Here is a 281,171-nt window from a genome sequence, read left to right as displayed (position 1 = left end):
GATGGTATTACTGGTAAAAACCCAACCTTCTTCAGTGTGATGGTATTCTGGGAGATCAGCCCTCAGGAGAACTGGCTGTTCTTCATCTTGCAGTCCGCATAGAATAAGTGTTATGATAAATTCAGTTAAATCAGCGTTGTGGACCACAGCATCAGGTAGAAGAAGCGCCATGTCCTCAGCCACTTTGAAACTTTCTTGTAGACTGGGACATGTTGATGGCTTGTAGTGATTTTGCACACAGCAAGGCAGTTGGGTTATAAGGTTGCAGCTTTGTTTGTTTATGCCAACAGCTGACACAGCTTGTTTATCAGCAGCTACTTATCTTATCTTAGGTGCAATTTATAAAGCGCACTGACACCGAAGCTTCCTGGCACTGATAGACAGAACAAGTGAGGGGGGGAGCACAGGTGGCGAAGTTCTAACTAAGGGTGGGGAAGAGATGAGTTTTTAACAGTGTTCTGAAGTTCAGAAGGGAAGGGGAGGATTTGATTGTGAGGGGAAGGAGGTTCCAAAGCACAGGAGCTAGGTAGGAGAAACGGCGGCCACCGAATTTCTTAGTTTTGCTTTTAGGAGTAACTAGCAATTCACGGTGGGCTGATCGGAGGTTGCGTGTTGGGCAGTGAGGGCGGATGAGAGATTTAAGGAACGTGGGGCCAAAGCAGTGAAGAGCTTTAAAGGTGAGGCATGCCACCTTGAAGGCAGCCCTTCGGTCAACTAGAAGCCAGTGGAGGCTGATGAGCAGAGACTTGGCAGACTATCATCTGGGAGTTCCATGGATCAAGCGGGCCGCTTGATTCTGGACAACTTGGAGGCGTTGTATCAGAAATTGTGGAAGACCGTGGTAGATGGCGTTAGAAAAATCCAGGCGGGAAAGTACCAGTGAAATGACAGTTTGGGTAAGTGCCGCAGGGGGAAGAAGGTGGCGAACTTTGTGGATCCTCCGAAGTTGGTACATGCAAGAAGAGACCACCGCTCCGACTTGAGCCTTGAGGGAGAGTTTGGCGTCAATGATTACGCCCAGACTCTTTACTGATTTGACTGGGGTAGGGGGGGGGAGCCAAACTCCGGAGGCCAGAACTGCGGGCCCCAGTAGGTGTGACTGAGTCCAGGGAGGAGGAGCTCAGTTTTACCGGGGTTCAGCTTCAATTGGTTCTGGTTCATCCAGAGTTGGATGTGAATCATGGCTCCGTGGAAGGTTTTAATGGCATGTGATGACTTGAGGGAAAAAATTATTTGTAAGTCGTCGGCATAATTATAAGTGACGATGTCCCATTTCGAAAGAGACTGAATCAGTGGCCGAAGATATAAATTAAATAAGAGCGGGGAGAGGGAGGAGCCCTGGGGGACTCCGCAGGACGTGGAAGTTTTTTGGCAGTGTAAGGACCCAGGCGAACCGCCTGTGTTCTTCCCGTAAGGAAGGATCTGACCCACTCAAGAGCAACGCCTTGGATGCCTGCCTGCTCGACACGGTGGAGGAGGATGTTATGATCCACCGTGTCGAACGCGGCCGACAAGTCCAGTAGGACGAGGGCTTGGGGAATCCCCGCGTCCGCATTGCTCCTGAGTGTGTCAAGGACTGCCAAAATGACGGCCTCTGTAGAGTGGCCAAATCTGAAGCTGGCCTGAGTCGGCTCAAGATAACAGGAGGATTCTATAAAGCTTGACAGGCACCGGGTGACATGGGCCTCCATAAGTTTAGAAAAGTATGGGAGAAGGGAAATGGGACGATAATTCGACGGCTCCGCACCGGGTTTTTTAAAAGGGGTACCAAGATGGCCTCCTTAAAGGAGATAGGACAGATCCCGCCCTTGAGAGATCTGTTGAGCAAGTGTAAAATACAATCTGGCAAATTAAGACATATGCTCCGCAGGACAGCATACTTAATTGGTATGGTCTTGAAAAAGCACCATGGCAGTATCATGTGTGCTGGATGTTTCAAACAAAGAAGAGCTGTCTCCAAAATCAAAATTATCAAGAGCAGCAATTGTAAATCATTTCCTGGTAAAGTGACTTGAAACTGTTGTGCTGTCAGATTCACAAGATTTTACAGCAGGAGCTGCTAGCAAGTTCCTGCTCTATACTATGTCATTATAATTTGTTGATACACAAATCCTATCCATTGAAGCGATTAGCTCTCTACATTTGCATTATCAAAGATTGCTTGGGTAGTCATCATGTGTAGCAGAGTTTCCTTTTTGCCTGATGTAATTTATAAAACATGATTTGTAAAAGACAGTAATTTAGCATAGCATGAAGCGACAGGCTTATGCTATGCTAAATTACTGTCTTCCACGTCTTCACTTATATCTTCAAAGCCATCATCAATGTTGTTGGCTTCTGTTCCGAACTCAAGAACTTTAGTTTATAACAGTTTTGCTTTGCTGGTATAAAATATTGATGTAAAAAGTGTTAACCCCTTCACTGCCATGTGAGAAGTTAGCCTGGCATATGATGTCCACTAGTTCTAGTGGGCACCTTGTACCAGTCTAATCGACCCTTATTGATGGTGGTTGTAAAGTCAACCTTATAGAAAGCTATCCTAGTGGTAGCATGAACCAGCAGTCCTTACGCTAAGACTTCAGTAGGCGAGTTAAGCAAGTTGTTTTACCATATATAATCCCTTGAATACCAAATGAAAGGACACCACACAAGGTATATATCAAATATATATGTATTTAATCTAAACATAACCCCTCTGCACTCTATATGAGGTCAGAGGCAAAATTACAATACAAGTCATTCCTCCCACGACACCTGAGGCGGAAGCCGGGTGCGGGCGAGCGGATGCATTTGCGCTGATTACGAGCTTAAGAATTGATGTATTTTATCCACGAGCTTATTTTGAAACTGATGTATTTTATCCATGAGCTTATTTTAAAAATTGATGTATTTCATCCACTGTAATTGACCTGCTGACTACTAGCGTGCATTCTATCTGCTGCTGACTACTAGCGTGCATTCTTTCTGCTGATTACTAGTGTTTTACTGTGTTTTTATTCTTTGCACATTGCACCTTGCTGCTCTTCTGGGTTACCGGAGGCGGATAGCCGGGTGACTTCTTGATCTTCATTCCACTATCTTCTTCTCATACATCACTCTCCCTACGTCGCGCTGCTCTGCTTACACTGTCCCTCACCCATTCAGCCGATGAGGTGCTGAAGGGTGTTCTGGGACCTGTAGGCCGCGCACTTCTCAGTGGCCATCTTGGGAGTAGGCAGGCCCATGGGGCGGCAGACTAGTTGTGCTGCATCTCGCCGGCAGCGCCTTATAACTGAGTTCACTCCCTCCGCGCAGCGGACGCGCGCAGCGGACGCGCCTCCTACGCGCAGCGTCCCGGAGGCGAACGGGCGCGGGTCGGGCTGGGCAAGCGGGCAAGGATGATCAAATACACGCAGGAGGAGCTTCATGCCCTCAGGGACCACAGTATCAACTGTCTCACGGTCTTTCCCAAACCTCCCAAGGGTAACAGGCGCTGCCCTGGTTGCAGCTGGCTACCTGGTAAGGGCGTTATTTCTTCTCCTAATCCCATTTCCAACATGAGTAAGTGCCTACTACTTAATACTAGGTCCTTGGGGGAAGCATGCACTGGATGTCTATAATCTACTGATAGACATAAAACCCTCATGTCTTTTTCTGACTGAAACCTGGCTGGGAGAGGGCTCGGGACCAGATATTGCTACTGCAATCCCCCCCAGCCACGTGATCTTCAGGAAAGACAGAGCCATTGGGAGGGGGGGCGGAGTCGCCTTGGTGGTAGACAGGCGTATGGCCTGTTCAGTTATACCTACGGATAACATTCATGGTTGCGAGACCCTGGGATTCTCGCTCTCCCTGTCGCCCCACCAATCATGCATAGGGCTCTAGGTCTACAGGCCTCCGGGCCCGCTGGGCTCCTTCTACGAAGAGCTCCACTCTGTAATATCCACGCTCTGTCTTAGATCAAAACATTGTCTCCTCTTAGGAGATTTTAATATCCATATGGACACTGTGGATGCCCCAGACAGCATTAAGCTGAATGACATCACCTCTTCGTTAGGGCTCACTCCTTATCTCCTGGCCCCTACGCATAGTAAGGGTCACATTTTAGACCAAATATTTTCTACGATCCCTATTAATCTATCCTCCCTTGTACCGGTTCTTTGGTCTGACCACTATTTAGTGGAATTTCAGATCACGCACGTCGAGAAGGGCTCTTCCAAGGGGCACGTCCGCCAAGCCCAAGATGTCAGAGCGTTCCATCGGGTTTCGACTGCCATGTTGGCTCAGGCCCTTTGTACCCACCCATGCCAGCTGACTGGGTTGCTGGAGACGGATCTCGAGCTCCTGCAGATCTGGCTTACCCAATAATTAGATGAATTGGCTCCTCCCCGGGCCCCTCGGACCAATTCTGCGAAAGCATCCGCCCCTGGTTTTCCTCTACGCTTGCTGAGAAGCGACAGCAATGCAAAAAAGCCGAAAGAGCATGGCGCAGGCACTATGACGCTAGTTCTAAGGAAGCCTATAGAGAATTCATTAGAGAATACCATCACGCCTTTACCGCAGGTAAAAAGTCTTATTTGGCGAAAAGAATCGAAGCAGCCTCCAACTCCTGTAAAGAAATCTTTAGGGTAGTAAAGGATTTCATCTCCCCTTCCTGGTGTACCCCCAGGACCTTGCACTCTGAGCTCTGGATCACTGAGCTTGCCAACTTTTTCTCCAATAAAATAAAGACCATCCAGGCCTCTTTCTCGGCAGCCGGAGCACAGGAAGTGCCCTTGCCCCTTTCGCTCTCGAACCCTGAAGGTCCCGCTCATTGGAACTTTCCACCGCTTTCCCTTCAGGCCTCCCTGGACCTTCTTTCTAAATTAAAATCTGGCTCCCCGTTAGACCCCTGCCCCGCTAAATTCCTTGCCCAGGTGGCTCCTGTGCTTAATCCCTTAATTAATCCGCTGCTTAACCTTTCACTTAGCACAGGGGTGGTCCCTAAGCCATGGAAACAGGCCCTGATTTTGCCTCTCCTCAAAAAACCCAACCTTGACCTCAAGGTCCATGCAAATTACAGACCTATTTCCCTCCTTCCAGCACTTGTGAAGGCCGTGGAGAAGCATGCCCATCTCACTCTCGCTAACTTTCTTGAGACACACAACATTCTTCACAAGTCGCAGTCCGGGTTTCGTTCCAACTTGAGCACTGAAACCGCTTTGCTTGAAGTCACTGAGGCCATCAAGGAAACACTGGACTGTGGAGGTAAAGCCATGTTGATAATGCTTGATCTCTTGGCGGCCTTCGACACCGTCCCCCATGACCGTCTCCTTTTTAGACTCTGGGAGATCGGCCTAAGGGGGTCGGTGTTTAGTTGGTTCAAGTCCTTTTTAGCTAATCGCCAACAAACAAACTGGGCTCCTCCTTTCTCTGCCACAATGCCGCCACTGGAGGTGGGAGTTCCTCAGGGCTCTATTCTGAGCCCAACTCTCTTTAACATCTATATGACCCCTTTGGCGGCACTGGCAGAGGCTCACGGGGCTCAGATTGTGTCGTACGCTGACGATACCCAGCTCCTATTCACGTGCGACAGAGACTCCGACTTTGATGGTGTGAACATCAGGGGTTGCCTTGAGGCTGTTTTCAACTGGTTTGGACAGAACAGCCTCAAGTGCAACTCCGACAAGTCGGAAGTGCTCTTTTTCGGATGCCCCTTGGACCCCAGGTGGAAAGACTAGTGGCCTGCAGCCATGTTTCCCCCGACCAGCGACTCTGTGGTCGCAAAAAAATTGGGAATACAGATCGACAACAGCCTCTCTCTTAAGCCCCAGGTTCTGGGCTTGGCTGGCAAATGTTTTGCCATCCTAAAGATGATAAGGAAATTTCTGCCCCTACTGTCACTGGACCACAGAAGAGTAATGGTTCAGGCCCTGATAGGCTCACACCTCGACTACTCTAATGTTTTGTATCTGGGCCTTCCCGAGTTCCTCCTGGCACGCCTGCAAGTCGTCCAGAACTCTGCGGCACGTGCCATTTTCGGCCTCAACAGGAGAGCCAGTGCCAGTGATCTACTCAAAACTCTTCACTGGCTCCCAATCAGAAAGCGTATTGTGTTTAAGACGCTAACAATGGCTTTTAATGCATTGCACAGCGTGGGAGCCAGGTATCTCCGGAAACGGATGATGCTCTATCTACCCTCCAGATCACTTAGATCTTCACTCAGGCCCTGGCCGTTGTTCCTGCGATTCGGCGTGCTCGGTGCGGTGGACGCTCTTTTAAACGCCTCGCACCGCAGCTGTGGAACACTCTACCTCTGTCCCTCAGAACTAACGGTAATCTGCTGGCTTTTAGGAAAAATCTCAAAACCCTGCTTTTTTTCAGTAGGTGCTTTTTCTCGCCCCCCATTCTGTGCCTGTGAGGATCATAAGCACCGGAACACTCCTCAGAGTAGCTGAGCGCTATAGAAGTCCCCCCAATAACATAACATAACATAACAGTTAATACACAATACGTTGCACAGTATACGTTATGCCCTAGGGGCCTCACTAACCATATACTAAGAAAGTTGTATAAGTACCACGTGAGAGTTAGAAAGCAGGCCTAGGGCCTGTAGAATCGCTGGGGCTACACTAAACAACCAAAGGTTAAGAAGTAGGAGACCCACGGGTGTTGCGTGCAGTGTCTAAACACAGGCGCAGGTTCCCATTGACTTTCTATGGAGTTCGTAAAAGTTACAAAGTTACAGTTTAAGGACACTTCCGGGGACTAGGACGGAACCCTGTTAGACTTGGATACTAGGAGGGCCAATACCCTAGAGACTACTAGAGTACTCGTGTTACCTCACCCACAGAAGCCGGGTGCATAGGTGTCTTTTGATGTCGGGTTTCGTCGTCTTTGTCTATGGAGAACTGCAAAGAAGTGCTGCAGGCGACCAGAGGAAGAGTGTCCGAGTGGATCCAAGGGTGGATCGGAGATGTAAAGAACCTGAAAGCAGAGGGGATGTAGTCTGGGTCCATAGCCAGTGACCAGGAAGGAACCAGGCGATGTTGGGTGCTTTAAGGTGAAGAAGGTGAGTTTGTCTCGTCAGCCACGAGGTCCAGGAGGCATCAACGATGACCAGCAGCTGGATTCGAGCTGTCCCACGATGGATCTAGATGACGGTATCCGCATTGGACCCAACAAGCCTTGGCAACCGCAACCCACGCAGGATGTCGAGATTGGCTCTGTTGCAGACCAGCAAGGTCTGGGGTGCTTCTCCTTCGCAGGGAAGCTGAGGCAAGCCTGGAGCAACCAGGATCGCAAGTCAAATTCAAGATGGCGTCTTAAGGGGCTCACTAGCCAACGGGCAAGGAACCAGGAAGACGAGTCGAGCACAAATGTAAAAGCGGGGCCCACGGGAAATTCGCGGGGGCCCGGGCTTCGGTTCAAACGATGCTCGGGGCAGGGCCTTCTCGTACCCCAATGCACAACTTACTGAGGCTTCAGGAAAGGAGTGCAGGTAGCAAAATGCAGGATGTCCAAGATGTCCGGTCCCACGTCTCTCGTGTCCGCCACGGGTCTCAGCTTTGATGTGGGTTGGGGTCAGAGAAGTCTGGACGTCCAGTTCTTGAGTCGCAGAGTCTTCGGGTTCCAGCGGGAACCTTGAAACTGCAGAACAGCAAAGTTGCTGTTGGTGCCGGTTTGAACAGGGTGGTCACTCCTTGACCACAAGGGAGATGTCTTCTGTCTTCTAGTCAGTATAGAATGTTGAAGGTCCAAGAGTTCTGTATCAAAGTTTCGTTCCAGGATAATCTAAAGTCCTGGGGACACAGCTCCTATACTTATACTAAGGATGGGGTCTGGATTACCTGCCTAGGTCCCTCCTATGGGTGGACCTGAGAAGGGGGTGATTACACCCCTTTCCCTTTGTCCAGTTTCGCGCCAGAGCTGGGGCTGGAGTGCCTAAGCAACTGGTTTGAACTGGGCTATGCATGGAGCACCTTGTGTGCCCCAGGCAGTGTCTAGATGTATTCACTGAATGCAGCCCTACCTGCCCCAAAACACAAAACCCCTGTCTGGGGAGGTGCTAGCACCTCCCTGGACAGGAAACCTATTGTCCAGGCCTCCCCTGCCGGAGTTTCGTCCAGCAGCACGAGGTCAGACTCGTGTCTGTGGCAGCAGCATCCATTTTGTGATGCGGAGGCTCTGTTTAACTTTAACCGGGTAAAGCAGTAACTTACATGTCTTTTCCCTCTAGAAGGGTGGAATGCTACCCCCGCCTCCAGAATTGGCGGGGGATAGTATTCCAAAGTGTTTGACACCTTCCACAACATGTTTTGATAATGCCAATCCAAAGTTAGCATTAACCGCGAGGATTATAATGCCCTTAAGAGTATATGGTATGGCTGTATCATACAACAGCTATAAGGAGATGGTTCGGAAAGCTGCAGAGGGGCTCAGCTCATGCTAGGGCACCCTCTCACATAAAACCAAGCACTCTTCCTCCAGGATTGTCGAGGCCTACCATAGGTGGCTTATAGGTGTATATGTGTCTATATATAAAGGTAGATATAGGTATACTATATCTAAGGGGTGATTACACCACCTTACCCAGGCTGTGTGAACAGATCTTTGGTTTCAGTTTGGAAAGCAAACCGGGGTAGCACAATACATGCTGCAGCCCCTGGTAGGCCTGGGATGCACCTATGCCCTGGGTACCTATGGTACACAATACAGGGGCTCACAAGGGTGATTCAGTAACCAATCTGGTATGTACCTAAAGTACATGGAGTTCATTTTATAAAGAAAGCAGATAGACTGGGGCTCTGAATAGCAGGGTCCCAGGCCAACTAAGTCAAAAACCAGCAAAACACCAGGAAAAATGTTTGGGTAACCATATAGTCAGATTCCACCTTCCAACAAGCCACACCTTTTTTTGGCTATTTGAGATAGTTTGCGCTTAGGCCCCCATAATCTTTTTTTCCACATAAGGTATACATGCCAACTTTGCGTCCTTTTTTTCCCAACATCCTAGGTACCCAGGGTTTGTGGATTCCCCTGGAGGAAACCATGAAATTAGGCAAAATATAGCTAAATGTAGGGGGTTTTGGGAAAAATAGGGGAAACAAGTGCTGCAGAAGACAGCTTCTGTGTTTTTTCAAATGGTATCAAATGGTATCAATGAAGGGGTTGTGGTGATAAAATCACCACATTACCGGAATTCAGGAACAGACAGCCTTTTGTCAGAAAATCAATATTTTCAACACAGTTTTGGCATTTTACTGGGACACAGCCTATTTTTCCTATTTATTGTGCTTTCATCCTCCTTTCAGTAAGTGATAGAAATGGGTGTGAAACCAATAATAGATTGCGAAAAGGGATACATTTCTGAAAAGAAGATAACATTTTGAATTCAGCAAGGGGTCATTATTTGAGATCCTTCTAGGTTTTCCTATAGAAAGTAACAGTTGAAATAAAAAATTACAGAAATTGAGTTGAAAAAACCCAGTTCTTTCTACCACAAACTTCCACCCACCTGGCATTCCCCCCAATCACCTGATGAAAATGGTACCTCATTTGTGTGGGTAGACCTAGGGCCCGCGACAGGAAATGGCCCAAAACGCAATGTGGACACATCACAGTTTTCCACAGAAAACTGACCCTTTTTTTGCAAGGTGCCTAGCTGTGGATTTTGGGCCCTAGCTCAGCCACCACCTAGGGACACCTAGCAAACCTGTACATTATTGAAAACGAGACACCCAGGAGAATCCAGGATGTGTGGCTCTCACCAGGTTCTGTTACCCAGAATCTGCTTCAAACCTCAAACATTACAAAAAAAAATTCCCCACATTTCTGAGATGAAGTTCTGGAATCTGCATGGAGACACAAACTTCCACTCACCCAGCGTCCCCCCAAGTCTGGTAGGAAATTTGTGCTGACCCAGCGATTCCACAACTTTCTTACACACAAATGTGAGGAAAACTAGATTTTTTTTTGCTATGTTTGAGGTTTTCAGGGGATTCTGGATAGGAAAACATTGGGGCCACACTTTCTTGGACTCCTACGTGTGTCTTGTTTTCAGTAATTTCTGGGTTTGGTAGGTTTTCCTAAATGGCCGCCGAGCCTGGAGCCAAAAACGCAGGTGACCCTCTTGCAAAACCAGGTGGTTTTGTGATTGATCATTTTTGATGCCTCCACAATACGTTTTGGACCCTTCCCTATGGCGGACACTTGGCCCACCCACCCAAGTGAGGTACCATTTTTATCGGGAGACCTGGGGGAACACTGGGTAGTAGGAGATTTGGGGTTTCTTTCTGATTCTGGAAGAATATAGCACAGTAATGCAAGGAAAATGTGTGACTGTAGTCACATTTTGAGGTTTGCAGGGTATTTTGGGTTAGAAAACTTGTTGGAATCCACAAGAGGGACACGACTTATACTCTCCAGGGTTTCTAGTTTATGAAAATATTGAGAAGTGATAGATTTTCCCTAGAGACAATGTATACCTTGGCAGAGAAAGGCAGCAAAGAAATATTACCTCACAGCCAACTATTCCTCTTGGTCACACACATACTGGTTGGATTTGGCACAAGGGTGAGTGAAGGTTCAGAGAGTCAAATGTTATTAACAAGAGATATCACAAAAAGGAAATGCACTGTTAATAATTAAAAGGTTAAAAACCTGAACCAATGACTCACAGCTCTTACCTTCAAAGCCACAGCAAGGCACCAACCTCTTTACAGGCCATCCACAAATGTTTTATATGTGACGCATACACGAGCATTCACACTGCCAGCCACGGGCCCAGCACATTACAACACTCACATCAACAAACAATGTACACCCTGGCAGATAAAGCAAGAAAATAGAAATATAACCCAACTCTCACATCAACAGGCAGCGCCACTCAAGGGCCCATGACTTTCATCAGTCCACATGGCTGACACAGCGACCTCATCGGCTGACAGAGTAAGTGGACTGGTGTTTGGTTAGCAGTGTGTGTAGTGACCAGCAGCAAGTCACTACCCACACACCACCAGCCAAGTGCCAGTCCACACACACCACCTGCCAAGAGCCAGGCTACACACACTGCCAGCCAAGTGCACGTATGGAGCACTAGGATTGTAGAAGGTCGGTAGGGAGCAGGGAGACATCAACTAGAGCTGGTTTCGAGCTGAATGTAGTAGTAAAATATAGCAATAATCAGTGTTTTATTTTTAGACCTTTTGGCCCCCGGTTCCAAAGCGCCTGCTGCACCATTCAAATCATGATCAGAGTGCCTGCAAGTTTATTTCACTTCTGACTGCTTGTTTAGTAGTAACATATAGTAGTACTCTGTGTTCAGTGGGTTTCCATGAGATTTTGGCTCCTGTGCCACTGCACCTGCTGCACTATTCAGACCATGACCCTAGTGCCTGCAAGATAACTGCACTTGTGATTGCTTGCTTAATACTAAAATATAGAAATAATCAGTGTTCAGTGGGTTTCCTAGACCTTTCAACTCCTGTGCAACTGCATCTGCTGCACCATTCAAATCATGATTCTATGGCAGGACCGGAGGCTCTGATTATGCTTTTCTTTCTCCGCAATTTATTACAATAGAAAAAACACAGCAGCCTCAGAAAAGCCTACAAAGAAAAAATGCTTATACCACAACATAGCAAAGCATTATCCATAAACTCAATCCGAAAAAATGTCTCTGGAACTACAACTACCATCATTCCAACGAGGTCGGTGTTAGACCTGGCACCTTGGCGTGAGTTTCCCTTACACTTTTTGCTGGTGTGCCTCCGATGTTTTGCTGGTTTTCCGATACTCAGGGCACTGCGCCACGGCCGATCCGTGCCGCAGTGCAAGTGCTCCCTACGATAAATTGTACATGTGATTGATGTCCATGATTGGTTCATTGGATTTACTGTTAGTCCCTAGTAAAGTGCACCAGGAGTGCCAGGGCTTGTAGATGCCGATACTGCTAGTGGGCCTGCAGCGCTGGTTGCGCCACCCACAGAAGCAGCCTTAAGATGTGTCTGGGGTCTGCCACCGCAGACCCCGCGTGCAGTCTCGTACTGTCATGCCGGCTGGGCAAGTACACCCACTCGCCAGCCGCTGAACCTTCCCTTGACTGCATATTAGTCACCCCTATGGTAGGCCTACGGGCAGGGTGCATTGTAGGTGTAAGGTAGGACAAGCCCTGATGTGTGTGGCATGTCCTAGTAGTGAATTACACCTAAATTCATATTTCACTATTGAAGGCTACCTGCTTCCGTTAGGCCAGAATGGGCTGCTGGAATTATTACACCCTATAATCCCAGCAGGCTCAGGGAGCATGGTAGAGAGTCATGTTTAGTATGCCTGAACTCAGAATAATAAAATATTTCTTTTAGTAAAGTTTATTTTAATATCCTGTGTTTGCAAATGCTACTTTTAGAAAGTTAGCATTTGCTTGCCTAACCATTTCAGCCCGCCTCTGCTGGTTTGTGTATCTGACTGTCTGGGATGTGTGAGTGACAGGGCTGGGGGATGACAGGTGGTGAATGCGCAGATTACACCTTAGTGGGAGGTAGGAGTGGCTCTTGACTCTGGATCTTGCTGTGCTCTGCCACCACAAGGCCGGCTCCATCCTCCTGGGGAGCGACTGATGACTCAGCCGACACCTGGCCCAGGAAGGGCGAAGCCCCATCAACAAGGTACTTCTGGCGGCCCCTGTCCGGACAATGCTGGCTCCACCTCCTGTGGGGCGTCTGATGCGCCTGCCCCTCACACTGAAAGCAGAAGCCGGATTACGCCCACCAGAGTACTCAAGGACTGAAAGTGGCTATGCAAAGGCCCCCCTGGCCTGCGAGAACAAAAGAAACGCAGTATAAAAGTAGGAGCCCTGCTCCTTGTAAATTAGATCCTGTTTGTGCTACAGAAGAGACTCTGCCCGAAGAGAAGGACCTGGAAGGACAAGGAGGAGTGCTGTCTCTTGCCTGTGTCTGGTGCCTTGCTGCAGAAGGAGAGGAAAAGGGAAAGACTACAAGAAGACTTTTGCTTTATAAAACTTTGTGCCAAACTCTGCTGAAAGATCTCCAAGGGCTTGCTGTTGAACTTGCCCCCTGACCAGCGCCCCAGGACCAGTGGGCGCTACATCCTGAAGAAAGCGACTGTGTGTGCTGCTTATCGCTGCAGTACTGACAGAGGGGTCTGGGAGCGCTGGGCAAGCCTGCCACGCTCCCCGTAACCAAGGCATCGACATCCCCCCGAACACCGTGACCGGGGCCCAGAGCAACAGCGAGAGCAACGTGAGGTCCAGCCGCCGCTGGCCCGAACACCGTGACCGCATCTGCACCGGGAGCCCGAGAGCAAAGTGAAGGAGGACCCGTCCGGTCCAAGCTCCCGAATTGACTGCGCTTCGAGCCGTCAATCCACCTGCGAAGACGGACAGCTGCCCTGTGATAACCCCCTCTGGTCGGTAGCCTGCCCGACAGCTCAGCTGTGAACGCACAGCTGCAACCGGCCCTTGGCTGGGTACGTCCTGCACTTGGGGACCGTACTGCCACTGGCCGCCACCGCACAGCCGCCGCCTCCAGGGTCGGAGCGAACGACGAGGAAAGGACCCTGCCGCCACAGAGCACCGCCGCCCCAGATGACCCGTGACCTGCCCGGCTGAGAGCCGCAGCGAACAGCGACCCCGGAAAAGCAACGCGACGTGGGACAGCTCCCCTGGAAACCACCCTCTCCACAAGAATTTGAAAGGTACTGTGTTGTATCCTCACGGTGCGTGCGACCTGCAACTCGAGCTCGCACCGCGCTATCTGCTCCCAACGCGAGCCGCCTCTGAAACCGAGGCTCGCACAGCTCCCGGCCCTCGAGGCCCACGCAGAGAGCGCATTGAGGCGCTACGAGACACGGAACCTTGTCGAACCTGGGCAGATGGCCCGAAAGATTGCTTAGTGCTAAAAGAGAACTGTGGCAACCTGAACTTAAGTAACCTGGAACCGCTATTGAAAGTTTTACAACTGTATTTACAAGCCTACTTGAAATTTATATAAAGATATATATTTTTACAAATACAGTTTGGTGTCATTGTGTGGTGGGTTGGTTGTGACGGTGTAATATTGCAAATGTTTAACCCTATGTGCCCCAAAGATTAGCCTAAGACTGCTTAAGCCACACTACCTAGAGGGTAAGCAGAGGTTGTCTGGAAGGTAACCCTCAGCCCTGACGAGGAAGAGAGAATCCCTGCTTGGCGTTAGTGTTGCACTGCGCCAACTAGAGACTCCCCCTTCCTACATTGGACGCAGCGGTGAGGATTTTCGAATTTACATTTGCGGTATCTATACCTTAACTTCTGACCATTGCACAGTGATTTCAGTCCAGTTACATGGCCACAGGTTTTGTTGTAATTTTGCCGAAAGAAGATCCCTAGCGAAGAAACCATGCCGGGCACGAAGAGCCTGGATGGAGCGGAGTCCACGACCTCTGAAATGTTGAAGGTGGAGTGGGACGCCGCAAAGCTGGACAAATACTCAAAGAGTGAACTGAAGTTTTTCTGTAAGAAACTCAAGGTTCCGCACGCCGGTTGCAAGAACAAGCCAGAGCTCTACAAGGCCCTGAAAGCCTGGATAGAGTCCAGAAAGGCCCCGGAGGATCAAGATGCCCTCGCGGAGCAAGATGCAACTGAGGAGCAGAATGCACCTGTGGATCTGGTGGATCTCGAAAGGCAAGACAGCGTGCACAGCTTTGGTAAAGGCCTGTCGCCAGAGAGCTGGCAGACAGGAAAGAAACGAGGGATCATGAAAGAAAGCTGGCAGAATTAAAAATCCAACTGGAGCTTGAAACCAAAAGAATGGCGCTGGAAGAGCGAAAGCACCAAATGGATTACGAATTGAAAATGAGGGAGATGAGTCTAAAGGAGAGAAACTTGGATCATCCTCCTTCTGGTGGCAGCACAACGCCGGTGCAGGTAGAGGCAAGAGTGCACATTCCTAAAGACGTAGTTAAAGAGTTCTTTAAGGGGGATGACATAGGACAGTGGTTTAGGGCATACGAGGTAGCCATGTCCTCCCACCGGGTCCCTGACAAGGATTGGGGAGCGGGGTTGTGGGGAAGGTTCCTTAGCGAAGGGCGAGACACCTTGCTAGATTTGCCCGTTGAAAATCAGAGATCCTATGCCCACATGAAAGAAGCTTTAATGAACAGGTACGGGCTTACCCCTGAAATGTATAGACAGAAGTTTAGGGGATGTACTAAGCGGCCTGGGAATACGTATGTGGAGTATGTGACTTATTTTTGCAGAGCACTGGATGGTTGGGTGAAGGGTAGCAAAGTGAATGATTTTCAAGGTCTCTTTGATTTAATTGCATGGGAGCACTTGTCTGATCACTGTTTTCCTGAGTTACGCCAACACCTGATCGATGGCAAGCTGTCCAACCCGAGGAAGCTTGCTGAGGAGGCGGACCGCTGGCTCAGCACCAGGGTCCACAAGGGTCCAGTGGGAGACTCCGCCAAGGGTGGGCAGGGTCCCCAGCAGAAGAGTGGGGGGGGACAAGGGAAAACAGAAAGGGTTCCAAAAAGGCCCCCAAAGTAATCCCCAAGGGGACCAGCAGAAAGGTTCTCAGCCTCCCCCACCCCCAAAGCAGAATGGGGCCCCGACAGGTAAACCTGTTCCAAAGGGGCCCTTCAATTGTTTCAAATGTGGCGAGCCTGGGCACATATCCAGTGACCCCAAGTGTCGCCTGTTTGGAAAACCCGCACCCACTGGTGCTCCGCCCCGTCAAGTGACTAGTGTTCACTTAGGAGAAGAAGTGATGGTCCGGGGGGTGGAGATCCCGTTCACATGACCCTAGTCTCACTAGGAGACAGTGAGATGATCCCTACGAACTACCTGCCCTCTAACACTAAGAAATATGGGCAGGTGGTGATCATCAATGGTAAGGAAGCTGAGGCTCTTAGAGATACAGGAGCCAGTGTGACTGCGGTGAGGCAGCACCTGGTGTCTCAAGAGCAGGTTGTACCCCATGCCTACAGTAGGGTTATCAATGCTGATAATTCAGAGAGTCAGTGTCCGATGGCTCAAGTTCCCTTCGAGTGGGGGGGGGGGGGGGGGGGTCTCTGGTACTCTGCAGGTCTGTGTGAGGAAAACCATGCCTGTTGACTGTTTGCTAGGGAATGACTTGGAGCACTCCCCTTGGGAAAAGGTGGAGAAGACGACTCACCTGAGGATGGTGGGTCTGCCTGACTAGGCGTGCGTGACCACCCGGTCGATGGCAGCCAGTAGGGGTGATCAAGAGGTCCTGGGGCCTGAAGGAGAGGCCCAGGAACCGGCCTTAGGGAGAAGGCGCAGGGGGCGCGGGAAACCGGTCCCTGAAGTTCCCACGGTCCAGGAGGAAGCAGACCTTGAGGGGGATGCCCTGGAGCCTACAGGGGAACAGATTGCCGAGCTGGGGGACCTGCCTGAGCTGACCCATTGGCAGCAAGAAGGAGGACCCTCCAGGAAGGAATTCTGCAAGGAGCAGAAGGAATGCCCTTCTCTCGCGGGAATGCGGCAGCAGGCTGCAGACCAGGCCAATGGTGTTCAGGCCAAAACACATTATGTGTACTGGGAGAACGACCTCCTGTATTCAGAGCCTAAGGCTGCTGAACCTGGGTCAGCCCGTGTGCTGGTGGTACCCCAGAAGTTCAGAGCCTTCCTACTGGGTCTGGCTCACGATGTGCCTTTAGCAGGACATTTGGGGATGGACAAGACCTATGACAGGCTTGTCACCCACTTTTACTGGCCCCAAATGCACAAGAGCTCAGATGCTCATTGTAGGACCTGTCCGACTTGCCAGGCAAGTGGGAAGAGCGGAGGGAAGAACAAGGCTCCCCTCCAACCCTTCCCTGTGGTCGGTACGCCATTCCAGCGAGTGGGTATTGACATTGTTGGGCCTCTGGACCCCAAGACAGCCATGGGCAACAGGTTCATCCTGGTCTTGGTGGATCATGCCACCCGGTACCCTGAAGCCATCCCTCTGAGGACAGTGACGGCCCCCGTGGTGGGACGTGCACTGATGGGAATTTTCTCACGTGTAGGATTCCCTCTAGAGGTGGTGAGCGACAGGGGGACCAACTTCATATCCAAGTATATGAAGTCCCTTTGGCAAGAGTGTGGTGTAACTTACAAGTTCACCACGCCTTACCATCCCCAAGGTAACGGGTTGGTTGAGAGATTCAACCGAACCCTGAAAGGCATGATCATGGGCCTGGAAGGTCCAATGAGGCGTAAGTGGGACGTCCTCTTACCATGCCTGCTCTTTGCATATCGCGAGGTACCACAGAAGTCCCTAGGGTTCAGCCCCTTTGAACTGCTGTACGGTCACCCCGTGAGAGGACCACTGAGTTTGGTAAAAGAAGGCTGGGAGCAATCTCCCAGGAAACCTCCCCAGAATGTATATAGCTACATGCTGGCCTTCAGAAACCAAACCAGGCGCTTCAGACAACTTGCCGAGGCAAATCTGGAAGCAAGCCAGGAGGAGATGAAGCGGTGGTACGACCAGAACGCCACTCTGGTCGAGCTTCAGCCTGGACAAGAGGTGTATGTCCTGGCCCCAGTGGAACCCTGTGCCCTTCAGGATAAGTGGACAGGTCCATTTGAGGTTGTGGAGCGCAAGAGCCCAGTGACATACTTGGTGGACATGAAGACGCCCAGGAACTCTTTGAGGGTCCTACATGTCAACCGCCTCAAGCCCCACTTAAGAAGGTCCGAAGTGGGCATGTTGTTGGCAACTGATGACGGAATGGAGGAGGAGTCGGAGCCTCTTCCTGACCTCTTAGTGGCCTGTGAGAAAGATGGGTCAGTGGATGGAGTTAACCTCTCACCCACCCTGACCCCCGAGCAACAGGAAGACCGCCGCCAGTTGCTGGGGCAGTTTCCAGATCTGTTCTCCCTGGTTCCGAGTGTCACAGATTGGTGCGTCCATGATGTGGACACAGGAGACAGCTTACCTGTGAAGCATAAGGCTTACAGAGTGACTGACAGGGTCCGGGCCTGCATTCAGGAGGAGGTCTCCAAGATGCTTGCCCTTGGGGTGGTTGAGTCTTCCAGCAGTCCTTGGTCCAGCCCCGTGGTCTTGGTCCCAAAGGCTGCTGCGCCGGGAGCCACACCCGAACTCCGGTTCTGTGTGGACTACAGAGGACTCAATTCAATCAATCAATCAATCAGTGACACTTATAAAGCGCGCTACATACCCGTGGGGTCTCAAGGCGCTGGGGGGGGGGGGAGCCGCTACTGCTCGAACAGCCAGGTCTTCAGCTTCTTCCTGAAGGAGAGGTGGTCTTGGGTCAGGCGCAGGTCGGTCGGGAGGGAGTTCCAGGTCTTGGCGGCCAGGTGGGAGAAGGACCTTCCTCCTGTAGTCGCTCTTCGGATGCGGGGGACGGCGGCGAGGGCGTGGTTGGCTGATCGGAGGTGGCGTTTGGGAGCGTAGAAGTTGACTCGGCTGTTGAGGTAGCTCGGGCCTTGGTCGTGTAGGGCTTTGTGTGCGTGGGTGAGGAGGCGGAAGGTGATTCTTTTGTTGACGGGGAGCCAGTGAAGGTCTCGCAGATGTCCGGAGATGTGGCTGGTTCGTGGGATGTCGAGGATGAGTCTGGCTGAGGCGTTCTGGATCCGCTGGAGTCTCTTCTGGAGCTTGGCGGTGGTCCCGGCGTAGAGGGCGTTGCCGTAGTCCAGTCGGCTGGTGACGAGGGCCTGGGTGACGGTCTTCCTGGTCTCGGTGGGGATCCACCAGAAGATCTTCCGTAGCATGCGTAGGATGTTGAAGCATGCCGAGGAGACGTTGTTGACTTGCCTGGTCATGGAGAGGGAGGAGTCCAGGATGAAGCCCAGGTTGCGTGCATGGTCTGTCGGTTTGGGTGCGGTGCCCAGGGCGGGAGGCCACCAGGAGTCGTCCCAGGCGGAGGGAGAGGGGCCCAGGATGAGGACCTCCGTCTTGTCCGAGTTCAGTTTCAGGCGGCTGGTCGTCATCCACTCGGCTACCTCTTTCATCCCTTCGTGCAGGTTGGCTCTGGCGGCGGCGGGGTCGTTGGTCAGGGAGAGGATCAGCTGGGTGTCGTCGGCGTAGGAGATTATGCTGAGGTTGTGTTTGCGTACGATGGCCGCGAGGGGGCTCATGTAGACGTTGAAGAGGGTGGGGCTCAGAGATGATCCTTGGGGGACGCCGCAGATGACTTCGGTGGCCTCTGACTTGTACGGTGGTAGGCGGACTCTCTGTGTTCTCCCGTCGAGGAAGGAGGTGATCCACTCCAGCGCCTTGTCCTGGATTCCGACGTTGCTGAGGCGCTGCACTAGGGTGCGGTGGCAGACCGTGTCGAATGCCGCGGAGAGGTCTAGGAGGATGAGGGCCGCTGTTTCTCCATTGTCCATCAGGGCTCGGATGTCGTCGGTGGCGGCGATGAGGGCGGTCTCGGTGCTGTGGTTGGCTCGGAAGCCGGACTGTGAGGGGTCGAGGGATCCGTTCGTCTCGAGGAAAGCGGCCATCTGCTTGTTGACGGTCTTCTCGATGACTTTGGCTGGAAACGGGAGGAGCGAGATGGGGCGGTAGTTCTTGAGGTCGGTGGGGTCCGCTGTTGGTTTCTTGAGTAGGGCGCTGAGTTCGGCGTGTTTCCAGCTCTCGGGGAAGATGGTGGTGTCGAGGGATGTGTTGATGATGTCTCGCAGGTGGGGTGCGATGACAGCGTCGGCTTTGTTGAAGACGTGGTGAGGGCAGGGGTCGGTCGGTGATCCGGAGTGGATGGAGTTCATCGTGCGGATGGTGTCTTCGGTGCTGATCGGGGTCCAGGCGTGGAGGGTGGTGGTGGGGGGTGGTTGTTCGGTTATGGTGTGCGTTGGTTGGTTGTTGAAGCTGTTGTGTATGTCCGCGATCTTGTTGTGGAAGTATGAAGCCAGGGAGTTGCAGAGGTCTTGCGATGGGGTGATGTCGTTGTTTCCTGCGCTGGGGTTGGAAAGCTCTTTGACGATGTTGAAGAGTTCCTTGCAGTTGTGTGCGTTGTTGTCCAACCGGTCCTTGAATGCTGTTTTCTTGGCGGCGCGGATCAGCTGGTGGTGTTTCCGGGTGGCAAGTTTGAAGGAGGTCCTGTTGTCCGGTGTCGGTTCCCTTCTCCAGACTTTCTCGAGGGCTCGGCAGTTCTTCTTGGAGCTCTTGAGTTCGTCGGTGAACCATGGGGCTTTCTTGCTGCCGGGTCTGCTGGGCGGGGTCCTCAGTGGGGCGAGTTCGTCCGCGCAGTTGCTGATCCACTTCGTGAGGTTGTCGGCGGCCTGGCTGGGGTTCGCTGAGCTGGCAGGAGGGTGCTGGCTCAGGGAGGTGGCGAGCTGGTCTGCTGTGATCTTGTTCCAGCTTCTGCGGGCGGTCTGTTGCTGGTGGTGGTGGGTCGTTGTTTTCTTGAAGGTGAAGTGGACGCAGCTGTGGTCCGTCCATTGAAGCTCTGTGGTGTGGCTGAAGTTGATGTCCTTGCTGGATGAGAAGACAGCGTCGAGTGTGTGTCCGGCGAGGTGGGTGGGGGTGGACACCAGTTGCTTGAGTCCCAGGTTGGTGAGGTTGTCGAGCAGGGTGCTGGTGTTGCGGTCGTTGTTGTTCTCCAGATGGAAGTTGAGGTCTCCCAGGAGGATGTAGTCAGCGGAGGGGAGGGCATGTGGGCTGACGAAGTCGGCGATGTCCTCGCTGAATTGTGTGCGTGGTCCAGGGGGTCGGTAGATCAGGGTGCCTCTGAGGGTGGTGTTCGGGTTGGTGTGGATCTGGAAATGCAGGTGTTCGGCGGTGGTCAGGGAGTTGTCGGTGCTGGTCGTGAGACGGATGGTGCTCCTGTGGATGATGGCGATGCCTCCTCCCATCTGGTTGGCGTTTCGGTCCCTCCGGACGATCTTGTAGCCCTCTGGGATGGCGATGGCGATGTCGGGAGCTGAAGAGGCGTTCATCCAGGTCTCCGTGAGGAAGGCAACGTCTGGAGCTGTGGTGTCGAGGAGGTTCCAGAGTTCGATGGCATGTCTGTGGATGGAGCGGGTGTTGAGCAGGATGCACTTGAGGTGGGTACTGCTGGTGTTCGGCTTGGTGGGTGCTGGTGCGAGGCAGGTCCGGATGCAGGTGAACTTGCAGGCGTGGCAGCTGAAGGGTCCGTGGGTACGTCGTGGAGAGGCTTGATGGCATTCTGGGAGTCGGCCGGTGTTGAGAGCGGTGAGGGTGGCGGCGGAGTACGTCAGGCGGGTCGGTCGGGGTCTTCGGGGGCCAGGGGTCCTGGCGCTGGTCGCGATCCGGTCGCGGACGGGCGTAGACGGGCTTACCTTTGGCGCGCCTTCGGCGCACAATCGGCGCGCCCGCTGCGCGTGACCGCTGCGCGTCCGCACGGTCGCCATTTAAGGCGAAGTGCGCGGGTGGGCGGAGCAGCTGGGAGGCGGGAGCGGGGAGGGAACAGAAGAGAAAAAGGGGCGGGGCCAATGTCGGTGGCGGGAAGCGAGAGCGGAGGGCGGCGAGGTAGGCGGCCAATCAGGAAGGAAACTGGACACGGCACAGGGGATACAAAGAAATTAACAGGCACAAATTTAGGGCAAAACAAATAAAAACGGCAAAATACGCGAGCAGACGGCAGAAACAGACAAGCACAAATTTAGGGCAAAACAAATAAAAACAGCAAAATACGCGAGCAGACGGCAGAAACAGACAAGCACAGATTACGGGCAAAACAAGGAAAAACAGCAAAATACGCGAGCAGACGGCAGAAACAGACAAGCACAAATTTAGGGCAAAACAACTGGGAAACCAGAGGGGAGCGACCACGGCGTCAGCGAGGCCGGCGGCGAGGCAGAAGGCAGGCAGAGGGGAACACACGCAGCAGCTGGTGGCCGTGCGGCGCGGGGGTGTCCCACAAGTGGGTCACGAAGACTGACGCGCACCCCATCCCCAGAGCTGATGAGCTCAATAATCGGCTAGGGGCTGCCCGGTTCCTCAGCACGTTTGATTTAACGTCTGGGTACTGGCAGATCGCCTTGACCGATGGGGCAAAGGAGAGGTCGGCATTCTCTACACCAGATGGGCATTTCCAGTTCCGGGTTATGCCATTTGGAATGAAGAATGCCCCTGCCACCTTTCAGAGATTGGTCAACCAGGTGTTGGCTGGGCTGGATGAGTTCAGTGCCGCCTACCTGGATGACATCGCAGTGTTCAGTGGCACCTGGCCAGAACACCTGCGACACCTCTGGGAAGTGTTGATGGCCCTGCGCAGAGCAGACCTCACAATCAAGGCAAGCAAGTGCCAGATTGGGCAGGGTTCAGTGGTGTACTTGGGACACCAAGTGGGGAGTGGCAAGGTAGCACCCTTGCAACCCAAAATCGAGACCCAGACTGCAGTGAGAGCCTTCCTGGGGCTCACTGGGTATTACAGGAGGTTTGTCAAGGGCTATGGCACGATTGTGACCCCCTTGACAGAGCTGACTTCGAAGAAGCAGCCCAGGAATGTGATTTGGACTGACACCTGTCAGAAGGCTTTTGACACCCTGAAGACTGCCATGTGCACGGCGCCCGTGCTCCTGGCTCCTGATTTCTCCAAGGAATTCATAGTGCAAACAGACGCTTCAGAGCATGGTGAAGGGGCTGTTCTTTCACAGATGACTGAGGAGGGCTTTGACCAACCCGTAGCCTTCATAAGTAGGAGGTTACTTCCACGGGAAAGTAGGTGGAGTGCAATAGAGCGTGAAGCATTTGCTGTGGTCTGGGCGCTGAAGAAGCTAAGACCCTACTTGTTTGGGTCTCACTTTCGAGTTCAGACGGACCACAGGCCCCTCAGATGGTTGATGCAAATGAGGGGTGAGAACCCGAAACTGTTGAGGTGGTCCATTTCTCTACAGAGTATGGACTTTACGGTGGAACACCGCCCTGGCACCGATCACGCCAACGCTGACGGTCTGTCCAGATTTTTCCACCTTAGTGATGTGGAACTCCCTGGGGAAGGGTAGTTCCCCCCACATTTCAGCTGGAGGGGACACATGTTAGACCTGGCACCTTGGCGTGAGTTTCCCTTCCACTTTTTGCTGGTGTGCCTCCGATGTTTTGCTGGTTTTCCGATACTCAGGGCACTGCGCCACGGCCGATCCGTGCCGCAGTGCAAGTGCTCCCTACGATAAATTGTACATGTGATTGATGTCCATGATTGGTTCATTGGATTTACTGTTAGTCCCTAGTAAAGTGCACCAGGAGTGCCAGGGCTTGTAGATGCCGATACTGCTAGTGGGCCTGCAGCGCTGGTTGCGCCACCCACAGAAGCAGCCTTAAGATGTGTCTGGGGTCTGCCACCGCAGACCCCGCGTGCAGTCTCGTACTGTCATGCCGGCTGGGCAAGTACACCCACTTGCCAGCCCCTGAACCTTCCCTTGACTGCATATTAGTCACCCCTATGGTAGGCCTACGGGCAGGGTGCATTGTAGGTGTAAGGTAGGACAAGCCCTGATGTGTGTGGCATGTCCTAGTAGTGAATTACACCTAAATTCGTATTTCACTATTGAAGGCTACCTGCTTCCGTTAGGCCAGAATGGGCTGCTGGAATTATTACACCCTATAATCCCAGCAGGCTCAGGGAGCATGGTAGAGAGTCATGTTTAGTATGCCTGAACTCAGAATAATAAAATATTTCTTTTAGTAAAGTTTATTTTAATATCCTGTGTTTGCAAATGCTACTTTTAGAAAGTTAGCATTTGCTTGCCTAACCATTTCAGCCCACCTCTGCTGGTTTGTGTATCTGACTGTCTGGGATGTGTGAGTGACAGGGCTGGGGGATGACAGGTGGTGAATGCGCAGATTACACCTTCGTGGGAGGTAGGAGTGGCTCTTGACTCTGGATCTTGCTGTGCTCTGCCACCACAATGCCGGCTCCACCCTCCTGGGGAGCGACTGATGACTCAGCCGACACCTGGCCCAGGAAGGGCGAAGCCCCATCAACAAGGTACTTCTGGCGGCCCCTGTCCGCACAATGCTGGCTCCACCTCCTGTGGGGCTTCTGATGCGCCTGCCCCTCACACTGAAAGCAGAAGCCGGATTACGCCCACCAGAGTACTCAAGGACTGAAAGTGGCTATGCAAAGGCCCCCCTGGCCTGCGAGAACAAAAGAAACGCAGTATAAAAGTAGGAGCCCTGCTCCTTGTAAATTAGATCCTGTTTGTGCTACAGAAGAGACTCTGCCCGAAGAGAAGGACCTGGAAGGACAAGGAGGAGTGCTGTCTCTTGCCTGTGTCTGGTGCCTTGCTGCAGAAGGAGAGGAAAAGGGAAAGACTACAAGAAGACTTTTGCTTTATAAAACTTTGTGCCAAACTCTGCTGAAAGATCTCCAAGGGCTTGCTGTTGAACTTGCCCCCTGACCAGCGCCCCAGGACCAGTGGGCGCTACATCCTGAAGAAAGCGACTGTGTGTGCTGCTTATCGCTGCATTACTGACAGAGGGGTCTGGGAGTGCTGGGCAAGCCTGCCACGCTCCCCGTAACCAAGGCATCGACATCCCCCCGAACACCGTGACCGGGGCCCAAAGCAACAGTGAGAGCAACGTGAGGTCCAGCCGCCGCTGCCCCGAACACCGTGACCGCATCTGCACCGGGAGCCCGAGAGCAAAGTGAAGGAGGACCCGTCCGGTCCAAGCTCCCGAATTGACTGTGCTTCGAGCCGTCAATCCACCTGCGAAGACGGACAGCTGCCCTGTGATAACCCCCTCTGGTCGGTAGCCTGCCCGACAGCTCAGCTGTGAACGCACAGCTGCAACCGGCCCTTGGCTGGGTACGTCCTGCACTTGGGGACCGTACTGCCACTGGCCGCCACCGCACAGCCGCCGCCTCCAGGGTCGGAGCGAACGACGAGGAAAGGACCCTGCCGCCACAGAGCACCGCCGCCCCGGATGACCCGTGACCTGCCCGGCTGAGAGCCGCAGCGAACAGCGACCCCGGAAAAGCAACGCGACGTGGGACAGCTCCCCTGGAAACCACCCTCTCCACAAGAATTTGAAAGGTACTGTGTTGTATCCTCACGGTGCGAGCGACCTGCAACTCGAGCTCGCACCGCGCTATCTGCTCCCAACGCGAGCCGCCTCTGAAACCGAGGCTCGCACAGCTCCCGGCCCTCGAGGCCCACGCAGAGAGCGCATTGAGGCGCTACGAGACACGGAACCTTGTCGAACCTGGGCAGATGGCCCGAAAGATTGCTTAGTGCTAAAAGAGAACTGTGGCAACCTGAACTTAAGTAACCTGGAACCGCTATTGAAAGTTTTACAACTGTATTTACAAGCCTACTTGAAATTTATATAAAGATATATATTTTTACAAATACAGTTTGGTGTCATTGTGTGGTGGGTTGGTTGTGACGGTGTAATATTGCAAATGTTTAACCCTATGTGCCCCAAAGATTAGCCTAAGACTGCTTAAGCCACACTACCTAGAGGGTAAGCAGAGGTTGTCTGGAAGGTAACCCTCAGCCCTGACGAGGAAGAGAGAATCCCTGCTTGGCGTTAGTGTTGCACTGCGCCAACTAGAGACTCCCCCTTCCTACAGTCGGTCTCCAAGGAGTCCTTTCATTATGTCCATAGCCAATAGATAGGGAGTCCCTTCTCAGTGTTCCTCCTCTTTCTTCGCTGCTCAGGCAGCCAGATAAGTTTTTTTTCTTTCACTCCCAGAGTTGTGTGATACTGTTTGGGGGGTGATTATTATTTTAATGTGTTAGGGTTGCTGGGTCTCTGCTGCAATTTTTTCCCTTCATAGAGCCCCAGGCGAGTCGCGGAAGCGCCATTTCGCTTCTTACGCGTCTCTCATTCCCGTTTATGGTGCGGTGCGCTTTCGGCCGCTAGAGGGCACTGCCGCGTCTCGTTGATCCCCAAGCGTTTTTTTCCTCATGGAGGAACCGCGCTGAGGAGATCAACTGCCGCGGAGCCTTGCCCTTGAGCCTCCTCACGGAACGCCCGGTTTCCGGGTCTGTAGCCCCAATTGCCCCCTTTTTGAACGCCCCAGTGGGGTCTGTATTGCGGTTTGTACCACGTGTGACGCCTGTTGGCAGGACCTGCACTCGCTTTCAGCTGGTGTGGTAGCGCGCTGTGAGGTGGGCTGACCTGGTCCCTTTGAGGTGGGTCGGCGTGCTGTGGGGTTTGAGTGCACCCTATTGCTGCCAGTTCCTTGTGTGTGAACTTTGTTGCAGTCCTCTGGTCTGCCCAAAACTTCAATAACTCCCACGCTTGTTGGGTAGTGTGTAGGACCCTTGAGTTTGGGTTGTGCCATCATGGAACAGGGCGAGTATTATGAGGATGACTAGCAGTCCTATTTGCAGGATGTGGAGTTCTATCCGGCAGTGGAAAGCTCCATTTACCATTGTGTTTCTGAGGTGTTGGCCCCTATGGAGGAGCGCCTCTCGGCGCGCATTGTGGAGGAGTGCGCCAAGCTTGCCCAGGCGCAGGGAGGACTTCAATTTCCCCTCCCAGGTCCATCAGGAGAGGGTCCCCCTGCTCCTAAGAAGCCCTGCAGGGAGGGGTTATCGGAGGGTGCCCAGGGGGTGGACAAGAGAGCCTTTGAGCGTCTGCCTGACGCTTTCTTAGCAAAGGCGACCACGCCCCCGCCTAACCAACCTTCGACCCCCGCCTCTGTAGTGGCTCCTGAGACAGCCCCTTTGTCCCCGGGTGGGGATTCCCCAGATTCAGATGAGGATGGGGAATCGGTACGCTCCTGGCGGCCTTCGAGCTCGACCGCCGAGTTGCCACGGGACAGCTCAGGTATGCAGGACCCGGATGAAATCCTGCATCCGCGGTCCGCAGCCTGGGCCCCGGGCGACAAGGTGGCGAAGTTTGTGGCTAGTCGGCTGCGCAAGCCTCTGGAGAAAGAGGCCAGGGGGTGCCTCCGTGGGGAGTATGCTAGGCTCACCATGGAAGGCAAGGTGGCCATGACGCCAGACTTGGACACCAAGATGGCGACCTTTCTGGTGAAATTTATGAAGGACCCGCGTAAAGGCAATGACTGCTCCTGGCGGTCGTGCCAGGATAAGCTGCTAGACGCGGTAGGGCCCATTACCAAAATCCTTGATATGGCGGAGGAAACCAAGGTCACTGGAGCCGCCATTTCTCCCGACGTCCTGTCAAATTGGGCGCAGAGGGTGATTATATTTTTAGGAAACGCCAACTGCGCCCTTTCGACCGAACGCCGGAGGTCTTTCCTAATCAAACTTGACCCGAAGCTAGGGGACTTAGCCTCTTCGGAGGCGGGGGCAGTTGCCCAGGGCGGTCTCTTTGGGGAGCCGTTTATTAAGGAGTTGGGCAAGTTTGTGTCAACCTTTACCTCACTGGATAAGGCCCAATCCAGTATTAAGCGCGTCTTCCAACAGCGTTTCTCCCAAGGGGCCGGTCGCGGTAGGGGCCGCGCGACCGGCCGTGGCGGGCAGAATGCCGGCAATAGAGGGCAAGGCTCCGGGCGAGGGCAGTATAACACCTCAGCCAATTTCAACACCTTCTACTCTACGAGAGGGCAACGTTTCGGAGGTCGGGGCTACAGAAAGAATTCCGGCACTAACAACTCAAACGGTGAGTGGTATCCCTGCAGAGCAGGTTCAGATTGGCGATCAGTTAGCGGCCTTTCAGGGGGCGTGGGAGGACCTTACGGCGGATGCTTGGGTGTTGCAAACCATCCATGGATTCCATATCGAATTCTACGACCAACCCTCTCAGGTGGGTACCCCAAGGCCTGTAGCCTTCTTGGCCTCCGATGCTCAGTTGATAGACGAAGAGGTCGCGGATCTCCTCCGCAAAGGGGCCATTCGGCAATCAACTCGGCACCCTTCACGGTTCCTCAGCAATCTGTTTTTTGGTCGACAAGCCCGGCGGCGGCCGTCGGCCGGTAATCAACCTCAAAGAATTCAATGGGTGGTTGATTTACCGTCATTTCAAAATGGAGGGGATTCATCTTCTTCGGGATGTCCTCCTCCCGCGGGATTGGTTGGTGCGGCTGGACCTCAAGGATGCTTACCTTGTGGTTCCGATCTACCCGCCGCACCGTGGCTTCCTGCAGTTCCTCTGGAGGCAGCAGGTGTTCGAGTTCACCTCCTTCCGTTCGGTCTGTCCTCGGCCCGTGGTGTTTCACGAAAGTGTTGCACCACGTGGTGGAGTACCTGCGGGGGCAGGGTATATACGCATAATCGTCTATTTGGACGACATCTTGCTGATGGCGCAATGTCCGCACAGTTTGCTTTCCCAGCTGCGCCGGACTGTGGCTCTCCTGCAGGAGCTCGGTTTCATCATCAATGGCACCAAGTTGGTTCTCGTACCTTCCCAGAAGGTAGAATTCTTGGGGTTCGTCATAGACTCCGTCGACGCTTCTCTCAGCCTTCCATCGTGGAAGTTGTCCAAAATCAGGCATGTCTTGCGGCGGACAATAGCAAAGTCCCACACATCTTTGCGGCAAGTCACCAGAGTGGTGGGCCTTCTGTCGTCTTCGATCCAGGCCATCTTCCCGGGCCCTCTTCATTACAGGGCCCTTCAGCGTCTCAAGGCTTACCATCTGTGCAGGGGCATGTCGTACAACAAGATCGTTCCCCTCTCGGAGGAGGTGAAGGACAAGATGTCGTGGTGGCTGTCGCACATGGAGGCCTGGAATGGCCGGGCAATTTTCGGGTCAATCCTGGACCTCATTATCGAGTCCGACGCCAGCAGGGTCGGTTTGGGGGCGCGCTGAGGAGATTTTTCCACAGGCGGCACCTGGTCGTTAGAAGAACAGAAGTTGCATATCAACTGTCTGGAACTTCTGGCGGGTTCGTTCGCAGGACGCTGCTGGACCGAAGACTCAGTGAAGTCGTGTGTACTGTTGAAGATGGACAATGTGTCGGCAGTTCGATAAGTAAACCACCTAGGGGGCTCAAGATCCCATGCTCTGGCGAATTTGGCGAAAGTTCTGGGATTACTGTCTGGACCATCAGGTTTCTGGGACGGCGAAGTACCTGCCGGGCCAGGCCAACCAGATAGCGGACTGGCACTCCAGATACCTTCGGGACTCCAGTCTGTGGATGCTGGATGTTCAGGTTTTTCAATGGCTGAACTATCTGTGGGGACCTTTCTCTGTGGACCTGTTTGCGTCCCGCTTGGACCATCAACTTCCGAGGTTCTTCAGCTGTAGGCCGGATCCACTGGCAGAGGCCACGGACGCTTTCCTCCAGGACTGGAGCCAGGAGAGGCCCTTTGCGTTTCCCCCCTTTTTGATGGTGATGCGGACGGCGGCTCAGGTTCACCGGCAGGTGGTGGAGCTGGTTCTGGTGACACCTATCTGGAGGTACCAAGTTTGGTTTCCAGTTCTTCTGGAACTTTCTTGGGATTCTCCAATCCTACTCCCCCGGTTTCCTCACCTGCTTCTCAATCCGGATCGGGAGCCGCATCATCTCATCGTTCAGGGCTCTCTCCGCCTCATGGCATGGAGGCTTTCAGAAGACGTTGGTCGCTTCCGGGCCTTTCGAGATCGGCTGAGGGACTTTTGTCCAAGGCTTGGGCAGTCAGTACATCGAAGCGCTACAAATCCGCTTGGTCTAAGTGGGTACGTTGGTGTCTTCGACGGGGCTTGGATCCCTTGGTCGCGGGAGCCGTTCCCGTCCTGAATTTTTTGGCAGAACTGGCCATGGATGGTTTTGCATACCGCACAATTAACGCTATGCGTTCGGCTATCTCGGCGGCACACCATCCGGTTGATGGTTCATCGGTTGGGGTACATGCTTTTGTGTGCCGGCTTTTGCGGGGTATCCGGTTGTCATTGCCTCCGGAGCCACAATACTCTGTCCTTTGGGACGTCAATGTGGTGTTGAACTTTTTCTATCTTGGCAGCCTAATAGGTACCTGTCCTTCAAGGAACTCTCGGCAAAGTTGGCGATGCTTTTATGCTTAGTGTCCTGCCGGAGAGTGTCGGATGTGCGTGCTTTGGATGTCTCGGCACGTATTTTTTCGCCGGATGGGTCACGTTCACGATTGGTCGCCGCACAAAGTCGGCTTCTATAACCATTTCGTACCCGGCTTTCCGAAATTATGTGTCGTTCAATGTCTGAAATCTTATGAAGATGTGACTTGGGACATTCGCCCTCCGGGCGAGAGACAATTGTTGATTGCCTTACGAAAGCCACACCATGCGGTCTCTGCCCCACCATAGCCAGGTGGGTGCGCTGGGTCATGAAAGAGGCAGGTATTGATACCAAGCGTTTCGGAGCTCACTCTGCCAGAGGGGCCATGGCCTCTAAGGCTTTCTCTGTAGGGGCTTGTTTGGAGGATTTAATGCGGGCCGCTGACTGGTCCTCCGATTCCACCTTTAAGAGGTTTTACTTTAAACCTGTGGTGGATATTGCTCATTTAGTGGTAAGTAAGCTTTGAACTAGCATAATCTGAGCCTCCGGCGCTGCCATAGAATCGAAATTTGCCTAGCTTACGTAACGGTAAGTTTCAATTCTATAGAGGACACGGAGGCGAGGATTATCCCACCCAGGACGTCTTCGAGCGACATCCCGCCTGTATGTCAGTAAGTAATCAGGTTTTAATGGTTTTAATCCTCATGGTTGGACTTGGTCATATTGTTGTTAAATTCGGCTGTAAGCATATGTGTCTTCCGTTACAACGCTTACGCTGTTCTGTTTTTTCTGTTAGGAAATGACGGTTCCAAGCCAGACCAACAAAATGAGCGCGTAATTCTGAGCCACAAAATGGCAGCCTATGGGGCTTGTCTTTCCACCACTTTCTCTATCATTCCAGAGGCTTCTGCTGGTAGGGGAAGGATTTTCTCTGTGGAAAACACTGGACAGGCTGTGCTGTTTGTGGGTTTTTGGTGGAATTTCTAGTTGAAGTACTGGACAGTGTAGCCTGTGGATATAGGCTGCATTATCTGTCTTTAAATTCTCTCTTAAGTGTCTGTGCAGGTCTGCAATTTTTGACGACTTAAGAGATTATTTTTGATTGCTTCGGAGTCCACGCACATGGGCGGGACTATTCACTAGATTATGACTATACACAGAGATCCCCTACTACAGAAGGGTACCCTCTAATGGAGCACAGTAAGGGTTCTAAAGCCAATTATCCCCAGGGAGGTCCTCGTGTGGGATCCTGGAGAAGCGACGGCGCCCCGTTAGTCCTAGGGGCGGTGGTGGACCTGAGCAACCGGGGGTTTCCTGCAACTCTCCGCCCCCCTTAGCGGGGAGGGGCGTGAGTAAGGGGTGGACTGGCCGTCCGCCGGAGGGAGGGAGGGGCTATCTCCTCCCTCTAAATGACAATACTGGTTGGTTAGGGCCACCGGGTTTTATGGCTCATCAGGTAGGCAGGAGGCCAGGGGCGGCCTGCCCTGGGATCGCCCGTAAGTTAACCCACCATATTGGCATATTGCTATGCAAATAAACCTGCAGCAATTTTCTCCACCAAAATTGTGTTGTGTCTATTTATTACATTTATTGCTGTGGGAGGGCTGGGGAGTGTGTCGATATTGGCACTGGCACTATGCCTAAGAGCGAGGGAGGCTTGTGCTGCTGCTGCATCTTTGAACCACAAACCGGGAGATGTTAGCCAACCACAGAGGGGACTGTGGCTAGCGCCCCTCGTAGGCGGTAAAGGGATGTGCAGCCGGAAGCTAAAGAATTGTGCACCAATAGGCCTGTGTCTTTCGAATAGCGCAATGAGATCCAAGGGGCAGGGCCATCATGCGGCCAAAAGGGGGCCAGGACAACCGGTACCCACAATTAATGGCTGCAATCATCAGTGCCGGGACACGAGTGGAAGGAGGAGTCACCGAACGGACAGCGAGAGCGGTGGCCAAAAGGTAAGCCATCTCCCGGGACTAAGATTGGAGAGGACACAGAGGGGTGCGCGGTACACTGGCCACCAGGAAGCTGAGGAACCCAAAGAAGAGGCGTCTCCCAGGCAGTGGGGAGGTAAAGACTCGGAATGGCGAGGCACATGTCCCCAGCCCCTGCCCAAAATCACTGAAACCAGAAGCGACCGTGCGGCTGCACATAGGCCGCACTGAGCACGAGAGAGCATCAAGCCAAAAGCAAGAAGTAATTGGGCGGAGGTGGAGTTTACACCCTCGCGGCTTTGTGCCACAAGGAGCGACGCAATGGAGGCGTCCCCTGGTAAAGACAAGTGTGCTAAGAAACAAACCTGCAGCAAGCCCGCACGATTTAGGGGTAGGCCCAGTGATGGCATGGGCCAGCAGCAAAGGCCAGCCCCTCCCAAACTCCATAAGAATGAGCAACAAGCATTTACAATGCAATAGGTCTCGCAGCATTAAAGTTTGAGTTATTGGCATTGTGTATGACAATTCCAATAGTTATAACTTTTGCAAATGTGACACCTATAGCATTTGTAATGCAATATGTGTTGTACTTACGTGACTTAAGATTTATTGATATTACCAATAATAATGGCTGTTAATATTTTTAATAATTAATACTTAAATAAAAGTTATTGCAATTGAGTCGGTGGAAGGGTGAAGTGGGTCGTATCCCCGAGTGATGTGGTGGTGTAAATGACAATGCCTTAACAATGTCTTCACTGGGGCTTAATGCAGCGTGCCTTCACACATAAGAGGCAGTATTTGTTTCCTCAGTAATGAACCATTACCTCAGAAGCTACTGCGGTTTCTGTGCACACCTTAGAGATAGGGAGCTCGAACCAGGGCCTACTGCAGCCTACCCAACTCCTGACAATGGCCCAGACACCCCTCCCTCTGCACTTCCTCATTCCCCTGCAGCCATTAACTTCTCTGCCAATTGGGGGACACCAGAGTCGCAGTTCTTTGGCTTTCTGTTTTCAAAGTAGTCAGACAGACTGTCATCATAAAGTAACTCAGTGCGACTGACTAACAGGCCCCAGGATCCTTGTTGTCTCTGTGTTACCTGGTAGGGCCTGGCGAATTTTGACTCATAACTAGCTTTAACAAGCCTGCACCTCCCGTCTTCTCTTTAAAAATAAAAAAATCCTACAGCATTAAAGACGCGCGCCCAATTAACTCACGTAAGTGCAGGTGCTTAAACTGACCAACGTGTTTACGATGTAACAATTACATCACGCTTGCGAATTAACAATGAGCTTTTACGACTAGAAAGTATGAAAAGCATTTTTTTTTTTAAGCAAAGGATGTGTTTGCTTGTCACAGAGGGAGGACGGAAATCAAGGGACCCGGAAGTGTGAGCTCTGGAGGGGGAACCCGAGGCCTGGGATTCCCCTCCAGCTCTGACTGACCTACCAGGAAACCAGGTCAGAGCACTCTGTCTGACTCTGCCCCAGCCCTCCCAGCCTTCAGAGGGACAGTAGATACGCCCCTGTGCAGCCTTTCAGAGGCGCTACAATAATGCTGGCTCCCTTTCCCCCAACCCTCAACACATGCCTGGCTCTGCCCCAGCTCGTCTGAATCCTGGGTGACGTCACACGAAGCTCGTGGGGCCGAGGCCTTACCTGTGTGGGGCAGAACGAGGAGAAGCAGCAGTGCCAGTCCGGAGCAGCCGAGGGCTCCGGTCACCCTTGCCATGGTGCAGGCCTTCCTGTCCTGACACTGCCCTGTACGTCCTGGTCCTCTGGAGCTCTGCCCTGTCAGCCCTGGTGCATTAGTGCCCGCTCTTCCCATCTTAGTGCTCTACCCATCAGTCAGTCCTGGTGCACTATCGCCAGCTCTGCCTGGCCCGCTCCTTTGGTACTCTGCCCGGTCACTCCCGATATATTAGTGCCCGCTCTGACCGCATTGTCCTTGTGCATTAGTGTCTACTCTGCCCGGCTTAATGCACTGCCAGGCCAGTCCTGGTGCATTAAGGTACGCTCTGTCCGGTAGGTCGTGGTGCATTAATGCCCGCTCAGTCCGATATGTCCTGGCAGCCTTTCAGAGGCGCTACAACAATGCTGGCTCCCTTTCCCCCAACCCTCAACACATGCCTGGCTCTGCCCCAGCTCGTCTGAATCCTGGGTGACGTCACACGAAGCTCGTGGGGCCGAGGCCTTACCTGTGTGGGGCAGAACGAGGAGAAGCAGCAGTGCCAGTCCGGAGCAGCCGTGGGCTCCGGTCACCTTTGCCATGGTGCGGCCCTTCCTGTCCTGGTACTGCCCTGTAGGTCCTGGTCCTCTGGAGCTCTGCCGTGTCAGCCCTGGTGCATTGGTGCCCACTCTGCCCGTCTTAGTTCTCTACCCGGTCAGTCCTGGTGCACTATCGCCAGCTCTGCCCGGCCCGCTCCTTTGGTACTCTGCCCGGTCACTCCAGATATATTAGTGCCCGCTCTGACCGCACTGTGCCGGGCCGGGCTTACCTTACCTTACGTCAGAATCCACAGTCCAAAGAACTCTCTCCGTGTCCCCAAGTAGCCCGGCTCGCTGTCTTGACAACTTGCAGCCACTAACCCGGCGTCACGGCGTGGTTGGCACATTTCCCAGAGCAACCGGCTCATGCCAGGGAGCAACTGCTGCTTTTAACCATGTGATGCGCGTGCACTGGCTAAAACGAAACCAGTGGTGGCGGGGCGGGTCTTCCGTCTTTTGCCAGAAGCCCGCGCCTACGGAGTGCCTGGCCAGAGAAGCAGTGGAGGCTGCAGAAGTCCGGAGTGACGGTAAGTGGGCCTTAGTTGTAGGGGGGGCGGCGGGGGTCTCTGTGCGCTTGTGTGTGTGTGTGTGTGCGCATGCATGTGTGTATGTGTATGTGTGCGATGGCGGGGGTGGGTTCTCTGTATTTATGTGTGAATGCATGGGCGCTCGTGTGTGTGTCTCTGTGTATGTACATGCGTGTGTGGTGTTGGAGCTTCCCAGGAGACAGGAGCTGGCCACAGCGAGCGCGTTCGCGTGCGCGTGGCCCGCTCCGATCGCCTTCTCGGAGAGAAAATGTGCGCGGGCAGTTCCTGTCTCCTGGAAAGCTGAGTCGCTAACTATAGGTCTCCGGCGAGACAGCGCTTCGCGCTGTAAATCGCCACGAGACCTAAAAAGGATACAAGCAGGCATGTCAAGTGGGAGAAAAGCGCCAGCAGGTAAAAACAAGCATTGGCATCGCCAATAGGTCTCGTCGTTGGGACCTCATAAGTCTATAGAAATAAAAATTATAACATAAGTGAATAGCCAGAGCTATTGGCTTTGCCAATGATTTTGAGCTATGTTGTAGAGCTCTCTGGCTGCTGTGCAGCATGTTGAAAAGTGTTGTAAGTATTTTTGTTACCATATACATAACCAAGAAAGCAACAGGAGAGTGGAGGTTGGGAAATTGTACTTGAATTACGACAGACACTAGAGGAGAATCAACAGAAGCCATATTCCGAGGGCAAACTGAGGTGGTGCTGACTGATGCTGAGGTGGTGGTGTGCTGTTGCAGAGATGATGCTTAGGTGATGCTCAATGATACTTATGTGGTGATGAGTACTATTGAGGTGGTGGTGCCCTCACTGGTGCTTAGGTGGTGCTGGGTGATCCGGAGTTGGTGCAGTGCTGAGGTGATGCTGCACTGATGCGAAGGTGGTGCAGCGCTGGTGCTGCACTGAACAAAATAAAGGCACGGCTTCAATACTTAAAGATGACGCGCGGTGTGAGGCATATGGAAGGAGAGTGAGGAGAAGAAGTGAAGCGTAAGGCACAAGAAGGAGAGTGGTGAGAAGAGCAGCTTCCAGCACAAGGAAGAAGAGTGGGGAGGAGGAGAGCAGAATGAGGCACAAGGAAGGAGAGTGAGGAGAAGAGCAGTAGGAGGTACAAAGAAGGAGAATGAGGAGAAGAGCAGCGTCAGGTATAAGGAAGGAGAGTGAGGAGAAGAGCAGCAGGAGGCACAAGGAAGGACAGTGAGGAGGAGAAGAGCAGCATGAGGCAGAAGGAAGAAGACCGAGAAGAGCCACGTAAAGCAGAAGGAAGGAGAGTGAGGAAAAGAAGAGCAGTGTGCGGTATAAGGAAGAAGAGTGCGAAGAGCAGCATGCGGCATAAGGAAGAAGAGTGCGAAGAGCAGCATGAGGCACAAGGAAGGAGAGTGAGAAGAGCAGAATAAGGCACAAGGAAGGAGAGTGAGAGAAGAACAGCATGAGGACAAGGAAGGAGAGTGAGGAGAAGAGCAGCAAGAAGCACAAGGAGGGAGAGAGGAGAAGAGCAACGTGAGGTATAAGGAAGGAGAGTAAGGAGAAGAGCAGCGTGAGGTATAAGGAAGGAGAGTAAGGAGAAGAGCAGCTTGAGGCATAAGGAAGAAGAGTGAGGACGAGAAGAGCAGCATGAGGCGCAAGTAAGGAGAGTGAGAAGAGCAGCATGAGGCACAAGGAAGGAGTGAGGAGTAGAAGAGCATCGTGAGGCACAAAGAAGGAGAGTGAATTGAGGAGCAGCATGAGGCACAAGGAAGGAGAGTGAGGAAGAAAAGAGCAGCGTGAGGCACAAGGAAGGAGAGTGAAGAAGAGAAGAGCAGCGTGAGGCACAAGGAAGGAGAGTGAGGAGAAGAGCAGCATGATGCACAAGAAAGGAGAGTGAGGAAGAGAAGAGCAGTGTGAGGCACAAGAAAGGAGAGTGAGGAGAAGAGCAGCGTGAGGCACAAGGAAGGAGACTGAGGAAAACAAGAGCAGCGTGAGGCAGAAGGAAGGAGAGTGAGTAGAGCAGCAGGAGGCCCATGGAGGTAGACTAAGAAGAGCAGCGAGAGGCACACGCAAGGAGACTGAGAAGAGCATTGAGAGGCACACGGAAAGAGTCTGAGAAGAGCAGTGAGAGGCACATGGAAGGAGACTGAAGAGAAGAGCAGCAGGAGGCAAAAGATGAAGAGGTACAGGAAGGTAGCACTCACCTTTAGTGCACCCATAGTTGCTGCATTGTTGCTGGACAGGGTAGGTGAAGTCAGCACTGCACACAAGGACAACTCAGTGCCCAGCTGCGAGTTCAGAAGTAGGGTGGTCAACCTTTCCATTTTTTTGCGAATTTACACCATTGCTCACAATGAGCAGCTGCACGATGCCATTTGTCCAACTTTTTGGCACTCACATGTGAAGCAAGAGGGGAAAGATTGGAGCTGCCAGGCAACTCACACTATTTCCGCTGCTTTACAAACTTTAAAACAAGTGCTTATCAGTGGCCAAGAGTGAAAACCTGCAGCATATGAGGATTGTTGTGGCAAGAGGCCATTGGTCATGCCAAGTTGTAGGGGGTGATTCTAGAACTAGAATCTGATCTCCGGGATCTTACACAATGCAGCTTCAGGAGAATGTTCAACTCTAATAATGCAAATAGAGAATGCCACCACCTGCTGTAAAACAGCCTTGAATGTGTGAATTAAAACCATGCTGTGGTCATGTACAGGAAATATGCCTTTGGTGTATATTTTGTTCATTAAGCCCGTTACAGAGGTGCAGTGAAATAAATGATTTGCCCAAGCTTTAACAGTTTGCTACAGTAGGAGACCTGAGCCAGCAACACACTACTACCTACTGCAAACATTATACATTATGATAATATATATGTACCACCACATTACCTTTTGGTCAATAAACCACTATCCACCTCACAGTAATAACCAGTCCAGTCTTTTTTGTTTTATCTACATGCTAACTAATAGTCTTAAAAAATTCTAATCTGAATAACCCTTATCTTGATAAAAAGGAAGCACAGGCCTAAATTAAAAAGTGATTGCTCAAGAGCACACGATCCTGGTGGAGAGGCCGGGATTCAATATTATGCCTCCTGGTTCCACAGTTTCCAACTAACCCCCTAAATCACAAGTGTCGCGAAAGTGATCCTGACGACCGTCCTAAGGGCGTGAGCTTGACAGTTGAAAGAGAAATGACACCGCGATGTTGGAGCTGCCTAACTATAGACGTGTTCATTTCCAGCATAGTATGTGCAGTTGTACAATTGAGATTACATGTCAATTGCTGTAATTCCGTGGTTAAAACGCACCCACTGGACCACATCTATTTCTTTTGTGTACCCAGCATGCAATAGAGCCAGTCAATATTTGATTATTGCAGTAACTCTGTGCTGCAAACGTTTGTAAGTTCCCCCAATATTTTGAAATAATGATAAAAAGGCCTGTGTAAATGTTGTGAAGCACAAGTTACTTACCTTCGGTAACGATATATCTGTAAGAAACAGTAGTTAGTATTAGATTCCTTACCTTAGAATATCCCCAGGCGTCAGACTGGATCCAGAAACTTTTGCGTAGCAGTACCCCTGCGCGTCGGTAGGCGTCGTCTGCGGTGCCGCGTCCGTCGTCGTTGGCGCCGGGGATGTCGTCGCCGGAGTACTTAGACGCCGCCCTTGTGCGCTGACGTCAGTTCTTATACACAGCTTTTCCGCACCAGAAACGCAGAGCCATGATAAAAACCAACACTGGTGCCATGAAACTAGGGCCCTGAAGGGGGATGACCTTAACCCTAGATATCGGTTCGCAGAACAGGGAGGTTGGGTGGGGCAGTAAGGAATCTAATACTAACTACTGTTTCTTACAGATATATCGTTACCGAAGGTAAGTAACTCGTGCATCTGAAAGAAACAGGTTAGTATTAGATTCCTTACCTTAGAATAGATACCCCAGCAATACCAACCACGGTGGTGGGTCTGCGAACCAATAATCACACCAGAAAGTCCTAGAGGACGGAACGGCCAAAGAAGCCATCCCTCCGGACTGGACTGTCCAGGCAGTAGTGTCTTGCGAACGTGTGCTGTGAGGCCCACGTAGCTGCCTGACAGATGTCCTGCAAGGGGACTCCCCGGCCCAGGGCAGTAGTAGCCGCCGTGCCCTGAGTGGAATGGGCCCTCAGCCCAACAGGAGGCTCCTTTTTAGCCAAGGAGTAGCATGCCTTGATGCACAACACGACGCACCGAGAGAGGGTCCGCATGTGCACCGCCCGACCTTTCTTAGCGCCCACGAAACCAACAAAGAGTTTGTCATCCACCCGGAACTGGCGTGTGCGATCCAGATAGAAAGAGAGCGCACGTTTTGGGTCCAGACGGTGGAGCCGCTCTTCCTCTTTAGAGGGATGCGGAGGCGGAAAGAAGGTGGGCAAGGTGATGGACTGCCCGATGCGGAAAGCTGTGACTACTTTGGGCAAGAAATAAGGTCTTGTCCGCAACACAACCTTGTCCGGAAAGATAAGAAAGGAAGGGAGGCTTGAGGAAGACAGAGCCTGGAGCTCACTAACTCTCCTGGCAGAGGTGATGGCAACCAGGAAAGCAGTCTTAAGAGTAAGAAGACGGAGAGGACAGTTATGAAGTGGCTCGAAGGGAGCGCACATCAGAAAGGTAAGTACCAGGTTCAAGTCCCACTGAGGCATCACGAAAGGAAGAGGGGGAAACATATGAGTGATGCCCTTCAAGAATCTGTTAACAACCGGGGACTTGAACAAAGAAGGATGATCAGGTAGCCTTAAGAAGGTGGAAAGGGCAGAAAGGTAGCCCTTGATAGTGCCCAGAGCAGAGCCCTGCTGGGCAAGAGAAAGAAGGAAGAGGAGAACCTCAGAAAGATTGGCGGAAAAGGGGTCCACAGCCTTTGCTGTGCACCATGCCACAAACTTGTTCCACCTGCAGGCGTATACCGACTTTGTGGAGAGACGCCTGGCTGCCAGAATCACATCACAAACTTCAGGAGGCAAGTCAAATGGCCTCAACTGTTGCCGCTCAATCTCCAAGCATGGAGGTGGAGACTGGACAGGTTCGGGTGGAGGACCGTCCCCTGCTGCTGCGACAGAAGGTCCTCCTGAAGAGGCAGACGAATCTGGGGATCGACAGACATACTGAGTAGCTCAGGATACCAGTATCTTCGTGCCCAGTCCGAAGCCACAAGGATAACCTGGGCCCGGTAGCGCCTGATCTTCTTCAGCACTCTGGGCAGAAGTGTATAGGCGGAAAGGCATACAACTCACCGCGCTTCACTCGCGACGAAAAGCTTCTCCGAGTGAGTGCCGCCTTGGAAATTCCAACGCGCAGAACTGATGACATTGCGCGTTCTCTTCTGTGGCGAATAGATCTAACCAAGGCTCTCCCCACTGCTGAAAGAGGCCTTGCACCACGTCCGAGTTCAGACGCCATTCGTGATCCATCATGTGCAGATGGCTGAGTTCGTCCACCCTGGCGTTCAGAGAACCTGCCAGGTGTTGAACCACCAGGGTCACGCCCGGATGTTCCAGCCAATGCCAGAGGGGCAGAGCCTCCTAGCATAGGGTCCACGACCCCACCCCACCCTGTTTGTTGCAGTACCACATGGCGGTGGTGTTGTCCGTGAACACCTGCACTACACTCCCCCGGACAGAGGGGAGGAATGCCTACAGTGCAAGCCGGATCACCCGCATCTCCAGAAGGTTGCTGTGGAGCCGGGACTCCACCGGAGACCAGAGGCCTCTGATCTCCGCCTCTCCCATGTGGCCTCCCCAGCCCTGGAGGGACGCGTCCGTCACAACTACGTGTTCCGGGTGGGGTAGGGAGAGGGATCTGCCGCTGATCCAATCGAGTCCGTGAGCCACCACTGCAACTGTCGTGCAGTGCCCTCCGAGATCAAGACATGGTAGGACAGGTTGCACTGATGCTGGGCCCACTGAAACTTCAGGTCCCACTGCAGAGCCCGCATCCGCCACCTGGCGTGATGCACCAGAAGGATGCAGGAGGCCATCAGCCCCAGAAGCCACAGCGTCAACCTGACTGAGACTCAGGATAACGGCTGAAAGATCGGAATCAGAGCCTGAATATCCCGAACCCGCTGTTCGGGAGGATAAACCCAAAACTGTGCCGAGTCCAGAACCGCTCCGATGAAGAGGAGCTTTTTGAGAGGGACACAGGTGCGACTTCGGCACATTGATGGAGAACCCCAGCAGGTGCAGGTGGTTGGCCGTTGTCTGGAAGTGGCTGACGACTGTCTGGGGCGAGCCCGCCTTCAACAACCAGTCGTCGAGGTAGGGGAAGACTGAAACCCCTAACCTGCGCAGATGAGCGGCGACCACCGCCATCACTTTCGTGAACACCCGTGGGGCGCTGGTAAGGCCAAAGGGGAGCACAGTAAACTGAAAGTGCTCGTGGCCTACCGTGAACCGCAGGTAACGTCGGTGGGCCGGCAGGACGGGGATATGAAAATAAGCGTCCTGCAAGTCTAACGCTACCGTCCAGTCTCCTGTGTCCAGGGCAGCTAGGACCTGAGCTAGTGTCAGCATCTTGAACTTCTCATTTCGGAGGAAGCCGTTGACGTTCCGCAGGTCCAAGATAGGGCGTAGGCCCCCTTTGCCCTTCTTGGGTACCAGAAAGTTGTGGGAGTAACAACCAAACCCTACTTCTGGCCCAGGAACGCGCTCGATGGCCCCCTTGGCCAGGAGGGCCGTAACTTCCTCTCGTAGAAGTGTCAAGTGAACCCCGACACGCGGTGGTATCGCGGTGGAATGGCTGGAGGGGTCGCCTCGAAGGGGAGGGAGTAGCCCCTTCGGAAGATTTACAGCACCCACCTGTCCGATGTGACAGTGCGCCAGTGGAGGTGGTGATGGTGAACCCTGCCCCCCACTGGCATCACATGGGCCTGAAAGCTCGGACTAGGAAGGTTTTGAGGCGGATGCTGCAGGGGCGGGTGTTGACTGGCCTCGCCGTTGTCCCCGACCGCCGCCACGGCGGTTTCCACGCCCGCCACCGCGCTGGACAGTAGTCTGCGGCCTGTGGCTGGCAGGACGTGTGGGGGCACCCCTTCCTTGGCCCCACGAAAGGAGCGAAAGGCAGCCGTTTGCTGGCACGGGCCGAGAGGCCCAAGGACTTGGCCGTAGCCCTTGAGTCCCTAAAGCGCTCAAGCGCATGGTCTGCCTTGTCGCCAAAAAGGCGACTGCCATCAAACGGCATGTCCATAAGGGTGTTCTGGACATCAGCCGAAAAGTTGGAGGACCTCAACCAGGCGTGGCGACGAATCGCCACCGTCGTTGCCATCGCCGCCCTGCCCAGTGAGCCCGTGGTATCCAGTCCACACTGGATGAAGTACCGTGCTGCATCTCGACCCTCCGCAAGGGCTTGGGTGAGTTTAGTCTGGACCTCCGCCGGACATTGTGGCAGCACGTCCGCGACCGTGTCCCACAGAGAGTGGGTATAACGGCCCAAGAGGCATGCGGTGTTGACTGACCGCAGCCCTAAACTCAGGGAGGAGAATACCTTTTTCCCGTATTGCTCGTACCTCTTGGATTGCCGATCGGGGGGGGGGGGGTGTCGGGAATGTGGATTGGGAGTTAGAGGCCTGGATGACGAGGCTCTCGAGGGTGGGGTGGGTGGACAGGAACAAGCGTCGCCCGGAGCCGGGCGGTGGCGTCTGGCCACGTTCCTATCTACAGGCTGACCTGTAGCGGGCTTGGACCAAGTGCCCAGAAGAACGTCAGACAAGGCCTCATTAAACGGCAGCAGAGGCTCGGCCGAGCTTGCCTGCAGTTTAAGGACCTCAGTGAGGAGGTTAGTCCTCACGGCCGCGACGGGGAGCTCCATGCCCGCGTCAGTACCACACTATAGGCAGCCCCCTCCTCCATAGCCACAGTTGGAGGGGAAACAAAACCAGTGTCCGGCGAGGTGTCCAGACCACTGGCCTCCCCTAGCTCACCTGTCCAGTCCTGATAAGACTGGCACTCCCATGCCAGAGGGTCCTCAGACCCCTCCCAATCCCCCTCGCCACCCATCTCCTGAGACTCAGGACCAAAGGATGGGGCCGGGTCATAGAAGTAGAAATCTCCTAGCGACGTCGGATACGGCGCCGAGCGGTGCTAGACCCGAATCGAGGGAGGGGACGGCGCCGCCTGGAGCGACACTCTGCGAGGTCGGTGGCGACCCGGATCATGTGGGGGCCCGCGGCGCCGGGACCGAAGTCACCAGCGGCGTCGGGACCGAAGCACCGAAGGCGTCGAGCCAAAGCGCCCGACCCGCTGGGCCCGAAGGCGCCGCAGAGCCCGACGGAGGAGTGAGCGACCTCATGGCCGTGAGGAAGGCCTCGATCTCCTCCGGCGTCGCGTTCTGCCCAGGGACCGACGGGTATGAAGCAGGCCGCGATGCATATGTATATATATATATATATATATATATATAACTGAAATATTTTGTGATCTTTTTACCATACAGTCATGATGAATGTTGATGTTTGTTACAGCACATGAACCATACTGAGACATACTCTTAGTCACAGAGAACTTTACCCAAAATATTAACTTTTTCGAACAGGCACACTGAAATTCACCATTGCTGTTTCAGAGTTTATGTTTATTTCACTTCAAGTGATTAACCAAGTTGTTTCTTTTGTAAATGTATTTTGAAAATAGCATCAACAAGCAGTCCTTGTTAACTCCATGAGATAAACATATTGCAGCCAAACACAGTATGACTTGATATTCATAAGCGATATGCTTAATATTTGTCTGAGTTACATTCTAAGTTTATCCGGTTATGAGAAGGTGGTCATGCAATTACTTCAATCCAAAAATGTATCCAGCAACTCTGTCCTTAGCTCCCCAACAAACGTCAAGTGTCTCCACGTGCCGGTGTCCTGCGAAGTCATTATGGTAAATTGCAACCCCTAACTCGGAGGTTGACATCATGGAAACAATTTGTTGATTTTGGGAAAGCATTTTCGTTACGTCGTTCGACTACTATAAGGCACTGTGGTAGAACACACCAGTCATCATAGCTCATAACAAAGGACCAATTAGGGCAAACACAATCAAATAGAACTTACAATTGCGTTTCACTTATGTGCATAACCCACGTATAAAATAAATACGATTTTGCGACTAACTTGAATCTCACCACATCACTTAACCAATACAGACAACCTGTGCTTGCATTGGAAAAATAGAAGTGCAGGTACTCTGTACTAGAGTACCTGCTTGTTTCTGAGAAGTGCCGGTACTCTCCAATTAAACGCATTATGTTTGCACTGCATACAAACGAGCCTGAGCAAATCGGACTGGACGCTCACAGACACCGAAGGCGCCGCCCACACCATCCCGACATCCTTAAATTTGCACCAAAAGTGCTCTTGCTACCAGCCTATGACGGGGCAAGCTCAACAAAAAATGATTTAGAGATGGGGGTATGGAAGAGAGCCCTGAAAGTACCCCCCAAACTCCATAATTATTCAAATGACTAAGGGCACAAAAACGTAAAACGCCGAAAAAAATCCCCTGGTTTCACTGTTCCCAGGCTGCCCATGATTTAAGCCTGGTCAGTTTTAGTTTACATTATAACGCACTGCTTAGCATGCAAACCTCAAATCTTTCAGTTCTCGAGCCAGCCAAACAAACGGTAGATCATCATCTCGGAATGGGTGGGACTTGTATTATCTAAAACGATTTAAGATTGGAGTCATCCTCAACCAATGCTAGTGGGTTGCACTACATTTTGAAGAGCTCCTTTGCTGCAGAGACCGCACGTACCTCTGCAGTGTATAAACATTGTCGGATTTTTATACGTTTGTGGCTGCCGCTGCCTGACAGTGTGGAACAGACGGAAGATGGCAGTAAATAGTGGTAGGATTGTGGTCTTTCGGTAGCAGCGTGAGCAAGGCAGCTAAATACATGTTACCAAAGTAAACAAGCATTTGCAATGTAATAGGTCTCCAATTTATGCGAGACCTATTGCATTGTAAATGTTTGGCATCACAGACAATGGGAGGGAGGACGGGGGGAGGCATGGACAACGGGAGAGAGGACGTGGAGGGGAAAAGAAGGCACCAAATCACATTGTGCCTGCAGAAGGAGAACATCATTAAATAAAATAGTGTTGAAAGGCTAAAGAAGACGTACCGTGCGACAACCGAAGTAAAAGGGCGGGCCAGTCTCCATGGGAGGTGACAAATGAAGAGGAGGCGGTACTAAGGAGGGACTAACAAGCCTATTGCCAAATCAGAAGCCAGCATTAACACAAGCAAATGGCAAATATGGGCGGTTAGTGGGCGGGGCTTCTATTTGCTACTCCACCACAACAAGTCTCGCAGAGCAGCGCATGCGTGCTGGCTCTAGGCTCAACCTAAAGAGCGAGTTAACCCAGCTGGTTGAGTGGGTTAAAGAGGGGATGGGCAAGCACAGGAGAGACTGGCTGTTGGAGCGCAAAGCAAAATAGCAGTAGAAAAGGCAAGAACAGCAGCAGGGATGAAGAAAGCCCACCAGGAGGTTACAGGGAGGGGAAGTGAGGAAGGTGACTCTGAAGGTCGAGCAGCAGTGGGAGCTCAGGGAGCACCAAGCAAAAAGACAGGAAAGACCAAAAAAGGTCCAGGAAGAACCTAAGTGGCCAGACATGACTGCTGCAGGAATACCAGTGGGAGCTCTGTGTCAAGGGACACACCTGAGAGGAGCATGCAGCCACACCAGTGGCCCCACACTGTAGGAGGAGCGCCCCCAAGACCCTGGCCAACCACAATGGGGGAACCAGCAACCAAGAACCTGGAGGCAAAGACACACAGAGGGCAGATGGAGCCTACACAGCAGTACCCAGCTGGAACACAACGGAAGGCAAGCGCGACTCCCCAGCAACGGATGGTGAGACACACGCAGCTTGTTTGGGAAGAGGCAGGCCTGGCGAGCGCAAAGCTACTCGGGCACGCAGGCCTTGGCACACTGTTGGCTAACTGGGGACTTTTCCATCATACACATGGCTGGGACCTTATCACTGGTCCAGACTCGTCAGAAAAGTTACTTACCTTTGGTAACGCCTTATCTGGTAGAGACGTGATCTAGCCACAAATACCTTCCTTTAGAATAACCCATGCGTCAGGCTAGATCCGGAAACTTTTGCTCGAGCAATACCCTTGCACACCTGTAGGTGGCATCGCTCGGCTCTGTGTGATGTCGCAGGCCACGCTGGAAGTGACTTCTGCATCAAAAATATAGGCACCACCTCAGGGCGCTGACGTCATTCACTTTTCACGACTTTCCGTGCCAGGAGAATGGAGCCATGAAGTGCACCGACAGTGGTGGGTTTATAACAACTACGGCCCTGAAAGGGATCACCCCCAACCCTAAAAACCTGTCCGTAGTGTGGGGAGGATGGGTGGGATGGTAAGGAATCTGCGGCTAGATCATGTCTCTACCAGATAAGGTAGTACCGAAGGTAAGCAACTTGTCAATCTGATAGAGATATCCAGCCGCAGATTTCTTACCATAGAATAGATACCCAAGCAATACCATCCCAAGAGGGACTGCGGACAAGTTTAGACCAGGAAGTATTGCAGGACAGAGGTGACAAAAAGGCCATCCATGTGGACTTGACCATCCAGGCAGTAGTGCTTAGTGAAAGTGTGCAGTGATGCTCATGTTGCTGCCTGAAATTGTCAAAGACTGGAACACCACATGGCAATGCTGTAGTAGAGCCTTCGCTCTGGTGGAATGAGCTCTTAAACCAGCAGGAGGAGGTTTCTTAGCCAGAGCATAGCAAGTTTTGATGCAGAGGACGACCCATCACAAGATACTCCCCTTCTGCATTGCAAGACCTTTCTTTGATCCAACGTATAGCAAAGGTCATAGGCGTGGGAAGGCCTAATGCCGGAGCGCTCCAGGACCCATTCCTACCGCATTGGGGCAGCCACAACTGCTGCTGCACATGGCTTGGGGGGTGAAGGTATCCAACGGCTCGGGAGATGGAAGCCCTGTGCTTTTAAAGCATACTCAGGCCTGTCAAGAACTAGCATAAGGCTAATTTCTCGCCACAGAGACCAGTGAAGGGAGATGGTTAGTGTGGATATTAGGCCTCTCATACATCACAAGGGCAGACTGGTGGGCTAGCGCACAGAAACTGGAAGGAGGCATATGGCTGCACACCCAACACCATAGTGGTGTGGTTAGGCAAAACCTGGTGAGAAATGGAATCAGTTCCTGACGAAAGTGTGACACATGCAGCAAGCACTCACAAGTCCGGATGCCATAGTGGTACATCTGGACAGCAACGACCTCACGGAACTAGGATGAAAGCAGATCTGACATCCGGCTACCGACTGCTTCGCCCCACAGACATACTATGGTCAGAACTGATAGCAAGTTATAAATAGTGAGGGGCACTGAGTCACAGTGCAGTGGAAAAAACATTGCGATGAGTAAATTTTGTAAGAGCATGTGCTGGGAGTTTGTCAGGCTTGGCCTCTTTAACCGAAAAACGCTAGGCCAGGTTACTACGTAGACGGCAAGGTTAACTTGTCCAATTTTAGGATGGACATGTTCCTATAGAACACCGCGGGGGCACCAGGACTGTTAGGTTTTTCATAGGCTAACACATGTTTCCTCCGGTCTGGGGTAGGGGACTGGTCGAAAGAAGCTGGCTGCAGTCAGGGAACCAACATCAGCATTGCAGGGGGAAGCTAGAATGGCTGAAAATAAATGACACTACAGAAGGTCATAGAGAACAAAGAAGATTGGTGTGCGTATTTGCATGCATTTGTGTAGGTGAACTGTCACTTTCTGTTCTGAAACCTTTGCACAAGCATGAGATACATGCATTGTTACAGCCCATAAGGTACCAGCAGATGGGATGGCGTGCGTCACTAATGCTGCTTATTCTGTACCTGTTCTAAGTATGAGACAGACATAAGCAGTGCTATTTTCCCTTATAATAATCTGTGTGCGTGTGTTGTTGCCTGCTCTGTAAGATTGTGAATGTTTGTGAGACTCATGTACTGTTACTACCCATGTTGTACCGGCTGTGTGTGAGAGAGCTTACACTGCTGCTATGCATGGGACACATGCAATGCTAGTGCTCATCGTGTATGGGGTTAGGGTGACTAGATATGCGGGTATGGGGGGTGGGTGTCAAACTGCGTGTCAGCTTACACTGCTGCTGTCTGTTTTGTACCCATGCTGTCCATGAAGATGCAGGCGTGTGTGCTTAAAATCACCTTCCGGTATTTGTTTGCTGTATGAGACACATGTACTGCTGCTGCCCATATTGTTACTGTTATGTTTTGTGAGTGCATGTGTTCCTGCATATTCTGTTGTGTTCTGTATATATGAGGGAAACGCTGTGCTGCTGTCCATGTAGCTGATTTGCATATGTACGAGGAAAATCGGAGTACTGCAGCTGCTAGAGCTGTACCGCTTCAATGCGAAAAGCAGCTTGTACTGCTGCTGTTTGCGCTGCGTTGGTTATTTGAGCGCGTGGTAAGAAACGCAGTGGGTGGGGAGGAAGAGCAACAGGCAGCAGAGGAGGGTGCTGGTGTGAGAGGGGTTAAAAATGGAGGGTGGAGGGGTTAGAAGCAATACAGAGGGAAAAAGTGGAGAAGAGAAGTAAGGCCGACACAGAAGGAGGGCGCGGTGGGGAGAAGCAACAGGGAGAGTGGGGTGTGGAGGAGAAGCAATGGGCAAGACAGCAACTTGGAGAAGCACAAGGCAGAAAAGAAACAAGGGTATACACACGAATGAGCAACACATGGGGCGTAGAAGCACATGGGCAACAGGGAGCGGCAATGTGGCAATGGGTGCAGTGGGAGAGAAGTACACGCAGGAGACAGCTAGAATACACTAGTACATGGAGTGCGTAACAAAAAAGAAAAAGGTAGTGCTTGAAAAGCAAGCAGTGGAAGCAAAGAAGTCAGATAATCAAAAGAGATGGCAAAGAGGCTATGCTCCATGGGAGGGACAAAACCAAAGAATGAGCAGCTTGAATAATAAGTAGACAAATGAGAGTGACAGTCAAGCCAACCAAATGGAAAGCAATGGGCAATCTCCAAGTATCTGTATGTTATTGGTAAGCCCATAATATGTCTTTAACAACCAGTCAGCTGTGCTATTTAGTAGGCACAACCTCAAATGGCCGAAATACTTTCCTTAAACTTTGTTCTGTTTCCAACCTTTCAAGTGACATTTGGATGCAGTTTTATCTGTCTGTGACACATCACATTGCTTTGTTACTGTTTGTATTGCATTTCAGTTGTCTTTTGATCTTCAAAAATGACGCCTTTAAAGCGGACCTGCGAGTTATTGGAAACCATACTGGAAAACAAATATTTACGTGCAACTGGAGTTCTTCATCAAGGCAAATTATTTTGAAAGGTTGAAAGGGTAAAATAGTGCAGGTGAAGGATTAGGAAATGGGTGCACAAGCATTTTACTGATTACTTAATTCAGAGAACTTTTCATGACACGGAAATACTATAGTCAAGAAATGAGCAGTTATCGTACACACAGGTCGCTACCAAGTCTGACCGTAGTTTACAGCTTCTTCTGGTTCCAAGTTTAAGACAGAGTGCAGAAATTCTCATAAGAATCCAGCTATTGTGGTTGTTGAGCCTATCGGCCCAACTAAAACCTTTTCAGCAAGGAAAAATGACCAAATCAATCACATAGTGGAAGATGATTAAGCTGTAAAAAGTCCAGTTCTTTTTAATGTCTAACTCTGCAGCTGGTTTTGGTGAATCTATTACACCTGATTTGTTACACAGCTGTGATGCTATATGCAGAGTGAAATCGATTTTCCTGTCATTTGTTAAAACCAATATGAAAGATTTTTGAGGGGTCTTGTGCAAGGTGTTCTACAGTTCACTCCTATGTCACAAAGGTGCACGTTTGTGTAGCTGAGTCTCGTGGGAAGCAAATTCTTTTTACCCGGCACCACCACAAGGTCTAGTGGCAAGAACTATTGAGTCATTTTCTGTCTCCGTAGCTCCACGTAATCTGTGTGCTGTTCTAGTGGTTCTGACGCGGCCTGCATCTCACGGGTCCCAGATTCTAGCCGGAATATCACGGAGGTGTGGCCTAAAACTGGGTTGGTTTCCTGCAAGCCGGAGATCCACCGAGCAAGCGTTGCCTGGTCTCCTGACCCAGCCATACACATGGCGTACACTGGACCTTCATCCACTGCATGGGATGGGATGGGAGGGGAGGGGATGGGTGGGGTGGGGAGGGGAGGGGAGGGGGAAGGGAAGGGAGGTGAGGAGAGGAGAGGAGAGGAGAGGGGAGGAGAGGTGAGGAGAGGAGAAAAGAACACCATAGGCATTACTAAAGCACACAGTAAACTTCACTGCTTACAACTTAATGGAAAGAGAGAGACAAAATAGGGTTCTTCCTTTAAGGTACAGTTCTACAGTCTTGTTAGCTTTAAAAAATGGACATGCTTGAAGCATACCTGAGGCCAAGCTGGGAGTCCCATGGTTACATTAAAATAGCACCATAAACTTTATGTGCGAGTGAAAACTTCCAAACAAAAGTAGCACAATCGCCTCATTGGCAAACACCCACATTTCTACAAATCAGGTGAGTGCGCACCCATCACCACTCCCCCTGCAGAAACCATAATATCCAACATTGCAACACAAGCATGAAAGAGTATATATATGGTAGGCTAACTTCAGCCTGGGGAGGAGGGTGGGCCGCAAATGAGTATCTAACTTATTTCTTCTTGGAGGTTGGATTTGTCATATATTCACATGCTTCAATCTGGTAACAGCAACTAGTGTATTACAATTTATTTATTTTATTTACCTTGTTTTGTATAGCACAAACTTGACCCAAAGGTATCAGATCACTTTACAGAGTTCGCACAGCAGCAACTACATAAGTTACATATGGAGTGAATAAAAATATATAGGAACAGTATATAAAAGAAATATATGATAGACAGTAGGATATGTGGACGATATAGTTCTGAGGTACTTAAGGTAGGGGGTTGCGAAGGGGGTAGAGTAGAGGCACAATTTTCCCTGAGGCATTGATGATCATATTTAATTGGGTGGTGTGGGGTAGGAGCATCAGGCCAGTCAGATGATTTAGAGGGGAGGATTTAAGAACTTATTGAGAAGAAGAAGTTTAACTTTCCTCCTGAAGAAAGGGAATGATTGATTGCCACCTAGATGCTGAGGCAATTTTTAAAAATTTATTTTATTGGGGATATGCAGAAGTTATAAAAATGGTTAATACTGCATGTTGATATAACATATTATAAAATATCAAATCAACTGAAAAACCCTAACCAGTTATTATCATACAAGAGGAGCAATTATGAAAAGTTAGGCTTCACCTTTCAATTGAAAGAAGTTATTCCATATGTTTTAGCAATCAATTATTTGCAGTTCTGGAAAAACAAGACATATCCTAGGATCTTTGAAGGTAGCAGAGGTGTTGGTGCCTAGTAATGCATGGTGGAACCTGCAGGGCCTCTGGATGAGGCCTAGGGTATGACCATGTAGTGCAAGGTTAAGGACCCATCTGTCTCATGTTTTAGTGTTCCAGTTGTTGAGAATAGCAAATATTCTCCCACCCACTGGGCATCGAACTGAGGCCAGTGTCTGAGAGGAGTCAGTGCACCTATTGGGGTCTTGCAATTTGGACTGCTTTCTCCCCTTCGCGATGCAATGGCTGCTCAGCATATGACAATGGGTGTGGAACCATTTACAGTGGCTGCGGTTAGTACATCCGGCAGTATGACTGCTGATGTAGCTAGTCGGGCAAGTAAGGGTATGGTTTACATTCTTGACACTAAATTGGCTTCTGTTTCTAGCTCCATAAAAGGCCTGCTGGCCATGTAGCTGAACAATAGCTACATAGCTGAACAATGGGCTTGAACCTTGCAGTATTGTGGTCTGCTTGGATATGCTGGAGATCTTCATTCAGATGTCATTCAAAGAGAGTCTTGCCATTGACTGAGGTCTTGCTTTGGACCTCCTGCCTAAACAATAAGCATCTCAACCAACACTGCTCAAGAAGGACTGCTGCCTCCACCAGCTGCATAATACCGGTGTTGGCTATGTCCAATAGCGGCTCGCTCGCCCTCTTGCAAGATTTTACATTGCTGTGCTTTTTTTTTCCAGTATCAGTTTCAAAAGTTCAACCACATCTGGCATTGCACCTAATGAGAACAGCCAGGGCATAACAGCCCAGCTAGAAGCAGCACACACTAAATATACTCGCTTCTCAATGTTATCCATTTGCCTCCCTTCACTGTCATGGGAAGCAGTGCATGCAGAGGTCAGATACTGGAGCCTCCTTTGAGCTGCTTGCAGAACAACAGTCTCTGCCATTTGATGCCCAATGAAACAGGCTGGAGTGTTGTTTGGGGTCTTATGCTCAGTCTACAACGATGGGACCACCACTGACTTTTTTTTTTAACACACTTTATTAGTGACCGCATTATAACATGTACATTAGGGAAATATTCTTTTACATACAGTCTTTTTCTTCCTTTTTTCATCAATCACAGTACATGAATCATGTAGCACTTCACCATTAGTTGTCTTACATGGTAGAGCAGGCTGATCAAGGTCAATTTCAGTGCTGGAAATGTTACCAAGTGAGCAATGGTCATGTTGCATCTCCGGCGAATCCTCAATAGTAGTGCATATTTATATAAACTATTGGTAACATAAAAAAACCCCGTCTTCCACCCACCCCAACCCTCTCCTGATAAATCATATCCTGGCAGCACTATGGTTGCCGGGGGTCATCCTATAGTCCTCCTCCTGAAGGAAGCAATGAACCAGATAGAGTCCTGTCATTTCAGTGGAACAGGGCCTGATGCCTGAAGAAATCTAGGCAGCCTTATAACCTACGGGGTCTCAGTATCTTGTGCAGGAGACAACTCCAGTGCTTCCAGGTCAAGTAGCATGGCCTCCCACTACAGCGAGATGGACTGCTTCCTCAGCCCTCTCTCCTCCTCCCTTCGGAGAGCAGCACCCTCTGCTTTCCCCCATTGAAGCATGTCAGACTGCCAGACAGTGACTGCCGGGCATCTGGGGGACTTCCAGCTCATAGTGAGCACCCAAATCGCCAGGATGAGTGCTAGGTCTGCGAATTTTAGCCGCACCTTTTGGATCTTAGAGCATCTACAAAGTCCCATAAGGCAGTGGAGTGCCTCATCCGGGACCGGGAGTTGAGTCACTGTAGTTGGAGAGCGGCGCACTTTTCCCCAATAACCCCTTATGCGAGGGAAAGACCACAGCATGTGAATAAAGTCCGCAACGGAGGCAATAATGGGGGGGGGCGGCGGGGAGTCTGGGAACATACAGTGTATTCTTGTCAGTGTAAGGTATGACTTGTGAAGTATCATCGTCTGTATGAATTGAAGTCTCGCGTTACGCGACACCGTTTTGGGGTGTTCCAGCATATGTTTCCATGCTTGGTCCGTGATCTCCTCCCCAGCGTCCTCCGCCCATCATGCCCTAAGGGATGCAAGTGTTAGAGCCACATGTGCCCGTATCCCAGTGTAGAGCCAGTGCACCAAATGTCCTCCAGGTCCCATATAGTATAAGAGATGTTCTAAGGTATGGTGTGGGGGTTCAGTCCTCTGTGGGGGCCACGTGGTTCTGATATAGTATGTCACGATGGCGTGTAAGAGATACAAACGCAGTGGTGCTCCCGTGGCCTGTAAAAAGGAGTCATGATCCAGCATAGTACCATCGCCAAAGAAAGCTCCCAACTCCTCCACCCCAGCATCCGTCCAAGCCTGTAGTCTGGTCCGCGTGAGTCTCCCCTGTGGTGTACGGATGCAGAGTATGGGGATGCTCGGGCATAGGGGACCACCGTGGACGTGTATGATAGGGCCTTTTTCCAGCATATTAGGGCTGTTCGTAACTGAGGGGGGATCTTAGCCCTCAGCAGCAATAGAGAGTGCAGTTCAGCCAGTCTAGCCACTGCGGGGGTAAACCCAATTTCGTGTAAGTTCCTGCCTGCAGTCCAATAAGATGGCCACTGGGGCTGGCTGACCTAGTAGTATCCTGATGCTGCGGCGTAAACCCAATTTTGTGTAAGTTCCTGCCTGCAGTCCAATAAGACAGCCACTGGAGCTGGCTGACCTAGTAGTATCCTCGGAAGTCCGGGACTCCCAGGCCGCCACTCTGCGTTGGCAGCTGGAGCTTTCGAAGACCTATGCGCCTCCGCCCCACGCCCCAAATGAGAGTGGACAATGCAGTGTAGAGCGTATTAAAAATGGATTGTGGGAGGAGTACGGGTAGGTTCACAAAATAATATAAGAGTCGAGGTAACCACCATTTTTTAGAGGGCGATCTTCCCATTACTGATAAGGGTCCAGAACCCAACCCTGATAAGGGTCCAGAACCCAACACTAGCACGGAGCCCCCTTACGGCCCGCAATATTGTGCCCTCTATTTGGTCCTCTTGTGATCTATATACGCAGATAGACCACCACTGACTCTTTAGCCAGTGTTTGCATGACCTTAAGTCCCTCCTGCGAAATCTCATCACTAATCCGATTGCTCTGAGAGTTTTCTGCTGTGGGTCATGAAAGTTATACATGAAATATGTTGATATGATGGAGACTGGCAGCTCAAATCTATTGGGTGTTCTTTCCCCTAAAGAATTAAACCTGGGTGGAGTCTCCTGGTGCGGGACGAAGGGACCACAGGTTGAAGCATCATATTTAAATTCTCTTCCTTTCCTGGCAAGGACATAATTCAAGACTTCACCCTTTTCATCCAGCTCCATCGCTGCTAACTGTGTTAAGAGTACTTGTAGGCATTGGCAGCAATTACTTCACTACCGATAACAGCAGGACGGGCTGCTGCAGTGGTGATTAATCGGATATAATTTGTAGGAGATCCTTTATGAGACGGACTGTAATTTGGAGCATGGGTACCTTTTGAAATGTACTATCATAGTATGGAGCACTATGAGCATCTTAATACAGGTGAGCTTAACATCATCAGCTGTTCTCATCACTTTTGGAATGAGTGAATTCAGAATTGCTTTATGAAATTTTCCTGGTCATCCTGATCCTCATGACTTGTTAGATTGGTGCCTTCTTCACTCATGCGCCATTTTGAAGTCGTCTCTTAGGTGCTAACCTGTAGGCCAATCAAAATGGAGCCTCTATCCTCAGACCCTTCGATATTAAAGATTTCAGGTGGTGGCTGAGAATATATATTGCTTGGTGGTGTATTCTGCGGGGGAAAAACTATGGTAATGCCCTTGTGGTTATCGAAGGATTCCAGTTCTTGAAAGATTTCTATGATGGTATGGTTGTCAGAGTTATTATCAAAGAGAGAGCAGCCAATGGTATCGCTGAAGGGGCACCCATGGTAACCTCACCCAGCTGGTTGGTTGGCGAGGCAGGCACCAAAGGTGGAATTGCTGTCACTAATGATAGGCTCCAACAGAAGACCACTGGTGCTCTAAAAACCAAAGTAGAGGATGCAGACGATGGTTTATTCAAATGTGGCCCCCACAGAAAGAGGAAATAAGGATCTCCTGAGCACAATGTAATTGGAGAAGGAAAGGTAAGTGAAGAGACTGTCAGAGCTGTGGACTTATAAGCAGCCGTCCTAAAAGAGTTTGAGTGGAATTTAAGTTTTCAAAATTACCTCTCAGTCTTTTTATGAACCTTCAATGCGGGTTCTTTAGACACAGAAGAAAATAATTTACTTACCTGTAACTGCAGCTCCCCAGTATTGGTATCTTTCATAGATTCACATGCTTGAATTATTCCCCTTTGTCGAAGTAGGAATCCCACGGTACCATAATAAAGCAGTATGTATCACTATCAGACTATAATGGCAATGATAACTTTCATATGCTATAATGGCAATTAAAACGTCAATTTAATAGCCTATTTATGTAATTTTTTAAAAAGAGCCAAACTTGAACTATAACCAATTAGGCAACAGCACCCTCTAGAATACTGCCAACAGAGTCTGAGTCCCTCAGATTTTCAAGCACAAGTGGGAATAAATACTCCCAAGCTATAATGGGAGCCTCTCGGGAGGAGGGTGAGCCACAAGTGAATCTATGAAAGATACCAATAGTGGAGCACTGCAGTTACAGGTAAGTAACTTATTTTCTTCTCCAGTACTGGATCTTTCATAAATTAACATGCTTGAATCAGAATAGCAAGCAGTTACTGTATTTGTATATCTTATAGTATTAGCGCAAACAGCAGATGGTGTTTAGAAAATATATATACATAACATTCATATGCAACTTAAAAAATAAATATATATATATATATATATCATACATCAAAATTAGCATTTATACATAAGCAAACACATGGAACCAAAAGATGCTCCCCTTATCGAAATAAGTGGTGTAGTAAAACCTGCCCAACTACTGCATCACTGCGCTGTGCCAATGCCAGGCAAAAATGCTGCGTAAATATAAGCACACTCTTCCATGTCGCAGCACAACATATTTTCTCCAGAGGCACTTGCGCAAACGAAGTAGTTGAAGTGGAAACTGCCCTAATTGAGTGCACCCTGGGTTTCCGTACAAGGGGCTTGCCAGCCTTTGAGTGGCAGAACTGGATTGCAGCTGAAATCCATTGAGCGATGGTTGCCTTCATGATTGGAGCACAATTACGAGTGTGTGCGTCCGAGTCCAACAGTTGGTCAGTTCTCCTGAGTTGTTTAGTGCGACGTAAGTAGAAGTTCATTGAGGCGAAAATCCAAAGGAACCTTGGGAATTATTGGGATTGGTTCTGAGAAGTCCTAAATTGCCTATGAGGCTCAAGAGCGTTCTTGAGTTGAAAAAGCCTCGATCTCCTTTACCCTCCTGGTCGGAATGAGTGCTAGTAACAAGGCGACCTTCGTGTTGAAACTAGGTCTGCTCTGTGTAGGGGTTTGAATTCTTCAAGAGTAGAGATAGAACTATGCTCAGAGGCCAGTTCGGGGAAGGAGCCCTTATTGGAGGGAAAAAATCAGAATCATTTTTTCATGAACTGTTTGATGACAAGGTGAGAATGAGGTAAGGGAGATAGGGTAGTTATCTGCCAGAATATGATTGTAGAGGATGTAGGTTTGATTTCCGACACCATTGGCAGAAATGTTTCCATTATGGGTTACGTCTTAATCGGGCTTCCGCCCTGACTTGGAAATATTATACATGCAGTCCTGAGGAATATTGGGATCTTTGAATTCAGGGAATTTAGGAGCCATGCGCAAAAGATGAGAGGTCAGGATGAAGGACCTGCCCTTGGAAAGTTCTGTGAACCAATGCTACCTGGGCCACCTGTTGGCTATCAGAATGAGTCAAAACCGCCCCACTTTCATCTTGCTGAGAACCTTTGGTATTAGAGGTATCGGGGTAAAAGGTATAGATCCTGAAAATTCCCCCACGATCCTGGATGCCAACTTGAATATAATTGGCATTTGCCAACTTCATTTGATGCAAAGAGATTTAGAGCTGATGTGCCCCATAACAAGAACCTATTTAGTGCTGACTGATCAAACTCCCATTCATGGAGGCTGTTTCCAGTTCTGCCTACCATGTCTGCTAAGAGATTGCTAGTCCCAGGAACATGTTTGGCTTGAAGAGTTATTCTGTGTGTTGTTAGCCAGCTCCAGGTTTTCTGAAGTTCCTCAGACAGTGGCAGTGATCTTGTGCCACATTTGTTTGTTTACGTATTGCATGCTAGTGGTACTGCCTGTGCGAACCAACACCGAAGACCCTGCTCTCATTGGCAGAAATGCTCAGAGACGGAGGTAGAAGGCTTGAGCTCTAGGCGACTGGTACGTATGCTCTTCTGGAGCGGAGACCAATTTCCTTGTTTTGCAGGTTCTGAAGATGATACAACCCCCCCCCCCCCCCCCCCCCCCCCCCTTCCCAGTTCTCCAGCTCGGCATTTGTAGTCATTACAAAGTGAGGTATTTGAATTTATAATCGTGAGGCCCTCTGACAGGTGGCAGGTCTGGGGCTAGAGCTTCCATTATACTTGTTTCAATCTATTGTTTTTGTAACTGTTACTGTAAGGCTCTCATTTTCAGGCGTGCAAGATGAATCAGATTGATCGCTGAGGATATCATGCCCAGAAGCTAACTGAATCAATGCACAGAAACTTTTTTTTATTTAGTTAGAGAGCCAGTTCCTTGAGCCTTTGTTGCTTGTCCTTGGATAGAAAGTCTTTGTCTTGGACAGTATCTAGTGTTGCGGCCCAGGAACAGTAGCTACTTGTATGGAGCAATTGATGATCTTTGATAATACACAAGGAGACCTAGTTTGTGAAACAACTTTACGCAAGCTCTGTGGCCTTGGTCGCTTGAAATGCTGTTAGTGCTTTTATCAACCAGTTGTCGAGGGATGGGAATACTTGATGAACGTCCTTCCTGAGAAAAGCTACCACTGGGGATAGGCATTACATGAAAATACAGAAGTTGTTTTGAAGCCAAATGGGAGAATTCTGATGCAATGTTTGGGATGGATGGGGATGCATAAGTATGAATCCTGTAAATTTAGAGCTGTCATGTGGTGTCCGTGTCAGAGAGGGTGACCACGCAAAAAGATTGTTTCTGGAAATACTTGTTTTATTTTCAGAGGTTTATGATAAATTGCTACTCCTCTGTTTTCATGTTGAGGAAAAACGGAGAATAGAAGCCTGTGCTGAGAATGTAGGCCTTTCTCCAAGGCACCTTTGCTTAGCATAGCTAGCACTTCGTTTCCAAATAGATGAGGTGGGTACCCTCGTTTTGGTGGAGATATGGGCGGGATCTAGGTGAACTCCAACATCTGACCATATGTGATGAGATCCAGGATTTATTTCTCCGATGCTATTTTCCACCATAGATGAAAATAAATTGATTTTTTTCTCCCACAGGATGGCGTAAGCAGCACTAGATTAAGGTCACTGTTCCTAAGATGTACTAAGGGCTGCAGAGAGGGCTGATAAGTCGGATATCTTTGGTATCCTCCTTTATACGGATAAGTGTCTTTTCTGCGGTCTCTCTAAAGGGTGTTTCTTTCAAAATTGTAATGTGCCCAAAGATCCTGCAGCATCAGAGTCCACCTTGACTGTTGCAAGGTGTCGTCAAAGTGCCTGCCAAACAGAACGTTGCCATGGTAAGGTGTACCTACATTGTAGACGAGGCCGTCTTAGGTGAGAACGTAATAGTCGACATGGTTGTGGTCTATGTTGCCCCTCGTAATTCTTGTTAATGATGATTTTGACTGTGGTTTTGCCATAGACGCCTCACTGACAGGCTATGAGTATTTCTCTGATGTTGTGTCAGGGCTAAAGTGGGAGTTGTAGTGTTTGATATTTTCTCCGAGGAAGTTTTTTCCAATGTTCTATCTCTCAGCTATCATTTTCCCGCGCTTGCTGTCGCCGTGAGACGTACCTACCCGCCACCGGACATTGGGAGCCCTGCCGTCTATCTTCGGGCAGGGAGAACTTTTAACTTTAAATCCTGAATTTACAAGAATCGAGTAATCCGTTTATCCTTGAGACCTGGAAAATACGAGTATCAAATCCTTTCGGCAAATAAGGTGTTATCGAAACCAATACTCCATCAATAGAACATCTCCTAGAACAAAAGCTGTATTTTCAGATCTCGAAAAAAGATTGAGAAACCTCATAGAAACCGAATATACTCCTGGAAAATCATCATGAAAATCATCCAATACCAATTCATATAAAGGGTTCCGGTTGGCGGGCAGCAATTATTTGATTACCAGATTAACCAGTTTCACCCATACTGGATGTTGAAAGAATCACAATAAGAAACTGAAAATTTACCTTGTACAGCTCCTTAAGAAAATAACTTTTCTAATATTACGTGGCTGCTCCAGGAAGAAGGCGCTGGCCGCCGAAACGCGCGTACAGACCCTATTTTTATGCCACTTACCCTCTCTTATTGTTTATTAACTTTTATGCATTGATGTCTATGTTGTATGTGTACTATGAATTTTTAATCTTGATTCTGTGTTATATGAATGAACCTTTTTTACTGTGACAATTGATAAATAAAATCATGTTTTTTTAGCCAGCTGTAGTCATACCTTCATCAATCCTTGCCATTACGGTATTTCATTCTTTAAATTACCTAGGTTGTTATTTCTCAACTGTACTATTTCCCTGACCTAGGAATTTCTCAATTCATTAATTCAGGGGGTCCTTGTTAAATACACACAACTATCTCTGAGAAGTGCCTTATGAAGAATCATGGCAAGTCTTTTTTATGGCTTTTCTGCATTCCCTTTAGAGAACCTTGGTGCAACCTCTCCCTTTGTCCTCTCCTGTGAGGGGAAGAAATCCTCACTGTCCTCATATCAGAAGAGACAGGTTTACATTACTGTAGCCACAATAATAGCCTCATCTCTCTATACAAGAGAGTTTTTGGGGAAAAAGTTAGGACACATTTTGTAGTTCTTTACCTTTTTTTCTGCTACACTGACGTATTAGTGCCAGGGTCAGAGAAATGAAACTTGAAATATCATGTTGGATGATCCAAAAAGAAGTACTTTCTGAAGAAACTGGGCAGAGCTCAGGGAGACTCCCTTCTCACGATGTGCAGTAGAAAATCTCATGGACTCAGCCTCTATTGGGAGTGTTCTAGAAGGTGCTGTCAGCAGATTTGTTATAGTTCACGCTTCTTCCTTTTTTAAAACCTACATAAATAGGTTATTAAAGGAAAATGCTACTTACCAGTATGCATCTGTTCTTGGCATGTAGAGCTGCAGAGTTGCACACTGTGCATAGATCGCCACCTAGTGTTGGGCCCGGATGTTTGCAGTTTGTTGTTGTCCTGAAAAGTTCTTTGGAAGTAACAAGATAGGTGACTCCTCCTTTGGACCACATTGCGCATGGGCATCGGCTCCATCCCCAGATTGTTTTTTGCCATAGGGAAATGATGGAGCTTTGCAAGAGAAAAGGAAGGATGTACATGTAATTTGTATCTAATTAAGATAATACTGGAAGAGACAAGGGTAGCCGGGGAGGCGGGTGGGCGTGTGCAACTCTGCAGCTCTACATGCCAAGAAAAGATGCATACTGGTAAGTAGCATTTTCCGTTCGAGGCATATGAGCTGAAGATTGCACACTGTGCATAGATTGTATAGCAGTAACCACTCTTAGCGGCAACCACCCCTATCTGTTGCAGTAGTTTGGAATAATGTTTTGAGAACAGCCTGGCTCACATTAGCTGCTTGTTTGGTTTGCACATCTACACAATAGTGTTTTGTGAATGAGTGCGGTGTAGACCATGTAGCTGCTCTGCAGATGTCATCTAGGGGAATGTTCCCTAAAAATGCCATTGAAGCTCCTATTTTTCTTGTAGAGTGGGCTTTAGGAGGAACAGATAACGTACGTTTAGCTTTGTGGTAACAAATCTGTATGCATTTGACAATCCATCTAGCTATCCCAGATTTTGAAATGAGATTACCATTGTGTGGTGGTGAGAAAGACACAAAAACTTGTTTTGTCTTACGAAAGGGTTGTGTCGTCTCTATGCAGTTGTCAGGGGGTGCCTGTCTGCCCGGGGCCGGGTGAGGACTTTAACGCTTCTTCATTTCCGCATTTCCGCCCGAGTGCAGGACGGCCACGGCCCCTTTAACGCTGCTTGGGCCCTTCCGGAGCTGGGAACTCCGCCAGTGACGTCACCGGCCGTTCTTCTATCAGGAGCAAGGGAGGAGCTGAAAACACGATACCCGGAAGAGGGTTGGCCTTCATCGTCCGCCGAAGCAGCTGTGGAGAGAGAGTCGTCCGTTGCGGCCATGGAGGTGTTCCACCCCGAGGAGACGGACGTTTCAGGAGTCGCCCAACCTCAAGAACGGAGAAAGCCAGGAGGCCAACGAGACAACGAGCCGCCCCGCCACGCTTCAGGAGAAGTGTGGCTCCACAAGGTACGGCGGGCCCACATAAGGGAACTCGTGTTTGCACGGGGAGGGACTGCGTAGGGGAGGTTGATGGAGGCCACAACACGGGTCTGCGTGGTAACTTCTGCAAGTCGCATCCTTTCCTTCTCAATCACTAAACCGCCTTCGTAGTTATCGTGTGTTGTGGTGGCAGACCCTGGTGATCCCTCACCCCCCGCCCCCCTTCTATCAGAACCGGAACCCCGGTACAAGTCAGTAACCAAGGGTTTTGTTTTGTTTTTCTCTTCTTTCGAGTGCCTTTTTCGGACCCCTGACGTTAAAGGACCTAAAAGGCCCAGACCCTTGAAGCAAGACAGTCGTCAGCTACCATATCAACAGCATTGCTAATTCTGGGATAAAGACGATTCCCTGTTTTCTTTGTTTTGAACTGGTCTTTGGAGCAGGACTTATGAGCTGCTAAATAAAAGAACACTTCCTTTCAAACGTACTCTAGTATTAGTACTTCGTTTATGGTTTCCCCACCCTGTCCCAACCATCACAAGTGGCAAGCCAGCCAGGAGTTTTAAGGAAGAACCAGCATCTGATAAAAGATGGAAACCATCATACAGCAAATGAAGGAGGGGCAGGACAAATTGGAGTGGGCAATAGGACAAACGTCTACCCAGGCCGAAGCAGACCGTACAGCCTTCACAGCTGCTATACAAGCTCAAGCGGATAATTTACTAAAGCTTGCTCAGGGGCAAAACCTGCTCATGGTAGCTCTGGGACAAGGGAGAACAAGTGCCCCTCCCCCTGGAACGGTGGTACCTCTCCAGAAGTTTACACCCGGGGATGATCCTCTGGCTTTCTTTCTGAATTTCGAAAGGGCTGCCAGAGCCAGTGCTTGGCCCGGTGATAGGTGGCCGTTTTACCTTGCCCCTCTCTTAACGGGTGAGGCACAAGCTGCATACCAGATGATTAATAAGGATGGCACTGCAGTTTACGCTGTGGTAAAACAGTATATACTAGACCGTCTCGGTGTTGACAAAGAGACCCATAGACTGAAATTCCGACAAGAACGCGGAACACCAGGAGATCTTCCCAAGACTATTTTACAAGCTAAAAGCAGCAGCTGACTTGTGGCTCAAACCACAAGAAGGGAACATGGATGACTTGATGAATAAGATTTATCTAGAACAGTTTTTGGAGGCTTTACCCTAAAGGACTCAACGCTGGCTAAAACAACATGCAGGTTTAACTCTCGAACATGCCATTGAAATGGCCACATCCTATGCCGTGCCAAAGGACGACCTCCTATGAAAGAACCCGAAAAACTCAACAAACATATCCCTGGAAAACCCGATAAGAAATATCCAAAGATACCAATAGAACCTCCACGAGCACGGTTCCCCAAACCTGATGTGCCACCCACTCCAGGTCCCCAGTGTTATGATTGTGGCGAGTGGGGACATATAGCGAGGTATTGTCGAGAAAAAAGGGAGAAGGAGGAGGAACCCATGGATGTGAGCTACGCCCCACAATCTCTTCTATACGCCCAGGAAACGGGTCCAGTATTCTACGTGAGTGTGAACATACATGGCAGGGTGGTTCGAGAGTTACTTGATTCTGGTTGCAGGCATTCGGTGGTAAGACAAGAATTAGTTCCCTCCTCCAGTATGATGCCAGGAAAAAGTTTTCACATCAGATGTGTCCATGGGGATGTTAGGGAATATCCCTTAGCTACAATCAGCCTTTGTACTGCCTCAGGGACTAGGACAGAAGTAGTGGTTGGGGTTTTGGCTACACTTCCTGAACCGGTGATTATTGAAACCGACAATCCAGGTTTCATAACCCTCATGTCTGATGCCATACAAAATATCCCCCAGAATAACCTCCTTACGTCAGAACCATGGGCTAGTGATACTCATTTCAGAACGGCACAACTAAACGATGCTTCTCTCACCAACGCCTGGCAAGTAGCCCGCTGAAATCAGGATCCTGCAAATAGAACCTATCCCACCTTTATAGAGAAAAACGGGTTGGTATATAGGCTGGCCAAGAACGATGCGATTCCCCAGCTCCTAGTACCCTCAGATTTCAGGGACCAGATCCTATTTTTCGCACACGCCCATCTGTTAGCCGGACACTCGGGCGCTGAAAAGACAGGGCAGGCCATTTTGCAACACTTCTTTTGGCCGGGGGTCTATGCACAAATCCAACGCTATTGCCAAGAATGTCAAATCTGTCAGCGGCGAAACCCTTATGTTCCCCTTGCTGTACCCCTGAACCCTCTACCCATCATAGGTAAACCTTTCGACAGGTTGGGGATGGACCTCATAGGCCCTTTGCCCAAGTCTGCTAGGGGTCACCAGTACGTCTTAGTCCTAGTGGATTACGCCACCCGCTACCCTGAGGCCTTTCCCCTCCGGGCGGCCACCTGCTCTGCCATTGCCCAAAAACTCGTCGAGGGATTTCTCTAGGATGGGTTTTCCTCGCGAGATCATTACAGATCAAGGGACACCTTTTGTTTTGTGTTTAATTACACAGGTCTGTAAGCAACTTCGTATCACTCACATTAAAACATCAGTCTATCATCCCCAGACAGACGGGCTGGTTGAGCGATATAATGGCAGCTTAAAGCTCACATTGAAGAAACTGCTATCTGGGGACGGTAGAAATTGGGATCAGTTGTTACCTTTAGCTCTTTTTGTTCTCCGCAGCCAAAAACAAGCTCGTTTAGGAGCATCCCCTTTCGAGTTGCTCTTTGGATGGAGTCCAAGAACTCTCTTGGAAATAACCAAAGACAGTTGGGAAAGAGAAGGAGCACACGAGGCAGAAGCCTTACTGAACTATACCCGGCAACTACAAACCAGGATTCATAAGCTTAGAATCCTGGCCCATGATCACTTAGCCATTGCTCAGAACAAACAAAAAACATTTTATGACAAGGGCAAGAAATGGGGGGAACTGGACGTTGGTGATTGGGCTTTGGTCCTGTTGCCTACATCCACTCAAAATTGGAAAACAAAATGGCAAGGTCCTTTTAAAATCCTCAAAAAGATCTGTAAAACCACGTATATCCTGCAAGTTAAAGGCACCAAGACTCAAATGTACCATATAAACTTGTTAAAGAAGTGGCTGGGAAAGCCCCCCCCCCCCCCCCCCCCCAAGCGGTTCATACACTTACAACTACCAACCCCACTGTTTATGACACTCCCATCAATCCCGATTTAACAGATATACAACGTGAAGAAGTCCCGTCTCTTCTTCTCCGTTACACAAACGTTTTCTCAGACCAACCAGGGAAAACACACATAGCAGTGCATTCCATTCCCACTCCTCCCGGGACAGTGGTGAAACAAAAACCATACCGTGTCCCCGAAGCCAGAAGACGTGCTTTCCAAGAGAAAATCAACCAGATGCTCCGCTCTGGGGTGATAGTACCCTCACACAGTAATAGTAATTGGTGTTCCCCAGTGGTACTAGTTCCAAATCCGGATTTTAGTATTCGGTTTTGTATCGATTTCAGGGCCATCAATAGGGTGTCCAAACAAGATGCTTACCCACTCCCTCGTGTGGATGAACTGCTAGAACGCCTTGGTGAAGCACGTTATATCACCACAATATACCTCACCAAGGGGTACTGGCAGATTCACTTAAACCCTACAGACCAAGAGAAAACAGCCTTCTCTACGCCCTCTGGTCATAATCACTTCACCGTTCTTCCGTTTGGATTACACGGTGCTCCGGCGACCTTCCAAAGGGCTATGGATACAGTGTCGCCACACCAACAATATTTTTCCGCTTACTTGGACGACATCGTCGTTTTCAGTAAGACGTGGGAAGAACATACCAAACATCTAGACAACGTACTCACTAGTCTGAGAACAACAGGCTTCCACATAAACGCCAAAAAGACTAGGATCGCCTTTAGGAAGGTGAAATATCTTGGATGTGTCTTAGGCAATGGTAGGATAGAACCCCAAACAGAGAAGGTTAAGGCAATCTTAGAAGTTCCCTATCCTAAGACCAAAAGGGATCTGAGAGCGTTCCTGGGCCTTGTGGGGTACTATAGAAGGTTTATTGCTCAATTTGCTGATATGGCCGGACCACTCACTGATCTCTTAAAGAAAACCCACTCTTCTCCCAGGTTACCAGCCCCCACTCCTAAAGAAACAACAGCTTTTCAGGCACTTAAAACTGTCCTCACTACCGCACCAGTATTGATCTCCCCGGACTTCCAAAAACCTTTTATCCTACAGATAGATGCCTCGGGCATAGGTATTTGGACGGTTCTTTCACAAGAGGACGAGGATGGGCTAGAAAGACTGGTCCTCTACATCAGCCGTAAGCTGTTCCCCCGAGAAGTTGCCTACTCTACTATCGAGAAAGAATGTCTGGTGGTCCGCTGGAGTGTGGACAATATCCGATACTATCTCGAGGGAAGACCCTTTGCTCTGTATATGGACCATGCCCCGTTGACCTGGCTTCAAAGGAACCGTGGTCACAATGACCGCATTCTCAGATGGTTTCTGGCTCTTCAACCCTTTCAGATTGAGGTTCGCCATCGGAAATGATTGGACCAAGGGAATGCTGACTTTTTGTCCCGGTTTCCTCTTTCCCCCGATCGGGGAAATCCCGGGGAAGGGATGTGTCAGGGGGTGCCTGTCTGCCCGGGCTGGGTGAGAACTTTAACGCTTGTTCATTTCCGCCCCGAGTGCAGGACGGCCACGGTCCCTTTAACCCTGCTTGGACCCTCCCGGAGCTGGGAACTCCGCCAGTGACGTCGCCGGCCGTGCTCCTATCAGGAGCAAGGGAGGAGCTGAAAACGCGATACCCGGAAGAGGGTTGGCCTTCATCATCCGCCGAAGCAGCTGTGGAGAGATAGTCATCCGTTGCGGCCACGGAGGCATTCCACCCCGAGGAGACGGACGTTTCAGGAGTCAAACCTCAAGAACGGAGAAAGCCAGGAGGCCAACGAGACAACGAGCCGCCCCGCCATGCTTCAGGAGAAGTGTGGCTCCACAAGGTATGGGCCCGCATAAGGGGACTCGTGTTTGCACGGGGAGGGACTGCGTAGGGGAGGTTGATGGAGGCCACAACACAGGTCTGTGTGGTAACTTCTGCAAGTCGCATCCTTTCCTTCTCAATCACTAAACTGCCTTGGTAGTTATGTGTTGTGGTGGCAGACCCTGGTGATCCCTCACTCCCCCCCCCCCCCCCCCCCTTCTATCAGAACCGGAACCCCGGTACAAGTCAGTAACCAAGGGTTTTGTTTTGTTTTTCTCTTCTTTTGAGTGCCTTTTTCGGACCCCTGACGTTAAAGGACCTAAAAGGCCCGGACCCTTGAAGCAAGACAGTCGTCAGCTACCATATCGACAGCATTGCTAATTCTGGGATAAAGACGATTCCCTGTTTTCTTTGTTTTGAACTGGTCTTTGGAGCAGGACTTATAAGCTGCTTAATAAAAGAACACTTCCTTTCAAACTTACTCTAGCATTAGTGCTTTGTTTATGGTTCCCCCACCCTGTCCCAACCATCACAGTAGTATAGCAATGCTCTTTTGACATCTAATGTGTGAAGAGCTCTTCCTGCTACTGTCTGTGGTTGCGAGAAGAAAACGGGCAGTTCCACAGATTGATTGAGATGGGAGGGAGAAATGACTTTGGACAGGAATTTTGGATTAGTATGAAGAACTACCTTATTATTATGCATTTGCAAGATGGGTTCTTGAATGGTTAGTGCTTGTAGTTCACTAACTCTCCGCATAGAAGTAATAGCTACTAGGAACGCAACTTTCCACGTTAAAAATTGTAGTTCACATCTGTGTAAGGGTTTGAAGGGAGGTCCCATTAACCGTGTGAGAACAACATTTAAATTCCACACTGGTGAAGGTGGTACTCTGGGAGGAATTATTCTTTTAAGGCCTTACATAAAGGCTCTAATGGCAGGCACTCTGAACAGAGATCGATGTTGTCTGTTCTGCAGATATGCTGCTATTGCCGCATGATGTAGTCTAATAGACGTATAGGCTAAGTTACATCTTTGGAGATGCAGTAAGTATCCTATGATGTGTTGAATAGACACATCTAGAGGATTAATATTGTTGTTGTGACAATATATTACAAATCGTTTTCACTTGGCTGCATAAAATGCCCTAGTGGTTGGACGTCTAGCTTCTTTTATGACATTCATGCAGTCTGGAGGAAGGTTAAGATATCCAAATTCTAGGATTTCAGGAGCCAGATCGCAAGGTTGAGCTGAGCTGGGTCCGGGTGTCTGATCTCTCCAGGGTTCTGTGTTAAGAGGTGTGGAAAGAGGTGCAATTTTTTGGTGCGGTACTACAGACAGTTGTAGCAGTGTGGTGTACCACGGCTGTCTGGCCCACGTTTGAGCAACTAGGATGAGGGTCAGAGAATGCTACTGTTGTTTGTGTACTACTTAGTGACATGAGTGGTAGAGGTGGAAAAGCGTACGCAAATCTATTTGACCAGTTCATCCATTTCGCATTGCCTTTGGACAGTGGGTGTGGATATCTGGCGGCGAAGCTTGGGCATTTGGCGTTTTCGTGGGTGGCAAATAGGTCTATCTGAGGTTGTCCCCACATCTGAAAGAATGGCTGAAGAACTTGCTTATGAAGTTCCCACTCGTGGGTCTGTTGTGTTTGACGACTTAACAGATCCGCTATGGTATTTTGTACTCCTGGAACATGCTGGGCTAGAAGGAACATGTTTTGAGGTATAGCCCACCTCCATATGTCTTGTGCTAGTTGAGAGAGTTGTAGGGAGTGTGTGCCTCCCTGCTTCTGTATGTAATACATAGCTGTCATGTTGTCTGTGCGGACTAACACAGCTTTGTTTGATACTTGCTTTTGGAAAGCTTTTAGTGCTAGGAATATTGCTAGTAACTCCAGATGATTGATGTGGAGTAACTTTTGTTGCAGTGTCCACCTGCCTTGCATGGTGTGTTGCAGTAGGTGGGCTCCCCAGCCGGAGAGCGATGCGTCCTCAGTCAAGATTATTTGAGGAAATAGCTCTAGGAACGGTCGTCCCTTGGAAAGATTTTCGGTGTTCCACCACTGCAGAAAGCGATGAGTCCGACCGTCTACCAACACTAGGTCTGTTAATTGACCTTGAGCCTGGTTCCATTGATGTGATAAGCACTCTTGTAGTGGACGCATTTTAAGTCTTGCATGGGGCACTATGAAAATGCAAGAGGCCATCATCCCTATGAGGGCATTATGAAAATGCAAGAGGACATCATCCCTATGAGTTGCATTAAAACACTCTTGCTGGAAGGGAGTGTTGTAGCGGAAACTTTGTTAGAAGAGCTTGCATGCTGGCTATCCTTGATGGAGTGGGATAAGCTAGCACTGTTGAGGTGTTTATTGTGGCAACAAGGTACTGTTGTACTTTGGATGGTTGTAGATGAGACTTGGTGTGGTTTATTGTGAACCCCAAGTTGTGGAGCAGTTGTATCGTAGCATGAGTGTGCTCCACGCATAGGTTGTATGAGCTGGCTTTTATGAGCCAGTCGTCAAGGTACGGGAAGACATGGATGTGCTGTCTTCATAGATGCGCTGCCACTACTGCTAAGCACTTGGTGAATACTCTTGGTGTTGTTGTGACTCCGAATGGGAGGACTTTGAATTCACAGTGTTGCCTGTCTATTACAAATCTGAGATACTTCCTGTGAGCCTTGTGAATGGGAATGTGGAAGTATGCGTCCTTGAGATTTAAAGTAGCAAGGAGGTTGTTTTGTAACAGGAGCGGAAGGACTTGTTGGAGTGTGACCATGGGAAAATGGTCAGACTGTATGTATATGTTTAGAGGGCTGAGGTCTCGAATAGGCCTTAGAGAGCCGTCCTTCTTTGGAATTAGAAAATATAGAGAGTAAACCCCCTTGTTTTGTTGGTGCAGAGAAACTGGTTCTATTGCACTTTTTTCTAGCAGAGATACTACTACTTGCTTTAACAGTGATAGATGTTCTTGTGACATTGGACGCTGTTTGGGTGGTATGTTTGGGGGGGTAGATGTTAGTTCTAGACAGTAACCTGACTGAATAATTCGTCGCACCCACCTGTCTGATGTGATGTTGGTCCAGGCAGGAAGGAATTGTTGAAGTCTTCCCCCCACAGGCGTGGAATGTTGGGGGGAACGGGAGGAAAGTAATTGGGTACGGGTAGAGGCAGAGCGGGAGTTGTTGGTTTTGCCTCTGCCTTTGTTGTTGTTAACCCTGTAACCCCCTCTCTGGTAGCCCTTAGTGAATGTGAAATGGCTAGGGGTTTTGTAAGAAGTGGAGGGACTTTCTGAGGAGTAGCCTCTAGTGTTGCCTCTGTATGATGAGCGATGAAAAGAACGTCTGGGAGCTTGCTGCTGCAAGGCTCCCATTGATTTTGCTGTATCTATCTTTTTTCATCTTTTTTAAAGACACGTTAACATTTGGGCCAAATAAATATGTCTCATCAAATGGCTGATTAAGGATAGAGTTGTGTACCTCAGGTTTAAAACCTGAAATACGTAGCCAGGCATGTCTACGCAGAAGGGTGCTGGTATTGATTGCCCTTGTGGCGGTATCTGCAGCATCTAGGGCACAACGAATGGAAGTATTAGTAATATTTTTACCTTCTTGTATAAGTTTATTGGCCCTATTTTTGTATTTGTCCGTTAGATGCTGCATTATGGACTCTAGTTCATCATAATGTGCCCTGTCATATCTTGCCAGCAACGCTTGGGTGTTGTTAGCTGCTTGTGACGCCGTTCGTTTGCCGGAGGCGTCAAGGAGCTTAGATTCTTCGTCAGGTGGTGAGGCCTCACCTGATGTCTGAGAATTAGCATATTTACGTGCATTAGACACTACTAAAGAATCTAATGGAGCTGGACCTTTATTATGCACTGGATCTGTAGGGTCAGCTTTATATTTTTTCTCAATGTGAGGATTGAGGACCCTACCCCTGACAGGGTCCTTAAAAACCTCTGTTGCGTGTTTGATGACACCCTTAAGCATTGGCAAGATGGCAGCAGATCTTTGTGTGTTATCAAAAGTGTCTAATAGGAAATCTTCCTCCACCGCATCAGTGTGAAGGTCCACCGCATGATATTGGGTAGCCCTTTGGACTAGTAGGTTAAAACCTATAGTGTCCTCTGGTGGGGAAGGACTGGAAGGCTATATATATATATATATATCGTCTTGTGGGACGTAAGGCACATCAGGGGTGTTGTAATCATCCCATGGATTAGGTGACTGAGGGGGACTATTGGTCCCTGCTGGGTCATGTGCATCCCCACCGGTGTCATCAGAGCCAGTACGTACATCATCGTCTGGATTAGTGGATGGTGTAGGTGAATGATGTGTTGGAGGAGGAACAGTATGGGGAGGTGGTGGAGAAGGGACCCTTAACAGAGAGGTTGCAATGTCTCTTCTTTGGAGGAGGAGGAGGTGCTGGCGTTTCAAGTGGTCTCTTCTTGGAGCTGAGAGTCAATTGACCAGTTTTAGGATCCTTTACAAGAGTTTTTTGATTAGGATCCGGTGTGAAAAGTTCCTCTGAGTAGGGCAGATCCTTCGGCGTCGAAGTTTTCGGCTCCGTGGGTTTTTTCGGCACCGAGTCGGTAGCTGGTCTTGGGTCTTTTGGTTTAGAAGTGTGCCCTTTTGTAATGTCTTTTACCGGAACCTGTTTTTTCGGCTCCGAAGCGTGTGAATCTGGAGCTTTACGGCGTTTTTTTTACTCTGCTCCAAGTGCGGTTTCGGCATCGATGAACTGCTGCCAGTCTTCGGCGCCGTGTGCTTAGGTGTCGGAGCAACGGTCGGCGTGGTTGAGGAAGATGGCTTCTTCTTCGGTGTCGGTATAGGATCAGTGCCGGGGGTAGGCTGGCTCGAGCCCGAGCCGCCTGAAGGCTTGGTGGGCTTCTTTGCCAGGCCCGAAAGCGGGGCATGAGAAGCAGTGTCTCGCTGTGCACCCGGGCCCGAAGGTAAGGGTCTGACCGAAGCCTTTTTTGAGGGTGTCGAGGAAGGGTTGGGGTCGACGGTCTTACTTACGACCCGTTGAGCTGGAGTGACTACCTCGACATCGGAGTCTTCTGCATCTGAGGAGCTGGTACTTTCTTCGGCGTGCTGGTGTTCTGGCACGTAGACGTCCTCTTCGAAGATGTCGTCGGGTTTCGAAGCTGACGAGCGAGCCATAGTTCTTCGAGCTCGACGGTCCCGGATCGTCTTCTTGGAGTGGAATGAGGAACAAGCGGAACAGTCTTTGGCCTCGTGCTCCGGTGAGAGGCAAAGGTTGCACACCTCATGTAGGTCGGTGTGGGGAAACTTCAACCCACATCGAAGACATTTTTTGAATGGCGTCCTTTCCATGAGCCAGAATTTAAGGCCTAGGTAAACCTGAAGGCCTTCGTCGACGACCGGAATCGAAGACTTCGAAGTGGTGAAGAATCGTGTCGAAGTGGAGCGCGATCAAAACAATGCCGTCGAATTGGGAGAGGATTGCGCGCCGAAAGAAATTCAGTTCCAAACCGGAGCGCAGGAAACACATCAGAGTCCGATGGCAGAAAAAAACAATCTGGGGATGGAGCTGATGCCCATGCGCAATGTGGTCCAAAGAAGGAGTCACCTATCTCGTGACTTCCAAAGAACTTTTCAGGGCAACAACAAACTGCAAACATCCGGGCCCAACACTAGGTGGCGATCTATGCACAGTGTGCAATCTGCAGCTCATATGCCTCGAACCTGACTTTTTCATTGCCATTATAGCCTATGATAGTGATACATACTGCTTTATTATTGTACTGTGGAACTCCCACTTTGACGACGGGGAAGGATTCAAACATGTGAATCTATGAAAGATCCAATCTTAGAGAAACTATATAATCATAACAGGCAACCATTTTGGGAAATTCTAATTTTGAATGCTTCCTTTTATGCACCTTTTTTCCAGTAGTATGGATCAGTGCTCTGTGCCTATTAATCTCAGATAATCAGGTGGCGTTGGACTTTTTAAACCACAGGAGGAGGCACCACTAAGTTCTGAAGAGAGTTTTCTGCAAATCTTGCAGAAGTGTCCTATTATTAGAGAAAGACAATAAACCCATTCTTTGTGTGGATCCTGTGCATGCAGGTGCTCCCACATGGTCGTAACAGAGCCTTTTCAGGACAGGCACTCTTATCAAAATCGCATTTTCTCTCTTTGTTCACTTCTTAGAGACTACCTACGCAGCCAGAGAACCACCAAAAGGGTTGGAAAATCAAAGGAAACTAAGTATGATTAAATGTGAAGCGTCCACAAAAATTATCTGAGAAGAGTAAGCAATGTTATTGATGGAGCAAGGTGGAAACACATTTTTTTGTATGCCCCTTGTGAAAGTAACTTTACATAACAATAATATGTATGAAACGTGTGGTTTTGAAATTAACCAACATAGAATAGAATGCACACACACAAATACACGTGGGATATTAATTTGCATGTAATTGCCACGCATAATTTACTAATTTGTCGTATATTGTGTCATAAAGGGTACGCATTAGTTGTAATCTAACTGAAAATTGCATGAATGTGCTTTTGTCTTTTTATTTGTGGCATAAATCATGAAGATTGGTAAGTAAATTCATGCATATGTGTTGCTTAAAGCTAGGTAAATGCTAACTGGAATATTATTGGAGATGGGGAGGTAAACAGAAAGGCTTTATTTCGTAAATTTACATTTATTTGTGTTTGTTTCTATAATAGTACCTAAATTGAGGCATATGTGACTAAAAGAAAGATGTAAGCTTACTATGACTTCAAGGTGGCGGTCTAAGTACGCATGCGCCAACTGGAAGCGCGAGCTGCCTGTGCCTGAGCAGTATGGGTCAAAGACAGCGTGGCCTGCAACATGGAGTACATGCCAAGTTTGTTGAAGTCAGCAAGTTGACTTGTGGGAATGGGGCACCGAATGACAATTTAAAGGACACTTCGAAGGAAGTTAAACTTGAACAATAGCACCACTATTTTTTTTTTGTCATAATGATGACTCTGCATAAATTGAACAGTAAAGCGATGAGGTGATGCTCATCCAACTCTAAATTGACCAATCACTGACATTTTAGGACATAAGATTTACGAATTTAGATAGATAAGTTAGTGAAAAAGGGTATAAAAGAGGACATTTGGGACTTTGAAGGCAGCTTGCTTTTCAACCTAATCTTTGCACCCCAAGATGCTGTTGGTCTGCGCAATTTTTCTTATGACGCAGGGACTTTGAAATTTTTCTGAACTTTAACTTTTGAATGGGTGCGAAGTCCTATGAGTTGGGAACATCGATAGAGAGGTGTTCCTTGGGAACTATTCTGTCTTATTACTGATGTCTGCTTCTCTCCATCTTGGTAGTATGGTCCTTACTTATTTTCTAAACTGACATGCTAATAAATGAATGTTTTGAATGTAACCTTTCTTTCAGGATTATTATTGTATAATTGAATTATTCTTTCAAATAGAACGTAGAGATCATACTAGGAGATTTAATCTCTAAATAAAAATTAAATAAATGGAGAATTAAGCAGGTCTTGTCCTTTAGTTAACTATTTACTAGCTGATCCATCGAAAATGAATAGTGGGGTGTTTTAAAATCTTTCCTTTAGAGAAAACCATGGTATTAAAATTAAAACTTCAGGTGTAAATAATGTATACATTTTAAGTTTAGGCACTCCGCTATAGCCCTGCGGCTCTCCTTTTAGTCTTCACTGAATCCTTGGAGCAGAATTAATGTGTGAATGAATAAATGGTAAAAGTTATGGGCTCATTTGTGAGAAATTAGTGAATAGCTCCGTGGGTTAAGGTGATGGTTTATGAAGAATTCTTGGAGCAGCGCTGCACCATTATGTGGCCTCAGGAGGGAGTAGTGTACACTGCTTTTTAACCTCAATGACTGACGTTTGATTCTTTTTTAGGTCGAGCAGACCTACCCTCAATGCGTGAGCATTGAAGGTGTCTGCTTCAGACCTATTGTGGCCCGTATTGGCCTGTACCTAGGAATGTGGACACATAGCAGACGCGCGCTTTGAGGCTGTCAGATTTCACCTCGGGAGCGCGCTGCTTGCTGTGTGTGGAGTGGCGTGTCAGTTTCACTTTTTATTACTTTCGTTTTTGCCTAGACTGGCTTTCAATGAAGAACGCTTGCTGGAATTAAATGTTGTTTTTTTCTATTTTAACATGCGGTAAAACGCTGACAAAGGGAGAAAGCAGGGATTTAAAAAACCCATGCATGAGTGAAATAAATGGGCAGGACACGTATGGTGGTTCATGAAAGAGATATGAGGTGGAATCAAGGTTAGACAGCCTTGGTAATAGCATACATACCACCATACCCGATTTGGGTGGGAGACTCTCATTTGTTAAGCCAAAATGCCTTTGTTTTACCTGTCTCCCACCCAAAATTGCGTGTGCAGAGTGCAGAGTGGAGCTTCAGAGTGCAGAGTGGAGCTTCAGAGTGGAGCTTCAGAGTGGAGCTTCAGAGTGGAGCTTCAGAGTGGAGCTTCAGAGTGGAGCTTCAGAGTGCAGAGTGGAGCTTCAGAGTGGAGCTTCAGAGTGGAGCTTCAGAGTGGAGCTTCAGAGTGCAGAGTGGAGCTTCAGAGTGGAGCTTCAGAGTGGAGCTTCAGAGTGGAGCTTCAGAGTGGAGCTTCAGAGTGCAGAGTGGAGCTTCAGAGTTGAGCTTCAGAGTGCAGAGTGGAGCTTCAGAGTGGAGCTTCAGAGTTGAGCTTCAGAGTGCAGAGTGGAGCTTCAGAGTGCAGATTCAGAGTGGAGCTTCAGAGTGCAGAGTGGAGCTTCAGAGTGCAGATTCAGAGTGGAGCTTCAGAGTGCAGAGTGGAGCTTCAGAGTGCAGATTCAGAGTGGAGCTTCAGAGTGCAGAGTGGAGCTTCAGAGTGCAGCTTCAGAGTGGAGCTTCAGAGTGGAGCTTCAGAGTGGAGCTTCAGAGTGGAGCTTCAGAGTGGAGCTTCAGAGTGCAGAGTGGAGCTTCAGAGTGCAGAGTGGAGCTTCAGAGTGGAGCTTTAGAGTGCAGAGTGGAGCTTCAGAGTGGAGCTTTAGAGTGCAGAGTGGAGCTTCAGAGTGGAGCTTCAGAGTGGAGCTTCAGAGTGGAGCTTCAGAGTGCAGAGTGGAGCTTCAGAGTGGAGCTTCAGAGTGCAGAGTGGAGCTTCAGAGTGGAGCTTCAGAGTGGAGCTTCAGAGTGGAGCTTCAGAGTGGAGCTTCAGAGTGGAGCTTCAGAGTGGAGAGTGGAGCTTCAGAGTGGAGCTTCAGAGTGGAGAGTGGAGCTTCAGAGTGGAGCTTCAGAGTGGAGAGTGGAGCTTCAGAGTGGAGCTTCAGAGTGAAGAGTGGAGCTTCAGAGTGGAGAGTGGAGCTTCAGAGTGGAGCTTCAGAGTGGAGCTTCAGAGTGGAGCTTCAGAGTGGAGCTTCAGAGTGGAGCTTCAGAGTGCAGCTTCAGAGTGGAGCTTCAGAGTGGAGCTTCAGAGTGCAGCTTCAGAGTGGAGCTTCAGAGTGGAGCTTCAGAGTGGAGCTTCAGAGTGGAGCTTCAGAGTGGAGCTTCAGAGTGGAGCTTCAGAGTGGAGCTTCAGAGCGGAGCTTTAGAGTGCAGAGTGGAGCTTCAGAGTGGAGCTTTAGAGTGCAGAGTGGAGCTTTAGAGTGCAGAGTGGAGCTTCAGAGTGCAGAGTGGAGCTTCAGAGTGGAGCTTCAGAGTGCAGAGTGGAGCTTCAGAGTGGAGCTTCAGAGTGCAGAGTGGAGCTTCAGAGTGGAGCTTTAGAGTGCAGAGTGGAGCTTCAGAGTGCAGAGTGGAGCTTCAGAGTGGAGCTTCAGAGTGCAGAGTGGAGCTTCAGAGTGGAGCTTCAGAGTGCAGAGTGGAGCTTCAGAGTGGAGCTTTAGAGTGCAGAGTGGAGCTTCAGAGTGGAGCTTCAGAGTGGAGCTTCAGAGTGGAGCTTCAGAGTGGAGCTTCAGAGTGGAGCTTCAGAGTGCAGAGTGGAGCTTCAGAGTGGAGCTTCAGAGTGGAGCTTCAGAGTGGAGCTTCAGAGTGGAGCTTCAGAGTGCAGAGTGGAGCTTCAGAGTGGAGCTTCAGAGTGCAGAGTGGAGCTTCAGAGTGGAGCTTCAGAGTGCAGAGTGGAGCTTCAGAGTGGAGCTTCAGAGTGGAGAGTGGAGCTTCAGAGTGGAGCTTCAGAGTGCAGAGTGGAGCTTCAGAGTGGAGCTTTAGAGTGCAGAGTGGAGCTTCAGAGTGGAGCTTCAGAGTGGAGCTTCAGTGTGGAGCTTCAGAGTGGAGCTTCAGAGTGGAGCTTCAGAGTGGAGCTTCAGAGTGGAGCTTCAGAGTGGAGCTTCAGAGTGGAGCTTCAGAGTGCAGAGTGGAGCTTCAGAGTGGAGCTTCAGAGTGCAGAGTGGAGCTTCAGAGTGGAGCTTCAGAGTGCAGAGTGGAGCTTCAGAGTGGAGCTTCAGAGTGCAGAGTGGAGCTTCAGAGTGGAGCTTCAGAGTGCAGAGTGGAGCTTCAGAGTGCAGAGTGGAGCTTCAGAGTGGAGCTTCAGAGCGCAGAGTGGAGCTTCAGAGCGCAGAGTGGAGCTTCAGAGTGGAGCTTCAGAGTGCAGAGTGGAGCTTCAGAGTGGAGCTTCAGAGTGGAGCTTTAGAGTGGAGCTTTAGAGTGGAGCTTTAGAGTGGACCTTCAGAGTGGAGCTTCAGAGTGGAGCTTCAGAGTGGAGCTTCAGAGTGGAGCTTCAGAGTGGAGCTTTAGAGTGGAGCTTTAGAGTGGAGCTTCAGAGTGGAGCTTCAGAGTGGAGCTTCAGAGTGGAGCTTTAGAGTGGAGCTTTAGAGTGGAGCTTCAGAGTGGAGCTTTAGAGTGGAGCTTCAGAGTGGAGCTTCAGAGTGCAGAGTGGAGCTTCAGAGTGGAGCTTCAGAGTGCAGAGTGGAGCTTCAGAGTGGAGCTTCAGAGTGCAGAGTGGAGCTTCAGAGTGGAGCTTCAGAGTGCAGAGTGGAGCTTCAGAGTGGAGCTTTAGAGTGCAGAGTGGAGCTTCAGAGTGGAGCTTCAGAGTGGAGCTTCAGAGTGGAGCTTCAGAGTGGAGCTTCAGAGTGGAGCTTCAGAGTGGAGCTTCAGAGTGCAGAGTGGAGCTTCAGAGTGCAGAGTGGAGCTTCAGAGTGGAGCTTCAGAGTGCAGAGTGGAGCTTCAGAGTGGAGCTTCAGAGTGCAGAGTGGAGCTTCAGAGTGGAGCTTCAGAGTGCAGAGTGGAGCTTCAGAGTGGAGCTTCAGAGTGGAGCTTCAGAGTGGAGCTTCAGAGTGGAGCTTCAGAGTGGAGCTTCAGAGTGCAGAGTGGAGCTTCAGAGTGGAGCTTCAGAGTGGAGCTTCAGAGTGGAGCTTCAGAGTGGAGCTTCAGAGTGGAGCTTCAGAGTGCAGAGTGGAGCTTCAGAGTGGAGCTTCAGAGTGCAGAGTGGAGCTTCAGAGTGGAGCTTCAGAGTGCAGAGTGGAGCTTCAGAGTGGAGCTTCAGAGTGCAGAGTGGAGCTTCAGAGTGGAGCTTCAGAGTGCAGAGTGGAGCTTCAGAGTGGAGCTTCAGAGTGCAGAGTGGAGCTTCAGAGTGCAGAGTGGAGCTTCAGAGTGGAGCTTCAGAGTGCAGAGTGGAGCTTCAGAGTGGAGCTTCAGAGTGGAGCTTCAGAGTGGAGCTTCAGTGTGGAGCTTCAGAGTGGAGCTTCAGAGTGGAGCTTCAGAGTGGAGCTTCAGAGTGGAGCTTCAGAGTGGAGCTTCAGAGTGCAGAGTGGAGCTTCAGAGTGCAGAGTGGAGCTTCAGAGTGCAGAGTGGAGCTTCAGAGTGCAGAGTGGAGCTTCAGAGTGGAGCTTCAGAGTGCAGAGTGGAGCTTCAGAGTGCAGAGTGGAGCTTCAGAGTGGAGCTTCAGAGTGCAGAGTGGAGCTTCAGAGCGCAGAGTGGAGCTTCAGAGCGCAGAGTGGAGCTTCAGAGTGGAGCTTCAGAGTGCAGAGTGGAGCTTCAGAGTGGAGCTTCAGAGTGGAGCTTTAGAGTGGAGCTTTAGAGTGGAGCTTCAGAGTGGAGCTTCAGAGTGCAGAGTGGAGCTTCAGAGTGGAGCTTCAGAGTGCAGAGTGGAGCTTCAGAGTGGAGCTTCAGAGTGGAGCTTCAGAGTGCAGAGTGGAGCTTCAGAGTGGAGCTTCAGAGTGCAGAGTGGAGCTTCAGAGTGGAGCTTCAGAGTGCAGAGTGGAGCTTCAGAGTGGAGCTTCAGAGTGCAGAGTGGAGCTTCAGAGTGGAGAGTGGAGCTTCAGAGTGGAGCTTCAGAGTGGAGCTTCAGAGTGGAGCTTCAGAGTGCAGAGTGGAGCTTCAGAGTGGAGCTTCAGTGTGGAGCTTCAGTGTGGAGCTTCAGAGTGGAGCTTCAGAGTGGAGCTTCAGAGTGGAGCTTCAGAGTGGAGCTTCAGAGTGCAGAGTGGAGCTTCAGAGTGGAGCTTCAGAGTGCAGAGTGGAGCTTCAGAGTGGAGCTTCAGAGTGCAGAGTGGAGCTTCAGAGTGGAGCTTCAGAGTGCAGAGTGGAGCTTCAGAGTGGAGCTTCAGAGTGCAGAGTGGAGCTTCAGAGTGGAGCTTCAGAGTGCAGAGTGGAGCTTCAGAGTGGAGCTTCAGAGTGCAGAGTGGAGCTTCAGAGTGCAGAGTGGAGCTTCAGAGTGGAGCTTCAGAGTGGAGCTTTAGAGTGGAGCTTTAGAGTGGAGCTTTAGAGTGGAGCTTTAGAGTGGAGCTTTAGAGTGGAGCTTTAGAGTGGAGCTTTAGAGTGGAGCTTTAGAGTGGAGCTTCAGAGTGGAGCTTCAGAGTGGAGCTTCAGAGTGCAGAGTGGAGCTTCAGAGTGGAGCTTCAGAGTGCAGAGTGGAGCTTCAGAGTGGAGCTTCAGAGTGCAGAGTGGAGCTTCAGAGTGGAGCTTCAGAGTGCAGAGTGGAGCTTCAGAGTGGAGCTTCAGAGTGCAGAGTGGAGCTTCAGAGTGGAGCTTCAGAGTGGAGAGTGGAGCTTCAGAGTGGAGCTTCAGAGTGGAGCTTCAGAGTGGAGCTTCAGAGTGCAGAGTGGAGCTTCAGAGTGGAGCTTCAGTGTGGAGCTTCAGAGTGGAGCTTCAGAGTGGAGCTTCAGAGTGGAGCTTCAGAGTGGAGCTTCAGAGTGCAGAGTGGAGCTTCAGAGTGGAGCTTCAGAGTGCAGAGTGGAGCTTCAGAGTGGAGCTTCAGAGTGCAGAGTGGAGCTTTAGAGTGGAGCTTCAGAGTGCAGAGTGGAGCTTCAGAGTGGAGCTTCAGAGTGCAGAGTGGAGCTTCAGAGTGGAGCTTCAGAGTGCAGAGTGGAGCTTCAGAGTGGAGCTTCAGAGTGCAGAGTGGAGCTTCAGAGTGGAGCTTCAGAGTGCAGAGTGGAGCTTCAGAGTGGAGCTTCAGAGTGCAGAGTGGAGCTTCAGAGTGCAGAGTGGAGCTTCAGAGTGCAGAGTGGAGCTTCAGAGTGGAGCTTCAGAGTGCAGAGTGGAGCTTCAGAGCGCAGAGTGGAGCTTCAGAGCGCAGAGTGGAGCTTCAGAGTGGAGCTTCAGAGTGCAGAGTGGAGCTTCAGAGTGGAGCTTCAGAGTGGAGCTTCAGAGTGGAGCTTTAGAGTGGAGCTTCAGGGTGGAGCTTCAGAGTGGAGCTTCAGAGTGCAGAGTGGAGCTTCAGAGTGCAGAGTGGAGCTTCAGAGTGGAGCTTCAGAGTGGAGCTTCAGAGTGGAGCTTCAGAGTGCAGAGTGGAGCTTCAGAGTGCAGAGTGGAGCTTCAGAGTGCAGAGTGGAGCTTCAGAGCGCAGAGTGGAGCTTCAGAGTGGAGCTTCAGAGTGCAGAGTGGAGCTTCAGAGTGGAGCTTCAGAGTGCAGAGTGGAGCTTCAGAGTGGAGCTTCAGAGTGCAGAGTGGAGCTTTAGAGTGCAGAGTGGAGCTTCAGAGTGGAGCTTCAGAGTGGAGCTTCAGAGTGCAGAGTGGAGCTTCAGAGTGGAGCTTCAGAGTGCAGAGTGGAGCTTCAGAGTGCAGAGTGGAGCTTCAGAGTGGAGCTTCAGAGTGCAGAGTGGAGCTTCAGAGTGGAGCTTCAGAGTGCAGAGTGGAGCTTCAGAGTGGAGCTTCAGAGTGCAGAGTGGAGCTTCAGAGTGGAGCTTCAGAGTGCAGAGTGGAGCTTCAGAGTGGAGCTTCAGAGTGCAGCTTCAGAGTGGAGCTTCAGAGTGGAGCTTCAGAGTGGAGCTTCAGAGTGGAGCTTCAGAGTGGAGCTTCAGAGTGGAGCTTCAGAGTGCAGAGTGGAGCTTCAGAGTGGAGCTTCAGAGTGCAGAGTGGAGCTTCAGAGTGCAGAGTGGAGCTTTAGAGTGCAGAGTGGAGCTTCAGAGTGGAGCTTCAGAGTGGAGCTTCAGAGTGCAGCTTCAGAGTGGAGCTTCAGAGTGCAGCTTCAGAGTGGAGCTTCAGAGTGCAGCTTCAGAGTGGAGCTTCAGAGTGCAGCTTCAGAGTGGAGCTTCAGAGTGCAGCTTCAGAGTGGAGCTTCAGAGTGGAGCTTCAGAGTGCAGAGTGGAGCTTCAGAGTGGAGCTTCAGAGTGGAGCTTCAGAGTGGAGCTTCAGAGTGGAGCTTCAGAGTGGAGCTTCAGAGTGGAGCTTCAGAGTGGAGCTTCAGAGTGGAGCTTCAGAGTGGAGCTTCACTCTCTTGGGGCCGCCTGGCCATGCCTACGCCTGATCCGAAACAGTTTAAAGAGACCTCGTCCTGATCTGTCCGACCCCCACAGAGCGGTCGCACTTTAATTCTTCTACAGCTGTCAGACTTCTATCGCGCCTGCCGCCGCCACCCCCTCCCCTCGCTCTTTCCAGGAGCTGTCAGCCGCTTCTAGGAGCTGCCGCACACTGCACCGTGGGCAGAGCTGGGAGACGCGCCACAGATCTGCCAGACCACCCCTACCCGGAGCTGTCTTTTTCCAGGGATCTCAAGGGCCCTGATTTCCCCGCCAGTGCCTCCAGAACCCTCAACACCTTCGCCGTAAGCCCCCTCCCCAACCAGCATGCCAGACCCTTCTCATGAATGTCAGACTCCCTGTCACTCAATTCCCATTCCCCCTGCCCCGTCATTTATGTCAGCTCCCCTGTGCTAGAGTCCAGGACCGCGCACGCCCTCAGTCCGTAGCTGAGACCCCATCCTACAGACACAAGACCCCCGCTCCGAGATGTCCGATAAAAACTATTTAAAAAAAAAAAAACACACTAGCAAGGCACCCTCTGGAGCGGCCTCCTTTCTAAAAGTGTCAAACCTCCCACATCAGCCTGGCCCCGCTCAGAGTTATCGGAAATGACTCTTAGAACTTTAACACCCCAAATGCAGCTCAGGCCCCCAAAAGATGACACACACACCCTCCCCAGGACTGTCAGAAACACTCACGAGTGGCCAGAGGCGTCTCCCCTTGCTGTCAGACACCCCAAAGCTGTGAAACCACCGCCGCCCCCCAGACACACACACACACACACGTCCGCCCCCTCTGAGCTACTAAGGGACAGCTCCTAGGCGCACGTGCCACGCCCCTGCCACCCCCGCAACATAAATATTAACCCTTCATTGCCCCGCCTCCTGCTCGCCAAGTCATGCGGGTTCACGGGCCGTGTCCTTACCTGCTCTGTCCCAGAGGGGCTGTCGGTGGCCGGGTCCAGTGCACACGGGGTTCAGGGTTTGAAGGGGTGGGGGGGGGGCTTCAGGCCAGCCCGGTCACGCCGCAGCTCCGGGGGCTGCCGCCCCTGCTCAGCTGCAGTCAGTGGTGGCTGGTGAGATTTTAAAGTGGTGGGGCGTAACCCTTCCGTGGGAGATGCACCGTGGCGAGGGAGTGTAGCAAGCAAGCCCGAACAGCTAAAGGGGGGTTCGGGGAAAATTTCGAAAAATGAGTGGGCAAATGGTGCATTTTCAAGCAAATTTGAGAAGCAAGAAGGCTAATAAAGTAATTGTGAAAGTGCAGTTATTACATTAATAAAGGGATGTAATATAGAAGCTGCTCCTTCAGTATAACCACAGAGCTTCATAACAGACTTCCAGAAACAAAGCTGAGAACCTCACAGAATTATTTTATTTAAACTGCAAACAACTAAACACACAACTTAAGAAGATTAGAGCCACTCGCCTTTGAGAATCAGATCATACCACCACAACTGGCATGAGTATGGATATCTGAGCAACAGTTATCGACCAGAATTAATTGAGGTTACAAACAACTGATACCTGTGATTGATTGTGCAATGTGCACAATCAATGTGCATCACAAATAAGGAACGCCCGTTTCACTCTTTTCATAAATGAAAACATTTTAGTCAATCGGAAAGGTATTTCTGGGCTGCCAAGAGTTTTTGTACACCCTAAAAGAACCAATCGATCCTGTAAACGAACGGTTTAACACATTAGAGGTGTACTGATGCACACTTGTGAAGCACAAATCTACCTACACAAAGTAAAGGAGCACTGTACGCTGGTGGCGCTGCAGTGTGTCAAAAACTTGATCATGAGGCCCTCAATCTGTGTCCCCCACACGCGTCCCTTTGGCTATTGTCTGTCCAGGCAGCGCCTCCTCCCTGTCTGTGATCACACCTGGAGAGAAGCGCTAGAGAGGCCAGTTGGCTGCAGTTACCACCAGTCTGGACGCGTGCCCCTGTGCTGCGCAGTTGTATTTCATCATTGCTTCTGTACATTGCAAGGTTTGTCTGTCTCGCTGTCTGTCCATCCGTCTCAGACTGTCACCTCCTCCCACTCTGCACGGGGCTGCATGTGGCCCATTTTATCAGCTTTTATGATGTGGCAGGATCTGAACCCAGTTGCTGCTGCGCTAAAATAAAGATTATTTTTGTGAAGAGAAGAGCTAAATTAGCTAACTTCAAAAATAGCGCTGTTGTGAAGCGGCGCTGAAAGCGGAAAGTGTAAAGGAAGCGCCCCGAGCCGGATTTAGAGAGGGACACGCTGAAGGAACAAGGGACAGAGTCCCCAGAAGTGCTGCCTGCATCCAGCCATGCGAGGAGGGTGTGGGAGCCTCTCCTTGAACTCAGTGTTCAAGAGAACACTGTGTTTTCCTTCGAAAGCGCTTCACTCAACGCGATGGTGGCAGGTGAACAGCGGGCCTAGCACCATCATCTCTTTTCTTCTGTTTGATCACATGTGTTTCATCCATTCCTCCCGCTTTTTTTCACCCCGGTCCCTTTCCTCATTCCCTTTTCGTCCCTCTCTCCTACTATCCGTCTTCTCCTGGACATTCTCTCCTTCCCTCCCACCCCCTCTATTCTTCTTTCACCTTTTTTATTAATAAAAAATAAAAGTGTCCAGCCCTCGAGAACATCCAGCTCGCACTGCGACTAGGCAAGCAAAGAGGACCTCGTCTTTTACTACAGTACATAACAACAGAACAAATGTCCTACCTTTCACTTCTCACGCATTAGTAGTTAGCGCCGCCCTCGATGTCTTCCGACGACCACGACACAGCAGACAGTGCAGTGCAGACAAAGGAAAGCACCAGGCGGCGAGGCAGCCAGCCATGCGGTCCACCACTCTCCTTCGTGTCGTGACTCACGCTAAGTTCTACTTTCACTTACTTGTTGTTGTCTGGTACGCCACGCACTGTAACGTCCCGACAGCGTAGGGAAATGGCCAATCACATCGACATGGCTGGATATAGCCATATGTGATTGGCCATACAGTGCGGCCCTCAGCAGAGCAGCCAACACCCACGCGCGGCACCATCCTGCTGCAGCAGCCAATCCCGGCGCAGCGTTAACACCACCACTGCGCCAGGATTGGCTACCGAGCAGGTACTATTCTGCCCATAATGAGACTGGGGCCCCGGGTCCCTGGCTGTGTCTCTGAATGCCGTAGGGGGGGGGGGGGGGGGAGAGGTCTGCCAGTTGTACGCATGCGCTGACCAGTCGAAATATGAAGTACTCCTGGATTTCGTATGCGCAGTCACCCTGCTGCTTCTGTCAGTGCTATTCTGCTCTGCTCTGGCTGCCTGTCACTCTCTGCCGCAGCCCCGCCCCCCAAGGCCGTCGGCCCACTTCCTTATGTTATGGCATGCCCGATTCTGACGGCGTTGTCCCGTGGCCGGTAGCGCGCAGTGGGTGCCATTTGATTTGACAAAATCATTTCTTTAATGCATCTTGGGCAGTGCGGTCGTCCATAGCTAGTGGGGCAACGCCCCAACGCCCCCAATGGACGCACCGCCACAGTCCTGCTCGCCCCCTCTCCACCAAAGCTGCATGGCTGGCTGCTGCAGGAGAGAGCGGCCCGGTGCCTCCAGTCCAACACCCCCGCCGGCCGGCTCCTCACTCCACCTTGAACGCCTGGTGGTCCCCTCCTTCAGATCCCGCCCCCACTGGGGCTGCTTTTGAAAATTCGGGGGTGCAGAGTGCTGTTTTCTGCTCTTCTCGCCCTTTCCAGCCTCCTCTGCTCAGTGTGTGTCAGGGGCAGAGGAGATCATGAGACAGCCCTGCCAGCTCCCGCCCGCTCCTCCCAGCCTGGTCTGGGCCAACTCCCATTGGCATTTTTGAGGTCTAATCTACATCTTACTGGTAAGACAACTGTTAACAATATACAGGTGAGAATTTTGAAAAGGTACTCACGTTATTTAAAAATCAATGTGTGGGAGGAAAATTGTTTTCTTCTTTAAAAATCAATGAGAGTTTCTGGAAAGGCACTTTTCTGTACATACTGTTTTTGAAGATGAACTGGGTTTCTCCCTTCCTTCCGTCTTTGTCAGCTTTAATATCCGCAGCTGACCCTTTACCTTTGTGCAAGGCAACGTGATCACAGGACAGTTCATGATTGTCCCACCTCCATGTCTATTCATCACACTGTCAACATCTCAATTATTTTAGCCAACTTGAGTTTGTTACAGCACACATACCATTGTCCTGAAGCTTCTCTATCCCACCCAATGCTGTGCCTCTTTCTCTTTTGACTTTATTCAAATGTCTTATTTCCAAATAATATGTAAATGTGAATCCAGTATTTGTAAAGCGCACAGCTACCCGGAGGCATCCCGGCGCTGGGGGCCATTGGGAAGATTAAGCAAGCTATTGCCCAGAATCACATGGTGCTGGGCAGACCCCTGCCGCCTAGCCCGGGGATCGAACCATAATCCTCTTACTCACAAATAGCGCGAGGACGTGAATTACTTTTGGAGGTGTCTCTGGAGGAGGAGAACTTTGAGGTCCCTTTTGAAGGCTTGGGAAGAGGCAGTGGTCCAGAGCTTTTTTTTGTCCTCTCGCGGTTTGTAAATACAAAACATATTGCATTACAAATGCTATAGGTATCACATTTGCGAAAGTTATAACTATTGGCATTGTAAATGACGAAGCTATTAATTTAGCTATTTAAAAAAAAAGAAACATAAATAAAAACTTTGCCATTTACAATACCAATAGCTCAAACTTTCCTAATGCGAGACCTATTGCATTGCAAATGCTTGTTTTAATTAGTGAATGTGCTACCATAGTGGCACTATTTCAATCCTTTCAGACACAATAACGTTCATATTGCTATTTTAAAGGTACAGTGAGACTCCCAGCTCAACAAGAAGGAATGATTGAAGCATGTGAATCTGATAAAGATACATAGCTGTTGAAAACTTAGCTTCCACTATTAAAACTTGTGCTTTGTTCTGTGTTTGAGGTTTGCACTTCAGATGCTGTACTGATTGTGTGGTATAAAGGTATCTTGGGGAGAAAGAAACCGATATCCTGTGGTATACAAGTATATGCCACTGCTGCCATTAGCACTGTACAGTGTTTATTTCAAACTGAAACTACCTGTGTGAAGCATATAAGCTTGCAATTATTAAGCATTAACTGCGTCTGATATTTGTGTGATATATCAATAATAGTAAAAATTGTAGCAGCAGACTGTTGCCATGAAATAGGATACTACTCCTTACAACCCAAACATGCCTGAATTAAATATGCGTGACCAGAAGCCAGACAATTTGGAGCAAGGGCTGTGTGTGTATTTAGAGAAGCACAGATCATGCCAGTATAGTCACTAGGAATATCTGCTTACAATTAACATAAAAATGCACAAGGGATAGAACAGATAAAGATTTCCACATTATGTATCAAATATTCACAGCGGACATGGAAGAATCTTAAGGTATCTGCACTAGGCAACCTTCTGGCATTGAATTGCTTTATATTGTAGGCTGCAGGGTATAGGTGGGCTATTCACAACCAACATGGACATCTTGTGAATTTTCTACTGAGTTTCATACTCTTCACTTAGAACAATGCAAGAATTCTCGAATGCGAGAGCTACTCAGTTAGGGCAGACTGACATCTATGGACTGGGAGACCTACTTGACTACAAAAAGGAGAGCTTAATATCTGGGGAATGGATAAGCCTTACACCGACAACTTAGGAACTCAATGGAAGGGAGCTTGTCTTCATTGCATGGGACATCTCAGACCTTTCTCACCCCTCACATGGGATAACTTAAGAATTCTAGAATACGTGAGCTATTCAAACCCACCATGGGACAACATGAGGTTGCTAGACTGGGTGAAGTATGAACACATGAGAAGGGGCACCTCACAATCCCTTGGGTGAGTACAAGTAGCAGGTGGTTACCTTCATTTACATCAAAGTCATCATCATCACCAAGGTCCCGCTCCAACTGCAAGTCGAGCGCAATCGGGTAATATAGGCTTCGCTCTGGATCCAACACTTTTTCTCTCTAGGGAATCAGAGAAAAGCTGCAATTAGAGGAGGAGATGTAGGAGAAGGAGGGAGTGTAGAGACTGAAGGCATGTAGACATTGTAAGCGACATTTGGATTTGCTGCACGAGATAGGAGCAGTTATGGTTTCGTGGGGAAAGACAGATCCAGGGCGCAGGCATTGCATGTATAAGAAGATGGTGGGAGGACTATGGCTCTTGTGTGACACTAAAGCAGACCAGCCATCCTTTTTTTTTACCTAAAAATTAAGCCCACACATGAAAACAAGCATTGGCAAAGCCAATAGGTCGCGCCTATGCAAGAGCTATTGGTTTTGCTAATTCGTTTTAGACCTTGTGCCAGTGTGGCTGCTTTTCAGCATAGCTAAAAACTAGTGGCGTAGAGTGGAATGTCACAGAATGTTGTAGAGTGGCATAGTGTTGTGGCATTGAGTGTTGTAGAGAGGAGGGGCTTGAGTGGAGGGGTATAGAGTAGAGAGACATGGCACAGTGGAGTAGAGTGGTGTAAAGTAGAGAGGCGTAGAGTGGAGTTCAGTATCAAAGAGTGGCATAGAGCGGTGTGAACTGGCAGAGTGGAGCAGAGTGTTGCAGAGTGTCGGAGTGGAGTTGCGTAGCTTGGAGTGGTGTAGGGTGTGGTAAATTGGAGTGGTGTATTATGTGGTAGAGTGAAGTAGAATAGAATGGAGTAGAGTGGATTGTCGTAGAGTAGAGTGGCCTAGAGTGAAATGGCATAGAGTGTTGTAGAGTATAGTGGCACAGAGTAGAGTTGAGTAGAGTGAAGCAGAGCGTTGTTGGGTGGAGTGGCATAGAGTGGAGCAGAGTAGAGTAAAGCACAGTGTTGGAGTGGCGCAGAATGGAGTGGCATAGAGCGGAGTACAGAGTCAGAGTGGAGGGTTGCAGAGTGTTGTAGATTGAAGTGGTGTGGAGAGGACTGGCAGAGTGTTATAGAGTGTCAGAGGAGAGTGGTGCAGAGTGTAGCAGCAAAGAGTGGAAGGGAATTGAGAGATGGGATGTTAAGAGGAGGGGAGGTGAGAGAAGGGCGTAGAGTGAACAGTAGAGTGTTGTGGAGTGCCATAGAGTGGCATAGTGTTGTAGAGTGGAGGGACGCAGAATAGACGGGTTTAAAGTGGCACAGCACAAAGTGGAATAAAGTGTTGTAGAGTGGAGTAAAGTGTCAGAGTGGTGTGGGGCAGTGTGGAGTAGAGTGGAGCGGCGCAGAGTGGAGTAAAGTGGCATAGAGAAGAGTTGCCTAGAATGCAGTCGAGTGGAATGATGTAGTGTGGAGTAGAGTGGCCTAAGTGAAGTGGTGTGGAGTGTCAGAGTGGTGTGGAGTGTCAACGTGTAGCAGCGTGGAGTAACACAGAGTGGAGTGGCCTAGAGTGAAGTGGCATGAGTGGAGTAGTCTCATATGGTGAAGTAGATTGTTGTAGAGTGGCGTAGCATAGAGTGGAGTGGCATAGCATGTAGGGGAGTATAGTGCCATACAGTGTCGTGGACTAGAGTAGTGTTGTAGATTAGAGTAGAGTGGAGTGCAGTAGAGTGGAGTATGCATGGTGTGTGGTTGAGCACAGCCATCACAGACACATTTCCAAGGGTATTGACCATTACAATTGTACAGACACAGTTTTACTGATAAAACCATACCACGCACAAACTATAATGTGTGGAAATGGCATCACAGAGTGAACTGATTTGTTGTGATCATATTAAAATATATGTTTCCACTAAACTTCAGAATTACAAAAAAAATTGCTTCATCAGTGCTGTCCTAATTATGATATATTCTGAAATATTTGCAATAGTTCATTTACAGACAGTTAAATGATGTTGTGGGCTAGAAAAAAATATCATCGTACAGCCTTTGCTCCAGCACACCTCCAGTACCCAGCAAGATTCTCACATAAATCCACTCAGTTCGAAGTGAACACTAAGCTCCCTCGGGAAGACAGAACCGGACATCTGACCTTTGTCTTTGAGTGCACTGCAAATGTGACAAGAGAAGGATAAAACGTAAAAGCCTGTTTACAGAAAGCGAGCACTTGTGGAAGAATACAAGGAGTGAGTCAAATGGGTGGTAAACAGGCTATGCTCCACGGGAGTAACAAAGGCAATATGGACAGCCTAAAACAGATAAAGCCAGCAAATAGAAAGCAAGTAATGTGATTACAAACCACAAAGCCACTGGTAAGCAATGGGCGGAATTCATTCCCAGGGAAGGTTCCAGAATGTCCCAAAGAAGTATTTGAAAACAAGACAGCTGCACTGCCTGGTAGGGTTCGATCTTAAAACGAATAACAGCAACATTTGAGCACCCATTTTCTCAAACTGCTTGACGTATGGGGTGTCTCAATGTTATGTTAACCAGACAGGGCTGCTTCTCCTGCTTTCCTGGCGTGACTAGCACTCAATACCAGTTTCCCAGTAATGGAACAAAGTTGCAGAGATTGTGAGTGGCCAACATTTTTGAGACCTAGAAATGAAACTAGTAGTTCTTCACCTTCTCTTCTGGTGGTAAAGGGTCAGCTCGGAGGACGTAGTAAAACACACGGGTGGCTTTTAGCCACAGCGGGAAGGGTCCCTCCACCACAACAGGTCTTTCAGGGTTGTGCTGAGCCAGGAGGTCCTGCTGGTTCGAGCTCTGGATGCCTGAAAGTTAAAAACATTAGTTGGTCTCATGAAAAACAACATGTAAATTTGTTGCCACTTTGAACTAGACGTATTCCAGTAAAAGGCACATGGTGGGCATTTAGTACTGTGACAGGATTTCAGAGGTGTGGGACCTGCACAGAAGTAATTTGAATAGAAAACATATCGTAGAAATTGGCATGGGAAAGCCTATGGCAAGGAAGACAGACAGAAGGGGAACTAAACATTTCGGACCCTGTAATCATACCAGACCATAAAAGAAAAGGGCCAGTTTATCTGTGCTCCTTTGGATCACGTTGAGGGCCCCAGTAACCTTTGGAAATGTATATAGATTAGTGCTGCGAGAAACCAGGAATAGCACTGGTGTTTTGGTATGGACGCTGGTTTAATTTCAGAAATGCGTGTGGGTATTGGCATAGGAATAGAAGTTAGTATTTCAGGCCAGGAGCAATCTGTTCTGACCGACATAAGCGTAGGTCCTAGTTCGGGATTGACAGAAGCTACTGCAGGCAACAAGTGCGTGGGTCAAGTCATGAAAAGCCTGAGGCGCGGAGTCTGAGCTTTGAGCACCCTCCCAAAGCTGTGTATGGGACCCAGGTATACATCCCTTCGAAACATCCAAAGACCTCCAGCAGGGGCGCACCTATAATGTATGGCAGCTTCCTGTCTTCATCCTGTTCAGAAAACTCTTCCGATGACGCCATCTGCAGGAACAAACAGCAACATCACTTATTGGAGTTTTTACCGCAACACACACCAGGTTTCAACACCCAATGCACAGTGACGCCAAAAGCCACCAATCACTTCACCCCATTGATTGATACTGCTGATAGGCCTTCTTCAAAGGCAATGGCAGGAACTAAAAATGTGAATACAAAAGTAGCCTTAAAGCCAGTAAAAGCTCATTGAATTGCTCATTGCTATTTACTGCAGGTGACTTATTCTATTAACATATTCTAATAAGATAACTCAGTTGGATAATGTGCCTGGCTCAACAGTCTGCAGTAAGCCTGCAGAACACAAGGCTACATCATTAAAACAGGTTATGTACAAGGCTACATCATTAAAACAAGGACATGTTTAATGTAAGGCATGTGATAAAAAGAGACATTACATGAATTGAATACATTCTGGTTGCTGGGTCATCTTTGCCACAGATCATTTTGCTTACTGGAATGCGGTCCCCATAGTGATTCCATGCTGTTTTATTTATATTTGTTTATTAACTTACATATGAGAACAGTGACAGTTAAACACACTTAAAAGCTATTACGTTGTGCACAATAATCGGGATGCAGGACAGAGTGTTTCCCTTCTTACATTTCTAATAAAGAACGAATAAGAAATGTAAACTTGACAAACAAACATTACCTCCTGCAAACATTTAGGAGCTGATTTTCTATTGCAACTATGTCCAGTGGGATGTAATCCCAGCACCAATTTGGGGTGGTCCTGTATCTCTAGTGTGTTCTCCCCCACGATTAGGTGACAGTGCCATCTTGTGCCAAAGAAGCCCTGATGGGACACATATGTCTTTGGGCCTAGTGGTGAAGGATCGCAGTGTTGCGTACGCCATCATTTTGTCACTGCACATAGCTAGGTCCTTCAACCAGTCATTTATTTTGAGAAAGTCCCTCTTGCACCAATTCTTAGCAACTCTGAAATTCGCCAGCAAGAGTGCAATTGCCGTGTACCACCTGGTCCCAAACTGGGCTCATCAAGGCTCCAATACTGCCACAGCCAACACTGGTAATCGTCAGTTTGCAAAATTGGGAGTGAGGGGGTAGGGCTTCATTCATTGAGCTGCCTGACAGTGTGGGCAATGATGCAGCCTGGAAGGGTCAAGGTCTATCATATGTTTCCTTTCAGGCATGAAATATTCTTGCGGTGGGGCTTAATCCCACCTGAGCTGCCTGATAACACGGGCAATAATGCGGCCTGGCAGCGTCTACTGGATGTTGCTTTTCAGGTATGAAGTATGCTTGCTGTAGATATTTGGAATGAAGTAGTGTTTGCCTATAATTTATGGAGACAACTCGGTCTGCATACAGCAATATTCCCATTTTACATTAGTTATACCTCAAAAACCACAATTTCCCAGGTCTGTTTGCTGTGCTTGGAACCAGCAGTTCTGAGAGCAGAAACCAGTGAGAAAAGTTTAGACACCCACCTTGTGGAATCTGGGGGATCTGATTTACTGTGTCAGAGACCAAAATCCTGAGGTTCCCCAGGGATCATCTCTCTCGAAGTAAGTCTCAGTCTACCCAGAGGAGTAGGGTCACACCTGGGCTTGTATTAGTCCAGCGAGAGATGATTACCTTCCACACAGAGGTGGTCCATTTCAGTTATACCAGCCTTGGCCAGAGTTTGCAACACCTTGCACTTTTTGGTGAGTGGAAGGATTGGGTTTTGAGCCACAGGTATCACTGGCGAATATAGTAAGTTTATACCGGATTTTAAGCTCATGGTCTGCTAAGCACAATAGGTGGGTGCCATGGTGACTATCTCCACCACAAGTTGCAACAATATTTATGGCAGTAGTGACTCCAAGGGAACACTATCAGTTTATTTTCTCTTTGGTATAAGGCAATTGTAGCTTAGTGTCCGGGAGATACATATATCTATCTAGCAAAATGGCTCTAGGACACTAAAAAAAACTTTTCCAGACCTGGGACCATGAACCCACCTCTATCATAAGGGAGGGAGTCTCATAACATGAATCAAGTTACTTACCTGTAACTTTGGTTCTCCATTATTGGTAACTTTCATAGATTCCCATAGCTTGTATCAGTCCCCGTCGTCGGAATGGGAGCCTCGGTAGAGATAGATATATATATATATATATATATATATATATATATATATATATATATATATATACACACACACACACACACACACACACACACACACACACACAGGTAGATAAACCATAAGAGGTACAAAAGAGGAAAAATTAGGCCTAGGCCTCATTCTATTTTGTAGCTTATAGGCCTCCTTTTGTAAAAAAGACCCAAATAGAGCACCAACCAATCAGATTAGCCTCACCATCTGAAGCTTCCTGAGAGAGCTCAGAGCCTCAGATTTTCGTAGCCGTTGCATAGCTATAATAACATCTCCAAAAGGGTGAGCTTTCCCAGGGGAGGTGGGTGGGCGCATGGGAATCTATGAAAGTTACCAATACTGGAGAACCAAAGTTACAGGTAAGTAACTTGATTCTTACTCAAGTGTTGGAACTTTCATAGATTCCCATAGCTTGTATCAGAATAGATAGCAGTTAGTATGCTTAGCACATTTCGTTCATAAAGTCCAAAATAACACCATACCATATGTCATGAGCTCAACATAATGTCATAAGACAGTTAGACAACAGTATAAATAACGAAATGTGAAAGAACAGGAAGGAGGGTAGAAAGGAAAGCTCACCGCTCACTGGAAGAGATTTCTCAGGATTGCTTGACCAACAGCAGCATCTCCTTTAGCAGAGGAGTCCAGGCAGTAGTCCTTTGTGAAGGAATGGGTACTGCTCCAGGTTGCAGCTCTGCAGATGTCCTTAATCGATACTCCTGCAAACAGCGCCGTTGAAGATGAGATAGATCTCGTGGAGAGTGCTTTAATCTGTCCTTCCACAGGCTTCCCCGACGCCTGGTGGCAGAAGCGGATTGCACTAAAGATCCATATGTAAATCCCCTGTTTTGATAGAGGAAACCCCTTTCGTGGGGCCCCAAAAGCCACAAACAGTTGAAGTGATTTTCTAAAACCAGCAGTACGTTGAAGATAGAATTTTAAACATCTATGGACGTCTAGAGAATGAAGTGTCCTTTCGGCCGGAGTCGAAGGCCGAGGAAACAAAGAATTTAGAACCACCGGTTCATTCAGATGAAAGTCCGTAGGAACCTTCGGAATAAACTTGGGGTTCATTCGAAGGATCAAGGTATCATAATTGAACTGTAAAAAGGGTTCCTTGATGGTCAGAGCCTGTAGTTCCCCCACCCTCCTCGCGGAGGTAAGAGCGAGGAGAAGAGCCACCTTCCATGACAAGAATTTTAAGTCAGTCTTATGGATTGGCTCAAATGGAGGCCTCATTAGTTGAGCCAGGACCACGTTTAGACGCCATACAGGAGGTGGAGGCCGGACTGGCGGAAACACTCTAAACAGTCCTTTCAAAAACTGCTTAATGACTCTTGCCAACAAAAGAGAAGGACTCGACCTTGTCCTTCTATATATGGAGATTGCCGCCAGGTGGACTTTGATGGAAGAATGGGCAAGGCCTGCATGTGCCAATGACAGGATATATGGCAATAGTTGATGCGGAGCTGACGAAAAAGGGTGAACTCCTTCTCGCTGACACCATAAATAGAAACGTTTCCACTTTGCTCTATAAGTCCTGTTCGTGCTAGGAGATCGTGCCTGAGCCAAGATGTTTCTACATTCGTCAGACATGTCTAGATCTTGGAAATCTCTGTGCTCAGGAGCCATGCTGCCAATTGAAGTGAGTTCGGGTTCGGTGGAGAACCTGGCCGTTGGACATTGACAGAAGAGATTGGCTGGATCGGAGATGTATGGGATGGTCCTGAGATAGAAGGAGGAGTTCCGTGAACCAAAACTGGCGAGCCCAGGAGGGAGCCACCAGAATCATCTTGCATTGGTCCATCTTGAGCTTCCTGAGGACCCGAGGGATCAGGGGAAACGGAGGAAAGGCGTAAACAAATGCGCCGGACCAAGACATCAAAAGCGCATTCCCCAGCGATCCCCGATGGTGTTCCCTGCTTGCATAAAACCAGAATTTTTTGTTTGCCGGAGTGGCGAACAGATCGATTGCTGGAGTACCCCAGCGGGCGAAGATCTCCTCGACTACGGAATCGTCCAATTCCCATTCGTGCAAATCGCTTTTAGGCGGCTTAGTGTATCCGCTTTTGTGTTGCACACAGCCGGGAGATGTTCTGCCACAAGCGTGATGTTCTGTGAAATTGCCCATTCCCACAGTAGCTGAGCTTCCTTGGAAAGCTGTGGCGATCTTGTGCCTCCCTGTTTGTTGACATAGTGAATAGCTGTGGTGTTGTCCGTACGCACTAGGATGGAGGAGTTTGTTATCCTTGGAAGAAAAGCCAACAGAGCCAAACGAATGGCTCTCGGCTCCAGAATGTTTATATGAAGACGACGTTCCACTGGCGTCCAATGCCCACTGACTTGGAGATCTTGCATGACCGCTCCCCAACCTTGAAGGGAGGCATCTGTTGTAATGATGCGAGGAGCCGGAGGCATCCTGAAGCTGAGACCCACCGAGAGGTGAGATTCCCTTATCCACCAGGCAGCCGCCTGTTTTATTTGTAGGGTGACTGTGACCTTGTCACTGAACGAACCGTCCACTTGCCTCCACTGAAGGTCTAGTTGTTCCTGTAAAGGCCGCATTCACAGCCTGCAGTGCGGAATCAATTGAATACAAGAGGAAATCGACCTCAGAAGAGACTTGTACATCCTGACTGATACTGAATGCTTCCTCCGAAGCAGACGGGCCGAAGAAATGAGTTTGGCTTGCCTCTCTTTCGATGGGAAGGCTTTGCAGGAATGTGTGTCGAGAAGTGCGCCCAGGAATTTTGCTGAATTGGTCGGTCGAAGGACCGATTTCTACCTGTTGAGCTGGAAGCCTAGTTGGTCGAACAGACGCAAACATGTTTCTATTGCCCCTGTTGCCGCCTGATAACTTGGGGCCTTCAGCAACCAGTCGTCCAATGTACGGGAAGACTTCTAGCGACTGCCTTCTCAGAAAAGCTGCCACCCGGGGCCAGCACCTTCGTGAAAATCCGCTGCGCGGGTCTTAATCCAAACAGGAGCACCATGATTTAGAAGTGACTATTGCCCACTGTGAAGCAAAGGAAACGTCTGTGAGCTGGGTGGATCAGTACATGGAAGTAGGCATCTTCTAGGTCTAGCATTGCCATAAAGTCGCCTGGATTCAGGAGGCGCAAGATGTCCTGGAGTGAGATCATCCGAAATGAAAGCTTCACAAGATAGGTGTTGAGCTCCCTTAAGTCCAGGATCGGACGCCACTTGTCCTTCGTTTTGCGAATCAGGAAAAACCTGGAATAGAAGCCTTCGCCTCTTTGAGATAGAGAGACACGTTGGATTGCCCCTTTTCGAAGCATTTGCTGAACTTCCAATCGCAGAAGGCTTAGATGTCTCGTATTGGTGGCGTGGGGAGCTCTCTAAGGTGGAATATCCTGGAACTCTAATGTGTGCCCACGACGGATGATGTTCAATACCCACTGATCCGATGTTATCTGTTCCCAGTTGTTCAGATGTTGAGAGATCCTGCCGCCCACTGGTGACACATGGGACGGAGGAACAGTCGGCAGAGTCAGGTGGCCGCCATTGACGCTTGGAGGCGTCCCTGCCTTGACGCCCTTGTCGCCCACGTGAGGCTTGGCGAGAGAAAGATGATGATTGCGATTGCCGCTGAGAATACTGATTAGAGTACTGCGGTCTGTACGATTGCGACTGTTGAGAGTAGCGTTTCTGTTGGTAACCCCCTCTGGTCGCTGTGAAGCCTCTTCCCCTTGCTCCACGGAAAGGTGACCTCCTATACAGCAGGGTGCCCAGGGACCGTGCCGTCTCTGTGTCCTTCTTTATTCCCTGTAGAGTGTCATCAACATGCTTCCCGAACAGCACATCTCCGTCAAAGGGTAAGTCCAGGATCCTGTTCTGGACCTCAGGACGAAACTAAGTCGCTCACAACCAACCCTGTCTTCTGAGAACCGCTGCTCCACCTAGAGCGCGGAAAGCGGTGGTAGCGATGTCCATCGCGCAGTCTATTATCTCCGATGAGGAGCGTTGTCCCTCCTCCAGGATCTTCTGGGCCTCAGCTTTGGGATTGTCAGGAAGCTGGTCTAGGTAGGCAGAAACGTCGCTCCACATCTGACGGTCGTAACGACCCAAGATTGCTAGGGCATTGGAAGCCCTGACCAGCAAACTAGCTATAGATGAGAAACGCTTCCCAGCGTTATCTAACCGTCTTCCGTCCCTGTCAGGTGGAGTCGTTAGAGGAGCCGACGGATTGCGCGACTTCCGTTGAGCTGCTTGCGATATAACCGAATCCGGTCTTGGTTGGCCAATAAAGCAAGCTGGACTGTCGTCCGGCGCCTTATACTTCTCCAAACGAGGGAGAACAGGAATGACCGTAGCCGGACCCTGCATCAACTTCTTTCCCTCTTCCCATATGTGTTCCACGATGGGAATGGATTGAACAGCCTTGCGATAGGGCTCTTTGAAATCGTAGAGAAAACAATCTGTCGAAGTAGAAGGCATGGCAAGCTTAAAACGCGCTGTGGCCCTCTCCATTAGGTTGTGAAAACCTCCCACGTCCGCCGGAGGCGAGTCTATCAGATCCGGTACTGGGGATGCCGGGTCCGGATTTATGTATTCGTCCCATTCAACATCAGGATCTGGAGCCTGAGTACCTCCTTGGTCATCATCTGAAGAGTCTACACGCGTAGGCTCCATCCGCTGGGGAACCTCCTGCCCTTGCGGGAGAGGCAAAGACGGAGCAGTAGATAACTCTGGTCGCTCTTGCGTCTGCCCTTCAACCGGGCGCGATGCCTCTCTGCGCCGATACTCATCCAGCAAGGATCGTAAGTCCTCCAGCAGAGTGACCGGCATGGAGACCATGCCCCGCTTATCCGGGGTTTCCTGGTATGGAACACGGTTTTGTTGTTGTTGCTGTTCCTGACCATAATAATATTCATTGTCTGACTCAGAGTCATGGTATTTGATTTGCAGTTGGGATGGACTATAAGCATCTCCAAAGACACCATCGTCCTCCTCAGAGTACTCTTCCTCGTCGAATAATAAGGCCGGAGGCAATGGAGTTACCTTCCTCGGAGAAGTCATATCCGGGGTAATTCGCCTTTTCCTGGAGATCTGTACCCTCACAAACGTCGACTAATCCATTGTCGAGATTGTCGACGGTAGAATTGCCGCCGTCGACACCATTGTCGTCGATGGGGTTGTCCTCGTCGACGCTGTAGTCGTCGACGTTGTTGTCGTCGACGTCGTCTACAACGCTGTCCTCGTCGACTATGTTGTCGTCAACGATGTCTTCGTCAATGGTGTCATCCTCGTCGACGATACTACCTTGGTCGACAGAAAATTCTTCGTCAACGGTAAACTCGACGACGATGTGGGAGCCGTCGTCGACGATGTCCTAGACACCTTAGCCATGCCAACTGAAGAAGCCTCAACAGCTGGTTTCTTGAAAGGCTTGGAGACTTCAGCCTGATGGGGAGGCCCGGCCGAGCCATCACCCCCTTTCTTTGTCTTTGGTACCTGAGGTACCGTACCCTCCCTCTCCTTTTCACTTGCATGAGGAGATTCGCCGGGCCCAGGCTTGCCAGACCTGTCAGAGGTCCCATGCACAGCCTTAGAGAGGGGTTCAGAAGAAATTGACACAGATGACCTACCCCTCTTCTGTGACCGTCGTGAGGAAGTAGATAAAGAAGCATCCTCATCAACACTTGAAATAACACAATCTCTCATCTTCTGCAGCCAAGTTAACAAACGCCCCTCACGGTCACGCAGAGTCTTCGTAGAAAAGGTCCTGCCGATCTTACAATCCACCACTTTATGGTCTGGGTATAAGCAATACATACAGTCTTTGTGCTTATCCTCAGCAAAAAATCATTTTTTAGAACAAGTGGCACAAGGCCTGAAAAGGCTTTTCTTTTCCTTGTCAGTCATTTAAAAGATTTCACAAACAAATCCTGTCAAGATTAGAAGAAAAAATACCTCAAGAAGAGAACTAGAGCAGAGCTCTAAGGAGACTCCCTATCACCAACATGCAGTAGAAAATCTGAGGCTCTGAGCTCTCTCAGGAAGGTTCCAGAGGGTGAGGCTGATCTGATTGGTGCTCTATTTGGGTCTTTTTACAAAAGGAGGCCTCTAAGCTACAATATAGAATGAGGCCTAGGCCTAATTTTTCCTCTTTTGTACGTCTTATGGTTTATCTACCTATGTGTGTGTGTGTGTGTGTGTATATATATATATATTTATATATATACACCATATATATATAATATATATATATATATATATATATATATATATATATATATATATATATATATATATATATATTTTTTTTTTTTTTACCGAGGCTCCCATTCCGACGACGGGGAATGATACAAGCTATGGCAATCTATGAAAGTTCCAATACTGGAGTAACCTAACTGACCATTGGCTGTCTATCTGCCCAAACCTGCCAGGTCAGAAATGTTTAAAGTCTCTGGAAAAAATCACCTTTTTCGAGGCACAGAAATGCTCATGAACAGGTAAAGAAATTTTGGGAGCAGTGCCATTTTTAGGATGAGCCTACCAGACAGGTTGCGAAAGACATTGTGGGCTGACCATTCGGGGGCTTTGAGCCAGCCAACTGCTTTGGTTTTTTGAGCCAGCCAACTGCTTTGGTTGGCTTTCTTGTCACTTTCATTTGTCTACCTCTTATTCATATCCCAGCTCGACAAACTTGTGTTTGTCCCTCTGATTAAGAATATGCTCTTTACCATCTCTTTTGAATGGCTGTCTTCTGTGTGCATGCTGAACACTATCTACAAATATGATTTGTTTTTATTTACCTTTCTGTTTGTGCTTATATATTGTATGTATATGTCTGACATTTTGGAGGGTAAACTCACGAGTCTGCGTGCCCTGGTGTACACGTCAACCAAGGTGTGCCTGAGCATGAGACAATACAATATCAAGGGGTCAGAATTATCCCCTAACAGAAAAGCAATCGCGCTTTTTTGGCTAGTATTTGGAGTGGCGGGCAACTACAGAGAAATGATTGAACATTCTTCCACCTTGTCCATGTAATTGTTTTCACTGTGACAGATGCAGACGCATAAGCAAAAAAGTCAACACACAACGTGTGGATCAATAAAGAGCATTATAAAAACACTAGTACCATCTACCTTGGGTCAACTACTGTGCGCAGCAAAGAAGGCAACATGAAGGAGTCTTGTAATCAGAATAACTGTGATAGTCAATTGGGAAAAAAGGCTTGAACAGGTCAAGTTGGACTATACATTAAGTTTTAGAAATACAGGGGGGTTGATTCAGTTAAGGGGATCAGAGGTGGAATCTCTAACAATATTTACCAACAATAGTACCTCTGACACCATAGATGCAAAATCAGTATTTTCACAGAAGTCCCTTTTATTGACTCTGCGTTATTGTTCATTTAATTCTCTTTATATTATTTAACATTGGTATCCGCATTCCTTTCAAAGGCTCTCCTTTTGTACACAGAAAAATTATAAAAGGTTGTTACCACGACTGGACGTGTTTATATCACAAAAAACATATATGACTTTACACAAAAACATATATACATTCGCAAAACGATCAAAAGAAAGGGGTTAGACTGTACACTTCAGTATATTATGGTCATTTCTAATCATCCTACTATACTTAAACCAACTGTGAATCTGGGGTAGAAGTATATATCCCTCAGATTTTAGGTAGAATCAATAGTCCCAGATAGTGCAGGAGAATGTTACTGTCCGAAATTATGCTCTTCAGGGTGTAAGTCTTTTTTCTTATATATACATGTAAGTTTAGTAGTTGAGCATAAAGGTCTCCAATCCACTAGATAATGCCAACGCGTTTCGACCGTCTTGTTGTTGGGACTAGAACTACTGGTGTAGTGCGGTCTTCATCAGGGCTGAGGTTGGGTTGTAGGGCATCACCTGTAAGAGGTAATGATACCATTTCAGTATTAGTGTACAGGTATAATGGACATGAATGTTTTGGGAGGTTGTGATCACGTACCATTGGTCTTTGCAGTCCGTGTATTGGGGTGCTGTTGTTTCTTTTTCTTGGTTCTAGAGGTGTTTAGAATCGAGGTCTTTGTTTTCTCTGTAGAGAGAAACATGGCGTTATTAGTTTTTTCTAGTCTGCTCTTTTGTCATGACACATTCTGCATTAGTGTTCTCAGCGGAGCATAAATCTCAAGGCGCTGGTTTAAAGGGAAGCGCGGGTTAGCAGGTTATGGATTCCTGTTTTGATTATTTTCGTATGTTGCTCTCGGCGGGGCTAGAGGTTAAGGGAGTTCACTTGGTTAGGCGCGCGAAGCCCGTGTTTTGAATGTTTACTTCTCCGGGAGCACTCTTCGCCACGTTTTTACTAGCTTTAAACTTTAGAAAGCTCGGGTTAGCGCAGAGTGATTGGCGCGGGGGATCTCCTTCCGTACCTGGTATTATTTGGCTGAATCCCGTGGGTTCTTCGTCCTTGCTCTTGCGGCTGTCGCAGGCAGTGTCTGGAGTGTCTCTCTCGAAACGTAGGTCGCCAGTGATAGGATTAACTTAGCCTTGTTACTATTGGGCGAGGGTCGCCTTCATTGTCACGTGGGGTTTGCTTCCATACGGTTGCTTGGCAACTCGTGTGCGCTTCGTTTTTGTGAATTTCGAGTCTTACTCAGTGTGAATTATTTCGTGCAGACTGTTACATGTGCTCACCACGCTTCGTTTGTGTTGGTTTAAAACCTAACTTTAATGAGGAAGGTTCAGTGTTCATTAGTTAGAGCAGACTGTTGAATGTACTCGAATGATTTATGGGGTGTCCATGATTTTTGTTAAACATTGGTCACTTCTGACATCTCGTTTAGTCCGTTGTTCGTGGTGCCCAGGTACAAGATTGTCTTTGCTTCCAACTTTGACAGGATGTTGTCCCTGTTTTTGCCTTTTATATGTCTTAGGACCGTCCAGCGCATTTCCTCTGGTCTGTGTCCGTTTTCTTCACAATGTGTCACCATGGGTGCGTTCGGGGTTTTGCATCGAATTCTTGAGCGATGCTGAGAGATCCTGGTTTTGACTGGTTGACTCGTTTTCCCTATGTATGCCATCTCGCATGGGCATATTATACAGTAGATGACGTAGTTTGTGTTGCAGTTGGTAAACTCGTCGTGCTGTATATATTTGTTTCCATAGGTGAACCTCGTGCCTTCTATGGTGCTTTCGCACGAAACGCAGTTACCACATTTTCTATGGCCTTTGATTGGTGGTAAACTCAACATGGATCTTAGTGACGTCTCTTCTTTTGGAATATGAGTATCAGCTCTGACCAGCATGTTTTTTATATTGCCATTCTTTTTGAGGGCAAAGATTGGCGGTTGTTCCAGTGGTTTTAGGCCTTTAACTGTGTTTTACCCCCGTGAGGTTCTCCTCACACCAAAAGAAAGAGACACAGACACACCATTGGTGTGCGTCACGACCTTCTCAGGGGCCACAAATGACATTAAGAAAATTGTCCGCAAAAACTGGAACACAGTTAAAGGCCTAAAACCACTGGAACAACCGCCAATCTTTGCCCTCAAAAAGAATGGCAATATAAAAAACATGCTGGTCAGAGCTGATACTCATATTCCAAAAGAAGAGACGTCACTAAGATCCATGTTGAGTTTACCACCAATCAAAGGCCATAGAAAATGTGGTAACTGCGTTTCGTGCGAAAGCACCATAGAAGGCACGAGGTTCACCTATGGAAACAAATATATACAGCACGACGAGTTTACCAACTGCAATACAAACTACGTCATCTACTGTACAATATGCCCATGCGAGATGGCATACATAGGGAAAACGAGTCAACCAGTCAAAACCAGGATCTCTCAGCATCGCTCAAGAATTCGATGCAAAACCCCGAACGCACCCATGGTGACACATTGTGAAGAAAACGGACACAGACCAGAGGAAATGCGCTGGACGGTCCTAAGACATATAAAAGGCAAAAACAGGGACAACATCCTGTCAAAGTTGGAAGCAAAGACAATCTTGTACCTGGGCACCACGAACAACGGACTAAACGAGATGTCAGAAGTGACCAATGTTTAACAAAAATCATGGACACCCCATAAATCATTCGAGTACATTCAACAGTCTGCTCTAACTAATGAACACTGAACCTTCCTCATTAAAGTTAGGTTTTAAACCAACACAAACGAAGCGTGGTGAGCACATGTAACAGTCTGCACGAAATAATTCACACTGAGTAAGACTCGAAATTCACAAAAACGAAGCGCACACGAGTTGCCAAGCAACCGTATGGAAGCAAACCCCACGTGACAATGAAGGCGACCCTCGCCCAATAGTAACAAGGCTAAGTTAATCCTATCACTGGCGACCTACGTTTCGAGAGAGACACTCCAGACACTGCCTGCGACAGCCGCAAGAGCAAGGACGAAGAACCCACGGGATTCAGCCAAATAATACCAGGTACGGAAGGAGATCCCCCGCGCCAATCACTCTGCGCTAACCCGAGCTTTCTAAAGTTTAAAGCTAGTAAAAACGTGGCGAAGAGTGCTCCCGGAGAAGTAAACATTCAAAACACGGGCTTCGCGCGCCTAACCAAGTGAACTCCCTTAACCTCTAGCCCCGCCGAGAGCAACATACGAAAATAATCAAAACAGGAATCCATAACCTGCTAACCCGCGCTTCCCTTTAAACCAGCGCCTTGAGATTTATGCTCCGCTGAGAACACTAATGCAGAATGTGTCATGACAAAAGAGCAGACTAGAAAAAACTAATAACGCCATGTTTCTCTCTACAGAGAAAACAAAGACCTCGATTCTAAACACCTCTAGAACCAAGAAAAAGAAACAACAGCACCCCAATACACGGACTGCAAAGACCAATGGTACGTGATCACAACCTCCCAAAACATTCATGTCCATTATACCTGTACACTAATACTGAAATGGTATCATTACCTCTTACAGGTGATGCCCTACAACCCAACCTCAGCCCTGATGAAGACCGCACTACACCAGTAGTTCTAGTCCCAACAACAAGACGGTCGAAACGCGTTGGCATTATCTAGTGGATTGGAGACCTTTATGCTCAACTACTAAACTTACATGTATATATAAGAAAAAAGACTTACACCCTGAAGAGCATAATTTCGGACAGTAACATTCTCCTGCACTATCTGGGACTATTGATTCTACCTAAAATCTGAGGGATATATACTTCTACCCCAGATTCACAGTTGGTTTAAGTATAGTAGGATGATTAGAAATGACCATAATATACTGAAGTGTACAGTCTAACCCCTTTCTTTTGATCGTTTTGCGAATGTATATATGTTTTTGTGTAAAGTCATATATGTTTTTTGTGATATAAACACGTCCAGTCGTGGTAACAACCTTTTATAATTTTTCTGTGTACAAAAGGAGAGCCTTTGAAAGGAATGCGGATACCAATGTTAAATAATATAAAGAGAATTAAATGAACAATAACGCAGAGTCAATAAAAGGGACTTCTGTGAAAATACTGATTTTGCATCTATGGTGTCAGAGGTACTATTGTTGGTAAATAAGGACTATACATTAAGACATTTGTCTAAACAATACTGATTCGGACGCAGTGCGGACCCCCAGTTCTTCTTAAATGTGTTTTTCATCACCAAGGCTTATCAAGTTTTAACAAAACGTAGATGGTGGCAGTTTGAGAGGAATGGAAGGGGGATGAGGGAACGTGGACAGGCTATTGGCTCTATAACTACAGCAGGGAAAGGCACAGAGATGTGTATTATGACAGACAGGGGCGATGTCACAGGGGGGGAAGCAGTGGCTGTTGGAGGGAGGGTTGCACGATGTATGGTGCGTTCAGCATCCCCAGGAGCGCGACTACACCTACTACTCAGCAGCCCTAAAGACTTATGCGCGCTTGGATCACTTCCTGGCCACGTCCTCTCTTATGGCTCATTTGTCAGCAGCAGACACTGTGCCGCGTTCCTTATCAGATCATACGCTTATTTCTGTAGTCCTTACTTCTAGCGGTGCTAGGCCGCCGCCGGCGGGCTGGCGCCTTCGTGACTCCCTGCTCCACTCAGACTAGGTGGTTACGAAGATCCAAGAGACCATCGTTCATTACCTTGCCGAAAATGAGGTCTGTGAAACGCCTCTCTTATCAGTCTGGGAGGCCCTGAAATTGGTAGTACAGGGCGAATTTATAGCGATTGCAGCAACATACTCCCATCTGCGCAAGGAGAAACGAGCTGAGCTAGAGGGTGAGGTTAGTGGCATGGAGGCCATTCATAAGAGGACTGGGGCGCCGAGGGTTTGGAGGGAGTTAGAGGCGAAGCGGCGCATGTTGAAACACCTTGACATGGATAGAGCTTTGCATGCCTTTGTACGCCTGCAACACAAGTTTTATCTCTGTGGAGACAAAGCAGGGCGGATTCTTGCACACAGGCTTTGGGCGCGCACTCACTTGACTACTATACACACCATTAGGGGCCCACAAGCGACGGAGCACACCACAGATGCTGCCATTGTAGACACTTTTCGCCAATTTTATCAGACCCTATATAAGAAGGAGGGAGTGTCCTCCAAGGGAGTGGCGGACTATCTCGAAACATGCAGAGTTACGCCCCTCCATCGGGGATCGGCGGAGGCTTTAGACTCGGCGATCCGCATTGAGGAGGTCATCTCGGCTATTGCAAAACTGAAGGTGGCGAAATCACCTGGGCCAGATGGTTTTTCCGCTATCTTTTACAAAACTTTCTGTGTGGAGCTGGGTCCGCTCTTGACCCACCTTTTTAATTATTTTCTCGACCATGGAGCGGTGGCTCTGTCCATGGCAGAGGCGGCCAACACGGTCATTCTCAAACCTGGGAAAGACCCCAAAGAGTCCGGATCGTATAGGCCGATTTCGCTGCTCAACATTGACGCCAAGTTATTTGCAGGTGTGCTGGCGGCAAGGCTTAGCCCCTTGATGGACGGAATCATCGAGCCCTAACAAGCGGGATTTATTCCTACACGGCAAGGAGGAGACAAGACTAAATGGTTGCTCCACCTCATGGACTTAGTCCATCGATCTCGAACGCAGGCTCTCTATAGATGCGGAGAAAGCCTTCGACCGCGTAGATTGCGACTACTTGTTCGCTGTGTTGAGGGCGTTCGGGGTGGGGGATAATTTCCTACGGTGGATTCAGTGCCTCTATGCAGCCCCCAAGGCGGCTGTGTGTGTAAATGGCTGCAGATATGCTCTTTTCCCCATTAAGAGGGGGACGCAACAGGGGTGCCCCCTCTCCCCGTTGCTTTTTGCGCTCTATATGGAGCCCTTTGCTCAGCGCGTTCGGTCTAATGTTGACATCACCGGGATCAAATTTGGGGCTGATACACATAAGATCAGTCTGTATGCGGATGATGTCATTCTCGCACTAACCCACCCCCACTCCTTTTTGCGGAGCCTCTCGAGGAAGCTATTGGAGTTCCAGAAGGTGGCAGGCTTTTAAGTCAACTTCTCCAAATCGCAAATTCTTAACCTTTCCATCCCTGAGGCAGACGTCCTGGACCTGAGGCAGGACTTTGACTTCCAGTGGGCACAATCTGACATCACGTACTTGGGTGTCCGATTGGCCCCTTCTATTGCTAAAACAGTGTCCCTGAACTATAAAGTGCTGGTTGATCAGGTTACCAAAGCCCTCTCGGATTGGTCCAGTCTTAAGTTGGCCTGGTACGGGAGACTAGCGGCTCTGAAAATGACTGTACTCACCCACATATTGTACCTTTTTCAAATGTTACCTTTGAATCCTCCGCAGGGCACCCTACGGAAGCTGCAGGGGCTCCTCAATAGGTTCCTATGGAACGATAAACTGCCGCGGCAGGCATTGTCCATAGCGGTCACCCCGACTGCGGCTGGGGGGCTGGGCTTTCCTCTGCTGATAGCCTACTTTCAAGCATCTTGCCTTAGGTATATAGTCGTGGAATAGGCCCATGACTAGTAAACATTGGAACTTTATGGACCAGACGGTGGCAGGTTGCAATATTTGGCGGAAGTTGTGGTTGCCGCCCAAACACAGAGCCTGGGGCCTTTATTCTTCCCCGGTGACGTCCCCGACTCTCAAGGCATGGGATGAGCTGTCACAACGCAAGGGGTGGACTACGTTCCCCTCCCCAATGACCCCTATCGTTGATAACCAGGACTTTCCACCGGGCCGCGCGTCCTCGGTCTTCCATCGCTGGCGAGAGGAAGGCTGTAAGAGGGTGGGTTCCATCTTTGATTTAGATGGCTTGATTCCGTTCGCCCGGCTATGCACAGAGTGCTTCCAGCTGCCGATAGCTGATGCTTTTCACTACTCGCAGGTGGCACATTGGGTCACCCAACCAGCCAACATGTCCCAGCCTTTGACAGAGTTTGACAAATGGTTGGTCTGCAAGAAGGACGACCGGAGACTAATCTCGGAGCTATATGCGATGATTTTGAGTCACCTAGGAGGCAGCATACACCTGCGCAAGTTCGATGGGAAACGGAGCTGGGACGTCCGTTGACAAAAAAAGAGTGGGAGCACGTTTTCTATTGCGCACAGCACACTGCCTCTAATACCGCGGGCACCGAATCAGCCTACAAAGTAGCAGCATATTGGTACTACATTCCGGCGCGCGTTGGAGCATGGGATGCCACCAAGTCTGGCCTCTGCTGGCGGGGGTGTGGTGTTTCAGGGACACTGACGCATTTGTTATGCCACTGCCCGAAGCTGGGGAGGTATTGGACCAGGATCTTGGATGAGTTGGATGCCGCGTTTCAGATTACATTCCCTCGGTTGCCGGAGCACACTCTGTTGGGGCTTCCCCATCCTAAGTTTTTTCCCATGCGCTCGCTGAAGGGTAGGCAGATTGCTCTGGCTTTGTTAGCTGCGAGGCAGGTGCTCCTTGCGCACTGGGGTTCCCCAACTGTACCTGACCCTCGAGATTGGTTTCAAAGTCTCTGGCACATTTTAGCAATGGAGCGACTCTCGCTGAGAATGGATTGGAAGGGTTCGGAATACGCTAGACTCTGGGGCCCGTTCTTACAGCTCCTGTCCAAAGACCTCCAAGAAGTAACTTGCCCGAAGTGTTTACAGATCCTGCAACTCATTCCTTTAGAGTCAGAAGGGGTTAAGCCTGTGGACTGAATTTTGCCTGGTAGAGCAGGTGGACCCTGGGAAGTGAGCAGCACAGATAGAAGCTGATGCGAGCATTGTGGGAAGGGGAGGGGGGCTGTTTTGTGGGGGAGGAGGGTGGGGGGGGGTCTGATTTTCTTTCTTGTTCATTACTTGATATAAGGCGGAGGTCATAGCACAGGTGGGGCTGCTTCTCAAGTTTGCTGGAATACGCGGGGTCGTCCTCTGGGATGTAGGCCCAGACGCTGTGTCATTGCACTGAGTTTACGCCCTGCCGACAAGTTGATGTAGGCAGCTGGGATGTGTACCATACTACATTCCCGCATAATAAAAATGATTGACTTTAAAGAGGCAGAGGCATCTTGATCTTTGAATCAATTGTGAGGTGCTATTAAGCCCCTTCCATGCTGCTTTTTCCTTGGTGGACTGTTTAATGAACTGTTTATTCCTTTCCTGTGTGGCAAGCCTGGGCTACTTTCTCCTATTCTGTGGACCACTGCTGCGCTTGTTTCTTCTCTGGACAGTCTGTTGTTGCTGCCGATTCTGTGCCTTGGTTTAACAGGTCTGTAACAGGTTTGTGACTGTGTTGACAGGTCTGAAAGTTCTGGAACGTGTTCTGCTACTTGTGGTTTCTTTGCTGTGAGACTGGTGGGATTAGAGTGGAGTGTGCAGTCATGCACTAGGCTATTCCACAGAGGTAACCAACGTGTTTAGCAGCTAGCATGGAGGTAGTTAACATTTTCTCAGACTTCAATGAAGTCTGTCCTGACTTGGCTACTATCTGCTCCACAACAAGGGTCTGACTGTGCTTCTGTCTATATTGGGTGACTGCTGTAGTGAATGTCTGTGCAGGAGATGGTGTTTGCCATGCCCCGCCGATTCCCTCAGGCCGTACTTATGGAGTTGCAGAGGCAAATAATATATTTGATGCAAAAATTTGAAGTGAATGATCCTGAGGTTGCAATTGGCCGTAAGTCGTCCTGTGAGCTGACAACATGCAGACCATACCTCCATCGAGATCGGGCTACTTATCGCATCCTGCCAACGTTGGCGCGACTGGTGATCCTCGAACTCTTGCTCCAGCTGGGAAGCATGGTAAAGCCTAGTAATAAGTCCCTTACGGCTCTCCCCTGCTAGCATTGCCTGAAATGCCCGAAGAGTTTTAGGCTCCTCAGGAAAGTCCGGATACGCATCCAGAACGGCCTGCCTGACTAACGTACGTAAATCGAAACATAAAGGTGCAATTTACTTCATTCTGGGCTTCTCCAAGGGTTTTGAAGTGACCCTCTTTGTACAGATAACCCATCCGGACAATACTTGCAGCCGCAAGCTCCTTTAATGCAGCTCACGAGCAGCCGAAATCCCCGGATGCGGAGCAATGGGCAAAAGAGGGGCATATAAATATGGGAGCTGCACTCTAGCAGCCAGAGCCCTCCACGCCCAAGACGTACACAGAGGGGGGTTCATTTCTTGCCTAGGTCCACCGGAGCCAGCCGACAGACCCATAGCTTGCACCGGAATGGGAAGGACCGCGTCCCCCTCAATGGTTACGTATGGCTGAAAGCGCTGCGAAAAGTGGCAGTAGTGGGCAAAATGCCCCTGTGCGCAGATGTAATATAAGCGAAGATCTGGAGCCTCAAAGTCGTCAGGGTCAAAGGGCTGCACCAGCAGATCCCAGCGGCATAGAGATTGTTTTCCCCCAGACAAATGTAAGCAGTGCCGTCTGTAACGTTCGGAATAAGACCACATTCAGTTTAAGTGGGATACTGATAAATAAGCAGAAACACAATTTTTACCACGGCAATCCTATCCGCCAACGACAAGGGAAGACGTGCCCATTGTTCCGCCTGCTCAGTTATGCGCATAATGGTGCGACCATAGTTCTCGGTGACCACCACAGCCGGATCCCTATGAAACATTACCCCCAGGTACTTTAAGGCTCAGAGGTCCAGGTCAGAGGACAGTCCAGCTCAATCTCCCTCGAGCGCTCTGTTATTGGAAAGACCACAGATTTGGACCAATTAATGCCCAAACCAGAAAACCTCTCAAATTGGACGTATTCCCTAAATAACGGTGATAGATAGACTTATGGTTCCCGGACGTAGAGTAGCATATTGTCCGCGTATAGCAAGACTATTAGCGGGCGCTGTCGAAACCGTAAAGCTGCGGCAGAATGTTTCTGGCAGAGCTTGCAAGCCAGAGGTTCTATTATCAAGAAAAAGAGCATGGGTGACAGGGGGCATCCCTGCCGTGAATGTTTGAACTTTAAACCCTCTTTCTTTGATGTGGCCAAGATGATGGACAAGTAGGATGTGTGTTCCTGTCCCTCCGTCCTGCCGCTGTGGTCTTCGACGGCCCATCACTTTGAACGACCTGACTAAGCCCACAGAGCCTCCTCTTGCGCCGGTGAGGACGTCTGTGGCTGGCTGCAACAGCAGAATCAGACCTTTGTAGTCTGTTATGGCGCTTGGGTCTGACCCTCGTTGCGGGCACTCAGAGGAGACTAACGTCCCACGCCAATGGTTTGCATATTGTTTACAGTGCCATGGGCAGAAGAAATTTTTTACATTTATTGATGGTTTTTAAGGCAAAGATTCCTTCAACCCTGCTCTATGCGATTGAATCAATCCCTGTAAAGGACTGGAGTTTTTTAGATAGAATTTAAGGACAAATACTACGTAAAATGTGTCATTTTAACACGTTAGTTCCAACGGCAAGCAATTAGATTGGAATTTGGCTTGATAAGCTCCTATATCCAAGGTTTATCCAGAGTTCTACGCTGGGGATATCAGCTAAAAAATAGCAAGCCAGATTCACTAAGAGGTCTCATTTGTCATGAAATCTTCGATGTTAAGGCAGGCTCCTTTAAAATGATTTTTCATTGCCACTAAAAATCTTTGGTATACAAGAAGAATTAGTGTTCACACACATCATCAGGATTTAAATCTCTCCTAAAAACCTTAAGTGGCAAATTTAGCTTTAATAGAGATATTATATTTTGCAATTCTAAAGAAAGATTAAAGCTAATAGCCAGGACAAACTCTCAGAGAATTGCAAAAAAATACTTATTTTGGAATTTAGAACACAAAATTCGACGTTTGCTCGTTTTATGTCGTATGAATCTTCTTCCTCTAAACCAGCGTTTCCCAAACTGTGGTCCGCGTGTGAGACATTCCCAGGGGGTCCGCAGCACTTGAGTGCCTGTCGTCGTAGTTAAAAATGAAACGCCCATGCGTCCTCACAGCACACAAGAGCTGTGAATGTTGGCGCAGGGGCGGCGAGACTACAACAATACAATCGGGAGGCGGGACAGCGAATGGGCAGTGGGCAGTCAGGGGGGCGGGGCTGCAGGGGGCACAGCAGCTGGGGAAACGAGTGGAACAGAAGGCAAAAGGTGCACAAATACAAGGAAAAACTAGGGGCACAGATGGAAGAAAGGCACAAAAAAACGAGTGAAACAGAGGGCAGAAAGGCACAAAAAACGAGGGGAGCAGAAGGGCCCAAAAAACAAGTGGAAGAGAGGGCAGAAGGATACACAAAAAACGAGGGAAAAACAAGTGGAACAGAGAGGAGAAAGGCACAAAAAACGAGGGGAAAACAAGTGTAACAGAGGGCAAAAAGGCACAAAATATGAGGGAAAAACAAGTGGAATAGAGGGCAGAAAGGCACAAAAAACGAGTGGAACAGAGGGCAGAAAGGCACATAAAATGAGGGAAAAACGAGTGGAACAGAGGGCAGAAAGGCACAATAAACGAGTGGAGCAGAAGGGCGAAAAGGAGGGAAAAACGAGTGGAACAGAGGACAGAAAGGCATAAAATACGCGGGAAAAACGAGTGGGACAGAAAGGAAGAAAAAACTAGTGGAACAGAGGGCAGAGGTCAGAAAAAACAAGGGAGAAACGAGTGGAACAGAGAGCAGAAAGGCACAAAAAACGAGGGAAAAACAAGTGGAACAGAGGGCAGAAAGGCACAAAAAACAAGTGGAACAGATGGCAGAAGGGCACAAAAACAAGTGGAACAGAGGGCAGAAAGGCACAAAAAACGAGTGGAACAGATGGCAGAAGGGCACAAAAAAACAAGTGGAAAAGAGGGCAGAAAGGCACAAAAAACGAGGGAAAACGAGTGGAACAGAAGCTAAAAGGGGCACAAAAACGAGGGAAAAACGAGTGGAACAGAGGGCAGAAAGGCACAAAATACGAGGGAAAAACAAGTGGAACAGAGGGCAGAAAGGCACAAAATACGAGTGGAACAGAGGGCAGAAAGGCACAAAAAACGAGGGAAAAACGAGTGGAACAGAGGGCAGAAAGGCACAAAATACGAGGGAAAAATGAGTAGAACAGAGCGCAGAAAGGCACAAAATACGAGGGGAAAACGAGTGGAACAGAGGGCAGAAAGGCACAAAAAACGAAGGAAAAACAAGTGGAACAGAAGGCAAAAGGGGCACAAAAACGAGGGAAAAACGAGTTGCACAGAGGGCAGACGGGCACAAAAAACGAGTAGCACAGAGGCAAAATACAGAATACAGAAATATAGAAGCAGCTAAGAACAGAAGGGAAAGCCGGGCAGAGACACGGGGCAGCGAGGGGTACAGAAGGGAAAACCGGGCAGCGAAGGGTACAGAAGGAAAGACCGGGCAGAGAGAGTGCGGGCACAGCAAGGGGAACAGAGGGGAAAAAAAAGGGGCACGGTTCACGTACAGGCAGCAGGGGAAGACTGACAACAGCAGTCACAGACACAACAATGAAAATACAGGCAATACAATAAAAGCAATAAAGCGTTGAAAGGCACATATGTATAGGTTACCGTTACTTGGCAGGCAGGTAAAAATAGATGCAGCCAGGATCAGCAGTAGGATTTTCGTGCTGCTGTCTGATTTCTCACTTTCCACAAGCCCTTGGGTGAATTATGTGTGCTGTCTAGCTTTCATATTCAGACATATCAAGCTCTTATTCTGTGTAGCCTTTGCAGTTTGTTGTTGGCAAGGGACGGGGCAGTGGGCATCCTAACAAGAGAGGGTCATGTCAGGTGCCACGTGAGGCCTCTCTGAAATATGCCTTAACTGCACTGCTCACCCCTTATTTATTTATTTATTTGAAAGTTTTATAGACCGCGAACAAGATCCTTGCGGATATCAGAGCGCTTTACACACAAGTGGGATAAAAACAGATAAAAAAGCTATACAAGATATAAAACCCTTGGTGGTAAAATGTTATTCTGCTATCTGTGACTAAAGATTATGTCTAACAGGTGTTTATGGTAATTGGCATAGCATTGTTCCATGATCTCGCTTAAACAATATGCCTCCTGTGCAGATACCTTCCTGCCATCTCTTGTACTTACATGATGAACTCCTAATATAGACCTGGAATTTGCTCTGTACACTGGACTCATCGCTTTGTGCACTATCTTGTTAGAATTTTCACAATATTCGTTGCTCCTTGGGGTATGTCTTTATTATAAAATGCTTCATAATTGTATAATATGTTAGACCTGCTTAAACTGCGAATAGGTAAAAATGCTAATAATTAACAATCATTCAACCTGTTGCTGTAAGGAAGGGTCGCCACTCCAAGGCTCTGGAATGAGAATGTAGAGGTACTGCTATGGCTGAGAGCAGGAGACTTGTACCACTAAATAATACACTGCTGTATGCATACATGTCCAAGCCAATAGATCCAATTCATGCTGTCTACTTCTTGAAATTGCCTCTGCTTCAAAAGACGTTTTTAAAAAGAAATTTAAATTGTACAAATTGCTTGGTGGTCCCCCGCTTTCAGTAGTGATTCAGTGGGGATCCTCAGGAGTCAAAAGTTTGGGAACCACTACTTCAAATGACATACCAGCAAACTCGTCCCAGAATTTGAATAATGGAAAAACTTGTAACTTGTGTAAGTTGGGCATTCAGACCCTGGACCATGTTTTATTTGTCTGTCCGGCATTGGCTTCGAGTCGTCATCGTTGACTTCGGCCGATGTTTCTACAAAATTGTGTTAAAAATGTAGCATGAGCCCGAGACTATCTCTTTTGTCCAAAAAAGAAGCAGTGTGTGTAAAACCTTTGAATTATTTTAAGGAGTATATATATATATATATATATAGTTTAAATCTTTTACATTTTCTTTTTATTGGGTAGCTAACCCCCTCGTTTGTTATCATCTTTCGAAGTATTAGTATCTCGTCCTTTCTCAAATTGTATTTTGCACACTGATTGGCTGCTATTTACTGCTATTTGCATAATAGGGATATGTTGAGCTTGTTTCCCACTATGTTCTTGATGTTAACTTTAAAACTTAATTGTAATGGGATCGTGGATGTATTTTGCACATGAACTGGCTGCTACTGAATTGCTTTTGGAACGGGTCTGGATATGTTTAGTTATTCCTTTTTCTTGCTGTTAACTCCTTATTGAACTTTTTAGCCGAAATTGAAATTTGGACAGTTTTGAATATGAACTGGCTGATACTTACCGCTTTTTGCACATTTTAGGAGATGCCCTGGTATTGCCTTCTTCTTACTGCTAATTCTAAATTGTTCTCTTAGCTGAAACTGAACTTTGGACTATTTTGTATATGAACTGGCAGCTACTTAACGTCCTTTGCAATCTCTAGGATATGCTTTGTTATTTAATTCCTTATGCTGCTGATTCTAAATGCTATTTTTGTTGAACTGGCTGTGCGCTGCTGTTGATAATTTCATGATGGTTCGTGGAATGAGCTCTGTTATGTTTTATTATTTGTAATATTATGCACGTACTCTTCTGTGGACCTCCTACGAGTTCCAAATCTTTAATAAAATATTCAATTCAATTGACGAAGATGGTGCCCCCTGGTGCAGAGGAGGACGCCTACCGCTTGGGGCCCAAAACTGACATATTGCAACATACCCTCCTTACTCTGAGAACCTGCGAGCCCCCTAAAAAGCTGTAACTATACCGGCCAGCCCCCAAGCCTTTTGCACCCGCTATCTCATAGGGAACGCGGTGCCCATGCGGCCTTCTCCTGTCTGCGGTTGCACTTAGGTGAGCACCTCTGCCGCCCTGAGCCCCGCAAGTCCAGCTTCCAGACAGTGCGCCTAGTGCCGACGAACAGCTTGCCAGTGGAACCCTCAATCCCAGCGGCCGCCCTCACAGCGGACAATGTGCCCCCCCCTCAGCCAGCCAGGGTTTATGCTACTTAATGTCCCACTGGACTTTCTTGGCCTACAGCACCAGCTCGTCAGGACCCGTAACGGATGCCTGACATCGACTGAGGCTTACATTCTGTTTGGCCCATGGGATGTGCCCTGGGAGAGGCATCTACATTTCCAGGATGGGCACCGGGGAGCGCTGTGACTCACTTCTGCCTCGGGGAGGCCATATCTATCACCGTAGACCCAGGAAACCGCCCATGTAAAAGACATCAAGCACAGTACAGTGGCGGTCCCTGTGCCCAGTAGGTAGACCATCAAACACGTCACAGTTTCGTGGTCCGGAGGCCTCAATCCCCGAGGCGATACAGCTGGAGAATAGCTGCACACCAAAAGGCTCTTCTGTTGCAAAGTAGTTGCCCTGAGCTGTCCTAGAGGAGGGGGTCGGTACTGCACCAAGCGTCTCAGCACTCGCTTTACTCGCTTTTATGGCTGAGGCACCTCTGACTCAGTGAAGGGTGAACGCTAGGCCTGGTTGGGCCCCTCACTTGTTATTTGCAGTTTTCATCTCCTCTGACAAAAGCTTGTCCTCCACAGGGCTTTGTCTTTCAAACGTCTACAAAGATCCACTGCTTCTACCTGCGTCCCCTCTCTTCAGGCTGTAGGGCCACCAGTGAGACCACTGCAGGGACGAACCCCGAAGCTGTTCACCCTCCAAGAGTGCTGACATTCCCCACGTCAGGGTCCGGCAAGAAAAGTGGCCTCCATACCCACAGTGATCGCTGGACCTTGCTGTTGTGCGCCATGGCTGCAGCCCGCCCTAAAAAGGACTGCAACTTGAGGGAAATGCTGGTTAAACAGAAGGGAAGTAGGAAGAAGGACGGCCCCCGTCTCTTCTCGAGCACCCATCTGATGTGGAGGATTTTTGGAAGTCCTCTTTGCCTCCCTCGGGGAAGACTTGCAAATTGTGAAGAAAGACCGCTATAAGGACTTGAAGGAAGTCCGCCATGAGCTGGTGGAGAGAGGGGAGAGGGTCTCATTTACAGGAACACGAGATGGGCAGAGACAACTGCAGGAAGAACTGATACGACTCCACGAACAGAAGATTGACTTTCAAGCCCACGCATGAAACCCTGTAAATTGGTGTAAATGGAATAACATACCCATACGTGGGGCCCCTACCAATGCCAAGTAGGAGGACATTGTGACCTACAGGGCCCAGTTTCTTCAGATCCTAGAAGCAGCACCGGAGAGGGACATCCAGCTAGAAAGGGTCCATAGAGTGGGCCCGCCACATCCTGAGAATGGCCACCCAGTTAATATCCTGATCTGCGTACATGATTTCCAGCTTAAGGAACAGATTCTTCGCAAGCCAGAGGCCTGCACCCCTTGTAGATCAGAGGCCACACATTGGTTCTATACCAGGCATGTCGACCATCACTTTTCAGAAGCTGAGGGAATTCTACCCAATTACGACCAATCTGCGTGATAAAGGAATAATTTCCTCCTGAGGTCATCACTTCCACATTGTCTTTCGTTATGAGGGAAAGCTTCATCTGATACGGTCCCTGGTGGAGGCCTGCAGGGTGCTGCAACTTGAGGAACCTTCAGAGAGTGCACAGCAGGCCACCCCGGAGAGCACAAGGCAAGGAAAATGCTCTCAATAGCTGGGGTGCGGCCTCCCTGAGTGACCTCCAACCGGACTATGGCAAGTGAACGCTGAGCAGTGCTGGAGCTGCTGTCAGAAGAAACTGATAGGCAAAATCCTGAAAGAATACAATGGAGTCCCCTTGGGTGGTATTTGCAGCTTGGGTGGTCAGGTTTGGTGGGGTGGAGGGATAGGATTAGGGAGATGAGTGGCTATGTGGCACCATGGACACCTCTACCCATATAACTCATAGGACTATGGTGGCTATTCCAGACTTCCTACAATTGTTATTTTTATGTTTTTGTTGGGTTCCTTGGTCGCTGGAAAAGGAGTACATTCATCCTCGCAAGACATACTACATATCAGGAGGGTATTGCTGCGTGTTGTCCCCGATTTCATGACACATCTCTCTGTACATGGTGCTGCACCAGCGATGATCAGACCTTGACCCCTCTTACATACGATCAAGTAAAAGTTCCCACCCTTAATGTAAAGGGGCTTAACAACCAGACCAATGGCTATGCGATTTTCTCCTATTTAGAACACACTGGTGCATATCTGTGCCTCTTACAGGAGACACATTTACTTCCCAAGGATTGCTGCGGCTTTAGATCCCGGGCCTTCCCCGATCAATACGTCTCCTCTGCGGATGCTAAAAAGCAGGGGTGCCCACCTAGTCTCTCGCTTTTTCCGGGGGGAAGTGGGGGACAAACTGGCCAAGATCAAGGGACGAGAAATAGCACAGAGTGCACATAGGGGATCACTCTTATTGTGGGCTCCCTTTATGCACCCAATGATGGTCCGGAAACGTTCCTTCAACAGGAGCTGGCGGAGCTCATGTCCAACCTAGATAAAGTGCTCTTGGGTGGGGATCTGAACCTGCTGTTCCATAATATGCTGGAAAGGTCCGCACATAGATAAGGAGGAGCCAGCCGTATTCTCGAGGGGGCCTGATAGATGCGGGAACTGGTACTTAAAGACCTCTGGCATGAACCCCCAGGCCAGAGAGTACACCTTTTATTCACATGCTCACAAGACTTACGCTCAGCTCGATGACTTCTTGGGGACTACATGAATCCAGAATTTACCCACAGGTACTGAAACAGACCCTCGTTCCCTACTGACCATGCTGCGGTCTCTCTTGTCTTGAGCCTTCCACCCCTGCAACAAGCATTCCGGCCGTGGAGAAGTGAGAGAAACTCTCCTTCAGATACCTAAGGTGGTAGAACAGATCACCCAAGCGATCTCAAACTACCTTGGCCTTAATGACACAGCTGAAACATCAGTCTCCCTCTAATGGGAGACCCTAAAAGCTGTGATTCGAGGAGAACTGATAGCGAGCTCTGTGGCTGATGAACTTCGATGGGACAGGCAGAAACAGTTGCCTTATCGGGTGCTGGAGTTGGAAAGGATACACAAACATATGGGCCCATCTTGTGTCAGGGAGCAGCTAGAGGCAACCCAAATATAGCTAGCAGGATTGGATATGGACAGGGCAGAAAAGTATGCCTTGCTTAGGATAAGCCATTCCATTTATGTGGAGAGGAACAATTGTGGCTGTCTGCTGGCCAACCGGCTTCGTGCCTACCAACTGGTGGCGTCCCTTTGAATGCACAAAGGCACTGAAATCTTAGGGGATTCCCCCATCGCATCTCCCTTACGCTGGTTTTATGAGAACTTTTACTCACGGCAAACCTTTATGAAACAAGCCCCGCTTCTTACCTGAGAGACGTTTGCATCACTCGCCTGGCGTCGGACCAGGCGATTCGCATGATCGTCCGATTAGAATAGAAGAGGTCGTATCAGCCATAGCAAGATTGGAACCCTTATATCACCAGGGCGGGACGACTTCCCTGCCCTGTTCTACAAAGCATTTTGTTCAATCCTGGAGTCCATCCTGACTCGACTGTTCAATGCGATCCCTTTTCCGGGAACAGCCCCATCTTCCATGATGGAGGCATCCATTGTTGTCATCCCCAGACCAGGGAAAGACCCTCAACAATGTGGTTCCTATAGACTAATATCTCCTTTGAATGTCAACATTAAGCTCTTTACTGGCATTCGGGCATCCCGAAGTAACCCATTGATACTGGGGTGATTGACCTGGACCAAGAGGGCTTTGTTCTCACAGACAGTGTGGCGATAATACCAAACTATCCTCCATTTGATCGATAAAGCCAAACGCTCCTAATGGCAGACTATGCTCCTGGCCATAGACGCAGATAATGCGTTTGACTGGGTACACTGGCCATACCTAGAGGCAATACTTGCTCACTTTGGCTTCGGGTCTTGTTTCTGGTCCTGGATACTCAGTAACTAGATCATCCCACAGCAAAAGTATGGGTCAATAGCCAGACTTCGTCCCCATTTCCTATCCGCCGCGGGACAAGGTAGAGGTGCCCACTTTCACCAATGTTATTCGCTCTATATATGGAGACCTTTGCCCAAGTGTTTGGGATAAGCCGCATATAACAGGGGTCACATTCGACAGGGAGATAGATACCCTTGCCCTCTACGCAGATGTTGTTATAATAGCACTGGATAATCCCCAAGAGGCTTCACCTGCCTGAGTAGACAAACCGGCATCACCAGATGAGCCGGACATGGAGCTATCAGTCCCCACTGAAAGGGGAGTTTGGGAATACCAAATCTTCTACAATGTTACCATACTACCCCACTCTGCTAAAGGGTGGAGTGGTCCACAGAGGAATCAGAAAAGCGTTAGCTGTTTATGGACCGATCGTGGGTACCTCCCTTTAGAAGATTCCATTCCTGACGCCTAAACTGAGGCCCTGAGGCACTCCAAAAGGGGCTTTCCTCATTCCCCTCCCCGCTGACCCCAATAGTTAATAACACAGCTTTTACACAGGGCCTAAATTCAGTTGCATTACACCACTGGCTTGAGGCCAGCTGTCGCTCTATCGGACACCTCTTTGGTGATGAGGGCCCACTCTCTCTCTCGAGCAATTGCAGGATTACTATGCGCTCCCGGAGATTGAGAGGATGTGATATTTGCAAACCAGGAACTGGGTAATGCACCAAGTGGTACGCGTGTGAGCACAACAACCCCTCACTACCTTTGAAAAGTGGATCCTCACAAACACCAACGATAAGCACCTCATTATCGACCCCCACAGCATCATGCACCACACACCCTCAGCGCCTAAGACATCAGGACAGAAATGCTGGGAGATGGAACTGGGGAGGATGCTCATGGCTAAGGAGTGGGAAGAGATGTACTACAAGATGATTAATGTAGCACGCACCACAGCTAGTATTTAAACGGCTACCAAAATCGGCACCTACTGAAACCTTACTCTAGTGTGGTTGCACAGGGGTAACCCCACCCATAGGGTGGGCTGTTGGAGGCAATGTGGTTCCCCAGTGACACAAATACACTTGCTTTAGGAATGCCCTACATTATCACAATAAGCAGAGAGGATTCTGAATGATATTGACACCCAAGTGGACACACAGCTCCCTCGATTCCCTGCATGTTATCCTGGGACTCCCCGGTGTCCTAACCTTTTTGCTCAAATCCCGTAGGTGATGGCAGATCAGCGTGGCACTAGGGGCAGCCCTCCAAAACATTCTCACTTATTGGGGTGTGGAGACTACCAACTCACTATGGGTGGCTTCATTGACTTTGGCAGGTGCTAGGCAGGGAGAAGCTCACCTTGACCCTCACTGCTCTTGGAGATTCCTGTGGAGCTCTGGCGCCTATTCCTAGCTCTCCTTTATAAGGAGTTCCAAGAGCTGACATGCCCCAAATACTTGACACTCCTGCGACTTACAGATATAAACGACACCCCACTGCCAACAATTGATCCCTAAGGGGCCCTCCTTGCTATAACTCCAATGCCTTATCATATAGCTCCATTGCTGCAATTACTCCCGGGGTGGGAGAGGGGTCTTCTGTTACTTCAGTTACACAATATTTGGGACGCTGCGCCGCCTCCCTGGTTGGTTTGCGTTCCTTGTTACGCAAAAGGAATCTTGTCAATAAAAAGATTTGAACCATAGACCTTCTTTCCTCCAGCCTAGCCCAAGGGTAGGGCAAAAGGAGGGGGTTTATGTTGTTTAAAAATCTTTTTACATATTTATTATTAGGTATACTCTACGTTAAATATGAGTAATCATGCAATATAGTCCTATATTGCCAGAAGGCAGGAGGGCCAGATTTACAAAGCTCTTTTGCGGTCACAAACCTTCCGATCTGTAAAATCTAAGGGTTTGTGACTGCAAAGGGCTATATTATTAATGTACAAAGAACTTTTTAGGAGTTGGAAAATTCTTTCCAATTCAAAGAGGGGCTTTTGCAATCCTTTCTGAATCATGAATAGAATGGGGTAGGAAAGTGGCATCTCCCTCCTATTTCCAAATTGGAGACTAATATATTAATGTGTTGACACTTCAATTGCGGTCGCAAACCACTTCTGAGTAACTGACACCTGAACTGGGATGGTTCTCAATGGACCCCTGCCCCTTGTGAATGGTGTCAGACGCCTCGACCAGAGCACCAGTACCATAAAAAATGAAAGTTCTAATTTGAGAATGCAACACTGTGACGGGGGTACTTTTGTCCTTTGCAGACCACCATGCCTTTTTCATAGCCAATCACTGGAGTCATAAGTAGCGACCTCCCTAATAATATTCATTAGGCTGGTCGTTCTGCGACCCCATGTGACTGGAGATTTTGAATTGCAACGTATTAGTACTTAGTATGCATTCTAAAATTAAAGATCAGCCACAAAACGTCAGTGTGTAATTTCCATTCAATTTTTAGTGCATCTGGACCATAGACCCAGATTACGTTTCTGGCTTATTTGGTGCAGTTATCATGAATAGGTTATAATTGCACCAAAAACCTAGCCTGGAATATGTGTCATGTCAAACTCAAATCTGCGTTCCATTTTAAACAGCCTTCCTTTTACACAAAAATAGTATATCAGTTTCTGCTTTAGAGTGGGCATATCATTCTCAAAGTCGTGTCTCTGTACTGCATATCTTTTAATTTATCTTCACAGGAGCTACTATAAATGGGTTTCTTATAATGAATGGAGAACCTTTGAAATATCAAGCAAATTTGGGTTTTACGTATGGTACGTATTCCAGGCTCCTGTCCAACAATGCAAAAGTTATCTTAATGCTGATGGAATTGGCAATCTGGAGAGGTTAACACTAGTGGGTGAGGGTGGTTTAATTTGCATAAATCCCCCCAGAGTACTCTTGACCTCATTAACAATCTTCTTATCATCAAATGACATGTCTATTAAATTGACTAGAATGTTACTAGGAACGCATGGGGTGCTTATAGAAGGAAGAGGATTTCTGGGGAGTGTATGGTGTCAAGTTTTGTACTGTGCTAAGTAAGATGGAACTTATAATGTGCCCTCAAAGGATGGGAGATGTGTGGTGCAAGAATTCTTTGAATGGTGGGAGGTTTTTGCGGTTTGTGAAATGTGCCATGTCTTGTGCAAGGAATAGGGTGTGTTGTATTCTGTGATTGCTTTGTCTGGTATGTATCACGATGACATGCAAGTCTTTGATAGGTCCTGTGTCGTGTACTGTTCTAAGTAAGAAGGGTGGTGTCCTGCATTGTATCTGTCTGGTACATGCAAAGGAAATATCAATGTCATGGTGCTTCCTGCTGAGAGCACAATCATTAGACAGTACTCCAGGTAGGTTCATTCCATCATTGACAAATGGATGAAGACAGATGTCTTCAGCACTGGAAGAAAGCCCACTGCGCTTCTAGTGGGGGCCTTTCCATGTGCCTAGTTGTCGACAAACGGTAAATGAGATGATGATCTCCTTAAGCTAGCTGACAATATGGAGTCGTCATTTAAGTGAGCACCATTAACAAACTGTGCTATCCTGCCAGGATTTATTCCTTTGCCTATAGCTTAGAGAGATTTCTGTAGCAAATATACAAGCCACTGAGCTCACGTACCAGGCTTTAAACCCCATAGTGATTCTTTCCCCGCATAAGTGGGCAGGAGCTGATTTGGTTACCTGGTAAACTGTAGTTCGTGCGTCGGGGTCACCAGAGATCCTCTTCAGACTCAGCCTAGCCAGATCCAGAGGGTCCTGGGGTAGGTGGGCTGGCAGTGGGTAGGGATTAACATGCTTGAATCGTGGAAACCAGTACATGATCCTCTGGTATTTGCGGATGGGGTGGCTCCGGTCACCAAAGATCTGCAGCAGCAGAAACTTGGTATCCTTGTTGGGAAGGATTCCTGTAAGGAGAAAAAAATAATAAATCATTTTTTAGCTTATACCGCTGCGCTTTACTATGCACCCTAACTTCGGCCTGCTCACTGGCATCCTGATCCTCACTGCCAGCTTACCCATTTGTTCTATCTCTACACCATGAAATCCCTTTAATCACTTATAGCATGCAACTCTGGTCCTTGGTAATGTGTTCCTCAATCTTAGGCTGTCCTAAAGCTCCAGCTTGAAGTCTAGACTTGCCGCTCGTCCCAATTCTGACCGGTCTCTACTGCCTTTTCCTGCAGCTAACCTTGCAGTTGCCCCTCGTTTGCTGCCTGTATCCTGTCTATCAACTCCATCTAAATTATACAAAACAAGCATTTACAATGCAATGGTCTCGGCAATATTATAGGTAGAGCTATTGGCATTGCTCATTTTTTTTTGTATCCCTAAATAAATGGCATTGTCATTTATATTGGCAATAGCTTAATTGCTTGCATATGCGAGACCTATTGCATTAGCAGAGAGAGAGTGAGGTAGTGAGATAGAGAGAGAGTGAGTTAGTGAGATAGAGCGAGAGAGTGAGGTAGTGAAATAGAGAGTGAGGTAGTGAGAGAGAGAGTGAGGTAGATAGAGAGTGAGGTAGTGAGAGACCGAGAGAGTGAGGTAGTGAAAGAGTGAGGTAGTGAGGGAGAGGGATGTTCTGAGGTAGTGAGATAGAAACAGAGAGTGAGGTTGTGATGTAGTAAGATAGAAAGAGCGAGAGTGAGGTAGTGAGTTAGAGAGAGTGAAGTTGTGAGGTAGTGAGATAGAGAGTGATTGTGTGCTTTGCAAAAAATGTCTTAAAAGAAATCCACCATCATTTGCACGCAAAAGGAGCAGAAAAAAGATTTTTTTGTTAATAAAAAAAATGGTAGTCACAAATAGAAATCCACAGACTGCTCAGCGAGTAGAATAGCTTTTTTGTGCAAAGCTTCTCTTTTTATAGCTTTTTTCCTCGCTGTGCTGCTGGTTTGCTTGGGCATCGTCTGGCTGCTCCGCCTGACGGAATTGTCAGGTTATCTTTTATTCACGGGAGGATGAAGGGGAGAAAACACACCGGGCTGTTTAAATCAAGCCAGGCATGGGGTCGGGCCTGCCTTTCTCACAGGCAGCGGGAATGCCAGGAATTAGAGACATCAAAAACATGCAACTGCTCGCATTTTTGTTTGGAGTACTTCCTTCAAAGGCGGCGCGGCTGGATGAACCAGCGTCGTGTTAAACGGTGCTTCCTATGCGGCATTGTTAAGAGCACCAGGAATCCGCGATAGGTTCATATTTGCAGACAAATAACCTTTACATAACAATGGGGTGTTATTTACATAACACTAAACACCGAGCGGTGCCTTTTCTAAGCGCTAAATAACAATTGGTACTATTTGCTCCAATTTAAAGGTACTGGATTTAACAACCTGGAGATTGGGGAGGCACAGCAGGTGCTCGCAGGTGGTGCCCACTGGCACATATTTTTGGGGACCAGCATTTGTTTTTTCTCATCAGATTTTCACTAAGAGCGAGGGAGAGGAAAACACAAAAGCGAGAAGGAATGAGAAAGTACAAGAGGGAAAACAGTGAAAATGGAGAAAAAAGAACGTGCTCGAGTGAGATATTAAGGCACAAGTGTATGGGGGTGAATAAAAAAAGCATGAGGTTGAATCGAGACCATGTAGTCTGCCTTCTTCGTATTCGGCCCCCCTGATATTCGTAGCTCTGGCTGTGGCCTTCTGAGTCAAACTTAGAGCTCTGGCACGGATTGTTTTACAAATCAGGCACTGAGATGCAGCAAAACATCCACATGGGGAGACACCTTCTTTGAGAGACCAAGACACAGGAGATACAAACACGGAGAAACAAATAACACAGGGAGACGCTGACATGGGGATACACTGACAAGACAGAGAACGCTCTGGGGAACCTCAGGAAAGACCCAGTACAACACTAGCAGACATAGTGAGACTCAAAACAGCACTGGGGATACTTCGAGAGGACATGGGGGCGTCATGAGATGAAAGCACTGGAGAGAAACACAGGATGTCACCAAGTACCCGATTACCTGTCAGGTGTAGCGGTATTTCTGGGTGAAATACACACCACCCGATCACGATAGGCCTTGAGCTTCTACATCCAGATGTTCCAGGTGAGGGGACACCGGACATATTTTACTGGTTCGAAAATCCCTCTTGTAAAATGACGTGGATTTGGATGCACGCAGACCCAGGCCTGGATGCCGGGTCCCGTCTGACTCCTTCCTATAGCTTGATGAGGGAGCATGGAATGCCCCCTGCCCGCCCGCCACTGCCTGCTACCCCACATAGACATATAACATAACACAGAATGTCATAGATGCAAAATGTAGTATGACAATTCACGACAAACCTAATAGAGGTGATGCAAAAATATCATAGCGCAGCGTAAAATTGACATAAGTGACATGCTGCTTTTCTTTAATCTCTTGTTAAAAAGGTTGCCAGCGCCTCGTATCCTCGTAAGGATGGCAGAGGCGCTGTAAGTTGATCTCCATGCTAGATATTACAAAGCCATTGAAAAGTGAGCACATTATCCTTCCAGCAAAGGGTAGAATAGAGCCATCAGAAAGATGATGCGGGGTCAGTTCCTTCACAGCCACCTTGGAAACCCTCCCGCGATCTCACGTGTTTCCAGAAACAGCCAAGGTATTAAAACATTGATGTGAGGTATTGATTTTCTACAGCTCAGACCCGGGGGTATCTTCACACCCGGAGTCCCCTGGGGGTACAGCGGTGTAAGTGAGAGCCTTTGGGGCGCGCTCCTGTTGTGGACGGGTAGTATTTAAAAAAAAAAAAAACAAGGGCAGAAGAGAAGGACATCTCTAGGTATAAAGCACATCGCCCGCATAGCTCCGTATTGTAGAGTCAAGCGCATATGAATGTCATGCACATACTGGTCAGTAGAATATTTTCAGCCAACGAAAATTAAAGTAAATTAATTTTGGCAAGCCGAATATGACAATGAAATCATTAATACAATACTTTAAACACATCACAATACGATACATTTACCAAGTTCAAGTCCTTTCCTCTGTTTTGAATTCTGGAGTCTGCCACACATGGAATACTTCTATGCACTGTCTTGATTTGGCTTTTAAAGACAGTTACAGAGGCATAGATCTGGGCTGGCATCAGGCTTACCTGGCTAGCGCCTTGTTTGGGGGCCGGTGGGCGCCTCTCGCGCTGCTCGCCTTCCCTGCTGCTGGTTCCCCCTCATGCTGCGGCCATCGACGGCTCCGTTTCCTCCCCAGACTCGGTGGTGGACGAAAGCCCGCACTGCCGGTGCCTCCAACCGCTGCCTCTAGGGGAGGGACGGGGCTGAGGCACGTGTGAGTGAGGCGGTGGGCTGTGAGAGGGATCGGGAGAGCGAGATACAGGCAGAGAGCGAAAGGAGCGCGGAAAGAAGGCAGTAAGACCGGTCAGGAGGGGGAACAGATCTGTGAGGCAGATGGGGCAAGGAGGTGAGACGTAGACTGAGACCCGGAGAAAGAAAAGGAACGGGGGCTCTGGAAAAAGTGGGAAAGTGGCAGAGGAGGAGGCTCTCAGTATCTCGGATACAAGAGGCACACTGCCGTCTTCTGGCAGGCGGCGGCGGGGATGCAAGGGCCAGACGCGATCGGGCAACAATGGCGGCCTCAAGCTTCCGAAATTTTTCGGATTCGGGGGCGTGTTTTGCTGTCCTGAGTGACGGATGACGTCACGAGCTAAAGAACAGCAAAACTTACGCCCCCAAATCCGAAAAAGACGGGGCTAAATTGGAGGGACGGCTCTCTCCTCCAATGGCTGGCCTCCGTTTAGGAAGCCAGCCAATGGAGGAGAGACGAGGAGGGAGGCGGGTTTAAGCTGCCACACTAAGTAACAATAAATCTCCGGACTTCCTGTCTTGGCCTACGGCCAAGCCTACAGTCCCTCGACCTAAAAAGAGATGGATGGAATACTTGCATTAACCTGAGCCACCGTCAATTACTCGGGCAGCATCACAATCCATTGTTATTTTGCACACCATGCCATGTCAGTTTGGAGTCAGCTATATGGAAATCAGTCTAGACCCAGCGCTCCAGTGTTAACAGTCCAGCCCGAACTGCCATGCAAGGTCCTCCATGAAGGAACCACAAGCAACCCAGAACTGGTTTCATCCTACTCAGCACTTATCAACCAGGTATAACTTGGTACCGGTGACACAGTTTTCACGGGACCCTCGTGTGGGCATACCCGCTCCAGTTAGCGCCACTCTAGCTTGCATCTCTGCCTCTGTTGCCTAGTGTCCCAACCATCACCTTACCCACCTGGTGACGGCACCCCCACATCCAGCAGGCTCAGTCACTGCTTTATTTTACTGTGACGCTCTTTCACCAGATGTCCTTCAGCTCCACTTTTCTGCCTACTAAAGTCTCTCTCACTGCCTTCATGCTCACTGCTCAGCCTCTTCTCCACATTTCTTTATCCTTATTTATAGCAGGACCTACATTTGTGATTCGTCAGCCTGGTGTCGATCGCTACCTATGTAGAGGGCAGGTCTTCTTCGGCTGTCTGGTAACATGCCTTCATACCCTACAGGCCCTCTAAGTCTGCCTTTGCTCTTTGGTATTGTGTCCCTCTGAAAGCGGTGTTTGGAATCTTCCAGCCTGACAGTGCTTGGCACCTTGCTGGGAGTGACATTGTCCGAGTTCTTGACCTTGCGAGGGGTTCTATATATATATGGATTTGAATTGTACCTGGGCAGCTGCTCAGTGAAGGCTGAGGAAGAGGTGATTAGTAAAGAACCTGGTGAATTTACCTAACTTTTGAAGAGATAACAAATTGTGAATTCCTACATTCAGCAGAGTTCTTCCTTCATTGACTGGTATACTGTTCATTATTCCCAACCTAACCTACCATTCAACCTCTTCTGCCTGGCAAAGTGTATCCAGTTTCTGTTAACACCCCAGCTTCGTCACTTACTCACTTTCGAGACTCTGCTTGTTTGGTCACCTGACATCTTCCATCTCACAGTTTACGTGCTCCTTTATGGAAACCTGTCAACCCCTACCCACGATCCATCATTCAGTCACATTAACATTTGAATAGAAGTGTAATATTAACTGGTCCCCAGTTTCAAATCCTAGAGCTTTCCTGTTCTAGACGCAACATACAACCTGTTCAGCCCACTAGAAATATACAGGAGTAGTCTGCTGAAGCAAGCAGAGTTTCCACTGTGGGTTTGAAGGCCCAGCTAAGGCCATTACTGAAAAATGTGAGAAGGGAAACGTCCCTTAAAACAGCTATTTGTAATGTTAGATAGGGCCAATCATGCAAACAGTCCACCTAGATTTCTGTTCCACTTGAGATCTACCATCCAGAAACTGACAAATCATACTGGTATCTGGCAACTGGACAGTGATGCCTACAAGGGTGGTAACCACTGGAAGACTTGCTCTGTGTAGGTAAGGTAGACTATGAATGGTGTGGAGAAGTATCTTTCACATCTTCTAATCCCAAACAGCTCTATATGAGGCTACAGTCCTTACCGTTAGACTCCATCTGCTCCAGCACTTCAATCGCACACTCTTGCTGCCGCGGGTAGTGGTTGAACATCCTCTGGATAAAGTTTCGGGCCACAAACACCTCCTTAGGGAACACATCTAGCAGTTTGTTGTAGACTGCAATGTCTCGTTCAACGCCAAACTCAGGCATCTTCTTGAGGGCAGCATAGATAAACTCCACATGGCCTCGTCGTCGGATGTCCTTCTTGCAGAAAACATCAAGTACCTGGGCAAAAGTGGCCTTGCTTCTCGAGAGGTGGCTGGCTTTCTCGAATAGATCTTCATAGGTGACTAAGGAGCTGCTGCTAGTATCACCCTTCTTTTCCTTCTGCTCTGGTGATGGTATTGGTCTCAAGCTGGATATGCAGGCGCTGCAATGGAAGCTTCGTTTAGCCTCCTGATCTAGAGTCTGAAAGACAGTGGTCACGGATACGTTAACCAAACACACCACATAAACTAGGTATTGAAGAGATGCACTATGGGCACTGTATGCAGCAGAGCAGCTCAACACACAGGGTAAACACAAAGTGCATTCTATGATTCACTACGCCCATCATGCACTATTTATCAGGGTAACCAAACCATGTACACTCTATGTAACTGTAAATACATACTACATGCTGCTGAAAATATTACATGTACCTTACATGAATGGACTAACGTCCACAACTGGCATACACTCTTGTCACTGTGCACACCATTTAAACTAGCACTACAAACAAGCACTGGCGTTGCCAATAGGTCTCGCAGTAGGAAAGTTGGAGCTATTGGTTTTGTAAATGACATTTTATGTTTATGTTTTGTGATTTACAATGCCAATACTTTTAACTTTAGCATATGTGACACTTTTAGTATTTGTAATGTCACATGTTTTGTATTGCCTTTACTTAGATGTATTGATATTACAATTAACATTGGCTTTTAATTTTTTTAAATAATTAATACTTAAATAAAAGGGATTGTAATTTTTAATTGCTATAGCTTAAACTTTTGTAAATAACTGTTGTGAAGATTATGTTCAGTGACTAAAATCCAAGAACAGAAGTGAAATATTAACGTTTTTTGTGACATTTGCAATAAACCTTCAAACATTGAGAGAACATATTTGAACCAGTGATGCTGTGGTAGTGCTGAGTGATGCTGTGGTGGAGCGATAGATAGATAGAGGGCGATAGATAGATAGACAGAGTGACGGCGATGGATAGATAGACAGTGAGGGCGATAGATAGAGTGAGGGCGATAGACAGATGGATTGATAGAGAGTGAGGGCGATAGAGAGATAGAGTGAGGGCAATAGATAGATAGAGTGAGGGCGACAGATGTGTGTGTTTGTGTGTGTGCGGTTGTGTGTGGTTGTGTGTGTAGTTGTTTGAGTGGTTGTATGTGTGGGTGGTTGTATGTGTGGGTGGTTGTATGTGTGGGTGGTTGTATGTGTGGGTGGTTGTATGTGTGAGTGGTTGTATGTGTGAGTGGTTGTATGTGTGAGTGGTTGTATGTGTGAGTGGTTGTATGTGTGAGTAGTTGTATGTGTGAGTGGTTGTATGTGTGAGTGGTTGTATGTGTGAGTGGTTGTATGAGCGAGTGGTTGTATGTGCGAGTGGTTGTATGTGCGAGTGGTTGTATGCGTCTATGGTGGTGGGGTTGTGTGTGTGTGGGTGTTTGGTGGTGTGTGTGGGTGTTTGGGGTTGTGTGTGGGGTTGTGTGTGTGGGGTTGTGTGTGTGTAGTTGTGTGTGTAGTTGTGTGTGGTTGTGTGTGAGATTGTGTGTGTGGTGTGGTTGTGTGTGTGGTTGGGTGTGTGGTTGTGTGTGTGGTTGTGTGGAGGCTAGCCAAAATGACTATGTGAAAGTTTTAGTGATGGAAAAACGACTTTAATAAATGGCCCAAAAATAAGCTATACAAATGACATAATTAGTTGGCCAAAAGCCAGCAAACCTTCTGAAGTGAGAAACCTCTAGAAAACTACAAATTGTGTTCTGGCTTAGTTCAACTGCTGATTGCCATCTAATAGTCTTTATTGATATTTGAGTGCCTTCTCGTTGCCCAGAAGCAGGCAGTCCCAAGGACTGATCCCAGCCTCTGCTCCTGCTGTGTGATGAGCACTGACACGAAGTTCAAAGGACCTGGATATGCTTGCAACATGTAGAGTTGTGTTAGTAAAGTCATTGGATAAACGTGGCTGCCAAGAAGCCCCGGGTCATTTGGGATTCCTTCAAGCCCTGGATTTTTACCTGAAAGTACTCTTCAAGCTGTTTTTTTCCACAATGCTTATAAAGGTAAATTAAAACCTTTAAACTCAGATTGCTGCTCTCTGCACAACCAGGAGAGACTGGGGGTGTGATGTCACGAGACCATTCACAGCTATTGGCTAATTAGTGCTCGTGCTGTGGGCAGCCCCTGCCCCCGACGTTCCCCCTCCGTCCATTTTGCTTCTTGCAGGAGCAGAAGTGAAGTGAGGGTAAAATGGAGCTGTAGCGAGGGGCTCTCTAGCCTCCCTGCACAGCGTCCCTTTGTGTCCCTAGGTGTAACCAATGGGGCTTAAGAATGTTTTGTGGCTGGAAGAAGACACGCCCACGAGGAACATGGCGGCGGGCTGAGAGCCGGTCGCGGCAGCACCGAGGCGTCCGGATGGCCGAAATGAGTGCAGCACGATAGCGAGAGGTCGCTAGTCTCCCCCTGTCTAGGTGAGAGATAGATGCGTTTTTCTCTCCGCAACCGCTGACTGTAATCCTAAGCCGGCTCCTCTGTTTCTTTTCCCCGAGGATCCACGGCTGTCTCGGGAGGTACTGCAGCAGGCGGCGCTATGACCTGCTTGGCTTTCGGAATTGGGTCGGCTCAGCGCGGCTCAGCGTGAGAGGGAACGCCTCTACAGGGCGAATGTAGACGGAGGCGGATAACCAGGACGCATGTTGGGTTTGCAGGGTTTGCAGGTTATGCATCCCTTAAAACATTTAACGCCTTTAAAATCGGCATGCAGCGTTTTTAAGAATGTCCTAGTGGAAAGCAGTACCCAGCGGTAATCAGCGGTAATCAGCGGTAAGGAGGTATTCAAGGGGGGTATTGACAGTAGTAAGTCCCCTGCGCATTTCACCATACTATTGCATGATAGAAAATAGAAAATCTACAACCCACTTTTTCCTACTCTTACTGAGGTTGCAGCTGGCTAAGGCTGGTCAGATCACGGACCAGTGCGCATTAACACTTATGCTGGAAGAACGCCGACGATGCCTATGGAGCAGATTTCGCTCTGCACTGTTCAAAATTAAACTCGGAAGCCTGGTAATACAAACACTTGAGCAACATCCTAATAAAACAGACTCTGAGAGAAAGAAGCTTTACTCTCTTGCAACAAAGTGTGGGGAGAGGGGGAGTAGAGTGGTAGAGACTCACGGGCTTATTACTGGGAGGGGGGGTTGCATGGATCAAACGCAGCTTGGTCTCCCAGTTTATAGGACCACTGAAGTCACTGAAGTTACTGAAGTTATAGCTCAAGAGCCGGTTCTGTTGAAATTTCCTGAGTTAGGAGAGCAAGAATCAACGGAAGCGGTTATATCTAGGACTATCGAGCAAGCCAATGTTGAGATAAGCCCAATTTCAGTAAAACAGGGACACGTCCTTCCAGTAAGAAGAAATAGGTATCAGCTGAGATCCAGGGTAGGATTAAAAGAGAAAGGGGCTCTACAGTTTGAAGAGAGAGAGCGACCTATGCCATTAACCCCCTGCAAAAGCAAAAAGAAAAAGACTATTTCAGTCAAAAAGTTCAAAGGTGTATCTCATGAGGGCCAAGTGGTGAAAAGTACTCCATCCCTAAAATCTTTCTTCAAGGTCTTGGATCAGGCTAAGCATTCCGCAGTGCAGTCGGAGGGCAACATTGGCACTACTCCTTTAAAAAACAGATACGGGGTCTTAGAAAAACTGGGTGATATGGAAAATGCGGATGAGACTGAAAGTGTAACAGGAACCTCGGCCAATTCAAATAAAGTTTCCTCAACAGATAAAATGCGAGGAAACCAAGACACCAAACCCAAGAGTCAGGTTGTAACAGTTAAACTTGCACAAAGCAGCTCTAAGGAGGCTGAAGAGGAGACTAGGAGATTGGACGCAAGTAAAGATAACCAATCAGTCTTAGCCCGAATAGCTTCAGGAACAAGGAGGAGGTCTGAGGATTCAAGCGAGCAGGAAAGTGACCGACTAGGGGACCTTTTTCGATCCCTGAGAGGCGACATGATGTCGAAATTTGAGATATCGGAAGCCAATCAAAAATCAATACAGGACAGATTCGATGTGTAAGAATCTAAGTTAGAGGAGGTCACTTTGCGCACAGGGAAACTTGAAATAGAAGTGGCTGCTTTGGACAAAACGGTACACGGAAATAAAAAGGACATAGAACATCTTAAAGCCCAGAACAGATCATTGGTTATGGACATTGAACGGATGGAGACCCATGCTAGGAGGAATAACTTAAGGATCCTGAAAATACCTGAAGGGGAAGAGTTGGAGGACTTAAAGGGATTTGTCTGTAAACTCCTGAGGGACGGTGTTTTAAATGATCGTCCGGATATAAATTTGGAGGAAGAAATCCAGAGGGTACATAGAGACCCCTACAAGAGGCGTACTGACAGGAAAACTCCTAGGAAAATACTTATAAACTTTCAGACATACAGCGTTAAAGAGCTTATCCTAGGGCGATCCCTTACGAAAACAGATCTACGTCATAAGTCCAGTCCCTACCTTATCAGGTCTGACATTGGCGCAAGAACTGCGCAAAGACAATGGGAGCTGGGCACTAGAATGCCGGACTTAAGGTCATTGGGAGCACATGTCCAGATGAGATTTCCAGCCATGCTCAGGATTATGTGGAAGAATAAGACATATAGCTTCACACAGCCAGAAGAGGTCGACAATCTTTTAGACCGAATAAGAAGTGAGCAGGAGGAATAGGACTGGATAGATAAGCTGAGTACTTCAAGGAAGAAAATGGAAGGAAATAAATATATATAATAAAAAAAAAGGGGAATGGTGTGGGGAGAATCTGAAAAAGCAAATGACTGTATAAGTAGGCTGTATGAAAAAAATGGGGGACATGAAGATCTATTTGTAATTTAATTTGTCTCGCTCGAATACAGTAAACTGGGGAATGGTGCGGGGAGAATTTGAAAAAGCAAATGATTGTATAAGTAGGCTGTATGATAAAAAAAGGGGGACATGAATTTAATTTAATTTGTCTCGCTCGAATACAGTAAACTGGTCAAGGGCAGCACTTGATTGCTCCGAAAGGCGAAGTCATCGCCAGGTATGTTGGGGGGAGGGGTTCAATGGGTGGGGGGAGTCAGGGGGGAAAATAAAAAATCCTCATATATAAATAAATGTTTGACGTATAAAGGAATGGATGGGTACGTGCGTACATCAGAATTATGATTAATCCGTATAAGCTTAAGGTTCTGTCATGGAATATTAATGGTATAGGGGAAAAAATAAAACAGAATAGAATTTGTGAATTCTTAAGAAATTCGGATGCCCAAATTATAATGTTACAAGAAACACATTTGGAGGCAGTAGTATGTGATTCTCTCTTTAAAAAGTATAGGTGGGTTCAAGACATAATCAGTTCCAGGCAATTAGGTGTTACTAGGGGAGTTTCTATTATAATTCGAGCAAACAGTGGGATAAGCTTGAGAAGTTTCGAGACGGATCAATCGGGCAGGTGGCTAGTTCCACAAGTATACATTCAAACTACCCCATATACAATCGCAGTGTACTATGGTCCTAACGAGGACAATCCGGTTCCGCTCTCCAAATTAGAATTAGCTTTATTTACGACAACTGGTCCTCTAATCCTAGGTGGGGATTTTAATCTGGTCTTCGACCAAAAACTAGATAGAACTTCTAGGGCTAAATACCATGCTCCCTTAAAATCACTTGCCATCCTGGATGTCTTAATGAAAGACTTTACTCTTGTAGATGTCTGGAGAAAAAAGTATAGATCTCAACCAGGTTTCACTTTTTATAGTAAAAAATACAAGAATTACTCCAGAATAGACCACTTCTTAGTTGACCAACACCTTCTCAAAGACATTAGCTATCTCTCCTTCACGCCCTCAGGACTATCGGACCATGCTGTTTTAGAATTGGTAACTAAACTGAATATAACTTCACCAAAACCAAGGTGGAGACTGGAGAGATCATTTCTATTAGATAAATCAGATAAAATTAGAAGTTAAAGACAAAACATCAGAATTCTTTATAATAAATTCAGGATCCTCCTCCTCCCAGATAGTATGGGAAACTTATAAGGCTTACTTGAGGGGTGTTTTAAGTTCTTTAATGTATTATAAGAGAAAAAGTATAAAAATAAAAAGAAAGGAAGACTTGGCAGCAATAACTAGAAAGGATCTCGAATTGCAAAATGCAATTCTAACAAACTCCAGGGAAGTACATCTGTTAGAGAAGGAACTTGCTGACTTGCAGCTCCAGTTAAAAATTTCGGATGAAAGAACTCTTAAAGAAAAATGGGAGTCCAGCAGATTAAAAAAATTTGAGTATGGAGAGAAGTGTGGAGCTCTCCTTGCCTGGAAAGCTAGAGAAGAGAGAACGAGAAATAACATCAAAGCAGGAGATTTGATAGAAACAGACACAGAGATAAGAGAAGAAGCTAGGTCCTCTATGAGGAGTCTTTACACGGAAGACAAAGATCCCATGGGGGTGGATTTAGAATCCTGGCTGAGTATAAAACATCTGCTGCAAATGTCCGAATCGGATAAAGCATATTTGGAAAGTGAGATAACAGAAGGGGAAATTTTAGGCCAATTGAAGAAAATGAAAAGGGGGAAAGCTGCAGGTTCTGATGGGTTGCCAGTGGAGATCTATTCGGACAATAAAGACCAATTAATAACTCCATTAAGGGAACTCTTCAATCTTTTATTGATTCAAGGCTACTCTACACCTCCCTCATGGGGAGAAGCCATTATAACGCTTATACCCAAACCAAATAAAGACTTGAAAAGAATAGAGTCCTATAGACCTATTTCATTACTGAACACGGATATGAAGATTTACTCAGGCATTTTAGCCACTAGATTATCAAAGGTCATAAAATCTATAATCCACCCTGACCAGAGAGGCTTTATCCCAGGGAGACAGTTAAACGAACTAACGTTTCAAGCAATAGGGGCCATAGATTATGCTAACGCTAAAAATCTCCCACTGGCGCTGGTTGCCATAGATGCGGCTAAGGCCTTCGATCAGGTCAATTGGAAATATCTATGGGCCACAATGGCGGCTTTCGGGTTCCCCCAAACCTTTATAGAGGCGGTCAGATCCTTATATTACTGCCCAAAAGCTAAGGTCTTAGTCAACGGAATTTTATCTGAGTGGTTTGATATATCTCGAGGTACCAGGCAGGGTTGTCCTCTGTCTCCCCTTTTGTTTGATGTTTACATGGAGCCCTTTGTTTGTGGAATTAGAGAGGACAATACCATTCAACCATTTCAGCTTGGAAATCTGCCTTTGAAGGTGGCGTTGTACGCAGACGACCTTCTTTTATATACCTCTGATCACTCGGTAGCAATTCCAAGGTTATTTTTTCTATCGGAAGAATTTGGGAAACTGTCCGGGTACCAGATTAATAAGGAGAAAACAGAGATTATGGGGTGGAATAACAACACACACATAGTAGGTGCAAAACAGAATATGAGGCACCTGGGAATTTACTTAACTCAATCTTTAAAAGATATCACTTCACTCAGTTGGCAAAAGGTGGTTAAAGATGTTAATAAAACTTTAACAAGATGGGGGAACTTGCCTTTAAACATTTATGGTCGGGTCAACCTCATTAAAATGACAATTCTTCCTAAATTGACCTTTTTATTTAACTGCATCCCCTTATCATTCTCACTGAAAGACATTAACATTCTACAGGGTAAAATCGGATCCTTTATATGGGCCTGCAAGTCAACAAGAATCGCATGGAAGAAATTGAGGAGGGGTTTAAAAACAGGAGGGCTAGCCCTCCCTGACCTTTTGTCATACTGTCATGCATTTCATTTTAAAAACTTTAGGCTTCTTGCAAATAAGCTAGACGCATCATCACAGGGCCACCTGTTTCAAGCCTTGTTAACTGATTCACCTTATGACCATGATTACTTCATATTCAAGTTTGGAGACCAGAATTTTTTTTTAAAATTCGCCTTAAAATTTTACAGACTGCATTAAAAAATTGGGGGTTCATGAGGAAGACATTTAATATTCCCTATTACCATACACACTCCCCAATATGGGACTCTCCTGGTACACCTCAATGCCTTCAGGATCAACTGTCACAACCCCTGAAAACAGCTGGGTTTAAAAAATGGGGGGATCTCTGGGCAGATTCGGGCCTAGTGAGTTGGAACTCGTTAGTACAGCTCACAGATGGACAGTTGACTAGGTTTAAATACTATCAGTTGTCCGCCTGGTGGTCCAGTCAAAATATGCAAAGGGAGGAAGATACAGATATTCTTGATGCAATCGGCAGAAGGGGGAAATGGGTAAAAGAGCTATCATTTTGGTACAATTTAATGATTAAAGAAGAGGAGAGTAAACTGCACTTGGAGATAATAAAGTTATGGGGAAATTGTATAGTTGAGCCCCCTGAAGAAGTCAGTAAGGCATGGTTAGATTCCTTTTCTCTTTCACAGAGGCTAATTAAACCTGCTAATTTAAGGCGCAACCACCTGTTTACGGCTCATAGAGTCTATTGGACTCCGGCCAAACTGCATAAGATAACACGAAACAACTATTATTGTCCCCGTTGTAACCATAACGCCGCTGATGATATTCACATTTTTTTGGAATGTCCAGTCATTCAAGACTACTGGAAAGCGATAATGGATTTTTTGGGTGATGTACTTTCAATAACCATCATGTGTTCTCGCAGACTAGTCTTCTTTGGTCTATCGAAAGACTATAATATCAAGAGTTTGGATACTCAATTCATTTTTTACATAATAGTTATCGCAAGGAGACAAATCTGCATGGAGTGGAAGTCAGCGTCTTCCCCCTAGATTCGCAGTATGTCTGAAGTATTTAATGGAAGTGTGTAAAATGGATCAGGTTGGCCGCAGCGAGAACACTGAGAATGTCTGGTCTAAACTGATGGTCTGGATAAATAGGTGAGCAGTCCTGTGATTATGCCAGAGGTTGTGTCGGTCCTGTCCTCCACCAGGCCTAGGGTGCCTAAAATAGGCCTGGAGGAGTAGGATAAGGAAAGCAGCCCACCTCTGGGAATTCTCTGTCTGCTATGATACTGTTTTCCATGGCGGACTCGAAAAACAACAGTATAAGAGGCAACAGTGAGACCCATCTAGAGCATACATATTCTGGTGGCATATATGAGGACAAAAAAAAAAAAAAAGAATGTTTTGTTTGCCCCCAGAGCCTCCTTTCCTGATGCAAGTTGAACTGCATGCGACCAATTCACATGGCAAAGCGCCTTAAAGATTCAAAGCGCTGCGCATGATAACCAGGGCCCCTTCATTAAGGGGACAAAGAGCTGCAGAGGTGGGCTCGCCACCGGAGCCCCATGCATTTCAAAGGGGGACATTCATGTGAAAATGAACCTCAAAAAGCTGAATGGCTGAGTCCACATGAGGCGGGCATGTGTGTAGATCAGGGCTCAGGGGTCACGCCTACAGTAGAAAGTAGTATCTTAAATACTCCACTGGGAAATAACAAATAAGTTTAAGCAGCTTGCAGGCTGAACTGGATTGCAAATTCGGTACTGCTCCCAGATGCCCAAAGTGGAAGCTTCTAGGAGGGACAATTTTAATATCAGTAGCGCCGAGTGCTCCACTTATTCCTTGACGTCATTTATCACCGTGTGATATGGATGAAGGGAGGACATAAAGCAGTGTAAAGACACAAGCATTTTAGCCAAAACAGGTCTCCCTTTAAATCAGGCAGTGCCATTTCGCGGACAGGCACAAAAAAAAAACAGCAGCGTTGGTCTTGGGTCGGGTTTTAGTTCTGCCAGTGCCTGTACGGAGTTCATGTTTTTTTTTTTGCGTGAATCTACAGAAGATGTAACCCCGGGAAGAACTCCCCAGCACCCCCCTAACCTCTCCACCCCGACCCCCCTCGCTGTCATTGGCCTCTGGTGAACCTTTGACCAGATGTGCCTTCTAGGGCAGTAAAGCCATATACTTCTCTTTCTAAACCCTGCCATTTGTTCCTGCCTTCCTTGGAAGGGATGGCGAGGGCGTGGGGGTGGGGCTGGAAGGTGGGCTAGAAGTTTCACACGTGGGGTGTCTTGGATAGCCGCGGGGCGGGAGGGGGAGGGTTTGAGAATTGCAAATATGATTGGTGAACATGAATATGACTTTGAAGTCTCAGTAATTTGAATTATTTATTTTTTAATCTATGGCACTTTACGGTCTTTGCTGATAAAAAAAAAACGGTAGCTTTCCATCTATTAAGCGCCTTGTGTCAAACATCACCAACGAGGCACTCGCACGGCTACTAACCAGTCATATTTTCTATTCATTCAGCTACACATTAATATAGTTTCAAAAGCTACAAAATAAAAAAAGGCTCAAAGGGTGGGCTACTCTTCAAATTAGAGAAAAAAAGTAAACGAACCGTTCTACAGTTACAGTCACCCGGCCCTGCCAAATTCCAGCTGTGAAACAGATGCGGCCGGAGACAGAACACGGACACGCGTGCAGGGTAGCTGCAGCACTGATCATTGTACACAACCCCCGACCGATAGTCTGGCAATATTAATGGTGCTACACCATGACTTTACCTTTTTTTTAAAAAACAAAGCCACCCTGAAATCAAGTCACAATTGGGCTTTAAGCCTTAAGACCCTTTCCTGTTGCACAAACCCCTGCAGCTCTCCACAGCCATTCCTTCGATTTCAAGATGCATCTAAGGCACCGGGGCAATTTCACCACTCTCCTTACAAGTGAGTACAGCAGGTTCGCACGGTCAGTTACTCGTTAAGTTTAAAAATCATCCTGTTGGGAACCCCTGTACATAGGGAAAATGCATGATTTTATATGATAAATTCAGCACCAACAGGATATACTAAAAAAATAGTGTACGACAAAGAAACGGGGTGCAGTGTACTATTGTGTAAATGTTATACATTACTCAAAAGTGGACAACGAAATAACGAGTTTAGTAATAGCACAACACTACCCTCTTGAAGCTGCAGTGTGAATTTACACAGCGCCTTGAAGACGATGCAAGACCTCAAAGACCTCGCAAAGGAGTAAAGGAGTGAAATCACCAGATAAGCAAGACTCTTCCATGATTTACTCTGCTGTTTGGAAAACACCCCATACAGAAATTAATAATGAAAAAAAGAGAACACTGGCATTCAACAGCATGCACAAGATCACAGGCTCACGCAGTGAAATCAGCAGTGATGTGCTTCTAGAAGGCTCCCTATAATTATTGGAGTTTTTTAAAAAGGTTATAAGTAGAGATTTCTACAAATGCAAAGAAAGCATGGTTAATAAAAAAATCAAATACAATACTGGTGGTTGTGAGTGGAAAGCGGTATACAAAGGAGGGAGCAAGGAAACAAATGGTCTCCCATGCAGTGCTGAAATAAGAAGAAAAACAAGTTGTGAATAGGTAGCAGGGGAGGGAACACGGCCTGGGGGAAGCTGGCTGGGGAGGGGGAGGAGAAATCCAAGTAAGGCTGTGCGCGGGGAGAGAGAGGGGAGGTGCTGGAGCTGGGGAACAGATGGCCGTGAAAGTTTATGGCCCAAAAGCGCGTGCCTGTGGCCACGTGAACTCGAAGAAAACCGCACGAAAAAACCAGTGGTTTCACGAGTATTTTGAGCACTTGAATTCTCGCCATTTCCCATTCCTTCGGAATGGAAAAGGCGAGACCTAAAAAAACAGGCTTATATGGGTTAGCCAGAAAATGGTAGCAATCATTTTTATCTGATAGATGGGAAGAGGTAGATCTTCCATTTACATCTATCTTTAAAGGTTTGAAAGATGGTGTCCCACCGGGGTCAATCGCAAAGCTCATTCTCTTTTATATAAATATATATATGCGCCACCCCAAGAAAGTGCTAGAAACCGGTGGTCTGAAAATTCTGTCATATGCTGATGACACTCAACTGATGCACTCATTCCATCATGCAGACGCAGCTGAAGCACGAAGATTTCAAGGATGCCTTGATGCAATGGCAAGATGGCTGCACCACAGATGTTTAAAATTAAATTCAGAGAAGTCTGAAATAGTATTTTTCAACACTATACTTTCAACTGGGTTACATTGATGGTAGCTGAAGATCTCCCATCCACTTAGTGAGGTATTTGGGGATCAAACATGATGGAGAAAACTCTTAAAAACTCCAGATTCAAGCTATTACGGCCTCTTGCTCTGCCCTATTAAAATCTTTAAGAAAGATCCTCAAAGTCCTCCCAGTTTCCACTTGCAAAACAATAGTACACATTTTGGTCACCTCATGGTTGGACTATGTGAACGCCCTTTCCCTAGGAGTACCGGCAACCCTCACCTGCAAGCTGCAGATTGTTAAGAATGCAGCTGCAAGTCTGACTCTCAAACTGCCTAGATGGAAGTCTATCTCCTCATACCTGAAGCACCTGCATTGGTTTGCAGGAGACAAAAGAATTAAGTTTTAAGGCCATAGAGCAGTGCATAAAAAAAGCCCTGTTTATCTAAGAGGCAGACCTCTGGAGTATGTTTCCTCCAGATCACTTTGCTCTACTTACCAAGGTTTATTGAATATCCCCAGGATTCACAGAGTCAAAAAGGAAGGGCTCTACGTTTCTGAAAACTTTCCTTGTTAGGTAGAGATTGGCTTATGAATGATCACTTACTGCAGCGCTGTGACGATTCTAATGGAGCAGCTGTGCGCTCTATAAAATGTATTCATTCACTTTCTGGAACTTTTGCACACCAAGTGCACTGCATACTACTGTAAACAAGATGTGACTCCATGTGAATGTACACAAAGAGTTTACATTCTATGCCACAGTACATTCCATCTGCACTGTTTATCATTGTAAATAATACTACACACTTTTTGCAACCTAAAAAACCCACATTATGCACTGGATGCGATTGTCTACACCACATGCGCTATGTAAACGAACAAACACACCACAATAACATTGTCCTCTGTAAATCGTATGCACGGTGGCTGTAAACATACCTAGCACTATATACAACCTATTACCACACAGTGCTTGTTCTTCATGCTTGCTGTGAAAGCACTACAAGGATTCTGTGATTGTAAAGATGCGAATGTGATTGAAAATACTACACCTACGCCTAAACACATGCCACATGTACCAAGTGACTGCGCCGTTCTCCAACTAAACGGAGAGAAACAGCTGCCTCTAAACACTGCATGCAGGCCTACCAAGCAGCCTCATGTTTTTATACTATATTAGGTAAACCAGGGTTCACACTCAGTAGGCCAAGTGGAAAGCAGCAGCCCTAAGCTAAAACGAAGGTTTCCTATCAGACCTTCGAAACGTTGTAAGTGCAGAACTCACCATTGTCGGCCTCGAGAATGAACAGAAATGGAAGTTCTGACTGGAGAGGCAATTGTCAGAATATCCTATCTGCATGGTCTTTAGTTGTGGTCTCTGTTACAGGGATCAGCTCCCTCATATTGCTGCTTTTTGATGCAAGGCTTGTATTTCTAATTATCTCAAATTCAAATAGGAAGAAAAAAAAGATTTTTTTTATATAATTCGCTCTGCCTTTTGGCTAGGTTTGCGTATAGAAATACCATGCTGATACACCATTGCTTGACAAAAGCTACAATACCGTGTGGACACAACTCCTGGGCTTGTCCTTGGGAAACCCTGTTAGAGTCAGTTGAGAGTTTCCTAAATCTTTATAAGACATCATCCTGCACCACTTTTCATATATCTTGTAGGTGCTATGCAGAAGTAGGGACCACAAACCTCAAGGAACCATGCCAGTACAGAAGCTTAAAGTCACGCAGGTTGGAGGTTTTTCATTTATTTATTTATTTTGAAAGTTTTATATAGCGCGAACAAGATCTTCGCAGATATCAGAGCGCTTTACAGAGGAGGGGATATATACACAGCATTGTGCAATATATGCATATATGCATATATACACAGATACATCAATAGTGTTAAAAGTACAGTGAAGTGATATCATAAACAATCAAGTAAGTCAATTTCAAAGTCAAACAAAAATGCAAAGGGTTCGAACAAGTAGTACAGATGAGTATCGAGTCTTTGAAGTTGATCCCCAGTCGTGGTTCAAGTGCATTTAGCCATGAGGATCGCTTTTACTTCTTTCTTGTAGCTAGAAGAGGCCTGTTATGTTTCTTACCTTGTTAGTAAACAACCTGTTCCTTAGCAACACGATCTCCTGCCTTAACACCATAGGCTGGATATAAGATGTGGCTTGGGCCAGTCGGCCAATGAGCAGCAGCTCCCGAAAACACTTCATCCCAAGTGCCTGTCTTCAAGAGCACCTAGAAGAAAAAATACAGGTTGGATCCTGCAGAGTGACTGTTGCATTGCTGCAGAATACTTCACAAGCATCTTTCAGACCAAGATGGCAAGAAACATAAGCACTGGTTAATAGCTCAGAAAAACACACTAGCCCCACACAGTGCTTGTTAATTTAAGCTAATGTTTGCTGGACACTTTCTGTAAGGGGATTGACAATGACACCACGACCCAGCGGGAAGTATGAAGTAGACTATAAATTAGTCTGATAAACAAGCAACGTTAGGCTCAGGTATGCTGCGTAAGTGGCACCACCTGGCGCTTGCATTATCACTGTCATCGTGATAGCATGGACTGTCATCGTGATAGAATTGGCACCTCCCACTGGTTATTCTGAATTGTGCTTCCTCAGTATCACTGTGCCGTCTGCCCTTCCTAGAGCACAGACCCCTCTCTGGCGCTGAAACCAAAGATAAGGCTCCTGAACACCAAATGTCCAAAGCTGGGAGCCCATGTCTTAATGCCTTCTACTCATTAGGCAACCACTGATATTGTGCACACTTCACTCTTCATTTGAATGTCTGTACGTCATCCAACACTGCTGGATGAAGTACGTCATTCCACCACACAATACCATTGACTGGCTAACTTGCCCAACAACCTTGAACAAGCCTATCAGGCAACGTGGAGCACGGCAAGTCCAGGTAGTGGAGACTGAGAGGTAAGCTTAGACCTTGCTTTAATTTCTTTCTGACATAACCAATGCACTGCTAAATATGATGATGCAATATGTCCAATTTTTAACAAATGACTGTGCAGCAAATGGGGCCCCTAATATTATTACACAACCTTCACAACAAAGAAGCAACAGCCTGGACAAGCTCAAGGGTCATACCCGCCAATGTCAGCAAACATCCGGACCCCAGTCCGGACCCTCCACCATCCTAAGCGCCACTAAAAGTCTCTCACACTGCATCTCATCAGCTTTCATCGTGCAACTCCTCTCAGCCACTGGATGAGTTATTCATATAGACAAGCATTTGCAATGCAATATGTCTCGCATTAGTGAACCTTTGAGCTATTGGCATAGCAAATGATAATGTTTATTTTATGCTTTTGATTAAAAAATATCCCAGCAGTAGCATAAGTACTTAAAGATATTCCACGAAGCAAGGAAAGGGTGCATTACCACAGGATGCTACTAGGTGTTACAGTGGAGTTGTAAAGGGTCCTCTATTAGCCATATAAGATTCTGCACCCGTAAATCAATTATAAAGAGAAAGATTGCAGCTCAGCTTAGCTTGCGTTTTAAAAATGCACCCATTGTTGTTTATTTAAATTTTTGGGTGAAGTTTGTTTTTCAGTGCAGCTTGGTGAAAAGGAGAGGCATCTTGAGCTTGTTTATATATTTCTAATTATTACAGCTTACTTCACATGAAAAAAATCTACACACTATTTAAATAAAACGGAGACATAACCTCCAGGGCAAAAACTTCTTTACTGACACATTAATCAGTGCAGATTCAGTATGAAGTATACACATCATATCCATGGGGGTTGCTTGGGAAGGCTTGGACATAATTCACACATAAATCATTCATTCTTTCTGTCATGTTAAATAAACTTTCATTTAGATCAAGAACTGATTTATAGGTCTCGCCTGAGCCAGCGTGCATGCCCTGCTCTGCGAGACCTTTTGTAAGGTGCTTCAAAAATCTGACCACAAGCTTGTGCTTGTGGTCAGATTTTTGTAACAGGCTATTGGCATTTGCGTGCGTCTTTCTAGGAAAGACAGCACGCAATTGGGCAAAGGTGGGTGCATGTACCGTCTCTGCTCCACCCCTGGCCTAATGCTTGCGGTTACCAGCATGGGCGGCATCTGTTTTGAATTATCGTGCCCAGACACGTGTGCGATAATTGAAAAAAGATCGCTTGCTGTGGCGCGCGCGCACCACTCGCGTGCTGGTTTCCCTTACAGCACATTCTGAAGGAGGGAGATCATGTTTGCAGCCGAAGGTCAGATTTTCCCAGCTTGTACTTGGACGCAGGCACACATGCATAGCCAGTTCCAAAGGAAGAGAGATCAAAGAATGAGTACCATGAATCTCCCAGGATATATTTTGCTGTCGTCATGCTGAAGCATTAACTAGGTGCCGAGTATGGTGCAGTGTGGCTCAATGGTTAGAGCGGCAGACTTTTATGCAGAGGTCTAGCCCGGGACCAGGGTTCAATTCCAGCCTCGGCGGGTCTTGGGCTCAATTTCCGCAGACCTGATAATTCTCGCCTCGGTGCCTATTCTAATCATGGGTCCCACTCTGCAACTCTGGGCAATAGCTTGCTTAATCTCCACAACGGCCCCAACAACGCTAGGATGCCTGGCTTCAACTTGGGGGTGCCCAGGAGTGGGCACTTCACAGGGAAAAGCCAGGAAGGGTTCCACAGTGATATGCGTACAAGCGCCTGAGATACCCCTTCAGGGGTCGATTCGGTGCGCTATACAAATACTACTACATTTACATGGAAGTGTTTTGTTGTGTAGCACTCAGGCGCCCTCCCTTCCACTGCCTTACCCCTACCACCGTCAGACATGCAGGATGAATTATCGGCCCTCATTTTACCAATTGAGCGGTGTTCGATCAGACTTCCAGTTTGCAGTAAGCCCTGAATGCATAGAAAGGTATGGAAAGAGAGATCTGTCTCAGCATTTCCCTTCTTTCCACAAAGAAGAAGTGGGTAGGCGGGGTAGCGCATAGAAGGTGATGGATGTCACTTAACTGTGGTAGAATGAAAAGTAGTAGGTGTAACTCACAGATCACTGTTTTGGATCTCAGCAGGCCCAACTCTGCTTTTCATTTCTCCAAAGTCGATAAAACATCACTTTCAGATGGGCAGTAACACTTTCCAGTTTATCAATTGCAAGTGTAAACGTCCCATTATGCAAACTACTGCTAAGTGGAAACTATGTGTATAGCGCCCCACTGATTGGATTGGAATTGCGCTTATATAGCGCTTACTACCCCAGTCGAAGAGTGTAAGTGCTTTACGAAGGGCGTCTCGCTGATGATACTCTCCACTCTCAGAGGGTTCTAAATTTCACAATTGCGAAATTATATGTTCTAAAAGCACTACCTAACCATGTACCAGGAGTTGTTCATTCCAAACATGATATTTCATTTAACCTAACTACATTATTTATATGTCCCTGGGGAGCACCATATTCCTGATCCTAAAATGGCAGTGAGAATGTGCGTCGTCCGTGGTTCCCATCGAGGCCGTGTTCTTGGCCCCGGGATGCGTGTGGGCCTTGAAGGGGGCGGCGGTGACTGGAAGGGATTACCCGTGCGGTGTGCACCAGAGCATTGCTAGAAAACTTCCCTCCTCAGGTGCCCTCTCTCGCTTCTACCCACCCTGGTGCTGAGGGACAAGGGGCGATTTATGGCCTTGGGCAGCTGGTTTGTGTCCATCCCTAAAGGAAGTGTAGCTCCTCGGTGTTAATGACTACCAGGCCGCGGTCCTGCTGGACACCACCTGCTCTGCCAGGCTGAGGCAGGGCCAGAGAGCTGCAGCTGATGGGAACTCAGTTGATGTGGGAGGAATGTAAGACTTCTGGGCCGGTGTGGGTTGCCAGGACTTCCGCAGGCTCGGACCCGGCCAGGGTTCGCCTCCTCTGCCCATCCCTGCAGTAGTCAGTCTTCTGAAATGGCATCTCCACCCTTGTTATTCTTGGTTGTACTCAGGGCCACTGGAATTATGCGGCTGAGGACAACCCTATGATGTGGCATGGTTGACTAAATTATGCAAATTATACCACGTTATAAGGCACATTTTGAGATAGTATTAATTTATTATTTTGTCATGTTTACACATACCAACACTGTCCAGGTGAAGCTTTTGCCTCATTAGTAGCGGTTAACACTCAAATACAGATGAGCAAAGGAAGGGTGATCAATCAACTTTTGCGAAGGGTCTTCCACTTCGCAGCAACACGTGTAGCTGAGTTTTTATTAACTTTTGATCCATTTGAGCTAGATTTAGTTTTTGAAATCTGCAGATTATGTAGTAGATGATGGATTTTGGCAATTGAGTCAAATCCAAAATTATGTGTAATTCGCCGCAGCAAAAATCGCATTATTTCAGTGACCTTAGTTTGACCTCATTCCTCCTTTTTCCATCTCCTACACTTATTGTCTAACAAATCTAGGGCCTCATTTATGAAAACGGTAGCATTGCTGTATGAAAACAGCGACGCAAGAGTTTGCACTGCGCCCTCCTTGCGACATGATGGATGACCCGTATTTAATGTACAGCGCTCCATGTCGCAAGGAGTTACAGCTACGTCAGTATTTTTGACGTATCTACAGGCGCAGTAATGACGCATTGCTGGAGTGTGTCACAAAAGTGACGCAACTCCAGCAATGTGTCCTTTCACACTGGGCAAGCCCCATGTGAATGGGCCTGCGTCAGTCTTACGCCTGCTGTGAAGCAGGTGTAAGATTTTGATGTAGTGGAGTCCTAGAAGTGTTGCAGTGAAATCTGATAGATTTCAATGTGCCACGTCTACAAGGCTTTTTACATGGGAACGCCCACCCTGCATACATTACACCTGACGCAGGTATAATGTAGCGCAGGGCTTTACAAAGTGACGCATCTGCTTAGATACGTCACTTTATAAATAGGGTGCAACATGGCACATTTTTTACACTGCCAGGGCGTCAGAAAAAGTGTTGCAACAGCAGTGCCAAAGTGTCTCTAGGCCCTAGTTTTTAGGTGTCTTAGAAGGTCCCTAAAGGCAAGACCTATAGGCTATGCCAATGCTTGTTTAAATTGTGACCTGCCTATAATGCTAATTTTAATACAACTGACTTTGCACGTAGTTTTATTGACTTAAAGGAAAGGAGGCCTTTGAAATTCGGCAACTGTGAGCAGTCCGACTGCTGAAACATAGCACTAGCATTCACATCTGTTGTCCTCACTATTATGTTTAAGGTTTGAATGGCATTGGGAGACAATTGCATATGAGATCACATTTTAGAAATTGGCCGAAGAAAATACTTTAATACTTGATAGGAACACCACAGATCCTATGAACTTGAGACAGATGCATACACACTTTGAACTGTGTAAGTCAGTAAAATGTGTAACAAGGCATTTTCAGAATACATTATTTTGAATAATTTATCACGAATAATAAAAGCCACTGAAACCACAGACACAGTTGCAAGGCTCTGGAGATGACAGTCGGGCGGCTTGTTTCCGTTGCATTTCTGAGCTGTACAGAGGGGTTAATAAGCTACCAGATGGGTGCAAGCATGTCGAAACTAGTCAAACTGCTGCAGATCTGCAGGCTCCAGGAGAATCATCGCTGGTGTCAAGTATGTGCTTTATTACAGTGATAGGACAGGGTTTCCATACAAGAGCCTGGAGCCATTTAGGTCGGAGGTAGATTCTTTATTCCAGGTTATGCGATGGGGTTACATCAGCAACTGTTAGGTCCTGGCAGGGCTCCACTCTCCCTTCAACTCTCAGGCTTAATCCAGCACCCAGTTATGTAGCGAAATGATGTGTGTGTATGCATCTGGCTTGTCCTTTGTATAAAGAAAGGAGATTTACGAAATTACATTAACCTGAGCTCAATCCCCAGGTAGCTATGGCACAGAGCAGACAGGCTTAACCTAAGACAAGGTGTAAAGTATTTATGGAGTAAAATACAGTAATAAATCCAATAAGGAGAATAGAAGATACGATCTTTTAAAGTGTTATGTAGGAATAGTGGCAATGATAGCAGTAGACCAAGACCATGTCACAATTTAGCGCTGACTGCGATGGAGCTTGGGTCAGATTCACCAACCAGGTTCATCCACATCAAAGATTTTACTTTCTGACTTTAGTTCTTAAGTCTTAATCCACCACAGGAGTATACTTTAAAGCCCTTGAGGACCTCACGGAAAGAACTGGCCACTAGTCAGCTGGGCAGTTACAGGAAAAAGCCTCTTGTAGCTTGTTGTGTCCCTGTAGCTTTAATAGGTCAGCCTTATGACTATAGGAATCCACTTCTTTGTCCTGGGTACAACAGAGCGCAGTCCTTTCAGAGCTCTGCTCAGGTCACAGCTGGTTCAGTCCTCTTCTGATTTTCCTCCAGTCAAGGAGTGTTCTGAAGTGGGTGCCTGGAGAGTCCACATGTATGCCTGGCATGAGCGTGTGGGCAGGAATAACTCCTGGGAACGACCTAACTAATGGGGTAAAAATTCCTGGGGCTAACCCTACTAACTATGGGCATTTTTAAGATGGCAAGTCTTCACCAACACTAACCTTGAACTCTGAGGGCGGGAGAAGTGTGTTAAGGTAATCCTAGTGTTCTCTGAAATCAAACATTAAAATCCAGTTTTAAGCAGTCACTGTACCCACAATAAACTCAGAGTAGAAGTCTTGTAGCACAAAGCAGGGTTTTCTAGCAACCAGACCGAAGAATTGTTTTGGCATCCAGATCTAGCATCTTGAAGTGTGCCCCACATGCTATATGTAAAACCCCAGTAGACCTAAAGGAGCATGATTCAACAGTTCATCATGATTACATACTGTATGTCGGAGTGAGGCCCACTATGATTACAGCATGCCTGGCTGTTTGTGGTGGGGTTCTTGCCTAGGTGTCAGCTAATATTTGCCAGTGACCGGGGAGGCCTCTTTGAAGTGTGTACCAAGTTGTATGTGTAAAACAACAGCATGCATTTCAAGCAGGAACGGACAATGAAATGGAAAACATGATACTCACAGCCCCACAATGCATTTTCTGTCAGGTTCAGAGGTGGCATCTCTGCCAATTCAGGTCAGCCTATTGTGCTCTTCCGGGAGGGAATACAAACCCATTAATATCTATTCAAGTGCTAATTACTGGCTGGCAGAAGTGGAAAATGCAAACAGGCAACCAAATGCTATTCGCAGGGAAAAGCTAACTTCCTAAAAGTACCCTTTTCTTAATATTTATCAAAAAACCAGACTTCACCATTAAATTAGATATTTACTAACTATTAAAAATAGTTGTTTATTTTTCTAGCTGTTCCTAACCAAAATTAGCATTATTAGATGGAATAATGTAACCCAATGTTTACCTATGGAACTGCCAGCCTTGCTACAGTGAAAATAGCTTTGGGTCTTTTACACCGCAAGGACACGTTTAACATTAAATTCCTACATATCCCACTTTTCAATACCACACATCCTGGCTTATGGGCAATAACGCCTAAATAGAGGTGATTTATATTTGATGGTAAATTAAATATACAATCAGGGGTATTCCAATTTCACTATGTTGAAAGGGGAGAACAGGCACAGAGTTCTACAGCCACCAAAACTATAGGGCCCCACAGATTGCGTAGAAAACCCAGGGTGACCATTAGAAGGGGTACATTTCCTACAGGGATGATGCAGCGACGCAGCGCTTAATTTGTAAAAATTGGAAGGCCACTGCTGAATGCCCCACACATTGCCTCTGCCAGCACTGCCAATGACAGTACCAATATAACACCTAACCATCGCACTCCTACAAGTGTAACAATTCAGACTATTTCAGGTCACACAAAGCTATAAAAAAAGGTGTGAGGGTGGTATTATTAATTTTCTATGTGATGTACTTAATAAACACGCTTGCTGTGCTCATCTCAAAATTAAACAGCACCACCATGTGGTGGACTGTCCGTAGAGCCGGTGCTGACAACTAAGAGCCAGGCACCTGACAGCACCGGCTCAAATTAACTACCACTGACATGGTTTATCTGTGATGGCGGGCTATGTGATCATGCTGTAGGATGTTTAGTGCGGATGCTGGTAGAAGTGATGGCGCATAGAATGTTGGCATCTGTGTGCTAAGTGATGCCTGTAAATTGAGGGCAGTTGGAGGGCGAATGATGCCCTGACAGGAGCTGCCTGCTGTTGCTGCAACTTCAGCGTCTAACATGGAATAAATAACTAACCTTTTACTTCAATATATCCAGGCTTTGACCCTGACCTACAACTACAATATTTTGATGTGAAGGATGGGAAACAAGCTCACATGGTTAGGTTCGATTCTGGCGTTACAGCAGCTGAAGCTAAGTCCTGTCAGGGCTCCATTTCCCCCTGAACATGCTTCTTGCCTTATCTTTGTATGTTCAGTTCTTACAATAGCAGATTCATTTGAATAAAAGTAGAATAAAATAGAACAGAGGCAGTTTGAAATGCCAGGCTTCTGCGTTATACGTCATCTCTAAAGCCTTCATGCAGCAATGTGTCCCCATCAGTGCTAAAACTCTAACTGCCCATCTCCAGTAATTGTGGATAAGTTGTGTGCTTAACAAAGAAAGGTAATGTGCAAACTAAAACATCAGTTCAGCGGACTAAGGCCTCCATGAACCAAGAACGAGGTTTAATTAATGGCCTTAGCATAAATAAATGTAATTAGCACATCAAAGAAGAAGCTATTTCAGGTCTGTATGAACTCTTTGTAGGTGACAACTTGGGTGGTTCTAATTGACGGAGGTGCACTCTGGGCCATATTTTTCTTGGTGTGTGACCTATTCAAGACCAGGGTCCCCTGAACAAGCCAGACGCAATAACCTGTTTTCTCCAGCTTTGAGGACTGCAATGTAGCTACACACATATTGTCCTCTAATCAGAAGGAGGTAGTAGGTGCAAAAGGCCTGGTGGCAAAAAGCAGGGCAGGTGTGATAACAAGGCGGAGGGCATCTTGCCTGAAGTGTTTGGCATCGGGCATGGAAGGCACAGTATTAAGAACAAAATTTGGAACCCGTGTCTTTTTTGTTTTTAAACATACATTTTTGAAAATAAATTGGTCCAATTAATTTGAAAATCTGATCTCACTTTTTGATGAGCAAGTCCTTAAAGGTAACCAATTGTGATGCACTACTGCATAGGCCTCGTAGGCACAAACGTTTTATCCTACATCCTTCCCATCTGATGTAACAGTTGCTAGAAAAGTCAATTTCTATCACATACACATCATAGTTTATATTGTTTATTTAGGAATAAATTAATCCATAAAATATGCGTAGATAAAAATTAATATAAATATAGCAATACAATTCTTATAAAAGCCCCGTTGAATAATTCATGCTTTAAATGGCACCTGGCTGCGCACACAGCTAATCCTCCAGGCTGCAGTTAAAAATACAATATAGAGTAAATGTACAGAGGTGGTTTGGCTTCTTTTCACCTTCTAACCTTAAACAGAATGGTTGAAATTTTACTGCCCCCAAGCCCAGGTGCATTACCTAGGGAATCTTGCACAACTTCTTCCACCGGAGTAGCAAAAAAAGTGTAGAGTGTGAACATTATTGCTGCACTAGCTTTTTGAAAGGGAAAGAACTAGTCATATCACCTTGTAAAATCCCATCTAACAAAAGTGCAGTTCCCTTCATAAATAAACTGAAAACCTCATTGATAAAGTGATTGGGGGTACGGCGGGAAGATGGAATGCATGTTATCAACTCTAGGAAATGCTACAAAGACCCCTTTTGCAAGGGTGAAAAGCTTTTGGAAACGGGTGCCCCTGCAAGATACGCAGAGTCAATGCTTTGTCGGAAGGAGTATGGTTTACATTATTCCATAGTAAAGAAAATTAAGAAATTAAACTGTCTAAGGAAAATTGGGCAAGGTCACCACCTTGCAAAACATACACCTGTGCCGACTTTAACATATTCATCTGTGCCTTATTCATTATTTGGTACCAGTTATAATCCTAAATAAAGGCCTGATGCACACATAAAGGCCCAGGCCAATAAAAGGCAAACTAGTTTAAAGCTAGGAATTAGTTTGAGCCAAAAGAAAACCATAATGTTATGCCCCAGAGGTTAAAGGGTTAAACATTACCAGCAGTGGAGATAATAGTTCTGTACTACCTGTATACGGCAAGAGAAATTTAGGGCTCAATCCTAAAATTCTTCCCTTAATCCCAGGTCTACCACCGTCACATGCTTGTAAGGAGAAATCTAAAATTGATTCGAACAGTAGATTTATTTGTGGCCACGTAGACGCAGCATAAGAAGCATGAACCTACGATGAAATTAAATCCTACTTCACCAATCTTACCCGATCTCAATTGAGGGCCGCTAACTTAAGAAATTAATAGAATTGTAGATCTTTGGAGCCCTTTTGAGAACTCGGTTCTGGACCTTTCACCAATGTGCATGTCCAAAGAGCAAAGCAATGTTCTTAATAGAGGAAACAGCATGAGTCTGTTGAGGGACTTTGTGGTACTTGAAGTTATTGAGTCCTGTGGTATCATCACTATTATATTTTCACATGTGTAACTTCTATTAACAAAGTATGTTATGTAGAGCATTGTGGGTGCATAAAGACATTTTAGCGGGCCGCGACATTGTGGTCAAGAAAATCTCCTTGAATCATCTTTTCTCAGGCCCTCATCTTTACTTAGGCTCTCAAGTGGCATAAATGTCCTGTCAAGGGGATTTAATTCAAGTCCTAGAGATGGCATGGGTCGTAACCTCATTAGCTCCAAGGGTCCAGATACGCAGCTTAGGAGAGATGTTCTTCACCTTAAACTTGTTCGCTCAAGACATTGATATACTATTTTATAGGTCGCCTCATTCGCATGAGACCCAATGTGTGTGTTCCAGAGAAGGGGGCATCTTATATCTTCAGTTGTGCTTTCGGTGAAAGCATGTGAGGTGCAACCATGGCAGCTGTTTTAAGACCACCATGTATCTATGTCCATGGACAGGCAGTTCCACTTTTGCAGATTTGATCATATGATTGGAAGTAGGCATTATTTCTTTGAAGATGGAGTACTACAAAACTGGTGTATGGAGCGCCTAATTTGTTTTGATGGATATATGAGGTATGTACCTAAGAGGCAATCACAGTTGAGTAGCATTTTTGTTTGCTGTTAGAAATATGGAAGTTTACTGTATCAAGCGTTTTTTTAAAGAAACAATTTGCACATTACAATAGTAAGGTCAGCTTCAATGTGAGGTTACCTTCATAAACGAGAAAGGAAATTTTAAAAATCCGTAATGTTCAACATATCCAAATAGCAAAGGCTGCAAAGACAATGCCAACATGGTCCCTTATTGCTATGGATTGTGGGTGTGGTCATGCTATTGCATAAATTATTTTATAGCATAGATGTTTTACTGGGTGAGAGAGGAAATATGGCAGTCTCCTATGTAGTTCTTGTACATCATTTATGGCTTCCTCTGTGTCAGGCTTCATTTCTACACCCGTCTCAGACCCTATTGCTGCCAAGAGCCAAAGCTGATAATCAAACTTGCTTACGAGTGAGACATGATGTCATTTATGCAGCCGTTTTGTGCCATACTTCTTGCTCCGAGAGACCGTTTGTCAGTTTTTTTTATACAAGCTAACCTATGACGGATGAAAATGGAACCCCTGAGCACAGGTAAAATAAACATGGACCTTAGCAGGGGAATTCTCTGGCAAAAACCAGGGGTCTTTAACTATAGAAATAACATTGTTTCTTGCCTCGTCTGCTTTACTTTGATATAGGAGAATCAACGAGCTAAGTAGGATCCTATTTTATATACTAGAAGTGTTGCCGGAGGTTTTGGCTTCCTGGTCCAAAACAATAACATCAGCCAATACTTCTGGGACAGTGGTGTCAAAATCAGGTTTCCTGAGCTCCCTATTTCTGCCCTCACGAAAGAGCATAATATAGTGAATCGATTAACTCCTCGACTGAATGGATTTAAGAGACTACTACGCTCCGTATTTTAGACTGCACTGTAATTGGAATGTTCTGCCAGCGTCACCTAGATCTTTTACAGAGCATATGTTAATGAGATCTATTTCTAAACTGAGACCTGTCGCTAAATGATGTTCCTTTAGGGTCCTCTGCTATAGGTTGTTACGGTGGTGGAAACACGGTTTAGGTTGCAGATGCTGAGGTATACAGAGAGGGTCATCCTCCTGTAGGGACAAATCACTTTGAACACTTTACTGTTGAAAATGAGTGGACGCTTTGCTGAAACGGACGCTGCACTAAGGATTTCTCCTGCCTCTCACCTCGGAACTTTTACTCCCTCTGCTTGCGGTACCCGCTCCGCGGGTCCCGCTTCGTGAGGGGAGTAGGATCATCGCTGGGGGTCACTGCTGAGGACTGTGCGAGGCGGGGCTGCGAGCGCGGGTGCAGGGACTCTGATTCCCAGGAGCACCCGCCTGCCCGGATTAAGATCACCTGGGCTGCTCTCCCCGACCACTCCCTCTCTTACCCAGCGATTACTATATCTTGCGGTCAGTTCTCCCGCGGCGCGGGAGCGCGCGGGAGGGTGCCGGGAGAAGCCCGGGACAAGGGCGGGACTGTCTGTGGCCGTCAGGGGCCGAAGGAGGCCGGGCTGGGCCTATTCTCTTGGCCCCGCCGCCCACTCCCAGGTATAGAGGCTGATAAACATCCTCATTGCTTGTAATACACCCTAAGAAACCATGCCGTCCCCGGCAAGGGAATGTACCCCCTTAAGACAGGCAGGAACAAAAAACATGACCCTAGATAACTATTTCCCACGGGCGGGGGGAGAAGGGGACAAGGAAAACATGCTAAGTCGGCTTAGGGCTGAGCGGAGACGCTCTATAGACAACTTGAAAGGCCGACCCTTAGGAGACTATCCCCCTACACCTACCTCAGATCTAACACTATTGGAAGACGTCCCTATCCTGCTCAGGGATGTCACAAAAACGCCCCCAGAAACTCCAAGGACCTCTACTCCAGTGAGGAACGAAAGCCCAACCAGGGAGACGATTGATCTAATTTCCCAACCCCCCCCACAATCAAAGCCTAGAAAAGCTAAACCTAAACAAACCGCTGCGCAGGGTGTATTTGGACCCCCCCCCAATAAACGTAGGAGGAAGTCGAAGGGTGCCCAGGCTAAAAATAGACCCAAGATCTCCCACTCTGACTTTGGGAAGCTATCCAAACATACCACACCAACCGTGGCTGTGGTGGGTGATTCACACCCCACACCCACGGCTCAGGACGGTGGAGCCCCCACTTTGCCTACCGAGATGGCTAGTAACACCACCAATGCCCCTCCCCCTGTTGCCCCGTTGGGCAACCTGGAATTCCTGCTTAGGTCACTCTTGCTACCTATTAGTGAAAGCATTAAAAAAGTGGAAATAAGATTAACCATCCTGGAGGCCACACTAAGTAGCATTAAAAACCCGTCCAAAGCCCATGAAAAGGTCCTTAAACCCACTGTTAGTCCAAAAGCCCCGAATAGCGCACTACACCTGGCTCCCCCACAGGCGCCCATTACGACCATCCCACCACAAACTCAGAGGAACAATCCGGCCTTAAATATACCATCCAACTGTACAGGACTTAGCCCCCCTGCAAAGGTAAACAGCATTCCCACTGTACAGCCGAAAGAAAGTGTAGCACCTACCCCATCAATGAAGCCCCCCCCTAGGCCACGCAGACCCAACTTACCACCAGAGGCGAATGACTTCACAGTAGTTATGGCGGGTGTCCCCCCATTAAAGGAGGGTGAAGCTGAGGATTTCTGCACTTTAAAAACTAGGGTGATTAAGTGGCTAAATCAGAATAGACCTTTACCTGTACACTTAAATAACGAGATAATAATGGCAAAAGGGTACCCTGGATAGGGAGAACACGTAAATCTATCATAGGGGACTGCATATTGGTGAGCTTCAGGGATACTGGAACAGTTGCTCACATATGCCAGGGAAGGAATAGTTACAACAAGGGGTGGTGAGGGACAGAGTCTCTGAATTAAACAGAATACTCTCACCCAGTCAAGAGATCAGGGCTAGATCCAACACCGTTTTTTAGCTCACTGCACCATCCCAGTTTCAGAACCTGACTGTATGCAAATTAGTCTGTTCCTGTCCCAGTGCATGATGGGAACAGGGCAAACCAAACTACAAAAGCCAATTCTTAAACTGGGAAGGAAACAAGCTACCGGGGACCGGTTTCTGGCATTTCAGCCTCTTCGGCCCGGCTTGCTTGAATCCTGATGGTGCAATGAGCAAGGGACTCACATCTGAGTATACCCTTCCACGCTTAGGGTGGACAAAAATATTTACAACAAGGGGTGGTGAGGGACAGAGTCTCTGAATTAAACAGAATACTCTCACCCAGTCAAGAGATCAGGGCTAGATCCAACACCGTTTTTTAGCTCACTGCACCATCCCAGTTTCAGAACCTGACTGTATGCAAATTAGTCTGTTCCTGTCCCAGTGCATGATGGGAACAGGGCAAACCAAACTACAAAAGCCAATTCTTAAACTGGGAAGGAAACAAGCTACCGGGGACCGGTTTCTGGCATTTCAGCCTCTTCGGCCCGGCTTGCTTGAATCCTGATGGTGCAATGAGCAAGGGACTCACATCTGAGTATACCCTTCCACGCTTAGGGTGGACAAAAATATTTACAACAAGGGGTGGTGAGGGACAGAGTCTCTGAATTAAACAGAATACTCTCACCCAGTCAAGAGATCAGGGCTAGATCCAACACCGTTTTTTAGCTCACTGCACCATCCCAGTTTCAGAACCTGACTGTATGCAAATTAGTCTGTTCCTGTCCCAGTGCATGATGGGAACAGGGCAAACCAAACTACAAAAGCCAATTCTTAAACTGGGAAGGAAACAAGCTACCGGGGACCGGTTTCTGGCATTTCAGCCTCTTCGGCCCGGCTTGCTTGAATCCTGATGGTGCAATGAGCAAGGGACTCACATCTGAGTATATCCTTCCACGCTTAGGGTGGACAAAAATATTTACAACAAGGGGTGGTGAGGGACAGAGTCTCTGAATTAAACAGAATACTCTCACCCAGTCAAGAGATCAGGGCTAGATCCAACACCGTTTTTTAGCTCACTGCACCATCCCAGTTTCAGAACCTGACTGTATGCAAATTAGTCTGTTCCTGTCCCAGTGCATGATGGGAACAGGGCAAACCAAACTACAAAAGCCAATTCTTAAACTGGGAAGGAAACAAGCTACCGGGGACCGGTTTCTGGCATTTCAGCCTCTTCGGCCCGGCTTGCTTGAATCCTGATGGTGCAATGAGCAAGGGACTCACATCTGAGTATACCCTTCCACGCTTAGGGTGGACAAAAATATTTACAACAAGGGGTGGTGAGGGACAGAGTCTCTGAATTAAACAGAATACTCTCACCCAGTCAAGAGATCAGGGCTAGATCCAACACCGTTTTTTAGCTCACTGCACCATCCCAGTTTCAGAACCTGACTGTATGCAAATTAGTCTGTTCCTGTCCCAGTGCATGATGGGAACAGGGCAAACCAAACTACAAAAGCCAATTCTTAAACTGGGAAGGAAACAAGCTACCGGTTCAGGGATACTGGAACAGTTGCTCACATATGCCAGGGAAGGAATAGATCACTAGTGACAACAATCCAAACACTCCATGTGTCCTTTTTCTTTCCTCCTGTCCCGGTTCGTACACATGGGACCCGCTCTTATGACAACTGGGAAAGGGTGGGCCGAAGGGGTGCCCAGCATCATGAGTTCAATCACAGGCCCCCGTTTAACCGGCCATTACCACCCTTCCAAACATTTAATCGGTTCCATTGTTTGGATGGACTCGAGGGGGTGGACTGACAAACAGAACATTGTAGGTGGGACAGCGGGGACAGAGGTGCCAAAAAGGCAGAGCAGGAGATTCCCAGCCACCCAGCAACAGGTAGTGCCCGGAGCCAGGTGTTGGATGAACCTAGGGTCGTAGACAATGCACGCATGGGTGATGGGCAAGGACCAGTTCCGGGGGAGGAAGGGCGAGAACCACTAGGAGGGATGCAACGAAGTGGGGTCCAGGCGGGGGACGCACTAAAAATTATTTCATGGAATGTAGCCGGTTTGGCTGGGAAAGTCAATAACAAGGAGTGGCTTGAATATATCAGGAAATTCCATATAATATGCCTGCAGGAGACCTGGGCCCTGGAGAATAACTTCCACCTAGAAGGGTATAAGTCCTTTGTTGTACCTGCGCAAAAATCAAGATCAGGGAGAGCCATGGGAGGTTTGGCTATTTATACAGATCTGAGCCTACCGGGAAATTATGCTTGCCTTGAGTGCAACTCCCATAGGATTCAGGCTGTTAGGTTCACTGGGAAAGGTCTTAGATTCGTCGCTGTAAACCTCTATAATAACGAGGTTGCGGGATCTAACACCCCCCTTGCCATCGAACTAGATAACAGGTTGGGCCAGGTACTAACAGGTCAAAAAAACGGGCTCCCATATGGGTTAGTGGTCATGGGAGACTTTAACTGCCATTTGTGCCCGGCACTGGTCAAAACAAATATAGACTGGTCCCGATGTCCAATGGAGAAGGGACCGCATTTCTCCCATACGCCGTTGGGCTTAGCCCTCAGGACGTTACGGCTTAAATATGATCTTGGACACACCATTAACATGGTAGGGATGCAGGAGGGTGGCACACTCCCCCCCACATTTAAGGGTAGAGGATGTTCCTCCTTTATAGATTATATCTTGGTTTCTAGGGCACTAATGAATAAGACAATCAGTGTAGGGATTGAGTGGAGTGGTTTTAGCGACCACAACCCCCTGGTCCTGGAACTTCTGTACTTGGCAGGCCCAAGAATTAGAGCCCACCCCACTATCACCGAGAGAGCAACAGACCGGGGCAGGAGATTAAAATGGGCCAAAATAGACGGGGAAAAGTTTTATAAGGGCTTGGTGGACGCTGGGAAACTAGCCATTAATGATTGCCTGGACACCGAAGTCCACGGACCGAGGGTAATGGAAGCCTTCGACCAGATTGCTAAGCTGGTCGACGGTCTATTAAAAACCAGTGTGTCCCTCAAGACTGACGGGAACCCCCGTTGGTTTGACAAAGACTGCTCTAAAGCTCTGAGAGAGCTGAAAAGCAGCCTCAAAGCCAAACCAAGGGTCCCCCACAAAGTCAAAGAGTGTAGAGACGTCTACAAAAGAGAAATTAAGAGGAGGAAGTTTGCCTTGCAGGCGGAAGCATGGGCAGATTTACGAGAAGCAGGGGAAAAAAAGGATTTAGCGGGTTTCTGGAAAATAATTAATAACCCAACCTTCCAGGAAAAAGACTCCCCGGATATAGGGGCTAATATTCTCCCAGAGCAGTGGATTAACCACTTTAGGGGCCTCTATAATCACGAGCCAGGTTCCATTGTAGACTCCCCGGTCAGTTCTATCGAGGCCACACTGGGATTGAGGGTCTGACCAAAAACAAAGCACCGGGGCCTGACGGAATCCCTCCAGATCTTTTTCTGAGTAACATCGAACTGTGGGCCCCCCTTATATCAAGGGTAATAAACACAGCTATTATTCATGGCCTGCCCCGATCCTGGTCCACGGCAGTAATTGTGCCAATTTTCAAAAAGGGCAATAGGGATGACCCAAAGTGCTACCGCCCGATCTCCCTGATCGATGTGTCAGCAAAGCTTTTAGGGAGGGCAATCCTCAGTAGATTGTCCGAGTGGACCGAGGAAAGAAACATCTTCTCGGACACCCAATACGGCTTTAGGGCAGGGAGGTCCACTAGTGATCAGTGTCTTAATCTATATATGCTGACTGCCAAGTATACCATAGCTAGTGATGAATCCATTTATATGGGTTTTATGGACTTGGCAGCAGCATTTGATCACGTGAACAGGGAAAAACTGTGGGGCATGATGCACACCATGGGGATAGAGAGCGGCCTAATTAACATCTTGAGAGAACTGCACAGTGATACTACTGCCAAGGTCCGCTTTAATAGGGAGGGGGGGCTGACCAGTTCCTTTCCTTGTAAGAGTGGAGTCCGTCAAGGCTGCATTCTCGCTCCCTTTTTGTTTTCCCTTTATATCAACAACCTGGAGCAGTTTTTGCTAGGACTGAAGACAGATTGCCCAAGGGTGGGGTCGCGTCACACTCCCGTTCTGCTCTATGCAGATGACGCGGTTTTGATCGCACGCACACCGAGGAGCCTTCAAACCCTGATTGACGGATTTGTCAGTTTAATGAGTGCCTTGGATCTTTCTGCAAATCTCAGTAAATGTTATGTGCTCCTGGCAGGAAAAAAAAACACCTCTAAATTTACCTACAAAATAGGGAGCCACATTTTGGAAGAGGTCAAAACGTTTCCATACCTTGGTGTTACATTTGATGGTGCCTTGCGGTTTGATACCTTGGTGGAGGAACGCTGTGGTAAAATGGTATCATCTAACGGGGCAATTGCTAGTTATGGCAGGAGGCTAGGAAGATGGTCCCCGGAGCAGGTGTTAAACCTGTATAGCTCTGTATCATGCTCCAAGGTAATTTATGGGGCAGAGGTATGGGGCTTCGTTAATACCACTAGCATCCAACGAGAAGAAAACAAATACCTGAAATCAGTTTTGAGGGCCCCACAATGTACTGCTGGTTTGATTGTCCACAGAGAGTTAGGGAGATCACACATAGAAGATCTGATAAAATTAAGGCCAATCATAGCCTGGTTAAAAATTTGGGTGAACCCGGAGGCGTCACTGAGCAGAGAAATTTTATCAGATTGTCTAAAGAGGGACAAATGTATGCGCATCCCTTGGCTCCTTTATGTGAAGAACACCTTAGAGGAGCTAGGCCTTGGGAACCTCTTCTCTCACCCTGCATCGATTGTAGCCCAGGACAAACAGCAAGTGGGGAGAATATTCCTGGAACAGAAAACCATGTGCAGAGAGGAGGCTGAAGGATGTAAAAAGACTGTGAGGGCCCATCGCCAAGTAAAAAGCGTTGAAGGTATGGAGCCATATTTGTTTCTCATGCACAACGCCCAGGATAGGTTCCTGATGTGCCGATTCAGACTAAACTTACTCCCATTCATGTTGGCATCACCAGCGGGGTTTGTCACAACAATAGACCAGAAGGGGCCCTGCGGCTGCGACAATAGGTCTCCGCAGGATTCCCTTCACTTGGTCTTACTTTGCCCTCTCTACTCTATGCCCCGGCGTAAATACCTTGTAAATATCTTGAAAAAAGCTAATTTGGTCCACGCTAGGGAGGCATTAGTTTTCTTACAGAAAGCCGAGGACCCTTTGACACTGTGTAGCATTATGAATTTTATTAAAGTAGCACTAAGACTAAGACTCACTAGAGGTGCAGATTGAAATCCTTTATTCTTATTTTTAAATGTTAAATATGGCCATATTGCTGCTGCTATGTCTGTAAATTTATTGTACAAAGAATTCTGAAATGTTTAATGCTTTTTTTATTGTGTAATCATGAATGTGCTTTTATGGTGTTTTTTAATCACCGAATAAAGATTCTTTGAATTGAATTGAATTGAGTGGGAACAATAGTAATATTGAAGTTTATTTGACGGACAAATCAAGCTCTCCCACGTTCAAGGGTAGGGGCCTCACTGACCTCTCCCCTTTTGCTGGATCTGGATCAGGAGGTCACAGATCTTTTGTAACCTCCCCATGAAAGTCCAGTTTAATCATTGGGTAGACCCAACGTTTATAAACCTCATGTATGCCATTGCTTGACATAAAACTCCACACTGGTGAGGGCTGGCACAACAAACAACAAAAACTGTACTCATCAAGACTTCTTTCCACTACAGAAGTGGTACCTATCAAAAAGAGCCTCTGAAGTTGATGAAAGCCCAGCTGTAAAAAAATAATGGCACCTCCAAAAAGAAACTGAATTTGATAGCCAACATCTGGTGAAGGGACAAAAAAATTACTTTGGTACAGCATTGAATAGGGGTCCTAGATCCACACAACATGAACTGAATAACAAACTTCCATGCATTCAGGAACAGATGAGTTCCCGGATTCCTCAACAATCTCGTGAAAGAGGTGAGAAACTGTCATTTCATGCCTTTTTTAAGCCTATTAGAACTACATTTTTACGCTATAAAATCATTGTTGCGAAAGCCTACTTTAATAGTCTAAAGATTTCACAGCATCAAAATGTACTTCAAATGGACTTAAAAAGCAGAAATGTACAGGTGCTCCCATGTCTGGAGGCAGCTCAAGGCGGTGCGAACACAATGGCAGGCCTGGACATTGACAGGGCAGAGTGTGCCGTGCTAAGGCTTAGACACTCCTTTTACACTGGGGGGGATAGAAGTGGGAGACGCCTGACTAATAGGTTAAGGGCACAGCGGCAGGCCTCCCGCATACCCACTGTTATTGACCACTCTGGGCAAGAGCAGATTTCTGACCAGGACATTGCAGAAACATTCCAGCAATACTACGCTCCCCGACGATGGCCCTGCCCAATATTTACATGGCGTGCAGACCTCCAAATTAACGCCTAACCAGGCTGAAGACCTTGACTCCCCAATCAGGCTAGAGGAGGTAATCTAGGCCATTTCTAAACAAAAACTGCTTAAGTCCCCAGGCCCAGATGAGTTTTCTAAACTTTTTCATAAAACCTTCTGCGCCACATTGGCCCAGATATTGGTGAGGGTGTACAACTCAATGGGGCTCTACTCCCCCATTCCATCCACGATACTGGAGGCACTAATTACAGTCATACCCAAACCGGGAAAGGCCAAGCGACACTGCTCCTCCTATCTCCCTCCTTAACGTGGACCTTAAACTGTTCACTGGGATTCTAGCGCAGTGACTCTCCCCCTGTCTTCCGGGGTTGACAGACTCAGACCAATCAGGTTTTGTGCCAAGCTGCCAGTGGTCCGAAAATACTAAACGCCTCTTGCACATTATAGACAAGGCCAAGCGTTTTGACATAGAACAATGATCCTTTCTATTGACGTTGAGAAGGCATCGAAGAGTGCACTGGCCCTATCTAACAGCAACCATGAGCAGTTTTGGCCTGCCTGCAAGATTTATAAGCTGGGTCCGAAGTAGTTATACCAACCCTACTGCCTCTGTCCGTGTGAACAGCCTCACCTCGGACCTCTTTCCTATCTAACAAGGAACAAGACAGGGCTGTCCCCTCTAATCACTCTTATTCGCCCTTTATATAGAGCTTATGGCCCACAGGGTGCGGAATGATCCTTTGATATCTGGAATGATGTTTGGGGGTGAGGAACATAAGATGAATTCTTAGGCAGACAACGTTGTTGCCACCTTGGAAAATCCTTGGAACTCCCTGCCTGCCCCTATGACCGAGGTAGAACGCTTTGCGCAAGTAACGGTATTCAAGGTCAACTTCCACAAGTCACAAGCTCTTAATCTGTCCCTCACCCCAGACACAATAGAGGTACTCAAACGCACGCATCATCTTCAATGGGCTCAAGAGAATATCCCCTACTTAGTTAGGCCTTCAACTTACGGCCAGCATACAATGCACCACCTCATTGAATTACACAACGTTACTGCGACATATACAACATTGCCTCCGTGATAGGAGACCACACTCGCTGTCTTGGTTGGGCCGCATAGCGGCAATAAAAATGACAGTCTTACCCAAGATAATATTCCTTTTCCAGACCCTTCCGCTGGCCCCTCCTTCAGGAGTGCTGCACTCTATGCAACGTGATTTGAAGCGCTTTATCTGGCGTGATCAGCGACCCAAATTACATAGAGAGCTCTGTTATAGGCCCCCAATCGAAGAGGGATTAGCAATCCCAAATTTGCAGGACTATAACTGGGCGGTGCAGCTGAGACAGCTGGTTGAGTGGTCATGGCCAGAATCCGAGAAACAATGGCTGTTTATGGACAGAGCTTTAGCTAGACGGCCCCTTTCTCAAAAAGGCGACAAGGCCATGCCCTTTATACCCATCAAGGGTTACACACTTAACACTATCAGCCTGGGGCAGAGTGGCCATATCTCGTGGCCTTGCGACGTTTCCGTCTCCAATCATACCTATAGTCCACAATAGTTCCTTTACCGCTGGTCTCAACAGGAGAGCATTTGCTCTATGGACTAAAGAGGGCTGCTGGTCCATAGGACATTTCTGGGACACAGAGGGGCCTTTTTCATTTGCTGATTTCTGTACACAACAGAATCTCCCAGAGAAGGAACGCTTCTGCTACCATCAAATCCGGCATTGGGTTATGCAGTCAGAAGCCCGGGAGAGGGCACAGAGGGCACTTATACCATTTGAGAAATGGTTAGTGACGAAACAAACGCGCTCGAGCTTGACAACAGAACCCCCTGGAACAGATAAATCCCCCGAACAGCTAAGATGGGAAGGGGAGCTGGGCAGGATGCTCTCGCAGAAAGAATGGTCGGACATTTATTACAGAGCTCGCCACACAGCACGCAGTGTAGCGAGCATAGAGACCGGAACGAAAATAGCAACCTATTGGTATCTTACTCCACCAAGGCTTCATAGAGGTAACCCGACCCGGAGCCCCCAATGCTGGAGAGCGTGTGGCTCGCTGGGCACCCTAACCCACCTGCTGTGGGAATGCCCTCAAATCTCAGGCTAATGGACGCAGGTATTAGATGACATCAACGCCCAATTTGACAACAAGGTACCCTGCTTTACTGCTTACACTCTATTGGGACTCCCCAACTCCCTCACCTTTCCACTTAAAACATGGAGTGGTCGGCACATTGCATTAGCGCCGGGGGTTCCTCCAAAATATTCTCTCTCACTGTGGGACGACCACCTCGCCCACTTATGTGGGGTGACTTCACAGGCTTTGGCGCTTTCTTGGGATGGAGAGGATCTCTCTTTCGCGCTCCAATCCAGGGGCCTCGTTCCAGCATCTCTGGAGACCTTTCCTGTCTCTACTGACCTCGGAGTTTAAAGAACTTACCTGCCCAAGGTTCCTGAGATTGTTATAACTAGCAGAGCCACCACAAACAACACCTCAAGAAGAAGGGACACACCAACGGAGATAGGCCACTATGGGACAGGGGTCTCCAGCCAGGGAACGAGTCTGAGGACACAACATAAAGCTCCATGCTGCAGAGGGAAGGGTTGGGGGTGTTTTTTGTTTTTCTCTCTTTTCTGGCATCCAAGCCAGCCTAATTGATGGGGCTTATAGCAGTACTGACAGAGTGTATTGTATTGTTGTATGTTTTTACGGTTATGCTTAATAGTCAATAAAGAAATTTAAACAAAAAAATAAGCAGAAGTGCAGCCTTTCATAAGCACATCTTTATAAGACCATTAACCAAAATGAAACATCCATCTACCTCAAAATATTGCAGAATTGAGCCAGAGATATTTTAATGTTTATGAACAGCAAACATCTCATGATCAAGAAAGATTTTTAAAAAACGAAAACAATTCACAATGAAATTAGAATGGCAGAGAATTATTTAAAAGGAGGTATGTATAAAAGAACAGCAAATACTCTAGACACAGAATTATATGGAAAGTGGTGGACACAGATTATTTGCCAAGTAATAGATTCAAATTTCAGAAAATGGTCAACAACACACAGCTCATTATTCAAATCAGTTTATCGTGTGACAGTTCGATTACTCTAAAATTTGGGAGCTTCAAATCTTGAGAATGTGTAGCTTTTCTGGCCTTAAGATCCTCCCAATATGTTGAGTAGGTTAGCAACAAAATCAAATTAGGCATAAGGCTCCATTACAGGCATTTCTCAAGTTTATTTCGGTATTATGTGGGAGCTAGGCTAGCTCGTTTAAGACCGAAGTGATATGGTTACACTTTCCATTTCCAAAAAGGCTGAATGAAGGGTTGTGCTCTATGAAAGTCATCTAATGGAATTATGTTTAATGTTCTTCCGACATCCAAGCCTATCCATAGAGTGGGGAACCTGGTTCTAGATGACCTCAATATATCCCATCTACTGTCAGTAAGTTCCATCAGCTACTTTTCTTGCTCACCGGGTCTTAAATGGCATGCCAAACCATTCGTCTTCTTCCATCCTATCTCTCTCAGTACTTACTGTGCCATGTAGAGTGCAACCCTAATGCTGGCAGTGGTGACACACAAGTGGATCTCTTCTGCAGTTCAATTTTGAGTCAGTCTACCTCTACATGCAGAAATTCTGTGGGCCCGTCTGTCCACAATTCCTACTGGTGATTTTTACAATTTCTTTTTTATTGCATCCTAGTGCCCCTTGTGACAAATGTGTCTACAGTGCCGTGAGGGCAGGAAATGTACCTGTATCACAATGCTCCTTACCAATTCTCATTATGAGAAACCCAATAGAGTTAGCTTTTGTGGAGGCAGCTGTTTAGAAACCATTCATGTGGTGCTCTGATGAACATAGTTGGTCTAAGTTGTTTTTAGGTCTCGCGACCTATCGATGTGCGCAAGCGCATCGAGCGGAGCGAGAATTCATGTGGCGAAAACATCATCAAACCAAAGGGCTTTCAGCCCCGCGGTTTTCATGAAGTTCACGTGAACATGAACGCGCATCGCATGCAAGCCCAGCCTCTCCCGCCCCCATCCGGCATCAGGCTTCTCCTCCCCTAGCAGCACTCCTCCCACACCAGCAACTTCCCCCTCCCACACCAGCACCTCCCCTCTCTCTCCACGCAATCACAGCCTCCCCCTCCCACACCAGCACTTCCCCCCTCCCACACCAGCACCTCCCCTCTCTTTCCACGCAATCACAGCCTCCCCCTCCCACACCAAAAAAGGTACGTTTGATTCAGAAGACGCCCGATGTCATCCTAGGACGACGAGTACTTTCAGTTTCCCTAATTATTCATGCCCGGCCGCAGGCCGGCCCTACTTTCAGTTTCCTGGCTTCTCCCCTCACCTTTCATCTTTACCCTGTTACACCACACTGGAATTTTCGATACCTTCACTGCTTTTCAGGGCAAACTTAATGCGTGTTTTTGTGGCTGTTGATCCGGTATTCCTACTTATTGTTCGTCTTTTTGGTGATTTGTCTCCATATGTTTTTCTGTAAGTGTAAATGACAGACTGCGGTCGAGCCATCGCCGATGACACCTGTACTAAGTGATGTCGATCGCTCTCATAGTAGCGTAAGCATGTCCGTATTCCCTTTCCAGTCTAAGTGACGTCAATGAAGTGTCTTGATTGTCTGAGAAATGCTTCAGCCCGGGTAGCTGGGGTGCCCATTGTGGCGGTGCTTATTAAAGACGCTTAAATTACAGACATGTTCTCACTGCCCACGTAAGATACACTAAGCATTTTTGTAAAAGGGGTTTGTCACTGGCGTTAAATACCTTGCTTCGTTCCTTCAGTGTTTACCAGAGCTCCAGCCTGTTTTGCAAAATACGAAAAATGCTCATTTCATCAAGCCCAGGCACACAGTACACATTCAGAGAAAGAGGCCGTAAAGGCTCCGCTCCCCGCCCCCCGCCTGCACTTCGCACTCTCCGACTTCCCCTCCCACCTCCCACGGACGCTCTTCCCATTCACGCGCTCGTTACCATTTGCTCCGGAGCCGCATTTCTCCTCCCCCCCCCCCTAATCACAGCAATGCCAAGAGCTTGTTTTTTGAGCAGACATGTCCGAGAAATTTGCCAACCATTAAAATGTATTCCTTTTTGGTAATATAGTACCTGTTTGGGTCTCATTTACATTAACTTTATTAACTTGTCTGCCCAAGCTAGAATGTATTTTACATACTATCATCATATACTGTGTTGATGAAAAATATGAGAATGGCAGGTTTATGTTAGGCCTGCCACGGTTTACTCAGTCTCCAGGATGTGCAACCGCTCAGTTTAGTGCGCAGGCGCTAAATGTTCTTCATCGTCACAGAATTATGGATTAAACCCTACAAGTTCTTGTTGCACTGTGAGTCATTAAATTAGTGTCGACCTGTTACCCCACACTGGAATTTTCGATACCTTCACTGCTTTTCAGGGCAAACTTAATGCGTGTTTTTGTGGCTGTTGATCCGGTATTCCTACTTATTGTTCGTCTTTCTGGTGATTTGTCTCCATATGTTTTTCTGTAAGTGTAAATGACAGACTGCGGTCGAGCCATCGCCGATAACACCTGTACCAAGTGATGTCGATCGCTCTCATAGTAGCGTAAGCATGTCCGTATTCCCTTTCCAGTCTAAGTGACGTCAATGAAGTGTCTTGATTGTCTGAGAAATGCTTCAGCCCGGGTAGCTGGGGTGCCCATTGTGGCGGTGCTTATTAAAGACGCTTAAATTACAGACATGTTCTCACTGCCCACGTAAGATACACTAAGCATTTTTGTAAAATGGGTTTGTCACTGGCGTTAAATACCTTGCATCGTTCCCTCAGTGTTTACCAGAGCTCCAGCCTGTTTTGCAAAATACGAAAAATGCTCATTTCATCAAGCCCAGGCACACAGTACACATTCAGAGAAAGAGGCCGTAAAGGCTCCGCTCCCCTCCCCCCGCCTGCACTTCGCACTCTCCGACTTCCCCTCCCACCTCCCACGGCCGCTCTTCCCATTCACGCGCTCATTACCATTTGCTCCCGAGCCGCATTTCTCCTCCCCCCCCCCCCCCCTCCTAATCACAGCAATGCCAAGAGCTTGTTTTTCAAGCCCAGGCACACAGTACACATTCAGAGAAAGAGGCTGTATAGCTCACCGATACTGCCTGTACTGAGACCACTGACCCTCCCCTCCGACCTCAGGGTGGATGTCCTACAGTGCTAAATTCCGTCTTCGTCACCGGTGTCAGCAGATGACAGTTTGAGCAAGTAATTGAAACAGGTGTGCACACGAATCTGTGGATTGGACCTATCGTGTATGGTTCATGGTTTAAGAAAACGGTGTAACATCTCATCAACGATATTTGGGCATCCGAAAAGAATACATGTTGCCAGAAATGCGCGGTATACAACTTCCATTCCAACATCTTCACCCGCAAGTGTGCACTATGCCCCAAGCTTCTCATGCCCCAAGTTTCTCATGCACTCTGCTTTTCTTCTCCCATAATCTCTGCCTTCCTTTCTCCCATGCACTCTCCCATCCTTTCTCCCTTGCTGTCCGTCTTCATTTTTCCCATGCACTCTGCCTTCATTTTTCCCTCTCACTCTGCTTCCCTTTCCCCCATGCCCTTCACCTTCCTTTTCCCATATCTGCCTTGCTGTCACCCACAATCTCAGCCTTCCTTTCTCCCATGCTTTCTAGCTTCTTTTTCCCTTTCTTCCATACTGTCAGCCTTCCCAGCGCTTTGACGCCCTCGGGCAGCAGACGCGCTCTATAAAACCCCTTCACTTCACTTCACTTCCCTTTTTTCCATTCTGTCTGCCTTACTCTCTCCCATGAACTCTGCCTTCCCTTCTTCCTTGCTCTCTGCTTTCCTTTTTCTCATGTCGGCTTTTCTTTCACTCATGCTCTGTCTTACTTTTACCCTTGCTCGCTACCTCCCTTTCTCCCATAACCCCTCTTTTCTATTTCCTGTTCCCCGATACACACTGCCTTTTGTTCTGTCTTAAGGTCTACTTTCTCCCATGCAATATTCTTAACTTTCTCTAACCTAATCACTCTGGGACACCACCACATCACTCTGGGACACCACCACATCACTATGGGACACCACCACATTACTCGGGGACACCACCACATCTCTCGGGGACACCACCACATCACTCTGGGACACCACCATATCACTCTGGGACACCACCACACATCACTCAGCCCAACCACATCATCACTCAGCACCACAACAGTACTGTCCTTGCTTGCTACCAACAAGCATTGCCATAGCCAATAGGACTCACATTAGGAAAGTGTAAGCTAATAATTTATATATTTTCCAAGCCAACACATATTAAAACAAGCACTGGCGTTGCCAATAGGTCTCGCAGTAGGAAAGTTGGAGCTATTACAATTGCAAAAAACAATGCCTTTTATTTTTGTTTTCATTTAAAAAACATAAAGGGCTTTGTCATTTACAAAACCAATAGCTCCAACTTTCCTACTGCGAGACCTATTGGCAACGCCAGTGCTTGTTTGGTGTGTAAACAATATAAATATTGACTTTTAGAAGTTCAGCATGGAGATATTTTGAGCTATCCACTTTCAGGTTTTCTCAAGACAGTTCTTTGGGTATATGACCTCAATCGAGTATTGTTTCTGCTGCAGTTGGGTGTCAGTCACACACAGGTGGATGTTGGCAACATTTCTGCATCGTGATACCAAGGGTTTCAATGTAAAGATTGAAGAACGGGAGAGTAAGAACACAAGTTAAGAATATTTAACAGAGCTCCTTAGCAGTTTCTGAACTTATATTGTCAATCTTGACAGATTTCTTGCTGTTCGGGAAAAATGCAAATCAGTTTAAGACTTTACTCCAAAAGTGTCTGTGTGTATTTAAAGGGTTTTGTTGTATGTGTGTATTTATAGGGTTTTAGCAACCCTCCTAGGGTCGGTTACACAAAGATTCTGAGACATCAGACAACAAGAACTGCCAATACCAATGGGTATGCCATTAATGTGCTGTACCTTGCACTCACACGGACACACCCCCAGTCACTGCACTCGCACAGGCATAACTCTCACATTTTATTCACAGGTACACCACTCGTGGTAGTTACACTAGCACACAGCTTACCCTGGACTCTTATGGACACACCACTCAATGTGGCCTTGCTCTCATCCATAAATCCTCCTAGTCCTGTACCAAGTAACACACAACTCCATGCACCTTTTTGACATGCCATTTCCCACTAACTGCAACTCAGAACAGCAACTTGTATCTCACCTGCAGGCATCTTGGGCAGAACATGAATTTCGCTGATAACTTTATCAGCTCTCCTTACCATCTTACCCATAAAACAAGCCCACACATCCTTCTTGGGCAATATCAAACTCACAGACAACAAGCTCAAAATAAAAACAACAAAGAAAACACCCACCTCAACTTCATCAATAAACTCAACTTGTTACAGCATGTCACACAATCAACACCCAAAGGTCACAACCTGGTCTTCTGAGCATCACTAACAATCAGATGTAAACCAGTCATACTCCTGGACTGGACTGATTACTTTTCCATGCCTATCTCCCTGCTCAGTGTCCTACCAACAAACCGAGATCAACCCAACAGAGAAGACCAAACCTTCAGATCAGATTCTTCCAAGACTTCACCATAGACAACCTAATGCTCCAACTTATCCCTCACCTAGCAACTCCAAGTCTGTCACCCCACGCCCCAACAAAAGCACGCAAGTGCATGACAACGCTTTTAGCGCACTGCTACACTAAAGTCCTTGCTAACAATAGATGATCCTCCTCAGACACGTGTTCAACTCCACGATTACATTAATGCTAGCCATCTCTGGCATGACTATCAGCCTGGCTTCAGACCATGTTGCAGCACAGAGACCACTACTAACACATTGGTATTCCTAGTTTTATGGCACGACACAGAGGGCATATTATGCAAATCTCCTTTATTGCCACAGCTCATCAGCAACAACTGAAGAACATAGAATTTCAATGAACATTCTAAAGAAGTATAAAGTTCCTTGGAGACCATCCATCTTCCTTCTTTGTTGCGGCTGCTCAGAAAGATAAGAACTACTCTCAAGCTTAACGCTTTATAACCTTTTTTTATTGTTATACTTGTGTATACCTGATATCATTTGATATACTGACCTTTTATATACTTTAAATTGTCAATATTCCTTATAACTGCCACTTACAGGGCTAAATTGTATGTGCTTTTCTTATGTCTGCCCGTGTCCTCTATCTCCGTTCTACCCAAGGCCTCTCTCTTCCGTTTAAATGTACATTTCACGATGTATTTAGGCCTTAATCCTACCCCACCCCAACCCGCCCCCCCTCTCGTCCGGTTTTATTTTGAACCGGATTAGGCGTAGGTTTTCTACCTTGTGTACCTTCAAATCCCTCTGCCCACGTGCACACGTACCACTCCCTTGAATGCGAGCGGCGCGGCTTGCTCTGCGTGGTTTTCTCTCCTGACTCCCGCGTATCGGAATCTCTCACCGGCATCGGAAGCTGCGTCCTCAGGGTAGCACTTTCTCCCATTCAAAAGTATTACTTTTCAGCCCTTCCTAAAAATACTTCAAGAATGTATAACTTTCCCTAAATACTCCAGGACTGTGGTCAGATTAGTAAATAAGCCTCCTGGAAAATTTGGGGAAAGTTGCTCTTTCCCCAAATATCCTAAGACTGGAGTTAAAATAGTTAATTTGACCTTCCAATGTCTGCCATGCCCACTGCTGCCCCAAGGGCACAGGTCCGGGCATGAACCAACAATGAGCTTACACACTGCAGATTACGCCTTTGTGACAACAGATGAAAATGACCCCAGTCTCCTGAGATTGCTGGACCTTTCAGCTACCTTTGACACAGTCAACCATGCCACTCTCAGACACACACTAGAGCCTCCAATGGGGTTCACCAGCAATGTTTTTCACTGGTTCTCCAATTATTTTTCCAATTGACACTAGTTTGTTCACATAGGCACTTCCAAGTCCCCACGTCCCAAAAGCTTCAAAGGGGAAGCCACTTTTGTTCGGAAAATGGCGATCGCACCCATGTAGGGCTGCCCCTCTCTTCAGGAAGATGGGCTGGTGGCGGAAACAGAGATAGGAAACCAGTGGCAAAACCGGTTTCTAGTGTGTGCTACCAAGCTCCTAAAATCCAAGGAAAGATTCTGACATATTGAAAGTGGGCAGAATATTGCAGTCTGGGATTGCTACATGCCACACATAGCCAGAAGTCATCACAGGGAGGGGGAGAGCCTGGTAGCCCATTGGCTAGTTAACATATCATCCCACCAGGGCATTTTCTGGGCATAAATATTGCATCTCTGGCACCCTGAACTTCAGATCACATCTAGACCGAAGGACTGCCCTACTGACTACTGTACCAGTCTTCAAAATAAAAGGGGATAGTAGGTCCCAATCGCTTACTGACGGTATCAATTGAGTGGAATCTGGGTATAGTACTTGTCCTTGACATAGGGAGACCCCTTCCCCATTGGAGACGGTAAGTTTACAGGTAGGTCGGGACAAGTTAGGACTTATCATAATTTGCATATAAAATTCCAATACACAGTTGCTTTAGTAAGATTTTTTTATGTGGTATGACTCTTATCTGATCCGGCCTGGGGCTTCCTCGGGCGTGGTCGGAATGGTTAGGACTTGAAATGGTCCCGTTCTGCACGTTAGTCAATCACTTCTCGAAATAAAGGCTTAGTGCCTGGCGCCTGATTGACGAATGTGCAGAAGGGGTCCATTTCAAGTCCTAAAATTCCGACCAAGCCCTGAGGAAGCCCCAGGCCGGATGGCCATGTAAAGGGGCGAAACACGTGTTGGCTGTCACCTTCTCTATTTCCACTCTGAAATTCGGATAAGAGTCATACCACATAAAACTTTCCAAAGCAACCATATATTGGAATCTTTTCTGCAAATTATGATAAGTCCTAACTTGTCCTGACCTACTTGTGAACTGACTACTGTACCTGGCAAGAGAGATTGCACCAACCACTGGACTACACCTGCTGCTCCTAGGGCTAGCAGAAAAAGGACTATGCCTGTGGTTCCTGGCTCAAGGAAAAGTTGCCCCAGACCGAAGTTGGGACTCCAAGGGTCAATCTGCTGACCCTCCGTTCCAACATAAGGGTCATAAAAGCTGAAGTAGCCTGTTGGACTTGGACCTTCTGGCAGGTTCACCCCTGAACTTTTTGCCTTTTAATATTACATAATTATAGTGATTTCTGGCCTTTGCGCACTTTGACACTGTGTCCCAGTGTAAAGTGAATGCGCAGTCTGAGTGCATGTGGTGAGACTGGCCTGCCCTCCAATAGGAATGCATGAGGGATATGTGTGTCCATGATAGTTCCTGATGTGTGGGGAGTGCAGGGGCGAGTTTGGTATGTACGAACTTGTGTGATTAAATGCTGCGCGATGATGTGCGCGGATTTATTGTGTCTAGTGCGGAAGTGCCACTTCTGGAAGTTGACATGTCTGTGCAGTAAATGTGAATTGACTGTCTGGCTTGTGATTGGCTGGAGCTGGCTGGTGTGCCTGGCTCCAGGAGTCAGGATGGGTCTGCCCCAGAGGTGAATGGAGAGATCTGCATGTTGATGGGAGGGAGGAGTGCACCTGGGACCTGAATAGGGTTGGACCTTCCCTCCACAATGCTGGCTCCACCCTCTGTGGTGTGCCTGATGCCCCTGACCCATCCTGTGAATAGGCAGAGGGGCTGAGCAAAACAAAGTGCTCAAGACCAGTTGCGTCTGGTTCGCCCCTTGCCTGCACCTTTGACAACAAAGGATTTCAGTGTATAAAAGAGGGGCTGTGACCAATGTTCCCTCTAATTATTTTCCTCTGTGTGCGGCAGTGTAAGGTCTATGTGCGCTGCAACCAAGGCTGTGTGCACCAGTAACCAGGCGCGCGTGTGGGTGCAGTGCTAAATATCACTCCAAACTTTTTCTTAAACTTAAACTTTTTACTTTTTTTTTTCTCTCTCTCCTCTCTTCCTCTTTGACCTCCGTTTCAATAAAGCCTCTTGAATGTGTTGTGATATTCGCAAAATGAACGGTCACATCTGAATGTAACAGTAACTACCATGATCAATCCTTCTAATGTTGTGTCTGCCATAATTGTCCTTCTGACCCTACCCCTATTCTGATGTATTCTCATCCGCACATGCAATGTATTCAAGCTGCCATACTGAAATATTCAATAATCCTTTTCTGAAATTAAAAAGTGAAAAGACTGTGCATTTCCTCACATACAGATCCACGTGTGTATGTGAGGTGTTAAGGCAGATTTGAAACCGTCCCACACAGCAATTTGAAACCTTAGCAGCTATGTTGCTGCGTTTCTTTTCGTAATTGAGCTGGGTTGCGGGGTAACTGTGTGCATATGTTCAAGTTTTCATGTTGATTTCAGTTCATGATGGGCGCTGCGATTAACATGAAAGCTTTAACAAATGCTCTCTTTGAGCAGGAATAATAAAATTATAATAACATTATTATAATTTTACTTTTTGCAGTTTCAGGGCTCGGTTAGGGTAGGGCCGCATCAGGCTTTTGACTAACACATTTTAATGCTAGTGTCCGCATCCCCACATTAAAATGCATTAGTCACGTATTCTAGTGCTCCTCTGCCAATACTGCAATTGAGGCGCACTGCCAATGAGGCAGCCCAGCATGCTAAAATTGCCTAACATATGAGAGCATTTAACTGTGCCTTCAAATTTAAAATGATATGCATCAGAGAGATAATATTCATGAAAAGCGCTGAGCAGCCAGGCCAGAATTTAACAGATCAATTAGCCGTGCCCCAATCAGCCTTCTTGTGAGTCTGCTCTGGGGGTACCAGTCATCACAAGGGTGATCCATGGAGCGGGTCTTGCCTGCTATTTTCCCACAATCACACCACCCTTTTGGTGACCAGAAGCACACACATGCTTCGAAGACTGGACACACCAGCGGTTGGTAACTTTGTTTTTCCTTTTCGCACCGACCAGCTGAGAAGTCACATTACCTGAGCCTCTTGCGCAGGATGTTATAGGTTTACAGCCTGCAGGGCCCATTCCTTCCGAAGCCCCTGCATCAGCCTTGACATAGATTGTTGAAAAAACTTAACTTCTCAGCCCCTGCCGTGCCCTCTGAACATGTGTACTTTCCTGAACCGGAGGCACAGTATTGGTCTTGTCACTTGTTCCCGGGACTTGATTGTCGACAGAGCGGCACACAAGTGTTTAAGCACGACTGGCAGAGGTAGGAGCTGGCAAAAGCACTCACTGATATCTGAATAATTAATGTAAAAGCATCAAGGTAACCATGTTGTTCCTGCCTACATTTCACATGATTTACTTAAACTTGCATTCCCTATGAGTGTTTGCTTTTTCCATGATTTTGTAACTTTTTTTTAGGCTGCATATTACTCTCGTCTAATGCGTAAATTGATTTGTGTCGCATCCAGGAGTTTATAGCGGGCCACAATTGGGTTGTAGCTGAAGGCAGTGCAAGTTTCTATCAATGGGGCAGTATGGTGTTCAGTGGAGGAGAGGATGTGGCACTATGGTCAGACTGCAGAGTTTGGAAATGGGGAACCAGGTTCAGCCTTCATGACCAATCCCCCAGACAACTCTCCTGGTTGCAACTAAAATATCAGTTTGAGGGTCTCCGTTCCAGAAAGAAAGCTGGCTCACTGCGCCACTGGATCCAAGTTAGCCTGACTGATGAGGGGTAATACCCCGAAACAAGGCCCAGGACGCTTGTTTCTGGTCCAATGAGGACCTGGCTTAGGAGTTCAGGCTAGACTGTTCCTATGAGGGGCAAGGTCAAGATTTATTTGCATAATGCTGGGTCTAAGATGGGTGGCGTGGTGAACAAAAGAATGATGGATTTAACCCAGATCTCTTGACTCAGGGTGAATGTTTGATTTGTTCTGCATTCCTTTCATAATTTTTGTGTCTTTTGTATGGTAAAGCCATGCTACTGATGAGTAGCGTAAGTCCATAAAGAGTGCCCATGTACAAAAGCAACCATTAGTCCTTCATCAGAAGATATCAATGCACCAATGACTAGGTCATGATGAAGAGGAAGTTATTGAAGAAGCTTGCTAATTGTATGAGGTGACTGACATTTTCTTTTTTAAAGTAATACCTACTATGATGTTCCATAGTTGGCAGTGTCAATTTTCCCTTGAAACGAGGGAAACTAAATCAACCTATGGTCTTAGACACTCAAAATCTAGTGTTATTGTTCTGCACTTATCAAAATCGCCTAGGTGCAAGGAAAAAAGTATTCAAGTGACCAGTTAAAATACCTGGTAATTCCGTGACTCCAGTCAATAGGTCCGAATGAATAACAATAACGCAGCATCCGCAGCTGCCTGGACCGAGGTCCCCATCCAGACACAGCTATTCCGCAGAGAGCACAGAAAACTAGCATTTTAATACATGTATTTCAGTTTGAAAGCTTGCTGCATTTCTTCTCATAATGGAGCGTAGCTGCAGCGTGATTGTGCGCCTCAGTTAACATATTCATATTAATGGCAGCGCCCTTCATGGGCTGCAATTAACATGAAAATTAAAAAAAGGCACACTATTGTATTGTAATTGCATTTATATAGCGCTTACTACCCCTGACGAAGCGTCGAAGCGCTTTTTCGGCGAGTAGCACGCTACAACATACTCAAACTGGAAGTTTAAAAGTGTTCCTTGCGGGGTGGCTTCTCAATACAACATATCTGTAAAATTTCAGACCGCAATTTTCAAAGTGAATCCACCTTTATCACACCTGAGTGATTTTAGTTCTATATTTCTAGATGGAAACCATCTGATACCAATCAAAGTGGAAATTTGGCGGGGAGCGCAATTTGATATTAAACTCTGCGCAGCAGGTTGTATGCCTTGCACAGATACTTTAGAACAAATTCCATTTCATAAAATACTACAAATTGAGAGTGCGTGCTGTACACAACTCTTCTGTCCATCCATGTTCAAGACTTCTCTAGGAGAGGAATGTTAATGAGGTGACTATGTGGCTTTACCTCTTTTGATGGAAATCTAATAATGGAATGATTCCAGTCAGTGGAATAGCATCCAGAAAACATACTTGTACGTGGAGTAGTCAATCTTTTTCTGTCTTACTTCTGTGTTGGATGTTGAAATCTGCTTCTCGAAATGGTCTGTTCTGAACCTTGAGTGGCCAGTTCTGGTCACACTTCTCTGAAGGTGCATAATCTGGCCCATTCCCATTTTTGCTTGTAGGTGCAGATGGCTTCCTGCTTTTCTTATGCTCATTGGGTTCCTTTTGTGGGTCAGTGGCAAACGTTTTCTTTGAATTACTTCCAACCTCGTCAATCTTGGACTCTGAAGGCTCCGCTGCAACATTCTGGGTTCTAATGATGCCAATTGTTGCAGGCAGTTTGCAGCAGCTGAGACATCACACAGGAGACATCAGGTGTATTTATGAAAATGTCGATAAGTGCAAGGCAATGGAAGCCATATTCATCAAATGCCATGTATAGAAATAACATATGAGTGTTTAAAAATACCGAAGCTCACAGCTGTCTTTTACACAGATATAGTTGTCAAGGTCCAGGGAAGGGGCGAGCTCTGCCTGTGAAGTGAAGGTCAGCCCTTCACTCCCCTGCCCATCCTACCCTCTAAATCCCAACACCGCCTATGACTCCATTGCACCATTTAATAGTTTGTCTGAACATGCTTTTGAGCCAACTATTGCATTGCGTGGCTAAGCTACTCTCAACCGAATGTGGTACCAACCGACATAGTGCACTGTGTATAGGACTTCATTCCTTGGGCACATTCTCGGTGACAACGACTAACACAACTTCAGTAGCTACAGAGATTTACAATATGCAGTCAAGCTGTGTGTGCCACCTTCACAAGAAGCCTGGCGATGCACAACAGCAGCGTTGAGGTAACAGGTATGACCTCACTGAAAGAACAGAACAGTAAAGTGGAAAAGCAACAACCAGGAAGAGGGGGCAGACAAAGCAAAACAGAATGAGGTGTCAATGTGCATCCCAGTACACGGAGAGTTGAACTGTAAGCCAGCATCCTAAAGCACTATGTTTCCAAAGTGTTCTATCCATGGCCATATATTCTTGTGCCACAGCCAACTACATTCAGGAAGTTTAGTCACAGAAGGTACACCTTTCAAACATGCACAAGGGCACACCTGTGTTTGTGTGGAGTAGTAGAGGGTACTTAAGGACATATACACAGTGAACGGAATCTCAACAGAACCAAACGATGGTGGTAACATCTGAATTGCAAACCACCCTTTTATGTGAGGGCAGAGGTATTGAATATTAGTAAGTCTCTGCCCCGTACCATGCTCCAGTTACATTAAAGGATTGCAAGCGGAAACCAAAAGATGTTTCACGGCATCCAGCAGCATTTTGCTCGAAAAATCAGACGCCTATGCAGCAGAGCCCACAGGCACAGTCTAGCATCACAGCAACCCGAGAGGCTGGCAGCTCCCTGCAGAGACGGACCAGGCAGCGCTGGGGCAGCCCAGCTCTATTTAGAGAAGAAATGCAGGAAGCTTACAAACACAGCGTGTGCTTTTAAGTGATTCTAAAAGCACACGCTGTGTTTGGTGCTGCATTGCTTTTGTTTTCTAGAGTGTGGCTGCAGGCAGATTTGTGCTTAATCGCAGCTCCTGACGGGCTCTGCAATTAACACAATTAACCCCACAGCCGCACTCTAGAAAACAAAAGACTTTTAGCAAGAGGGAGCACTTGCTAAATGCACTGGCGGCATGACGGATCTCGGGGATGTGCACGCCACAGACACAGCAGTGCGCGCTCCGGGGGATGGAGGTGCGCGGGCGCCCAGGTGTGCGGCTTCGTGGGAACATTGGCTGTGACCCCAAGTAAATGTTCTTGTTTCCTGACTTGAATCTATCAGGGGCGTGCTGCTGCTGAGGCCCAGGGGAAGGCTTGCCTCCCTGGGCCCTGCCCAGCCCCTGGATGCCTGGAGGACATTTCTGCTGGGAACCCTTTCTGATCCAGTTGCCCTTACTCTTGGAACCCTTTTGACTTTCTTCCCAGCCCCCAGGACCTTTTGCTGATGGGAGCGCTGTGCTCCTTTTCCTCATGGCTGCCTTGATAATGGTGGCGCGGGTGCCCACCCCGCTTATGTTTGATGCTTATTAGCAGGTGCCTACCCTGCATTCTGGCCGTTTTATTTATGATTCCTAGCGGGTGCCCAACCCCGCCTCATGGCTGTGATATTTTTATGTAAAGTACAGCGGGTGCCCACCCCGCTGTTATTAATATTCCTGAGGGAGCCTACCCCTCGTTTTGCCCAAAGTAAGGATCACCGCCGCGACCCGAGTCGTGCTCTAAAAGTGCCGCTGGGCTGCCGGTGCTGCCCCGGCCCGACCCAGAAGCCAGGCGGCCTTGCCTGGCTCGGGCGGGCCCAGGGCACGTCATTTCCGCTCCCCCCCCCCCCCCCGCGGTCGGGGAGAAGCGGTGCAGAGCCCCGCGGGCTCTCTTGCAAAAGTCCTGGTCCCGAGACGGGGGGCCGGGTAAAGAGGCGCCTGTTGCATCCCATCCTGGAGCCATGGTGTGGTGGGACTCCCCAAAGTCAAGGGAGCCCAGAAGGCCGCATGCCGCAACGTACAGAGGAGGCCGGCAGCATCGAGAGCTGGTAAGTGGGGCTCCGGGGTCCTAGGAACTTCAAGGCACGTCCATTTCTCCGAGAGTCCCCGGATGGCAGCGGGCCGCTCCAACGTGTCCCATAATGGCTTAAGGGGCCCGTGCCCCGCTGCTGGCCCAGGCACCATAGTGGTGTTGGTTTCCCGAGCGGCCCTGGATGGCTCCCACAAGGCCCCAGTATTTCTTGAGCCTAGATGGCTCCAACCTGGGGCACATTTGTTTTAAGAGCCTAGAGGGCTCCCAAAATGCACATATTTTGATTCAGAGCCTAGAGGGCTCCAAAGTGGGCAGTATTGTTCTAGAGCCTAGAGGGCTCCACCGTTTTGCGCATGATCTGTTCTAGAGCCTAAAGGGCTGCAACGATTGGCGCAGTTTGTTCTGAGGGCCAGTGAGTGCCCAGGCCACAGTTTTGAATTCACAGCTGCCCAGCAAGTAGTGGGCAGCGGCACCGTTTAGGTTCTTTCTTTCAGGGGACCTGTGCTTGTGAACCCAGGAGTGAGACGCACTCCTTCGCCCTACTTTGGCCTTCCCCAGCTGAGCAGCACTTAGAGCCAGCTACAGCGTTTAGGCCTCCCAGTTCTTGCTCACAGCTGCCCAGCAAGTAGTGGGCAGCTGCAACGTTTAGGTTTTTGCGCTGTCGCACAACCTTGACTTTCGCTGCCTAGGCAGCAGCCTTGACTCTGTGGACATAGGGCATTTGAGACCCCTTATTTGAGATGGCCAGTTGGCCAGGGGGGATTGTTACATTTATAGGGCGCAGCCCCGAATATGATTTGTGTGCTAATGCTTTTGGGTGTTAGGAAATGTATTGTGTATAGTATGTTTTGCGCACCCTGTTTTGATACCTCTAGATATGGTTTATGCATTGGAGGTTGTTTCACCTGTTTGTGTTAGGAAGATTATACTTCCCTGTGTGATTTACGCCCCTAGTGTAAGGTTTTACTTAGGAGGTGAGGGTCTAATGTAGTTAGACTGGTGGGATGCTGTGCATGATGGATTTCATGGCACAGACTGTTGCAAAGTACAGTGATTACCAGTGTTTACTGGTTGTAAGTTTTATGACCTATTTTACTTTTACCAAGTTATCTATTTTACTATTTCTTTACCAAGTGCTGATGCTGACAGTGGTCCACGTGGCCCTGTCAGGTGTACATAATCTCTAGTAAATATTGCCCAGTGCCAGTTGGCACAGTGTACATAATGTGATTACTATTCTAATGTGTTTTGAGAATACAAAGGCTATTTTTGATATAACCTTGTGTGGAGTTCCTTTTGTGGGGGGCCTTGGATGTGGTTGCTGGTGGGTGCGTGCACAAATGCTTTACACATTGTCTCCGAGGTAAGCCTGACTGCTCGTGTCAAGCTACCAAGGGGGTGAGCAGGGGTTATCTTTGGCGTGTAACGCCCTTGCCCTGATTAGAGTGGTGGTTTCTGCCTCGCTTTGGCGCAAGCCTAAGCCATCCAGAAATCCCATTTCTAACATAGCCCATTCTGGAAAGTCAGTTGCCACTCCCAAGTAATCTCCACTGACCGCTGATGTGCAACCAAGAAGACCTCCTACCCAGACTCAAAAGTTGCCCCTGTTTCTGCCGAACTAGTAGCTTACTCTTCAATTTCACTGCAAATGTCGATAGTGATATTATCAACGATGTCCTATCAACGATGTCATAAAAGATGTCATGACTGATGTAATATGTGGGACAATCAGCAGTGCACAGCGATGGTGCAAGTAATAGTTACCTTGGGGCATGAGCTATAGTTTCTTGAGCTAACTATAACTGCTGAATTTCTATGGCTTTGTGTAAAATCTGAACCCAACTATTACGTCCTTGTAACCTTTGTTATTTTTAGTGTATTTCTAAGGTGTTTTTTAATTCTATTTCCGACTATAACATCCCTGTAACTTTTGTTTTTTTGTGAATTTCACTTTTTTTGTATAAATTGTATAAGTAATACATTTTATACACACATTCATACTTATTATATATTTTAAAAAGATTTTTTATCAATTAAGATAATGTAACTGATGTTGTTTTTCTATAATTGCAATGCACCTAGTCTTTCTTTTTAAACTCATCTTATGACTCTGCAGTGAATCCTCAGACAAATAAGGTCTGCCGGTTATATTGCACACATTGAATACAAACATGTGCTACTGCCATTTCTATAAGTGTAGCACTGCCTGTGTGTGGGTGTCTGAGCATCTGTGTGGGTGTGCAAGTGACTATCTGGGTGCGTGAGAAGGTGTGGGTGAGTCGTTTTGTGGGTGTGTGAGTGGTTGTATGATGTGTGAGTGGTTCTCTAGGTCTTTAAGTGGGTGAGTGAGTCGCTGTATGGGTATGCAACTGGTTTTCTGGGTCTCTGAATGGGTATGTGACTGGCTGTATGGGTGTGTGAGTGTAAACGGGTGTATGGGTGTGCATGAGTGGTGTGTATTAGTGGCTGTGCGGGTCTGCGAGTAGGTGTGTGTGACAGGCTGTAAAAGTGTGTATGTGGGTGCGTGAATGTGCGAATGCCTCTGTGGGACCGTGAGTGGAATTGTGAATTGCTGTATGGGTGTGTGAATGGGTGTACAAGTGGTTTTCTAAGTCTCTGAATGGGTGTGTGACTGGCTCCATTGGTGTGAGAGTATATGCTGGGTGTGTAAATGGCTGTGGGGGTCTGTATGTGGGTGTGTCACTAGCTGCATGAGTGTGTACGTGGGTATGTGAGTGAGTGGTTGTGTTAGTTTTAGCTTGGGTTCTGTGAGTGGTTGTGTTAGGGCTTGTATGGGTTCTGTGAGTGGCTGTATGAGATTGAGTTGCGGTGTGAGTGATTTGTGGGTTTGCGAGTGCCTGTGTGAGTCTGTGACTGGATGTGGAAGTTCCTCTGGGTCTGTAAGAGGGTGAGTGGCTGTATGGGTGTACACGTGGTTTTCTGGGTCTCTGAATGGGTGTGCTGGCTGTTTGGGTGTGCCTGTGGGCATTTGTGTATGTGGTAGGTGTGTGAGTGCATGTGTAAGTAGCTGTTTGGATCTGTGAGTGGGTATATGACTCGCTGTATAACTGTATGTGGATGTGTGAGTGCCTGTGTGGGTCCGAGTGGTTCTCTGGGTCTGTAAGTAGGTGTGTGAGTGGCTGTATGGGTGTTTGAATGGGTGCGCAAGTGGTTTAGTGGTTTTCTAGGTCTCAGAATGGGTGTGTGACTGGATGCATGGGTGTGTAAGTGGTTTTCTGGGTCTCCGAGTGGATGAATCAGTGACTGTATGGGTGTGTGAGTGTTTGCAGGGGTGTGTGAGTGGGTGTATGTGTTTTTTAATTGGGGTCTAGATCCGTGAATCGCTGCTGATTCACACAGGAGAGCTGCGCTTGATCCACAGATCCTTGCGTGTCAAAAACAAAACAATGTATTGCCCATGAGGGTTCCCTCATAGACCCCTCCATCAGTCCCAAGGGGTGAGGATACCTCTTTCCTGACCCCTTGTATCCTATTTATACTGTATTTCCGTCCTAAGGAACTGTGTTCCAATTCACAAAATGGTGGCTGCAGCTTTCCTCTCAGCTTACGGCCAGTCAATCACAGCACTGCTGTTGGCGCATGGATCCGATGCGGTGGATTTGCGTCTCTAGATATACAGAAAAAATATTCTTTAATAACTCTAAAACTAGTGAACAGATGTACACCAAAAGCACTATTTCTGGACTAAGATCCAGCTTTCTGCAAAATGTTGTGTCATTCCGTTCAATGGTTCAATTTGTAGTCGTGTCTAAAATCCCTATGGACAAATGCAAGGGGCAAAAAGCGTCTCCTTTTTTTCCTCGAACCCCGCTTGACGAAACACTGCAACACTTTCCAGACAGCAGCTGAAGTGTGTGCTAAACTAGTTTAGAATGTTTCAAGTCAAACGGCACCTAAGTTAATAGCAAAACAAAATACGCTTTTTCTGTGGAAACTAGGTCCTAACTATAACTACCTACTGGCGCCTGCTAGTAGGAAATATATATACATATACACACAGGCCTATAAAATAATACAAATGTTACTAGGCCTGCAAGTCTAGTGACTTGAATAATCTACTCAACCTAAGTGTAATGTGCTTGACTAATACTCTGGTCTCAAATTGTGTGATCCCAGGCAAATATTTTATTTTATCAAGTTGCCTTTTTCTTTATTATCAAATATGAGATCACCTTCAGATGTGTAAGATCAGCAGGTTTGATGTACAAAAACAATGTTTTACTGATTTAATAGATAAAACATTTGCTCCATGTATAATAATAATCTTTATTCAGCATATAAAAATATGACCATAAAAGAAACGTATAAAAATCTAGCCCGCATAACGGGTACACATGACCCTCACTTGCCTCTTGGTTCATCAATAACATTGTCATCAAGGTGAGGGCAGGAATTTTTCTAACTACATGTGTAAAAACTCTAACTTTGAATATATATATATATATATATATATATATATATATTTATATATATATATATTTATTACTAAAGCATGATGTGGTAGTGCACTGTCATTTACAGACAGCACATTTCAATTGAAATGGTCACAAACTCTCCCATTGATATGCAATTTTACTGTACAAAAGATAATGAAGAAATTGGGTTCAGTAAATATTTCGCATTTGCACATCACTAAGTAAAGTGTTCTAATTTGTTTTAATCATAGGATATATGTGTTCCCTTCACACATCAGAATTTTTAATAGGTGGTTTCCGAAATCACTGAAATATTTAGAAATCTTTGTACAGTTTATTTAAAATCTATTTAAATGTATTAGAAAACCACTGTCATCCTGCGGCCTTTCATTTCACACAGCACGATTGTCAGACAGTTCACTTTAATTTTCTTTTTCTAAGAGCAAAGTTAAATGATTTTGTAAACACAATCTGCAGGAAAAAATAAGGAACAATTTGTAAGAACAAAACACAGAAAATGGAACAAGATTTTAAGCCATCTTTTTCCCTCTCTCACTTTCTGAATTAAAAGAACACCTGTCCTTTGTCAGCTGAAGTCTCTTGCCAGGCAGGGCCAGTAGTCCCTAAAAATAGATCGTCCTGATAACATCTGACTCACCATAGCGAGTGGGTGAGTAGATTTGAGGCCTGATGTGAGTGTGTGAATATATCAGGCCTCAAGAAATCTACCCACCCACTCGCTATGGTGAGTCAGATGTTATTGTTTGACTACCATCAAACACGTGTTGGCTGCTACACAGCCTTGATCACAGAATATACATATATCAGTCAACATCCCTTTCCTCCTCCACAAATAGGACAACGCGCTCGGGTTACGTTCAGGGGTATATTTCGGCAGCTGGTAACGCGTTTCGACAATCAATATATATTTGTGATCAAGGCTCTGTAACAGCCGAAACGTGTTTGATGGTAGCCAAACAATAAAAATATGAAAACCCACACACAGCATTGTGGTCCTTGGTATATAAAGGAGTTGATATATATATTATATATTCAGTTTTATATAGCACAAACACTGCCCCAAGGTTATTAGAGCGCTTTACACGAGCATCAATTACATTACAGAACATCAGATTCATTTTATTTTAAGCACAGGAAATTAAGTGATTTGCCCATGGCCAACGCCAAGATTTGAACCTGGTTCCCCATATCCAATGTCGTCAGATCTGGCTGTTAGGCCACATCCAAACTACTCAATTTATGTGTGAAAGTCATACACAAGTGGGTTGCTTGTGTATGATCCCATATTGTGAAAATATTCTGTGTTGAAATTACTTAGTGAAGTATAATAAAAAAAACACAGCAGCAAAAAATACTGGAAGATTCGCCTGGAGTCTTGCTTGGGAATACTTGCAAGTGTTTGCTTCCACCACACTTCAGAATATATCCGCAATTAGGAAATCAAAAGGCTTTAAAAAAAAATATATATATATATATTCTGAAATGTGTACAGTTTATTTACAGGTATTTTTTTGTTGTGTGTTACCAAAAAATGACACCCCAAAGCCTCTCTCTTCATACTCCGAGTACCCCGGCATGACTGACTGATATATAGTTCATTTTAAAATCTCCCGTAACTTTGAAGTCAGAGAAAGAGAAGTAAACACCAATCCACATGCTAAAAAGAATAAACAGCTGATTGCCAGAGGACATAGCATCACATTTGACCTCTGTCTTTAAAGCACAGCACATGTAACAAGATACATATAAAATGTAAAGATATCGTTATACTGTTTTTGCGGTCCACGAAAAATCCGTGGGTCGTCAGCCGTTTGAGAAATGCTGTCATAAAAGAACCTGCAGAGCTGATCAAAGATGCCAGTCAACCAAAAACGAACCATAAAGTGTGCATCTATCTCTTGCACGCTTTCACCAATCACACTGCTGGGCAACGCACCAGGGAACACAAAAACCACTGGTATGACTGTGAGGACGACAAGATGGACTAAGGGTAATAAGTGCTATATACAATGGTCTAATTCAAACCAACACACCACAACAGTGCCAGGCTGTCGGTGTTCACAACGAAGAGCTCCCCCATCCCCGAAATATCATTTAACGAGATACAATAGAAAAAGACTCAATCAAAACACCGCCCTCCTGTCACAGAATGCATGGGGGAAACGCACCCGCGGGACCGGTTCTTTGCACCGCTTCTAGGACTCACACCTGGAACTGCAACTAAACCGTGTTTTGAAACCAGGAAGGGGGTTAACGAACTAGCTCAGCGGGTGAAACGTTTCACAGTCTGACTCCGGCGTCGTAAGGATATATCGACAGTCAACATCACCTGCTCCAGGAGATCACTTTAGCCCCCCAAAAACGATTCAATAAGACACAGCCACATATCCCCACAATGGACGGAAGCATGCATAGACCTGCTGCCTGGCTTCTCCCCACGAAACCCAACCCGGCCTTTTACCATCTTACTGTTCGTAACTTACACTCTCATTGAATTCAACCTAATGACTGTCCTTCATCTTAAACCGGAGGTAATTTGCAAGTAATTTCACCATTTCCGGGTCACCAAACAACCGACCTCTAGGTAAAACGTAATTGGAGAGTCGTCTGAGAGAGGGCGGGACAAGGGGTGTATAAAGTGACCTACCACTGCAGCCAATCCTAGTGCGCTGCACAGAATTTCTTAGTACTGATTCGCTGTGGTGTCTGCACGTGTATTGGTCGAGCCGCCCTCTGGTCGGGTCCACACCTATCGTCTGGTGACTGGTGCTCCCAGCTTGGAGCGAACCTCAGGTGTATGGTCTGGAAGGAAGTGATGACAGCCCGTCTCAGCCGCGGAGGGCTGCCCGCCTTCGAATTATGAAGCTAACCCGGGATTTGGGGTGACAGCATGAACCGTGGCGGATCTGTGAAGGAAACGTTGGTTGTTGTGGAAGAGAGAAAAGCATGCATTTTGTTAATGAAAAAACAATAAGCTGCTTTTGCTCATAATTGACACATTAACGGAGGCTCAGCTGAGTGGCCTTAAAGCAGAGGTCTTCAAACGTTTGGCGGCGGAGGCCCCCCCCTCTAAACCTTTTTACACGTTGAGCCCCCCACCACCTGACGAAAAAGTTCTGGAAGCTGGTACTCTGCATCATTGATGGCCATTCCCTCCTGCAGAGCCCAGGTTGTATAGGGCAAATGATATTAAATAAAGTAAGAGTGTTTAGTAAACTGATGTTTTTGTAGTGCATGTGCTTATTATAAAGTGCCAATGAAAAGTCTCCAAGAAACAATTAGCACAAAAAATTACATTGGTGCCCTATTTTTCACATAAAACACAACATTTAGGATAGATTAGTAAAAACACTCCCAACCCACAGGTCAGGGGTGTGCCTGTTTTTCTCCACATGGACAGTCAAGTGTGGATGGATTCTTGCTTCAGCCATCTTTAGGTTGTGTTCCCCTTCCAGTCTTGAGCAGTACCTGGAAATGTGAGTGCTCACAAAGTTATGTAATATATTTGTTGCAGTTTTATATAGCGCAAACCTGACCCAAAGGTATTGGAGAGCTTTACATGAGCAGCTTTTACATTATACAAGCACGCATTCATTTTTGTAAGCACAGGGAGATCAGGTGATTTGCCCAGAATCACAAGATGTTGAGCAGGCACCAAGAATTGAACCTGGTTCCCCATCTCCACAGTCATCAGCTCAAGGATAACCTTGAGGGGGAACGGTTCAAGAGCGAGGCGAACAGCAGCAACCAGAAGTTAAATTCAGCAACCACGAGGCAAAAGGCAACAGTGAAGAAGTGCTGTTTCATCAGCAAAGTTGAAGTATTTTGCAGCTTTATGTATACAAAATTTGTGGCACTCCCGGGCATCTTTCCTGCTGTCCCGTTCATTGGAGGAACATCAGAGCTGACGTCAAAGCAGTGCTCTGCTGCAGGAACTACATGCTGATTGGCGGTTCTGAATGACTACTCCAGTCAGAGAGCCCTAACTCGAGATGGGGGTATGAAAAACAGGCAGCAATCATACTAACGACGTGGGACGCAACCAGGGGCGCAACTAGACCCGAACTTCAGGGGGGCTAAGACTCCCAGCTAGGGCTGGCCCTAACACTGGTCGCGCACAGTGCAACAGTCATTTTGTGCGGCCCTCCCCATTTCCTCCGTCTCCAAGAATTCCCTCACTACCACTATTCAACAATGCACTTCATCTCTCTATAGCCCCTTTCTGACAAACATAAAAAAATGTATAGGGCTACCTGTAGTTTACTCATACTCAGTTCTGTGATCTGGATGGTACAAGTTCTTTGTAGCGGGTACATTTATTTGAGGTTTTATAGAGCGCAAACATTTAGCCCTCTGCGCTGTGTGGGTTCAGGAGTGCCCATGTGAGTGCACAGTGAGCAATGCAACAGTGTGAGAGTAGGGTGAGAGGAGTTTGTGCAGGGTGAGTGAGGTGATCATATACATTTGGGTGCGGATGTAAGTGCAGAGTGGGATGAATGAATGTATGGTTAGTGATGGGCTTGTTTGAGTGAGTTTGCAGAGTGAGCAGTGAGGGGGTCAGGTGATTGAAGTGTCACATGAGCAGGGTGAGTAGTGTGCTTTTGTGACTGCAGGGTGAGGTACAGGGTGAACAGCGCAAGAGCATTGTGAGTGCAAAGTGAACACTGTGTGCAGAGTGAGCGGTGTGCTCATGTGACCGCAGGGTAAGTGGAGTGAGAACGGTGTGAGTTCATGGCGAGTGGCATAAGTGCAGTGTGGTCACTGTGAGTGCAGGGTGAGCAGATGCTGTGAGTGCATGGTGATCGGTGTGAGTACATTGTGATCCCTGTGAGTGCAGGGTGAGCATGAAAGTGAAGGGCGAGAAGGAGGAGTGAGTTGTCTGAATGCAGGGTGCATTCCCATACACACTTGGTATTGAGGGCCGACATAGGGTTTCAGATATAAGTTAAACTATTGCTTTTATGGCATTATTCAGGGTCCAGGTATTACGGGTGGAGGAAATAAATATTGTGCTCATCCTGCAGCAAGCTTCCAGTCATGTGATTTGGTTTGCCAGCTAATTATATTGATGTCCCAGACGGTACAAAAATAAGTAGAAGACCCCGAAAGCCTATTTTCAGCAATATCTGTGCATATGTAGAACAGCAAAAATAAATAGAAAACATTTTTAATTGGGTTTTAGGGCTGCCTGAATCATCCACGACTGATAATTTAAAGTAAGATTGAAAAGTCACATTACAAATGAATACAGACTATTTTATTTATAACCCTATTTAGTGTAAAGACAAGGCCTTTGCAGGCTCTTTAAAAAACACATAGCTGTCACTTTTCTTTTGGTAACCCTACTTTATATTCTGTTTCACAAAATGCATTCTAACACTAACGCAGTAAAAAGTATAATCCAAATGAAATGAATAGGCAGAGTCGGGGCCCAGGGGGTACTGGAACCAGAAAACAAACAGCCTCTGTAACCAGTTTACAAAGGTATGTGAAAATGCACATGGTCGTTAAAGACCTGTGAAAAACTTGTGCGTGCTGGAGATAAGACTCCAGACACTGCCCCAGCCCAGCCCACAGCAGCTCGAGCTGCACCGCAGCCTGGGCTGAGACACACGCCAGCGGGGGATGAGGCCCTTTCAATGAACAATGGAAGGTGAAGTGGTGGGATGCGCGCCCCCCCTGAGGGGATGCTGCGCCCCCCCAGGGGGGCACACCCCACAGTTTGAATACCTATGCCTTAAAGAGTTAGTTCCAGTTCATTATCTCCTGTTGAAGATAATGAAACATTATTTTGTCGCCCGCAGGCTGAAACCATGGTTTGCAGCAGAGTTAAAATACTTTTCTGAAATAAAGACACATGCATGTGGAAAGCTTGTACACCTAAAATAAACATGCACTTTTCTGCAGTATTTTATGAATGATTGTCGATACGGCCTGGTTATGCTAACTAAAGCACACCTAAATTAAACATTTCCTAGCAAATTAAAACTCATGTACAATTCCCCTCTGTGATAATTAATCATTAATTATCACCCTACATCATTACATTTTCTTTGCCATTCTTGATTTGTCAATTTCGTCTGCAAGACTTTCAGGTCATTTTACATACTGGTCTACATCTAATGAAAAGCAATCTCCTCTTTGTTCAACTGTCTCATGGTTTTCTTCTTTTTCTTCTCCTTGTCTCTGAAGTTATGACAACCTCTAATGCAAATTGCTTCTTATAGAGTAAAATAACGCTTACTATAACCAGGATTATTACTATTAGGGCAACAGCTATTTTTTTATACCTTACCAATCCCCCAAACCTATAACTCCATTGTGTGAATCTCATGCACAGTGTTAGTTATGTTATCAATATATTTGTTAACACTCTCACTGTTATCAGGAATCGTGACTGCTCATGACTGTTCTTTTTAGGTCGAGCTATTTATAGCAATGAACTATTGCAGGGGAAACAACACCCTTGAACAAGCGGATTCCTCCCAATGCATGTTGTGTACTGAAGCGTGACGCTTCGCCAGGCGCGCGCTTGGCCTCACACCCCATCCCCATATGCTCGTTCCCTCCCACTCGCTCGTTCCCCCGCCCCCCCACCAAGCAGCTCCCCCGCCCCCCCATGAGACTTCAAAGCAATGCGCTGAATGCTCTGAAGTGATTGTTTTTCACGCGCTCTGCAGGTCACCATTTGCGGCCACTAGCGCTTTTTTCTATTGCTCTAGCTTGTTCGTATCCCGCACACCTCCCTTTCTGCCTGCGCCCATCCCTTGTGCTCGTTCCCCTGACTTTTCTTGTTGGCTCCCACTCACTTTTAAGTCATGCAGTGCCTTTTACTAACTGCCAATCCTTTCTGGGTATTGCTCACCGCGTGCTCCGATCTCTCGCTCTGTCTCCCCATCCCATTCACACAGCTTCTCTTCTCTTCTCTTCCCTCCCCTTCCTCTCTCACTTGGCCTGTCGACCTTTCTCTGCTTGCATTCGTTCACCCTTTCTCCACATCATGGTGCTGCCACCACTTCCCCAATGTGTTTTGAACGATTCTGGCTACATGTAAGCAAGGTACCAAACGGACAGTCTCCTCTCTGGCCTCGGTCGGTGGTCTTTTTGCTGGTTTTTTTACCTGTGATTTTCTGAACTCTGCACATCGCGTGCACCTCCCCCATCTACCCCTGCACCTCCCCCTCCCCCACTACAGAGCGCGTCTCACGGCCGTGCTTTCACAGCCGTAAGGCCGTGTCTTTTCCATCTCCTGTTGCGGCGAACCAACAAGCTCACTCGAAATGCCCAGAACGTTTAATTGTTGCTGGGAAGACATATTGGCGGGTAAACAGCCCTGAAGCTCTGATGTGTGCGTGCCTGGATATCGCTTTGCCAGTTAGACGTTTCATTCATAAAGGTTCAGAATATTAATGCTCTTTTGAGTCCGTGTGCGCGATGAGTGCATATCTTCAGATGTTGCATCGGGCACAAACAGCTAGCATTGCCGAGCCACTGACAGACTGCAGACTTTCTGCCCTGAAAACCTCCCTCCGGCTCTAGGATCGACACATTCCACCCCTAAACCCATAGTTGTGTTTTTCCCCTTTTTCCCAATGACCCTCCCCCCCAAATCACACACTGCTTTACACCACAGTACGAGGTCACACCTACAAACTTCCACATCATGCCTCCCAGGGCGTCTGAAGCACTTTGATGCCATCAAACAAGCGCTTCTCTGACTGCACTCCGGTTACTTACAGCACTACAAAATACCGCCTCTCTGTGGCACGCGCTATAATTAGTATTCAACAAGAAAAGTCCAGCATCCACTCTCTGTCTCTTCCTTTTGTGTTCACCCCTCCTCACCCCCATCTCCACTCTGTCTGTCTGCTTCTCGCTCGTCGATTCTCTTCCTTTCACACTCTCTCACTCTCATCCTCCCCTTCCTCCCGGTCTCTCCACTTCCCTCCCCTCTTCACCGACATCCACCCACCCATCCATCCCCGCCAGCTCTTTCTTCCTCCACGAACAGTAAAAATATGCCAGCAAAAAATACCGGTATAGAAAAAAAGAGGGAAATTCTCAAAATAACTCTATAAATAGGGAAGGAAATTAAAATTACATTACGTTATTCTTTAGAAATATTGCCGGGGCCACAGCTCCCACCAGGGCGCATAGTCTCTCTCTCTCCTCTCGCTTTCTTTCTCTCTCTCTCCTGCTCTCTTTCTCTCTCTCCCCTCTCTCGCCCTCTCTCTTTCTCACTCTTTCCCTTTCTATCTCTCTCTCTCTCTCTCTACCTCCCTCTCTCTCTTTCTCACTCTTTCCCTTTCTCTCCCTCCCTCTCTCTCTTTATCTCTCCTCCCTCTCTTTCTGTCTCTCTCCTCTCTCTTTCTCTCTCCCGCTCTCTCTTTCTCCTCCTTCTCTTTCCCTCTCTCCCTCTATACCTCTCCTCTCTCTCCCCCCTTTTTTCTCTCTCTCTATCTCTCCTCCCTCTCTCTCACTCTCTCCTTTCTCTCTCATCTGTTGATCGTCCTCCCCCCACACAACCCCCCAAACACATCCCCACACAAACACACAACCCCCCACACACACAACCCCACACTCATAACCCCACACACACACCATTCACACACACAACCCCACACACACACACACAACCCCCCCCACACACACAACCCCACACACACATACAACCCCACACACACATACAACCCCCCACACACCCACCCCCCCCCACACACCCACCCCCCACACACACAACCCCCCCACACACACAACCATCTATCTATATATCTATTGCCCTCACTCTATCTATCAATCGCCCTCACTCTATCACCCTTAGTCTATCTATCTATCTATTGCCCTCAGTCTATCTATCTATCTATCGCCCTCACTCTATCGCCCTCACTCTATGTATCGCCCTCACTCTATCTATCTATCGCCCTCACTCTATCGCCCTCGCTCTATCTATCGCCCTCACTCTATCTATCTTATCACCCTCGCTCTATCGCCCTCACTCTATCTATCGCCCTCACTCTATATGTCCATTTATCTATCGCCCTCACTATCTGTCTATCTAACGCTATCACTTGACCTATCAACATCACTCTATCAATCGATCGCACTCACTCTGTCTATCGTCCTCCCTCTATCTATCTATCGCCCTCCCTCTATCTATCGCCCTCCATCTATCTATCTATCTATCTATCTATCTATCTATCTATCTATCTATCTATCTATCTATCTATCTATCTATCTATCGCACTCACTCTATCTATCTATCTATCGCATCCACACAGCATCACTCAGCACCAGCACAGAATCACTCAGGGCACCACAACATCACTGAACGCCACAGCATCACTCGTCGCCACCACATCACTCAGTGCCACCACAGCATCAATCTGTGCAACCATTCAACAACAACTGGTTCAAATATGTTCTCTTAATGTTTCAAGCTTTATTACAAATGTCACAAAAAGATGTTAATATTTCACTTCTGTTCTTTGATTTTCGTCACAATAAAATACACTGAAAATAATCTTCACAAAAGTTATTTACAAAAGTTAAAGCTATTGCCATTATAAATTACAATAACTTTATTTAAGTATTAATTGTTTTTTTTTAAAAAGCCATTGTTATTTATAATATCAATACATCTAAGTCACGTAAATACAACACCTATTGCATTAAAAATGCTATAGGTGTCACATTTGCGAAAGTTAAAACTATTGGCATTTTAAATAACAAAGCTATTCATTTCGCTATTTTCAAAAGCAACACATAAATAAAATATTTGTCATTTACAATACCAATAGCTCAAATTTTCCTAATGCGAGACCTATTGCATTGCAAATGCTTGTTGTTTTGGTCCCCTCCCAACCCGGAGCCTGTTAAGGATCGGTGTCTATAGCGGCCCCCATTAAGCCCCTGCCTGTGACTTTCTCTGTTTTCTCTCCTCCCAACCCGAAGCCTGTTAAGGGTCGGTTGCCCCCGTTGTGGAAAGGCGATCTCTACCGGTCCTAGTGCCCTAGGATGAGGGACAGTACTTAAGGATCACAAGCCAACTCAGTCCTTGGGATAGATACAGGAGCCCATCTTGGGATTTTGAGCCTCAATCTTAAAGGTTGTATCCTCTCCTCTTCCCCAGTTCAAAACAGAAAGATGACTATTCTTCCCTCAGTGCACCAAAGTAAATAAAATAAAAAATAAATGAACTTAGAAAAAGGATTACCTCAAGCCCCTAAATAAGACACTAAAAAGAGGAAAACCCCTTGCCCTCCTGATCTCAGCCCCCACCTCTAGAGACTTGCTGACACCGAAACGGAAAGAGGATTACCCAAGCCCACTAAGCAGCCATCTTGAATCAGTAACATTTCTTCTCCACTGTGTGTTCCCTTCTTAGCCACCTATCCATTGCACCAACTCTGTGAATCTATAAATAGCCACCCCCTTTAGTTATAATCTGTAAAAAATAGAGCAAGATTAGAGCATTAAAACTGATAATAAAAAACTCACTTTTAGTCAGGCACGTCATATAATGCACAGTAACCTAAGGGTCCCCTGACTTCTGTCATTTCCCTTCACTACAATCACCATAGGCCTGCGTTTGGGGGTCTAAACGAATGAATAGCACCCACCCCACATTTATTTATCCCACTAGTCCAAATCACCATGCCTGCCTCCACAGTACCCCTCTTTCCTAGTCAAACCACTTGGGCTGAACTCTTTCTCTTGGCCTGAACTCCTTCTACATCTCCGACCCCCCCCAAAACCTCTCAGCTACCACCTCTTAAAAAATACAAACATAATCTGATCAAAAAACCATCATGAAACAATCAATCCATCAATTCCTTTATTCGGTTTTCATAAAAATACAAAAACAATAAAAGTAAAAATTTAAAAACATTGATTAAAAGTATTAAATTGCATTCACTACTTACATAAATAATTTAAAAAGAATTACAAACTCAATCAATGAGATACATTAGAGCGATAAAAAATGCCAAAGTTGAGAGACAATGTTCGAAGACAACTAATACATGGTTAAAACACAAATGGAGAACATCTTATTCTCGCACACAGTGTACAGCATCAATCTCTACTCTAGGTTTTTTCTGTGCCTAACACAGAGCTTCAGAAATTGGGCAATCATTTTTGTAAAACACTCTGCGTCCAGGAATTGCAAGGCGAGGTATGCTGGGCGACATTGTCTCATGCCCCAAATTTTTAAGATAGGTATTACCCATCTTTTCCTCAACTCTTTATAAAATTTGCAGAACAAAACCACGTGCATTGATGTTTGCACTGATACATCGTCGCAGGGGCAGATCGGCAAAGTTTTGGCCCAATCATTCATTTTGAGGAAGGTTATCAGATAATGGAATATGTTCAGCCTAAACCGTGTCAGAACAAACCTATCATATCCACTCAGGTTAAGCGTTAGATATGGTTGTATTGTTAAAGTGGTTTGAATCATTAGGTTATATTGGACTGAACATTTATTTACATCCATAGCTAATCTGAGCCCCTCCAAATGACTCATGCACTGTTTTTTAAACATTTTCCTGGGAATCTGAGCTATCAGTACGGGGTTGTAGTAATACTTTGACAGACCCAGATCAAATAAGAATTTTTTCACGTTGTGGTAAATATTTTACCGAATCTATTTTTCCGTATAATTTATCATTACAAGACAGCTCATAAAAATAAGAGGCAGAGTTCGTGGTATCTGAGTTTTACGGGGTTTATTAGAAAAACCTCGAGGTTGGAGATCATGTTCCGTCACCACTAGGGTTCGGGAAGGGATAGTCAACGTTTTATTAACATTACACATTATACATAGAAGAATAACGTCATTGAATCCTATACAGTAGGCGTAACAGGTGAAAAGGAGAAGATAAGAACACATGTGCGTAACAGGAGGCGTGAAAGAAGGCGTACACGGAGGCGTGCACTGTACATGTCAGAGAAACGTCACAAGAATCGTCACATGTGGGTGGGTGCACAGAGAAAGTTGCAGAATCAGCAGAAAGTGCGGATGCGCGCGCAACTAGCATGATGTGACATGGATGTGTAACGGGGAGGAACTTTAACACTAGTAGAAGAGACAAAAGTCTGGGATGTCAGAACGACCTGGACCTATAGTATATCTGGTATCTTATGTTTGGAGGACGTATTATCTGGAGTAAAAGGTCTCTCGGGCAGAGGCTAATCTATACTGAATACTAGTGCGTGCATATGTGTCTGTGTGTCTACGTGCAGAGGCCATGGGCCTACTATGGTAACGGGAACTGTAAATTACTTGCATGGAGACAGGAAAGCTTGCTCTTTGCTCTGCAGCCGGGGAGATGTTTACCTAAATCACTAGACAGGAATGTATTTTCGAGGAGGCTGAACAGATAACTTGAAGGCAAAATACTGTTTTGGCAGGCAGGCCAAGTTGAGCCAGGCACCGCTTCGCTTGGCAGGAAGTAAGGCAGAGGTCAGGGATACGTGTCCATGCTGCAGCTTTCAGAGACAGGAGGCAGAAAGGGCTTTGAGACAGAAATCAGGGCCTAGCTCGGCAGGGCCAGGAAAAAACGAAAAAGTGTACCATGTAAAGACGTTGGCATGGTATGGTTAGGAACTGAATTATCGATCCATTCATGGTGGATCTGAAAGAGGACAGGTTAACGTTGGACGCAAATGTATTTGCGTCTTCATATCTAGTCATGGAGGGAAATTACATGTACTTAAAGCACGTACATGGAGCCGTTGGGGTACACGTTAGGGGACACACTTGACCATAAAAATTTCAATTACCTCATTCCCTCCTTGTCCCCTACGGACCCTTCATGATACATCAATCTTCATGAGTCCATCTATCTGTTCATATAACATCATTTGCTCATCTTTTTTCATTCGGGATGTGGAACGTGGACTAGGATGGGGAATACATGATGTGGCACACAAGCCACAAATCGCTGGCCCACATTGTAGACATAGGCAACAACTGAATACTATGAGGAGGGCTATTCCAAGGAAGGATAGGACTTTCCATCCCCAGGCTGATATCACACTCCAGAGCCAACCGGACCAAGTCCAGGTGCCTGGATTCTGGTGTATCTGACTTGCAATCTTGTGGAGTCGAGTTATGGCTCTATATACTGAAGGTGCGTTATCTGGAATGAAAACACAACAACTGGATCCGATGACTCTACAAGCCCCGCCCCTATCTGCCAGGATGACGTCAAGGACGAGACGATTTTGAAGAACGACAAGTCTCATAGCAGACTGTTCGTCTGTTAAGTTACCTAGGGCAAAAGTAGTTTCGTTCACTACAGCTTCAAGGGTTCTGATCAATCTACGTATCAGTTTACTATTCGAGACAGTGCCTAAATAAGGAAAGAATCCTTTATTGAAATCTGTGTATTGTACCCATGTTGTTTCAGTATAATCGACAATTGGGAGATCTCTCTTGGGTCTAACATGAATGAGATGTGAATTTCTATGGTAATCAGGTGGGGCTAGAAAAACAGGTGGCAATAGGAATGCAATATAACAAGTACCATCCCAGTCTGGAGGTAAACTTATATAAGCTGTATAGCCACAAATGAAATAGGAATGTCGGGAAGCTTTGAATGTAGACTTGCCTTTATCACTGAATTCAATAACTGTATTACAATCGCTGTGTCCTAAATGTACTGAACCACTCTTTCTAACGCATAGATCACCTTTCACTGGCAAGACCGTAATTGAAGGTGAGTTCGAACTAGTTTCTGACTGGACATTCAAAATCATGAGGTTAAGTGTAAAATTACCTAATCCATATACTTCATTTTCTAGATCGGTACCGGTCATTTGGGGAAGACCCTCCTTGTCAGGGAAACATGCCTTATGCATAACGGTATTCAGGTCTCCCCATATCCAATTACCTTGGGAAACTTGGGACTTACTATCTAAGGAGGACATTAATGTAAACCATGCACCACACGAACCATTATGTGTAAACGGGTAAGGAAAAAGAGGCAAGGCTCCCGACATTTTCTGGTAGGGAGGGAGTCGGCCACATATCCAGCAATTAGTGGCATTGCTGGTCTGGTAAGAATGGTGTAACATACTGATGAAAGAATTATTACGCAGTGCAAGTCGGTAAGAAAGCTTGTGCGGAGGCAGATCACTAAAGGTGTGGTCTGCAGTGTCATTGAAAGAAGACTGTGCTTGTATAGGAAGGTATACATGTAAAATATAGCTTAGGCATATAATCGTAAGACTCAGAATAAACATGACAATTAAAGTAACGATACATCTACTTTTCAGATCCTTGCGATATTTCTGTTTCTTGATCTCCTGTCTATCTCTCTCATTATGGGGGTCTAGCGTGTACATGTCAGGAACCCGTCTAACCGCTTCACCCAGGGGGGACTTAAACAATTAAACTGTCTGACTTACTAGACCTCAATTTTAAACGGTACTCCTGTGACGGAGTTTTCTCTACCAGGGGGAGTTTAGTATCAGTGTCTGGAATGCGAAAGTCCTGGGAATCTGTTTTTGGCGGAAGTCCATGAAAACGTTTCACGTGGCTCGAGTGGAGCCAGCCTTTGCGTCCTTCCACTTTGACTGCAGTCCTTGTAGTTAATAAGACAAGCTTCGGCTCTTTCCAACGGGGCTCCAGCGGATTCTTCTGATCGAAATTACGGACGTAAACATGGTCACCAGGGATGATCTTGTGTGGCTTCACCTCGGTGTTGTCTGGGAAGGCTGCAGCGACCTGTGAACGACATGATTGTAGTGCAGACATCAAGGAAGCAAGGTAATCTGTCAGCATATTACAGTCAACATCAGTGATCTTACGAGGCAGAGGCGTCCCCCACATATTCGGTGGCCGGCCAAAAACCACCTCATACGGGGATAGCCCTGTCCTAGAATGGGCTACCATTCACATGATTGAAGAGAGCAACTGGAAGGGCTACTATCCAGTCTACCCCTTTTTCTGCACAGACCTTGGCAAGACGTGTTTTCAGAGTCTGATTGTGTCGCTCTACGAGACCTGCTGCCTCGGGATGTCGGACACAGTGAAACTTCCACTGATATCCCAACAAAAGGGAAACCTGCTTCATGAGCTCGGACGAGAATGGCTGTCCGTTATCTGAATACACGACACGAGGCAAACCATACCTCGGGAAAAATTCACGAACCAACTGTTTGGCAGTGGTCGGGGCAGTGTAGTCTGAGACCGGATATGCCTCTGTCCATCGGGAAAGTGCACATACAACTACGAGGACGTACTTGAATCCTCGACAACGTTCCATCTGGATGTAATCCATCTGGAGGACTTCAAAAGGGTGATCAGGAGGATGAAATCCACCTTGCTCGACGGGAATGCCTTTGCCTGGGTTGAACTGACAACAGATCATGCAAGTACGCACTTTCTGTTTTGCTGCTGCTCGTAAATGTTTATTGAACCAAAAGTTTTGAATGCTGTCTAACATGGCTTTTTCTCCTAAATGTGCAGGACTATGTGCTGTGTTAATGATAACTTGAACCATAGAGTCGGGGAGAAACCAAGTGGAGTTTCCCTTCGTCATCCATCCCTGTTCTGTCTGGATCCCTTCTAGTTCCATCCATGTCTTGATTTCGTCTGGAGTAGCATGTGTCTGTATGTCAATTACATCTAGGGCGGGATCCCTAACTGTCATGCAATGTGTCGGAACTACTGTCTTTGTCATGTTAGTATGAGTATGAGTCTGAGCTGTATGCTTGGCTGTTCGATCTGCCAGGTCGTTACCCTTGGAAATGGTGTCGGTGACTTTAGTATGTGCTTTGCACTTCATGATTGCTATGGCTGTAGGCAAATGTATTGCTTCTAACAGAGCTTGAATGAGGGGACCGTGCTGTATTTTGGCACCGTGTGAAGTTAAGAAACCTCTTTCTTGCCACAGGACTCCGAAGTCGTGTACAACTCCGAATGCATAGCGGGAATCTGTGTATATATTAACTCTCTTGTTCTTGGCTCGAATACAAGCTTGGGTCAGAGCGATGAGCTCTGCTGCTTGGGCGGACAGGGTGTCAATACGATGTGTTTCTATGACTTCAGTTTCAGTGGTCACTGCATATGCGGCCACTAACTCTCCTGTACTTGTTCTCATGCATGAACCATCCACATATAGTGTCAGGTCTGGATCTGGTAATGCGATATCTGTCAAGTCTTGTCTGGGTTTCGTCATAGTGTTAATGACTTCCACACAATCATGGGACAAAGGGTCTGTTGTACTTAACGGTAAAAGTGTAGCAGGATTCAGTGTATTGCAACGTCTGATTTCTATGTGTGGCTGGAATAATGTCAATTCATAACCTGTCAATCGTGCTATAGTCAAGTGCTGAGTCTGTGTACGGTTTAAAAGAACTTCCACCGAATGTGGAACTTGTACTGTCAATTGGTGTCCTAATACTATGGAATCACTTTGTCTGATTGCTAGAGCTGTTGCTGCAACTGATTTCAAGCACGCGGGCAAAGCCTGGGCTACTGGGTCTAATGTACTAGAAAAATAAGCACATGGTTTGTGTGAACCAGCTTGGTTTTGGGTGAGTACTGACAATGCAGTACCTTCGCGTTCTGTGACAAAAAGTGTAAAAGGCTTGCTGTAACAAGGTGTTGCTAAAACAGGTGCTTGACATAGGGTTTTCTTCAGATCGTCAAAAGCATGTGTATGTTCCTGAGTCCAAGGGAGGACAGTCGATGACGCTGCCTCCTGGGTTGTCAACTGTATCAGTGGCTTGGCTAGATATGCGTACTGAGGGATCCATTGTCTACAGTAAGAGGTGAGGCCTATGAAGGCCCGTACTTCTTTTTGTGTCTTGGGTTGTGGCATATGTACAATTAACTGGATGCGGTCAGGCGTAAGCTGTCTCCCCCTCTTGGACAGCAAGTGACCAAGGTACACAACTTGCTGAACACAGAATTGCAACTTCGAAGGAGACACTTTGTGTCCCTTGTCGGCCAGAAAATATAAGACTGTCAGAGAGGCATGTTCACATTCTTGTTCACTTCGGGCGGTGATCAATAGATCATCGACGTACTGAAGTAGGGCAGTGTTAGCAGGCATGTGGATACTGTCAAGTTGTCTTTTCAATGCTTGGCTATAGATACTCGGACTTTCCGTGAACCCTTGAGGTGCACGTGCAAATTTAAAGCTTCGGCCATTTAAACTGAATCCGAAAAGGTACTGGCTTTCTGGATCAATGGGAACACTAAAGAAGGCATTCTTCAGGTCAATTACAGTGAAGAACACCGCTTCGGAATCAATAGCAGTCAATAGGGATGAAATATCTGGGACCACTGGAAACTGGGGTATGATACATTTGTTAAGCTCTCTGAGATCAATCACTAGACGATATACTGGAGGTGAATTTGGATCAGTACGTTTGAGAATCGGAATGATTGGAGAATTACAAATATTGGAGTCAGTTTCTACAACTACACCATGAACGATAAGCTCGTCAATGATTTTCAATAAGGCTACTACAGCCTCAGGTGGCAATTTGTATTGTCGGATTCGGGGCAGAACAACTCCTGGCTTGAGTGTGACACGATATGGTGTGATATGCATGCAACCTACATCAGTCGGACCTTGTGCCCATAAATGCTGTGGTACATTCTGTAACCGGGAATCAAAATCTCTCAACACATAGTGACCCTTAAAGTCACGCAAAAACAATCTAACTCCTTCCGGAGAACAACATATTACAGCTCCTAGAGCCTTCAGCCTTTTAATACCTAACAGGTTTTCTGGACATGACTTCGTTAGCAATAAATCTGTAGTACGGGACAATGGACCAACTGCAAGGGGAACTGGTTTCGATACTTCATTAACAATAGGTTTTCCTGAAAATCCAAGGGAAACGTTCTGTGAGCCTGAGAGGGGTGCCCCTGGAACCTCGTCATGACTAATGGTAGTTCTGCTTGCCCCTGTGTCAATCAAAAATTTTCTGTCTTTCCCTAATACCTGACTATGTACATAAGGACCGTCTTGATCTACATGAATCTCGATGAGAGGCAAACCTACTTCCCTCTCTAGGCTATTTCATGAATACTGCTGATAATCTGGATACTCTGACTGTGCATACTGGTACATTTGCTGTGTGACGTGTTGTGTTGCGGCAATGGGCTGGGATTGCGGAACAGCTACTGTCTGTTGCTGTACATGTTGTGGAGCAGGTTGCGGATTCTGTTGAATATTCTGTTGAACATGTTCTGGCCTAGGCTGACGTGGTCTTTCTTTCGTTTTGCCTGTAGCAATATTGTGTTTCAGAACGGCACAATCACTAATAAAATGACCTGGCTGTTTGCAATAATTGCAATTTCCTTTAACGGGACCTGTAGGGTGACTAGTCTGTGTGTTCTGCATGTTACCCCTCTTCTGACCATCTGCTGGAACAGACTGGGCAACCAGTACTTTCATTTTAGTGTCTTTCATACGTCTTTGTTCATGATCGTGTTCCTCTCTGATTCTATTCTGATGGTACTGTAACATTTGTAACATTTGGGAAGGCGTATTTGCTTGCCATGTACTTTCGACTTTCAATACTCTGTTCTTAACCTGGGGTAAGGAATTCTCAACTAACTTGGTCACGAAAAGATGTGGGAATGACTCGCTGCTTGTTTTTAGGCCACTATTAATAATAAAACATTTCTCGAATCTAGAATAAAAATCACTAGTATCTTCATCTGGTTTCTGTTTGCAGGCTGAGATTGCATCCCAATCTTCCTTTTTAACTGTCAATAATCTAGGCAAAACTTGTACTAATAATCCTGGTAATGCTTTAGTTTTGTCCCCAAGACCTAAACCTGGGGTACGTCCTTTGTCTTCGTCCTCTAATTCGGTCCAATTTATCTTTTTATCTCCCACCTCCCAATCCTTCTCTTTCAGTTTTTCGTAAATCCCTGCTGGCAACAATACTTTTAACATTTTAAGAATGTCGGTATATGTGTAATCGCCCATTAGTAACATGTCTTTTAATTCACGGTGGAATCCTGCAGGGTCTTTATCGTGACAAGGTACAATTTTCTTCATTTCTAATAATTCCATTTTAGTCAAGGGAGTGTATACAAATACACGTTCAAGCATATCGTCTGGCTTCCGAATTGGATGTACTTCTCGTAAGGGGTTCTGTCTGTCTAGGTGATATGGCTGTCTGACTGAGGGTGGGACTGAAACATGACGTGGAGTCAGGAACGTACTATATTTATGACGTTGTTCTAGAATGATGTCAATTAAATCGGTACCTAGGCCTCTCCATCTTCTCAGGAGTAAGTCTTGTAATAGATTATACAGCGGACCTGGATCTGACTGATGGTTCTCATACTGGATAATGAGATGTTGGGTCATATATATACCAGCCAATCGCTGTTCTTCTGGAGTAAGACTTAAAAACGTTTGCACTACTAGATCATCCTTATATATACTGTCATCCTCGGCCCATTGGACTGCTGACCGGGCTAGTTCCTGATCACGTAAGGTAGTGAGTTCATGATAACCTATTCTTTCTTTCAGGATTTTATCAGTAACTTGGAAAATATGTTCAAGAGAACATGGCTCTGGTATCGGGGAAAGGTAACGTTTCTTGCTTTCTAGACGAATGGGTCTGTCAAAAGGATTACCTAAAGGGTACTGTTTAGGGAGTTTCGCTCTACCTACATATGCTATCGTCTCTTGAGTCGCTGCTGGATTCTCTGGCTCTTCCTCCTCTGAGGAGTCTTTATCGTCTGACTCTACTGCCCTATCGGCATTCTGTCGGGTATGTATGGCTATTATTTCCTTACGGATTTTTCTAGACATGACCTCTGTACATTTCTCTTTGTCATGCTTACAGTCTGCAATATTCTGACTCCATTTAGTCAATCCATTCATCTCTTCTTGATCAAAACCTGGTCGGTCTCGTTCTCTTATCAAACAATTAATCAAGAAACGTAATATCAAAGCTTGTGTATCAACTTTCTGATATGCCATGGCTTCACGAACACATTCAGGGCCTACTCCTGTCTGAATAAAATGATATATCCTGTCTAATTGTTCGGGCATTCCTGGTAGTGTAACCAAAAAGTCTGCAGCACGTCTTAAACGTAACGATGCTAGCATCATGGGTCCTGTTTTGCCAGGTACTGAATCATATCTACAATCTGTAAGATATTCTTTAAGCTTTTCGGCTGGGGTTGCTTTCGGGGTACGCAGCGTAGCTAATTCTCTCAGTGTCAGTCGCTGTATTTGTGGCGGGGTGTGATAGGGACCTCCTGTGGCACTTCCTGAGGCGGAAGCATGGGCATAACCTGACTGTAGCGGGATTGAACCTTGGGCCGCATCCATCGAAAAAGGATTAATAGGGGGAACAGTAGGGGAAGTGATAACAGGTGCGGGAATTTGCTGACGTGGAGGGGTCGTGGCTTGGGCTTGATCAGCAGGAATATGCTGTGGCAGATTATTATTGGCAGGACGTACGGGAACATTGGTATATGCGGGAGCTACATCATCTAAATAGGAAGAAAGGAAAATATCTGCTGCGGTCTTATGGTGACGTACTTTAGTCGGGACCAATGGTGGTGGCAGGTTACTGGGTACTTCCGGGGTCGCCCTGGGCAGGCCCTCGGCAAGAACTGGATACATGCCTGTAATAAGTGCATTTCTTTGACGGTCTAATTGTTCTGATCTGACCTGTTCTCCTTCTTCTAGTAACTCTTTTTCTTTGGCTTTTTCGGATTCTTCTCTACTTCTATCTGCTTTTCTGAGTGCTTTTTCTGTTCTTCTATGCGATTCTTTACGCCACAATTCTATGGCATCTTTCTGAGATTGTCTGGCTTTCTTTTTCCATAATGCTTCTTCTACTCTCATGATGCATTCAGCATCCCATGTCCCTGAGGCAGGCCATCTGAACTTCTCTTCTAAGTGCTTGGTGTAGTCCACCCATAAATCGAAATACAACACAGCATCTAGGCCGTGCTTGTGGTACATAAAATACCCTGGAGTGTCCCTAGGCGGGACAGGCACTGCTTCCTCGAGGATCCCTTTTCTAGTTCCTATCTGGCGTAACTTAGTAAATAACGGCATTGTGACTCTAACTCGAACACGATAAACACAGTAATAAGAGCAAACAGTCATTCATACCACGACATGAAACACATTAAAACATTTCGAATAGATGCTGTCTAGTACATATAAACACAATACTGGGAATCACGAGAAATAATACTTGAAGGCTTGAATCACTGAATCACTGAATTTCTAGATGTACTGCTAAACAGTACAGACCGGTCCCATAAAGAGACACGTCATACCGCGCTCACCTAAGTGAACACGTACGGACCAGGACTGTGTACCCAGACCTGTCTTGACCGGACACAAACAAATGCACCCGTCTAGATGCGTCCCTAGCAACGGTACTCACCGGGAGCAATACTTGAACTTGAACTTGAAGGCCTCGGACTGGACTAGACTTCTACTGGTACTGCTACTACGCATGCGCCTCGTCACATCGGAACAGGTGGGCCTCTGGATACCTCGGACACTGTTACTCTCTGCTGGGCTCTGGTCGGGATCCTCCGCACTCCTCACCGCCTCGTCTGGATGTCGACCGCAGTCTCCGTCACCTCCATAGGCTTGAGGGAGATACAGGAAAACCTGCAGATGCGCATGGATGTCCGTCACAGCTGTGGCAGGGGACAAGGCCTGCGACGCATCACCGGCGCGTGGGGTGGGGGAGGGGTCCCTATTCGAGCGCCAAATTATGTGGTAAATATTTTACCGAATCTATTTTTCCATATAATTTATCATTACAAGACAGCTCATAAAAATAAGAGGCAGAGTCCGTGGTATCTGAGTTTTACGGGGTTTATTAGAAAAACCTCGAGGTTGGAGATCATGTTCCGTCACCACTAGGGTTCGGGAAGGGATAGTCAACGTTTTATTAACATTACACATTATATATAGAAGAATAACGTCATTGAATCCTATACAGTAGGCGTAACAGGTGAAAAGGAGAAGATAAGAACACATGTGCGTAACAGGAGGCGTGAAAGAAGGCGTACACGGAGGCGTGCACTGTACATGTCAGAGAAACGTCACAAGAATCGTCACATGTGGGTGGGTGCACAGAGAAAGTTGCAGAATCAGCAGAAAGTGCGGATGCGCGCGCAACTAGCATGACGTGACATGGATGTGTAACGGGGAAGAACTTTAACACTAGTAGAAGAGACAAAAGTCTGGGATGTCAGAACGACCTGGACCTATAGTATATCTGGTATCTTATGTTTGGAGGACGTATTATCTGGAGTAAAAGGTCTCTCGGGCAGAGGCTAATCTATACTGAATACTAGTGCGTGCATATGTGTCTGTGTGTCTACGTGCAGAGGCCATGGGCCTACTATGGTAACGGGAACTGTAAATTACTTGCATGGAGACAGGAAAGCTTGCTCTTTGCTCTGCAGCCGGGGAGATGTTTACCTAAATCACTAGACAGGAATGTATTTTCGAGGAGGCTGAACAGATAACTTGAAGGCAAAATACTGTTTTGGCAGGCAGGCCAAGTTGAGCCAGGCACCGCTTCGCTTGGCAGGAAGTAAAGCAGAGGTCAGGGATACGTGTCCATGCTGCAGCTTTCAGAGACAGGAGGCAGAAAGGGCTTTGAGACAGAAATCAGGGCCTAGCTCGGCAGGGCCAGGAAAAACGAAAAAGTGTACCATGTAAAGACGTTGGCATGGTATGGTTAGGAACTGAATTATCGATCCATTCATGGTGGATCTGAAAGAGGACAGGATAACGTTGGACGCAAATGTATTTGCGTCTTCATATCTAGTCATGGAGGGAAATTACATGTACTTAAAGCACGTACATGGAGCCGTTGGGGTACACGTTAGGGGACACACTTGACCATAAAAATTTCAATTACCTCAACGTACATGAGCCACCCAATCTTATGTGCATTTTCAAGGCCAAGACAGTCCTTCAGAAGCTCCTGGTTCAATAATGTTTTAGGAGATGACCAAATACGATGCCATAGTAAGACTGGTTGTACATTTACTATGTCAGTAATATACGGTATTCTTTTTTCTTTTTTATTTTTTTTTATTTTTGAGAACCTTTATTATTACTTCAAGCAATTACAAGTATGGGCCTACAACCACCCTGGCCGGCCGCTAGTCAAAGCAGAACTACAGCAGAGCAATGTGAAAAGTTGTAACAGTTCGAAGACCGGGGTCCTACAAATGTCCAGGACATGACTTGTATTCGAGCATACAGGGCTGAATTCAGGATTATGAAGGTTCATTTTACAATAAGGAAAAACTAAAAATAAGTGCCATACGGTCATACATGGTCCTACAATAACAAGCATGAATCAGGATATCCGCAAATAGTACAAATACAAATGAAGTATTGGGGGTAAGGTACGCAAGTCAGGATAAATGTAGGCACAAACCCGTTCCGTAGCAAAACTGAACCCCACCCCTCAAAAACGAAACATATTGTAGGAGACATGAAGAAAGACGACACTAAAAAGGGAAAAAAGACTAAAGGGCCATAGAAACAAATAACGGACAATTTGACAATCCCCATCCCCCTACCCCCCACCCTGCACCCCTGCAGAAGGCCACGGCCTACCCCCCCCCCCCCCCCCCCCCCCAGCAGCGTGCCTGTCGCCCTAATGGAGACCCGAAATATAGGAAAAGAGGAGAAAGAAGAAGAGAAGAAAAAAGTGGAGGAGGGCCCTCGATCTTGCCACTCGGCCCGCCCCTCACCCCTGCGCCCAGGAGACATCCTAAAAGCAAGATCAGAATATCCATGGAGAACATCAATCACCGACCACACCAACAATATAATCCCGGCCAAATGTCCCCCAAGCACCGACAGCCAACAATAAGTCCACTAGACTCTGGACGGTATCATCCCTGGCCTTATCTGTAGGAGAGTAGGGTCTGCAATCCTATGATCACCCAGATTTTTTGCTTTTGTTTCACTGGTTTACGACTTTCTCTGGCTGTGGGCCTGCTAATCAGACCCACAGCCTGGCTGTTCTCTCTCTAAATTACAACATGTACCCTAGGTGCATTTACCAATTGGTACTGGGCCACCTTATCAGACCCTGTAACTCAGGGCATAGGTGTACCCAGGGCTGCCAGGGGCTGCAGCATGTATTATGCCACCCCTGGCTGGCCTCCTAAATTTGACACAACTGGCTGCATGACAGCTGGGGCAAAGTCGTGTAATCACCCTTTGCTGTAGGTGTAGTATACCTATACCTAACCCTAAAATGGACACACAGATTCCTATCAGTCACTCCTATGGCAGGCCTTGACAATCCTGAAGGCAGAGTGCTTGGAATCGTGTGAGATGGTGCTCTGGCATGAGCTGAGCCTGTCTGCAGCTTGCGGAACCAAGTCCTAATAGCTGTTCCAGGATATCGCATACCATATACTCTTAAGTGCATTATAATCCTCGCGGTTAAATGCTAACTTTGGTATTGCTTTATCAAAACATGTCGAGTAAGGTGTCATACGAATTGGAATACTAACCCCTCGCCAATTCTGGCGACGGGGTTAGCATTCCACCCTTCTAGAGGGACACGACATGTATGTAACTGTGAACCCCGGTTAAAGTTAAACAAAGCCTCAGCTCCACAAAATGGATGCTGCCACCACAGACACGAGTCTGACCCCCTGCAGCTGGGAGTCCTTCCAGCGAGGGGAGCCTGGACAAAGGGTTTCCTGTCAGGGGCGGTGCTAGCACCGTCCCAGACATGGTTTTGTGTATCCTGGGTAGGCAGGGCTTTACAGGAAGGTGACTGCTGAGTGGCACCCCGGTGCTCACTACGCATAGGCCAGTCTGAACCAGTTCCAGGGGCACACCAGCCCCTGGCCTGGGGAAGTCCGGCATGGGAGAGGGGTGTAACCACCCCCCTCCTAGTCCCACCCATAGGCAGGACCTAGTCACCGGGTCAGCCCCCTTTTTTAGTATAAAGATAGGAGCGGGCCCCCTGTTCAAATTAGATCATCTTTGGAATCAAGACACGACTTTCTACGAAAGGACATCAAGATTTCTTCTTCAAGATTCTCCCTTGTGGCTAAGGAGTAGTCACCCTGCATCCGCAGGCCCCATCCTAAAGAACACTGCGGTCTGCTGCAAGTCCTTCTTCACGAATCCGATGACCCAGCTCGACGAGACCCGGCTTCCCTGGCACCTCTGACCTCTACTCACCTCTACAGCAAAGCTGAGAACCGTGAGTGCGACGAGACCTCGAGGGACCGACGATAGCCAAGACTGCACGACTTCTTTGCAACAAGCCCACCATGTGCTCCACTGGTGAGTGCTTTGGGGTCCGAGAAGCCCCAACCCTGAGCAGCTCCAGCACCGAAGATCAGCCCTCCAGCATCTCCACGATCTGCGTGGGGCCCTTCTGCTTTTGCGTGCTCACCGCGCTGTGTGGCTACTAGCCGGCTGGCTTGTGGCCTTCTTCATGACGCCCGACGACATCACTGCTGCTGGTCTGGTTGCTCCAGACTGGCCCTTGCTTCCTTCTTCAAGAGAGGCACCCCGGACCCTCCTGGTCCACTCCAGACGCCATTTTGAGTCCACCGCGTGGGCTTGAATTTGCCAAGGCTTTGTTGCCCAATCCTGGGTCCAGCGACGCCGACAGCTTCATCCATCGTGGGACAGCTCGCTCCTCCAGCCTGGTCGCCGACAACGCCTCCTGGTCCGTGAGATCTGCGAACACAGCGTCACCCACTCACCTAGTCGAGGTGGCTACCATCCGGTGCCCTCCTGGTGCCCACTGACTACTGGCTAGTAGTCTCGAACTTGGTCCCCTCTGCTTTCAGGTGTCATCTTCCTTCGATCCAGGCTTGGATCCATCGAACTTTCTTCACTGGTCGCCTGCCAGCAACTTCTTTCTCCCAGGCTCCTGGTCCGTCTACGAGGATTCCCGACGTCTTTTGAGACCTATGCAGCTGCAGCCCCTGGGCTAGGTAACTTCGGCATTTTGGTGTCCCAGCATAGCCTCACTATCCAAGGGTCAGGATCCACTTTCGTTTTCCTCCTACCAGGTCGGGTTCGCCCGAGAACACTAACTTTGTCATTACTAGCTACCATAGACTTTGTCCCGCATCACGCGTGAGAGTGCACACTCTGCACCCGAGTCCCCTAGGCCTCCTAGAAGTAATCTGAAGATTCTATAGTCAAGTCCTAGCGATTCCTAAGCCTATTAGTACTGTACTTACCTGCTAGTAATTTCGCATTCCACTTTCAGAGTATATGGTTTTCCGTGCCCCTCGGGCATTTGTATATACTGTGCTAACTTAAGTATTTTCGTAAGAGTTTTGTTTTGTGCTTAGTACCCTGTCCTCATAAAGAGTACAGGGCTGTTGTGATTCTTAATAAATATACTGTTTATTTTCATAACACTTGTGTGGTGTCCTTTCACTGGGTATTCAAGGGGTATATGTGTGGTATAACAGCTGGCTTAACACGCCCTCTCGAGTCTTTAGCCTTAGACTGCTCGTATCCACGCTACTAGGATAGCTGGTCTATAAGGTTGACTTACAACCAATCATCAATAAGGGTTGTTGGACTGATACATAGTGTTCACTAGAATAGTGAGCACTGCATATCAGGCCACCTTCTCACATTATCTAGCAATGGAACAAACATACGTCCACTTATCAATCGGTATACAGAGCGGCGTGGAGGGTCCAAGTGATCCGGGCGGGCCAGGCCGAGTTATCGCTTCATAGGACTTCAGCAACCCAAACCCATCCGAACATGTATGGCGGGAATCCGTTTGTGTCGACATTGACCCCGAAAACATTCCCAAGTCCGAACACAGCCTCACCATCAAAGGAGGGAGAGTCACACAATCCAGGCAAGCGCCGAGACGTCGCCGGAGCAGCCCAAGAAATGGATCGGCGACGTCTCCCAAGCCGCCAATTAGACATGTGCCCCGAAGAAACACTCGCATGTACAACAGAGCTGTCCAGGGCGATCACGGGAGCCGGGTCTTTCAGCGGCTCCAGGAACCTAGGCGTAGCTGAAGCACTCTTCATGGACATAGAGGCGGGCACGTCGGCACTCCGCTGAGATCGAACTGTGCCCGTGTGGAACGGCGGGACAACAATGGCGGCCATCCTTCTTCCCAAGTCCCGGGCATTACAGATCAGGGTCTCGTGCAGGGTCGTTAGAGCAGCCAATATATCTTTGGACGTAGGCTCCTTCTCGCGCCGTCAGTCCCCTGATCTCATCCGCACGGCAACTGTTCGACCTGTATGTGGTCCGCAGGGGAGGGCGCCGGCCACCATCTTAGCCGATCCGGCCTCGTCCTTCTTCACCTCACCTCAGGGACCGGGCCCCAAACCAGGGCGCTACAGGATTCCCAGCCGGGACTCAAAAATACAAGGCAGGCTCCCCGGAGAAGAGTCACCAAAGGGCTAAACAAAATCTCTGCTGCTCCCCGGGAGCCGCCCGCCGATTCCGGGGGTAATCCTTGATTATGCCCGAACACAGAACTGGGAAGGGGGGCCAGATATCGTGCACTCCCCTCGACCCTGCTTTGCCACGCACCCCCACGAGGCACTCCGCTAGGTTGACTGGGTCGTCACTGTCGCCATCGGCCCATCAATTCACCGGCGCCCTCCGGCCGACGCCTCACCTCCACCAGTGGCCGCTGTTGTCGCATTCGCGGCCGGCTGCTCCTCTCAATCGACACCCCTGTCCCAGCACCGCGAGGGCCTCAGAACAGTCGGGGACACCTCTCCGGGTCTGCTGCACGTAGAAGCCTCAGGAGCAGACGGTAAGTGAAAGTTCTCCTTTGCCTACTTAAATATGCCGTTACGGCTCAGGATAATTGCCAGGATGTATGCGCGGGGTGAGAGGGCTTACGGAGCCGAGCGTCTAGGCGGCCATCTCGGTCGCTGGCGTGGCTCCTCCCAATATACGGTATTCTTAGTTCTACATGGGTTTGTGTGGGAATTTGTTTTGGGTGGGCGTTATCGTAGCGGGAGGGGGAATCGAACCCTGACCCTCAATACATCTTTGACCGGCACCGCCATCTTGGGAGACGGTGCGGTCTAGTTGTTCTCCTTGCCCTCACGCCAGCACGCTGCCCTACTTAATAGGGGACGTGGCGCGAGCGCGCTAGACCCAGAGAGCTACTGACAGGCGCTCTGCTCGCTGCTCTAGTTAATTTCTGCAGAATAACTCGTAAAAAAAACTTTTCAAATTGAGAAACTGCTTTTAAACTGAAACTGTTCTAAAATTGAATATCAGTACATCGATGATTAGACCTTTGTGTTGATTGTGTGGGAATTTGTTTTGGGTGGGCGTTATCGTAGCGGGAGGGGGTATCGGACCCTGACCCTCAATACATCTTTGACCGGCACCGCCATCTTGGAAGACGTTGCGGTCTAGTTGTTTTCCTTGCCCTCACGCCAGCACGCTGCCCTACTTAATCGGGGACGTGGCGCGAGCACGCTAGACCCTGCTATCCCCTAATAGACTCCCTGGTGAGCACTTTCCCCGCCCCATGGGCGGTGTTAGAAGGAGGACTTGGGGCTTAAAATGCAATACGGTAGACGGGAGCGCAGCGGACGGGCGCAGCGGGCGCGCCAAAGGCAAGCCCGTCTGCGCCCGTCCGCACCCGGACGGATCCAGGGGCCAGTCAGAATGCCCGGATTATCAACTACTCCGCAGCATTTTTACAAAATTTGCACACTGCCGATTTGACCCCAACTCAGTATACGTTGGATCTGCTGTCTAAAAATGACATCTTAATAAACAGGATTCTTTTCCCGGAACTGTCTGATGGCATAGGCCCTACCGGTACTTTATCCACTCATGACAGGCCTGAAACTAGCCCAGACCCGATAGTATACTATTTGAACACTCGCTCGCTTGTCAAGCATCAGTTGGATATTCTCTCCCTATTACTCTCAGATAGCCCCAGTCTACTATTGTTGACTGAGACATGGCTCACGGAGGACTCTAGTCCGGACATGCTGGCAGCCATTCCCAATAACTATTACATCATACATGCAGATCGTTCAGCCAATAAGGCAGGGGGAGGCGTAGCAGCTATTATTCATAGTGATTACAGGTTTAGTTCCTTGCCTAGCCTTGCCCTTAAGGATACTGACAACCTGGTGATAAAACTTGAATCCCCACATGTACCCTTAGTGTGTGTATTACTCTACAGGCCTCCCAATAATACTCCCTCCTTTCCACTGGAACTTAGCGAACAGATAGCTAAACTAACTATTGATCACGCCAGGGTATTGCTTTTGGGTGATTTCAATTACTGGTATCAAGACCCTGAGGAGGGCCCGCACTCAGCTGAAATGACGGACCTGCTTATGAATCTGAACTTCACCCAGAAAGTGTTGTCCCCTACCCATCTAAAGGGACATATTTTAGATCATGTCTGGACGAATGGGGCGGATATTTCCAGTCCTACAGTTTCTCCCTGTACTTGGTCTGATCACCATTTATTGACATTTAATCTACGGCTCCCTTCAGTTGAGAAATCTAACTCCATGGAGGGTGGTTTTGCCAGAAGATGTAATTCTATTAATAAAGGTGATTTTCTTAGCTCATTGGCCGACACACTTCCCCAGGGTGGGCCAGACATTGAGACGATGGATATTAATATCTCAAATTGGCTTATGAATGCCAGCGATAAACATGCCCCCCTTACCAGATTGAAAACCACCCGACGCGCTGACGCAACCAGATGGTTCTCGATTGAACTCAAAGATCAGAAGTTACAGCTTCGTAAAGTGGAGACCATTACGTGTAATGGGGTAACCCTGTAACCCTCAGAACCTGGGCAGGTAATAAAATAATTAATGATGGTTCTGTCGGACCGAAATACCCAACTAATTTGGTATTTACAATGCAGTTTCTTTCAAACTTCGTCCCTAATCAGGATACAAAGACAGTGATACTAATATCAGCCCAATCAAACACACTGACCATAAAGTAGAAGATGAAAGAACAATTGTTACTTACCTGTAAACAGGTGGTTCTCCAGTATTGGTGTCTTTCATAGATTCACATGCTTGAATATTCCCCGTCGTCGGAGTGGGAGTCCCACGGTAAATAAAATAGCAATAATATACTAAATATATATATATATAAGGATATATACCCATATATAATAATAAGAAAAACCTGAAATATGTCAAAGAAGAAGCATAGGTTGCCTACCCAAAATTCTACATAGGAATGCATGGGCATGGAAAAGACCTAATGCAGCCTATCCTTGTCATTATGTTGGTCCAAACTGCAGCCAATCAGGCGACAGCAGCCCTCCAGAACCTTCTCCTCAGAGCTCAACACCTCAGATTTTCGTAGCACAGAGTGACCCAAAGAGTCTATGAGGAGAAGAGTGCCTCTGAGGGGAGGAGGGAGGGTCGCATGTGAATCTATGAAAGACACCAATACTGGAGAACCACCTGTTTACAGGTAAGTAACAATTGTTCTTCTCCAGTATTGGGGTGTCTTTCATAGATTCACATGCTTGAATATAGAATAGTTAGCAGTCCGTACTATAACACAAGTTTCCATAGATACAATGCATAAGCAAAGACTGAAACAATTTTAGGTGTAAGAACACATGCAATTGAAAAATTAAATATATATATACATATGTATACATAATAAATAGTCATAAATGATATGGAAACTAATAGGAGGAGGGTAGAACAGAGGCTCACCTTATTGAAAAAGATTACGGAGCACAGCTTGTCCTACTGCGGTATCCCCTTCAGCCATGGCACCCAGACAGTAGTGCTTCGTGAACGTGTGCCTGCTGGACCACGTGGCTGCTCTGCAAATCTGATGCAACGGGACACCAGCAAAGAGTGCAGCAGAAGACGCCATGGATCTGGTGGAATGGGCCCATACTGCATTCTGCAAAGGCTTGCCTGCTTAGTGATGGCAGAAAGCAATAGCCGAAGCCACCCATCGGGCTATTGTAGGTTTGGTGACTGGTCGTCCTTTGTGAAAGCGGCCATAGGCCACGAAGAGTTGATCCGATTTTCGGAACTGGGCTGTTTTGCTGATGTAGAACTTCAAGCACCGCCTAATGTCTAAGGAATGCAAGCGTTGTTCCGCAGGAGACTGCGGGTTAGCAAAGAAAGACTTCAGGATAACAGGCTCATTAATATGGAAGTCTGAAGGTACTTTGGGAAGAAAAGTAGGGTTAGTGCGTAGCAGCACAGAATCCGGCTTAAACTGAAGAAAAGGTGGTTTGATTGTGAATGCATGCATGTCACTCACTCGACGCGAAGACGTCAAAGCAAGAAGAAGCGTGACCTTCCAGGTGATATACTTGAGGTCTGCTCTATGTATTGGTTCAAATGGGGCATTCATTAATTGTGCTAAGACAATGTTGAGGCGCCACTCAGGAGGGGGACGCCGAACTGGTGGAAATGTTCGAAAGAGTCCCTTGAAAAATTGGCGTATTATCCTTGAGGAACATAGGGAGGCGGAGCCATCATGGCGGAAGCGTGAAATTGCCGCCAGAAAAACTCTTAAAGTAGCATGAGACAATCCCGACTGAGCTAGTTGAAAAAAGAAAGGGAGGAGCTCAGCGGGCGTGGCACGCAAGGGGTGCACCCCGGCGTCAGCACACCAATGGCGGAAGCGTTTCCATTTTAACTTGTAAGTCTTAATAGTTGATGGAGCTCTGGCCTGAGCAAGGATGTCACGACACTCTTGAGGAATGGCTAGATGTGCAAATTCACAGTGCTCAGGTTCCAGGCTGATAAGCTCAGAGAAGAGGTGCCCGGATGGTAGACGAGGCCCCTGTCCATGGAAAGGAGATCCATCCGAGGATGAAGAAGGATGGGTTCGCATTGAGACAGAAGGAACAGCTCCGAGAACCACGCCTGCCGTGGCCACCTGGGAGCAATGAGAAGGATGTGGCAAGGTTCTCTCCGTATCTTCCAAAGCACTCGCGGCACCAGAGGGATAGGAGGAAAGGCGTAAGCAAAGAGATTCGACCAATTCATCAAAAGGGCATTGCCCTGTGACCCTTTGTGGGGATGCCAACTTGCGTAAACTGGGCATTTGCGGTTCTCTGGAGTTGCGAAGAGGTCCAGCGCTGGGCGACCCCAGCGACGAAAGATCATATCAAGTGTCAGTTGATATAGTTCCCACTCGTGGGTGGATGATTGGGATCTGCTTAGGGAATCTGCCAGGAGGTTGGACAACCCCGGAAGATGAACTGCAGTGATTGTGATTTGATGATTGATTGACCAGTCCCAAATCGCCTGTGCTAGGCGGGATAACACCGGAGACTTCGTTCCGCCCTGCTTGTTTATGTAGTGCATGCAGGTTGTGTTGTCTGTCTGAATGAGGATAGACTCTCCTTGCAGCACAGGTTGAAACGATTTCAGGGCTAAAAAGATAGCCATGAGCTCCAATTTGTTGATATGCCAGGCTTTCTGGTGCAGAGTCCATTTCCCTTTGATGGACAGGTCTTGGAGGTGCGCCCCCCAACCCTCCAGAGATGCGTCCGTAGTTAGTGTCAGATCTGGGGTGTTGAACAGGAAGGACATTCTTGCTGCAAGATGACGTGGCTGTGCCCACCATTTGAGCGCTTTTCTCGTGGGAATCGTGACAGAGATCTGATCGTTGAAGGAACCGGTGACTTGACGACACTGTCTGTCCAGTTCTTCTTGAATAGGTCGTGCACGTAGTCTGCAATGAGGGATAAGAGCGATGCACGAAGAAGCCATCCCTAGAAAGGACTTCAACAGACGAACTGAAATGCACCTTTTTGTCAGAAGAAGAAAGACTAGGCATAGAATCCTTTGCTGACGTTCCAGGGAGACAAACGCCTTTGCCAGCGTGGTGTCCAGCGTGGCCCCTAGGAAATCCTTGCAAGTTGTTGGCTGCAATTGAGATTTTTCCCGGTTGATGGATAGACCCAAGGAACGAAAGATCGTCTGACAAATGGAGGTATGGCGTAGCAGTTGTGAACGGGACTGCGATTTCAGGAGGCAGTCATCGAGATATGGGAATATCTGGATACCTTGGAGGGGAAGAAACGCCATGACCGGAGCCAATATCTTGGTAAAGACTCGGGGGGGGGGCGGACCGGAGGCCAAATGGAAGGACCTTGAACTGGAAATGCAGGTGCCCCACCTTGAAGCGCAGGAACTTCCGATGACCTGAGAGTATTGGGACATGGAAGTAGGCATCTCGGAGGTCGATGGTTGTCATGAAATCTCCGACCGAGAGTAAGCGCAAGATTTCTGTAAGCGTTAGCATACGGAAGGATTGATCCTTGAGATATTGATTGAACGCTCTCAAGTCCAATATGGGTCTCCATTCTCCGTTTTTCTTGACAATTAGGAAAAAACAGGAATAAAACCCTTTCTCGCTCTGAGACTTTGGCACTACTTCTACCGCACCCTTCTGAATCAGAAGGCGAACTTGATGAAATAGTTCCTTGAGGTGCGGAGGTGGCGGTCCGAAAGGTGGCGTTGGAGGAGGTACTTCGACAAATTCCAATGCATGGCCTTTTTCCACAATGTCGAGTACCCAACGGTCTGTTGTAATGGAGGACCATTGAGAACCAAACAGAGAGATTCGACCTCCTATTCTCAGATTGAAAGGCAGGTCATTGACGTTTGTTGGAAGTTCCCCTGAAAGTGGACTTTCCTCGATAGTTTCTGGCAGGCTGCTGACGAGAAGACTGTTGTCGGTTTCCGGAGAAACGTTGGTTGCCTTGGTTATAGGACCGATATTGACTGTTTCCTCATCGAAAAGTGGAGGTAGTGCCTCGTCCTCGAGCACCCCCCGAAAGGGCTGTTTCTTAAATTGAAGGGTACCTAAGGCACGTGCAGTGTCAGTGTCTTTCTTTATGGATTGCAACGCTTCATCAATGTGCACTCCAAAAAGTGATTCGCCGTCATATGGCATATCAAGAATTTTTGTTTGAACTTCCTGCCGAAAAGAAGTCGAGCGTAGCCAACCTTGCCGACGTAAGACGGCCGCTCCAGCGAGTTGTCGAAACCCAGTGCAGGCCACATCCACTGCACAATCAATTAGCTCCTCGGAAGTTCTCTCACCTTCTTGCAGAAGCTGCTGCGCTTCCGCCTTGAAAGCATCTGGAAGTAACGCCACATAGGCGGACATATCTGCCCAAACTTGACGGTCATAGGGACCTAAAATGGCCATAGCGTTAGCGCACAAGTTACTACTTGTGTAACGATATATCTGTAAGAGACATTAGTTAGTGATAGATTCCTTACCTTAGAATATCCCCAGGCGTCAGACTGGATCCGGAAAGTTTTGTGTAGCAGTACCCTTGCGCGTCGGTAGGCGTCGTCTGCGGCTCCGTGTCCGTCGTCGGCGTCGTGGGTGCCGTGATGACGTCGTCGGAGTACTTAGACGCCGCCTCCGCGTGCTGACGTCAGTTCTTAGCCACAGCTTTTCCGCGCCAGAAGCGCAGAGCCATGACAAAAACCGACACTGGTGCCAAGAAACTAGGGCCCTGAAAGGGGATGACCTTAACCCTAGATATCGGTTCGCAGAACGGGGAGGATGGGTGGGTCGGTAAGGAATCTATCACTAACTAATGTCTCTTACAGATATATCGTTACACAAGTAGTAACTTGTGCATCTGAAAGAGACACGTTAGTGATAGATTCCTTACCTTAGAATAGATACCCCAGCAATACCATCCCCGTGGTGGTGGGTCTGCGAACCAATATTCACACCAGAAAGTCCTGGAGAACGGAACGGCCGAAGTAGCCATCCCTCCGGACTTGACTGTCCAGGCAGTAGTGCCTCGCAAACGTGTGCAACGAAGCCCACGTAGCAGCCTGGCAAATGTCCTGCAAGGGCAAACCTCGGCCCAAGGCAGTTGTAGTGGCCGTGGCTCGAGTGGAATGAGCCCGCAGCCCAACAGGTGGTACCTTCTTCGCCAAGGAGTAACACGCTTGGATGCACATGATAATCCATCGAGAAATGGTCCTCTTGTGCACCGCTTTCCCTTTCTTAGCGCCCGCGTACCCAACAAAGAGTTGATCATCCACCCGGAACTGGCGTGTGCGATCCAGATAGAACGAGAGCGCACGTTTTGGGTCCAGACGGTGGAGCCTCTCCTCCTCTCTCGAGGGGTGCGGAGGCAGAAAGAAGGTGGGCAATGTGATGGACTGCCCCATGTGGAAGGCCGTGACCACCTTAGGCAAGAAGGAGGGCCTAGTCCTCAAAACAACCTTGTCCGGATGGACTGAAAGGAAAGGAGGCTTACAAGAGAGGGCCTGGAGCTCACTCACTCTCCTGGCAGAGGTGATGGCTACCAGGAAGGCAGTCTTCAAAGAAAGAAGGCGAAGTGGACAGTTATGAAGTGGCTCAAAGAGAGCGCACATCAGAAATGTTAGAACCAGGTTCAAGTCCCACTGAGGCATCACGAAAGGAACAGGAAGAAAGGTATGAGTGATGCCTTTCAGAAATCTGTTTACTATAGGGGACTTGAACAAAGAAGGTTGGTCAGGCAGCCTCAGAAAGGCTGAAAGAGCCGAAAGATAGCCCTTGATAGTGCCCAGAGCAGAGCCCTGCTGGGCAAGAGAAAGAAGGAAGAGAAGAATCTCAGAGAGAGGGGCATTGAGAGGATCCACAGCCCTTGCTGTGCACCATGCCACAAATCTGTTCCACCTGCAGGCGTATACCGTTTTTGTGGAGGGACGCCTGGCTGCCAGAATGATGTTGCAAACTTCAGGAGGCAAGTCAAATGGCCTCAACTGTCGCCGCTCAATCTCCATGCATGGAGGTGGAGACTGGACAGGTTCGGGTGGAGGACCGTCCCCTGCTGCTGCGACAGAAGGTCCTCCTGAAGAGGCAGACGAACCGGGGGATCGACTGACATACTGAGTAGCTCGGGATACCAGTACCTTCGTGCCCAGTCCGGAGCCACAAGGATGACTTGTGCCCGGTCGCGCTTGATCTTCTTCAGCACTCTGGGCAGAAGAGGTATAGGCGGAAAGGCGTACAACAGACCGCAGCTCCACTCGCGACGAAAAGCGTCTCCGAGCGAGCGCCGCCTTGGAAATTCCAATGCGCAGAACTGATGACATTGCGCGTTCTCTTCGGTGGCGAATAGATCTAACCAAGGCTCTCCCCATCGCAGAAAGAGGCCTTGCGCCACGTCCGAGTTCAGACGCCATTCGTGATCCATCGAGCACCGACGGCTGAGTTCGTCCGCCCTGGCGTTCAGGGAACCTGCCAGGTGTTGAACCACCAGAGTCACGCCCTGATGTTCCAGCCATTGCCAGAGGCGCAGGGCCTCCTGGCATAGGGTCCACGACCCCACCCCGCCCTGTTTGTTGCAGTACCACATGGCGGTGGTGTTGTCCGTGAACACCTGCACTGCACTCCCTCGAACAGACGGGAGGAATGCTTTCAGTGCCAGACGAATCGCCCGCAGCTCCAACAGATTGATATGGAGCCGGGACTCCGCCGGAGACCAGAGTCCTCTGATCTCCGCCTCTCCCAAGTGGCCACCCCAGCCCTGGAGGGACGCGTCCGTCACAACTACGTGCTCCGGTTGGGGGAGGGAGAGGGATCTGCCGCTGACCCAATCGCGGTCCGTGAGCCACCACTGCAGCTGTCTCGCAGTGCCCTCCGAGATCAGGACATGGTCGGACAGGTTGGTCCGGTGCTGGGCCCACTGAAACTTCAGGTCCCACTGCAGAGCCCGCATCCGCCACCGTGCGTGATGCACCAGAAGGATGCAGGAGGCCATCAGTCCCAGAAGCCGCAGCGTCAACCTGACCGAAACCCGGGATAACGGCCCGAAGATCGGAATCAGGGCCTGTATATCCCGAACCCGCTGTTCGGGCGGATAAACCCGAAACTGCGCCGAGTCGAGAACTGCTCCGATGAAAAGGAGCTTCTGAGAGGGGCACAGGTGTGACTTCGGCACATTGATGGAAAATCCCAGCCGGTGCAGGAGATCCGCCGTAGTCTGGAGGTGGTTGACGACTGCCTGGGGCGAGCCCGCCTTCAACAACCAGTCGTCTAGGTAGGGGAAGACTGAAACCCCTAACCTGCGCAGGTGAGCTGCGACCACCGCCATCACCTTCGTGAACACCCGTGGGGCGCTGGTAAGGCCGAAGGGGAGCACGGTAAACTGAAAGTGCTCGAGGCCTACCGTGAACCGCAGGTAACGCCGGTAGGCCGGCAGGACGGGGATGTGGAAATACGCATCCTGCAAGTCCAACGCTACCATCCAGTCTCCTGGGTCTAGGGCAGCCAAGACCTGAGCCAGTGTCAGCATTTTGAACTTCTCCTTCCGGAGGAAGCCGTTGACGTTCCTCAGATCCAAGATAGGGCGTAGGCCCCCTTTGCCCTTCTTGGGTACCAGGAAGTAGTGGGAGTAGCAACCACGACCTACTTCTGGCCCAGGAACGCGCTCGATGGCCCCCTTGGCCAAGAGGGCCGAAACTTCCTCCTGCAGGAGCCGCAAATGATCCCCCGATACGCGGTGGTGTTGCGGTGGCATGGCTTGAGGGGTCGTCTCGAAGGGGAGGGAGTAGCCCCTTCGGACGATCTGCAGCACCCACCTGTCCGAAGTGACTGTGCGCCAGTGAGAGTGGTGATGGCGAACCCTGCCCCCCACTGGCGTCACATGGGCCGAAAAGCACGGACTAGGAGGGTTTAGAGGCGGATGCTGCGGGGGCAGGTGTGGACTGGTACCGCTTGCCTCCCCGACCGCCTCCACGGCAGTTTCCACGGCCGCCGCCGCGCTGGACGACAGTTTGCGGCGAGTGGCTGGCGGCACGCGTGGGGACGCCCCTTCCTTGGCCACGAAAGGGGCGAAAGGCACCCACTTGCTGGCGCGGGGCCGAGAGGCCCAAGGACTTGGCCGTAGCCCTGGAGTCCTTAAAGCGCTCAAGCGCGTGGTCTGCCTTGTCGCCAAAGAGGCGACGGCCATCGAACGGCATGTCCATGAGGGTATTCTGGACATCAGCCGAGAAGTTGGCGGATCTGAGCCAGGCGTGGCGTCGAATCGCCACCGTCGTAGCCATCGCTCTGCCCAGCGAGTCAGTTGTATCCAGTCCGCACCTGATCGAATACTTCGCTGCGTCCCGGCCCTCCACTAGGGCTTGGCCGAGTTTGGCCCGTACCTCCAACGGACACTCTGGCAGCAATTCCGCCACCGTTTCCCATATAGAATGGGTGTAACGGCCCAAGAGGCATGCGGTGTTGGAAGACCGCAGTCCCAAGCTGAGGGCCGAGAACACCTTTTTGCCATAGGCCTCGTACCTCTTGGATTCCCGATCGGGGGGAGCCGTCGGGAAGGCGGTCTGGGAGTTAGAGGCCTGGTAAACCAGACTTTCGGGGGTGGGGTGGGTGGACAGGAAACATGGGTCGCCCGGGGCCGGGCGGTGGCGTCTGGCCACGTTCCTATCTACAGGCGAACCTGTAGCGGGCCTGGACCAAGTGCCCAAAAGAACGTCCGACAAGGCCTCATTAAACGGCAGCATAGGCTCCATGGAGCATGACTGCGGCTTAAGGACCTCAGTGAGGAGATTAGTCCTCACGGCCGCGACGGGGAGCTCAAGGCCCAACGCCTGAGCAGCCCTCATCAACACCACACTATATGTCGCTCCCTCCTCCGAAGCCACGGAAGGAGGAGAGACGAATCCAGGGTCTGGAGAGGTGTCCAGGCCACTGGCCTCCCCAAGGTCTCCTGTCCAGTCCATGTTAGACTGACATTCCCTTGTCAGAGGGTCCTCAGACCCCTCCCAATCCTCCTCTTCCCCCATCTCCTGAGACTCAGGGTCGTAAGTGAATGAGGATGGGTCATAGGGATGGAATTCTCCGACCGGCGTCGAGATCGGCGCCGACAGGCTCCGTCCCGACGCCGGAAACCATAGAGAGGAGGCATTGGGGACGGCGTCGGCCGAGGCCGACGCCAGAGGGGACACCACACGGACCGACCCCGGGGGGGTCGTAAGGTCCACCGGGGACGATCCAACGCCCGACGAGGGCCGAACGGCACCCTGCGGCGTCGGGCCCGAAGGCACCGACGACGCTGGGACCGCTGAACCCTGCGGCGCCGAGCCCGAGGGCAGCGGCGGCGGCGGGATCGTGGAGCCCTGCGGCGCCGGCGCCGAAGACGCCGGCGGCGTCGAGGCCGAAGCACCCGACGGCGTCGGGGTCGCAGCCCCCGACCCACTAGGGCCCCCAGACGGGTTCGCTGGGCCCGAAGGCGCCGCGGAACCCGTCGGAGAAGAAAGGGACCTCATGGCCATGAGGAAGCGCTCTATCTCCTCCGGCGTCGCGTTCAGCCCAGGGACCGGGGGGTATGGAGCCGAACGCGGCGCCTGCGACTCCTGAGGAGCCGCGTGGGCGGTGTCACCCGAACCCCCGGCCGCATCGCGCGAGCGTCGGGGGGAGTCGGAAGAGCGATGATGTCTCTTCGACTTCTTATGCTTCTTACCTGACGACTTGGACCCGGAGGAGTGGCGCCGACTACCGGAGCTGTGACGGCTCCGCCCCCGCGACCTGTCCCTCGACCTCCCGTGGGACCGGGACCGGGACCTCACACGGCGCGGGGCCGACTGGCGGATCTCGAGTCGCCTGCGGGACCGCTCCCGCCTGGCCTTCCTCGAGAGGGCCCGACAGTCGGAGCAGGCCTCGTCGTCATGGTCGACACCCAAACACGTCAGGCACAGGCGGTGCGGATCCGTAATCGACATGAGGCGTTCGCACTCGTCGCAGTGCTTGAAGCCGGGCATCCCTAACGGCACCGTCGGAGTCGTGAAGACTTTGAAATAGATCAAAAGATCCAAAAAGTTAGTCAAAAAATGACTATGGAACTGCTTTTTCCAGATCTGCGCTGGCTGGCGCGGAAAAAAGAAGAACTAACGTCAGCACGCGGAGGCGGCGTCTAAGTACTCCGACGACGTCATCACGGCGCCCACGACGCCGACGACGGACACGGAGCCGCAGACGACGCCTACCGACGCGCAAGGGTACTGCTACGCAAAACTTTCCGGATCCAGTCTGACGCCTGGGGATATTCTAAGGTAAGGAATCTATCACTAACGTGTCTCTTTCAGATCACTCGTACAGTTGTAGAGGACATGGAGGAAAACTTACGCCCTATTACATCAAGGGGTCGGCCATCTCGGTCTGTAGGAGCGGTGATAGTAGATGCTGGATTTCTCGATCCTCTCTGAGATGCCTGCGTAACGACAGAATCAGGCTTAGGATGGCCCGTAAGGCATGCCGGAGATCCCACCGGCGCCTTATATTTCTTTTCCAACCTTGGTAATTGTGCTGGTAAAGACAGGGTCGAAACGTCGACGCAATCCCTCCTTATTTGAACCAACTATTCAAGATCTGTTTAGGAACCAAGATTGAATTGATGTACCTATCAGATGATTGTATATGTAGTTGTCATTCCCAATAAGTATATGAATTAACAATTTTACTTGTTGTTTTAACCGTTTATTATTGTTTGCACAAAAATTGATGTGTCACATAGGTTTTAAGTATGTTTTAGGGACAGCTAATGAAGTAATGTATGTTTCAAAATATGAGAGTTTATGAGTAAAAATTTACTTTCATCTTTTACTTTATGGTCAGTGTGTTTGATTGTGCTGATATTAGTATCACTGTCTTTGTATCCTGATTAGGGACGAAGTTTGAAAGAAACTGCATTGTAAATACCAAATTAGTTGGGTATTTCGGTCCGACAGAACCATCATTAATTATTTTATTCGTAAATTGGAGAGACAGTGGCGTGGAAAGTATGGCCAGGAAGAAAGACTGACCTATATGAAGGCCAGGAAAGAATATAAGAAAAATATTCTGGCAGCTAAAGCGGCACATTTTTCTAACCGCATCATCAATTCAAATAACAACTCAAAAGAGATCTTTAATATTGTCAATGAATTGTCCAATCCAGATAGGATATTATTGAAGGCGGCACCATCACAGGAATTATGTAACTCTCTCAATGATTACTTCATTGACAAAATCACTACTATTAAAAATAATATTCCTAAATGTCTCGCTGCACCTAGTGCTGATGATCATCTTAAAAACACTCATGTGATAAGCCAATTCCCTAATATTGACTTAGAATCCTTCCATAAGCTTCTAGTGAAGGTCAAGTCTGGGGCTCCTTCTGACTTTTGTCCGCCGCATATTCTCAAAGACTGTTTTCTGGCTTTTCCTGGTCCTATACTAGCCTTAATGAATGAGTCTCTTACTGTGGGGAAAGTCCCCCCGGCCTTTAAGAAGGCCATAGTTGTCCCCTTATTGAAGAAACTTGGGGCAGATCCTAAACTGCTATCCAATTACCGCCTGATCTCTTTGTTGCCTTTTGTGGCAAAGCTATTGGAAACCCATGTAGCAAACTGCCTGTCTGATTTTTTGGAGGAGTCGGGTTATCTTGACCCCCACCAGGCGGGCTTCCGGCCAGCTCATTCGACAGAAGCAGTTATAGTGGCAGTAATGGATACTCTCAGAGAACATGTGGATAGGGGCTCTCCACGGGCACTGGTATTGCTAGATCTTTCAGCGGCGTTCAACACGGTTGACCATGCAATATTGGTCAGCCGTGTCGAACTGGCAGGCGTCCAGGCAGCCGCCCCCTGGACGCCTGCCAGTTCGACACGGCTGACCAATATTGCTGTCGTCTTTTCTAAGTGACAGGTCTCAGGCAGTCCGCCAAGGGCCTCACCTTGCTTCCCTGCACATAATTACTTGTGGGGTCCTTCAGGGCTCAGCACTGTCACCGCACTTATTTAACATCTATATTTCTCCTCTGATTCGATCTCTGAAGTTGAGAAATGTGACAGTTTTTAATTATGCAGATGATCTGCAGTTGGTCCTCGAGATGGATGGTTCCGATCGCTCAGTGGCGGAGTTCCATGAAACACTGCTGTTTATACAGCAGTTGATGGATTGTAACCATCTGAAACTTAACCCGGGCAAGATAGAGCTTGTCTTGACCGGGGACAGTGGCAAATTCTGGGGTCCTCGTTACTGGCCCACGGAGCTCGGCCCATCTCCTTCTCCTTCCAGCTCAGCTAAAATAATGGGGGTCTTTATGGATAAGGATCTAACATTAAAAACTCAGGTGGGCAGTGTGATATCAAAATGCTTCTTTCAGATGAGAAAGATCAGGAAAATCCATCGATTCTTCACTCAGGACGCTCTGGTCCGGATCCTTACGGCTACGGCCATATCACATTTGGATTATGCGAACTCTGTATACTTAGGGATGCCAAAATACTTATTTAATCGATTACAGTTGGTTCAAAACCAGGCAGCTAGGTTGCTCATGCGCCAACCCAGATGGCAACCAATTAGCTCAGCGCTTCAGAAACTCCATTGGCTTCCCATCTTCCAGCGATGCGTTTTCAAAACAGGCTGCACTGTGTTTAAGGCCCTGTATGCGAAAAGCCCTGCTTTCATCACTAACCTGTTACCCAGATATGTGGCAAACCGTACTCTTCGTTCAACCCACCTCTGTCTGCTTTCTGTACCCAAGTTCAAACGGGTGCGTCAGGGGAGCCGCCGTTTTGCGGTTCTGGCACCCAAACTATGGAACTCGTTTCCTTTGTAAATTCGATCCTGTACTGACATCATGCAGTTCAGGAGGCTCCTCAAGACATGGCTGTTTCGGCTAGCCTATAATCTGGGATAATTGACAGTTGTGGTCTGCTCAGTTCGCCTCCAGTTTTTTCTTTTTTCTGTTCTCTGGTCAGCGCCATGAAGCCACCCGGTGTAAGTGCGCTCAATAAATACCCATTAACATTAACATTAACATTAACATTAACATGGCAGTTAAATGTCGAAGTACCTCGTGGGACTGCCAACAAATATCTTAAGAAGGCGTTCTCAACTTTCTGGAGCGCATCAACCCCTCCATAACCCCACACTCCAGCCCCGTATATCGCTGTGCTGATACATTTAGCTTGATATATCTGGGGCATCTCCACCGGTAGCCTCTTACCTAGCCTCTGCGCAAAACTAACCAGTGCCGTGGTAGTCCTCATAAAGAGCAATTTCCTGGCATTTATTGCTTGTCTCCACGAGCCCTTATCAATTAAAAGACCTAGATAAGGATATGTAGTAGTAGGCTCTAACTTTAAATTTTTAATAAAAATTACCTTCTGTTTCTTTCTCCCTGTCCCACAGCTCATTACAAAGGTTTTTTTGATATTTTACTTTTAAATCTAAATTGGCCATAAAAATGTAGTAACTATTGAGGGCACGTTGTAATCCTAGTGAAGTTTGGGCTATAATTACGGCGACGTCTGCATAGAGTAGGGCGGGTATTGGACGCTTCTGTAGCAGAGGTAGGTCCTGGCACCCCTCCAACATGGCCTGTTCAAGGCCATTTGTATAGAGCGTAAAAAGGAAGGGTGCCAGAACGCAGCCCTGCCTAACCCCCTCTCCACTTTGAACGATACCGTAAGCTCCCCGCCTATGCCAAACCTCACCCTGGCCGTGGCATTCGCATATAGTTATCTTAGAAAATTTACTTTGGACATCTCTACACCCATCGTTTCTAAAGCTCTCCAAAGTTTAACCTGGCTTACACAATCGAATGCAGCGGTTATAGGCTATATATAACTTCCCCCCCTTTGCATTCACATACTTTCCCATTAAAATAGTCAGGTTAAGGCCTTGCTCCGTGGTACCCAGACCTTCCCTGAACCCGAATTGGAGCTCAGACAGTACTTTATTATCGTCCACCCATTGCTGTAAGCCGTTAAGGACGATACGACCTGCCACTTTGCCCAATGAGTCTGATAAAGAAATAGGGCGGTAGCAGGCCGGATTCTGTCGGTCTCTTTTCTTAAATATCGGGACCAGGATTGATTCTGACCATGAGTCAAGGAGCCCAACTGTGCATGTGGCTTCTAGCACTGGTCAGTACTGGAGTCCATATGTCCATGTTGTACTTCAAAAAATTGACTAGAACCCCATCGGGGTCTGGAGCCTTTCCCCCTTTACTGGCCTTTAGGGCCTGCTCGACGTCTATTGGGGTGATGTCAAGAGCTATGGGAAAACTTACAGAGTTACTATGAGGACTTATCTTAGCATTATCTTCTATCACATGGTTCTCCTTGGTGTTAAGACCAAAAATCTAAGAAAAATGTTCCACCCAGTGTTTTTCATCTACTGCAATTTCAATTTCAATTTTTGTCTTATCCCTAACTTCTGAAAGAAAGGGAGATTTAACAACCCTCCAAAAAGCAATGCTATCCTTGTTCCTACAACTTTTATGTAGTTTTCTTTTTTTAGTTCAGCTTTTCTTTATAGCCTGGTTGTATGCTTTTCTGAGCTGACTGATTTTGTGTCTATCACTCATGACAGATCTTTACTACAACTCCTCCAAAGGTCAGGAGAAAACTGATCTCATCTTCTACACTACCCAACCTGCAAAATGGTTTACAACCCTTACAAACTACCTACGCATTAGCAAAACCTCTAACATAGCACAAAGCCACATACTGACGATCTCACACTGCCCCATGTTCAAAGGTATGACCACCCTAACCATCTACAGAAACAGAATCGTACTGATTCAAGCCAAAGACACCAACCTACTCTCAAAATCATATTCCCCACACTTTGCTAAGGCTCTCTCCCTCCCACACAACCCCCTAAACACAACTCCCCACACAGAAGCCATCCCACAAGAGGTCATCCATACAAGTCTTCCCCTGAGTTTACAACTCCACCCTTACAACAACCACAGTTTCCGATCTCACCCTCTCTCTTTCTAAGCCGGACACCAATATCCCACTCAACCACATCATAAACCCTCACTTCCAGAACACTGACCACATAGTTAGAACTATCAGACCGGATCTGAGCATCAAGGTCAGTCCACCCACTCAACCCAGCTATTCTCCCACTACTCCGACACTCAACCAAACACCACACCACCTCCTTTTCCCCCCATGCCACCAGAGAAACCTCCTAAACAGCACCCACACACGACAGGCACACTGCATGCTCTCCCCTCACTAGGCCGGTACCATGTCCACAAAAAGCGCCCTCCAAAACTGACTCTAGTAGGGAAGTTATGCACACACTCCCTGCTCACCAACTCTGACCTGCTCCCCGCATATCTTGATCATAATCCTAATGGCGCTCAAAACCTCCCTGACTATGTGGTGGAAACTGTCTCCTCCACGTATAGCACTTTTGAATATCTCTGAACCACTATACAGATGAAAAAGAATAAAACAACGAATTGCCATCTCCTCTACCACCCTCCTGACAACACTTGCCCCTTCCATGAACACCTATCAGACCTGGTAACTCATTGCTCACTGTACAATGCCAGCAACATAATCCTAGGTGACTTCAGCCGCCATTGGAATGATGAGACAAACACACTAATACAATCCTTATACAAAGTCTTACTTGAGAACAACCTTCTCCAACGCTGCAAGGAACAAACCCACAACAGAGGCTCAACACTTGACGCCAGAAGAAGACGATTACCATTAATAACATCCTCCCAGTCAACTGGTCGGACCACTACATCATCCTGTTCCACTTAAACCTGGAAGAGCCATACTCCATCCATACTAAGAAAACCCTCCAGTGGACTAGAAACATAAGCCAGATTCCCCTAGCTGATCTGGAAGAAAAAATGATCTCTAGCCTTCCCCCAAGGTCACACAACCTCTCAACAAATTAACTCCTAACCAATGTTCTCTTAAATTTTTTCCTGTGTGTGTGGCAGTGGAGGGTCTCTGTGCGCTGCAACCATGGCTATGTGTGCCAGGAACAAGACCGCGCGTGCGTGTGGAGCCAAATGTCACTCAAAACGTTTACTTTAAAAATCTTGTTTTACTTGCAGAGATTTTTACATATTTCCCACATCTTCATTGCTTTGATTTTGTCCACAAGAAAATGTCACCCTTAGCCATCGAATGCTAGTCATCATAAGTACATTGAAATTATGAAAATATCACACATAAGCAATCTGAAACCTTGGTCCAGCCTGAGGCGCATGCTTGTGCAAGTAGAAGTTCTGTGACATTTGAGTTGACACCCAATGATAGATGGTCTGGGGTGTCAGGAGAATAATGAGTCAGCTGGAGTCTGGATGCTACATCATGTGCCAATGTTTCCTAAATGTTGCTATGTGCACTCCTTCCATAAAAACGTAGTGTAGTTCTAAAGGTTTAGAACCGGCACAACATACAGACCGACCCTCAAAGTGAGAGGCCTACAGTCTCGTTACGAAAAAGGATTTCTTGACACAATAGTTTGATACTGTCTTACTACTCGTGGGTGAGGGAACCAGGGTTTCATGCTTGTCTGGAATCTTTCAGTATGAATGGGGAGTGGGAGTCAAAAGGCTTTGCTTCACCCTAAAGTGAAATCTCTTTTGAAAATACCCTGCCTGATGTACGCACTTCGTTTTTTTTCTTTCTCCCTCCCACTATTTGTAATTCTACCTGAATTCAAAACACGTCACCACTTTTACAGCTCAAAGGCTGAAAAATGCATGTCAAACTGAGAAATGTGACTGTAGGCAAAGTACAGTTTACAAACTAGCAATTCCCAACACTAAAATCTTCAAATGCTGGTCTCCGGATCATCTAGCTAGAGTGGTTTTATTCACCTATCAAGATTCAGTCCCTAGATACCGTGAGCGGGTGGAGAAAAGATATAGAGAGCAGAGGGAGGGAGATATAGGGAGGGAGGGAGGGAGAGAGAGAGAGAGAGAGAGAGAGAAAGAGCGAGAAAAAGAGAGAGAAAGAGAGCGAAAGAGAGAGAGAGAGCCAAAGAGAGAGAGAGAGCGAAAGAGAGAGAGAGCGCGAAAGAGAGAGAGAGAGCAAAAGAGAGCGAAAATTAAAAAACAAAAGCAAAAGTAAATGAAAAGACAAAATAAAACATGGATCTTCACGACATTTTCTGTTCTAAAAACTGTATGTCTTATGGAAAATAGATTCAATATTAAGTCACTACAGTTAATAATGTCGGAGTCATACAGAATCAGTCATGTGAGTCTCAAAGGACAGAGGTCCAAGGCAAATAAATAAAACCTTTGCAAGAAAATGTGTACTTTATTTTTCTGCCATCAACTCCAACCACCATGTCTCGCTACCTCATCTATTCCATCCCCAAGCACGTTTACTAAATGTCACTGTTCCTGTCAATACACCCATGCCTTCACAAACAATGCTTTCTACATCCATAACAATACACACCTTCATTCCAATACACAACACAATACAAATGAACTAACAAAACACCCAAAAAACTAAACAGAACAAAACCAGAATTTCTCAAATCTAACCTGAAACAAAACCATTAAGTCTCTTAGAGCTTTTTTTTTTAATGTTATTTATCATTTTCTTAAAGAAGATGCAGTACAACAATACATGACAAGATAGAAGCTCCATATCAAGACACCGTGCAGGGTGGCAGGTCACTTCCCAACATAGCCATGTTCAAAACAGACAGTTCTTGACAACATTAATGTGGCAGCACTGTGCTACCCGGTAAGAAAGTACCCTGGGCTGGATACCATGAGTGACGGAAACCCCAGAATCAAAGGCGCAGAGGCAGCCGAACAGGAGACAGTTGATGGCCAAGCGGAAACCAGCACCAGCGGCCACTGCGGGCCAAGGGCCTGCGGGGAGCGCGGAGGAGGCAACAATGGGAGGGATCTACAGGCAGCGCATTCATAGGGCGGGAGCAGAGGGGGCAGTCAGGCATCGGCCACATCCGTGGCCACTATGGACGCAGGGCCGGGGGGGAGCGCAGGAGAGGCAGCACCGCTAGAAGAGGAGCGGGAAAGCAGATAGGCAACCAGGGGGCCCCAAATATCAGCAGGCCACGATCTAGCAGGCATAAGGTCCCAAAATTCAGAGAGGAGCGTTTGACAACGGGAGGCATCCTCAAGCCAGTTTGCAAACCCAGGGGCAGGATGGCGGCCCCAGCACATAGCAATCCTGCGTCTCGCCAGCACCAGGAGCATAGCGATTAATCGACGGGAAGCATCGGGACACGGCTTGACAAAACTGAGAAGACAAAGGAAGGGGTCCAGGCACACGGCAGCACCGGTAATTTAAGAGATAGTGGAACAGACCTCTATCCAGAACCCCTGCACCCTCGAGCAGAGCCAGGACAGATGAGCGAAGTCTGCGGCTGGTGCCGAGCATCGCCTGCAGGAGTCCTCCGGGCTGAGTCCCAAGCAATGGAGATGCACCGGAGTGCGATAAAACCTGTGCAAAAACTTGAAATGAATCAAGTGGAGCCGTTAGTTTGGGGAGAGTTTGGTAGTCTGGTTGCAGCAGTAAAACCAATCGGCATCCGAAATATCCACGCCGAGATCCGCACTCCATGCATCACGCGCCCGAGTCGAGGAGATGGGAGAGGCCACCAGCGCAAAGGCATACAATCTGGTGACAAGCTTGTGTGGGGACGCCGAAGTGTACACAAAATCCAGTGCCGGGAAAGTAGGCGGCGGGTGCGGAAAGGTCGGGTGCAATTTCCGACAGGTGGCACACAGCTGATAAAAGAGGAGAGTGTCCATCAAGGAGGGAGACTCAGGGAGGGAGTAGAAGAAATCATCCGGGTACAGATCCGCAACGGTCTTGAGGCCCCATGACACCACATGGCGAGACATGCTGGAGGACTGCAGGGGCGGAAAATCCGGGTGGTCAACAATAGGTACGGCGTTAGCGGACAAATGGGAAAGAAATGAAAGGCGGCGCAGATATGACCATGCCCAGCGCAGCGTCTCTACAGTGTTTACTTCCGCCCGGGGCCGCACCGCAGGAGCAAATAAGGTTGTGGACAAGGGCCAGGGGGAGTCAACATCCAGCTCCACCGCGACATGGGGTTGGTAAGGGGTGGGATGCAGCCAAAAATGAAGATAAATAGCTTGAGCACAAAGAGCGTACAATTTAAAATCTGGGGCACCCAGCCCGCCGGCTGACATACGCAGGGTTAGGACGTCGTAAGCAATCCTGGGTTGTCGCCCGGCCCAGCCCAGCGATACTACCAGCGATCGAAGCCGGCGGAAAAAATAAGAGGTAAGAGGGATAGGTATGTTAGAAAAGAGGTAAAGGAATTCGGGGAGTACCACCATCTTGGTTATAGCAACACGACCCGACAGGGATAGTGGCAACCGGCTCCACTGAGGGATTCTAGACTCGATCCAATCCACCGCGCGGCCAAAATTGAATCGCCAGAGCTCGTCTGGGTCTCTGCTCAGCCAAATTCCCAAGTACGGTGTGGGGCCAGATGCCCACTCAAAAGGAAAATCAGGCGCAAATGGGTGAGTGGCGTCAGTCAAGGGAAAGAGCACTAACTTATTCCAGTTGATCTGGACGCGCGCGAGCACGCAAAACCGAATAATCTCCTGCACCAGGGGCTGAGGTTGCCCTGGGGATGACGAACATAAAGAGTGATGTCATCAGCATACATGGAGACCAGGAGGGAGCGGGATGAAAAACCGATACCCCTGTGAGTATGGTGCTGCCGCAGCCGAGCAGCCAGGGGTTCCATAGCGATGGCGAAAAGCATGGGCGATAATGGACACCCCTGCCTGGTTCCACGCGAAATGGCGATGGGATCTGACACCAGTCCGTTTATGCGAAGCCGAGCCGTGGGGTCAGTATAAAGGAGTTGAATGTTCTGCAAACAATGGGCACTAAAACCCATTCGAGACAGGACATAAAATAGAAAGGGCCATTCCAGGGTGTCAAACGCTTTCGTGGCGTCAAGCAATGACGCCACGGCTGGAAGCTCAGGGTTAATTTGGTGTAATACAGAAAAGATGGCACGGAGATTGTGGGATGTAGCCCTACCGGGGATGAAGCCAGATTAATCGGGAAGAGCAATGGTGGGCATTAATAATAAAAGGCGAGAGGCAATCAGTTTAGTCAAGATCTTGTTATCTATGTTAATAAGGGAGAGGGGGTGATATGAATCACACCGATCAGCAGGGTTGTCAGGCTTAAGAAGGAGGGTCATTGAGGCCTCGCGAAGAGACGGCGGAAGCATGCCCGTATCGACGGATTAGTTGAACATGGCAGCTAGATGCAGGACCAGGAGAGCGGCAAACGCTTCATAAAAGGCGGCGGGCAGGCCGTCTAGGCCCGGTGCCTTGTCGCTCGGGGGGGGGGGGTGCGAATTGCTGCCAGTATCTCCTCCTTCGAGAAGGGCTCGTCGAGGAATTTACGATGATAGTCCACCAGCCAGACCAGGGCGATGGACTCGAAATATTGTTCAAACTCCGCTAAGGGGGAGGAGAACCCGCGGAATAGAGATTGGAGTAGAATGCAACGAACCACGCCCTGATCTCCTCCGAGGACGTGGTGCGATCCGGGCCCCCATCACTGAGGGCGGTGATGTAAGAAGCAGCTCGCGGGGGTCGCAGTAGATTAGCAAGGGTGCGTCCCGGACGATCCCCTTCCCCGAAACGGCAGGCTCGGCCTTCCCTGCCCAGAAAGGACAGCTCACGGCCTGCTTCGTCCGAGAACTCGATGTGTTTTTGGCGCAGGAGCGCCAACGCAACAGGGCTAGGATTAAGCAACAGAGTGGCATCCAAAGCACGAATCTCTCCCTCCAACCTGGCAAGCGCAGATCGAATAGACCGGAGAACGCCCGACTGCTTAGAGATGCACTCACCCCGGATAAATACTTTAAAGCTCTCCCAGAGGGTAGAGGCAGAGTCAACAGATCCCACGTTAAGCTCAAAATAGTTAGTAATGGCGGATTGGATTTCGTCACAAAATACGGAATCCCTGAGGGCATTAGGGGAAAGACACCACAAAAAGGCCCGTCGTTGAGAACAAGGGGGTCAAATGATGAGCCGGACCGGCGCATGATCGGAAAGGGTGCGGGGAAATATGAGTGCCATCGACAGTCCAGGACAAAACATCTGGCGAAGCGATCCAGAGGTCTATTCTCGACCAGCAGCCCCTCGTACCCGTGATACAAGTACCCTCCCGGATGCCAGACATCAAAGAGCGAATTGTCGGCCAGGATGGTGGACAAAGCAGTGGCAGCCCGTGGGTTAGACCGGGAAGCGCCCGACCGGTCCAGCGCCGTGGAGAAGGCAATATTAAAATCCCCACTCCAGATAACGGCAGCGGGACAGCAGGAAGAAATCAGATGCCAGACATGGTGGAAAAAGTCAGGGTCGTCAGAGTTCGGGCCATACACCGCAGCAATGGTAATCGGCTGTGCCAGCAGGAGGCCATGCAAGATCAGGTATCTATCCTCCGGGTCTACGCAGGTATTGGAGGTCTGCCAAGGGAGGCCACAGCAGAATGGAGACCCCCCTGGCATAGGAGGAATAGGTAGAGGAGTGGGTTTCCCCCCAATAACACGCCTGGAGCCTGGAAACCGAGCTGGTAAGTAAATGGGTTTCTTGCAATAAACAGATATCCACGCAGTGGCGCTTTAAATGGGCATGGGTTAGGCGGGCCTTGCTATAATCATTCAGGCCACGGACGTTCCACGTCCAACACGTTAGATTAGCCATCAAAAGGAAAGGAGAAGGCGCAGACTGGAGGACGCTGCACGGGGTTTGGCCATGTCCCACATACGGTCACAACGGGGCAGTCGGGAGACTTAATGGTGGATGTATGACAGAAAGCAACCCAAGGGAGCAAAATCCAGCCCAGGGAAATCTGATTCACGCACCAAAGGTCAAGAGGACTGAGGATGCAGCAGACACGCCACCGTGAGGTAGCTTATAAATGGAGAGGGGCACATGGCCACAGCAGTGAGCAGACCCCAAGACGTACAGGGGAGCACCTTGCGCCAAATGCATAAAAACAGAGCTTCAGGCATAGCATAGCATCAAGAAAAGAGCATACACAGCTAAACAGATACAACAGATAGGCAGCAGGCCAAGGCAACCCCCCCGCTAAGAAGACAACCCCCCCACCCCCTTCTCGTAGTAACCCATGTGTTGCACAGCACGGGAAGACAGAATCTGAAACATGGTACAGCAGGAGCGTCAAAACATGCAATGATCCAGAGCATCAAAAAGAAGACAACACAACAGAACCACAACTTCGTTTGAAGAACCAGACCACCCACCCACCCCCCACAATTTGCAGACCAAGGTCCGCACAGAACAGAACGATCAGAGAGCCCCCCTATGCCCCTCCCACCCCACCCACTCCAACCCCCCAATCAGGTTGAGAATACCCCCCACCCCACCCAGGGAACCCAGAACTTGGACAGGGTAGGTGAAACCTCGCAAGCACTGTCAACTAGGCTCATGGAACACACATCGGCTACCCGCACAAGGAAACTTTTAGCTCTCTAGGTGCAACACTTTTTAGATCTAGACCACAAACCGGAAGACATAAAATGGATAATCCTTGAAAAAATACAAGCACAACCAGGCATTAACACTGAAGAAATCTGCAAACGCAGAGCAGTTTTCTAGATTTTCTCTATAATGAAATCTCTTGGGATCAAGCTATACGTTTCAATCATTAATTCCCAGGATTTTAGTTCCCATTAGACACATAATTTATTTCCTTGTCTCGAATTTCACAGTGGTCTACAACTTCTTCACACTTCATTTTTGGTCCTTCTGGACCACTTGCATGTCTACCAGCAGTTATGTGCAGGGGTGTGGAATTCCTATAGCCCAACACCCAGGACACCTTTGTTTGGGGTCAAGGGCAACAACTTTTCATGTATATTTTGTCTTTGGGACAAGTAGGCCCAACCTCCTGCAGCACAAACCCTTTGGCTGCCCGTGTCCAATACCAAAATATGGATCAGGAAAGGCACTATCTGCAGTTAAGGTAATATTTTTGTCCATATGTTAATGCTGTTAAAACTTGTATTTATGGTTCATTAATTGAAAGTGTTAGAAATAGGATTTTGGTAGGCTATGGCATGTGCCAGTGCCAGGCAGAAACCACCACTCTTGTCAGGATAAGGGAGTTACACTCCTAAAATAACCCGTGCTCACCCCGTTGGTTGCTTGGCACTAGCAGTCAGGCTTATCTCAGAGGCAGTGTGTGAAGCATTTGCACATAACCAACAGTAATACAGTGTAAGCACTACAAAAGGACACCACACCGGTTTAGAAAAATATCCAAAATTTCTGTATACTTAAGACAAGACCAAAAACGATAAAAATCCACAATACAGTACTTAGAAATCTTCAGTTATCAACATAACCTTGAAAGACAGTTCCTTGGAGTCGATAGCTCCGTCCGGGCTATCACAGCGTCATGAACAAACAAATCAAAACAGTTCTGGCTGACCGCGGCATCGTGGGCCAGCCACGGTGCCGGGAAGACACGCAAGCAGTACCTTTTTGGAAATGTAGGGCGTCGGCGACCTCTCGTTGAGCTACCAAAAGCACGGCATCTGCAGGTGTCGATTCCGAAGGTCGGTGCAGGAGTTGTCAGGGCCCTCGAAGTCACACGCGTTGCAGATCGAACTTCTCTCTGTTGAAGTCAGGAGCACTGGCGTTGGCAGGCATCGGGTCCTGCGGGGTGAAGTGCGGCGGTGCGGTGTGCGGTGCCCTCAGGTCACGGTGCAAGCAGCGGCTCGGTGGCGGAGTGAGATGGTATCGTCAGTGAGACCAGGGGCGCGGTGCGAAGTAAATGCAGTGCTCGTCGCGGTGCTGGCAGGTCGCAGTGCAAGCAACGGCGTCATCGTTGCTGGAGCGCTGTTGTCTGGAGTTGATGGCGCTGGTATCGGTAGTCTAAGGCTGCGGTGCAGGATGAGGACGGTGCGTCATGTAACTTTACAAGCAGTGTCCTTGAACCACGGTGCAAGCACCGTTGTCGATTTCGGCGTGGAGCGTCATCGTCAGGGAGGCCAAGGCGTTGTCGTGAAGTGAGGCAGTGCTGAGTGTGGTGCTCACAGGTCGCCGTGCGAGCAGCGGCTTGGTGGAGGCGTCAGCAGGTATCGTTGGTGCGACCAGGGTCGCGGTGCGGCGCTGCCCTCTGCTGTGCCTTCAGGACACAGAGTCGGCAGCGGCATTGTAGCCGGCGTCAGGTTGCTTTTTCCTCTGTTGCAGCACAAAACACACAGTCCCCAGTGCTGAGGGCTTGAAGTCCTTGCTGTTCCTGAGACTTCTTGAACAGGGGGCAAGCTCTACCTCAAGCCCTTGGAGAAACTCACAACTCACAACTCACAAAAGTAGATTGCAGTCCTTTCACTGCCCAAGACAGAAGCAGCAACTGCAGGCCAACACAGCAAAGTGATAGTTCCTCCTCACAGTTTCTCCAGCTCTTCTTTTTGGCAGTCTTCTTGATCCAAAAGAGTTCTAAATTTCAGGGGTCTGTGCCCCAAAATTTACATCCCAACATACTTTGATCTCTTAGGCAGAGAGTGTCTGTGCCCAGCCAGAACCAGTCCTGTCTTGTCTGGTGTGACTTCCTGGTAGGAGGTGGAGACGGCATGGTCAGAGGCAGACCAGGCCCTTTGAGGTGCAAGGAAATCTCCTTCCCCAATTACAGTCCAGGTCTATTCAGCCCTTTCCTGACCCACCTAGACTATCTGGAGCCACTCCTGCTCCCCAGCCTTCTGTCATCCAAAACCCAGACAGGCAATCCACATTCCAGCAGAGTGACACAGGATAACTGAGAAAGAAAATACTTATATTCTAAAAGTGGTATTTTCAGACCCATAATGTAAAAATGACCTTCACTAAAAGATGCATTTTTAGATTCTCAGTTCAGGCGTATACAACTTTATTTTCCTACCTAATTCCCTGGGCCAGTTATGTTTATAAGATGTTATAAACAACCTCCCCATTCTGCTCTATGGGGAACAGGTAGCCTTGCAATAGCGAAAAACAAAATTGGCCGTAATTCGCTATCAGAACATTCCACACGCACCGGGCACATCCTACCTTTCACATACTCTGCAACCGTCCCACAGTTTACCTTGGGCCTACCTTTGGGGTGGCTGACATGTAAGAAAAGGAAAGGTGAGGGACTGGCAAGTGTGTGCACTGGCCAAGTCGACATGGCAGTTACAAACTGCACGCAGGCTCCGTAATGGCGGGTCTGAGTTACCTTTTCAGGGATACTCACGTGGGTGGCACAATCCGTGCTGCAGACCCACTAGTAGCATTTGATTAATTCACAGGCCCTAGCACACTCAGTGCACTTTACTAGGGACTAACAAGTAAATCAAATATCCAATCATGGAAACACCAATGCATAACACAATTTACCACAGGAGCACTTGCACGCAGTCAAAACCGGGAGGTCAGAAAGCAAAAACTCAGGGGAAACACGCCAAAAGATGCCAAGTGTAACACATGTCTCCTCCAGCTGAAAGTAGGGAGAACTCCTAGGAGTTCTCTTCTCTAAGGCAGAAGAAGCTGGACAGACCATCTGTATTGGCACGTTCTGTGCCAGGACGGTGTTCCACCGTAAAGTCCATTCCCTGTAGGGGGATGGACCACCTCAGCAGTTTTGGCTTCTCACCCCTCATTTGTATCAACCATCTGAGGGGCCTGTGTTCTGTCTGAACCCAGAAGTGAGTCCCAAACAGGTATGGTCTCAGCTTCTTCAGTGCCCAGACCACAGCAAAAGCTTCCCTTTCTATGGCACCCCACCTCTGTTCCCTGGTGAGTAGTCTCCGGCTAAGGAAGACTACAGGCTGGTCTAAGCCCTCTTCGTTCAGTTGCGAGAACACCACTCCCACTCCATGCTCTGAAGCGTCAGTCTGCATGATGAATTCCTTGGAGAAGTCAGGTGCCTTGAGCACGGGTGCCGTGCACATGGCGGCCTTCAGGGCAGCCTTCTGGCAGGACTCAGTCCAGATCATCTTCTTGGGGTGCTTCCTGGAAGTCAGCTCTGTTAAGGGGGCAACAATGGTGCCATACCCCTTAACAAACCACCTGTAGTATCCTGGTTAGTCCTAAGAAGGCCCTCACTCTGTCCGGGTCTTGGGGGCTCCCAAGCCAGAATGGTGTCAATCTTGGGTTGTAGGGGCGCCACCTGGCCACTTCCGACCTGGTGTCCCAAGTACACCACTGAACCTTGCCCTTACTGGCCTTGATCGTGAGGCCTACCCTCTGCAGCGTCTTCAACACTTCACTGAGGTGCTGCAAGTGTTCTTCCCAACAGGATCAGGACACTGGGATGTCATCCAGGTTGGGAGCACTGAACTCCTCCAGCCCAGCCAACAACTGGTTGACCAACCTCTGAAAGGTGGCAGGGGCATTCTTCAACCCAAAGGGCATCACCCGGAACTAGTAATCCTCCTGGGGTTGACCTCTTCTTGACCCCATCGGTTAAGGCAATCTGCCAGTACCCAGACATTAAATCAAACATTCTGAGGAACTTGGCAGCTCCCAACTGATCAATGAGCTCCTCAGCTCTTGGGACCAAGGCCACTGGGCTGGCCCAAGGACTGTTGGAAGGCTCAATCACTCCTAATGCCAACATCTTAGAGACCTCCTCTTTAATGCTGTCCTTGACCCGGTCAGTCATTCTGTAAATCATGTGCTTCACAGGAGGGCTGTCACTGGTGTCCACGTCATGGGTACACCAGTGAGTAACACCTGGGGTCAGGGAGAACAGTGGGGCAAACTGTCCCAACAACTGGTAACAGTCGCTCTGCTGCTCTGGCGTCAGTGTAGGGAGGATGACACCTTCCACTGAACCATCACGCTCCTTGGTAGACAGGAGGTCAGGGAGAGGTTCACTCTCCTCTTCCACCCCATCATCTGTCACCAAGAGCATGCTCACTTCGGATCAATCGAAGTGGGTCTTGAGGCGGTTCACTTGGAGGACCCTCAAAGGGTTCCGTGGAGCCCACAAATCCACCATGTAGGTGACATCACTTTTGTGCTCCACTTGTCCTGCAAGGCACAAGTTTCCACTGGGGCCATGGCCCACACTTTTTGCCCAGGTTCAAATTCGACCAGAGTGCATTCTGATCATACCATTTCCTCATTTCTTCCTGGCTTGCTTCTAGGTTCGCCTGAGCGAGTTTCCTGAAGCTGGCAGTTTGGTTTCTGAAGGCCAGCATGTAACGGCACACATCCTGGGGAGTTTTCCTGGGAGCTGCCTCCCAGCCTTCCTTCACCAAACTCAGAGGTCCTCTCACAGGGTGACCATACTGAAGCTCAAAGGGACTGAACCTAAGAGACTTCTGTGGTACCTCCCTGTATGCAAAGTGAAGGCATGGCAAGAGGACGTCCCACTTACGCCTCATGGGTTCTGTTAGACCCTTAATCATGCCCTTCAGGTCTAGTTGAATCTCTCCACCAGACCGTTACCTTGTGGGTGGTAAAGGGTGGTGAACTTGTAGGTTACACCACACTCCTTCCACAGGGATGTCATATACTTGGATATGAAATTGGTTCCCCTGTCAGAAACCACCTCTCTGGGGAATCCCACTCGGAAAAAGATCCCCATTAACGTCCAGCCCACCACTGGTGCCGCCGTTGTCCTGAGAGGGATTGCCTCCGGGTACCGGGTGGCATGGTCCACCAAGACCAGGATGTAGCTGTTGCCCATGGCTGTTTTGGGATCCAGTGGGAAGTAATTTAATTGTAATTAAATTATTAATATTTTTTATTAAATAATATGTATTTATTTCATATTTTATATTGTTAACTGTGGGAATTCATCTATTATTAATTCTTTATTAATTAGTTAATTATTATTAATTAAGTGGTAAATATGTTAATTGTGTTATTTTTTTAGGAGCGGGTTGTGGGTTGATAGGGGAGTAGGATGGGAAGTAATTTAATTTTAATACATTTATTAATGTAATATTTATTACATTGAATTTTATAGTGTTAATTGTGTGGATTAATTTAATAATTATTTCTATTTTGCATGTTAATTGTTATTAAGTAATTAATTCTTAATTAAATATGTTAATTGTGTCACGTTTTAAGAAATTGGTGGTGGCATTTATAGGGGAATATGGTGGGAGGTAATTTATTTATTTATAATTAATTATTTGTTAATTAATGCCAATTAATTAATTCAAATTTATATATGGCAATTGTGTCATTATTTTGATGTGTGAGTTGTGGGGTTTATAATGGTAAATGGTGGGAAGTAAAAAAAATTGAATTAATGAATGATTTGTTAATTGATATTAATGTATTAATGTAATTTGTTACAATTATGTAACAATTTTTTTAATTAAAATTAATTTATATTATAAATTATTTATTTGTTAATGTTTTGTTAAATTAAAAAGACTTTCTGTAAATGCAAGATTTTTTCTACATTATATGTTTCTATGTTTTGTAAATGGTTATATATGTTTTGTTTTTTTAAATTATATTTTGAATTTTAAATTCAAATTTTCTTTAGTGGGAATAGTAATTTTTATCCCTACGCTATCCAACACTTTCCCTACTGTTGCACTCACTGGAGTAGGAATAGTCATTTTTACTCCTCTGCTATCCAACTCTTTCCCTACTGTTGCACTCACAGGAGTGGGAATAGTAATTTTATCCCCTCCGCTATCCAACACTTTCCCTACTGTTGCACTCGTTGGAGTGGGAATAGTAAATTATTCCCCTCCGCTATCCAACACTTTCCCTACTGTTGCACTCACTGGAGTGGGAATAGTAATTTTTACTCCTCCTCTATCCAATTCTTTTCCTACTGTTGCACTCACAGGAGGTGGAATAGTAATGTTATCCCCTCCGCTATCCAACACTTTCCCTACTGTTGCACTCATTGGAATGGGAATAGTAAATTATTCCCCTCCGCTATCCAACACTTTCCCTACTGTTGCACTCACTGGAGTGGGAATAGTAATTTTTACCCCTCCGCTATCCAACACTTTCCCTACTGTTGCACTCACTGGAGTGGGAATAGTAATTTTTACCCCTCCGCTATCCAACACTTTCCCTACTGTTGCACTCGCTGGAGTGGGAATAGTAATTCTTTCCCTATGCTATCCAACATTTTCCCTACTGTTCCACTCAACGTAGTGTAAAATGTGGGTTTAAAAAATATTAAATATTTTAATATATAATATAAATTTTTTTAAATTATGTTACAAGTTTAATTTATTTTTGTACTTACTATTATGAAGATAGGAGATCGATATTTTTGACAACAATATTTATGTCCCGATATTTGTGTAACTCGATATTCTGGTATTCGATATTCTGTCAGTGATCTGAGCAGTAGTGTCCAGAAAGACCAAATCCATCCCAGACTTTCACTGAATTACTACATAAAATAAATGTACTTAAAATGAATCAATTTGGAACTCGTTTGCATAGCCAGTAGTTATCCTAAAAGTCTGGAATTGATCTGGCCTTTATGAACCTATGTTTGGCACCTTTGCCAAACAGCCTGGGACATCTTGGAGCACTTCTACTTCCGTGAGCTTCCTTGGATGGCAGGTTTCTGGCCTTGCACTTGTAGAATCTCCTACCAAGAGGGCTTCCAGGCCTTTTTTGGAAATGTGTTTTTTTGTTCTTGGCAGGTTGTTGCCCTTGAAATGTCTACCTAACATGCCTTTCTTGGGACTTAACTGGGATAGTCAGTACAACTTAGAATCTGCCTAACACAACTGCATTGCCTTTGCTGCAGCTGATGGACCTCGATCTGCCTCACAATTTTCCTGTAATCAAGCTATTTGTGACTGTTTATGTGTCAGCCCATCTTCAGCCACTACTGGCCAGGTACGGATGCCTTCGGTGGCCAGGGTGAGATGCCCCTCCACAGAAAGCACTGCATACTATGAACAAGAGCTACACAGAGGTGCCTGTTTGAGAACAGGTTTACATGGTCAACGGAAGGAGTAGTTGCAGCAGTGGTATGCGGCATAGCTTTAGAAAAAGGGTTTTACTGAGAACATTAGAGTCAGAAGGAATGTAAACAGCTACAGTAGAACAACCCTATATAAACAGGGGACTCTTTCAAAACACTTTAATACAGCCTGACCCATCCAGTATTCATCAGATGATGGTTAGCCCTCACCTGGTAGACAGGTACAGGATGGCACCCCTCTTCTCTCACTTTCCCCTATTTTTATTCAGTCAGGCAATACACTCATAGAACTCATGTCATCCCATGATCCAGGTAATGACCTCCACCATTTGGGAAGTAGATTTGAAAGATGGTAAGCCTCCTGATGTAAATCGTATGCCGTACAAAGTGTACTATGTCCGTGTGGTTGCAGAGCTGGTGTGTGTGCCTACATGGTATGCATGTTTGAGAACATTGAGAAGTATGACACTAGCAGAGCTATTGATCTCTGGCTGACAACAGGAGGTACAAAGCATATATGAGGATAATAGAGGCCACATCTAATATGACTATTGAGGTATTGTCAGTATATGAGTCTTAAAGCAGCCTGTTATGTCTGATAATTTATTGTTGTATTTCTATACTATTTCTGTACTGTTGGATATTATGGATAATATCACTTTCAAGTTTTTCTTTAGCATTATTACAAAGCATTGATTCCTCTCATTTATAATTAAATTAAACAAAAGTTTCTCTGTCAACCCATATAACTGATGTAGCGAATAGGTTAGACAAGTGGATTTTGCAGGACATGTAGTCCTTGGAAGCATTCTATCCACTGGAAACGTAGATTATTTAAAAAAAAAATCTACATCCCTGATACTATGTTCTGAATTGAGTAAACAATGTCTCCACTGAATAAGGCACTAACACGTTAAGCGTGTAACCCTTAACTATTGATTCATTTTGTAATATGACAATGGATTCGCCTTCGCTGCTGTGTTTTTTATGCTTCCAGGCAATGTTGTAACAACTGGCTCTAATGTTTCAGAAAAATATGCAGTTGGTATCTTTCCATTACCGTGCTGTTGGCTAAGAATAGAAAGTGGGCACCCTTCTTTTTCATGACAGAATAAATAAAAATCATTCTCATAGTCGTTCCTAAAGCTGATGCTGAATACAAAGCGTGTGTTAGCTCTAGAAAAGGTTGCATGAATTTGTTACTCCAAGGCATCAGAGATGTTATTGTGCGCCCCCCTCTGTAGAGGCTTTGTAATCGAGGAAACATTTGTAATCTACTGGTAACGGGTTCCAAACATTCCCAGAAACATCCTCTGTGTTATTGGTGGATTAATTCTTAAAATTGCAAGATATGCGTTCTTTAGACACTTTCCTCATTCCCTTCTAAATTTGATGTCCCAAATAAATAAATAACTTTCTGACATTATTGCATTTTTGTAGGGGAAACATTATGCCCGTTTTCCGCCAATTGATTAAGTAATGCAGTAATTTCCAACTTACAGCCCTCTTTTTATTTTACCTACAATCATCAATGTATTGCACTAACACTGAGTCACAAGGCGATTCTAAAGACTCTGCATCTTTTTTGAGTAATTGGAAGAAAAGTAAATGACTTTCTGTGTACCTTTGTGGGATCCTAGTCCAAATCAGGACTCTATCTTGAAAATAAAATACAAAAAGATATTCACTATCCTGATGGAGAGGAATGGAAAAAAATGCAGAGCACAAGTCACTGGGAACCATTCTGCCTCTCCTGAATTTTGAAACAAAATTACTGCTGGTTTCGGCACCACAAGACAACATGAAATCAACATACCATCTAATTTTTCTTAAATCTTTAACTATACTCCACTTCCCATTCACTTTGTGCAAGCCCATTATAGGTGAGTTACATGGACTTCCCAAATCCTTGTGCCTTGCTGCACCATCTTTTCAATTATGGGTATAACCCTTCCTCAGCTTCACAAGACAGTCTACATTAGGGAATGTGTTGAAACACTGCATCTGGCTTCACTGTAATTTTTTCTGGTTTTGCACTCTAAATCAGCCCAATCCCTTTTCCTGTAAAATCTCGAACATTTCTGCTCATTGCTTATCTTAAATCGAGAGGTAAGCCCTCATCTGTGAGAACTTGGAACATACTAATTTTTGTTTCTGTTGATTTATTTTTTAAATCAACATCAGGATCACTTGCGTAAATGTGAACACCAACTGGTGTGCAATAATTTACGGATTTCAGTCTACATAACAGACCACCACCAAATAGATTTACTAGATTTGTTTCACTAATTATAAACTCATTCTTATTTTTAGCTGAGCATATTTTTACAGGAACATTGGCTTACAGCGTACTAATTATATGTTTATTTGAAATGTCTACTGCTTGGGCTTCTTTTTCCAAGAGTGGTAGGTTTGGAAATTCCAATAGTCTAAATGTAAAACGGGTAGTGCAAGTATAAAGCAAAAATTATCATGGCTCCTAATTTCTTCCACATATAGGCCATTCTGTTACACTTCTAGGATTGCACAGAGCATACAATTGCCTTACTCATTCCTTAAAGAACTCTCAGTATTATTGATTGTCCGAACTTGGGCTGACTGGGCACTTCTGACCCTTAATCTTGCTCCCGCTGCTGTTTCCTTTTGCCCTGCGCACTGCAGTGTGCCTACACACTATGGTGGGACTCCAAGTCCCAGAGTGCAACGCTGGTCCTCTCACAGCCCGGGCCAAGAGCGGGCCCAGCCTTGGCCGTCATTGCCAGGAAGAGGCAGGGCAGGGCCACCTCCCTTTCATCCAACTCCTGAGCTGCGAGGTAGAACTATTGCAATTGGACAAGGTACTGTGCTAAGAGTTAACAATTGTATTAGGAACTTTTTGCTGCTAGACAATACCAAGAGGACACTACTATTATAAACTTTTCTGTGGGTTTCTGGTCTTAGTAAATCATTTCTCCAAGCTAAATATTTAACTTTGGGCACAGGGGGTACAAATACCCCGGGGGTTATTGCAAGCATAGTACCATATAAACCTATCAGGGGTTAAAAGATGGGTAAAAGGAAAATTATGGAGGGAGCTGGGGCAGGAAATGGTCCTAACGGGGGGAGGGGGCAGGAAAGAGGAAAAAGGCAAAGAAAGTCCAAAAGCTTGCTGCCAATAACTGCGTGATGGATAGAATAGACACTCTTATTCATGAATGTGAAGGTATCCTAGAAGCAGGACCAATAGTTCCCCACACTAACAATCAATCACCCCCCAAAAGCACCAGCCCTCCCTGCCCAACTACCATCCCCACAATGTTCCAGAAGCCCTCCCGGAAAGGAGCACCAACACACTGCAAAGACGCATTACAGGTACTTGGAGTAGTACAGGCGAATGATTCTCCTTTCCATGACTCTTCCTCTCAGCTCACTATTCTCTCTATTAGTATTGGCAAGAGTCAAATTACCCCCCCCCCCCATTTCTTGCTCAAACAGTTTTCACCTTTGGCAGATATGCCCTTGGGGTTGAGATGTTGCAACCACTGCCTACAATTCCAACCGAGATTAGCAAAGAGGAAATTCCACAACCTCATGACATTTTCCAGCTCGTTAGCTCCCTAAGGTCAGAGATAGGAACCATGAGAAATATGATCGAAGAGCTTATCATCACAGTCAGACTCCTCTACTCAAAGGACATACCCCTTAAGTACAAGCAGCCTGTATACTCCCTGCATGAACAACGCCCACAGGCCCACCAAGCTTGCTCACCCTCTTATAATGAAAGGGGCCCAATGGGAAACTGACCTGTTTCGTCCCCCCTCAGCAACACCTAAACAGGTTAAGCTGAAACAGGCTGATAATCTTAAAGCCAACCATCAGAATCAGAATCAAGCCCCCTCTTATGCCCCTAAAAACTGCATTAGGCCCAACTAGTTTACCTCTAGCCACATGTCACTATGTGAAAGATCAGAGGAGTTCTTTAGCAATTCCCCCCTTCTACAGGCGCACATTTTGTTTATGCTCAATGTCCTCAAGTTAGATCTAATGGGTGGCTATGAAAATGAAGACTCTTTAATTAACAAATCAACACATTGGATCTGCCATGTTAGGGGCTGTCGCTCAGTAATAAGAAAAGATATCATCAGGGCTGGGAGATGCATGTCCCATACTCAACCTCTGGACTGGATCGAGCTTAGCCTGATTAAGGCTGATCTGGCTGAAAAGCTTCTCACACTGGAGTACCGCACTTGCCCTCCTGGCTCCTCAGATGTACAGTTTAGGCGATTTCCTATTTCATCAGTAGCCAGTTGACATGATAAACATTCATTGAGAGCCCCAAGCAGAGTGACCCCATTAGAAGCCATTGATTGACTGCAAAGCGAATTACAGTCACATCAGGAATGAAACGTCACCCCTCCAAAAACCATACACAGTTCCCAAAATAACCTAATCCTTTGCACCAGTCCAGAGCCACTCACAAATAGCTCAGAATCTATTACCCAAAAACACCAGCATATGGACATTATGAGGGTTTACGCGGTTAATCCCTCAACAGCCTCTGATTTCCCTGTCTTGCCTCTAGTCTCTGTGTATCCTTACTAACATGCCCCCAGTAGAGACCCAATCAATGACTCGGCTTTCCCACATCAGCTAAAGATCATTTCTTGGAATGTTGCCGAGCTCAGCAAGAAATTATAATTGCCCCACTGGAATGACCTAATAGAGGGCTTTGACATTTGTGTCCTCCAAGAAACTTGGAGTTTGGTTCCTCTGTATAAATCGGGATATAGCTGTTTCCACTCACCAGCCATCACCATAGGGAAAAGGGGCCCCTCAGGAGGATTGATTGTCTGGGTTAACATCGCCTTGGGTTGCAGAATCAATGTACAACAAAGTGTGAGTCCTAATATCATGAGGCCCACTATCAAGGGTCCGGGGGTTGAAATGCTTGATTTATTCAATGTTTATATAAGGGTACTTCAGTGGGCAAATCTTCACCTATTGGTACGCTATTGGAACAAGGGTTATCTAGCTGTTTGTCACACTCTAGAGTCGTGGTCGCAGGAGAATCTAATTGCACATTTGAGCCTCTAAACACAGAGGACATGCTTGAGGTCGAGGAAGAAAACAGAAGATGGTCTGTTACCCCCTTATGCATACCCCCTGCTAAAAGATGGTCGCAGATAGTAATTCAGCGTAATGCACTTAATCTGGAATATGGATTAAGGGCAGCAAATGGTAGAACCATATCAGACGTCCAGGGGGCCAATACTTACAACAGACCCAGCTGCCCTTCCCGCATTGACTACATCTTATTAGACGTAAGACTATGGGGAAATGGTATAGACATGGTAGTGGGTAACACAACGGACAGTGACCATAACCCCCTTTGTGTGACTATGCAGACCCCATGGGTCCCTCCCTGTCCTCCTTCGAGTACCCACACGTTATCGTTAACCAAAGAGGTGGGCCCCTCAAATTGCAGAAGGTTCCTTAAATGGCCCAAGGTTGCCGAACAAGAAAAAAAATAGATGGAATTAGGCAAGTATTGAGTAAGAGCACTTTAGAGCTACAGGAGGCAATGACAAGCACAGACAGCCTCACAAATGTCCCTATAATCCACTCAAGCACAATTGAACAGATTAGTGTATACTTTCATGTACCTAGCAAGCATAACAAACTTGGTGTGCAACCAAAGAGCAGGCAGACATGGTACACCAAGGATTGTAAAAGTAAGAGGCAGGCATTAGCTGCAGCAATTAGAAGCAAGACCTGCCCTGTGATCAAAATCGCAAGGAAAGACAACAAGGCGGCTTTGCTTCAAGCAAAGCTGAACTGGGATGAGAATCGCTGGCAGGATCTAAAGGACGCTAGCACAGCAAGGGATACCAATCTTTTCAGGAATCTTGTTAGACGGGCAGACAAGAGGGATTCAGATCATATTCCCAACCATATCGCATCCCAGGATTAGTATGATCACTTTGGGAAACTTTACTCCAGGTCTGATGACGTTTGCTTGGAAGGGCTATGCGATTACCCCCTCACTCCCTCTGATGGTAGTAACAGCAAACTCTTCTCGATGGCCGAAGTAGAAACTGATATAAGTAAGATAGTTCCCGCCAAAGCCCGGGGACCAGACAGTCTCCCTGGAGACTGTTTCTAGCAGACCCCTCGAAACTGGGCATGTTACATCTTACTCCTAATTAATCCCATCTCCAATGGTTGCCTAGTACCGGAATCATAGAGGGGGGAGGAGGTGGTCCCGATTTACAGGAAGGGAGTCAGAAACAACCCTGCCAACTACAGACCAATCAGTTTAATTGATGCAATCCAGAAGTTGGCAGGGTCCTGCTGCAAAGGATTCAATCTTGGGTTGAGAATGAATATATCCTCTCCCAATATCAGGCGGGAATCAGGGCCAATACGGGAATGGTGGATCAGGTCTTTAGGTTTCTTTTGATATATTGGAAAGTCGTTGTGATCAGCAGAGACAGTCTTTATCTTGATTTTATAGAATTAAGGACTGCCTTTGACCTGGTCCCCAGGAAAAGGGTGTGGCAAATATTGGGAGATTTGGGCATCCCTCCACCAATCTTCCAACCTATTGATCCGGCTCCATGGGGGCAGTTATGCACAGGTGAGATGGTGGTCCCAAGGCCAATTGACGGATAGGATTCCAGTAAACAGGGGAGTACGTCAGGGCTGTGTGATGGCACCCACCCTGTTCTCTTTATATGTGAACGTGGTGGTTAGTTTCGTGCAAGAAGATCCAGCTGGTGCCCCGTCCCTGGCGGATGACAAGGTACCTACTCTCCTGTTTGCGGATGACACACTGCTGATTTTCAAGACCCCTGTTGGGCTACAGAAACTATTGAACAGACTAAAATATTTTGTAACTCTCGGGGGCTGGTCATAAACACTTCTAAGACCAAGTTCATGACATTTAACCCCCACAAATATTTCAGAAATTATCTCACCCTAGTTGGGACACATTTGGAGAAAGTCAGTACTTTTGATTATCTCAGTATTCGCCTCTCAGAAAAAATGCAGTGGAGGTCCCGACTTGATAAAATGCTCTTGAGCCATATACGTGCGGTTGGGGCACTAAGCAAATAACATCGCTCTTCGCAAAACAGGCCAGTTGCCCGGCACTCACGGTTTATGACTCAAAGGCAGTTAGCTATGCATTTTACAGAGCCGAGCTATGGGGATTTGACAACATAGATGAGATCTGTAGGTCGTACCACAAGTTTTTGAGGGATTTGGTTATGCTACCCCGGAATGTTCCATTAACTCCCTTGATGTATGATATTGGCAGAAGCTCATTCAGCGACATTGCCAATCTACGCCCGCTGCTTTTTTGGGCTCGCCTTAAGCGGACCACTAAACTTACGAGCTATTCTAAAGCACTCACAGAAGTAATGAGTCTAAATGCTAACCATGGGGTCAAGTGGACATCTAATGTCAAGAAACTAATGACATCTCTCGGCCTTAATGATTCCTGGGACAATCAAAATCCCCCGAGTAAGGCTGAGCTTAAACGTACCTATTGGGACTGGATTGATACCCAAGATCTTAGTAATCCAAATGTGGGAAGGCTAACAGAAGAATCTTTCCAGCACAAACAACGCAGAAGCCTTGAACCATATTTGGATACAATCCAGACACCCAGAGACAGGGCTCTTTACAGCCAATTCAGATTTGGATCGCTCCCGGTCCACGAATTGACTGCTAAATGGCGCCCCCCAAAACAGACAACAGAAGACTATCCTTGCTGACATACACAACAGCTTCAACAACCATCCAACGCACACCATGACCGAACAATCACCCACCACCACCACCCTCCACGCCTGGACCCCGATCAGCACCGAAGACACCATCCGCACGATGAACTCCATCCACTCCGGATCGCCGACCGACCCCTGCCCTCACCACGTCTTCAACAAGGCCGACGCTGTCATCGCACCCCACCTGCGAGACATCATCAACACATCCTTCGACACCGCCACCTTCCCTGAGAGCTGGAAACACGCCGAACTCAGCGCTCTACTCAAGAAACCAACAGCGGACCCCACCAAACTCAAGAACTACCGCCCCATCTCGCTCCTCCCGTTTCCAGCCAAAGTCATCGAGAAGACCGTCAACAAGCAGATGGCCGCCTTCCTCGAGACGAACGGATCCCTCGACCCCTCACAGTCCGGCTTCCGAGCCAATCACAGCACCGAGACCGCCCTCATCGCCGCCACCGATGACATCCGAGCCCTGATGGACAATGGAGAAACAGCAGCCCTCATCCTCCTAGACCTCTCTGCGGCTTTCGACACGGTCTGCCACCGCACCCTAGTACAGCGCCTCAGCAACATCGGAATCCAGGACAAGGCGCTGGAATGGATCATCTCCTTCCTCGACGGAAGAACACAGAGAGTCCGCCTACCACCGTACAAGTCAGAGGCCTCCGAAGTCATCTGCGGCGTCCCTCAAGGATCATCTCTGAGCCCCACTCTCTTCAACGTCTACATGAGCCCCCTCGCGGCCATCGTACGCAAACACAACCTCAGCATAATCTCCTACGCCGACGACACCCAGCTGATCCTCTCCCTGACCAACGACCCTGCCTCCGCCAGAGCCAACCTGCACGAGGGGATGAGAGAGGTAGCCGAGTGGATGACGACCAGCCGCCTGAAGCTGAACTCGGACAAGACGGAGGTCCTCATCCTGGGCTCTTCCCCCTCCGCCTGGGACGACTCCTGGTGGCCTCCCGCCCTGGGCACCGCACCCAAACCGACAGACCATGCACGCAACCTGGGCTTCATCCTGGACTCCTCCCTCTCAATGACCAGACAAGTCAACAACGTCTCCTCGGCGTGCTTCAACATCCTACGCATGCTACGGAAGATTTTCCGGTGGATCCCCACCGAGACCAGGAAGACCGTCACCCAGGCCCTCGTCACCAGCCGACTGGACTACGGCAACGCCCTCTACGCCGGTACCACCGCCAAGCTCCAGAAGAGACTCCAGCGGATCCAGAACGCCTCAGCCAGACTCATCCTCGACATCCCACGAACCAGCCACATCACCGGACATCTGAGAGACCTTCACTGGCTCCCCGTCAACAAGAGAATCACCTTCCGCCTCCTCACCCACGCACACAAAGCCCTACACGACCAGGGCCCGAGCTACCTCAACAGCCGGATCAACTTCTACGCACCCAAACGCCACCTCCGATCAGCCAACCACGCCCTCGCCGCCGTCCCCCGCATCCGAAGAGCGACTACGGGAGGAAGGTCCTTCTCCTACCTGGCCGCCAAGACCTGGAACTCCCTCCCGACCGACCTGCGCCTGACCCAAGACCACCTCTCCTTCAGGAAGAAGCTGAAGACCTGGCTGTTCGAGCAGTAGCGCCCCCCCCCCCCCCAGCGCCTTGAGACCCTACGGGTATGTAGCGCGCTCTACAAGTGTCACTGATTGATTGATTGATTGCTGTAGGGCACCGAAGGACAGTGTCGCTCATCTTATGTTTGCTTGTCCAGCATCCGAAAAGGCATGGTCTAGATGGTTAACACCAATATGCAAACAACAAAGCAACCTTGATCATGGCACTGCTTTAGCATTTTAAAATCTGATGCGAGTACCCTCTTTATTTGAGGAGTGGCCAAGTTCTTGAGCTGCGCCTGGATAGTCAAACATAAAGCTTTAGGAAGGGTGGCATAATTTCACATCATAAGCCCCATGGAGAATACACTAGAACACAAGACCAATCAAATATTGCTCAAACTAACTTCTATGCACCATGGTTCCATTCTTTTAATCATAACTTTTGAATTCTTGTTTTTATCAAAAATGAAATACTTTTATCACTATGAAATGGTGTGTTATTATGTCCCGCCCGATCAAACATTATTTCATAATGTCTGTTTATGATCATTTTATCTGTACAAAGTCTATTTTTATAAAGGTTTGTCTGAAGCTTTTATGATACTTGTATTCGAAGTAAAGCAATTTGACTTGACTTAATTGTTTCATTTGAGGTTGAACTAGATTTTGCTGAAATGCTAAATTTTGTGGAAATTCCATCTCAGTCTGCATTTGAGATTGTAAAACTGGAGCTGGAGGCATATTTCAATTGAAATGCCTTGTATTCTGCATGTTTTAGACACAATGCCCATAGGGCTGGGACCATTGACTATCTTCCTATCCTGGAAAAATGGAGTAATATTCTGCTGCATGCTATTCATTTGAGGTGCCATTTTTGCCAAGTTACAGATTTCATATGCCCGTTATTAGCATTGTTATTAAAATCTCCACCTCGAGAACCATTTACTTCACCTCCTGGAAGAATCTGAAATTACAAGCCAGTAATTTAAAAAACGCTTAGACCACCATTCTGAAAGAATTGAGTCTGCACTATCATCAACTTCTCTATAGTTGATTTCTTTTTCAAATCACATAAATCACTACAATTCTTTGCATACAATACTTCAGCTGCCAACACATCATACTGCTCAATTTGTCAACTCCAGACGCAAACCCAACACTAAAGCTTAAACAAATCCCAACACTACTTCTAATGTATCATCCATTCCATTGTGTTGCCTGTAAATCTGCATTAATCTCATAATATGCATGAACTAACTTATCCACAGTTTATGTCTATCATAATTTCTGAACAATTATATTGTTTTTCTGCAATCTTTCCTTTCAAATGCTCAATTACTTGAGTATAGTTTTTTAATAACAATTGCTGAAGGCTTGTAATTAAGTCCATCTCTATGTGGATTTTCCTCTGCCCACTTTACTATAGTTTTACATTAATTCCACAAATCCTTAGGCACTATAATTGAAAATAATGATTTTGTGGAATCCAAGGGTTGGGGGTGATGCAGAGGCTTCACTGTACTGTACTGCAAGGAACTAACAGAGTACTGCGCTATCTTCATCGCTATGTGATGCAAATCCTTCCAGACGGTTTGGACGCACCATTCAACTGGAACTGCAACAAAAGACTAACAACCAGAAAGGAACAGCTACCTGATTCTTTACCCACAAAACAGTCTACAACATAAGGTCTGGAAAGCCTATTCATTTGCAACCAACAATCAGATAAAACTGCAAACAAAGTGTGCGTGCAAATACAAGTGAGCTCTGCCATGCGTACTAGCGGAGCCATCGTTAAGATGTCAGGAAGTGACTCTGGGTAGTGGCAGTCTTGTGTACCTATTTGCCAGCAATAATAACAACAGTACTACTCTTCATGTGCATGGATCCTATAAAGAGTGCAGGGATTAGTAACAACAAACAAACTTTGAAGGACTGTGAAATATTGGATACCATTTTGCAGAAATGGGCTTAGTTGAGACAGAAATATGAAAGAAATAAGTATGTTACAGTCCTAACTATGTATAAATGTTATGTTTGCACACATCTTATCTTCAGCACTGAACATGAAATGACATATAGTGTAATGTCTTTATCAAGAGCTGTGAGTTGTATTTTTATACAGGCAATGTTGTCTGGTCCAGAACAGTATAACATAGCAGTGAAAACACACCAGGGAGATGTTAGAAGGGGACCACGTAAGCAAATACATTTAATCTATTACATAACAAGGGATACCAAATCAGAAGAAGTATTAGTAATAAAACAATATGACAGAATTCCTTATATTGAGGAGGAGCCGGGGTGGGGGATATGGGGGCAATAAAGAGGCACTAGATAACAAACCTAAGATTTGCAAATTCAAAATAGAACGTAAAGTACCTTTGCTGTGCATCCGAGCCGGGAGACAGCGCTTACAACGCTGGTAATACCACGCGGGTTGGTTACAACACAGACGTTACAACGTCCGTGTTGTTACCATGCATGGCATTACATCGCAAGTCTTTTCAATGACTTGCGCTAGATGGCGCACAACACCAGGGAATGTGTTGGATTTTAAATCCAACACATTCCCTGCTGTTGCGTTAACTGGAGTAGGCATAGTAATTTATAATATTCCTAAGTCCAGCACGCCATCTAGTGCAAGTTTTAGAAACGACTTGCGATGTAAAGCCATGTGTGGTAACTACGCGGACGATGTAACGTCCGCGTTGTAACCTAATGTGTGGTAATAGCCCACGTAGAAACGTCATAAATTCATCTGAGCCACAATATTTGTCACCCATCTCCCTTTCTAGATTCTTCCTAAAATTGTCAGAGGAAGAGGAGGAGAAATGCAATCTTATTGGTTACTTGATGCATCTAACAGGAAAGATAACTCTGGATAGAAATGTACACATAGGAAATAGCATCTGCCAACACTACATATGTTTACGGTTGAGAGGTTGTCTCCAGGAGTAATTGGACATAAGGGGATGTATTTTGTGTGTGTAGAATCAGCTTACTTTTTCCGGCCCTGAGGTTAGTATGGAAGTTGTTAACTATGCTTTTTAATACCTATGATGTTATATGTTCAAAATTTGCCTGAAGGGAGACCTGGAGCAAGCAAGGGAACTTTAAGGCATGGGAACATGGCAATTGGGTTAGTAACATGCTCATATGACTAGGAATAATAATACAACCACTAAGGATGTCTCATAATAGTAATAGGATAAATCAGTTGGCAAGGTTTATTGAGGACTTGCCGGATGACACCACAGATGTCCTAGGAAATATCACAGAAAAAATGACTGCAATGAGGACAGTAGTTAAACAGAAGAAGATGTTATTAGATATTTTGCTTGCTAAGGAAGGCAGAGTATGTCAGGTAGTGGGACAAAAGTGTTGCACCTACATTCCATACAACAGTGACAACATGAGACAGGTAATAAATAAGATCCATCAGATAAGTGAGGAAGCAGGAAATATACTGGAAGTAGGCTTATGGGATTCCCTTCCTGCGGGGTTGGGCAGAAAAGGAATATGGATATTGGAATCACTATTAATGGGACTTAATATCTTGGTACATTTTCGCAATATAATAACAATAGTGCTGCATTGCATCCCAACTAAAATCCCTAAAACATGTAGGTGCAGGAACTATAGAGCAGAGGTTCCAACTGAGCAGGAAACAAGGAAAATAATGGCCCTTGAACTTGATTAAATGAGACTACTGAGTGTTAGAGAGGGGAAATGTGGAATACATTTTAATTCAAGTTCCATTTTGTGACACTCAATAGGAGCAAGCCTGTAGAAGGTGCACAGGCCTGTTAGCATTTAAGAGAACTTGAAATATCTGTACTTTTGATGGGACCCCAGACCATGAGAAATTATAATGTCACAAGTGTTTGTGACAAGCTCTTGCTATGCTTCACTTGCTGACTTTAAAAATCAATGCCCATATGTAGCTAAGGATCTTATTCTGACTAATGATTGACTGAATGGATGGAAAAACCCTATTGTTTTGCAGAGCAACTGACTCTCATTGGATGTGTATAATTTGTGAAAAAAGTATTGTCATCTATAAAAAAAGGCCATATTAACTTCTGTAAATTGAGCAAGTCTGGGTTAGTACTTAGCTCCTCGCAGCTGTTGAATGATACAGCTACAATTAGAATCTTACTGCTGTGTGTCCTATTATTTTAAACTTTCACAGATCCAAATCTTCACAAAGCACTTTTGAAACAGACACAATCCTAGCCACTTCAGTATACATGTTTTAAGGCCCCTAGGTTTTGGTAAACATCAAAATGATCACAAAACAACCTGGTTTTGCAAGACGGGGGGCACAGGCGCTTTTGGTCCTGGGGTCAGCCACCATTTAGGGATAACTAAAAAAAACAGACATTTCTGAAAACTAGACACCCAGGGAAGTTCAGGAAGGTGTGACTTGTGCGGATTCCCGATTGTTTTCTTACCTAAATTTGCGTGGAAACCTCAAATCAAGCTAAAACGTCACATATTCCCCACATTTCTGTGTGAGAAAGCTGTGAGATCACCGGGCCAGCACACATTTCCTGCCACCCAGTGTTTCCGCTGGTGTCCTGAATAAAATGCTACCTCACTTGTGTGGGTGGGCCAAATGCCCGCGACAGGCAATGGCCCAAAATGTATTGTGGAGACATCAAGATGATCTACAACAAAATTACCTGGTTTTGGCATGGGCGCACATGCGTTTTTGGTCCCAGGCTCAGCCGCCATCCAAGGAAATCTACCAAACTCAGACATTTCTGAAAGCTAGACACCTGGGGTAGTTCAGGGAGGTGTCGCTTGCTTGGATCCCCCAACTTTGTTTTACCCAGAATACCATGCAAAGATGTAACAGTAAATTAAAACACAAATCTTCCTTGCATTTCTGTGGTGTAAACTGCAGGAATATGCAAGAATCTACAGAATTCCTATCACCCAGCGTTCCTCCACTTTTCCCGATAAAAACGCTATCCCACTTGTGTGCCTGGTGGTGCTAGGTTATGAACATATTGAATTACACATTACGTTCTTTAACACCATTCCAAGATGGCGGGAATTATTGACCCACGCCGCGCTTACGTATAAGTTTCACGTTCTAGCCAACATGGCGCTTTGGACGCAAAAACAGACATAAAGACGATGGACGCCTGACTGCACTCGTGTAAGAACCGCTAACCTAATAGCCGCTTCAATAATAGTTTCAGATTTTGTTTACTGTACTGGCAGTCCATCATGTCTCTCCACACTGGCACTTGGGTCTGCACTAAGCTCACACAAGCATACGCTACAGCCAAGATCTAAACAAATAAAGGGCTACAACAGGGCTGTGTGATCGCACCGACATTGTTCAATTTATATACTGCGGATCTGGGAGATGCTCTTTTAAAAACAAACATCTTCCCTACCAAATTGGGTCATTTTATACTACCAATCATGCAATACGCGGACGACCTTGTCATTTTGGACCAAACCAGAATAGGCATGAAACGGGCATTGGAGACACTACACCTCTATTTTATGGAAAACAAACTCCAAGCCAATGCAACTAAAACTAAGGTACTGGTCTTTGGCCATAAACCCTAAAAATCCTTATTGGGCTGGAATCTCAGACCATTAAGATTTACCACGGCAACCAAGTACACCTACCTGGGAGTACAATTCTCAGAGACCGGCAGAAGAACACTACAGGCCAAAACACTGGAGGCAAAAGCAGCCAAGGTCACACACACCCTATGCAGATTACACCAGAAACTTGTGAGCCATTCTACGGAGGGCTTACGACAAGTAATGCAAGTAAAGCTAACTCCAACACTGAGCTATGGCCATCTTGCTTTCCCAGGCTTGTTGACCGACTAATTAGAGCATCTGCACATCATGGCTTTCAGAAAGGTTTTCAGGCTGCCATACTTGACAAGGCACACATTGATTCGACTAGAGTTTAATTTAACAGCAATGGACATAGTATGTAAAAAAGATATAGTGAAATTCCATCATCATGTGATTAAGGCAAGCCCAGGTACTTTCAGGAAAGCACCCCAAATAGTCTTCACCGACAATACTAGTTGATGGCAAGGCACCTCGCGTCAGCTAATAGAACAATGTGCCTGCCAGCTGATTCCATAACGGACACTCAACTGTCAACGGCCAGCTTAAAAAATCTACTAAAGAAGCAGGGAAAGATCATTTCAAGACACCAGGATATCGAAAGGATTAGAGCTATTCGTGGCACAGAAGGCCTTGCACACTCACACAAAGCTACTCTATACTAACCATACCTGAAAGCAGAACTTGGCAGACAAGCTCTACAGAATGTTTTGAAGACCAGGCTTCTAACTTTACCAATACAGGCCTACAGGGCACACTGGAAAACCCCACCACCAGGAAACAGTGGATGTTTGTGCCAATATCACACAAAATCTGCAGAGCATGTCATCTGCTGCTGTCCAGTCTTGTTAAGCCCCGTGCGCCTTTACCTATGAACAATGTTCATCCAAAACAAAGTAAGATCATGCAAGGAGGCTCTAACATTTCTTTATTCCACCGCAGTCCCAATGGAACTCGCACATGTTGGGAAGTTCTTTGCTGTAGCTGGAAAGACTCTATGCAAAATGCATAATTTTTAGATGAACTAAAAACATTGCACTGAATTGTGAAGTAAAAGCCATCAGTTGTTTTTGTAAACCTTTTTAGATGTTATTTTAACTAACCTAACATTTTTTAACTATGAAAGTAATATTGTACTGTATATGTAAATGATTCTAGGTAATCATACAATAAAGAATTTTCCTTCACACGGTACTGGCAGTAGTAACAGTAATCAGAAAACTGACACTTTCTGGTTTAGCTTAACCGCTTCACCGCGGCGCGAATTCCACCGGGGTGCGGCAGTTTTAATCAGTGGGCGGGGCCGTGTCGGCCAATGGACGTGCGCAGCACTATGGAGGTAGTGCTCGCGATGGCCGTTGGCCAACGGGATCACTTAAGGGGTTAATCATTATAATGGTTACTACCAAGTGCCTCACATTTCTAGGCATGCCATACGTATTGGTGGGCATACAATCTTTACTTTGCTTTACAGGAGGCGGTACAGCGCTTGTAATGAGATCCTGCACATTTACACTATGATAGTCCTAGTTGCGATTCACAACAAGTTTTGGAATCTGTGGACACTGCAAAATACCACCTAAGTACCACCTAAGGTATGTGTCCTGACAAGATTAGCAATGACATGACCCGTCACCATTTACTTGCGACTCATAATTACATCACGATCGCTTCTAATTTTGACCTTTACGTTTTTTCTATTTTTCTTTTATCCAGTAAACGCCAGAATGTTACAATATTTCACATTTGGTATCTCAGTCAGGATAAAAACAGATTGCACAGCATGCTTTTCTTTTCACCTCCACAATGCTCTCTTTGGTGGCAATTACAAATACCACAAATCAATTCTGCATAATTAGTATTTGATGCAAGTACTGTCTTTCTAATAATGTTTTCCACAGAGATCATGTTTGAAACAGTTTACTTTATGAGCAATGGTGCATGATTGGCAGTGAGGTGCCTCTGGGATATGAGAATGTGGCAAACACCAACTTCGGTGTAACACTATCGCCTGGGGTTAGGTGTTACTAATATTAATAAGTGTCAATGTATTCTCAGATATTTTATATTAATTGATAATACCAGCCCGAAGAAGTCGTAAGGTGACCACACTTGAAGACAAAACACGTGTTGGCTGGTGTGATGCTGAAATATATGCCCAAATAAAATGAAGATCTGATGAGAAGAGGACAACTGCTAGTTCACTCTCTTTCTTTATTTGGACACTAACGGTGTATGTGCTCAGGGCGTCAGTACCTTTTACATATTCCTGGGGACGAAGGGTTGACATCCCTACCCTTGGAGCACTATGGATAGTTGAGATCAAGTATATGTGGGTACATTGCCTGTGTGCGCCTGATTTACCTCTTTCACCCTTTTAGCTTCTGCCTGGGCCTAGTGCTCGCATCAGGAATTGTTCACACCAGGGTCAACAGTAGTCCTCATGTAAGGACTACTGCTGACCATGGTGAAATCTTTTCCTGTCGGGGGGCACTAGGTCTAGGCACTCAAGTGGGGTAGTGTTTTTATCGAGACAAGTGGGGGAACGCTGGGTGGTTGGAAGTTTATGGATCCCTGCATATTCCTTTAGTTTACGTCACAGAAATGCAAGGAAGATTTGTGTTTTTATACGTTTCAACTTTGCAAGGTATTCTGTGTAAGAAAATGTTGGGGGATCAATGCAAGTGACACCTTTGTAGTGTAGTTCCTATATCCCTAATAGGCTCTGCACATTGGAATAACATACACTATAGATGTGACATAGGACTGAGGTCAGTATGTCTCTATCAAGTATATTAAACTTAATTGTGTGTGTGCCAGCTAACTCAGAGGTCACTAGAAACTTTCTCGAATAAACAAGAAGGGATTATTCCCTGACAACCGCATAAACATGACAACTTTGTTTCCCCTAGAAACTAAACAATATCTTCAGAGTTGTTGAAACACTAGATAACTACTTCACTCAGTCAATCGTGCATGCTTCGTTTCTACAGAGTTGCACAGAAGTAGTGAGATGGGCGTTTCATTAAAAGGGTTTATTGAACAGTATTATTTCTAATGCAAGAGATATGAACTGCTACAATCCTTAGACAGAATGCGAAGTATAATACGTACAGCGCAAACAGCAATATAAAACATTACTGTAATAGCATGATCTGATGCTATGACATATATAAAAATACATACATAAATAACACAGGCTAAAATACTCAACAGGTGCTTCTAAAATACGCCTTCCCCAGTGTACCTAACCTAGGTCTAGTACGAGGGAAGAAGTTGGTGCTGTTTTAGCTAAGTTTAGTTTTGCCAAGAATCTGCCAAAGGTTTCTCTAGGTTCTAATCAGCTCCATACCTTAGAATGAGAGAGGTTGGAATCTCTTTCCCGGGACTCGATTTCCCAACACCCCGCAAAGGGAGTCAGAAACACTGGAGCTGGATTCTCGGCAGGAGGATGACAGCGCCTAGTCAGTGCGTCCACTGGAGAGTTGGCTTCCTTCGGGACTTGCTGTGGCGAGCTGCGTCGTGCAAGTAGGTAGTCGAACTGCACCAAACTACACCGTGTTTTGCCATAGCAAGTGAAGGTATATTTATACCTTGAAGGTGTTTAGGAATGCCAGTATTGACGTAAAGTTGGGCATATGAACGTCATGAATGAACCCCTTAGGAATAGATGTTCGTGCATAATAAATGAGTTCTTGGAAAAATCAATATCCAAGCAAGGGGAAGTCCCTAACGGCTTAAGAGTCTGGTTTTCCAAGAACTCGTTGTGACGTAGATGACCGGATGGAAGTAGCCATGCCTGTATTTGGGTAGCATGGGCTTTGCCTAAATTAGGACTGGATTTATATGCCTATATAAGGGCAACATGTCAATTGTACCTATATAAGGGCATGAATCGGGAAATGCATACGGAATCTAAATCGATACACAACACCCACTCCACTTTCTTATGTACGACATTACTAAATTCTAAACATGTGACACATATCTAAATCATGAAGTGCTAAAAGCATATTTTAAATACATTGCAAATAATGCATTCAAACTATTGCATTGGTGCTGTACGCATTAAAGCAATGTTTCATTTTAAGCATGTATTCACATCTGAATGCTAAATGAATGAATCATGAAAATATACATATATGAAATGGCTCGTAAATACATATTAAAAATTCGAGTGATTGTACATAAAAGCAACATCAGACTTAAAAACACGAAATCCACAGTGGCCGTACATTTTAATGAGCTCAAGCACAATCCTATCCAACTACGGTTTTGCATCCTTGAGAGTGTGCCAATATTACCTGGAAGGGACAATCCCATGTTTGTACTGAGAAGAGAAACCTTCTGGATAAATTACCTTTCCACATTACATCCTAAAGACCTAAATGAACGTTTGGAACTTAGTTGTTTCCTATAGATATTAAGTGAACTATCAACTCACGATTTATGCACTCAATGTTTTAGAATTTGGTTCATCCATTTGTTAACATAGTAGCATCAAGTAATATGTATTACTAATTGACAAGTATAATTCCCCATTCGTTTTGACAGCTCTGCATTTATTGCTTTGTTATACTGTTTGCAGATTCACACTTTCACAATTAGACATGGTCACATTTCGTTTCACATCACATATTTATATTTCACACATTTAACAACATGACAATTTAGTCCATAAGCGCGGACACCGTTTGTAATATGTAATTGGATTTTAGTCACTCGTTATTGCACTTTTAGTTCTCACTATTTTTCAGATAACACATAGTCTTTTTTTCATGCCCATGATCACTTGATCAGAACTCTTTGACTTAATCACGCTTTACGCGAGATTTGAATACACGAACCAGGACATCGGCGTTCGACATAATCACCAAAGTGACGGTAAGCACTTTTTTCGGCACTAGATTCCAGGAACTTCACCAATGTGACATTTGAGATTACAACTTACATGTTTTTATGCACATTGCAGGTGAACCCGACAACTTTTGACACTCGAGAAAACTTGAACTTACCAAGAGGTTAGATTGGTACTCGATACGCTTTTTGCATACCACAGCATCTGTGATCATTCAACATGAGGTAACTCCCATTCGAAAGTTGTCCAAAAATTGGATCAATCACTGCAGCTGGTCCACCTTGCAGGCGGCAGGATAAACTGTTAGAGGAACCATCGCAGGCCCCATGTAAGTTTATTCCCTGACAAAGGAGAGAACCGCTTAGTGCGTTTTTACAGTTTGAACCGTTAAGAAACCCTTCACGTCCCCCACTCCAACATCCTTGTGTGTATGGTAATTCTCAAGATGTCTTGATGTATTCTTTACCCAACCTTTCATATGTGCCTGCTGGTATGTGTTTTAGGAAATACTGAAAATGGAAAATTGTAACAGGCAGAGTGATTGTTCCATGTATAATCCATTCAGTAGCTGGTTTCTTTGCTACCGTAAATGGCAATCTTTCCAGTTTTTCAATGCTTAGTACCGTATAGTCTGCTCCCCTCTGTGCCAATTTGATCTGTTTATCAGTGAGATTGAATTCTGAAAACAGTGACGTAGTATTGATTAAACGCCAAGGCACATAGCCTGAACGAAGGTTTTGTAACGTCCAGCCTAATAGCATGATAGAACGTAATTGCGACTGACCATGTTGCAACATGACCAAGTCCTGTTCCATGATGTCTATGGCAGAAGACACTATGCTCCAATGAATATATCCTGGATGACAGAGTTGTTAACCCATTGTCAACCACAGAGAGAGATTTCTCTAAATTAATACGATCAGTTTCTCGTATTCTTTCTGCAGTCTCTGATTGCTTAATCTTCCATATTTCGTTATATGCAGCATGTATACCGGCATATATAAAACATTTTTGACGCAGTTTTCTTGGTCCTAGCAAGAATTCCCTAAGGTCTGCGCCATCTTTAAGTAAAGATAAGTGTTGCTTTACATCCTTAAGTGTAGATCTTTGCATCCAATCAAGGCAGAGCCTCCCTACACTGTATGTTGTTACTATTCCAGGATGCTGTTTTTGAACATATGTTGGGTCTAGCCTATTGAATGTGAAACTGTGTGTTTTGTTCAGGAATCTATCTTGACAGTTGTTTGTGTCTGTGGGCCAGATCAACCATTTATTCCAATCTGTTCTATTGTGATGCAAAATAGTATGTATGTCGACCTACCCCTCTGAAGTGTCATCACTCTCAGGTGTAGGTGTAGGTATGGACGGATTGTTCATGTCTTTGATCTTGGCTAACCCAAGGCAAGACGTCTGTTGGACAGTGTCATTCAAAACATAATTTGCTCAGGGATGATACAGACTCTAAACATACCTTGTATCCCCTGCACCTGACAATCTTTTGTACCCCAGACAGTTTTTGTCTCAATATTGTCTTTCTAAAAGTCGAAACCTAGTTTAGACAGTTGAGCATAAAAGGCTGCAGAATAAATCTGTTTGGTATTTGTTAACATACTTTTCATTCCTGTTTTGTTTACATTTTTAAAGTAAAACGATTCAGCATTGGATACATTGAACCCTGAGAAGTATGGAAATTTCATAGCAAATGTTTTTGAGCTACCCTTTGGTGGCATAGGACAATGTTCCCATTGGTTATACATTAATACATTTCTAGGACTTGCAGATTTGTGCAAGAAATGATGACCACAATGGTTATAACAATACATTTGTTCATATTCTGATGAACCTTCTAAATATTCATGATTTGTGAATACTGAAGACATTTCTAGATCTGACATTATATTATTAACAGTCTTGAAGTCCCAATCATCAGAAAAGGTACTAGATGAAACAAAGTCACTTAATGAAATCTTGAATAAGTGTGGAATCTTCAACAGCTCCGATGGGCCATAAATGTCATATTCGGTTTTGTTCCAAGCTATACCATCAGGTACGGCTGTGATGTTCACTGATGACAAGTCTCTTTGTTCACGATGGGATGATTTGTGTGGCTTCAGGAGTAAGTTGACTTTCTTACTTGCTGTGTCCATTTTGACATATCTTCCATATATCAGCATTCCGAGAGTTATTGCCAGAGCCAACCGAAGTAGAAGAAAGAATATTCCCAACACAATTCATAGTTTAATCCATGGTGAAACCTGATAAGTTTTTTCCAGGTGATGAAAAAAGTCTGTTGCTTGTTCTTTGAAAGTTCTTTTTGCTGGCATTGTTTCAGGTTCACTGGGATCCTCAGAAAATGAATCAAAGTTAATGAAATAGCCAGAGGCAGTTCTGTCAAAGGTTAGGATTGTATCTAGATTTGTAGAAATTGCTGGAACCACTTGATCACTTGTTACTTCATTGTAGACAGATGCTACTTCGTTGTAGACAGGGGTTTAATGACAAACTGTTATTTGGGTCTCAAGAGGTACAAGTTCCATAGCTTTGTTGCATAGTCCTTCTTTTCTCACTGCAGATTCCTCAATGGTGATGAGTCTCTCAGTTTGAACCTCTTGGATTGTAGCTAGAGGAGTGCGTCTGCTACATTGGCGGAGTACACTTGGCCTACTGCTTAGTATCGGCCACATAATGTGGTTTTATCAGGTCGATGGGCACACTCCTGTTACCAGCAAGAGGCGGCAGTAAAACTGTTCTTGATCCGTGGATTGATAGGACAGGTACTGGTTGTCTGTAAGATGGCCCAAATGTGTTCTTGTCCGCGATCTTTTCTCTGACTAGATCACCAAGTTTTGGGATCCAGACAGGCCTTGCTGGGACGGTTGGTTCTTCCCCCAGTGGTGGTTGGCTTCAGGAACACATTGTTTTGTTTCGATCTTAGTTCTTTTAAGTCTTGCAAGACAGCCAAACGATCTTTGATATCAAATGCCTTTTGTTCCACCACTGATGTCTGACAATCAAGATCCGGAACCAACATTCTTGTCCCAAAAAGGACCTCATATGGAGTGATACCCCCTAGAAAACTTCTTGGCAAGTTGTTAAGACTACGTTGGACACTTATTAGATTTTTGACCCACACGTCACCCGAACCTAATACCCTAGCTGTTATAGATTGCTTTATGTCCCGTTTTTTTCTCACCACAACCGATTTTCCTTCAGGAGGGAATGGACAAGAATACTGCAATGCAATGCCCAAACTGGCCATGGCTTCTCTGTAAGCTCGAGAGCTAAACGCAGGACCCTGGTCAGAATGTAGTGTGCCAATTGCATATGTGCTGATAATGATTCGCAAATCTTTTATAATAGTTTTTGCGTCAGCCGAGGGCTGAGGCCACATCCAAATGAAGCTTGAACACTAATCCACTGCGACCATGATATATTTATACTTACCATTTCTTTGTAAGGGACCGCAGTGGTCCAGGTAAACGCAAGCTAATGGTTTATCCGAAATTAACTGGGGCGTCTGCGCAGGACGTTTCACAGTAGAGACTTTCATCTTCTGTCATATTTCACATTTCAAACCATAGTTTCAGGTTTGTTTCCTAATACCTGGCCACCAGTATCTCTGTTTTAATAATAATATTGTTGCAGAAACACCTGCATGAGCAGAGGCAAGCCCTTCATGTGTTGCTAGGATAAGTCCTAATCTATGTTCAATTACCCTATCCCCCACTAAAGGGATCCGAGCAAACTGAACATTGTTTGTATCAGTTATATATGAGTATTTGAGTGGAAACCCTTTAGGTACCGCTGCACCACTGCCTTTGCTTGTAGCATTGACAGCTAGTATTATTTCACTGTCTATTTTCGTTTTTGAACGAGTGATTGCAGCTATGGAAGTCATTTGCACAGCTGCCTTCACGGCTTCATCAGCCAATGAATTTCCTTCAACGTGAACACCATCACGTTGATGACTCAGCGTGTGTATCACGTGAGTGTTTTGTAGTCCTTCCTGTAACTGAACTACTTTTTCCCAAAGCGTTTTATGCTTGATTATGTCACCTTTCGCATCTTTGAAACCGTTTTGAAGCCAATTCTTTAAATATTCGTTGTAGGATTGGACACAGTAGAAAGAATCGCACACTATGAGTGTGGGGAATTCGCGATCCGTATTTCCAAGTGCCATTTTGAATGCTTGTAGTTCAGCTCGCTGAGCTGTACAATCTCCTAGAGATTGCGTTTTTGTGTCCATAGGTCGGAATTTACCATCGCGCATATGACCTGTAATGATCGCGCATGCATCACTATAAGCTTGTTTACCCCCAGTAGCAGGTTGTGCTGATCCGTCAGTATAAATTATACATTCATACTCTTCTAGAGTCAGAATTTCAGTAGGCAGAGGACATTCTTGTTCGTATTGCAGGAATGCTTGTGTTTTTAAATAAGGATCAAAAACGTATTCAACATCAGTTGTAGCAAGAGAATTAACCCATTGTTTCCATCTTGGATGTAAAGCTTTAGCATTTGGAAAGCACGTTTTTGTCACTGCCTCTAAGGCAAATACAGGAGTTAAGACCATAATGCATTTTCAGTGTGCTAGGGCTCTCTCTTTTGCTACAGCGGTTTGAACAGCTGTCAGAATTTTTTCTGTTGATGTAAATTTCATTTCTGCTTGTGTGTACAAATGTGATTTGTAAGCTATTGGTACCTTTTCACCTTCGTTAAAAGTTAAGTAGTTAAATCCACATTGACCCGGAATGATTTGGATCACTAAATTGCGTACATTTCCGCGTGTTTGCAAATGTTTTGTTGCTAACATGTCTGTTTGGAGTGAACGCAAAATTTCTTTGTGTTTTTGTGTCCAATTTACTGTTTTAAAATCAGGTTTGATTAATTCGTAGAGAGGTTTAACCCTTTCTGTGTAATTCAGAATGTAAGTTCTTCCAAAATTCAGGAAACCTAGAATCGACTGTAAGTTTTTCAGCGTTTTAGGAGGATGCAGCAGAGCACACTTTTCTAAAAAGTTGTCCGCCAGGCTTTTCCTTCACTTGATAATTGATATCCTAGGAAAAGGACGTTGATATGGGCAATTCTTGATTTCTTAAAATTGAATTTGTACCCTTCAGAGGCGAACCCCAATATAATGGTGTTCCACCCTGTTTAAGTGTCTGTCCAAGTCATCGTCTGTCAGATAGATGTCATCGACATATGACAATTGCTCGTCATCATAAGTTTGCAGTAACTCTGTTAACATTGCTGAGAATAACCCCGAACTATTCTTGAATCCTTGAGGGAGCAGACAGAAGTGCCGCTGTGTCCCCATTATTGAGAAAGTGGTCAAGTACCTGCTTTCAGGTGCAATGTTTGGACAAAAGAAACCATTAGAAATATCTAATGTGGTTTTATATTTTTTATGCACAATGTTATTCATTAATGCTGTACTGTGTGCATTTTGCACTGCAAATGTTTTGCAACAAGAGTTTAGATGTCTGTAATCCAATACTAGACGATATATATTGTCTGGTTTGGAGACAGGAAACAAATTATTGTTCAGTGATGAGGTGCATGTTTCAATCACCCCCTGGTATTTAAGTTGATCTAAGATCTCCCTGACCTGTATTTTAGCTTCTTGCTTAACTGGGTACTGCCTTTGTGCAGTTGGTTGATTTTTTTATTGGATTGTATGGTGAGGTGAGTCCTCATCCCATCCTACATGATTTTTATATAATGATGGGGCTTGGACGACTGCCCATTTCCAGGGATAAGTATATTTTAAATGTATTGAAATATGATTAGAGAAGGCAGGCATAATGATGTCTTCGCCATGTGGGGACTCCCGGACAAATTCTGGTGGCCAGTCTTGTTCAGCTAGAAGAATGTCTTAACCCTTAGAAAGTCTCTCCCAAAAGAGTGCTTTCACTTTTCTTGGTATGTCTCCCTCCATCCGGAGTGTTATTTCATATAACCTATGTGGAGAACTAACCCTGGTATCTGCAGTTTCAACTTGAATTCAAGTCCACTGTCTCCAGAAGAACCTTCAAGTTCTGACGAGCTATTGTGACTTCTGCTGCACTGTCCAACATTGTCTGAGCCCATTCTCCATTCTTGAGTTGTGTCCTCAAGATCCTCTGCATGTCTGATTTTTAGACCTGCTCCCTTCTTTTTGGTGAATTGAGGTTTATTATTCTTCTGAACGTGTTGATCGTCTTTGGACTTCACGTGTTCTTCCTTGTTTTGGACCGTCCTCTTCTTTCGGATTTCTGTGATTAAGTCTGAAAGGTACGAGAGGAACGTGTATCAGTATCTTGATTTCTATCAGTTTTTTTCAAATATTCCTATTCCTGAGGTTGTACCTCCTTTCAGAGGGCTCCTTTTGAGGAGACCTGCCTCAGGAATGAGAACGCTTCTCTTTAGAAGTTTGTTTGCTATTTTCCCACTTCTCTTTAGAAGTAGTAGGAGTGCTTTTAGTAAAGACCTTTTTTTCGGACTTTCAGACAGTTGGTGTTTCACTGGTTTCCCACCCAGACTGTCTCTGCCTAATTCTTCATAGGATTTTTCAATTATTCTGGCTAGTTCTTGTGGTTGCTCTGTTACATCAAATTCCCTCAATTTCTGGCGGATTGACACTGATGGTCATTCTCCTTTAAGACCAGTTTGAAATCTTTCAGTAGTTTCATACCTAAATCTAGAGCAGGCTCGAACCCGTATTCGTTTTGAATCTATTTCAGGACATCAGGTATTACCGCCATAGACGGAACACCGAGGGACAGATTTACAATAACTGGCACATCCCTGTCTATCAGCAGGGATGTGCCAGTTATTGTGCGTCACAGCAGACACCTCTTGCGCAACCATGGATGCGCCGCATTTACAATGCGGCGCACCATGGGGCAAGAATAGACAGATGCGTGACGCATCTGCTGCCATAAAGGTGACGCATTGCTGGAGTTGCATCGCAAGCGCGACACAGCTCCAGAAAGTCTCGGGGCCTAACATGCTGTGTCAATCCTTACACCTGCTTCAAGCAGGCGCAGGGTTTTGATGCAGCATGACCTTAAAAGTGACTGAGTGAAATCTTGTAGATTTCACTCAGCCATTTTTAGGAGGCGTTCCTGCGCCGGAAAGCCCCCCCGTGTGCCGGAACACCCACATGTGGCGCAGGGCTTTACAACGTGATGCATCTCCCAGATATGTCACGTTGTAAATACCCCGCAGCATGTCACTGGCTTTGCGCCGCCGCTGCGCCACAAATGTGATGCAACGGCGGTGCAAATGTGGCATACGGGGCTTGTAAATCTGCCCCCAAGTGTTTTAGTGTAGGTTGCAGTGAACACTGTACCCCAAGTGGTGCAGTCCTCCAGATGTGGTGTGATCCCCATTGGTAGACAGATTGTTAAAATTCTGTGTTTTTCATGAGGGATAGCATTAGGAAATACTGCTTCGATCTGAATAATTTTTTGAGCTTTCCAGAATGGAATTTGTTCACGTTTTGTAGGTAATTTTCCCATGACTGCGTGTAAAGTCTGTGGTGTCATTTTTAGTTTATTTTCCTGGTGAGAGGTTTGTTGTGTAATAACTATGGTAGGTTGGACTGTAAGAGTCCGCATGACATATTGGACCAATTGTCTGTACATTTTGATTAACTCTTTGAGTTGAGCCGGTAATTATACACCTCACATGCCGTTAATGTCAGGATGTGGTGTGCTCCTGGTCTACCTAGTGGACCAAGCCTGGAAATGTGATTTAAATGTTTTAGGGCACCGTTAAACCAGAGCTCATGCTCATGCTCCTGGTAAGTGAGTGGAATTTCAATATCCTCGAAAGGAATATACTCCTCTGGTGGATCATCTTCTTTGTAGAATTGAAACATACGTGTTACAGGCTTTGCTTCTTGGTATACTATCAATGAATAGAATACCTCTGTCTAGTGATATTCATGTGCCTCTATCACAAATATTGCCTTACCACTCCTCGATGATAGGCCATGTTTTATAAGTTTTATAGTGATGGCTTTCCTTAAACTTTGAGGAATTATTACAGCATTTGCATTGGTTTCTTGGAAACCTGTAAAGTTAACAGCTGCATCTGCTGTATCAGCCGCTGCTCCACTGGCCCCAGGATTATCTTCATCAGCCATTTTGTTGACTGGAAGTTTGCAGAGCAAGTTTCAAGGGAACAAAGATAAGGTGCACAATATTTTGGAACACTGTATCCAACGTTGAACAAAACAAAAAGCTAAAACATAGGATTTTCCGTCGTACTCAGCTATGGCAGATATTATCCCTTACCTACTCCAGATGTCCATTGGAGTTTTATGAGTAAAGGGGTCTCTAAGAAAAGCACGACTGAGTTACTTCAGTATCTAGCATTAAATTAGTGCCTTACCAAACCGTTGGGCGCCATGTAGTGTAGTTCCTATATCCCTAATAGGTTCTGCGCATTGGAATAACATACACTATAGATGTGACATAGGACTGAGGTCAGTATGTTCCTATCGAGTATATTAAACCTAATTGTGTCTGTGCCAGCTAACTCAGAGGTCACTAGAAACTTTCTCAAATAAAAAAGAAGGGATTAGTCTCTGACAACCGCATAAACATGACAAATTTGTTACCCCTAGAATCGAAACAATATCTTCAGAGTCGTGGAAACAATAGATAACTATTTCCCTCAGTCAATCGTGCATGCTTTGTTTCTACAGAGTTACACAGAAATAGTGAGACGGCCGTTTCAATAAAAGGGTTAATTGAACAGTCTTATTTCTCATGCAAGAGATATGAACTGCTACAATCGTTAGACAGAATGCGAAGTATAATGTTTAAACAGTAATATAAAATAATACTGCAATATCATGATCTGTTGCTATGACATATATAAAAATACATACATAAATAACACAGGCTAAAATACTCAACTGGTGCTTCTAAAATACACCTACCCCAGTGTACCTAACCTAGGTCTAGTACGAGGGAAGAAGTAGGTGCTGTTTTAGCTAAGTTTAGTTTGCCAAGATTCTGCCAATGGTTTCTCTAGTGTTCTAATCAGCTCCATACCTTAGAATGAGAGAGGTTGGTATCTCTTTCCCGGGACTCGATTTCCCAACACCCTGCAAGGGGAGTCAGAAAGACTGGAGCTGGATTCTTGGCAGGAAGATGTGACAGCGTCTAGTCAGTGAGTCAGCTGGAGAGTTGGCTTCCTTCAGGAATTGCTGTGGAGAGCTGCGTCGTGCAAGTAGGTAGTCGAACTGCACCAAACCACACTGTGCTTTGCCATAGCAAGTGAAGGTATATTTATACCTTGAAGGGGTTTAGGAATTCCAGTATTGACGTAAAGTCGGGCATATGAACGTCATGAATGAACCCCTAAGATATAGATGTTCATGCATAATTAATGAGTTCTTAGAGAAATCAATATCCAAGCAAGGGGAAGTCCCTTACAGCTTTAGAGTCTGGTTTTCCAAGAACTCGTTGTGACGTAGATGAACAGATGGAAGTAACCATGCCTGTATTTGGGTAGCATGGGCTAGGCCTAAATAAGGACTGCATTTCTATGCCTATATAAGGGTAATGTGTCAATTGTACCTATATAAGGGCATGGATCGGGAAATGCATACGGAATCTAAATCGATACACAACATCTCCCTGGACTATCCTTGGAGTCTACTTTTCAGAAATGTCTGGGTCTGAAAGGTTTCCGTAAATGTTTGCCAACTCCAGGATTAATCAGGACACCTACCATAGATATCGTTATCACCAGAATACATTTAGGCCCCTTCCCTGTCGCGGGTACTTCCATTACTCGTTCTCACATTTGTTCATTGCATGCATACGTCATGGCTCTTCTAGGGTTTATCCCTTCCCAAGAGCGGCAACCAACTACTCCTAATCATATGCAGTGGCTATTTTAGGGCATTGTTTCAGGATTACTTTTTTATTTTTATAAGAGTGCTTTGCTTTTCACAAGCACTTTTTAACATTTTATTTTTACTCGCACCCCATATTTCACATACAACGAAGTGATCTCAATCCCTGACTCCCACATCAGCAAATCTTTCCCCCAGGGAAGCCCAACACTCACTCACTGTACCCTACCCACACTCAGCATTTCTCGTCTTCTCACCAAGCGATGGTTGCTAACCACTGATGTCACTTACACAGCCATAGGTTCCAAGACACCTGGGCTCTCAGGACAAGCTTGCCTAAAGCACGCCCTTTGAGTGGCTTGAAATGTAAGTAGAAAGAAAAACTGAGATTAAGGGTCCGGTGGAGAGGGGAAAAAGAAGCATAATATATTTTTCATTCACTTTATAAAGCTCCACACATAGAGAGAGGATGCGGTGCAGCGGGCAGAGCTGCTGACTCGGGAGATCCGGGTTTGAGCATTGGCGTCGGTACAACATACTGCTGGGATTCTGGGCAAATCACTTAATAACCCTTTGCCCATGGACAGCGCCTGGATACCCTGACGGGTGATAAGCCGCGCTATATAAATCTGCAAACAAACAAATCTACAAACAAACAAACTTGGCCCACCCACACGTGCCATGCCATGGATGCAAGCTATCTTGGCTAATGAGGGGTGATACCCTCAAACCGGTACTAGGATGCTTGTGTCCGGTCCAGGGTAGACCTGGCTGGTAGTTTGGGCTGGACTGTTTCCATGGGAAGCACAGTCTAGACCACAGTTCTTCAAACTGTGGGGCGCGCCCCCCTGGGGGGGCGTGGATGGGTTCCCAGGGGGACGCAAAGGCCTCTGCCAGCACATGTAAATGAAGACGCCTGGAAGTGCAGCGATGTTTATTTGCTGCATTTCCAGGCTGTCTTCATTTACTCTGAAGGCCTCAGAGTGCCCCAGGGCCAGAGATCAGTGGGTGTTCTGCTGGGGGCTCGGCTGGGCAGTGTCTGGAGTCTTATTAAGACTCCAGCAAAGTCAAGTTTTTCACGGGTCTTTAAAGACCATTTCCATACATTTGGAAACTGGTTACCTAAGCGTAGTTTTTTTTCTTTTTCCAGTACCCCTGGGCCCGACTCTGCCTATTCCTTACATTTGCATTTTAAACTTACTGCTGTAGTGTGAAAATGCATTTCATGAAAAGCAATACAAAAAAGGGTTGCCAATAGAAAAAATGCTAGCCATGTATATTTAAAGAGCCTGCAAAGACCTTGCTTTGACACTAAATAGGGTCTTAAATAAAAAAATATGTATTCATTTGTAATGAAGAACACTTTTAAATGTGTTCTAGATGCCCCAGAACACATTTAAAAGTACTTTATATTTGCTTTTCGAAGTACGCACAGATAAGTGCTGTAAATAGGGCTTTAGGTGACCTGTTTATTTTTGTGCCGTCTGCAACATCAAAATAATGAGCTGGCAACCCTAATCATAAGACTGGAAGTTTGTTGCAGGATCAGCACATTATTTATTTCCTTCACCCTTGATTCCCTGATTAATTCCATAATAGCAATAGTTTAATTTATATCTGAAACCCTGCGCCCCGCCAATAACATGCTGATTAACTTCAAGTGTCTGGGATTTCACCCTGCATTCAGACAACTCAGTCCTCATTCTCACCCTTCACTTTCACACTCACCCTGAACTTACAGCGCATAGTTACGGTTTTCCCGCATTTGCCACATAATCCATCGTCTGCTGCATAATTTGCAGATTAAAAAATGCAGCAAAACATGTTACCTCACAGTGGAAGGCCATTTCTAAAGGTTGACTGGTCACCTTTCTGTTGTTTATTGCTATATGCAGGTGTTAATGTGGTACTTATGAGGGGTAATAAAGGCCAACACAATGTTAACAAGTGTAAAAATAGCAAAATAGTGCAGCAATACTATCACAAAATATGCAGCATAATTGCTTGCTACAGAATTTAGTCAACCATGCTGCATAATTTGGCCTTCTCCTGCCGCATAATTCCAATGGCCTGTTTATAGTGCTAAGAAATCCCAGCCTGTGGCAGAAAGCACTGTGAATATGTAAGCCATTATTTTAAAACAGTATTTACATACTCTAAGCTAGACTGCTGCAAAATGATGCAGTGATTGAGATAAAACAAGTTCTTACAAAATATACTTTTTAGTAGTAAGTAATCAAACGGTATCTAATGCAGACATTTTTGTAAGTGTCTCCACTATTCCAGATCCCAGCTGATAACTCTGTTACATTACATCTTAAAAAGAATAGATCTTTGCCACCATAAAGCTTTAAGCAGATCCACTGGAATTATTCAGCAGAAGAGAACACAATTATGTGGCAGGTTTGACTAAATTATCCAGCAAGAAAAGGTAAATTATGCGGCACAATGCGCCACATTTTGTAGTTAGCATTACTTCAGTATTTTGTCATTTTAACTCACGGTACCGCTGTCAAGGGAAATATTTCACCTCATTAGTACCAGTTTAACACCCAAATACAGCAGTAAGCAACTACAAGATTACCAGTCTTTGCAAAGGGCCTTCCACTGCTCCAGAACACTTTGTCACGCTTTAAGTAACTTTTGTTCCGTTTGAGCTAGAATCAAGTTTTTTGTCATTGAAATCTGGAGATTATGTAGCAAATGCGGTAAACTGATAAATATGTGGAAAGTGCTGCTGCTGCAGAAACTCATAATTCCAGTGGCCCTGGCTTTAAGTGACTCAATCAATTAATGGCTGGTAAGAAGGCTGGTTTCTTTTTTAACTTTCTGCACTACCACCACCCACTTCAATCTCAGGCACAGGCATGTCAAAGTCAGTATTAACCATTCAGGGGAGGTTTTTGTGTGAAAGTTGAGTCCATGGGGTGGCTGGTAGAAGGCCAGTAGGGTTGCATTCAGATGAAGAGCCCTAATCCTCTCGATCCTTGGGGCCCTCACAGAAATGGTCTAGGAGACAGAGGAAAGGATCGAGATTCATAGATATTGTCAAAGAGAAAGCCCAGAATAGTGAGCACTCTATGCAAATGTTTACAAATGGCCAGAGACCGCTTCTTTAGAGAGATACCCCAAAGAAGGGGACAATTAAGGTTTTTTATTTTAAAGGGACATTAGTGAAGCTGGTACTGCTGCCAAGTGTGTAAGTGGCCACTGCTGGTTATCATAAAGGAGTAGATGCAGATGCAGAAGGACTTGGGCCCAGGAATTTGGGGGGCCCACTGCATCACAATAATGACTGTCTACCTTTAAAAAAAGGGACATCCAAGCGTATTGTCCTTTCAAGCATAGGACAGAGGTGATGATCCATCATGGTGGGGAAGAGGTAAAAGAGGCAGAGGAGGTAGCCTGCTACTCAGGACTGCAGTTATCATTAGTGCAGCAAGTATAGTTGCATTGGGGTCAAAGAGTGTGAGGGGCTCACAACACCCCAATTATGGGGAGCAGTTTGTTTGGGATATCTGTTTTTGTTTGATGCATTTGCTGTTTTATAAGTCTCATATTTGGTGTGGTTCATAAGCTATAGAAAAAGTATTCCTGAAATCATCTCATAAGCCCTGCTCCCTGCACGCAGCCATGTCCCTCCCGCTCCCCCAATCCTTGCCATGAAGTTTTGGAGGGGGGCCCGACCTCAAAACATTTTGCTTAGGAGGGGGCTCAGAGTAAAAATGTTTGAAGACCTCTGGTCTAGACTGATTTGCATATGGGTAGGTCCAAACTGGGGTGCTGTGATAAGCAAAAGAATGATGGGTTTAGGCCCAGATCTCTGTACTGGGGGTGAGTGTTTGGCATTGTTCAGCATTCTGTCCATCAATTGTTCTTTTTTGCACCCACACAAATGAGGTAGCATTTTTGGGGACATTTGGGGGGAACACTGGATGGTAGAAAATTTGTGCTGGCCCAGTCATCCCAGAACTTTCCTACACCAACATGTGAAGAAAAATTTACTTTTTAGCTAAATTTGAGTTTGAGTTTTGCAGGGGATTCTGGGTAAGAAAACGTTGGGGGGGGGGGGGCACACAAGCCACAACTCCCTGGACTCCCACAGGTATCTAGTTTTCAAACATGTGCTGGTTTGTAGGTTTCCCTAGTTGGCTGCCAAACCCGGGACCAACAACGCTGGTGCCCCCCTTGCAAAACCAGGTTGTTTTGTGATAGACCATTTTGACATCTCCACAATACGTTTTGGGCCCTTTGCTGTCACTGGCACTTGGCCCACCCACACAAGTGAGGTAGCATATTTATCAGGACATCTGGGAGAACGTTGAGTGGTAGGAAATTTGTGCTAGACCAGTCACCCCAAAACTATCCCACAAAGAAATGTGAGGAAAAAATGTTTCTAACAAATAATCAAATTTACATGGGCTTCTGGTAAGTAAACCTTGTGGGATCCACACAAAATATACCACATATTATTTCCTTAGCGATAACTTTCCCAAAAAGATGTGTGGGCAGAAGATGTTCACTACAGAGAGAGTATGCAATTACTGGAAAAAGCAAAAAAACACCAAAACATTATCGCACGTCAATCACAGGCATACTGGTTGGATTTGGCATGTGGGTAAGTAAACGATTCATCAAAAAATACTTTATTCACCAATGACTTTACGAAATAAAACCCGCAAAAAATCACAGTTAATCATTTCAACATCATATCAGAGAACCGCTGACTTGCAGCTCGTGAGCTGTAAAGCCATCGCAAAGCTCCAACCTCTTTACAGTCCATTCACATGCCTTTCATGTGTTACACGCAGAAAACCATTCACACTGCCTGCTGCAGCCCCCACACAATACAACACTTTTAAATTATGAATATGAGATCTTAACATACATAATTCATCCTACTTCCCTCATGGGAATACTGATGGGTTGATTCAAACAGCGTTATTCAAGGGCCCATTACTCTCATATGCCAATAGGATTAACACACCAATCACACCACCAAGCACTAAACATCACAAAACTGACAAACACACCTCAGGCACGTCAATACACATACTGGCTCTCAGCCACCAACACACCATCAGTCCACGCACACCACCAGCCAAGCACCAGTCCATACACACTGCCAGCCAATCGCAAGTCTACACACACCACCAGTCAAGCGCTAGTCCACACACACCGGCAGCTACAAACACCACCAGCCAAATGCCAGTCAGTGCACACAGCCAGCCAAGTGCCAGTCCACACATACTGCCAGCCAAGCGCTAGTCCACACACACCGCCAGCCAAGTGCTAATCCACACACTTCGCCACCCAAGCGCTGGTCCGCACACCCTGCCAGCCAAGCGCCAGTCCACACATACCCCCATTGCATTTATTTTTTTGACTAAAAAGAAAACACAAAGATGAAAAACTAGCTAGAACTACAAACCCAACAGGTCTCACTGAATACATCAAACTACTGCCAAGAAGCACCAGGGACCAGTGTTTGTTGGGGGTGGCTGGGGAAATCGGCCCTATTGGTGAATGTGCTGAGCCCCTGTTGGGCCGTTATTGTTTTTTTCCTGGAGGAGGGGCCTTGAGGATATATATAAATATATTTCTACCTTTGTTGCATGCGGTTGCACACTGTGCTCCAAAATGAAGGGCGCATCATTACATGGATTAAACAGGCAAATCCAAAAAATTACTGCATTCCTTCCACCAAGGAAGACAATGCCATATATATATCCAGTCCTGACTCAGTGAAACACTAATACTAAAATTACCTCGTCGCTTGCGACAGTGGTCCGTGGTAAGGCGGCAAACCTCTTCAATCAAAACACTTGCTGTCAAACTCCACCAGGAAAAGCAACCAAGGACACTTGATAGCTTCTAAAGCAGTTGTTTTTTATTCAGCAACTCATATGGCAACTCAACGAGTTTCGGGACCACATCCCTTGTTTACGAGTGCCGTTTAGTGTTTCCATTTCCTTATAACACCACATGATTTACTAACAAATAAAAAGTGAAAATAGACTGCGACAATATAACTTTGGTGATCACTCAAGCCGTTTTTACAATTTAACACGGTGCACAATAAATTAATTCAATAAATTGATGACATATTAACATCATATTTGCTATTTCATACAGCATTTTAAGGTACCTCTTTTAGCGATTTTCGCAGTGATTCGGTGAGTAATGAAGAAAGACTCTGAATATGCTCATCAGGAAGTAGCATTTCACTAAGACCGTATACTTAACATTCAATGCTTCTTCGTCAATCATGTATTGGAAAAAGTCTTTTAACATTCGTTCTGCCTCAAAAGGCATATGTACATAAATCAGCGTATCACTGCCCAAGTGGGCCTGCATATTGTTAAGTATTATTGAATTTTGTCTTCAATTTACATGCTGGCAGCAGCACCCACCGCAATGTTAAAAAGGGATATTTAATATATCCCTGTACTACGTGACAGGTACCATGTGGTGCATGTCACTTTGTACAGTGATATGTAGGGGGCATAGGTGCCCCCCACACCCAAAGAAAAGGGTCAGGGCTGAAGGGCTTCCTCTACGGGCCCCCAATATCCTTCCCCGCCAGCCTTTTCATGGCGGGTAAATTGGCCTAGAAAGGCTGGAGGGGAGGGAGCATCCTAATCGCTACGGCGGTGCCTGGTAGGCCCGGCCACCATTTTAGGGATTGGAGGCCCTCTGCCGCACCCGCAGACTCAAGGAGACATCTGATGCATGGCGGTCAGGCTTTCTGCCTTCCTGAACACTGCCCGCCATAAAAATCTGGTGGGAAAACTGCT

The 281,171-nt window shown here is 47.1% G+C and overlaps 1 protein-coding gene across 2 annotated transcripts; it reads right to left on the bottom strand.

Moving 5' to 3' along the window:
• Positions 1-48,886: 48,886 nt before the first annotated feature.
• On the bottom strand, positions 48,887-187,556 carry ECSIT (ECSIT signaling integrator). 2 transcript variants are annotated; one of them, XM_086962620.1, is made up of 8 exons: positions 187,455-187,556; positions 142,476-142,620; positions 128,122-128,545; positions 122,352-122,575; positions 90,275-90,335; positions 89,483-89,631; positions 86,879-86,984; positions 48,887-49,651 (listed from the first exon to the last, which is right to left on the bottom strand). In XM_086962620.1, exons 2-8 carry the CDS (start codon positions 142,593-142,595, stop codon positions 49,431-49,433), a joined length of 1,305 nt encoding a protein of 434 aa, XP_086818746.1. In that variant the 5' UTR covers positions 142,596-142,620; positions 187,455-187,556; the 3' UTR covers positions 48,887-49,430. The 2 variants fall into 2 exon arrangements, with proteins under 2 accessions (XP_086818746.1, XP_086818755.1); XM_086962629.1 differs by lacking the exon at positions 187,455-187,556 and adding an exon at positions 187,301-187,420.
• Between the last annotated feature and the right edge of the window lie 93,615 nt (positions 187,557-281,171).

Source organism: Lissotriton vulgaris, chromosome 1_1 (assembly GCF_964263255.1).
Source record: "Lissotriton vulgaris chromosome 1_1, aLisVul1.2, whole genome shotgun sequence".
Taxonomy (NCBI): domain Eukaryota; kingdom Metazoa; phylum Chordata; class Amphibia; order Caudata; family Salamandridae; genus Lissotriton; species Lissotriton vulgaris.
Note: the sequence above shows the minus strand (reverse complement) of the source record. Positions and strands in the feature narration are given on the sequence as shown.

Coding starts and splice junctions, on each gene's coding strand:
- ECSIT (XM_086962620.1), bottom strand. CDS start 142,595: ATGAAGTGTTTTCGGGAGCTGCTGCTCATTGGCCGACTGGCCCAAGCC. Junction 128,546..142,475: donor ACAGGTTGTTTACTAACAAG/GTAAGAAACATA, acceptor ACTGTCTTTCAG/ACTCTAGATCAGGAGGCTAA. Junction 49,652..86,878: donor TGACTTTGATGTAAATGAAG/GTAACCACCTGC, acceptor CATCCCATGCAG/TGGATGAAGGTCCAGTGTAC.